This window comes from Canis lupus, chromosome 11 (assembly GCF_003254725.2).
Source record: "Canis lupus dingo isolate Sandy chromosome 11, ASM325472v2, whole genome shotgun sequence".
Taxonomy (NCBI): Eukaryota; Metazoa; Chordata; class Mammalia; order Carnivora; family Canidae; genus Canis; species Canis lupus.
Window position 1 is genome coordinate 16,051,131 of NC_064253.1, and position 249,582 is coordinate 16,300,712.

The following is a 249,582-nucleotide window of genomic DNA, read 5'->3' on the forward strand; positions in this document are numbered from 1 at the left end:
AGGAGTTGGACACTCATTCAACTGAGCCACCCAGGTGCCCCATTTTTTTCACTCTACTTCTGCATATATTTAAAACAATCTCTAATAACTAATTTTGTTCTACTTCATGTATGTAACAACATACAACATATATAATTAGTTAAAATATACAGTAAAATATAAAGAATAGTATATATTACAATAATTATACTATATACAACTATACATAATTAACATAAGCCAATCTAAGATTAGTAAACTAAAAATTAGAGGGTAAGGGAAAATACTGGATGAAGACAAACTTAACAGTATCCTAGAGATAATTTAAGATGGAGAGATGCAATGATAACAAATGTATTAGGTATCTTTCAGTGCACAACAAATCAGAACAAAATTTAGAGGCTAAAAATAACAAACAACAAATATTTATTATCCCAAAATCCTATGGGAAAGGAATCTGGGCATATCCTAGGTGGGTGTCTCTGGACTAAGGTCTTCCATAGGGCTGCGATCAAGTTGTTGACTGGCACTTAAATTATTTCAAGGCTTGACTAGGTAAGTATCTTCTTCCAAACTGATTTATGTAGCTCTTGGCAGGTCTTATATCCTCACTGGCTCTTGGCCTGAGAGATCAGTTCTTTTCCCACATAGTTCTCCACCCTGGGTAGCTCCACAATATGGCAGTACCTTTATTTAGAGAGTAACTGAGAGGTCAAGCTTAAAACAGAAGTTACAATTTTTGTGTAACCTAGTTTTAGATGGCATGCCATTGCTTCTACTGTGTTCTGTTTCTTAGAAGCATATCTGTAAGTCCAGGCCATAAGGCAGAGGATGACATAAAGTGAAAATGCCTATAGGTGAGGCCCAATGGGGCCATAAGAGAGGCTGCCTGTTACAGCCTGCATTTTGGGTCCCAGTAATTCATATTCTTTCCTCATTCAAAATACATTCACCCATTTCCAAGGTCCCCAAAGTCTCATTCTATCATACAGGCAGCTCAAAGTCTAGCGTCTTATCCTCTAAATCAGATCCAGGTGTAAAAGAGGCTTCTCAGGCATAGCTGGTGCTGCTGCTGCTGCTGTTTCTGCTGCTGCTGCTGCTTCTTCTTCTAAAGATTTTATTTATTTCTTTGAGAGAGAGAGAAAAAGCATGAGTATGAGCTGTGGGGAGAGGTAGAGGGAGAAAGCAGACTCCTTGCTAAGCAGGGAGTCCAATGTGGGACTCAGTCCCAGGACTCTGAGATCATGACTTGAGCTGAAGGCAGATGCTTAACCCAGGCACACTGTCAGACATAGCTTCTTAAATACTGTACCTTGTGTGCAATTTCTCTCAACATACAGACTTGTGAAACTAAAGGTTCCTGTGATCTGCTCCTGATACACTCAACACATAATGGCGGAACAGATATAGGGTAACCATTATAAACATTTGTAGTCGGAAAAGGAGAAAAATGATAGTCACAAAGGAAACTTTGGTGCATAGCAATTCTAAAATCCACCTGAAAAAATGTTGGAAATTCCTTGATTGGGTCCAACAATCATTCTCCATGGCTATTGGCTCTGCTCTTGTTCTTTATTAGTCAGCTCTAGCTGCCAGAACTATACCATAGGCTGTGTGGCTTAAACAACAAAATTTATTTTTTCACAATCAGAAGGCCAGGAATTGAATATCAAAAGGTCCTCAGTGTTGGTGCCTGATGAGATCTTTTATCTTGGTTTGCAAATGGCGACCTTCTTACTGTGTCCTCAGATGGCCTTTCTTCTCTTTGTGCATATGCAACGAGAGAGAGAGAGAGAGAGAGAGAGAGAGAGAGAGAGAGAGAGAGAGATCTGGTGTCTCTTCCTCCTCCAAGAAATATGCCGGTCCTATCCAATTAGTGCTCTACTTTTATGACCTCCTTTAATTATAATTACCTCCTTAAAGGTCCTATATCCAAGTATAATCCCATGGAGGATTAGGACTTCAACTTCTGAATTTTAGGGACACAATATAGGCCATAAGAGGGCTCTTGGTTCTGCTTGCTGAGTCATCCCTCCTTTTTCATGAAAGACATCATACATTTGCAAATGAGTAGCTTTCTCAGCCTACTTTCTGACATTTTGGGGGATCCAACCACTCTTTGTACTTTTACACTGTTTCTGTCCTTTCGTACACTTTTAATCTTAAAGGGCCTTTTCTAGGACTGAATAATTCTCTGAGGCACTACCTTTGATCTTCTTGAGGTCTCAAAAGATTTTGCAGTTACACCCTTGGCTTCATCTCTAGACCAAGGACACAGTATCATGTCTTTGGTTTTTTTGCCAAAAACGCACGACTGAATTTAATCATGAAGAAACATCCAACAAATCCAAATTGAGAGAAATTTTACAAAGTAATGAGCCAACACTCTTCAAAAGAGTCAAGGTCATGTAAGACAAAGGGAGCTTGAGAAACCTTCCCAGATTGAAGGAGACAATAAGAGATATGACAACTAAATATAGCATGGGGTCCTAGATTGGATTCTAGTCCAGAAAATGGACATTAGGAGAAACCTGGCAAAATCTGAACAAAATATGTAGATCATTTAATAGTATAGTAATATGAAAAAGCTGCCTAAAAAGTATATTAGTAGAGTAAAATACTATTTTTGCAGTTCTTTTGTAAGGTAGTTTTTTATTATTTAAAATAACAAGTTTTTTTTTTAAGCTATAAATAGTTTACCAAGGAGTAGTTATACAAACAGACATGAAACTTAGGAGTGTAAGCTAGGAAGTGATAAGTAGTAGAGAAATTTTCTGAAGAACAAGACAACAGGTAGAATGTATCATGGCCAATCCTAACCATCCCAAATTTTGGGCCACCAAATTAAACTAATTGTGGTCATGAAAATATGGTCTATACTGAGCACTGAGAATCTATGTTGACTTTGCTATTTATTTTTCATAGATAGGTATGTAAAGAGACAAAAATAGAAATCTTTTTCCCATCTCTATCATTTAGATGTCAATTCAATAAGAATAAAATTTGGGGTAAATTATTCATTTGTAGACCACTTATTTTCATAATTATTAAATAACAGATCAATAAAAATATAATATATGACATACATATTAAATAAGCAGGGATGATATAGCAAAAAAAGTCTTATCTCTCTAGGTTTCGATGCTAGAATGCTGTTATCTCAGTAAAATGTTGAGAGCACAGTATTACACAAAATTAGACAAAGTAAAACGAAGAATGGGTGTAAAGAATGGGTATCAAGGCCACAAATCCAGGTTTAGAACTTTTGCTCCAGGGGCAGGGGAAGATGGAAACTTGTGCAGAGCATGAAAAGGAGACCTAGGAAGAAAATGGGGCTCTCCAAATTAGATCATTACAGGAATGTGTAGATTGGGGTGTACTTGAAGTTTGTGCTGACATTCAAGGCTATACTCATCTCCAGTCTGTGAGTGTGCAAAAACAAAGGCATTTCTAGATCGACCGGATTCAAAATCGGAGTCAGATCATAGGGGTTAGAGCAATATGAATCATCTAGTGCAGCCAACTGCAACAGTGTAGTAGATTATATGTTAATTAATTTAAAAATGGTGGATGAGATAGTGGAGTATAGAATAGTCCTTAGAACAGTTTTTTATCATCAAATAGATTGTGGCTCTGCCCCCTCTGTGAGCTTTGGAATGATAATTATTAATTCTGATCCTTGGTTTAGCATAGTAAAGCCTGTCTCATAGAGTTGTTGTGGAAATTAAATGAGGAAATGTATATCAACAGTAAGACACAGGGTAAGCATCTGATGAATAGAAGCTTTGGTTTATATCATAATGATGGTGGTGATGATATCAGGACACATCTAAGCAGACTGGTGTTAAAGATAGAGGTGTCCCGCAAAGACACCAGAGTAGCAAAGCAGATAAAAGGAAAAAAGTTGAAAAAATTTTCATAACAGTTAGTATTCTGTGGGTTAAGGACAAAAATTATAGCTTGATGAGCCTTGAAAATCTTGGTTCCACTCAAACAGTACAGATCCTTAGATAAATCCAGAAAAACTATTTTTGTTTTCTCTCCTTGTAGGTAGAAGTAGAACTAATATATTCATTTTATTACTGAGGAAATGAAGAGAATTTCATTACATCAGGGTTTTTCAACAGCACCACTCTTGATTTTTTGGGTAGGATAATTCTGAACTCAGGTCCTCTGAAGGATGGGTGGGTGGGGAAAGCCAAAGGGGAGAGCTTCAACTCAATCACCAGCAGTTGAAGGACCCTGACGATGAATTTAGCAAGCTTGCATTTCAAGAGCTTGGAATGATGTTAAAAAATATAACATAATTTTATATAATCACAACACGTTTTCTGACTTTGAGCCTTTGCTTGTTCATGTGCACAAGTGCATAAATATAATCATAATTTGTTCTAGGTAGAGTCAGTGAAAATACAGTGATTTCTTAGGCAATCCTAGCACATTATAATAATTATAATCTAAGCACATTCTGGATAAAGCTTTCTCTGGCTTTTCTCCCTTCTTTTCTCCCTGAATTTGAGTCTCAGTTGGAGGATTAAGGTTGGTTGATAAAGAAACTTGCTCAAAAGCCATAAGATATTGTTGGGAAGGAAGCCAGTTGCTTCTTATTTTTGATCCTATGCAAATGTCCTTTGAGCTGTAGCTAATTTGCTTTGATTTTTCAAGCAAATTTCATGTTTTAGCACCCACCAGAACATATAATTTTATAGTTAGAGTTTGGTCATTTGGTCATCAGCCTCTGCCCAGGGTTTATCCATTTAGAAGTTGGTGATGTTGCCATGGTCTCTAGTTGTCATGCTACATTTCCGTTGACCCAACCTCTACGCTTCTTTTGGTCTTCTTTCTCTTGTCCTAGTTCTTCTTCCCTCCCCTACCCATCAATCTTGAGATTCAAGATTCAGGGCTGATCAGAGGCTCTCACTGTGTCCTTAACACTGTCTCTCACCCATCTCTGCTCCACTACTTACAAACTCTGTTCTTAAGGACAACATTGACTTGGTGGCTAGCTCCAGGAAATCAGACTGGACTAGTGAGGTATTCTCTTCCATCATGATGGTGCCAGGGATTTCTCCAGGCTGGTTGCTCTCTCACTGATCCTCACCCAGCATGCAAGAGAAGTTCCCTTTTGTTGATTGAAACTAAAATCAATCAATCAATCCATCTATCTAAAGATTTAATTAATTAATTTATTTTAGAGAAAGAGCATTGTGTGAGCAGGAATAGAGGTGGTGCAAAAAAAGAGAAACTCAAGCAGACTCTGATCTGAGTGCAGAGTCTGACCTAGGGCTCCATCCTATGACCACAAAAATCACAGCCTCGGCCGAAACTAAGAGTAAGATGCTTAATTGAGTGAGCCACCCAAGTGCCTCCCAGAAATCAAAATTTAAATGAAATTCTATTGTATCCTTCCCCACCTTTGGGTATGAAGAGAGTGATGGGGAGGGTCGGGGTCAGGCACCAAGACTGACAAAGTCTATAGGTTCTTGATTCTCTTCCAAATTTGCTCCCTTTCCTGAACAGCTTAGATGGTTTTCTGGTCCAGGGGTAGGGAAAGGAGGATGGATGTACCTCACTGGATTGCTTTTCCTTTCAATTATTTTTTTGTCATAGATTGCACTTGCATTGATGTTTTTGAGTTGGAGTCTGCTCTCAAGCCCCATCAGATCCTAGGTAAACAGCAGGCCCATATCTCAAGATCCATCATGGGAAGGGTACAGAAGAAAGAAAAAATTGTTATCTCAAATTATCCCCCTGACAGATGAATGCTATTCAAGTTTAACTTGGCTTCTAATAGAAATCCTTCCTTCCATGATAGCTCTGCTAACAATAATTTGTAGGGTGCCCTGAAAAGGATTCTAGCATGTCATATACTCCTCTGATAAAACACCACCTATTCTCTTTGGGCCAGTATTCTGATTTTATTTGTGCAGTGCGCATTCCCCTGTGTTGACACATTCCTATTGTCTGAGGGCTGGACATGCCCACAACTTCCTTTCATTTTTCTGGATCTCATTCGTAAGGCATAAGGTACATTTTAGCCACCCTGGGACATCTTTCTCAAACATCTATCTTTTCTAACTAGGCAAGACTTAATTCCTTCTGTTTTGAGTTATTATTTATTTCATAATTGTTGGTATTAAAAAAGAGACAACAGGGCCCCAAATGGGGCCTTATATAATTATATGCTAATCACACATCTTCAAACCAAGACTTAACACCCAACCTAATTTATTCCAGGAATGTAATCTCTTTTTTATATATAGAAGTACAATTAACATACCACATTATATTAGTTTCAGGTATACAACATATTGATTCGACAGTTCTGTATATTATTCAATGCTCACAGGTTATGTGTAGTCACTACACAACATTTTTTACATTATTGACTGTATTCCCTAGACTGTACTTTTCATCTCCATGACCTATTTATTTTAAAACTAGAAGTTTGTACCCCTTAATTCCCTTTAGTATTTTGCCCATCCCTCTAGCTATTTCACCTCTGGCAACAACCAGTTTGGTTTTTGTGTTTTAAGAGTCTATTTGCTTTTTGTTTGTCCATTTGTTTTACTTTTCAGATTCCACATATAAGTAAAATCATATGGTATTTTTCTCTGTCTGATTTATTTCACTTAGCATGTACCCTCTAGGTTCATCTATGTTCTCACAAGATTTCATTTTTTTTAAAGGCTGAGTAATAATTTATCTCATACATGGGTGAATAATATTTCATTATGTATATATGTCATATGATATATATATATAACATATATATATATGTGTATATATATATATGTTATTTATCCATTGTCTTTTTGATCCTAGTTCCAGGAATGTAAATCCTAATCAGTCAGTCTGGAATTTCCTGGACAGTGATAGTGAGGTAATCCACTAGATAGACCCTGACAGTCTCCCAAAGGAACGTGATTTTGCATGAAATAATTAACTCTTCATTAGTAATTTGTATTTCCAACTCCTGCCAGGAAAGTCTTCCATTTTGTATAGCTCCTCAGAGCCCCTTCTGGTTAGAAAGAGATGCTGCCCAATTCATGAATCATTGAAAAAAGCCAATTAGATCTTTCAATTTACTTTTTGTTTTTTAAACACTATTTATATTTTTCCCCTACAGGAACTATGTTACATGAATGTAGTGATTATACTCTCCATGTACTGTGAAGTGTTTAGCATGATTGCTGGTGCACAGTAGATGCTAAATATTGATTCGTTATTCTACACTGGTTTAAAAAGAAATGAGGAAGTCTAAGCACTGCTTTAAATTTATTTTTAATCCCCAGCAGTGCAATTGCTGGGTCGTAGGGCAGTTCTGTTTTTAACTCTTTGAGGAACCTCCACACAGTTTTCCAGAGTGGCCGCAGCAGTTCACATTCCCACCAACAGTGCAGGAGGGTTACCCTTTCTCCACATCCTCTCCAACATGCAGGAGGGTTACCCTTTCTCCACATCCTCTCCAACATTTGTTGTTTCCTGCCTTGTTAATTTTCCCCATTCTCACTGGTGTGAGGTGGTATCTCATTGTGGTTTTGATTTGTATTTCCCTGATGGCAAGGGATGCGGAGCATTTTCTCATGTGCATGTTGGCCATGTCTATGTCTTCCTCTGTGAGATTTCTGTTCATGTCTTTTGCCCATTTCATGATTGGATTGTTTGTTTCTCTGGTGTTGAGTTTAAGAAGTTCTTTATAGATCTTGGAAACTAGCCTTTTATCTGATATGTCATTTGCAAATATCTTCTCCCATTCTGTAGGTCGTCTTTTAGTTTTGTTGACTGTATCCTTTGCTGTGCAAAAACTTCTTATCTTGATGAAGTATGGTCTCATTCATTTGGGGAATATAAATAATAGTGAAAGGGAATAAAGGGGAAAAGAGAAAAAAATAAGTGGGAAATATCAGAAAGGGAGACAGAACATGGAAGACTCTTAACTCCGGGAAATGAACTAGGGGTGGTGGAAGGGGAGGAGGGTGGGGGATGGGGGTGACTGGGTGGCAGGCACTGAGGTGGGCACTTGACGGGATGAGCACTGGGTGTTATTCTGTATGTTGGCAAATAAATTTATTATTTAAAAAAATTATTTTTAAGTTTTGATAACAGTTTGATTTCTGTTTCCTGGAGACAAAAAAGGCTTCTAAAAAAAAAAGAAGTGAATATTCCTAATTTTCTAAGTTTTGACTGTATGATTCATAATAAAATGATGATCACAGATATGACAAACTTTTAAAATTGTCAAGTAAATAGTCAGGTTTGCTTCTGTGTTTACTATTACTCATTTTCAGCATGTCATACTGTTTTCAAAGTCAGTTGCTCTTGTCATTTTAAAGTTCTCTTTACAAGAAATAGGTGTGAAAATATGTTTAATAAAATAAAGAAAGGCCAGTATAGCATCAAAACAGAGATTCATGCTAAGGAATAATTGGATATATTATTAATAGTAACCATAGTAATAAGTTCCCAGAATGTCTTTCTTGTAGATAAAGATAAATTCACTAAAAATACCATTGGATAAGTCAAAATTATGTCCAATTAGGAAAAGATTTATATAATTATGTGATTATTCTATTATTAGATGTATCTTACTGACACCTCGATTTTGCAAATGTTCTATTCATGCATTTAGCAAATGATTATTAACTACTTACTACTTGTTAGATATTGCGGTTATAGTGGTCTCTGCTCTCACAGAACTTACAAATTTTAGTTTCTAATTCCATAGAGCGATTTAATTTTCCATATAAGAAAGGACTATAATCAAAATAGGCATTTTTTCAGGCATCTGAATGGTTCTATTTTTGGAAATACTTTTTAAAGAACATTTTAAATAACAATTTAAAACACATTGTGTGAACATGCTTAAAAGTTAAAAGGGCAAAAGAACTTTAAAATATATGAATATTTTTAATTTGGATTTTTAATATGTATTTGCATTGTCACTTGTGGCCAAGAAGATTCTTGGATTTGTGTTGAAAGAAGTAGCACAATGATTGATATTTTTAAAGGTAATTGCCCCTAAGACATGAGAAGAGGAGAAATGATGCTCAGAAATCCCCTGGCTCACTCACTGTTGCCCGAATTAGAGCTTTGCTTTAATATTTATTTAATATTAGCACTTGGAAGGTAAACACTAGCAGCCTCCAAGGGAGCTGATGTTCACTGGATATCATATGACTCCAAGCAGGAGGACAGAGAAACCCCTCAACTGTCGACAAACAGAGGCAAGTAAACATTTATGCCAGAAACATACACACTTACCATCAGTAACATCACCCTTCCTCATCCACTCTGGTGGATAATAGACATTTTAGACTCCTCCCAGGAAGATGATACTTGTAGACGCATTATGGCTATTTATTTTACTTTAAATAGCTCTCAGTAGGATGTCAGAAAGAGTCTCCATACAGACAAATAAACCAGATAGCTAATAATTCTTTGGGTAATTTAACAGAACTCCATCAAACATCCTTCTTGGCCAGATGGTTATTTGGCAAGGCTAGAAAATGACCAGCACCTCCATTCTTGTCAGCAGGCTCAACTCTGCTAATGTCTGCTACACTGTGGTGCTCTGCTGACTTGGGAGAATATTGCTAAATATTGCTAAATATTAGGAATGACTTGATATCCTATTTTTATTTTGACAAATGAAACAAAATACGAGAGGGAAGAATGGGCCTTCTGCAGTTCCATCTTCTGGAAAGATATTCTCCTTTCCCTGTGCTGGAAATGGCATGTAAATTGCCAACCTAGCTCCCTTCTAAAATTCAAAAGTGATGCAACAATTAAAATGCATCTCTGTTCAGAAAGCGTTAGAGCCTAGTTGCTCAGCTTTTTTACACTTCAAAGCTGAACAATGTATTTTCAAACAGCATTCTCATTAAAGGAGATTTTTGTAAGCTTGCTTTGATTCTTTGCCTTTGATTCTTTGAATACTCAGTTGGGTTCTGGTGAGGATATTTTAGTTTGCTTAGTGAAGTCCACATTAGATTTTCTCAGTGTAGGTAAAGAGTTCTAGTTAATTAAATCACATCCATGAATTGCTACCATCACTCTTTCTTTAGAGATGTGATATACTAATAGCTGCTCCTATTTAAAACCACATTAATGGGTCATGAGTAAGTGCTAAACAATCTGAAACTCGACTAAGCAAACAAGGAAAATACACCACTGAAGGGAGCTACTGCGTAGAGGGATTTTTCTTGAATTTGTAAATACTGGTTAGATTCTATGGTGGGGAAGTATTAAAATATTAAGTTATAGGAGCCTTGCTGTGGCCAAGAATCTTTTTCTGTAGCCTTCGAAGAACAGAGGAGAGATTCCTAATTTCATGGGGTGATGTTCTGCATATCTCAGCTGATTCGAACAGAACCACAGGTAGTTGTTTTCAGTGAGACCTTCACTTTTGCCAGACATTTTGGAATGGAAGAAAGCCACAGAACAAGTCAGGGAAAAGGAAAAATAGTTGAATAACCATTTTCCATTGTATAAGCAGCCATAAGCGTCTGTTTTTATAACAAATACCACATAACATAAAATGAATGGAAGAGAAATTACCAAGCATCCCAGAAGCCCATCTCAGAATATGTAAAATCAGAAAGTTTTTTGAAAATTCTTTTAATGTATCTCTCAGGACTGAAAGAACTATAACTATTTTAGGCTTGTCCTTCTGATCCCACTTTCCTTCTAGTGAGTCCATAGAATTCAATAATCAAACGTTTCATAGGATGCCAAAAGGACTGACATAATTCCCAGGCACAGTTAATGGAGTTACTACTGGGGAGAGGCAGAAACCATAGGTGTGTCTTTGTTTCTTTGCTCTGTCTCGGTCTGACTCAAAACCAGAGGAAAACCATAAAAGCATCAAGCCAAGAAGACAATTGTATGTTTGGCCTTCCTATAGATACATTGGTAGGACTATTAGATGTCCACATTGTCTTAATGCAGGTTTCTGGATTTCCTCTATCATAAATTCCCTTCCTGAGATTCTCAGAGCAGCCCATATTCAAGGACAAGGCACTGTGTAAAAACAAGATTTAATTAGGGACCCAGGAGGTGGCAAAGATTTAGCATTATGCAATCAAATTAAATATTCTTCTGCAGCTTTTTGTTTTCTTAACAACTTAGCAAAGTTACTCAGAATATAATAAATCCAATGGTGAATAAAACCAAGTGATTAAATCAATGGTGGCAAACTCTATGACCTTTCCAGAGCATACTTAGTTTTCCATTTTTGTCTGAATCCATTCCAAGAACTAACTTCAGAAACAATGTGAAAAATTATTTGATCCAGTGTTCAAAATTCAGAAAGAATCAAATTGTGCCTTTATGTCTGAGGATTTACTGAGTGCTGTTTCAGTGAGTTCTTCACCTTTAAAAGTTTTAGGTCCACTGTGGAACAACTGGGAAAGCATTGGGATCTAGTTCTGGCTTTATTCATTGATTTGTTTATTCACTCATTCATTCATTCATTCATTCACTCACCAACTCACTCATTAATTCTTTGCACAAATATATGTTGATAACTACTATGTGCTGTGCACTATGCCAGGCACTAGTGATACCATGTTAATAAAAAACAAACAGCCTTTGTCCTCCTGAGCTTACCAGTCCAGTGAGGAGGAAATCCATGCTATCAAATTACAACTATATTTTAAACATCTCTAAGGGAACGTCATGCTGTATCAGGAGATCTCAACCAGTCTGGCCACTAATGGAAGGTAATCTTGAGGACAAGATTTATGGATGCATAGGAAGGGTTCACTGTGTGAAGAGGACGGAAGAGTATTCCAGGTAGAGGGAATAACGTGTACAAAAGCCTTGGGCAGGAGAGAGCACAATGTTTTGGAAAAGTTAAAGAAAGCCCAATATGATTGAAAGCAGCAACAACTCTAAAAATGGTGTGGATCTGTTTTTTAAAATGTCATTCTTTACTAACAAAAAACAGGACTTCCTGGAAAAAATGGCCAATTCCAAAGCTGGGGAAGGACAAGTACAAGATGAGGCCATTAAGAAAGTTCTCAAAGAATAGAAAGGAGTTGTCAAAATTACACTGAAGCAAAGCCAGCTTTAATTAATTTGACCATATTTCTGGCAATTTGAGCATCAGATAAATAATAAAAATAGCCCATTATAAAATATTGAATAAAAAATGATTTAAAAAACTGAATAAAATAGGAAATTAGGAGTCCCTAATGTAATTATTATATATGAATAAGTTCAAGGTTAGGTGAAAAATAAGATATTTACATAGACTCAAATCACCACCCTACAAAATATTTCTTAATTTAAAAAGGAAAAAAAAATAATGGAGAACTTTGGCAGATACCACCTTCAGGGATCCAAGTTAACATCATTAGTGACCATAAAAATTGAAATAGTCTGCTATTTTATAGCAATCAATCAGAAGAACACAGAATCATTTCTGATACTTGCTAAAATGCACAACCATCATGAAGAAAAGCCAGACCAATCCAAATGGAGGGACATTTTCCAAAAAAAATTTGCCTGTAGTCTTCAAATTTCAATAAGATGAAAGCCAAAGAAAGAATGAGAAATTGTTCCAAGTTGAAGGAAACTCAAGAGAGGTGATAACTAAACACAATACATAATCCCATACTGGACCTTTGACTATAAAGGACGTTTCTTGAATACCATATAAAAAACTGAATGGGATCTGAAAGATGAATTGACATGAAGTTCCTGATTTTGATGGTTATATTCTAAGTATGGAGGGGAATATCTTTGTTTATAAGAAATGTGCTAAAGTTTTGGGGGTAGGGGGAATGAAGCACCTCGTCAGCAATATATGCACCCAAATAATTAAGGGAAAAAATTCTGTGTTATGTACTTCCAACTTTACTACAAGTTTGAGATTGTTGAAAAATAATAAATCAATTAAAAAAGAGAGCAAAAGGCCACTATAGATAGAAATCTTGGCCCTCAATTTCACCACCTGGACAATAGGGAGCATAGGTGAAACCCATGAATCTCACCCAACTCCTTTTATGCTCCAGTGTGCCACCTAGACTTCAGGAGTGACACCCAAATGAAAAAGAATATGTGTTCATTTTCTATTGTGTAACAAATCACCACAAACTCGGTAGTTTAAAAATACTCATTCATTATCTCACAGTTCTACACTCCAGAAGTCAGGAATGGCATGGCTGGGTTCTCTGCTGAAGGCTGAAACCCAGGTGGCAGCTTGCCACATTCTCAGTGTTGGGATGTCCTCTTCCAAACTCACTTGTATTATTGGCAGGATTCAGTTCCTTGAGGTTGTAGGATTGAACTTGCTACTTTCCTTGCAGGGCACTGCTCTCAGCAACTAGAGAATGTTCTCAGGTCCCTGTCCTATAGTCCCCTCCATCTCAGCAATGAAGAGCCTTCCTCACATAGACTCCCTCTCACATTTTGAATCTCTCTGGCTTTCTCTTGTGTTATCATCTAGAGAAAATGCTCTGCTTTTTAAGGGTTCGTGTGATTAGGTTATGCCACGCTGACCACTTCTCTAGCTCAAGATCAATTGATTGGTAATCTTCACTTCTGCAAAATCCCTTTTGCCATAACAATCATGGGAATAAATACCAGGGGAGAGACTGTGGTGCCCATCCTTGAATTCTGCCTGCCACAGAAGATGGAAGAGATAAATGTGTTAGGGGTGCTGTCAAACAATGTGGGTAAAGAAGGGAAGAATGTGCTTCTCAAGTTCATGAATTGGGGGTTGGGAAATTCTGGATTATAATATTTGAAACATCTTCAGCAGGGAAATTCCTTGATTTATCTCTATTAGGCTGTGAAAATAGGCATAGTGTGTTTTTGATTTACTGTTGTATTCATAGCACTCAGCTTCATGCCTAGCACATAGTAGATAATCAGAAATGTTGAGGGTTTGAAACATAAACAATAAGTGAATGATTGGCTTTGACATCCAAAGATTTATTTTCTTCTTTAACTAATCTGTCTAGTGCTGCTCCCTTGGTGAGTTGTTCTTCCAGAATAGTCTGGTAAAGGGAAAGTTGACAGTTAATACTCAGTTCCCTTTTGATTGATGATATTTGTGTGCATATAAAATTCCAGAGTTTTTTTTTTAATGAGTATAATTTGGTAAGAAGACTGGAATATATTCATTGATCAATAAAACCACCTAATACCTGAAAATTGAAAGAATCTTATGATGTATTATTCAGTTAACCTATATTATGATGAAAGCTTAAAACATTCCCATATAGGGGTATAGAAGGAAATTATATTAAAGATTATTTTGGAAATACTTTTATTGCTATTTGTTACTATAGAATGTGAATATGGGACGCCTGGGTGACTCAGGTAGCTAAGGTGGCTTAACGGTTGAGCGGCTGCCTTTGGCCCAGGCGTGATCCCAGAGTCCTGAGATCAGGTCCCACATCTAGCTCCCTGCATGGAGCCTGCCTCTCCCTTTGCCTCTCTCTCTGTCCCTCATGAATAAATAAAATATTTTAAAAATAAAAAGTAAAAAAAAATGTGAATATGCTCCAAGTAAAAAAAAAAAAAAAGAAAAATACACAAGAGTATGAAAAAGAAAATAAACATCCATAATCACATAATGTAAAGATAATCGCTACTATTTTGATGTATGTCCTTTCAGATATTTTCCCTCTGCAACCATGAGTAACAATATACTACCACATACAGGTATAGTTCTACATAGATAATTTTATATAGAGTTTTTATACTCTGCCTCTTTTGTTTAAAAGTATACTGTAGACAGAGTTCTAGGGTCATAAGTGTACTTATGAATCATTATTTTTAATAGCTGTAATATAGTTTTTTATGTAGTTGTAATAACGTATTTTATTTACTTAGCCCTTCCCGATGGACTTTTAAATCATCTCCAATTCTTCTTGAAGTATACATTTCACTGCAATAATTTCGCCCTGGTACATAAATTGTTGTGCTCTGGCTTACTTATTTCTGGAAACTAAGTATGTCCAAGTACTAGAGATAAGTGAAAAAGTATGCAAATCTTGACATTTCCAGATTGCCCTCAGAAATGTTTAACCCCATAAACAGATTATGAAGTACTTGTTTATCCTTATCAACAATGGGTATTAATGAGTAAATATTTAATCTTTTCCCATTTGACACATGTGTTTTTCCCCTCTTTATTTTTTTCTGTTCAGTTTTTAAAATATTTAAAAGATGGCTCTTAGACATTATTTTCTCTTATTCTTTTGCCAGAAAGTGTATTTTGGACCTCTTGTCAATACTTAAGTCATTATCTAATAATTTCCAAAATGCATTAGTCTAGTAGGCAGCCTACGGGATGGTACCCAATGGTCTTAGCCACCTGGTATTCACAGTCACTTGAAGCCCCCTTCACTTGAGGGTGAGCTGGCCTCATGATTCCCTTCTTTGTACTGCCAGTACAACATGGCAAAGGGGAGGGGATGTCACTTCTGTGATTAGGTTATGAGACATTGTGACTCCCATCTGTAAGCAGCTTCTCCCTTTTGCCTTCTTGGCTGCACACTTTGCTGAAGCAAGCTGCATGTTGGAGAGGTCCAGGTAACAAGGAACCAACAGGAGGCCTTGGCCAACAGCCAGCCAGAAACTGACACTCTCCGCCCAACAGCCCTGGAGGAAATGAATCCTACCAACAACCACCTAAGCTTGACAGTGGATCTTTTCCCAACTATGTCTTCAGATGTGAGTCTGGGCCTGGTGGACAGCTTGATTACAGTTATAGTTAACCGCATTCCATTGGCCTGTACTGTCTCACAATGAGATTCTTTCTGTGGCATATTTTTATCTCCAAAGTTTACAGTGCAACTTTCCAGTATATGGAAATGTGACTTTAGCATATTCTCTCTTATAGTACAAATCTCAAATATTTATTTTGAAATTCCTATATAAACAAGTTATCATGACTGTACAACAATATGGGCATTTTAGAATACCTAAAGGAAATTCGGTCTGAGATTTATTTACTTTTGACAAAAAAGGTTGCTGACAACTCTTATGTTTATGCTTGTTATTTTTGTTATGGGACTTATCAGATACCCTCTAAACATTTTACTTTCCAGCTAGCACTGGGATTCTTAATGGCTTTCTTCTGCTTTGATTTCACAATAAAGATAGGAAATTCTATACCAACTTATTTGCATACACTTGTATCTATACAGATTTCAGCATGTACTTATATATGTCTGGGCTTGTCTAGATTTTGGGAAAGGCAAAACAGAAATACCTTACTTCTTAATAGTGGGGTGCATAATTCCCCTAGGAAATGTTTCTTTGCAGGGGAGCTGGGTTGTATAAAGGCACACCCATTTTGCCTCCAGAGGATTCGAAGGTAGCTCTGCTTCCTCCTCTAGAATAACAATAGCTGTCCCTCAGCATTGTTGTTAATGTATGTGAAAGTGTTTACAAAATTTAAGAGTTTTACTAATGTAAGGAATTTATCCCATGACTTCTCATTTTGTTCTCTGCAAATGAGACATAGTCGGGAGTCTAGAAAATTGTAACTTAGTGGGAAAAGAGATAAACTCTCTTCCTTTTTCCCAATGATTCCACTCCTTGACTCCTTGACTTCTGCCTTCACCACATCAAATGCCACTTCATGAGAGTCCTTTGGGAGGGAGGAGAGCAACAGTGTTCTTCTATTCATTTAAGTGTCTATTAATTATGAGAGAGGAAAAATTTAGTAACACCTTATAGGGAATATATTCACACATTCATTAAGTGAAATTTGCCAAGTTTTCACAAAATGGTAAATTCAGCAGTGAACAAAATGACTGTAAGTTTTTATCCACCAAAGTATTTTTTTTTTCACACAAAGGAAGGCGACAACACAAGAATTTGAAAGGTGAGAGCTACAGGTGGACTCAGAAGGGAGAGGCATGAAGGGGGAAATCTCACCTCATTCATAATCTTAAACCAGTCAAGCCATACCTGAGTGATTACTATGCATTCTGTTTTAAATAAAACAGAGTGGTTGCTTCCCTTCTGCCCAAAGTCAGATTCTTTTTATTACCAACTTCTATCACCTTATTTAACATCTTATTTTATCAAAAGAAGTCCGAAAGTCTGTGTAAAAGGCTATGAGAGTTCCCAGCCTGGGCAAGTCTAAAGAAATAAAACTTGATGCCTCCCATGGAGGAGTGGAGAGATTATTCTGCTTCCACATATGAGCCACAAATATAAGGGAGGAAGACAGTTATCACAGCAAAATTCAACAGAATATACATCTCAATAGGAAGACAGGGATTGATCCACTAGGAGTAGCTCCAGTCCTCATTCACAAGGCATTTAAAGAGTAAGAAATTTTCCATGAGTGATTAATATCTAAGGCACAAGTCAGGTTTTCACCTCTGCCTACTTCATTGAAAAACTTCCAGAATGAACAGATATGCCACGAAGAATGATGGAGATAGAGGACATAATTTGGAATCAGAACACTGCGATTTCACCCACTACTTCCACCTGTGTGAACAAGTCATTAAATTTTTTGACACTTCAGTTTTCTCACCAGTAACAATGTCACCATGTTGTTTTGAAATCTACTGAGATAAAGAGTGTGAATTAGCTTGTTCTCCACATTACATTTATGACTTTTATTGCTACATGTGTATATAAATTCAAAAACATTTTAAGAGAAGCAGCCTGACTTAGTTGTCCAAACATAGATGCTGTGATAGAAATGTAACTCTGTCACTCAAAGGCAGTAGGAAGGATTTGAATCTTCATTCCATACCCTGAGCTTATATCTAAAGATATGCCTGGCACAGAAGAGCCCTGCAAAGTTTTTTTCAGTTACCACACACATAACTAAAATAAGCTTGGCTAGTTGTTTACATAAATGACAACCCTTTCTGATGACATGAGTTTTAGGAGAAACCAACCCTTGTATTAAATCACAACATTTTTTTTCACTTGACAGAAAGTGAACCTAAAAAAAGTTAAGTTTGAGGTTATACTAACTAATATGTTTTCTTGAAAAAAACGTGAGGCAGTGGGATGGGAGAGAAGGGGAATCTTACCAGTTTCCTAAAGTATATACTGTGATTGTTAGGCCTTCTGATAAATATTCGCAGATGAATCTGAGTATCCTATTTCATATGCACAATATTTTGAGTGATGGCAGGCTAGAGGAAATGCACTATAGCATAGCAGTGAAGAGTATGGATTTTAGTTCCAGAAAGATATATATTTGAATTTCAGGCTTTTTAGTTACTAGCTGTGAGATCTCGGATAAATAATTTGTGCAAGTCTTGGTTTCTTCATATGGGAAGGGGCGATAATCATAACGGTTGTCAACCACAGTTTTGAGATTGAAATAATGTAAGTAGAACTAAGTCTGGCACAAGATCTCAATAAATGATAGCTCTGCTTATGTTGCTATTTTTGATGCAGACTTTAGTTGTTTAAAAATAGAGATGGTGGAATAAATTTTAATGATATTCTAATTCCACTCATTTTCATAATTAACACAGATATGTACTTCTCACCTATAGCAGCATTTTTCTCATATGTAGGTATATTCTCTTTTGCAAAACAAATCAATTTGATAATGAGAAGTGGGCATTAGACACTAAAAAAATATAATGTTTAAACATTTTATTTATTGAAACATACAGTCTTTTGAAAATATCATGATAGCTGTGTGTCCTCTTTCTGGCACAATACACAAGTCCTTACATGCACAAAACTTTGTATGTATTGTAAAGGGGCACATGGACCTCCTCTCACAAACCTAAGATTTTTTAATGAAATGAATAAACAATCTCACAAATCAAGCAGCCCTTAATTTATCTCTTGTATAAGCTCAATTTTCATACAGTGAGTCTTAGTGAAGTACCTTATATAAACTATTGCTGTTTAATGTGTCTGAAACATAGCAAAATGCCACAATGTTTGCTAGGTAAAATTATTTTTTTAACCCAGGTTTATTATCCATGTTGTACCTAGCAGATTTTTATCCAGTGAGCACTCACTGCTATACTCTCAGTATTATCTACAGGGAGTAATCAAACATTTGACTATTAGAATCGATCAATAATGTGACAAGTTTACCACTAAATTCTTGGCTTCAATCTTGGACTCAATACCATATTAAAATTAATGTAATATACTATTTCAATATTTAAAAATGACAAAGGGATAATAGACTCTAAAGACTTCCCTGCCAGCAAAATGGGGTATTCCTACTAATAAAAACAAACAATTATCTCTTTGAATACATGTTCAAAGATATGTTTTGACAGATGTAAAAAGTCTTGAGGAGATACAGTTTAGCTATTAGGCAACTTCTAAATTTTCATTTCTGAAGCCTTAAGTTAGGCAGGGAAGTAATTTAAGGAGAGGTTGTCACCCTAGGAAAACTTACTCTTCTCATTGTGGTTTTGATATCCTTTACGTCAACTAATGGAGTCTGATTGCTTGCTTAATTTTTTTTTTCATAGGCTATAAGACTTGGATAATCCATGTAACATTTATGGTGTTTTTTTTATTTTTTTGCAGATCCGTAGTAACAGTGAGAAACAACCTCCACTGGCAGGAATTTTGTTTGGTTGCTGATATTTTGCATCTGCCATGTGTGAAATGACAGCAAGATCATTCAGGAAATTCAATATACCCACAGAGAGAAGCCAAACATGACAGCTTATTTTGGGAACCATTCTATCATGAGGACACATTTGTTCTTGGAGCAGTCTCAGAAAGCCTCCCTTTTGTCAAACCGTGTCTTGAATAAAGGGACAGCTGATGTCTGGTGCATAGAGAAGGGGCTTCTCTTGACAAAGCTGTCTTATTATTGTCAATGGTTTTCCTATTGTAAGGAAGATATTTTACTGTTAAATATTTGATTATTGTCTGTTTCCAGCAGCACAGATTGCAAAATGGTTCCTAGAAGGCTGGGCATAGTCATATTATAAATTTTCAATAGTAAATCCTTACAATAATGTATAAGGCATTTTTATTCATAAACAATATACTTCTGAAGAAGGAGGCTTGGCAATGTGACTGTTATTTCTTTACATTTTTCATTTGTAACCTTTATACTTGTAGCATAGTTTGCCAAAATTTCTTTAGTAACTAAAATTTGGAAATTCAGAAGCTACTGGGTTTTTCCCCCAGAAGACTTAGATGAAAGCAAATAATATTATTGCCAATAGAAATTAAGAATTTTGCCTATTAATACACTTAATCATATTTTCATCTTTCATTCTCTTGAATTATCTTCTTTTTCTTACTTATAATTTCTACCCAATCTTGAGATTTACAGTTCATGTAACTTCTTTTGCTAATGCCAAGTCAGAATGGCTAAAATAACCTTTCATAAATAATAAGCAATGAGTATGATATAATGAAAGTAGGTAGGTAGCTCTATCTTACCAATTTCTGGGAGTTCACACTCATACTAAATTGCTTTTAGATTTAGGAAGTATCCCACAAACCTTCTTAGTGGATAATTAAATAATCATCAATGTCTTACAAGGACAAACAATAATTCACTGGTTGAGATGTGTCTGGCAGATTGTGAGCGCTTGTTTTTTTTTTTCCCCGTGTGGTATAGGTTGAATGTTCCTAGTTAATGCTAAGAACACTGATGAAACTGTTTCTCTTTTCCAGTTGGACTATTGAAAATTTTTTTTTCTTGTTTCTCACCCATCACACATTAAATATCTTCAGTTTCAAATTTCTTCTCTTTGGCTTAGATTGCCAAATAAATAAATATAAATAATTATTTTCTTGGGATCCCTGGGTGGCGCAGTGGTTTGGCGCCTGCCTTTGGCCCAGGGCGCGATCCTGGAGACCCAGGATCGAATCCCACATCAGGCTCCCGGTGCATGGAGCCTGCTTCTCCCTCTGCCTGTGTCTCTGCCCCCCCCCCCTCTGTGTATGTGTGATTATCATAAAAAAAAAATTAAAAAAAAATAATTATTTTCTTACCCAAAATTAAAACCACAAATACATTTCTCAAGACTTCTTAGTTATTCAGGATTAACTGATCTTTGGATAATTCTCATAAGTTGTCTGTGAATCAAACACTGCCCTGTGCTGAAATGGGTAGTTCTAAGTGGAATCATTTCTCCACTACACTGATGGCTCATGCTGATTACTACTTCTAGAACAGAGAAATATTCCCTGCATTGAGTAAGTATGGATGGTACTGATTGTCTTTCCTACTTGTCATTTGCTTTCAACTCACATTCACATCAAGTTCCAAAGTGCTGCCTTCCTGGTGAAGGATAATGATGAAGATGTGGCCTACAGGTTAAAGATGTGACTTTTCTGTCATGTTCAGACTCTGGTATTTGGAGTTGAGAACTCTTTCCTGTTACTCAGTGACCTGGTATTAGCACTTTGGTAAAGGAAATATGTGTACTTTCATCACATCTCAGTTCTCTCCTATCTTTATCCCAACTCTGAATCTTCTGACATCTCCTTCTTTGTATAGAAACCTCTCAAAATCCTTGTCCATTTGTGCAGACATACATTTAGTGCTAAGTAGTGTGCCTGGGACAGAGGAAGTATTCAATCAAGTGAATGAATTCAGTGAAAAATTGAAAAGGTAAAGGAATAACTCATGAAATGAACTACAGTGAAATATGAAAGAATATGAAGGAAGATTTCAGTGCATTTTCAGGCTGATCAAGATGTTTTCATTTATTGCTTGCTTATGAAGGTCAAGACGAAAGTTCATCAGTCTTTGGTATAGACTAAAATAGATGTCTCTTCTAAGTTAAATAAACACATTATTAGACATAAAAGCTTCAACATAATTTCTAAGTTATAGCTATATGGTGATTGGTTATTCCACAAATGTAATTAGATTAGTGAGTACAAAGTATTTTATATGGCAATATTGTATTCTAAAAATAAATTATATATAAACCACTGAATAGTTACTCTTCATTAACTTTATGATTTTAAGACAGTGAGTCTCAAATTATATTTCATAGCAGAGTTTTAAGTGTTCTCCTCACCTTTTATTTAACCTTTTGTTTTCCTGGGTGGTATATGTCTCACTAAAAAATACTGAAAATACAGAGAAATAATAACATTAAGGGCTGAAATGGTAAACTAATATTATTGAATATGTTCCTAGTCAAGATAATATGAAAAATATGTAAAAAACACTTACATGGAAATATCCTATATTAGCAAGGTATGATTATTATTATTTCTATCATAAAGTCATCAAATAATAAATACATATGTGAATTGTTTACAAGAATACACCTGCATTAGATAGTGCTAAAGGCTCTCAAAAATATTCCATCCTTCTCTACAACGTAGTATTCTTGGAATTTGAAAGGACTTGATCCTACCCTGAGTTCTAAGGATGGGTTCTGATGGATCCTTTCCCATTTGCCACAGTGCTTAGTTTGGACGAGAACCTATAGCTCATATATAAGTTGATCAACGTTCCCCCAGCCATCGTGATCCAGATATTCAGAATCTCCCAGTTAGAACAAAACATGGGACCTCTGTTCTAAGGTTATGGAAATCAAATATCATTCCCTATCTCTTGTCACAAACAAAGTCACGTGCAGTCCTAGTTACTACTGGCAGCCATTCTCTGCCCATGAAGAAAACAAGCCTTCAAAAGAGGCCTGCCAACCTTGTTGACCGAAGACTGGTGAGATGCAAAGATACCATGTGCTGATAATATCACCGATTAACCTTGAAGAACCTGTAACCTGTGTACTTTCTAGTCTCATGAGCCAGCAAATTCCCTTAGGAGTTCATTACTACGAATTGCCTTTCCTGTTACTTGTAAGTGAAAGTATCTTTCACTGTACAATGTCCATCAAAACATGGTCATCCATTGGCTGTGAGCCATGAGAAAATCCTGGTGAAGGTGGCTTTTCTGAACATGGCTTCTTAGGATTCCTTACTGTTACCTTCTTTGGTTTTAGTGACTTGTGACTAGATTTTTTTTTTTTACTGGAAGGATAAGAAAATCATTAAAGAAATGAAAATATAATATTTGGATAAATTATATTTAATTCTACAGCCAACAAATCTCTAAGTAATTTTAATAGTGACTCAATAGACATAGATTCTACAGAGCCTAGAGTAGCAAAGCATTAGAAAAAAATGAAGGATATTAAGGAAAGCAATGAATGTAAGCAAAAGAATAAATGAAGATTGGGCTGCAAATTAAAAAATTGAGTTTCCTGTTTTAAAAATCCCCCTCCAAAAAAAGAAAAATATAAGTGCAAATATTAGGCTTTTATTGGTTGGAACCAAAAGCCAATATTGGCTAAGAAAAGAGAAAGGGAATGAATTGGTAGTATATTGGGGCTCATGAAATCAGCAAAGCCTTCAGTGTGGGTGGGGGATGGGCAGAGCACAAAGGCCATTCCAGACAATGAAGCGGGACAGGGAAAAGCCATATCAAGATGCAGTTATTTAAGGGAGAGGTGACAAGATGGAGGTTGGTGGTGACCTGAATGAAAATTATTTCAGTGGAGACTATGAACGTTCAGTTAGAGGAGGTTGAAGAGAGATGGAAAAATAAGTGACTATCTTGATGAATTTTTCTATGAAGGGGAGCACAGAAAGACAGGAGATCAAGAGACATTTGCTTGTCTTTTCATGATACTACTTAGTGTATATCTATGATGATAGTACTAAAGCACTGGCCAGAATACTTTTCCCTGAAAGTGTCCCTTCATTATCTCCTCAATCCCACATGACTTCCTCCTCTTAGTCATATATTCTTGTTTTATCTTCTCTACCCCATTTGTCCCCATCTGAAAATATCTTCTGTATGTATTTGGTTACCTTCATCCATTAAAATATGAAATTGATAACAGCAGCAACTTTGTCATGCTTATCACTACATCACCTACACCTAGAAAAATTCTGGCCACATAGCAGAGTCTCAGTAAATATTTGTGGGATAAATAAGCAAATGGATAACCAGACCTGCAGTGGTTTCTTTCATTCATTTATTAAAAAATATTTTGTTTTTTAAGTAATATATATACCCAACGTGGGGTTCAAGAGCCACATGGTCCACCAAAGTCGCCTCTGGTTTCTTTCATTCTTATACCACAATTCAAAGTCCCCAGATCCAGTTGCTGAATAGCCAAGTTCACATTCTTGGTCTGTATGTACGGTCTGCCTCATCTTGGGTTATATGTTGGAGGGTGAGTACCTGAATTTACTGTCCTTTCACAAGGGAATATGAGAGGAAAAAGGCAGTTCCCACAGGAAAATCTGGGGCTACTTGGGATCCCTGAATGATAAATCCTCATGGCAGTACAGAACTATAAGGAGGAAAAAAGAATGTTTATGTCTTGCCATAAAAAAACCCATAAATGAAGTTTACATTCCTACTTATCAATTAACAGCTTTCAATTTTATTTCTATGCTTCCTGAGGAAAGACTTTAGGACCAAGCGGTAGGCAAGTCTTTCTGCTCACACAGATAAACATCCCCTTCCATTAAAACAGGTTGGAAGCCTAGAGATAATTAGACCCACTGTGTCAAGCAATCAGCAGACAGTGGAGAGGTCACAAAAAACAATGACAAGAGAGCCAGCTAATTCTTGAGAGAAACAGAAAGAAAGTCTTTGCAATCAGTAGAAAGATGTTTTGGTTGTTGTGGTTCATGGACTGATGTGTACTTGTTTGTGTGATGTTTTTTTGGTTTCTGTCTCACCTTCTCCATCCTCTCTTGTCCTACCCTAGCATAGATCTACCCAGACTCTCAGACATGGGCATGGTCACCTTGGGGCCATCACAGTGAAAGCTTAGTGAACTTACCTAGGTCAACTCTATGAAAGTGGTCATTTGTCTCCACAGGATTGTACCACTTACTGCAGGAGGAATACCTACAAGGTATTTCTGTTTGCTTTTATTTATTTACTCTTTTTGATACTTGGGATCTCTTAAGTTAGAAGAGCCCTTTGTAAGTCTAAGACCAGCTTCATTTACTCATTTACCAATAGAACATTCATGCCTGCTAGAATGATAAGTTTGGTAGAATGATCAGCTCCATGAGAACAGAGACAGCGTCAATTTCATTCATGCCTAGCACCGTGCCTCATTCACAATGGGTTTTCAAAAACATATTTGATGATAATTGAATAAACAATTAAAAATGAGTGGATAGATGAAGGCCAAAGGGCTCTGTCCCCAGTAGGGACTGTGAAGACCTCCATTTTGGCTTTCTCTCCTCTCTTCAGCTGCACTATTGCACTGTAAATCTACTGTCTGTTCTTCCTCTCTCCTCATTGTCATGTTCCCTCTTCTACTGGTTCTCCTGATACTTACTCATTGGAGTTTGATAAGGTTTCCTGATAAACATTAGCACAAGAGTACATAAATCATGTATACTCATTAAATTCCTCCTTGTCATATGTGTATATTAGATTTGTGATTCTCAGCAAAGATGCATTTTTGACAGATCACAAGGTGACTTTTCAAATTATAGTAGTCTATAAGAGCCCTAATGAGCTTACAATTTTTTTAGTTTAAAATATTGTTAATGGTGGAAGTACCAATGATTTATATATATTTCTTGAAGTTTTGTTAAACACTCCTTTTGGGGGTCCCTGGGTGGCTCAGTCAGTTAAGCATCTGCCTTCAGCTTTGGTCATGACCCCAGAGTCCTGGCTTCAAGCCCCACATCAGGCTCCCTGCTTAGCGAGGCATCTGCTTCTTCTTATTCTTCAGTTCCTCCTCCAGCTCATGCGCTCTCTCTCATGCTCTCTCTCAAATAAATAAATAAAATATTTTTTATTTTGATTTGGGGCTTTTTTAAACCCCCCAAAACAAAAAAACCTACTACTTTTGTCCTTTAAACTAGAGGGCAAAATTGTAGTTTTTCTTAAAATTCAGTTCAGCTTTTTTAAAAGAAGACCATTTCAGTGATTTTCATGCATAAGGACTTTTCCTTAGCTTAATCATAAAACCAGTATCTTTCATTTCATTATTTAGCCTGGTCAGCTAAGAATTCTGCAGACCAATATGTCTTCAACAAACCTGCTAATTTCTTTACCACCTCTGTCTGAGATCCTTCGGTAATATTCATTTAAGGAGGATTAACAGTGGAAAAGTCACTTTGTTTTTCAAGGACTTTTCGAAAGTCTGTTTTTGGACTAGCCATATTTCCCCACCTCTTTCTGATCAGTGAGATGTAAGATAAGATTAATACCATTATAAATAATTAGTGCTTACACTGCCTTTCACCAACCATTATTGAGATGACCTTTTTTTCATAAATTGTTATGAACCAACTACATGTTGAACATCTGAACATTCCTCTAAAATGCACTAAAGTATAATCCACCCTGTGGGTTTTTTTTTTTTTTAATAAGATGGGCTAAGGAAACAGAACAGAATGTTAGAGTTGGAAGGGATGACAAAAACAACTCAAGTAAGTAAGTCTTTTATAAATAAAAAAGCTAAGGCATAGAGAGGTGAGGTGATTTTCCAAATTCTACATAGGCTACTAACTAGCTGTGAGGCCAATACTCAATCTTTGTACCTCCACACCTACCTAGTTACTGGTGATTTTTCCACTGACAACACCAACTGCTCCACAGTTTATAACTTTACTCATAGGTTTTTGTTTTTCTTTTAAACCAAGGATCTGGGTAGCTTAAAATCCTATCATAGAAGTAAATGCTAATTATACTCTTTAAGTTCCAGCTATGTCCACTACTTTTGCCCTCATTTGATCTAACATGCTCTATCCCTAGAAACAAATTCTGTGATTAGAAAAATTGCTGTAATTCCAACCTAAGTTATTTTGGGATGGGCTATGTATGATCAGGTTTGGGTGAGCCTAGAACATAAAGAATCCAAACCCAGAAGTGATTCCCATCTGTAGACTGTAGAAGTCTGACATATACTTCCTGCCAGAGCATACACACTGTCTTAGGTCCATGGACAATCCAGGGAGAGATACAGCAACTGGCTGGAAGAAAGTGGCTGGTGTCTTTGGAGAAGCGAAAGGAAAAGGAGCAGTGGTGCAGATGAGCTGTGACAGTGAACAGAATGCCAGCTAATCAGGCCCAATTTACCACCTCTATAATCCTGCATCAGGAAAAAAAGCCTTAGTTAGGATGTGGCCAGGTGGGATTTTCTGTCTGGAGTCTGTGGGTCTCAGGTAAAGAAGATCATCACAAGGAGGGGGAGTCTGTGGCAAAAACTAAAGCTAGCCTGTAAACCAATTCATTTCTGTGTATTTGCCCCTCATAGACAAGCCATGTGATTGTTAGCACTGGTTCTAGATGCAAATATGCTATGGCTTGACCACAAAACCACTGTTTCTGCCCCACTTTGAACGCATTTTCCAGAAATGATGAATATGTGGTGATTCTTCATGAATACTCATGCCTGGATCTGATTTGTGAGATGTTTGAAGGGTTACTGTGGCTTTGTAATTGAGATTTTTTTTTTACTTGGGAAGTAACTTTTCTTCCCACAACCATTGTGGTTACCTAGCAACAGGGAACAGTAGAACAGTAACAGGGATTCTGAAGCTAAGGAATGGGGATAATTGATGTCTGTCCTATGGACAGGGTACACCACTGGGCCTGGGCCTGACTTGAGATGGGAGAATGTTATAGCAGGAAATCCGTGGCCCCAGGGTCAGAAACCCCGGAAAGAAGCAGGTGAGTTCCCACCTCCTTCTGTCCCAAAAGAATTAATGGGGATTTCTAGATAAAGTAGATTTTACTTAGTGCTTCAAAGAAAACCTTTATTTAAAGTCTGGGGAAAAACGTCAAACAGACTTTGCACCTTATCCTGAAAAATGACCCCTTGCTTTGAATGGTGCTTTCATAGGGCAGGGTCTACACACAATAGGTGTTCAATAAATATCTGTTGAATGAATAAAATGTCCATTACTTCCTCTTCTCAAAATCACATACTCACCCTGACCATTTTATTGGCATGGGGAGGGAAGAGTGAGCCAGCCCTTTATTAGAACCACTGTAATGAAATGTCACCTTCACTGCTCCCTTGCCAGGAGACAGATATCCACAAAAGAAGCTAGGTCATTCCAACTCTCCTCAAATAAAAACCCAAACCAACTCTGGCTACAAATATGGCAGTAAAATTCATCTCCATAATTGATCTAGAGCTAATTGCTGAAAAATTCACATGTTGGCACAATATACATTTCCCCTTCAAATGTAGAAATATCTGCTACTTAGTATTTTCTGTTAAGCCTGGAATGGAGATGACCATACCTCCTCTGTAGAAAGAGCTGGATTGTGATGGGTGGTATCCTGTGATATGTACACACGTAACTGTAGCTCAGCTTAGTTAGGATTTAAAATGTATTTTCATTACATGAAATGTGTGGGCTTTGCTTTTATTCTTTTAACCTCAAGTCTGTGGTCCATAGATACTGTGGGAAATTCACAAATCCCCCCCAAAATTTTATGTGAAATGTTGTTTCTAATGTGCAAAAGGTCTGTGACTTTCAAAAGATTAATAGTCTTCAGGAGGGAGGGAGTCTTTTGTCTGATAAAGAAAATGAAATTTAGCAAACTCTCATTTTCTTTTAATTTCCCTGAACACAGCACCTGAAGAGATAATATGTCAATGTGCTGACAATTGGAGAGGTGAACATAATGTTACTGAATGGAGAGAAAATGCCCTGTGATTAACAACTTTGAAATGAATAGCCCAGTGTACAACCAGCAGGGAAGCCAAGTGAAAAGCAGGACTTTTCTCTCACTGCAAATTATCATTGGTGTTTTTGTTTTCCTGGTATATGGAACTGAGTGTTCTGTGCAAGTAGAGTGCAGGGCTTTGAGGTAGGACACAGCCAAGTACATACTACCTTGGTTAACCCTTAGGTGGGTTCAATTCAGCTCATTTACTTCCAAGCAGGAACAAACTGGCCCCATGTACCTGGTTGTCAGCCCTACTTTTCTCTCCCTCCTTCTCTTCTCTTCTCATGCTCTTGAGACAAATCTTTACAGTTCATAGAAACCAAATGGGAATTTGCTTCTATGCTGGTCTAAGAAAAGAGAGTTAGACCTTGGATGTGATTAACCTAGGGAATAAAAAAAGGCATTTTCCCAGGAAATTCTTTCCCATGAGATCTGGGTGTTCAATAGCCATATTTCCAAACCAGTTTTATTAAAATCTTGTATTCACGTGGACTAAGTGGTACCTGATTACTACTCCAACATACACACACACACACACACACGGTAAAAAATTTGGAAAACAGAAGGATATTTCACTTAAAGGGAGAAAATATTTATCTTCTTATAAGTTACTGAGAAAAAATGACTATAAAGCTGAAATGTCCTATTAATACTCCCTGCAGATAGAAATTAAAAGGATTTTCTCAGTTTTTCCATGAACCCCAAGGTAAAACAAAAACACTGCAATAAAAACAAGCTTCATAAATACATTTGTTAATTCTCATTTGTTTTCTCTCAAGGCTAATAGGCTTTCTAAAGCTTTTTTTCTCCTGAGTTATGCTAGAAACATGACTTGTACTGTGTATGCTGAGTAGCCATGGTTACTCTGAGGCCATGACTCATGACCTTTAAATATTATTGTCAGGCAGCCAAAGCTCCCTCACTTTTAAATCAGTAGTTTTGTTTCGGGCATTATTAAAAGAAGGTGGTTTCAAATAGTGTTTTCTCTCATATATTTGTGGTACATCTGAATATGCACATGGGGTACTGTACCCACAACGTTTTGTATTTTTTTGTTTGGCTTCATTCAGTGACCAAATATTAATTTCTTGCTTGGTATACCATTGGGTGAATAAAAAAACCAACAAAGATATTCCTTGTCCTCTGGGAGATGTCATTGAGGAGGGCAAAAACATAGGTTGGCAAATAATTATTTACATGATGAAATGTAATCAGGGCTGTAACTCCAAACACTGCTTGTAGACACAGAGACAAGAAACACTTTTGACCAGTAGGATCAAAAAAGCTTCAGGAAGAGGCAGAATTTGAGTCATGGTGTGAAGAATAGGTAGGATTTTCACAGACAAAGAAGGGAGCAAGAGCCTTCTTATCAGAGGAAACAACCAAAGAAAAAGATAAACACATACTCTGAGACCATTGGGTAGTAGAGTTTGATGAGTATCATTTTTGGGAGATGCACTGAGAGAAGGAAAAACTAGTTAGATGGTAAGAGGGGGCAGCTTATTAAGGTCCTTCAAAACCATTTGTTGTTTTGCCAAGCAACATGACGACAAAAGTTTCTTTTCCATTTGGTGATAAAGTAGAAAGCATCAAGTAGAAAGCATCAAAATATTGGTTTTTGCTGATTTGGTATGATGAGGGAAGAGCGATTATATCCCTCAGAACCCCAGTGTGTCCTTCCACTGAGTGGGAATCTAATTACTTTTGTTCAATAGTCACTGATTACTTTGCAAACATTTTAAATGGTTTTACATTTTTTGAAAAGTGAAAGGTGTGCACAATAACATGGAAATAAAATAATACATTTCATTATGGAGATAGTAGGTTAAAAAATAATAAAAGTGCCCTGGGATTTTAAAGTAAGGCTTATTGGTAGGCAGCAGAAGAACAAGACATTAAGATTGGGGGTTTGCTAAATCATCCATTTGTTCATTCATTCATTAAAAAACATTTATTGACCATCCTAGCCCTACTGAAGATCTAATGAAAGAGTAACAAAATAACAATAGAAAAAAATTCTCTATCTTCAAGAAGTTTGTATCTTCAGTTGGGAGAAGAGATAATATAATTAATAGGCAAATTCCCTAGTATGCTAGAAGGTGATAAGTATAGCAAAGAAAAACAAAACAAGGTGATGAAGATGGATAGAGGGCAGAGAGGTCAATTTTTTTAAAAAGACTTATTTATTTATTTGAGAAAGAGAGAGAGAGTAGTCAAACAGGGGAGAGGGACAAAGGGAGAGAGAGAATCTCAAGCAGACTCCCTACTGAGTGCAGTTAGACATGGGGTTTGATCTTATGATCCTGAGATAATGACTTGAGCTGAAATCAAGAGTTGGATGCTCAACCAACTGAGCCACCCAAGGCACCCTGAGAGGTCAATTTTAAAAGAGGGTGCACATGGTAGGTCTCACTGAGAAAGGATATTTGAAAAAAGACAAGAAGTGGAAGAAAGTCAAGCAGACAAATGTGGAGTATATGTTCCTAGCAGAAGGACTTGAGATGAAGGCCTAGATAAGGAGATTGAAGAACATTGAGGAAGCCAGCATGACTGATTAAGGATTAGATTAATTCAAAAAGGCGAAGGTGGAACTGTATGGGAGGGGGAAGTAGTGAGTGGGATGGAGTCTTAACAATGGATGGGAAGGGTAAATGGGTAAGACATCTGCAGGACTTCATATGCCATATATAATGGGTTTTGGCTTTTATTCTGAGTGAAATGAGATCCCTTGCTGCATGGTTTTGGGCAAAGGAGTGAAATTTTTATTATGGTAGATGTGTTGAAAATAAAATGTAGTGGGCAAAGATAGAAGCAGTGAGCACCATTTAGGAGGTTAATGCAATAATCCAGGCTAAAGCTGATGGTGGCTTGAGGCTTTAACCAGGGTGTTAGCAGTGAAGATGGTGAGGGTTGGTCAGATACTGGATATATTTTGATTATAGAGCCGAGAGTTTCCTGCTGGTTTGGATATGGATTCTGAGACAAAAAGAGGAGTCAAGGTGTCAGCCTGGGTGAGTGGAAGGATATTGTCATCATCAACTGAGATGGAGAAGACTGCAAACAGAAGATTGGGGGTAGATGTTAGGAATTAGGTTTGGAGATGGTGAAATTGAGATACCTATTGGACATCCCAGTGAAGATGTCAAGAACACAATTGCGTGAATGAATCTGGAATTCAAGGGAGAAGTCTGGAAATGTGTATTTGGCAGTGATTAGCATATCGATGAACTTAAGGCCATGTGGTTGGATGACATCACTGATGGAGTGGATATGAATGTAGGGGAGAGGAAACCTTAAAGCATGCCAAAGGTGAGAGCTCAGGGAGAGGGAAAGAACCATCAAAGGAAATTGAGAGGAAGCAGCAGGTGGGAAGAAGTAACCCTGGGACTTTAGGACGTCCTGGAAGCCAAGTGAAGAGAGTCTATCAAGGAGGAAGTGATGAATCACGTCAAAAGCTGTCGAGTAAGGGGAGATGGGACAAATGATCACTAGATACAGTAATGTGGAGATGGCTGATGAATGAAGTACAGTTTCTGTGGAATAGTGCTTGTGAGAGAGTCTGAATGGAGAGCTGCTTTAACATAAAACAGGAGGAGAGACAGTGAGAATATAACTTGGTTATAAAGGGGGTCAAGCAGAAAGGGAAGGGTTAAGAGGGCTTAAGATGCAGTAAATAACAGCATGTTTGTAAACTACTGGAAATGATCCCAGAAAGAGAGATTGATTGAGAAACAGTGTAGGAGACAAAGAATTCCCCAAGTCTGCTGTTTCACAGGATGATAGGCTTTCTTCCACTTTTTCTTCTTCTTTTTTTAGTTGAAATAAGATATTTTGCAGGTTTTCAGAACAGACTGTACTGTTCAGACTGCTTATTCTCAAGAGAACCTTTAAAGGCTATTTTATCTTCTTTGAGTGAAGTTTACATTCCATCGTTTTGATTTCCTTTAGAAATGTTCAGAAATTGACATTTGGAGGAAATACTTTATGGCAATTATCTTCAGTGTCACAGTGTAAAGATCTGTTTGACCTGCGTGTACAAGTATGTGCACACTTGAAATAAAGATTTGGAATTCTAAACTCTTACTTTATTTCAGCATCACGTCTGCAAGTTCAGAGTCAAATACACAACAAAGAAACAAAATACCGGTAAGAAATGAAGTTTGCATGGATTTTTTTAAAGCATTACAGTTAATAAAACTGTAACTTCTTTAATTAATGCTGAGATTTTCCTGACATAGTTTTACTTTCACAATTTGTTAGTAAAGATTTTAAAAATAAAACATAGGACACCCTTTTTTCAAGTGGAATGCAGCCAAGTGGGTAGAGTGCCAACTAAATGATATTACTGGGCTATAGGAAAGTTAGGTGAGCTTGGTGTGGCCTCATGATATCACAGACATCCTGGCTACTCCCAAGTGTTTGCTTGTTTGTAAGGAAATTTTGGAATTCAAACAAGGTGTAGTTTGAGTAGATCATATTATGTGGTTTATTTAGGCTAAGGGTTAAATTACAGTCTATTCTAGATATTTCCAATTCGTGCTCTTTCAAGTTAGCTGATGACATACCTAGCTTTGACCCTTAAAGTCTCATCTCTTCTGGAAGCTCTGTTATGCCTTGGGACAGCTAAGTCCTTTTTACCTGAGCCTCGTCTAGTACCTCAGCAAGTGTGAAGGATGTTGAGAAATGCTGCAGCTGCATGTTAGGGACATAGGAGCTCATTACAGTAGTCCTCCACTTTTATGTAAATTTGAGGATTTCCCTTAAAGAAAACATAAGCTAACTGTACTCTCTTGATTCTGTTTTAGTAAGGATCCCCTAGACTCCATAATAGACATTTCTGGAACAATCCTTTCAGTTCTAATGTAGAGGCAGTATGATACAGAGGGAAGTTCACAGAACTAGAAATCAGGCCCGAGTGTCCACCTCCAAGCTGTGTGACCATAACCAAGTCATTTAAACTGTCGGGGTCTTATTTTTCATCCATAAAATCAGGATGATGAGCTTTAATAGTCTACTTCAAATATGATGTTTGTGATATTAAAATGGTTGGTAAAGTAGTGGAGCATAATTGTCTGGAATCGATAGCATTCAAACCTTTGGGCCAGGAGACCACGTTCTTGGATTTCTCAATTTCTTCCTAGATTCAGCTGTTCTGCTCTACCACTCCTAACCCATCTCAGCATCACCAGGTAAGAACAATTGATCTAGTCAAGTACATATCCAGAACCCCACTCCTGCTGTTATTTTTTTTTTCAAAAACATTAACATCTCTTTTCTAAGTTACATTCATTTAGCCTGGCCTCAGACAGACTGGATGTATCTCTCAAATCCATAATTAGCTTCAGGAAGAGGGTTTTTGTTAAAGAAATAGAAGGCAAGGGAGACCGGCTTATACTAGTAGAACATGAATTTTATTAAAAATCTACTTGCTAACTGTAGTCATCATTTAATCTTATATTGTTTTTTTTTAGCTAGCAAAAAAAAAAAAAAAAAAGAAGAAAGAAAGAGAGAAAAAAAACCCTAATAATAATTTTTTAAATATGTATGTTGGAGCTATTTATAATTCTGTGGCCCAGTGAGAAAGTATCACTCACCAGTACCGTGTGAAAACATTTTCTTTTCTCTGCTTAGAACCCTCATGTTAGCAGTTAAATTGAAGTTTTGGAAATGAGAAACTTCAGCTCACCAATCTCTGTTTACTGCCTTTCCCTCTAACAAAGCTAATCAATTAGCACCCCAGAGGTAACCCTCCAGTTGGCCGCATATGACACTGCAAAGGACAAGGTGCCAATTACCACATTTAGGATTTCTGCCCAGGGCTCCCAATTAGCTTCCTGGAGTTCAGAATCTACTGCTTTCAATTTACATTTAATACAGTCTGGAGCCCTGGGGCTGCAAAGTAGCTGGGTCTGCTGTATTCTACTATGTTTTTACATTTCTAAAAGAATACATTTAGCTGGAGGAGGTTAGGATCAGAGACTCAAAGCCATAAGACATCCACAATTAGTGCTGTCTCCTCATCACATAATTCCTTTTAAATCTTGCAGCCCTTGGAATGGTCACTTAGCAGAGCCAATTGTACTGTGAACCGTAGGAAACCATTCTGCAGGTGGATCTCAGATGCCTCTCTTAAATAGTTCAATAGAAGACATTGAAATAGAAGGATGAAATCTGTTTAATTGTGTGAAGATATCTCGATCCCAAAGCATAAGGAAACATGCTCCACCTATCTGGAGATGGTGATTCCCTATTTGTCTTGACTGCACTGTTTTCTGAATACTGCTTTAATTTTTGGGCTGTTCTGTAAACTGCCTTCTTAGAGCGAGAACTAGCCTTTCGGTGTTCAGCAATGTGTCCCTGGAATAGTCTCTGATACCCAAACAGCACTCAATTAGTACTGTTTGAAAGAGAACAAATGGACTGAGCCCCAGGCATAGTCCTGGGTGATTGACAGATGCTGTCCTTCTGATTCCTTACAGCAGCAGATGGCGGTGGTTTTCAGAATCATCACTATCATACTGACACTTTTGTTCTAATGATTACCCATCTTAGAAATTAAGAAATTGAGATTCAGGGAGCTTGGGAAAGATTTCAGCTATTGAGTGATGAATGGATATGTGTTCACCATACAGTGGGAACTTTCTAGGATAATGAGGTGTTAGTATTCTTAGAAACAGGTCTCACGTGCCAGGTTGTCCCTGTTTACCTGCACCCTATGCTTCTGGGCCCATTGGAAGATTAAAAATGTTATTTAAACTGTTGCCTTTGCTGCATTTTAATATCTTCTGACAGAGAACAGCTAATGCATATAAATCATCTCATTTGAAACTGTTTAGGAAATAAAAATTCTGTTGTAAGGAGTCTTGGCCTGAACCAGATACCTGGCTCAGGATTTCTCCCTCTGAACTATTCCTGACAACGGTGACACATAGAGATGAATTATGTAAAACATATGATGTCACTGGTTATATGGAGTTGCACAGCCACAAGGGAGGATGTGGGTATGAATTCATTAATGCTAGAATATGTATGAAGTATTTCACTCATTGTCCAAAACTAAGCTTATTATAAAACCTCACAAACCATTTAACTTTCAAGCTGTAATTTAGTGATGACTTCATTAAAGAATCCTTATTTTAGGTGCCAAAATATGAAAGCACTTTATTTTTAATTTGCAAGGTCAAATTCATGGCACACTACATAGAAAGTCAGCTTTGCAAAATGACCTTCAAGTAGATGAAAGACTTGCATTTGGTAAACTGGGGAAGGCAAGCAACGTCTTAAGTTGCATCAAATTGTATAAATTCTGGGATCCCTGGATGGCGCAGCGGTTTGGCGCCTGCCTTTGGCCCAGGGCGCGATCCTGGAGACCCAGGATCGAATCCCACGTCGGGCTCCCGGTGCATGGAGCCTGCTTCTCCCTCTGCCTGTGTCTCTGCCTCTCTCTCTCTCTCTCTCTCTCTCTCTCTCTCTCTCTCTGTGTGACTATCATAAGTAAATAAAAAAAAATGAAAAAAAAAGATTAAAAAAATTGTATAAATTCTGTTCTTTTAATACTTGGTATGATATAGAATTATGTTTACAAGAAGAAGGTATATGGTCTCACTCTGATATTTCTAAATTTTAATATTCTAAAATGGCTTGCAGAAAATTCTTCTCATTGAGAAGCAAACTTCCAAATCATTTGTTAGTATATTACTTGTGCTTTAAATGACCATTTCACATGATAAAGGACATATTCTGACTTATTCTTAGAATGAGATCAATAAATAACTGTATTTCTATGTATATTTAAATATAAAGATTTGTGGCTCTTCTAGAAAATGTAATATTCACTCTAATTGGTAAGAAATGATGTCTCAGGACTTTTTGTTTGGGGTTTCTTTCCTTCCTCTGTTTTCTCCCTCCCTCCCTCTCTTTCTTTCTTTTTTTTTTTTAATTTTTATTTATTTATGATAGTCACAGAGAGAGAGAGAGAGAGAGAGAGGCAGAGACACAGGCAGAGGGAGAAGCAGGCTCCATGCACTGGGAGCCCGATGTGGGATTCGATCCTGGGTCTCCAGGATCGCGCCCTAGGCCAAAGGCAGGCGCCAAACCGCTGCGCCACCCAGGGATCCCTTCTTTCTTTCTTTCTTTCTTTCTTTCTTTCTTTCTTTCTTTCTTTCTTTCTTTCTTTCTTTCCTTTCTTTCTTTCTTTCTTCTTTCTTCTTTTCTTTCTTTCTTCTTTCTTTCTTTCTTTCTTTCTTTCTTTCTTTCTTTCTTTCTTTCTTTCTTTCCTTTCTTTTTCTTTCTTTTTTCTTTCCTCTTTTACTAGAAGCAAACTTGACAAACTTGAAGTGTACAAGTTCATGAATTTTGACATATACATACAACTCAGTCAAGAGAATGATACTATCCATCACCTCCAGGAGCTTCTAATGCTCCTCTGTAATCCCTCTCATCCACTTCTCCCCACCTGCCTATAGACCATTCTCAAGGAAGCACTAATCTGCCTTGTGTCACTGTATATTATTTTGCATTTCCTTGAGCTTTATATAAATGGAGTCATATAGTATGTACCCCTTTTACCAGTTTCTTTCACTTAGCAAAACTATTTTGAGATTCATCCATGTTGTAGTGTGTATCAATAATTCCTTTTTATTGTATTGAATGTATCCATTTGTTTATCCCTTCATCTGTTGGCTGACATTTAGATTATTTCCAGGGTTTGACTCTTATAAGCTGCTATACACACTCATGTAGGGCAGCCCCAGTGGCACAGTGGTTTAGCGCCGCCTGCAGCCCGGGGTGTGATCCTGGAGACCCGGTATCGAGTCCCATGTCAGGCTCCCTGCATGGAGCCTGCATCTCCCTCTGCCTGTGTCTCTGACTTTCTCTCTCTCTCTGTGTCTCTATGAATAAATAAATAAATAATCTTAAAAAAAAAACTTTAAAAAAATAAAAAAATAAACACTCACGTACAAGTGTTTGTGTAGACATATGCTTTCTTTTCTCTTGGGTGAATACCTAAGAGTGAAATGATTGAATCATTTGGCAAATATACTTAGAATTTTCTTAAAAACTGTCAAACTGGTTTTCAAAGGAGTGGTTTCATTTTACATTTCCATCAGCTGAGTAGGAGAGCTTCAGTTTATCCCACATTTACTCTCTCTGGTAGGGTCAGTCTTTTAAGCTTTAGCCATTCTAATAGTTGTAGTAGTATCTTATTGAGCCTTTTAATTTGTATTTCTTTAATAGTTAATGGTGCTGAGCACCTTTTCGTGTGTTGATTTGTCATCTTCTTATTTGGTGAAGTATCTATTGAAATCTTTTGTCTCTTTTTAATTTGTTTATTTTTTATTATTGGATTGGAGTTATTTATGTATTCTAGATACAAGTAATTTTTCAACTACTTTCTCAAGTCTGTGGTTACTCTTCTCGTTCTCTTAGCAGTGTCTTTTGAAGGGCAGGAGTTATTAATTTTTATGAAGACTAATTTATCACTTCGTAGTTTCATGGATCATGCTTTTGGTATCTGATCTAAGAAATCTTTGCCCAAGGTCACAAATGTTTTCTCTTGTTTTCTTTCAGAAGTCTTATAATTCTAGTTTGCACATTTAGGTCTATTGATTGATTTTGAGTTGTCCTTAATGATGACTCAAAGCTGTGTCTTTCTTTAGGAATTTCTCTCAGCTGAAAAAGCTTTGCTACCCCAGTGTCCTCCCTCTTCATGGGATCATCCTGCATCCAATGACTGGTTGATGCAGGGCCATAGGACCAGCTCTCCTTCCTCAGATCAAGAACTATTCTGAAAGGCCAGACCTGATCCACAGCCCCCATAGAAACACTGAGGCTACTGTCACATTCCTGCTTTCCTCTTTTTAGGTGTTGCTCCCAAGAGCCACCTCCAGTAAGCTGCTCCCCAGGGACCCTAACCTAATAGAATCACAAAGTCAAAATAGATCTAACCTAATGCATAACGTTTTGCAAATGGAAATTCATAGGAAATGAGAAACAGCCACTGTACTGTCACTTAGGGCAAGACAAAAGATGAACAGGTACTGTCATTGTAATTTTGATAGCCCTTCAGAGAAATATTTCTTCATAGAAGAGATTTAATGAATATATGCTCATAGACTTTCAGGAAGAAAAGTCTTTAATAAAGCATGATAGGGCCTGGGAAGCTCGATGCTTGAGCGTCTGCCTTTGGCTCAGGGTGTGATGCTAGGGTCCTGGGATTGAGTCCCGCCTCAGGCTCCCTGATCCCTCTGACTATATCTCTGCCTCTGTCTCTGTGTCTCTCATGAATAAATAAAAAATATATATATTTTTTAAAAAAGCATGATAATGTCCATTTATTTGATCTAAAAAATTGGCTTTTCCCCAGAAAAGAACACAAATATAGAAATTGAATCTTCACTTCTGGGGATATCTGCTTGTTATCTAACTAGTATCTAACATTACTGTATCTGGAAGAGTAACATTATCTCCTCAAATGCTAGAATGTGAGACGTTTGTTGCTGTTTTTACCCATTGTTCAGCCTTTCATATAGTTTCTTTCATGTTAAGATCTTGCAATAAATGAGAGGCTGATTCATATCATATTCTCCAGCACCCATCCTCACGCTGTATAATCATCTCAAGTTTCACCTAACCTAAATTGTATAGACCAAGTGCCATACATAAGCAACTTCAACAGATTTCAGGTCAAGTAGTGCATAGAGTGGTGATAGTGATGGCAGAATTGTAGTTGGTGAGAAAGATCTTCCTTTCCTTTAGCTTTTATCAAGAAAGATCAAAACTTCACAAGTCATTGCAATTTAATTTGATTAGCATTAAAATTTTTGTATGCTATCAGTTGCAGGTGGCAAATGGCTTAATATTTTATTTATCTAAAGGGTTTATTTCTTCTTCACAACATCCATCCAAGGTGTGATAGAGAGGGACTCTATTCATCAGTTACTAAGAGACCCTCTGGATGGAAACCTCACCTAGGAATGCACTTCTGCAGTCCTGGCAGGCAGCAACAGAAGGAGGGATAAACTGGAAGTTATATGTACCAGTTCTCTTCTCTTCATTAGTCGAAGAAGTCATATGGCTTAAACAGTTTCAAAAGCTGAGGAAGTGAAATCCTATCATGAGCCTAGGGGAATTTTCAAAAATATGTTGGTGGACAAAACTACAGCAATATAAAACTAGTTAAAAAAAAAGAATCAAACTAAGGAAAAGAAAAAGAAATGATATATAGATAGATACAAAATAATTTTCCATTTTAATAAGTTTTATTTAACCTGAGAACAGAAGCCATAAAAAAAGATCTTAGCAGTTCAAAATGAAGTTGGCCAAAGTACTAAGAAGTGTTCTTTAGAAAATGACCTATCATAAGCAATTGGGCCAGATGACCTATTTCACTTTAATTTCTACAATAAAGTATATGTATAAGAAAAAATAAAGTCCTGTTTTCACATGCAAATGTGTTCCTTTATTTAAAAAAAAATGTCAACAGGCAAATTTAGAAAACATGGCACTGCAACAGATTGTTTACAGATAAGGTGTTTTTCAGAATTTCCCCACGAGGCATCAGTGGCTGAAGCATTTGAGTGTCTGCAAATTTGTTTCATCAAATGCCTATGACATTTTTTTTCTCCATTTGGCTCCTTTATTTATTTATTTTTTAAAGTATCTTTAAGGTTGATTTATTTATGTATTTATTTATTTATGTATTTGTGTATGTATGTATGTTTAAAGGTTTTATGTATTTACTCATGAGAGACATACACAGAGAAAGAGGCAGAGACACAGGCAGAGGGAGAAGCAGGCTCCATGCAGGGAGCCCAACGTGGGACTTGATCCTGGGTCTCCAGGATTAGGCCCTGGGCCGAAGGCAGCGCTAAACTGCTGAGCCACCCGGGCTGCCCCTATTTGGCTCCTTTAAATGGCAAAAAGTTTCAAACAACAGGCACTATTGGGGGAAAGCAAGCCAATTTGTGCTGTGTACATTTTATTTTCTATGAGGGTAGAAATGTTGAGAAGTCAATATGTATAGAAGGAAGGAAGTTGTTAAATACAAAAATGGGACAGAAATTAAATATATATATATGTAAACAGATAAAGGTTAAGTTCATATATTTAATTTACTTCCAGGCCTACTCTGAATCAGTATTCTGAATAAACTAAAATTTCATGTAAAATTTGCTCAACTTCTCAAACCTGAATGTTTAGATCAGAGGAAAACATGGCAAGGAGGATGTGTGTTTTTGGACCATCTAATCAATCTGACTCTGAGAGCACACTTCAATTACTGTGCTCTGAAGAAAAATACTTCCCAAAACTTCAAAATTTCCCTGAGAGAGGATATCCTCCCAAAAGCCTAAGACAGTTATTCAATCTAGCCTTTCCCAAAGGACTACATCTCCTCAAGACTGGAAAGGTGACCTGGGAGGGAAAAGCACAAGGATGAAGGCTCTACGGGATTAAGGTTGGCCTCTGGCTGCCCTCAGTCTCATCAGGCAGATTGGATAACATCGGCTTAATTTGTTTTGATAGTTTTGTGAAACTGAAATTTGCTGCTGGGAATAATAGCCCTAGGTCGTCATGTCAATATCTGAGCTATTTGTGTTAGATCAACTATCAGAGTCAATTGGTTATTTCAAAATATGTCTAATAATTTGAATCAATGTGATGTGTTATTTGTACTTAATGAGGTTCAGAGAAATCGAATGTTTCTCTAAGTTTTGATTAGAGTTTGCTTCTTCAAAATGTTGACTCTCTTCTTGGACAAATGTATGCATTAATACACAAGGATGAGAAACTAATTTACCCCCCAAATTCTATATCTTGCAAGAAAACTTACCACTATTTCAAACCATTTATGAAACATTTATAAAGATTGAAATTAAGTAATAGAAAATATTTGTACCATTTATTACAACATGACATTCTTAAAATGTTAAGGTCTCACATAAATCAATGAGGAAAAAATGAGCCCTTTAAACAAAGGACACAAATCACAATTTACAAAAGTCTTAAGACATACAGATATCCAATAAGATGTCCAAATTTGCAAATATCATATGTCCAAATAATAGAAGGCAAAGATGCTAAAAATTTAAAACCTTAGATATCATATTTACCTGTAAGTGTGACAGATATAAAAAGGACTTAGGAGGAGGGAGTCCAAGGCCAAGATGGCAGTATAGGAATATCCTGAACTCATCTCCTCCCACAGACACACCCAATCTATAGCTACACATGAATTATTTCCCTTTGAAAAGATAGGAAAACTAGATGAATTACTCTAAAACAAAGTATCCAAGGATCACTAGACATAGGTAGGAGGGGCAGAAACAATCTTGTAAAGTCCCACCCCCAGTCACAAACACAGGCAGAAACACAGTCTCATAAACCTTTCACCCCTGGCCACAAACAATAGAGAAGAATCTCACCAGACAGGCATGTTACCTGGAGGAGTAAGGCATTGGTGCCCTGCATTGGGCACCCCAGCCCCTGGGATCTATACTGGAAAGATGAGCTGTCAGTATATCTGTATTAGAAAACCAACAGGGCAGATGTTCAAGAATCCCAAAGTGCCAGGGGAAACTGAAATTTCCCCTTTTGGAGGGCTCACATATGGTCTTGCTCCACCCCAAGACCCAATGAAAATATAGCTTGAAAAATACCTAGACTATAACTGAAGGAGAAGGAGATCTTGGGGCTTTGGCTAGGGGCTGGGTGCTAGGAGATGGCTGAGACACTAAGAAATGGAGGCTCTGGGGGAACACCATTGTTGCACTTTCCATGTCCCCTGCTAGTACCAGTGGATGAGCTCAAATACTGCACCCTCCTTTGCCTTAGTGGTACAGCCAACGATGAGCAATTGGGGCATTTGCTGAGGTGGGAGACCACAGCTGGTTGCAGGCTCCCTTGATCCCTGGCTGGGAGAGGTGAGTGTGCACAATTGTGTCATTCTGCTACTCCCAGCCTAAAGCAAGCATGCTCTCAGAGAAAAGGCATTCCTTTGCTGCATTGCTGAAGCCCACAAATGCATAATTTGCCCACTGCCTTTCTAAAATCTTGTCTACCACACTCTTCAGCACCCTTGCTAAAGCCTTGCTAAAGTGTGCATGCAGTTCACACAGGGGACACCTCTTGATCACCTGATGGACTTGAGTGAGTATGGTTGCTCCAGAGCTCCACAAGACTATAACAACAAGAAAGTTCTTGTCAGGCACCACTCTCAGGGTACTGTACAGACAGCATGTTGAAACTCCAGTTTTCCTTGAAAATGCCTATTTTCTTATTCTGGAGCTTCAGCCTGATGAATAGGTTTCAGGTTTACCACATTTCTAGGGCTAAGTAAGTGTATCCAGGGAATGTAAGTAGGAGACACCATCCTTATGTACCCCTTGACATCTCTACAGATCAATAAGACCTTTCAGAAAGGGACTTACACACTTGTCTGGAGCCGTGATTTTTGCAACTCTTGTTCAGGGCACACCTTTAGATCTCCTGGTCTGGAAGTCAGCAGAGTTTACAACTGCCACAGGACCATAGATATAGGCAAACTTTAAAAGCTGATGCTGGTGGGTCTGGTTTCCAATCAACCTGAAACTAGGTGCTAAATGGGATTGCTCCCTTGAATCACTGATAGGTCTTCAAACACACCCCAAAATGGGGACATATCAAGAATAATCCAGGCAGTTAAGATAATTACAAAAGTTCAAGAGGCAACCAAGAGCTGCAAGGTTAAAGGAGAAGGATTAACACCTTCGTGAAGTTACTCCTTCAAGACCAAGAGATAGAACTGTTCTGCCTATTCATAAAAACAAACACAAAGAGTCAAGCAAAAAGAGGGAGTAGGGAAATATATTTCAAAAAGAACAAGACCTTAGTGATATGGAGACAAGTAACCCACCTGATAAATAATTCAAAGTAATGGTCCTAAAGATGCTTACTGAAATCAAGAAATGAATGGATTAATGAAGTGAGAACTTCAACAAAGAAAGAGAAAACCTAAAGTACTGAAGAGAAGTCAAAGAGCTGAGGAAGACAATAACTAAAGAGAAAAAATATGCTAGAGGATTTAATAGCAGACTGGATGAAGTAGAAAAATGGATTAGCGAGCTGGAAGACAAGGTAGTGGAACTCACCCAAAGCAGCAAAAAGACGAGTTTTTAAAAGTTAAAATAACTAAGGGACCTTTATAACAACATAAAGCAGAATAGCATTCCCATCATAAAAGTGCCATTAGGTGAAGATAGAAAGGTGTAGAAAACTTATTTGAAGAAATAAATGATAGATGAAAACTTCCCTTACCTAGGAAAGGAAACAGACATCCAGGTCTAGGAATTCAAGAGAGTTTCAAATGAAATGAACCCAAAGATAGCCACACCAAAACACACTAAAATAAAAATGTCAACAGTTAAAGATGAAGACAGAGTCTTTTTTTTAAAGATTTATTTATTTTTATTTATTTATGATAGGCATAGAAAGAGAGGGAGGGAGGCAGACACACAGGAGGAGGGAGAAGCAGGCTCCATGCCGGGAGCCCGACGCGGGACTCAATCCCGGGACTCCAGGATCGCGGCCCGCCCAAAGGCAGGCGCCAAACCGCTGAGCCACCCAGGGATCCCCAAGACAGAGTCTTAAAAGCAGCAAGAGAAAAAAAAAAATGTTATGTACAAAGAAAACCCCAGAAGGCTATCACCAATTTCCTCAGCAGAAACTTTGCAAGCCAGAAGATAATGGCTTATGATATATTCAAAGTGATTTAAAAAACCCTAAAAGAAAAACAGAAACTTCTCACCAAAAATATTCTACCCAGAAAGTTTACCATTCATATCTGAAGAAGAGATAGTTTTCCAACAGGCAAAAGGGAAAGGAGTTCATCGCTACTGAATTGGCCTTACAAGAAGTATTAAAGGGACTAGTTTAAGCTAAAAAGAAGTGATAACTTGTTAAAAATAAGAAAACATAAAAAAGTGAAAATCTCCCTAGAAAAGGTAAACATAGTGTCAAGCTAGTAGATTAACCACTTATAAAGCTTTAAGAAGATTAAAACAAAAGTAGTAAAATTAACTAAAATTATAATTAGTGAAGTGGTACATAAAATAAAAATATGTAAAAAGTGATATCAAAAGCATCAAATGTTCAGGGAGCAAAAATGTAAAGTTTAGGAATATGCTTAAATTTAAATTGTTATTAATTTAAAATAGACTGTTAGATATGTAGGATGATATATGTGAAACTCCTAGTAACCACAAAGCAAAAGTTTACAGTATATATATAAAAGAAAATGAGAAAAAAATCTAAAATAACACTAAAAATGTTATCAAACCAGAAGAGGAGAGTGAAAGAAGAAAGAAACTACAAAAACAGCCAGATAACAACTAACAAAATGTCAATAAGTACATACCTATCAGTAACTACTTTAAATGAAATGGACTAAATTCTCCAATCAAAAGACATAGAGGGCTAAATCAGTTAAAAACAAACAAACAAAAAAACAAGACACATCTGTATACTGCCTACAAGAGATTCACATCAGACACACAGACACTGAAAATGAAGAGATGAAAAAAGATATGCTGTGGAAATAAAAACAAAAGAAAAGCTGGTGTAGTTATAGTCATATCAGACCAAAAGAGACTTTAAAATAAAGATTGTAATAAAAGACAAAGACAGGCACTACATAATGATGAATAGGTCAGTTCAGTATAAGAACATATAATATTTATGAATATTATACACCCAACATAAGAGCACCAAAATATATACAGCAAATATTAACAGCCCTAAATGGAGAAATTTCCTGTAACTCAATAGTGGTAGGGCATTTTAACATCCCACTTACATCAATGGATGGATCATCCACACAGAAAATTAACAAGAAACATCAGCCTTAAGTGACACACTAGACCAAATGGACTTGATAGATATATGCACATAAAACATTCCATCCAAAAACAGCAGGATACATTCTTCTCAAGTGTACAAGAAACATTTTTCAGGATGGATCACATGATAGGCCACAAAATAAGTCTCAATGAATTCAAAAAGACCGAAGTCATATCAAACATTTTTTTCAGATCACAATGGTATGAAACCAGAAACCAAATAGAAGAAAACTGAAAAAACTAAAATACATGGGGATTGAACATGTTACTGAAGAACTACTGGGTCACAGAAGAAATCAAAGGAGAAATAAAAAAAGTAGCTAGAGATAAATGAAAACAGAAATGTAACATACCAAAATCTATGGGATGAAGTAGTTCTAAGAGGGAAGTTCATAGCAATGCAATACAGGCCTACCTAAAGAAACAAAAGAAATCTCAAATAAACAATTTAACTTTACACCTAAAGTAACTAGAAAAAGAGGAAGGAATGAAGCCCAAAGTTGGTAGAATGAAGAAGATAATAAAGATCAAAGTGGAAAGAAATGAAATGGAACCTATAAAGATAACGGAAAAGACTAATGAACTAAGAGCTAGTTCTTTGAAAAGATAAACAGAAATGATAGTCTTTACTCAGACTTTTCAAGAAAAAAAAGAGAGATGGCTCAAATAAATAAAATAAGAGACAGAAGAGAAGTTACAACTGATATCACAGAAATATAAAGGATATACAGAGACTACAATGAACAAGTATATGCCCATAATGAATAAATTTCTAGAAATTTATAATCCTCCAAGACTGACTCATGAATAAATAGAAAACCTGAAGAGATCTACTACTAGTAAGGAGATTGAATCAGTAATCAGAAGCCTCTTAAAAAGTAAAGGTCCAGGATCAGATGGCTTCACTAGTGAATTCTACCAATCATTCAAAGATTTAATACCTGTCCTTCTCAAACTCTTGCAAAAATTTGAAGAGGAATGAGAGCTTCCAAGGTCATTTTACTAGGCCAGCATTACCCTGATACCAAAACCAGAGACTAAACACACACACAGAAATTATAGGCCAATATCCCTGATAAACACACGTGCAAAAATTCTCAGCAAAATTTTAGCAAACTAAATTCAATAATACATCAAAAGGATCATACATCATGATCAAGTGGGATTTATTCCAGGGATGCAATGATGCTTCCAATCCACAAATCAATCAATTTGATAGACCCATTTAACAAAATGAAAGATAAAAACTGTATGATCTCTCAATATATGCGGAAAAAACATCTGACAAAATTGAACAACCAGGGCAGCCCCGATGGCCCAGCAGTTTGGCGCCGCCTTCGGCTGGAGTGTGTTCCTGGAGACCCGCATCGAGTCCCACGTTGGGCTCCCTGCATAGAGCCTGCTTCTCTCTCTGCCTGTGTCTCTGCCTCTCTCTCTCTCTCTCTCTTTCTCTCTGTCTGTCATGATTAAATAAATAAAATCTTTAAAAAAATCGACAACCATTTATGATAAAAACTCTTTACAAAGTGGATATGGAGAATGTACCTCAATATAATAAAGGCCATTTATGACAAACACATAGGTATTAGCATAGTCAATGGTGAAAAGCCAAAAGCTTTTCCTCTGAGACCAGGAACTAGACAAGGATGGCCATTATTCCCACTGCTATTCACAGAATAAGTCCTAGCCATAGCAATTAGGCAAAAGAAAGAAATAAAAGGCATATGAATTGGAAAAGACTAAGTACAATTCTCACTATTTGTGGATAGCATGATACTATATACAGAAAACCCAAAGACTCATCCAAAAAACTGTTAGAACTAATAAATGAATTCAGTAAAGTTGAAGGATACAAAATTAGGCAGAAATATGCTACATTTCCATATATTTGTAATGAACTATCAGAGAAATCAAGAAAACAATCTGATTTACAGTCACATCAAAAAGAGTAAAATGGGTAAGAATAAATTTAACCAAGGAAGTGAAAAACCTGTACACTGAAAACTATAAGACACTGATGAAAGAAATTGAATAAGACACAAATAAATAGAAAGATATTTCATGTTCATGGATTGAAAGGATTAATATTGTTAAAATTAACACTACCCAAAGCAATCTATAGATTCAATGCAATCAAAATTCCAATGACATTGGTTACAGAACTAAAACAAAAAATTCTAAATTTGTATGGAACCAGAAAAGACCCCAAATTACCAAAACAATCTTAGGAAAGAAGAACAAAACTGGAGGTATCATGCTCCGATTTCAAACTATACCACAAAGCTATAGTAACCAAAACAATATGGTAATAGCATAAAAACAGATACATAGATGAATGGAAGAGAATAAAGAGCCCTGAAAGAAGTCATGTATATATGGTCAATTTATTTCTGACAAAGAAGGCAAGAATACACAACAGGGAACAAAGCCTCTTCAATAAATGGTATGGGGAAAACTGGACAGCTACATGCAAAAGAATGAAACTGGAATACTGTCTTACACAATATACAAAAATAAACTCAAAATAGATTAAAGGTTTGAATGTAAGACCTGAAACTTTCAAACTTCTAGGAGAAACAAAAGGGATAAGCTCCTTGATATCAGTCTTAGTGATTTTTTTGGGATCTGACTCTAAAGGCAAAGGAAATAAAAGGAAAAATAAATAAATGGGACTACATAAAACTAAAAAGTTTCTGTACAGGAAAGGATACATCAATAAAACAAAAGGAAACCTATCAAATAAGAAAAAATATTTGCAAATTATATATCTGACATAAGGGGTTAATATCCAAACTATATGAAGAACTCATACAACTCAATAACAAAATATCTGATTAAAAACCGGGCAGAGGATCTGAATAGGTATTTGTTCCAATGAAGAATACAGATGTCATAGGCACATAAAAAGATGCTCAACATCATTAATCATCAGGGAAATGCAAATCAAAACCACAATGAGATATCATCTAATACTGTTAGAATGGCTATTATGAAAAAGATAAGAAATGACAAGTGTTGGCAAGGATGTAGAGAAAAGGGAACTCTCATGCTCTGTGGGTGGGAATGTAAATTGGTGTAGCCATTATGAAAAACAGTATGGAGGGTCTTCAAAAAATTACAAATAGCAGTTCCACATGACCTAGTAATTCCACTGCTGGGTATCTGTCCAAAGAAAATGAAAACAGTGAATCAAAAAGATACATGCCATCTCTGTGTTCAGGAGGGCAGCATTACTTACAATAGTCCACATATGGAAACAACCTAAATGTCCATCAGTGGATGAATAGATAAAGAAAATATGGTACATATATGCAATGGAGTATTATTCAGCCATAAAAAAAGAAATCTTGCCATTTGGGCAACATGTACAGACCTTAAGCTATTATGCTAAGTGAAATAACTCAGACAGAAAAAGATAAATATCTTTTGATTTCACTTTTACATTAGATCTAAAAAACAAAACAAACAAAACAAAATAGGACCCAGACTCCTAGATATAGAGGACAGATTGTGGGTTTTCATAGGGAATGAAGGCTGGGAGTGGGCAAGATGCTTGAGGAAGATTAATAAGTACAAGCTTCCAGTTATAAAAAAAAATAGTCGTGGGGATATAATGTACAGCATGGAGAATACAGTCAATAACATTGTATTAACTTTTTAAGGTCACAGATAGCCACAATAAACTGGATTTATTGTGGCCATTTAGCAATGTACATAAATGTCAAATCACTTTATTGTATGCTGAAACTAATAAAATATGTCAATTATATCTAAAAAAAGTATTGGAAATATCATTACTGGCAAAATTGTAATAAAACTATGATTCTTATGTACTGTTGGTAGGAGTGTTAATTTGGGGGATGTAATCAGAAATATGTATCAAGTATATATACTCTTTAAAATCTAGTAAACACTTTTCTCATTTATATTAAGAAAATAAAAAAACAAGTCCACAGGATGTATAAATATGCTTATTACAGGGTTCTCCAATTGTAGGGAAAACTATATGCATGTAGTAAAATTTATTGTGATCTTTAAATATACGGTAATTTTAAAATCAGAAGTGATGGAATATGGGGGCACTTCACTGACTTAGCAGAGTATGTGACTCTTGATCTCAGAGTCATGAGTTCAAGCTGCACATTGGATGTAGAGCTTACTTTTAAAAATTACAGAATAGAACATCTATCATCATTCAAATTAAAGTTATACCTATGACACATCAAATTAAAACTCAAAATAGATTAAAGGTTTGAATGTAAGACCTGAAACTGGAGGTATCATGCTCCGATTTCAAACTATACCACAAAGCTATAGTAACCAAAACAATATGGTAATAGCATAAAAACTATCATCATTCAAATTAAAGTTATACCTATGACACATTGTTAATGGCAAATGATTCCAATTTAGCCATATATAACCATGTATAGTGTGAATCAATATTTTATACATTGTGCATCTTACAGGTATACACATACAAGGCTAGAAAGTAATGCACCAAATGTGTGGCCTCAGTTTGCTGCGGCTGCCATATCAAAACACCACAGATTGGGTGGCTTCAACAATAGACATTTATTTCTCACAGTTTTGGAGGCTGAGAAGTCAGAGAGATAGAGGTGCTAGCATGGTTAGGTCCTAGCTTGCAGATAGTTGCCTGGTTGCTGTATTCTCATATTGTTGGAGTGAAGAAAGGAAAGATGGCAGGGAGAGAGAAAGAGAGGAAGGAAAGGAGAGAAAGAGAAAGTACCAGAAGGTACTTTTTTCTTTTAACTTTTAAGGACACTAATCCCATCCTGAGGACCCCACCCTGATGACTATGTCTAAATCTTATGGTTTCCCAGAGACCACATCTCCTAATACTATAACATTGGAAGTCAGGACTGACACTTATGAATGAATCTGGGGGTGGGGGGGGATGGCAGGGGACACATTCAGTCCACAACACGTGGCAATTTCTGAGTGGTAGGAATCTGGATGTTTTTTCACTTTGTTTTTATACCTTCCAAAATGTCTGAAGTTTTGGGACATAATATAAAGCAAATTTGTGGTACAGAGATGATCTCAATACATCTCTTCTTCCCTTTCTCCTTTCTTATCCTTATAAAATTGAAGTCCACTTTATCTCTCCTCCTTTTCTCAACCTATATCACATTACAAGCTCCTGCAGGGTGAGGAATTTGATTAATTCATCTTTATTCTCCAGAGTTTAGGCCTGGGTCCTACATAAAGGAACTCAAAATATATGTGAATGATTCTCAAGTGTTTGTTTTTGAATAACCAGACATATTGTGATTTTCACTTTGGGAAGAAAATGTTCCTGAATCATACATTTAATGCAAAGGAAAATTAAATTGTAAGATATTTTAAAATTAAATGTAGTTCAGAACATTCTTTGGAAAGGAGCAAGCCCTGTTTTGCTTCCCTCAAATGCCTAAGGAAAATGCTATAAATTGTAGAACAGCCTGCTTTCCCTAGAGGCTCTTTCTACTTGGAATCTTCCTTAAAATAGAAATATCTATGTCCATGGTGACTATATTCTGAATCCTATTAATTTTCCTCCTCCTGAATAAAGCAGCATTTGGGCTTCTTGCCTTCAGATGTGTTCTGACATTCTTTTTTGATGACAAAGTCCCTGAAAATCTAGAAAAAAGTCTCCCATAATAACTTTCTTTGTGGCTGCTTAGCATGTAATGCTGAGGTCCAAATGGCCCAGTATCAAAACTGAGTTGTGGTTTAAAATAAATAATTTAGTATCCACAAAATACCTTTCAAATTTCTCAAGTTCCTAACCCTTAGTATCAAGGAAAATAGTCATCATCACTTACCACCTGGGTCAAATAAACTCAACTAAATTTTTTTACTTTTAAAGTCCCTTTTTGAATAATTGACAGAAGAATAAAGGCATAGTCTAAAAAACTCATTAAAAATGTGATAAAAATCGTAAGTAAAAAAAAATTTGAAAAAAATCTGAACACAGCAAATATCTTTGTTATCTAGTAAAAAATTGTGGCACATAAACATCAGAAAAGATGGGAAAATATGGTTACAAGTACTCTTAACAAAAAAGGAAAGTCCAAGTTCTTGTCACTAAATATTGTATGATAGACTCTGTCTCTTATGAGAATACCCTATATCCTATTTTTTCCTTAGAGATGTGTTTTTCATTTATTGATTCATGAGTTTGAGGATATTCATCTCAGTAGCTAGGAAGTCATGAGCTGAAGATGTATAGTCTATTTCACTTGCATGATTAATTCCATTATCAACATTAGTGTCTAGAGCTACACTGTTCAACAGAGGTAAATTAAATGTTCTAATAGCTTAATTAAGCACTTAAATAAGTGAAAGTAAATTTTAATAATATATTTCATTTAACCTCATGTATCCAAAATATTGTCATCTTAACATGTACTCAATTAAAAAATATATTGAGATACCTTATATTCTCATATATTGTGCTAAGTCTTCAAATTCTTGAGGGTGTTTTATACTTACAATATATCTCAATTCAAACTGACCACATCTCAAGTACTCAAAAACCACATTTGGCTAGTGGCTAGGGCAGTGCACAGGACTGATCAAGAGTATTGCTCTTCATATTCATTTTCTGATTTGTCTAAGAATTATAAAATGTATTCCTCTGTCAATTGTCTTTGCTTTGGGCATTATGGATGGAAAATGAGAAGTACAGTATTCTCTATCATATTTAGTGAAAGCCAAAAACATAAAAATATGTCTCCCCTTTCATAGCTTGAAAGATGATTCAATATTTTTGGCAACACAATAAGAAATTGAAGGATGATTATTAATTTTATTATGGCATTGTACTTCTAGTCAATTCCATAATTCTTTGGCTTTCTTTTTAATCTTTTTTAAAAAGTCATAGTTGGAAATAATTGATAAGTGATGATAAAAAATAATTCCTGTAATGATTCAGTACTAATATGTTTGAAATATAGGAAAAACAAGATCATTGAGATACCAGAATACATCTTAGCTTTATAAAAGGCTCCAATGGGTGTGTTGATGATTGCAAGATAGAATGAGTTTTATTATGCTTTTAAAAAATAATATATATTCTCTTTGTAAGAATCTCTATAAAAGGATAAAAGACATGAAATATAGATTTTTAAAGAATAGAGCATCTCAAAAAAATAAAGTCAATACTATATAGGGGCCCAATGTACTCTGATGGTATATTGAAGGTGAAACTGCATTAATTAAACAGTATATGGGGGGAAATTTCAAAGGTAGAGAGATATTTTTAAATCCTTCTTTCTTTTTCCATAAGGTCCTATCTCACAGAACAGCTTGTCTTAAGTTCTTGCATCCAAAATTCCTTGGGGGTGTCTGGCTGGCTCAGTTGAAGAGCATGTGACTCTGATCTCAGGGTTGTGAGTCCAACCCCACGTTGAGTGTAGAGATTACTAAAAAAAAAAAATAATAAATAAACTTAAAAAAAATCATTGGAAAACATTTTCCTTTAGTCCTAATCCATAGTCCTCTTGCTCTTCTTCTGTCTCTCCCCTTTAGACCTCAAAAGCCCAAAACAACAAGGCTAGCAAGAAAGTCAAGAAAGGGAAGAAATAGAGTTGGTACAGTAGTAACCTTGATCAGGCAGACAAGGGTACAGGCTGTGCCTGATTCTACTATGCTTTGAATTTTTGCTTTTATATTATGCGTAATGATTGACTTTTTCCAACAAAGAGTAACCAAGTTAGGTATAGTCAGATGGTGCCGAGGTCACTAGAGTCTATAAGAATTGCTTGCCTTTGCAAGGCTCAGCAGGCTCTTTCCTAGCCTGTGAGCTCCCAGAAGCTACACAATAGAAACTTATTGTGTAGCTAGCTAACCTAACACCTAGAGGGTAAAAAGGTGATGATTTTTGAAAAACTTTCTTTCCTCTATGGCTCAGGTGTCAGGCTGTGTTTTTCTGCATTACCACATTTAATCATTATAGCATCTCCCACAGGCTTATCATTTTCTCCATTTTTAGAGGTGAGGAAATGGAGGCTCATTCAACAAAATTCATTCCAGTTAGTATTAAGGGGAAAATGAATTACTAAAGGATATTAGGTATTTCAATGGGTTCTCTAGCAGTCAGAGAACCAGGCTTGGAGATCATGGCCAATTAACTACATCAGATTCTGGGGAGGAACCTACTACTACTGCTGCCACTGGGCATAGGCCCCTCACCATTTGTCATTTCCCCTGAATATGAGGTATTACTTCCAAGTCTTCTGCCGCTGCAGCCTCTGAAAATAGGATGATGACCTGGTCTACCGGCCACATTCCAGTCTATATGGCACTTTTCTCTATCTTGAAATCTCAGGGTGGTGAGTCTGGTTGGTGGAGACTGAGTCACATGCCTACACCTTGGATGTGAAGGACACTTGAGAGGGAGTTCCTGGCTTTTATACTTTGGAGTGATGGGATTCATGAGTTGGGAAATTTTCCAAACCAGGAAAGACAGTAGGCCATCAAAACAGCATGACAAATGGCTACCTCAGGGTGCAAGATGAATTAGGTATAAATGGTCTCATTTTACAGATGAGAAAGCTGAAGCCTTACTGAGTAGCTAATGTTGGGCATGCTGTGCCCTCTTCTTTGATATGCTAGCCATGCTTCTTAGTCATATTTTGACTGAGAGACCTTAAAAGAAGTGGAAATTCACAGCAAAGGAGAGCTCTCCTATCTGTCCTCTGCTTACCTTATCATGTTGGAATGTACTATGGAAATCATTACTGAACTTTGATCTGATCTGAAAGGATTCATAACACATTTCTCCTTTAGATCCTGGTAAAGAAAGGAGTGTGTGCAAAAGTCAGGCTGGGTTGGGAGTGGGGGAAGGCTTCTCATGGAAAAAGTTTTCTCATAGATCATCAAGTTCAAATGAGGATTTTCTACCTAGATTCTGGAACAATAACATTAGAGTACTGAAGTTCTTACCATTACAGTTAAACATCTTAGTTTTTTTTTTTTTTTTTTAAGTTTTAGAACCTAACCTAAATAAACTTATTTAGAACCTAAAATTCACTGGTGGAAAAAAAAATTACCTACACACAGAACACTGTCAATCATAAAACATTTGATGTTGATTATACACAGCATAGCAATAATTTATTCACAAAACTGTTTGAAAAGCCACTGTCCATATGGGCAATAAAAGGCCAAAAGGGCATCACCTCCCTCATAAGCCAACCCCAAAATCCTTCTTCCTACAGGCAAGCACATTTCCTAAAAGACTGGGATACAGTAGAAAGGTGAAAACATTGTTGTTTAATATGCTAAAGTACTCAAAATTTAAACCTAAGTATGATGTGTGGAAAAAATAAATAATCCTGTCACAAAATGACCCAACTATTCAAAATACTGTCTTTACTAATGGGAAAAGTATTTGTATTATTATATCTCCCACTAAACAAAAATCTTATTTAAGAACAAATAGTATTTTTTGGACTTTTTTTAACTAAAGAAATCAAAATCCAAAATTTGTTCATTTTGTTTGCACAACAGTCCTGTGAAATAGGAAAGAGTAGCTGAATTAATTTTAACATCAATTAATTCCTTCACTCCATAATTTACCTGCTTTACAGTTGTTTTATACTGTTGTTTTTCAAATTGTGGTAAAATACATATCACATAAAATGGACCATTTTAATGGTGTTTAAAATGTGCAGCTCAGTAGTGTAAAGCATGTTTACTTTTTTTGTGCAACCAATCTTCAGAACTCTTTCATTTTGTGAAACTCTAACTCTATATACATTAAGTCCCTATTTTTTCTCTCATTCATTTTTTAAAGAAATAAAAATCTGATTTCAATAGCAAATTACATGTTGTGTCCCTTTTATTGTGAAGGAATATATAGTCATTATTAACATTGTTATTGGTCATGGTCAATAGGATGGGTTAGCACTTGTTGCTGTGAGGTTTCAGTTACAAGAACCAGGTTTCCCAGAGAAGGTATGCTGCTTGCTCTCCCCATTAGAAAGAGAAATTATGTTGTTTCTTTTGAGATTGGGTCATTTCTCTAGGAAGAAGATATTATTTTTTAATTCATTTGTATGTCTTACAGTAGAGGCAGTAAGACCGTAGTGATACTCTCATTCCATTAAAATTTGGTATTTTACTTTAGAATAAAAATGAAAGGTGGCTGAAATATAAATGAATTTCTGAACATGGAATTCATAATTTGGGCTACATGGATGGCATTGAGAAAGATGCTTAGATCTGGAATATCTGAAAACAGGTTAGGACTGCTTATCACCTCCTTCTGACATCTATCAGAATCCTCAGCAAAGAACAAGCCCTGAAAGCAAAGAACTATACATTATGAATGAGCATAAAAATGTTAAATTAATCACCAAACTTTTGACTTTCTTTTGGTTTTTACATTAAAACTAAAACCCTAGGATTTTTGGAGAGATTGGAGAGAAATTGGAGAGAAATTCTAAGCTAAGAATTCTGGTGAAGGTATTAATCCTGTCAGTCTTCTTACTACTTATTTCCTCTTTGCTTAGCATATTATCTGGCAAATAGTGAGTCTTTAATAAATATTCTTTGAACTTAATGAGTTGAAATGCTTTGAACTGAATTAAAATGAGAGTCAACTTTTAAGAGTTTCAGTTAAGTCATTATTTAAAGTTATTTATGAAGCTATCAAATGTCATGTGGTCATTTCTCTGTAGCAACAATCTTTTTATAAGTTAATATCTGAGACAACAATTCTTTTTGGTTCCCTCTTCCTTTATTCTTTTTCCTATCATTGCTACTATAGAAAAAAATGTGGTTAAATCTTTTCATAGGATGAAAGATTGATCTTTAGAAATCTGTTTTTTTTCTAGAAAAGTAGTATTCTGGACCTTGGCTACAGCAACTTGATATTGAATACAGGTCCATGTTGGACTTGGTCCAGGGGAATTCAGAGACCATAGTTCTGGAAAGATTGCCTGATAAAACATTCAATTCATAATTTAACAGAGATGACTGAGACAGAGGGTCTCTATACTTTGAGATTTCATAAGCCCACAAGAATTTCCACCTCCAAAATAATTGGGATTAGATCTCATAGCACTGCCAAATTTTTGAATTTTTTTGAAGAAAATTCACGAAAAGAATAATTTCCATATATTATCGCTATCATTTGTTAAAGAAACATCCTCTTAACACCAAAATATATAGAATGATCATAATCTCAGAATAAAGGACAGTTTTCTAAGTGGAATAAATTTGACTTCATGAAAAATTCACAATGTTTTTTAAAATTTTACTTCCGTCTTTTTCTTGCTACGGGTGGAAATGTTATCACAAACCAATACTGATCTTTGGGCTAGCATTTGGGAACCAATAGTATAATTAAATCTCTTTGCCTGAGGTTTCTTTGTTTCTCTTTCCAGATCTGCTCTATCCTTCCCCTACTCTGCTCTTTTCCAGGCTAGCTGGTCTCTCTGGATTTCTCATTCAGTGTGTCTTGCCCTCTGGCTTTTTTGGGGGCTCAGCCCAAGGGAGATACAAAAGACCACAAGTTAGAGAAGAGAAGGTCAGGCTATTTATTCCATAGGTCTGCCCACTTTTATATCTGAGCACAGGTTGGCAATAGTTCTATTTCTCCATCCAGGGTGTCAGCTCATAGACACAGCCCTCTCCTTAAGCTCTCTTTCTAGATTCTCTAATAGTACTCTGCCATTATCTCTTCCCTACCTCTTCAGTTCAAGGTGAGGCAAAGATTACCTTCATTTCTTGGGATACCCCATCATCATTTGTTCATGCCCTTAACTGTGCCCACGTATTTGCACAGAGTCCCTTCATTAAACCCTTCCCAATTACTCCATTGGAATGACTATTCCCTGCTGAGATGTGCCAATACATTTCTCATTTAAAGATGAAAAACCGAGGCCCCAAGAAGTGAAGCCCAGAAGTCACACAGTCATGTGGTCAGGTCTAGAATGTGGCCTTCCAGATTACAAGCAGCGTTGTGCTTAGGGCTGTTCTGTCATCCTCCCAATGTTGATCTCCTTCACAGTCATATTGAGAGGCACTTTCTAGAAACTTCTTTTAACTGGGCTTTGAAAATAGTTATGAGTTGTTCAATTTTGAATAAAATATATCATATCAGCAAACTTTTTGGGCAACTCTAAAATAGAGGAATACTGTTTCCACTAGAATGGGTGGAAATCAGGAAAAATCAAGTTTTTAAACTGTTGCCTAAATAGAAACTGGCAATTTAGCCTAAGATACAATTGCAAAAGCTAAGCACAAAAGGACATGAAAGTGATGAAATTTTCACTGTAAAAAGAATTCTGATCACCAAAGATGGGGGGAGTGATAACATAAACTGTCCAGAGTAAGGGGCTAAGATGGAAGGCTAGGGAAAAACTTTCATCAGCATGAGACATATGAGCAGGTTACAGAAGACTGAAGAAGTTTAATGCCAGTCAGGCAGGGGGATAGCAAAGAAGAGACATGGAGCATGAAGCTTGACCATTGCAAAATGTGTTGAAAGCATGTTTTACCTGGCATGAAGTTACTGTGCTGCTAAGTAGGAGCTGCTGTCTGCTTACCCAGACATGTGAAGTTTCAGATTGCTGGAAACATTTAATTGTCTTAAACTGACACATGTCAAAATGCTCTCCTGTGATGGTATTATTTGTTATAATCATACTTTTTTTTTTTAACAATTTAACTTTTAAATAAATGCACACGCACATATTTAACACGTTAACTTTGTTCTAATTGCATACTTGAATTTTCTTCCTACTGTTATCGTTTGATCATTTGCTATTACAAAAGTGCCTCTATGGGGACATTCCTTTACTAGGGTTTAAAAATAAGCTAGAAAGTTTTAATATCAAATGATTCTCTTTAAGGGAGTTGGGGCAATGGAATTACTAATAATAACATGAACTGAGCATTTCTAAGTAGTTGCCTGCTTTAGCTTTGTCTTCAGGACAACCCTGCCATCATTACCCAACTTCATGGCTACCTCCTGGCCATCTGCTACACAAGCTTGTACCTGGCTTTTGACAAGCAGAATCTCCCTAGGGCTCTGATCCATGTCAGTGTCCCAGGCTGGATACATGGAAAGGATGTAAAAAACCTCAAAAAAGCCTCTCAGCAGAGGGGACTGCTTTCTGGTACAACCACCTTCTTTGACTGATGAGCCTTCAATCCATCAACAGCTATTTATTGGGCTCCTACTATATGCTCAGCGCTGTGCAGTCTTGCCTCGGCAGACAGGGCTCTTTCTACCTGTTGCACCTGGATTCAGAGGCCAGGGAAGGATCTGGGTCAGAGATCTTGAACCAGTCCTGAAAAGTGGAAGGTGTTTGTGTGGCTGAAGAAGAGCAAGGCCATTGTAAGATAAAGAAATACTGACTTTAAGGAAGGGGATGATGAAAAGATGAGATGGGTTAGTGACCTCGAGAAAATTAACAGATTGTCAACTTGAACACACGTGCATAATACTCTAGTGTCTTTGTAACAACCAAAGAGTTGAATTTGAATTTTTACTTGTGGTATTCTTTTAGTTTAATCATCTTGGTTATCTTAGTTACATGTACTTAGATGACTGGCTTGATATTAGGTAGAAATTTTTAAGACAAAAAGTAGAAGTTAAAAACTGGAAGTCCCATTAAATTGCTCGAAATAATCATTTGAAAATCATCAGGTTCAAAACCCAAACACTTGTATATCATATATTTTCAACATATGAAAGCATTTATTTTTAAGACAAAAAGTAGAAGTTAAAAACTGGAAGTCCCATTAAATTGCTCGAAATTATCATTTGAAAATCATCAGGTTCAAAACCCAAACACTTGTATATCATATATTTTCAACATATGAAAGCATTTAACAGACTTTTGATTAGTTCATTTGTTCAATTACTTTAACTACCAAGACAGTTTTATAATCATAGTAAACATAGGGGCTTTATGTGAGGTATGTCCACATGTGCCTGAAGCAGAATGAACTTAATTTTCTGCTCTTCTGATTTTTCATTCTGCAAAACTAGGATGATGACTAACTATACCTAATTTCTTTAGGGTCCTAGAAACAACACCCCTACCTCTAAAACTTCTGACCCCATGCATGTACTCATTTCTGAAATTATTCTTGATTTAATTTTTATTCCTTTGGTAAGTGGGAGCAGCCTCCTATTAAAGAGTGCTCACCTGTATATAAGTCATTTTTACCTCTGTGTAGATACATTTATGGCTATTTCCCTTAAAGGGGTGGGAGAACAGGAAAGCAAGTCAGAGTGGAGAATGATAGCTTGGAGCTGGAGCAAAGGTGCCCAAGATAGACTATATTCTTCAGTTTGCTCAGGACTTTCCCTTTTGTACAACACATGGCAATTTCTTAAATCTACCTGTATGAAAAGTCCGGTGGAATTTTTTCTAAATTTTATTTATTTATTCATGAGAGACCAGAAAGAGAGATGCAGAGTCATAGGCAGAGGGAGAAGCAGGCTCCCTGCGGGGACCCTGATGTGGGACTCGATCCCAGGACCCAGGATCATGCCCTGAGCCCAAGGCGGATCCTCAACTACTGAGACAGGCCTGTTCCCATGGAATCTAATAACACTCTTCAGTCAGGTCTGTTTCATTTGGCTTTGACTTACAATGCCTCTTTCTTACTAGAAACAATTGTCCTTCTTGGCTAGGAAAATTTGGGATATTTGGAGAGAAAGGTCTAGAGAAACAGATTAATTGATCTTGCTAGATCCACTCACAAAAAATTTAAGAAACTGGGATCCCTGGGTGGCGCAGCGGTTTGGCGCCTGCCTTTGGCCCAGGGCGCGATCCTGGAGACCCGGGATCGAATCCCACATCAGGCTCCTGGTGCATGGAGCCTGCTTCTCCCTCTACCTGTGTCTCTGCCTCTCTCTCTCTCTGTGACTATCATAAATAAATTAAAAAAAAAAAAATTTAAGAAACTTCTTCTTGAGATCAAACATTAGATAAGAAGTTTCTCCCTGAAAATAGCAATTAGAACTAGAATTCCCAATCTTTTTGGAATAGTGTGGCCTCTTGAAATTTCCCATTTCTGGATAAAATGTTTTGCAGCATGAATTATCCAGAGGTGTAAATACACAAGAGTTTTGTTTTCAAGCTCATTTTTGGGATTTTTTTTTTTTGGACTGACTTTTGAAATGTATTGGAATCATTATGGATTTCTGAGGATCATTGATTCATTCCAAATATCATTGTTCTAGCCCAAGATGTTCACCCCTCAAAGTCTGATTGGTGCAAGGGAGTTGGGGTGGGGGGCATTAGGCAGCCTTGTGCGATCTAGGAGCCAGGCTGTTTGGGAACCTAGCACTGTTTCTTTGCCCTGCATCCCACAGAATTTCATTGATGTCAGAGGCCCTAGGGTTCAGTGTACAGTACAGTACAGATAGGACCTGAATGAATGCTTTATCTTTATGGCTGGTTCCATTTACCACCAGATGGCTCTCTTGTATCATTAGGAAATCCACACATGTATAAAATTGGTGGGCTCCTAAACCAAAGGAAGAAAACAAAGCAGCAGTCAAAAAATAAATAAGAAAGAAAAGAAAGAAAGAAAGAAAGAAAGAAAGAAAGAAAGAAAGAAAGAAAGAAAGAGAAAGAAAAGAGAAAAGAAAAGAAAAGAAAAGAAAAAAGGAAAAGAAAAGAATAAACACAGTTTTTCCTTCTGATGGAGTTCATTGGAAGAGCCTGAGCATTGACAAGAGAATAGGACACACCCAAGCAGACTGTAGGAAGATCATAATCCCAGCACATGAGGTCTCCCTTTTCAAGTTTTCATATTGCTGTGTAATGATTATCAGGATAGCCCAAGTAGTCAGGAAATGAATGCTGTAGTCTCACCAGAGCCTGCAAGTGATCTTTCCATACCAATATTGCACACTCTACTGCTTGTAGATGAAAAAGAGCAACTTCAGAACCACTTGGAGAGGAAGTGTCTACACATCTGCTGATTCCAATCATCTTAGCCACATTCTGGGCAAGAATGATCTGATTCTAAGCTCTGTGGTTTCTTTGCTTTAATGAAACTTGTGATAGGAAAGCTGCAATCAGAGGAAATGAGCTTCTCTGAGTGTACATGGTTCTGTTCCTGAGGATAGGTGAATGCTAAAAATAGAGATATTCTAGGTGACATCTCTTACCAGGAATGTGAGGTCCTGGTCTTAGCCTCTGGAAGGAAAGTTCTGTTTGTATCAGGAATAAAAGGCTACAGATGAACCAAATTCCAGTGTGGGTAATTTTAGTCTAACTTTCTAAAGCTGTTCATTGTCGTAATTTAATATGCATTTTTTTACCCTCCCATTTAGATGTTAAACTGTTAAGTAAGACTATTGTTTTGGTAACATTTCACTGTTTTATTACTGTGTTGAAGAAAAGGATATGATTTTGTTGAGTTTATTAACCCTATCTTTGTCCAGAAAGATGCTTAAGATATATTCAGGAAGTTATCAATATCAAAAAGTAATACGTGATTATTGTTTTAAAGAAAGAGTCCCTGGAAACCAGACAGATGGCATTTACTTTGGCACAATTTGAGGCCTTGGAGATTTGCCTGAAGGAAGCAGAAGAAAAGGCTAAGTCCTTATCTGAACAGGTAAGACCTGTCATTCAGACTGGAAATCTGTGTTCTTCAAGTCTGCCGTAGAACAAGTGTAAATCTAAATACATGTTTTATAAAAACTAGAAACAGATGTATAAATAGAGAGAGCAAACTGATGGGTCCCAGGGGAAAGGGGTGTCAGAGGATGGGCAGAAGGGGTAAAGCGGAGTGGGAGGCAGAGGCTTCCAGTTACAGAAAGAAGAAGTCATGGTAGTAACAGGCACAGCATAAGAAATAAAGTCAGTGATATTGTAACTGTGTGGTGACAGACAATAGCTACACTTGTGGTGAGCACAGCATAAGGCATAGAGATGCTGAATCACTATGTTGTACACCTGAAACTAATGTAACATTTTATGTCAATTCTACTCTAGGTAAATAAACAAGCAAACAAATAATCTGTGCTTTGACTTGTTTATCTAATGACACACACACACACACACACACACACAGCCCTTTATTCATTTTATCTGTAACAATAATTATCTTAATCTTGATGGGCCTTTCCAGCCTTTAAAACTCCTTTTACATTTATATTTTGATTTTCATTCACTCTAGCCTATGAGTTATGCAAGCCATCTTTAAGCGGGGGTTAAGTCTTATTCTGGAAAAGATAAAAAGTGTAAGAATGGTTCCCTCCCCTCTATTTTTAAATTCAGTAGATATTTTTAAAATGTGATGACAAAAGAATAGGCAAAAACAAGGGGAGCAACTGACCTTCCTTAAGGCTAAGATATGAGAACATTTCAGAATGGAACACCTGAGTCAAACAATCAAACATTTGTCCACTGGGTGCCACTGTGTTCCTTACCAGGCTATGCCACTACATGATTGCAAAAAGAGAAATTGTCATTAATATTCAAGACAGTGATGTGTGTGTGTGTGTGTGTGTGTGTGTGTGTGTGATTAGGAATATTTCTGCTTGTATACATGTATACATGTTAATGCTTCTTTTAAGTATCATTAATACAGGACTTGTCACAAGGATGGTGGGAAATGCTAGCTGGCTTTCCCTGGTAATCCAAATCATTTTGTCAGCCCTATGGCCGAGTATTGACCAGGCAGGCTGGCCTGGTGGGCTAGAAACAGGTTGGGGAAGCAGAGGAGAGGACAAAGATTTGGAATGGAACCAAGGAGTGGAAGCTCATGGTATTGTTGCCCAATGGATCTCGCCTTTAAGAAAAGAGTTAATTTCACTGTTAGCCAAATTGTTACCTCCTGGCTTTGCCTTAGACTAGAACATAGAATTAACTTAGAATGGGAAGTATAGATTTTTAAGATTTTATCTACACTAAGCATCTGTTGGTACTTTGCCTCAATTTACTTGCACTGAACATTTCTAACATCAGCAAAGTCCAGCAAGTTCTCTGTTGGCTCATGATGAAGAAGAAATCTACAAATAAATAGTGAGGAAATAAGATTGTGTCCACTTCCTGTGTGACATCACACAGTAAACAGAATTCTTTGTTAGTTTCCCTCTAGCAGTTTTTATTTATTTCTGGGCAATCATGTGTCTATCATAAAAATAAAAGCAGTATGAGATCAGGATAATTTGCTATTAAGATTTATAACCTGAGCTAGTTATAGCTTTAGGAATTTTGCAGCCACTCAGTTGGCCAGAGTGAGAAAGGGCCATGAGAATCAAACTCTTGTTCTAGGTAATACAGTAAATAACTCATCATTAGCAGGTTTTGCTAAAGAAAATACTAGATTGCATTTCCAGTAGGAAATCAGTGGAGTAAATCAGTGGGAGTAATTTCGGTGGAAATCAGTGGGAGTAAATGCCTGGGAATTAGGTAGTAGATAAAGCACCAGGAGAGGCAGGTAGGAAAAAGGCAGGGGCACCTGGGTGACTCAGTGGTTGAGCATCTGTCTGCCTTTGGCTTAGGGCATGATCCTGGGGTCCCAGGATTGAGTCCCACATTGGGCTCCCCACAGGGAGCCTGCTTCTCCCTCTGCCCCTGTCTCTGCCTCTCTCTGTGTCTCTCATGAATAAATAAAATCTTAAAAAAACAAACAAAAACAAAGCAAAATGTTAGGGGAGCAGAGAGAAAGAAGAGTAAAAAGGTTTCTGGAGAAAATCATAAACAGTTTTTGCATGAGTGCTGGCTTCTATCAGCAGTACAGACGAGAGGGACAAAGAAAGGCACTTCGGTGGCCTGTAGTCTGTGACCACACACAAATAGATCCCACGGCTTTTGTCCTGGGATCCCAATACTTTTTGCACTAAAAAGTGTCAGGAAAACCCAGTTTCATAATGGAGCACAGATCCAGAGGTCCGCCAGTGCAGAGGGAATCGGCAGGGCAGTTCCTGAGACACTTCCCCTGGCCATAATTTTGGCCCATGTCTCCCCATTCAATAGCAGCTTCTGATTCCCAGCTCCTAGCAGGAGACTCAGGAGAGCTCAGGTTACACTACCTGCTAGCTTCATGACCTTGGGCAATTCACATCATCTCTCTGAGTCTCAGGCAGCTGTTTTATCTAAATGTGGGGTAGGGACACCTGGGTACCTCAGTTGGTAAGTGTCTGAGTCTTGATTTCAGCTCAGGTCATGATCTTAGCTTCATGAGATGGAGCTTTGTGACCTAGAGCTCGGAGCTCAGCAGCGAGTCTGCTTGAGATTCTATTTCCCTCTGTCCCTCCTCACCTCAGATAGATAAATAAATCTTTAAAAAAACTAAAAGGAGGTAAACATACTGGTTTCTTAGGCAGTTGTGAAGTTTACATAAGTATATCAGGCTTTTAGTGGTTTCTCAACAAAGGTTCATTCATCTCCACTTTTAGTAGTCATAACAAAACATGTGGTTCTCTGTATCAGGTGTCAGGGGCTAGTATGTGTGTATGTATAAGGAGTTTCTCATTCTCTCTCTCTCTCTCTCTCTCTTTTTTTTTTTTTTTTTTTTTTTTGCTGGTGTCCCTCAAAGCATTTAAAAGACACTCAAGTTGTAACATAGCACTTCCTCAGCATTCACAATGTTAGAGTCTTTCAAGCAGGAGAGCGCCCTTTCCATCCCAGGTCCCTTGTCCTAGCTTGGCTATTTAAGAGTCCAACTTTCTCTTTCACTCTTTCCAAACTATTTATGTGATAAAGGGACCCAAATAATTTCACCTTGTTCATCCTTTCCGCTTTATATTTTGGGTCTTCTCTTTCTGCCCATTCTCTGATTTTGCTCCAAGCAGGAGCTGAATCTGTAGTGCTGGTATGTGGTTGTTTCAGGGTTTCATGGGCAAACTGGGGAGGAGAGAACTGTGATCATTCCTTCACCAAGGAGGTGAATCCAGTAACAACCATGTTGTCAGAATTAGCTTCAGGTGTCTTATGGCTATCATAGTGAGCAAAATATTGGTTACATATGAGGGGTGCCACAGATACTAGTTGGAAAAGAATGTTGTGATTAGATGCAAGAGCTAGGAGGTGAGAAGCCTGGTAGAAACTTGACTTTTTTTTTTTTTTTTTGAATCATTGTTTTTCCCAGGTAGGAATGAGACATAGACAAGATGCAAGAAGGAGCCCCTTTATGGTCTTTTGCAGCATAAAATTAATTTTACCCTTTTTGTTTCCATAAGGAGAGAATTATTGGTGATACTCAGGATACAGAGAAATTTCAATGGAGAAGCACATGGTAGTATTTCCCAATTTTTGAAAAAAGCCTTTTTCTCACTTCTTAGTAATAGCTCAAGGGCCAGCTATGCATAATTTTTCCCTTATCTGATGAGAAGGACCTTTCCGCAGGCCCAAAATAAAACTAATAGCAGGGCCTTTTTGTATTCTGACTCTGTAGCAAACTTGACCAGTTATGTTATATTCAAAGAAGACTCCTTTCCCTTTCTTTTTTCCTCTGGTATCTCCCTAACATTCACCTCCATCTTAAATAATAACAGAAGCAATAATGGACACAAAGTGTGAAAGGGGGATGATGGATATGTGGTGTGGTGAGATATCTAAAGCCTGAATCCCATATGAATGCATGCCTTGTACCAGACCACTACAATGCATTGTAAAGTCAGTGAGTGGAGAAACTAATATTTATTAAGCATCTACAGTTTTCTAGGTAATGGGCTTAGATTTGTGGACATTCCATTTAACTGACACACAAGAATGCTAGGAAGGGCACTATTATGATGATCCACATGAAGAACATGAGACTCAAAGACATTAAGTCATTTACCCAAGGTCATGAAATTAATAAATGGTGAAGCTGATATTAGAACCTAAGTATTTTTAAAGTCACAGTCCCTATTCTTAGGAACATGTGGTCATAAGCCAAAGCCACTTAAAAGAAGTTTCCCACTCAAGTAGCACTGAACGTAAACCTACCTCTATACTGGAACCCAGAGAGCTTGTTGATTGCTGGGCCTTACCCCCAGGGTTTCTGAGTCAGTAGATCTGGGGTAGGGATCAACAATTTACATTTTTCACAAGTTTGCACCCTAGATTGAAGTTTGGCTCTAGCCCTAATCCAAATCTGCAGGCAAAAGGTCCTCTTCACCCTTGCTCTGTGCCCCAATAGCGCATGGATTGAATCAGCTAGGATCAGTCTTGGGTACATAAAACAAATAACCCCTCCAAAGAGTGGCCTAAACACTACTCATAAAGTAGACATTTGTTTTTCAGTCATATAATGTTAGTCTGGACACAGGCAGCCCAGGACCAGCGTGGTAGCTGCTTCACAACTCTCAAAAGCCAGGGCTCTGTCTCTCCATGCATTCACAAACATGGCTTCCACTTTCAACATCCGAGATGCACCTGCTGCAGCCATTCTTTTCACATGTCCAGCAGCAAGAAGAAGGGAAAAGCACATGCAGAATAGGGAAGGACAACTGCCATCTATGCAGCCCCTTTGAAGAACTTTTAAAGAACTTTTCTCAAAAACTCAGTGTAAAAATTCTTATATATCCCTGACTACTGCATGGAGGCTAGAAAATATGAATATTTAGCTGGGCACATTTCCACCCTAAGAGTATGGAGATTCTTTTACTAAGAAGGTTAGAAGAGATATTAGGTTGGCAAATAGCGATCTCTGCCTTACTCATCCAAGCCCTTGACCATACTGTAGCCCATTGTGCTACTTGTGCTACCTGGATATCCCCAGGTAGCACATGTAGCACAATGGGCTTATCCCAGCGCCATTTGCTGAAGAGATGATTCTTTCTCCACTGAATGGTCTTGACAGCCTCATCAAAACTCAATTGTTTACAGATGTATGATTCTGTAGACTCTCAATTCTGTTCCATGCTCTATAAATAACTCTGTGACTTTCAACAGGTACTTCTGGTTGGAAACCCCAGGTAAATTTTTGAGCAGGAACTTGGATTTGGTCTTCTGGGTCCTTTACCAAGATCCTTTCTTATTGTGAGAAGCACAGTGGACCATTCTTACTTATGCAGTAGCTGGAAATTGAATGAATCTTCTAACTGATCTTTTACCTTAAGCATTTAGTATAACAAGCAAGCAATCAAGTACAAAGATGAAAGACTATGTTTGACTCTGGGAATCCAACATTATTTATCATTTTGTACATACCTAAGGCTCTAATATAAACTCCCATTATTTGCTTCTTAGTATTTAATCTGTTTTTTAAGTTTGGGAATAGAAAAAATAAAGATCTTCAGCAAATTTTTAGATGCCAAATATGTGTATGGATGGCTAAAAGTGACCTGATACACACTGAGATTGCTCCCCAAAAATGTTCTGGTTCTTTTTTCATTGTTTAAATGCAACAGTAGATCCCTTGATGTCAAGTTTATTTGAAATAAGTAATGTGCCCTTGGTAGGAGTATTCATTTCTGCAAATGCTCAGAAATTATGCTTGATATGCCAATCTGAAATCATGAGTTTCTGTGAATGAGTTTTTGTTTTCCAATCTTTTTGGAAGTCTACTTTAATACCATAAAATCAAATTCACAAGCAGTCTGTTTGACCTGGAATGGGCTTCCTTATCACCATGAAACCTAGCTACTGGGAACTTCATTTTAACACTTTGGTTCTGGTTGATTTTACAGCAGAATGCCCTCTTTTTTTTTTTAAGATTTATTTTTATTTATTATTTATGATAGACAGAGAGAGAGGCAGAGACACAGGCAGAGGGAGAAGCAGGCTCCATGCCGGGAGCCTCATGAGGGACTCGATCCTGGGACTCCAGGATCGCGCCCTGGGCCAAAGGCAGGCGAGAAACCGCTGAGCCACCCAGGGATCCCCCAGAATGCCCTCTTTAAACACCCCTGCATGCACGCGTGTACACACACATACACACACACACACACACACTTCCTCTTACCTAAGCAGGTGTCAATTTTTACCCCCTTATTAGATTGTTGGGCATTAATTGAGAGCTTAAGAGAATGTAAGGGAAAAAAGACAAGCTGGTGAAGAGATGTGTTGTTTTGAATCGAGTCAGGCACAATGACAAATGGGCTTCTGTTGCTATTGTTGTTACAGGCGGGATGCATGGACTGCTGGCCTGTTACATAACTAAAGACTTCCTTTTGCTTGTAAATGTCAAGATCAAACAGAGGTCAGTTTTAAATAGCTGACTGGGCGCTAATAAATGTGACTTTCTTGTCTAAGAAAAAGCCAAAATGCCTTGTCCCTTAAGAATCATGGCTCTGCTGATAAAAGCAGGTGTCTTTTTGCATGGACATTTTCTTTAAAGGTTTCTCAGAGATGGCAAACCCACATTCACTTTCCTTAATTTCTGCAAGGAAATGAGGAAATTAGGTATATGCTTTATCAATTATTCATTTATTCATTCTGTAAATACTTATTAAGTTTGTACCGTGAGTAAGGCATTTTGCTAGGTCCTCCCACGTATGTCAGCACGTGCATTTCTTCTGAAGGCCCTGGGGAATCTTATCCCCATCTTGCAAATGATGAAAGCTCTGTTGTGCGATTGCAGCCCTCTCATCTGCTCTTTCTCTACATTCTTCCTTGGTAACCGGCCCTAAGGGCACACAATCTGCCCCAAGAACCACCTCTTCATCATTAGTCCGGGTCTTTTTCATGAACCCAGACCTGAATATTCAACTGTCTACTAAAGAGCACCATCAAAGTTCTCAGTCAACTCACTCATGCTTTTCCTGTTCATTAGCTTCCTGCTTCAGATCTGTTCCTTCTCTCATATCACCTAACCCTGGGACAGGTTCCCCCAGCCACCCTGTGGCTTATATCAGAAATCTGTGCTGCTTTGATTCTTTCCTTTTCCTCATGCCACACATACAGTCAATAGCTAAGTACTATGGATGATGCCTATCAAAGATTTCTTGAATCCGTTTCCTTTAATCTCTCTCCCACCACTGCCCTTGTTCAGGCCACCAACAGCAGAAGCTTTCATTATGGTTCTTATTTAATGGCTCCTCAACACTGCAGACAAAGGGAAGATTCCACAACACATATTTCTCCTCGGCTTAACTCCTAAATTAGTTATCTTTTACCATCAGGGTCAAATCTTACTGTTTAACAGGTGCTATAGTCATTGGTGGTCAGACCCCCTACTCCTTGCATCTCACTATGACATCATTTTCAATTCCTTGTATGTATCATATCTTCTCTTATCTCTCTCATTTAAGAAAAAACAAAAATCTTTGTTTCTGAGCCAAGTTTTATTTAATATATCCTTTTAACTCTGCTTTTGCCTAAGAATGCTCCCTTTATTTCCCCTCGCCCTCTTTCCCATTATCCACAACATCCCAACCAACTCCTGTTTTCAGATATTCAATTAGATACTGCTTCCTCAAAAAATGCGTTCCTTCTTCCTTCAGTTTTGGGTTAGATATCCTTCCTAGGTACTCTCATAATCCATCTCCCACTTCCCCACCAATTGTAATTATCCTACTATACCATATGCCTCACAGAAGAAGTTCAGACAGTGACTTCCCTGAGTCTCAAATCGAGTTTGAATCCATCCACTTGTGTCTCTGATGTCAAAGCTCATGCCCTTTCTAATACAGCAATTTGAGTTGACCTATGGGCATTGTGGAACCATTAAATGGGGCATATTCACATTTGCACTTAGAAAATTCTGAGGGCAGCCCAGGTGGCTCAGCGATTTAGTGCTGCCTTCAGCAGACCCTGGATCGAGTCTCATGTCTGGCTCCCTGCATGGAGCCTGCTTCTCCCTCTGCCTGTGTCTCTGCCTCTCTCTCGTGCTCTGTGTCTCTCATGAATAAGTAAATAAAAATCTTAAAAGAAAATTCTGAGAGGACTAAGAAGACCATATCTGTGAGGAGACCAAAGCCAGGCACATCAGTGGGTAGGCTCCTGTAAAAATCTGGTTTGGAAATGATAAGTGCCTATCAGTTCTGAAGAGAAATAGAGACAAGAAATATTTAAGAGTTAGATTTAGTGATTAATTAATGGGAAAGTAGTATTCAAGATAGATCCCAAGTTTTAGGTGACTTGATCAGTGGTTACCCCAACTATCTTATATTTGAATCATTAAGTATTAAAGGTGATCCATTTCCTTTGGAAGGCTCTATGGAGGCTCAATTTACCCCACATATGCTCTGGATTGTTTCCAAAGCCTCATAATTTGGATTTCCTCACTTAGGTCTTTTGAATACTGTAGCCCTCTGATATATCAGACCCTAATCCATGTCTTAGAAGTAGTTTTTTTTCCTCCTCGTTTTTCAGTCCCTAGGGCTTCAAGGGGAAAATTTTGGATGACCACGTGTTTTATGTATGAAGATCTCATTTATTAGCCTCAGGAACAGTTTAATGTTTAACCTGGGAGTTTTATAAATGCAAATCTCCTGCCATTATTAAATGGCTTTATAGTAACAGGGCAGTCCTTGTATTCTTCAGGGGATGTTCAAAGTCAAAACTATTTGTATAATAATACTAACATGTCATTGGCCTTTTCCACTATCATTCCTTAACAAGAAGAGGTTTCTCAGATGTTACACAGAAGATTGAACATAGAGCAGGTATGAAAATCCAGCTGCCCTGTATTAAGTTAGATGTTGAGAAGATTTGAGGAGAAAGGGAAACCCCGGAGAGAAACAAAAAGAATGGCAGAAAGCATTTCCCCCAAGCCAGGGAGCAGAGTCAACTCTGAGTCTGACCAGCAGGGGGAGTCTGTGCCCTGTTGCATGAAAGTGCTCTGAGAATGCGCTGGAACTTGGAAGGACTGGGTGTATTGTATCCTAGGCAGGAGACCTAGGCCACTAGAGTTGTTGGCTTTAATTTCTCTGAACCTGCTATTACTGCTTTTTCATTTTTACATCCAAACATTTGACCTTTATATCCAAGTCAATGATTAATTGCCTCACTTTTCACCATGTCTCATTTCTTTCTGATATTCTTATCTATTCATTAAACCCAGAGAGCTTTTTTGGAGATTAAAGAACTCTTAGGAATCTCTATGCCTGGAACTTTATATTTCAATTATCGATTGATATTTTGGCAAATATTTCTCTCTGTTTTCACTTAGAGCTTAAATTTTCCTTTACTACTCAGTCTCCTTCCCTGAAAAACTTGGGTGTGTTGTGGGTTGCATTGTGTCCCTTACAAATCCAAATGTTGAAGTTCTAACTCCAAGTACCTCAGAACATGAGTTTATTTGGAAACAGGGTTGTTGTGGATATAATTTGTTAAGATGAGGACATAGTAGAGTAAGATGGGCCCCTAATCCAATATGGCTGGTGTCCTTTAAAGAAGTAAAAATTTAGACACAGATACACAGGAAGAATGTCACATGAAGACAAAGACAGAGACCAGGGTGATGTATCTACAAGCCAAAGAATGCCAAAGACTGCAAGTAAAATCATGAGAAGCCAGAAGAGAGATATAGAAGAGATTCTTCACGGGGCACCTGGGTAGCTCAGTCAGTTAGGCAGCTGTCTTTGGCTCAGTCATGATCCCAGTGTCCTGGGATCAAGCCCTATATTAGACTCCCTGCTTAGCGAGGAGCCTGCTTCTCCCTCTCCCTTGCCCCTTGCCCCCTGCCCCTACTTGTGCTCTGCTCTCTCCCACTCTCTGTTCTCTGTCTCTCAATTAAAAAAATTTAAATCTTTAAAAAGAGACATTCTTCACACCACTTAGAAGGAATTAACCCCCCCAACTTTTTGATCTGGGGCCTCTAGTCTCCAGAAATGTAAGATAATACATTTATGATGTTTAAGCCACATAGTTTATGGCACTCTTTTATAGCAACCCTAGCAAACTAATACATGGTTAACTATGCTTCTAAATTATAGGCCTTTGGAGGTCTATTTTAAGATGTGCATGAACCTAGAAATGACTCAAAATAACTTTTTAAAGGCAGAAATACTAATAAATGTAAAAGTCTGTTTTGTCTAGGATGGAGGTAGGATGAGCAATGTGTTGTTTGTTTTTAGCTGTAAAACTGAAATGAGACAGACCCAGTTCTGTGTACTAAATGTATCCTCAGACATCAGGGTTCTTGACCATTCCACAATAGAAAAGGTAGTTTTTAAAGTGCCTCTGTTATTTATTGCCAAAATATTTCATAGTTTTTAGTGCTAGTCCAAGTCAGCTTACAGAGCATTTTACACAAGGAAAGCCTTTGTTTATAAATGAAATCACTCTTTTCTCTGTAGTATAAGCCTCACAAGGTTTGTCAAGTACAGCTTTACTCAGTTTGTTTCTGAATGACACTAGAAACCTATCCTGCAGTATTATTTGCTGTGTGTATATGTGTGGGTTGTGTAGAAGATCTAGGAGAAAAGACAATGAGGAGAGATAAATATGAAAATTCACATTAATGGGGTGATTTTCATAATTGTACTTGGTGATGGATGGGGTGGATGATGAGAGAAAGAGAAGTTTTAAGTATATTTGTGGCTTATACATACTGTAGGTCATTCCATTTATTATGAGAAGGAAGTCTGGGGAACACATAAAAGTTGAAGAGTTCATTTTGAGTACATTAATTTTTAAATGCCTCATATACATTCAGGTGACAATATTAAGTAGGTTATTGGATATACATATATATCAACCTGAAGCTAAGTGGTTATATGTCACCCCCCAAAAATGTGAGCAACCAACTTGTTTAAATTATGGCACCTAATGAGATCAGCTAGAGAATGAGCATAGACAAGGGAGAGAATTTGGGCCCAAGACCAAACTCTTAGGTTTCAATATTTAGAAATTGAAAGGAAAAGAAAAAATAGCTAAGGAAACTTAGAATCTGGAAGAAATCCAGAGAAACATATGAAAAAGTGTTTGAAGAGGCATGGAGTATTCAGATGTCTATTTTACTGGGAGGTTGAATGAGATGACTAGAAACTTGTTCACTATGTTTGGTAAAATGAGGATCATAGGCAACCTTGATAAGCTCAGCGTTGGTAGATTAGTGGAGGGCAAAAGGCAATTGAAGAGAGATTAGGAGAGAAATATAATTCAGGGAAGTCCTCTTCCCAGCTCCTGGGAAATTTTTTCCTATAATGTGTGTGTGTGTGTGTGTGTGTGTGAGAGAGAGAGAGAGAGAGAAAGAACACCAAGGACTGTAAAGTGAGAGAATTCTGAGAATCTAATTTAAGACTAGGACATAGGGGTGCCTCTACTTCTTAGTTAAAAAAAGTTAATTCTCTCTTTAAGCCAAGTTTGCACTGGGTTTCTGTAACATAACTAAAATGGTTCTGACAAAAAGAGGAATTAGTGACATACCTGAAATTTACCTTGGTACATACCCTCCACCAAAGAAATACCCTCTAGCCTTTTTTTTGACAGAGGCCATGGAAGAAAAGGGAAAAGAAGTTTCCTAGAGGTCCGAAGCAGCCTCAAACACATCAGAAATGTTCACTCACTGCACAGTCAGGATCGACTTTGTTATCACTAGCCAGTACAGTGTGGTATTTGCAATAGCTAGTGACAACTGTATGTTGTTTCCCCTTTTCCATTTTTTTTAAAAAAGGGGAGTATATTATGGTTGTCCTGGTTTTAGGGAGGGTATATTTTTTATTTAATCCTTGGACACTATACCATGATGAGTCTCATCTGCATGTGATTCAGGGTGGAATACACATAACTTGGAGATCTAAATGCAGAGCTAGATATAGGAACTTGATATGACTTTAGGTTATCTCCTTTTGGGGGAGGGGTGAGTACATTTTTGGATTCATGTAGAATAGATGCATCATATGCCAGAGCATTGTGGGAAATGCATATACTTACTGTCTGTGGTATTATTGTGTTTAGCACCCAGAGGATGAACTTTAACTGGCCTCTGTTTTTGTGTCTACCTTTTCTAGAGAAATGTTTTTCCTGGCTCCAATCTTATAATCATTCTGTGGTTGTTAATCATAGTCAAGGGAATGATCATTTGGCACATTTTCTAGGTTTTAGTAAAAAATTTTTTCTAATCACTTATGATATATTATTTTCCTGACCATAAAGACTACTCTCGGAAAACTCATATGAACTAAGATGGGCCAAATAGAGTCCTTTTTCAATTTGTTACCAGAGGACAAATTGTCTTACTATTGAGGTCATGAACCTGGCAGGCTATAGGTAACATTTTTTCCCACTGTGTGAAGAAGCTTGTCTGTACCAGGAAATGATTAGGCCAACACATAGGAGCAGCACCAAGATACAGAAGTAAAAAGAGATAGAATATGACTTCTGAGTTTGCAGATCTAGCTGTGAGTAAAACAAAAATCTACTTCTGTCTCCCCAATTATATAAGCCAATATTTTTTTTTCTTTAAAAAAAAGAGTGGGAATATTCTAAGAAAGTGACAACAGTGTAGGTAGGCAATTATTTTAAGAAAAGTCATTATTTGAGGCTGTCAATGGCTCTCTTTTGTTCATGGGAACTACTATTAACATGTTTATATGTGAAATAGGATCAACCAGAAGTGGGGAGATAGATAACGCAGCAATGGATGGAGGGTGTGTGCAGAAATGACAGGGGTGAAGGCTTTGTGATCAAGGAGAGGTGCTTCAAAGACTACTGGAAGGGCTGGGCTTTGATAGAAGAATATCTTCTCCATTTGTCTAATAAAGAATGCCTTCACCTCTAAGTAACAGGAATCCAATTAAAGTAATGTAATAAGGCCAGCATGGAACAATAAGTTTTAAGGTGGAGCGGTTCTAAGGTTGGTTAATTCAGTGGCTCAAGAATGTCACCAAGAACACAGGTATTACCCATCCTTTGCTCCTCCACCCCTGTGTGATATTTATAAGGTATCTGCAGCAATTTTAAGAATTATATGCAGTCAAAAGATACTGAGAAAAAGAGATGTACTTCCTCCTGTGTGTCTTAAAAAAAAAAATCTAGTTAAATCCTTTTCCTGGGGCTCCAGGGGCCTCTACTGGATTGCAAGCCCATGCTTAAAATAATCCTTTATACCTGGGAATGAGACCAACATGGCTGGCTTAGTTTAATTGTGATTCGTTCCCAAGGACTAGACAAGGCCAAGCTCCCCTAAACACATGGCTGCTAGCTAATCCAAATTGGGTGCCTGGTAGCAAGGGATAAATAGGTAAACAACTGTTGGGAAATGAATTAACAGTCTCTGCTGCAGTAAGGTTCAAACACTGGCCAGTGGGAAGGTGAGGGAGTAGCCATCTGGCAGCTTCTATTTTTTCAGTAAATTATTGATGAGGTGGTCATTTGAGGTGAAGGGTGGGATTGGAATTCTGAAGAGAAAAAAAGAAAGAAATGACATTTGAGAAAAGAATAGAGAATAATATTATCTGAGAAAAGAGGAAAGGCAGTTTACAAAGAGAAAAATATAATGATAATTTGCTTTCAGGACAGTGAGATTCAACACTGAGATTTGTGTTCATTAATTTAAAATGGAAGCAGTCAGGGCACCTGGGTGGCTTAGTGGTTGAGCATCTGCCTTTGGCTCAGGGCATGATCCTGGGGTCCTGAGATCAAATCCCACATCAGGCTCCTGGCAAGGGGCCTACTTCTCCCTCTGCCTATGTCTCTGGCTCTCTGTGTCTCTCATGAATAAAATAAATAAAATCTTTTTAAAAATAAAATGAAATGAAAGTAGTCAATCCAATTTTGTTATTTTTTTCTAATAGCAGTCCATGAAATGATGTGATGCTAATAATTCTCATGACCACTGAGAGCTAACTAGAAAGTTACTGTACTTTTATAGAGATGAAATTCATATCACATACAATTAACCATTTTGAAGGATGCAATTCAGTATCACTAAATGGATTCACAGTGTTATGCAACTAATGCAACTACCATTTCTCTCAAGTTTCAAAACTTTTTCTTTACCCCAGAACACTTGGCACCTCACAACCTCTTCATACTACCCTGACCACCACAAATTAGCCTATTTGGGTTTACTATTCTGGATATTTTGTATGAAGAGAACCATACAATATGTGACCTTTTTGTGTCTGGCTTCTTTTACTTAGCCTGATGTTTTTGTAGTTCATCCAAGTTATAGCAAATATCAGTACTTCATTCCTTTTAAGGTTGGATAATATTCATTATATGTAATAATGCAATTCTTTTATTCATTCATCTGTTGAGGGACGTTTGGTTTCCATTTTTAAGCTATTATGAAAAATGTTGCTATGAGCATTTATATACAAGTTTCTGGGTGCATAGATGCTTTCATTTCTTTTGGGTGCATACCGAGGAGTGGAATTGTTAGGTCATATGGTAATTTTAACTTTTTGATGAACCACCAAACTGTTTCCCATAACAGCTGCACTATTTTGCACTCCTAATAGCAATGCACAGGTTCCTATTTCTCCATATTTTCACCAACACTTTTTATTTTTCATTTTTTAAAATTGTAGCCATCATGGTGGCCGTGAAGTGGAATCTCATTGTAGTTTTGAATTGCATTGACTAGTGCAATGCTCTTGAACTTTCTTCTTTATCTGTCTTTTTTCTTTTGGAATCAGGAAACATTTCCAATTTTAGTCTTACAGTTATTTTTTTTTTATTTATTAGTTTAACATTTTTAAAAATTTAAATTCGATTTGTCAACATATAGTATAACACCCAGTGCTCATCCCATCAAGTGCCCTCTTCATTGCCCATCCCCTAGTTACCCCATCCTCCCACCCACCTCCCCTTCTGCAATCCTTTGTTTGTTTCCCAGAGTTAGGAGTCTCTCATGGTTTGTCTTCTTCTCTAATTTTTCCTACTCATTTCCATTCCTTTCCCTTATAATTCCTTTCACTATTTCTTGTATTTCCCGTATGAGTGAAACCATATGATGATTACTCAGCCATTAGAAGAGACAAATACCCACTCTTGGCTTCGATGTGGATGGAACTGGAGGGTATTATCCTGAGTGAGATAAGTCAATCAGAGAAGGACAATCATCATATGGTTTTATTCTTACAGTTATTAACCAAAATTACAAAAGTAGATTTATAAAGTCACACATCAGTGAAGGAAGTGAAATGTATGATATCTTGAAAAATTGCAAAGAAATACACCCTGAGTGAAAAGTCTACAGTTAAACTGTGGTTGCACAATAAGCTATATTTATTACTGCATTTTCTCAGTAAGCTCTTCCTTATGTTTGTTAGACTGATTCACTCTCCTGTACATCAGTTGAGTTTTCTTACTCTTCCTTAACTCAGTTTTGATAATTTGTGTATTTCTAAGAATGTTTCCATTTCACCTGGATAATCTAATTTGCTGGCATCCCACTGTTCCTAGCATTTTTTCTTAATCTTTTTAATTTCTAGAAGGTTGATAGAAATGTCTCCACTTTTACTTTTCAGTTATTTTTGCCTTTGCTCTCTTCTTAAAAAAAGTCAGTAAAGCTAAAGATTTGTCAACTTTGTGGATTATTTTCAAGAAACAACTTTTGGTTTCACCAATTCTATTGTTTTTCAATTCTTTATTTTGTTGATCTCTGCTTAGTCTTTATCTTTTATTCTTTCTATTGGCTTTGGGTTTAGTCTGTTCTTTTTCTTCAAGGTGTTTAGTTAAATTGTTGATTTGACATTTCTTCTAAATGGAGGTGTTTTCAACTATAAATTTCCCTTTGGTACTGCTTTTGGTGCATCCCCTAAGTTTTGGTATGTTGTGTTCTTCTTTTCATTTGTCTCTGAGGACTTTCTAATTTCTCTTGTGATTTCTTCTCTGAGTCATTTATTCTTTTAAGAATGTGTTGTTTTATTTCTGTTCATCTTCAAGGTTTCCAGTTTTTCTTTTGTTATTGATTTCTAGCTTCATTCCATTCTTGTTGGAGAAGGTAGTTTTTTTTTTTTTTATCATTTTGATCCTTTTAACAGATGGTCTAACATGTGCTCTATCCTGGAGAATGTTCCTTGTGCAATTGGGCAGAAGGAGTATTCTGCTGATGTTGGCTGAACTACCCTATATGTCTGTTAGGTTTACTTAGTTTGAAGTGTTGTTCAAGTCCATTTCCTTACTGATCTTCTGTCTAGATGTTCTATCCATTATTAAGAGTGGGGTATTGAGTTCCCTAACTACTCTATTACTTTTATTGCCACTAATTTTGCCCTTAAATTTTGTCATTTTTTCATATATGTGTGTGAAGGGGTTCTTTTGTTTGGTACATGTATGTTTATAATTTTGATGAATTGACACTTTTATCAATATGTAATACCCTTCCTCATATTTGGTACTAATTTTGACTTAGCATCTATTTTATCTGTCACTCTAACTCTCTTCTGGTTATTATTTACATGGAATATCTTATTTCATCTTTTTCACTTTCCACCTATTTGTTTCTTTAAGTCTGAAGTCAGTCTCTTATAAGCAGCTTATAGTTGGATTATATTTTTTATCCGTTCCACAAGTCTGTCTTTTAATTGGTAAGTCTAAACCACTTATTTTTATTTATTTTTTAAAAGACTGTATTTATTTTAGAGAGAGAGAGTGGGAGGAAGAGTATAGGGGGAGAGGGGCAAGCAAACTCTATGCTGAGCACAGAGCCTGACTTGGGGCTCAAGATCAGGAATCAAGATCATGACATGAGCCAAAATCAAGAGTAGGAAGCTCACCAACTGAGCCACCCAGAAACCCCTAAACCATTGATTTTAAAGTACTGAGGATGAAATATGTACTTCTCCCATTTTGCTATTTGTTTTCTATATATCTTACATCGTTTTGTTCCTCAATTCTTCCAATGCTACAGCCTTTTGTGTTTGATTTTTCCCAGTATATCATTTTGATTACTTTGGTATTTTTGTATCTTTTCAGTTATTTGCTTTTATAATGTGTATGTTAGTATGACTTGTAGTGTCTCATAGGTTTCTTAGTTATGTTCATTTCTCTTTATTCTTTTTTCTTTCTGCTCCTCAGACTGGGAAACCAGCTACTCTAGTTTGCTGATTCTTCAAGTTTACTGATTCTTTCATCTGCCTGCTTTTAAATTGTTCTAGTGAATTTTTCATTTTTAACTATTTTGCTTTTCAGTTTCAGAATTTCTACTTGGTTTCTTTTTATAATTTCTATTACTTTATTCCTGTCTTCTATCTGCTTATAAGTCATTCTTCTGATTTCCTTTACTCCCCCTACCATGGTTTCTCTCAGCTCTCTGAGCATATTTAACATAGCTCCATTTAAAGTATTTTTCCAATAAGTCCAGAAGTACAATGCCTGAGTTTGTTCAGGTACAGTTTTAATCAAGGTGTGTGTGTGTCTGTTTGGTAAATGCACTGTACTTTACTTTGTAAGCTTGGTAAGTTTTGCTGAGAACTAGACATTTTGAATACTGTAGTGTGATAACTCTGAAAATCAGATTCTTCTCTGAACTTTCCCCAAGAATTGCTGTTGTTGCTTGTTGAGGACTGCAGCTGTATATTTATTTACTTTTCCAAAGATTATATTTCTTGTCATGCATGGTCACCAAAGTCTCCTGTTCCATTATTTCTGTAGTTAGCCAGATGACTTGACAGAGATTTCCCTGAATGCCAGTCTCTTTCTTCATCGAGTACTTTCCTGGATACTGCAGGTATTCTACTAGACCCCAGAATTCTGAAATGGTTGCTTCTGATAGTTCTTGCCAGCTCAATAGTTACATAAGTGAAAGGACCTATTCCTGGAACTTCCTACTCTGCCATCTTCTGTGAAGTCTAGGTTGTTTTGCTTTAGCTGCTATCTTGAATACAATTATAAAATATATTAGTGCCCTTTACTGATTCCATCAATAAACCATACAATGGATAAAATTTACCTTTCTTTAACTTTTAACTGTATTACAGTACTTTTATAATGATCTTTTATTGAACATTGGGATAAATATTGAAAGTTGATCTTTCAAGTGGATTTACACAGCCTCAAAGGTATAATATGGAAGTTCCCTCTTTGTTTTATGTAATTCTTAAGACAAATATCATTTATACTTTTTAAGTCATTTCTTCCCTCCAAATTGTTAAAATCACAGGCAGAAAAGAAAGGTATTTGCTTGTCAAAGAGTCAGAAGTAGAACATTAGCCTTCCAACATCATGTGAATCTATCTTCCAGCAAAAGTGGCTAATTAGGACACATGGAAATTGGTCATTTAAAGAATAGCTATATTTCTACTCTCTTTTTGTAAGCAGATACTAACACTAATTGAACTAAACTTGTTTTTATTCTCCCCAAAACAATTACTCTGTAAAACCAAGTAGTTCTTATGAAAAAAAGAAAAGAAAGAAAAAAGAAGCAATGCCCAAGGTCCTCAGAGTTTTAAAATTCAATTATGACATCTTGTATGGCTACCTTGGATTTCCTCTTACTTATTTTGATGCCTTTTTTTCTATGTCACAATTTGAATTTGAATTTAGGCAGCATTCTTGAAAGCTTCCTGAATTGAAAATTAGACTTTAAAAAGTTCTAAACCCTCCATCAAAATAATGGAGTGAATTCAAAATAGCAACTAACATCTTGTGACTCAGCAATAGAGCACAGTCTTTCAGGCAGTTCTTAAATTAAAAACAAAACAAAACAAAATTCTGATGTGTAAATTTTACTTTATTTAATTTTCCTCCCATCTCTTTTCTCTTCTATCCTTTTGGATTATCAGACTTATCTGATGGTCTATTTTCAAAGAGAGCTCAGAGAATATCGTCTTATGCTGATAAACAGTTTCCTCATTATAGAATGGAACACAACTAGAAATTTATTAGTTCTTGCTCCCAGTTTATCCATATTTGGAAGAAAAAATAAGATCCCTTTGTCCTGCTATTGTGAGGTGATGACATATACATATGAGAATTAAGTTTAAAAACTTAATAAATAGAATGATCTTAGCAAATATTGTTCCCAGCCAATTTGACTGTGTCTTGTGAGTTCTGACAGAATCCTCCACTCATCCTTCTGGGAAATTACAATCTAATTTGAACACATATGACTAGAGAAATATCCTATAAAAATAGAGCAAAGTAGCATATAAAATCCTATTATGGGACCAAGGTCCAAGTGGCAGTGAGTTGTAGGTTTGAGACTAAAACATAGATCTCTTGACTCCAAGCCAAGGTTTCTTAGAATAAAGCTAAGCTCGAGGTAAATATATCTGATTCAAAGGGGTGTTCAGATAGAGGTCCTTATAGAAAGAAAAGAAAAAGATGGTGTTGATGTCTATAAAAAAAAGAAGCAAGAGGGATGCCTGGTGGCTCAGTGGTTGAGCATCTGTCTTTGGCTCAGAGCATGATCCTGGGTCTTGGGATTGAGTCCCACATCTCCCTCTATGTCTCTGCCTCTCTCTGTGCTTCTTATGAATAAAATAAAATCTTTTTTTTTTAAAGAAGCAAGATGGAGGATCCCTGGGTGGTGCAGTGGTTTGGCGCCTGCCTTTGGCCCAGGGCGCGATCCTGGAGACCCGGGATCGAATCCCACGTCGGGCTCCCGGTGCATGGAGCCTGCTTCTCCCTCTGCCTATGTCTCTGCCTCTCTCTCTCTCTCTCTGTGACTATCATAAATAAATAAAAATTTACAAAAAAAAATTTAAGAAGCAAGATGTTAGGACAGACTTCTCAGATCTTAGAATAAAAGAAAATAAATTTATTTCAGGTAAATAGGTAAACATGCTGAGAAAGAATGCTGAAGATCATGCAGTTAGCAGGGGAAAAAATCACAGGCCTCATCTTTGTAGGCAGCTTTAGAGTTAGGGTCTGGATATAATATAGAACACAGAGTTGGAGGCAGACAAATGTAAATTCAAATCCAACGTCTTCTTATTAGTTAAGGGCAAGCCAATTCATCTGTAAAAGCATCTAGTTTCCCATTCTTTACAATGGTGATGATTAACAAAAAATATAAACAAAACTCCTTATAGAGTCTTGAGCAATGAACTAAGGTAAGTATAGATAGTTTCCAGCAGAATGCATGGTATGGTATAGCTACCAAATAAGTGTTAATGACTGGTGTTGTTCCATAGACTTTAATTATTTGTGGTCAAGAGCATGGGACTTTGGAATCAGACAGTGTATCAGTTGAATGCTTATGGTAGACAAGTAATGGAAAATTCAATTTCTAAACAATAAGGAAACTTATTAGCTTACTCTGTGTGAGTCTAAGGTCAAGATTATGCTTCAAGATTATTTGATAGTACATTTCAATAATGTTGTCCACTCTTCCATTCAGACTGTTGCTTCATCATATACTGGTTTCCTGGATGTTTATAGGATCACTACAGTAGCATTCATATCTGGTAGGTGAGACAGAATGCTCCAAATCATCAAAATTCCTCCTGTGGAGTGTGAAAGGTCCAAATTAGATAATTTCTTCTCATAGAATAACTGTGGCAAAAGAAAAGTCAGACTCTAATTTGGTTAGACTTGATTCCTTTTCTTTTTTTAAATTTATTTTAGAGAGAGAGAGAAAGTGATAGAGCACGAGCAAGGTGAGGGGTAGAGAGAGAAGCAGACTCCCCGCTGAACAGGGAGCCTAATCCTGGGCTCAATCCTAGGACTCTGGGATCATGACCTGAGCCGAAGGCTGACTCTTAACCTACTGAGCCACCCAGGCACCACTAAACCTTGATTCCTGAACCAATCAGCAGCAAAGAGGATGGGATTTTCATGATTCTCAGGCCTCACTTTAGGAGCTGAGGTCAAATTTAGGTTTAGGGAATAAGACTCAATGTCCACTGCTGAAAGCTTGGATTCCAACACTCACTTGCTATCTCCTTGGGCAAGTTATGCAACTTTGCTGAAATTAATGAATTCCCTCATCTGCAAAATGGGTAGGAAGCTGAATTGAGATAAATAAAAGTGAAAACAAAAGGTTCTGCAGAGGGCTTGATAGGTAATTAGTACCCAGTGAATTATTATTGTCATTATTGTTATTCACCTATATACTTTCATATTATGTAATAATTCTAAAATTGTCTGCCTTTCTGGGTAAAGTGTGAGTTTTTTGAGCACATAAGCAATACCACTCTCATGTGTTACCTCTAAAGTTTTACATGTGATAAGCGCTCGATATATTTCTTTAACAAATGAGTGAATAAGTGAATATCTGTTGAAAGGATGAATAAATGCCTGAAAACAATAGAAGGTAGATTCCAAAGAAATACAACCAAATAGTGACTGACTGAATGACAGGTCAGGTAGGATATGGGAACAAAATAGGCCAGTCTGAGAAAAACTATATTTGAAAGGAAGAAATACCAGATCTAGAGAGGCCTTTTCCCTGAACACTAGAGAGGTCACAGGAAGTAAGTGAACCAAATACAATTTGAGTTTAGAGTAACTGGCTCAAAACCTCTGTGATGTCTTCAGATACTTTGTTGTATAATTTGATAAATAATAAATGTTTGAATAAAACCCCTATCAATACTTACTGTAACCTAGAGGAGGTAGGTAGAAGAAAGTATAAAAATAATAGGTACAGGATATGTTTCAAGCATTATTCTAAGTATTTTTCTTGCATAAACTCATGTAATCCTCAAAACAAACCTGTGAGGTAAGTACTATTCTTTACATCTCCACTCCTATTTACAGATTGGAAAATCAAGCCCAGAGGGACTGAGAAATTTGCCTAGATCCCAGAGATAGTAAGGAGGAAAATGAGATGTTTACCCATAGGGTCTGACTCAAGAGTCTGTGTTTTTAGCCATTATACTATACTGTGGAATACACTAGAAGAGTGCCTACAAAAACCAGGCTACATCTCTAAACTACTATGTACTCAAGAGTTAAATGCATCACCATCCAAGAGGAGCACTACAGGTGTCCTGTGTCACGGAGAGCTGAAAGCTGTAGCCAACAGTTCATGACATATTTGTCCCCTCTGGCCCTCCACATTGTGCTTTTGTAATCTCCAGTGCATAACACAATGGCTGTGGAGAGTGCCAAGTAAACAACTAATTGTTAAGTGAATGAGTGTGAGGATGAGTGGATTTGGATCGATGCCAGCCTATATATGCTGTGCCCAACTTATTTCCGTGGAGACCAACCTCTTCATGCTTTCCCATTTGATAAATTGTCCTTAAAAACTTGCTGTACCTTTCAAGATGAGACAGTATGCTTCACAACAATACTTGGAATAAAATGAAAGAGATACTTAAAGATAATTCATGCCTCCAAGGACACACTGGGAACTGGAATGAATACAAGGTGTGTGTCCCTTTTCAGAGACTCTTTTAGAATTGTTGCTGAGCTATAGAGAAAATGCACAATAAACTGTCTGAATGAAAGGAAATGCTAGTCCAGAGGCTCTCCAAGGGAGTTAGGAACGAGGCATTATCAAACTACCCTTTGCTCAAGAGCAATCCACAAACAGTAAAACAAAGACCGTCATCTGTAGACATTTTCTGGTCATGGTTTGGCAGATGTGTCTTGGATCAGACTTTAACTTGAAATTCCTGCATTTCCCTTTAGCTGCTTATATGGTTAACATTCAAAGGACTCAGAATTTCTACTCTATAGGAAAGAGCTGTAGTCCCCCAAAAGTTAAGTTTCAAGAACAGTTTATAAACTGCAATTCAGATTTCAGCTGCACAAATAAAGTACAATCTTAAAACATAAGAAAGATGAGTGTTGAGCTTGTTGCACTAAAAATCGCTCTGCCTGTTGTAACTATGTAGTTTCATCTCTTGCCCAGAAAGATCTTTATTAATAAAAATAAAATCAACCTTATTTCCTTATCTCTCTACACTAATCTTTGTCAGCTATGAAGGATATTCCAGAAGATATATTCATGTTTAATAGATACCAGTGGTAGGCAATATATTTATTAATTAAACTTTTAAAAGGAGTTTTAAAATTTGTATGCCCTTACAAGAAATGTCTTTAGCTTGCAGCCTCTGAAGGAACAAAATCAAAACTGCTTGAGCAAGTTTCCTGGCTGGAGGGAAAACTGCAGGCTCTGGACCATAAGGAAGACAGTGGGGAATCATACCAAAAAATAGTTCTTGCAAAAGACCAGGTATGTTGTAGAAGAAAAAATAATCTTTATCTTAAAAGGCTACCTAAATTTATATGAATTGACAATACTGCGGTTCTTTCTAGCTGGGTTGGGAGTTCATATTTAAGTTCAAGATGGCAAATAATATTTGTGTTTGAATTCCCTGATGAATATTCACATACAAAAATTAATTTTGTGATTTTTTAAAAGTTTGTTTGATATGTATCCTTTTGAACCATATTAGCTAAATATTCTACTTAATTAGTAAGTGGCATTAACTATCCAGATGTTTCTTTGTTTTTAAGGTTGAACTCAATCAAGGAATAGTTTATTTCTGTGTAGTAAAAGAAGGGAGCAGAAAATTTGTCATATGCTTTAACCAATTACAAGAGGTTATTAATCTCAGAATCTCTAGGCATTTATATAATTTTTTTTCTCGTTCAACTCAAAAGTGTTTGTATCTGCCTTTGGTATATATATGTTCACACAAAAACATATCCACATATTCTAAAGGCAGTTCTAAAACCATATGATCCTATATATGTATATACAAGGAAGGTTAGCATTCCCTTCAGTACATCAAGCAACCATTATCTTCCAACTAATTTTCTAAATCTTAACATATTTGTGTCCTTTGTTCTTGGGCTCTTCAATAGATTGGAAGAAAAATAGGAGTAGTAGCAAGGATTTCTCAATGACAATTTCAAAAGCATCTAGCCAAGATAGTGCTGCCATTCACAGGTTTTGAGAACTGGTATCTATTTATATCTGGAATACTTTGAATATGTAAAAGGATGAGTTATACTCTTTGTTTCTAAACTTTTCCCTTTTCAGCATATTGAGAAATTACAAGCTGAACTGAAAACTTCCCAGGAGCAACTTACAGCCCATGTGAGTGTTTTTCTCCTTTTTTTAATTCCTTAATTTATATCACAGTTTTCCTGGGAATGAACAGTAATTTTTCAGAAGTTGTTACTATTGTCTTTGTACTGAAACCAAATCACAAGGCGATTTTTTACTCAGTATTTTTACTGTTTCTACAAAGTTGCTTTCCCTCAATAGAATTCTAATTTATACTGATGGTAAAAATTATAAAACCTATGTGTTATGTATAGCCATACAGTTTAATCAGGTACCAACAGGATAAGAGAACAAGAAACTAAGAGTAGAAAGACAAGAAAACCAGGCTCATTTAGTGAATGAGTGGAAGTGGAAAGGTTTGGCATGTCGAATACAGGCCTAGAGCAGTGCTACTTAAACTTCAGGGTATCAAGAATTACTCAGAAAACTTTTAAAAACAAATTGCCTGGAGATTTTGATTTCTGCAAAAGCTAGGGTGCAACCTGAGAATTTGTACTTCTGGATGATGCTAGATTTAGGTGATGCTGATGCTGCCAATTTTGGACATTTCAAGTAGCACTGTAATATATATATATATAATATATATTATATATTATATATATATATATTTTTTCATTCTGCCCTAGTCTTGTGATTTTTAGACAGGTGACCATAAAAGATACAGAACTGCTCATTTATCCTGTAAGTACTCCCGAAAGAGACTCTATGAACTTCCAGGGTATATTTCATTGACACTTAAGCCTATTTTCACTCAGAGAACAACTAATGAACATTTCCTGCCACAAGATCCTTCCTTATGTGTTCACACATATAAGCCAGTTTGTCACCCTGGCTCTCTCCCTTCCCAAGAATCTAAACAATCCTGACACGTTACATGCCTCCTAGAAGACTCACTCACTCACCTTCCTTTCAGTGATTTCCTCTATCCCTACCTTGGGTGCTGGGGGATGACTTCTTGATTAAGAACATTGGCCAGGGATGCCTGGGTTGCTCAGTGATTTGGCACCTGTCTTTGGCCCAGGGCATGATCCTGGAGACCCGAGATTGAGTCCCATGTGGGACTTCCTGCATGGAGCCTGCTTCTCTCTCTGCCTATGTCTCTCACTCTAAAACAAAACAAAACAAAACAAAACAAAAAAACAAAACAAAAAACAAAACAAAACAAAAAAACATTGGCCAGTCATGTTAAACAGCCAATCTGAACAACAACAAAGATTATCTTATCTGAGATCTGAGGGGCTGCAGTCCAGAAGTGCTGCAGAAAAGACTGCAGAATAAATTCTGATCATCATCCCTTTGATATTTGAAATAAACTAATCTGGATAAATCATGGTAACTGATTTTTTTTCCTGGGATAGGGAAAAGCTAATCTGCTGTGGCAGTTAGCAGAGCTTTTAGCTCTGACTTCAGAATCTCTTTTGGCCTTATATGCTCAATTGACCAAGAGTGAAAATGATTAAGGCCTGCATTTGTGACATGGTGACATATTCAGACAGCAGTATATCTAATTAGCTTAGTATTCTATTGCAGATGCCTCCCTCCAGTCTCACCCCAGTCTGTCCTGAGGGTGCCAGATAATGACTATTGTCAGAGGATGTCTCCTCATGCCAGATTGATACCTATAGCCATTTGCCCAGGGTGGGTTTAGCTCAGAATTTTTTAAAGGACTGCTCACTATGGTTCTGATATTAGCTTCCAGCATCTCTTCATGAAAAGCTGATAGAAAACAAAACAAAACAAAACATAGTCACAGATGCCTTCAGGAAATTCTTCTGGTGTCTCTTCCACTGCCTACGTTCTGCAGATTCTACTCCTGTACCACACTGATCCTGGTCCAGGCTTGTCTGAACTGGTATTGCTTTCTTGTATTAGTGTATTGATATCAACAACAGAGATTTCTGCCATGTAACTGCTCAAAGTTCAGGTTTTAATATAGCAGTGTGATCATGAAAGCTTTACTTAACTCATCAAGAAGATTTAAATGAAAATATTAATAATAAGGTTTCTTGAGAATAGATTCTGTATCTACTGTGTTTCATATATTTTGTATTTTAAATCTCAAAACAATCCAAAAAGTGGGCATCATTTTTCAAGTAGGAAAACTGAATATTAGAGATTAGATCTCTTGTCACACGTCAGCTCTGATCCATGCTTTTGCTACCACAATTTGCTACCTCTCCAAATTATATTCTCTACATGCCACTTCAGGCATCAAACGGTGTTTATAGAGGCTCTTTCTGCAAACTTTCTTCTCTTTTCACTCAGAGTGATTCATCAGTTCATAATCCTTCAACTCTCACTTCCATGCAAATAAAAACTCCCTCCGCCCCATCAAAGTCTATCTTAATCATCCCCTAATTACAGCTCCTTAATGGCGTAATGATAATTTCTTAAAATATGGTTTCTTGAAAATAACATTCACAATGATGTTAATTCTGGGGGAAAAAATGGGTGGTGCATTGGAAATGAAGTTAAGTTAGATGGGTTTAGTTACTACAGGATTTATCAGTGGATAATCTATCTCCAAGAAAGGATCATAGTATGTTGTTTTCCAAGGGTGATTGATGAATGCACAGAGGTTTGGAGACTGCTAGCATATTGCATCAAGTTAAAGTACTATGCTTGCTAAATATGGCTTGAATATCTTGCTGACACCATAGGCTCAAATACATATACAAAGGGCATATACAAAGTCAAATTTATCATCTTCTACTCCTACTTCTTAAGTATGCCCCTCTTTTTGGATCCCCACCATTGTGAATAATATCACACTGCTGTTATTTATTATGTACACCCAAACTATCAAACAACTTCTCTCTGCCTCCATTCCACATGTAGTTAGTAGTCAGGCTGTGAGAGTATGTTTCTAAAAGTTATCTCACTTCTGTGTCTTCTATTCCATCATACTGCCATATCCCTAACCCTTTTTGATCATCTTATGTCTTATTGCTACTGGCCCCAAATATTAACATATTCAAGTTTAGACGTTTCCACTGTCCCTGCACAACCCAAATCAAAATGTAGCCCTCTTGCTCTCATATCATCAAGTTCTGTTTGCAGAGGAGAGAGAGAGTAAAACTCACGTGTGAAGATGCGGAGTGGGGGCAGAACTCGAAGGAAGGATGAAACCTACGGGTGTGGCAGAAAAGAGAACAGGGATTGAAAGACCAAGGTGGTGGGAATGGAACTCTGTAGATGAGGAGAGGGTCCTTCTGGACACTGGAAGGCTCCTGGGAGTTCTGAGAATGCTTACTATTAAGAAATAACAGGGCATTAATAAGAGTTGTCAGGCAGGATGTACCTGGATTCCCCTAAGTGTTTGGGAGTCGTGCGTAAAGTTTGGAATTTCTGTTTGAGTCATGCCTCCTAAACGTAACGCTATCGTAGGATGTGACCCTGTGGTAGTCTTCTGGCTTCCCTGCCTCTTCCCTGAAAAAGGTTTCCAAAGGACATCCCTACCCCCTCAACACCCTCGTCTTTCCCTACCCGTTCTCTGCCTCCCACTGACTAAGCTAATAAAACGGCTCTGCTGTCAATCTTTACATGTCCTGTGTCAGTTGATGCCCTGTGAATCTGCTCTCTGTGTTCTCATAGTCCAGACTATTCTTCCTTCTGTTCTTTATCCAAATAATTATTACTCTTCTTGCAAGACTCATAACAGAAATCAATCTCTTCCTTAGCCCTCAGATTACTTTCTCTGGGCTCCTATAACCTCTTGTACATTCATCTGTTTTAGCTCAAAATACTACTTTTGATTGACATGATCTGTTCATATATCTACCCCCTACTAGACTTGAAGGTTCTTGAGGGCAATATCAAGAATGTGTGCCTGTATCTATTACCCCAAGCATAAGGCTAGGCACATTATAGTCACTCAATATATTTGCTACACTAAATTGAATGTTACTCTGATCATGTCATGTCATTTCTCCTGTTCCAAAGCCTAGAGTAAGACAATGGTTGCCCATTACTCCAGACTCTATGGCAAAATAAATGCCATGGTCCATTACCCCTGACCATGGCATTTATTACACTGAAAATGACTCTCTGACCCCTTTTCCTGCCTCCTCTGTATCACACATCTGTGACTCCCAAGGACACCCACACATTCTTGCCCTGGGGGCTATGTTCATGGTTTCCTTATACCTGGAATATCAGTCCTCACCAACGATTTTGATGAAGAATGCCAGATTTTTCCCATTCTTCATCAAGATTGTTCCTTCCAGGAAGTTTCTCCTGACCACCCAAACAGAAGTAATCTCTTTCTTTGGTACTTTCTTTCTTTCTCTCTTTTTTTTGTATATATTTTTTTATTGGAGTTTGATATGCCAACATATAGCATAACACCCAGTGCTCATCCTGTCAAGTGCCCCCCTCAGTGCCCGTCACCTGTCACCCCAACCCCCTGCCCACCTCCGTTTCCATCACCCCTTGTTTGTTTCCCAGAGTTAGGTGTCTCTCATGTTCTGTCACCCTCACTGATATTTCCCACTCATTTTCTCTCCTTTCCCTTTTATTCCCTTTCACTATTTTTTATATTCCCCAAATGAATGAGAGCATATAAAGTTTGTCCTTCTCCGATTGAGTTACTTCACTCAACATAATACCCTCCAGTTCTATCCACATTGAAGCAAATGGGGGGTATTTGTCGTTTCTAATGGCTTAGTAATATACAATTGTATACATAGAACACAGCTTCTTTATCCATTCATCTGTCGATGGACACTGAGGCTCCTTCCATAGTTTGGCTATTGTGGACATTGCTGCTATAAACATCGGGGTGCAGGTGTTCCAGCGTTTCACTGCATTTGTATCCTTGGGGTAAATCCCCAGCAGTGCAATTGCTGGGTCATGGGGCAGTTCTATTTTTAACTCTTTGAGGAACATCCACATGTTTTCCAGTTCACATTCCCACCAACAGGGCAAGAGGGTTCCCATTTCTCCACATCCTCTCCAACATTTGTTGTTTCCTGTCTGGTTAATTTTCACCATTCTCACTGGTGTGAGGTGGTATCTCATTGTGGTTTTGATTTGTATTTCCTTGATGGCAAGTGATGCGGAGCATTTTCTCATGTGCTTATTGGCCATGACTATGTCTTCCTCTGTGAAATTTCTGTTCATGTTTTTTGGTAATTTCATGATTTGATAGTTTGTTTCTTTGCCGTTGAGTTTAATAAGTTCTTTATAGATCTTGGATACTAGCCCTTTATCTGATACGTCATTTGCAAGTATCTTCTCCCATTCTGTAGGTTGTCTTTCAGTTTTGTTGACTGTTTCTTTTGCTGTGCAAGAAGCTTTTTATCTTGATTAAGTCCCAATAGTTCATTTTTGCTTCTGTTTCCCTTGCCTTTATAGATTTATCTTGCAAGAAGTTGCTGTGGCCAAGTTCAAAAAGGGTGTTGCCTGTGTTCTCTAGGATTTTGCTGGATTCTTGTCTCACTTTTAGATCTTTCACCCATTTTGAGTTTCTTTTTGTGTATGGTGTAAGAGAACGGTTCAGTTTCATTCTTCTGCACATAGCTCTCCAATTTTCCCAGCACCATTTATTGAAGAGACTGTCCTTTTTTCACTGGATAGTCTTTCCTGCTTTGTCGAATATTAGTTGCCCATAGAATTGAGGGCCCATTTCTGGGTTCTCTATTCTGTTCCATTGATCTATGTGTCTGTTTTTGTACCAATACCATACTGTCTTGATGATCACAGCTTTGTAGTACAGCTTGAAATCTGGCATTGTGATGCCCCCGGCTCTGGCTTTCTTTTTCAATATTCCCCGGCTATTCGGGGTCTTTTCTGATTCCAAACAAATCTTAAGATGATTTGTTCCAACTCTGTGAAGAAACTCCACAGTATTTTCATAGGGATTGCATTAAATGTGTAAATTGCCCTGGGTAGCATTGAAATTTTTACAATATTAATTCTTTCAATCCATGAGGATGGAATATTTTTCCATCTCTTTGTGTCTTCCTCAATTTCTTTCAGAAGTATCCTATAGTCTTTAGGGTATAGATCCTTTACCTCTTTGGTTGGGTTTATTTCTAGGTATCTTATGCTTTTTGGGTGCAATTGTAAATGGGATTGACTCCTTAATTTCATTTCTTCAGTTTCATTGTTAGTGTATAGAAATGCCACTGATTTCCGGGCATTGATTTTGTATCCTGCCTCACTGCCAAATTGCTGTATGAGTTCTAGCAATCTTGGGGTGGAGTCTTTTGGGTTTTCTGGTACAGTGTCATGTCATCTGCAAAGAGGGAGAGTTTGACTTCTTCTTTGCCAATTTTAATGACTTTTATTTCTTTTTGTTGCCTGATTGCTGAGGCTAGAAGTTCTAGTACTATGTTGAATAGCAGTGGGGAGAGTGGACATCCCTGTCTTGTTCCTGATCTTAGGGGAAAGGCTCCTAGTGTTTCCCCATTGAGAATGATATTTGCTGTGGGCTTTTTGTAGATGCTGAGAAATATTCCCTCTATCCCTACCCTCTGAAGAGTTTTGATCAGGAATGGATGCTGTATTTTGTTAAATGCTTTCTCTGTATCTATTGAGAGGATCATATGGATCTTGTTTTTTCTCTTGTTGGTATGATGTATCACACTGATTACTTTATGAGTGTTGAACCAGCCTTGCATCCTGGGGATAAATCCCACTTGGTCATGGTGAATGATCTTCTTAATGTACTGTTGGATCCTATTGGCTAGTATCTTGTTGAGAATTTTTGCATCTGTATTCATCAGGGATATTGATCTCTAATTCTCCTTTTTGGTGGAGGTCTTTGTCTGGTTTTGGAATTAAGGTGATGCTGTTTGGAAGTATTCCATAGAACAAGTTTGGAAGTATTCCATCCCTTTCTATCTTTCAGAACAGCTTTAGTAGAATAGGTATTGTTTCTTCTTTAAATGTTTGAAGGAATTCCCCTGAGAAGCCATCTGGCCCTGGACTTTTGTGTCTTGGGAGATTTTTGATTACTGCTTCAATTTCCTCACTGGTTATCAGCCTATTCAGGTTTTCTATTTCTTCCTGTTCCTTTTTGGCTTGTGGTCTTCCAGAAACACGTCCATTTCTTCTAGATTGCCTAATTTATTGGCATATAGCTGCTCACAATATGTTTTTAAAATCATTTGTATTTCCTTGGTATAGGTTGTGATCTCTCCTTTTTCATCCGTGATTTTATTAATTAGAGTCTTTTCTCTTTTGTTTTTAATAAGGCTGGCTAATGGTTTATCTGTCTTATTAATTCTTTCAAAGAACCAACTCCTGGTTTTGTTGATCTGTTCTACAGTTCCTGTGGTCTCTATTTCATTGAGTTCTGCTCAAATCTTTATTAACTCTCTTCTTCTCCTGGATGTAGGTTTTATTTGCTGTTCTTTCTCCAGTTCCTGTAGGTGCAAGGTTAGCTTGTGTACTTGAGTTTTTTCCAATTTTTTAAGGGATGCTTGTATCACAATGTATTTCCTTCTCAGGACTGCTTTTGCTGTCTCTCAAAGATTTTGAAAGGTTGTATCTTCATTTTCATTAGTTTCTACGGATCTTTTTAATTCTTCTCTAATTTCCTAGTTGACCCATTTAGCTTTTAGTAGGATGCTCTTTAACCTCCATGTGTTTGAGTGTCTTCAAATTTCTTCTTGTGATTGAGTTTAAGTTTCAAAGCATTATTGTCTGAAAATATGCAGGAGACAATCCTAATCCTAATCTTATCAGTTAAGACCTGATTTGTGACCCAGTATGTGGTCTATTCTGGAGAAAGTTCCATGTGCACTTGAGAAGAATGTATATTCAGTCGCATTAGGATGGAAAGTTCTGTATATAGCTGTGAAATCCATCTGGTCCAGTGTATCATTTAAAGCCTTTGTTTCTTTGGAGATGTTCTGCTTAAATTATCTGTCATTTGCACAAAGTGCCATGTTGAAGTCTCCCAGTATTAGTGTATCATTATCTAAAGATGTCTTTACTTTGGTTATCAATTGATTGATATACTTGGCAGCTCCCAAGCTGCACTGATGCATTAGGGGCATCAATATTCATGATTGTTAGGTCCTCTTGTTGGATAGATCCTTTAAGTATGATATAGTGTGCCTCTTCATGTTTACTACAGTTTTTAGGATAAACTTTAATTTATCTGATATGAGGATTGCTACCCCAGCTTTCTTTTGAGGACCGTTTGAATGATAAATGGTTCTCAAACTTTTCATTTTCAGGCTGGAGGTGTCGTCAGGTTTAATGAGTCTCTTGTAGACAAGTAGATGGGTCTTACTTTTTTATCCAGTCCAAAACCCTGCATCTTTTGATAGGATCATTAAGCCCATTCATGGTCAGAGTTACTCTTGAAAGATATGAATTTAGTGTCATCATAATACCTATTCAGTCCCTGTTTTTGTGGATTATTTCTTTGGGCTTCCTCTTTCTTTTACAGAGTCCCCCTTAACATTTCTTGCAGAGCTGGTTTGGTGGTCACATATTCTTTCAGTCTCTGCCTATCTTGGAAGCTCTTTATCTCTACTTCTATTCTGAATGACAGCCTTGCTGGATAAAGTATTCTTGGCTGCATGTTCTAATCTCTTTTTTTTTTAGAAGAGTTTTTATTTTTTATTTTATTTTTTAAAGATTTTTTTTATTTATTTACGACAGAGAGAGAGAGAGAGAGAGAGAGAGAGAGAGAGAGGGAGAAGCAGGCTCCATGCAGGGAGCCTGATGTGGGACTCGATCCCCGGTCTTCAGGATCATGCCCAGGGCCAAAAGTGGCGCTAAACTGCTGGGCCACTGGGGCTGCCCTGCATGTTCTTCTCATTTAGGGCCCCAAATATATCCTGTCAGCCTTTTCTGGCCTGCCAGGTCTCTGTGGAGAGGTCTGTCTGCTGTTAATCAGTTAATCTAATAGTTCTCTCCATATAAGTTAGGGATCTCTTGTCTCTTGCTGCTTTAAGGAATTTATCTTTATCTTTGGAATTAGCAAGTTTCACTATTAGATGTCCAGGTGTTTAACGGTTTTTATTGATTTTGGCAGGGCTACCTCTCTATCTCCTGGATCTGAATGCCTGTTTCCCTCCCCAAATCAGGGAAGTTCTCAGCTATAATTTGTTCAAATATGCTTTCTGGTCCTCTGTCTCTTTTGGCCCCCTCTGGAACCCACATAAATGTAGATTTTTCCTTCTGAGGCTGTCATTTATTTCCCTTAACCTTTCCTCATGGTCTTTTAATTTTTTTTCTCTTTTTTCCTCAGCTTCCTTCCTTGCCATCAACTTGTCTTCTATGTCACTCACTCTTTCTTCTACCTCATTAACCTTTGTTGTTAGGACCTCCAGTTTGCATTGCATCTCATTTAATTGATTTTTAATTTTGGCCTGATTATATCAAAATCTGCAGTCATGAAGTCTCTTGAATCTTTTATGTTTTTTTCCAGAGCCACCAGTAGCTTTAGAATTGTGCTTCTGAATTGGCTTTCTGACATCGACTTGTAATCCAAATTCTGTACCTCTGTGGCAGAGAGGACTGTTTCTGATTCTTTCTTTTGTGGTGAGTTCTTTCTATTCATTTTTTGCTCAGTGCAGAGTGGCTAAAAATGAGTTGTACTTGTAAGAAGCGCAAACTCTTCTCTCTGTGTCGTTCCAGCTGTTCTCTCTTTAAATCTCAGGTTGAATTAGTAGGTTTTCAGGATGATTCAAAAGTTACCTAGTAAGTTGGTGAGGCCAGGTGACTGGCGGACCCTACTTCTCCGCCATCTTGTCCCGCCCCAACTAACGTCTTTGGTACTTTCACAGCGCATCTCTACACCTGTCTTTTGTCACTTGTCACACGATGACCCACAAGAAAATTACATAATATGAACTAGCTCTTCCCCAAGACTGTGAGCTTGGGGAAGAACAGGGAGAAAGTTTGTTAATCCTCATGCTTCTTACAGTGTCTAGCTCAATACCTTGCTCAGATTTCATTGAAATGAATCATTAAAATGACTAAATTAAAAATAAGGTTATTTTGGTATTTATAGGAGCCTACTTTAAATTTTATCTCTTAAAAATGACAGTTGCATAAGATGTTACCATAATCTGAATTTGATACTTTCAAGGTATAATATGGAAAGGAGAGAAGGTAATGATCTGTTAGAATGCAAATAGAAGGAAAAAGTAGCAGCAAAAGAAAATACAGTTCTGGAAAACCCCTATTTCAAAAAAAGTAAGAAGAACATCCAAAGAAAATTACAGTGTTAATATAAAAATTAACAACCTCGTGGCTTCCTTTTATTCAGAGTTCAATTGTCCGAAATCCAATAGTCAAATTATATTTTTGTATAATTAAACGGATAGCTATGAAATGACTGAGTTGTCACTGCTAATATTTGGAAGCTTAAAATCTCATCTCATTAACTTTACATAGTCACAGCTTATACTCTTCAAATATTACAAAGGGTTGTAAATGTACATATGGATACCCACCCAGCCACACACAGTGCTAACCTGCCCGAGGTATTTTTATCAATCCTTCCCACATGATTACTTATCTCCTTAGAGATCTACACAGAATTAAACAAATATTTGAAGCAAATGTTTATAATCGCTCAAAGGTAACTGTTCATGTCGGGGCAATTTGAATTAGGACTAGGAATTTTAAGGAAAGGCATCCTTTTCAAATTAATGCATTCCAAATTGTTGAATCCATTGCTTCACTATTTTTAGTATGGGGAGTATAAGTACTTTGCACTATCTATTCACTGTTGTTGATGATCTGATTATTTGTGGTAACCGAGAGGTTTGGCTCCCTGCCTCACTTCCATCTCAATGGCCCCTGAGTCCTGATCATGGCCAAAAGCTCTATAATATTTGATGGGCTTATTTCCAAAAGAGAAATCTGAGTAACTGGGAGGTAGATACTCAACTACAATGTTATTCTGTATACTTTCTTGTATGCTTGAAATATTTCTAATGAAGTAAAAAAGTTAAGAATATCCAGAAGATGGAACTTTCCCAATGCATTGTATATAGCATGCTTCAAGCTGTAAGATAGATGAGTATATCTTTGAAATCAGAAGTTCCTGACCTAGAGTTCCTGAGGACATACTTAAACCTGGAAGCTATGGTCTTGAAGCTCAGAATCAGGAAAACAGGGCATGGGAGAGCCCACCATGGGTACCCAAGACAGAATTTTCCAGAAGAGCTGATTTCACTTCTTCCTTTCCTCCTCTAAAGCAGCTATCAGCTGCCTTCTAAGAATCTACAGGAGCCCTCAGTTTAGATCAAGTGAGAATTCCTCTCTCCTAGAATTTCAGGCCCTCTGTTAATTGGTCTTTTACCACTATGATAGAAGACACGGGCTGTTTTTGTTGCTTCCTGGCTACATAACCATCCATTAACATCTTTGGCAGTACTACCCTGATATCCTTTTCAGTTAGGTCTCTTCCATCATGCACAGTCTTGGAGGGTCTGTAATTCAAAGTACCCTATCACATAGTAGCTGAGGAATGGGCATGTTCTCTAAGCCAATTAGATTCTGAACATTAATTTAGGTGAAGCAAGAGAGGAAGAACACTTGGAAGTGATATCTCCAACCAGTGATGTCCAGGCATCATATGAGGAGGTTTGTGCTGCTAGGACCAGAACTGCTCTTGTTCCTATCTATTTCTGAATCTGATTCCTGTCTATTTTGGGAACCATCCAAAAATTCTAATTATCTTGAAGAAGAATCCCCTTTTCTTTAAAATATTCAGAATGAGATTAGATTTATAGAGGTGAGAAGTTGTAATTTTTATGCTGTCCAAATAGTTCTCAAAGAGTGGCCCCTGCACTAGAAGCCTCAGAGTCACTGGGACGTTTGAAATGTAAATCTTGGGGCCTTACCTCATACCTCCCAAATCTGAAACACTGGGAATAAGATCCAGCAATACATGTTTTTAAAATCCTCCAAGTGATTGTGATGATGGCGGTATCTGAGAAGTGTTGCACTGTCCAATAAAACCCCATACACCAAACCAAACCAAACCAAACCAAACAAAACAAAACAAAACAAAAAAACCCATACACCTTTCATCCTGAACCCTCTGTTTTTACTGGAATCATGGTCCCTGACCAGCATCTTGCTGTTGGGGGCCAGCCTCTCTGTCTTCATGCTCCTGCCTATAGGAGACATCTCCAGGCCTGATTCTTAGGACAGCAAGCTTGGATCATGGCACACTGGACATGTTTGTTCAAGTGAAGAGCCAAACGGGAACAATCTCCCTGATCTTTGCATCCAAGTCTCACACTTCTATGTACCCTAAAAGTATCACTTCATTCCCAAGGCTTGTCATGACTAATTCTAAGATCAAGTGACAACAATGAATAACACTTTAGAGTCATATAACGATTTATAGTTTCCTAATTGCTCCCACCCACATTATGTCATTTATTTTTCACAACAATCCTGTGAGGCAAGTATTACTACTCCTCTATCAGATGAAGAAAATGAGAGTCAAAGACTTTCACAGCAAACAGCTAGCAGATAGCAAAGCAAAGAGATATGGAGATATTGGAGATAATGGAGATATTTGGATTCTAGGATCCCTTTGCATGAGTTTGATTTCAGTGTTTTGAATTTCCAGTTTAATTCAGAATTTTTGCTGAGAATATATGCCAACACATGTAAGCCAGTGTTTTAATAAATTAATTCTTATGATCTTTTAGCTTTATTGTATTCTAATAGACTTTATGGCTGTTAATCACCCTGAGAGACTTTGGTAGCAAGATCTTATGAGCCCTACCTTAAACCAATAAGGAATGGGGAAATTCCTGCCCTGTGGGCCATTCTTTCAGAGCCAGAGATGTTAATCAAAATGTAAAATTCCACAGTGATTATTTATGAACACAAGATGGTTACATGTGGGATAAATCTCAGAAATATTTTTATTACATTAGTTGATGATATTATAGTTAAACTTCTCTGCTTCCCACCTTCTTTGGTTGGTTTACCTGGACTGGATGACTATGTGGTCCCTCATTGGAATCTTGTACATGGTCATCCCATGGTTTATCTTATATATTCTTGAGCTGGAGAGGTTAAAAATCAGAGGAGAAGAATAAGAGGCTTTCAAATCCCACTGATGAGTGTCACTGCCAAATTTCTCTGTAGGCATGGAAGGGGAGAGAGTTTGAGTTCTCACTTCACAGCAGCCAGTTGCTCATAACTAACAATCAGTGAGCCATTATGCAGACCTGGCCCAATTAAGATGTGGCTAAAGAGCTAATTTCTAGCATACTGATGAGGTGATATTCAAAATAAAAATTTGGAACTCTATCAGGATCTTATTAAACTTATCTTTTTTTCCTCCTCTTGCCTAGAAATCTGAGGCACAATTAATTGTTGTGGGAATCACTCATCTTACTGTTGGATCTCCTAGTAAGGGCAGATGGCGGTACAGAGACTTAGAGCACGAGTCTGGCCATATCTGGCAAGCCTAGATTCTGGCTGACACACAGGAGGCTCATTTTCCCCTCACCCAGATGTGAGTGCTATTTCTTCATTTTCTAGAGATGATGATCAAGTTTAAGCTGAATAAGCACCCAAGGACAATTCCTGCCACCCTGGCTTTTTAGAACCATCCCATGTGCTGGATCTTTTTCTAGCCACTGAATTAGACACAGAGCATAATCCTTTCACTTTTTTGTAAATACGTATTAGCTGCCTATGCATTTCTTCAAATGTTTATATTCATGCCTTACTTAATAAGTATGTACTTCACACATCAACATTTTATCAAAGGAATATACAAATTTTAGAGGCCCAAACAGTCCAACACAGGTCATTATTATAATCTTCCATCTACTTGTCAAAAAAACAGATGGGAATAATGCCGGGTTACTCAAAGCATTTTCTCCCTTTTGATTCTGAGCTGCATTAATCTAGCCATTAATGCTCACACAGAAAAACTACACTATTGCTAAGAGAATCTAGTACACATCATAGTTTCATTATTTTTTTTCTTAAAAATTCAAATCATTGGGGCACCTGGGTGGCTCAGTAATTGAGCATCCACCTTTGGCTCAGGTCATGATCCCAGGGTCCTGAGATCGAGTCCCACATCAGGCTCCCCTTGGGGAGCCTGCTTCTCCCTCTTTCCTATGTCTCTGCCTCTCTCTGTGAGTCTCTCATGAATAAATAAATAAAATCTTAAAAAATTCAAATCGCTTTAAGATGAGTGAGATTATATCTTTCCATTACAGAGGAAGGAAAGATAAGAAATAGTTCATGAGGGTGGTTTAAAAGGCCCTACTCTCTGATTCTGGCCAGAAAGAAGGGTAATAATGGAGAGCTAGTCACTGGGCTTGAAGGACCTGGCAACGATTCCCAAAGTTCTGTTCCTCTTGGAGAGAAGCTAAATCATTACTTAGCCTCACAGGGTGTTTTAGAGGCTACATAAATGTGTGAAGGTGATATATATGAAAGAGCAGAGTGCCCAACACATACAAAAATTCAAAAAATATATTAACAGTTATTCCAAAATGAACTGTTTCAGTAAAACTGTTCCACTATTTTTGTGGGACTGTGGTTAATAACCTTATAGAATAAAATTCCTCATTTTAGCTTCCAGTTTATTTTGTAGGGAGTACCAGGAAATTAAAGAGAAAATTACTTTCTGAGGAGAATCTTTTTGTTGTCCTTTCCACATTTCCTTCTCTCATTTTTTTTCTTGGTGAATGTCTTTTCAAGCCTTTGTAGAACTATCTCCTTGTAATTTTCCTGTTTCTCTTCATTTTAAGTTTCCTTAGAGCAGAGTCTACATCTAACTCCTGATGTCTGCCCCCCTAGTCGGTTCTCAATCAGTATGTGTTGAATGACTCAGTCATGAATGGAGGAATGGAGGTAGGCAGGCTTTATATTCAAGAGGTATCATTCCAGGCCCCACAATTTCCAAGAGAGGAAAGGAAGTCACACCCCGGCCTAGATGGCCATTTCTACCAGAGATCTCTGGGCTTCACTGCACTCTAGTGTATAACCAGGGGTGTCACTCAATACTTAGCTTTAAGAAGCTTGGGTGAAAGAAAGCATCTTACAGAGGAGTACCTGAAATAAAGTCCATGTTTTCTTTTAGAGATACCCTAAAATCCTTCCTCAATTAAGTGAGGTAGCAGAGAGCAAATTCCTAGATTGCATCAAGTTACCCTAGAATTGCTTTCATTGAATGTGGGGGAAGTGGTTTAGCATGTTGGTAATAACTTAGTTTGGGAAGATTTTATAAGAAAGCTGTCCTCGGGGCACCTGGGTAGCTCAGTCGGTTAGGTATCTGGCTTTGGCTCAGGTCGTGATCTCAGAGTCCTGGGTTTGGGCTTGCATCAAGCTCTGCCCTTAGCAGGCAGTCTGCTTGTCCCTCTCCTCTGCCCCTCCCCCTGCTTGTGCTCTCTTTCTCTCTCTCTCAAATAAATAAAATCTTAAAAAAAAAAAAAAAACTGTCCTATAAAGCTCATCATTGTTTGCTGTCAGATTATTACTGAGGAAATTTATTATTGTATCAGAAAGTATGCCTTCTGCCCCACAAATATTGGTACTTCCACTGGCCTTGTTTTATTCCATGGATCCTGTTTCTATAAATGCTTATTTTGACTACCAAAAAGTCTAGAGTCAAGTTCTTTGTGTCTCACCTCTAACAAATGGTTAGATAGGACGCTGGGACATAAACAGTGTGGACCAAATTTCTCACTTGCCCCATCTCACTTTCCTGACTTTAAATTCCTTTTACCACATCTTTCAAGGGTATTTTAGTGGCCTCTAACTTAATATATTTACCTTTTCAAGCTACACTAATTTTTTTCTGAAATGCATAATTGCCAGGTCAAATCAGTGAATCATAAGGGAAAAAACCAGACTGATTCTAGAGTTGGTTCCTTTGACTACAGATTCAATGATGTAAGTCTCTTATTTGAATCTCTCAATGGCTGCTCATCAACAATGAGAGAGTAAATAGCTATCATGTCAAGTAAGGACCTTGACCAGATCCCTACTACTTCTCCTTTGACAGTTTCATCTCCTGACCTTGTTCCCTGACTCCTACCAACAGTTGACACCCAACAATGGCACTGATTTGAGGATTTAGGATTCACTAAAGATTCCCCTAGGTTCTGGCCTTGGTCCCTTCCCAAGGTTGACCCCTCTCTGTGATTCACTCACTGCTTGCCTTTCAAAACCTGGAGTGCATCTCCCTCAATTTACAAGCCTCTCTTGACTCCTCAGGCAGAAATACTTCCTCTCTCAAGTGCATATTCTATGGATCTTTCCTTTAGAGTTAACTCTACTCTCTATTAGCTGAGTTCCCATGTTCTGAGACATGGCTTTAGTCTCTTATAGTTCCTGATGCAAAGTAAGTGTTCAATAAATGCCTTGTTGAATGAATGACCAAGTAAATACATAAATCTATCTATCTGTATATGATAGTTGCTACTTAATGTAAATTTTAGGGGGTATCTGGGTGGCTAAGTGGTTGAGCATCTGCCTTCAGCTCAGGGCATGATCCCAGGGTCCTGGGATCGAGTGGTGCATCAGGCTCCCCCTAGGGAACCTGCTTCTCCCTCTGCCTATGTCTCTGCCTCTCTCTGTGTCTCTCATGAATAAATAAATAAAATATTTTTTAAAAAGTAATAATGTGAATTTTGAAAAACGAATTATGCCCTTGTAGTTGATAGCAAATCATTTAGAAAAGATACCAATTACTTATTAATAATTTTACCCTATTTCCAAAAGGGAAGAAACAAAAGCAAAAATAAAATATTGTATCTCAAATGGATATGGTCTGGTATTTTATGAATATTAAACTTTATATTATCCTGATATAATTTTATACTGTTATTAAACATTAACTATGATGTTTAATTTAAACATACTTATTTATTTATACTCTATTTAACTTCATAAAGAATTTGGGATAGGCTATAAGAAATGTAGGTATGAAATAGATGGATTTTTTAAGTATATAAATAACTATGAGAAAATATATTAAAATAAAATAGCAATAAAAAGCAAAAAATGGAATATGCATATTTAAATCATAACTTCCCATGTAGTATATTTGAAACAGAAATATAGCTATAATGCTCTTAACAGCCAAAGGCAAAATGGAGAAAATGACAGAGTGGTTCTTACTGTACTGGGGGAGCGATGTCACTAATTATTTTCTAGTGAGTTAATTCTGACACGGGAACTTATGTTGGATTTTATGTTGGGAATATTGAGAGATAAAGTCAGAAGGCAAAAACTGTCAGTAATGTCAGACCAACAAATGCAGTTATAGATTTTATATGACTATTCCTATAATTCCCATCAAAATCAGCCAGGGACATTACATGTAAATAGTTAATCTCTCCTCACTGTAATTATAGTCTTGTTGGTATTGCATATTTTTTAAATCCCCAGCTATTAATAATAATCCAGCCAGAACATACATTTAACAGCATTCAAAGTCCAAGTAAGTAATGCATAAGAGGGAAGATGGCCAGAACAAGTCATGTGGGTCTGGAGTGTGCATACCTAACATAAAAGGGAGACTAAAACCCAACTTAGCCAGATTATCAAGTTTTTCAGATGAAAATCCAGATCTTTGTGTGAAACTTCCCCACTTATAAATGTCAGCAACTAATTAAAATAAAATATAATGCTTTGTGTGGCAAACAAAACACATTTATAGGTAACCTAAATATGAACTTTACACTGAATTTTAAATTTAAACTACCATTTTTTAAAAACTTTTCTACAATTTGAGAGATGTTCTTTACAGAGGACATGATTGTGTGGTGATTGTAAGTCAGAAGGCATTTGTTTGTTTTTGTAGTTGTTCCAGCTGCTCTAATTTCATGAGTTAAAATAATGTCAGCTGTTGTAACAAACAGGCCCCAGAATTTCAACGGCTTAGCACAATAGAAATTTCTCGCTTATTCAAGTACTGCAAGTGCTTTTGTTGGTATGGAGGTTCTGCTCATTCATTGTTACCCAGGGTCAATTAGTGATAAAGACTGATGAAGCCTCTGACATCTTTGAAAGGTAGATTCCCACTATGATGATTTGGGGTCATCTCTTTTCTGATGAGAGGTCAGAAGAGAGGGTCAGAAGAAAGATCATGGAGGTATGTGCTGGGGAAGCTTATAATGGTCTATCAAGTAAGTAGTCCCTGTGCACCACCTTATCCCATGGGGGATATGTTTAAAGATCTACCAGTAGATGTCTGAAATTGCAGATAGTACTGAACTCTATATACATCACTTTTTTTGATACATACATAAGTACAATGAAGTTTAATTTATAAGTTAAGTACACTATGAGATAAACAACCATAACTGATATTAAGAAAGGACATGTACAACCATATAATATTATAAAAGTTATGTAAATACAGTCTCTATGAAAATACTTAATGTACTGTACTCCTTGTGATGATGTGAGCTGATAAAATGCTTTTGTGATGAGATAGAGAGGTGACTGAGATAGGCATTGTGATGTAATATTAGGCTACTCTTAATCTTCTGACAGTAGTCAGAAGGAATATCAGCTGCTTTGGGTATACCGTGGTATACCCTGGGTGACTAAAACCATGCAAAGCAAAACCACAGATAAGTGCGGACTATCTATCTGCAAATGGTGCGTCTCATTTCTGCTCATGTTCATTGACTAGAACTTAGTTGTGAAGTCACAGTTATTGCAGGGAATGTTAGAAAGGGTATTGTGGCTGTACACTCTGAAGAAGAGGGAGGCATGGATTTTGGTGAGCAGGTATCCAATTCTGCCACACCAGTGTTTAAGTCATTTATCTTATCCTGGATCTGTAAGTATATATAATTTCATCCCAGGGTAAAGGACCTCAGGAATTGGTTTACTACTACTACTACTACTACTACTACTACTACTACTAATTACTAAACCAGGTAAAACTATTACTAAAATAGGTAAATACCAGACAATCAAAAGATATGAGAAAGAATGCACAATTTGCATCCATGTCTGACTTCATGAGATTCAATGTACAAAATATATTTTTCTTAAATAAAATAAAATCTGGCTCAAGTGCCTACTGTCATTGTGAGACAGAAATGTGGTCTCAATTACTGGTTGGAAGAATGGTCCTGTCTCCTTCCTGAGGGTACCCCAGGGATTTTACTAGCCAAAAGTCGGGAGGCACTATGTTCATGGTGGCTGCCGTTCTGCTGTTCTATGCCCATGCTTATGGACCCATACAAAGACCTGTGGCTTTTCTTGTTTAGTGCTAAGTTTTAACAGAAGATGTGTGGGAACTCCTGCAATCAGGGCTGAGCCTCCCTCGGTGCACTTGCCCAAAGGATGTAGGTTGAAGTGGAGTATACTCCCTGTCATCTGAAGAACTCCCAGTACCTCACTCTCTCTGTTTGGGATGACTCAGCATCCTCCTCTCAGACTTGTTTACTTTCTTTTCCTTCTCAAATCACCAGATTCCACTTCTTCTCTACTTGAGATATTTTTAGGTTCTTTTATTAATGAGACTAGGTCTCTCAACTAAAGGCTTTCCAGATGCTCAATACTTCATCAATGAGTGTTAATTTCCTCCCCTTGCATGGGAATCAAGGGTAGTGTCACAGGGGCAATTCTTTATTATGAGATTGTTGTTTCAAGGTTGGATTTGTTTGAAACTTAGACCTTCTAAAGAGTTATATGGAAATGTATGCTTAGATAGCTGAGTAGAAATGTAGTATAAATTGTAGCTTATTTTGCTGCTCAATGTGAAGAAGTATGATAATCATTGATTAAACAAAAGTCTGAACTGTTAACTTTAGCTATTAGCATCGAAATTAATTTTAACTGTTCATTCATATCTCAGATAGTTTCTAATCCCAGGGATTAGTCTATCATCATTACTAGGTAGACTAGGCAGTAACATCCATAAGATAAAGTGTGAGCTCTCATATCAATCATGAGGTATACTAGAGTCAGCCATTGGCAAGGTCTGAGGAGAAGGAGAAGGAGAAGGAGAGGGAGAGGAAGACAGAGAGGGACACTGAGAGGGAGACAGAGATGGAGACAGAGACAGGAAAAGCGCCTATCTTTCCCTCCTCAACCTCTCCTTCACATGACCCATACATTCCACGTACATGCCTCCTCACAATAAACTGGGTATATTGGCTAAATATTCAAAAAATGCTTAAGCATCATCCCCTGCTTGTATGAAACCTTTTTCCAACTGCACATTCAGAGCAGACTACCTGGGGTTAGGGTAGCTTACTAGTCACGTGACCCTGGGTAGGTTGCTTGATCCGAGGCTCAACTCCCACCATTTCAAAATAGTTATAATAAATGGATCTAGCTCATGGGATGGTCATTAAGATTAAATGTGTGTCACACTTAGAAAATTTTTAGATCAGTAACTGCCATGCTATAAATTTTATATGTGTTTTTTAATGAATAAAACACAACAAAAATAACACCACCGCCACCACCACCAAAACAAAGAAAATAAAACAGCAAACATTCCTGTGGCTTCTTCAGTGCTAAGTTTTAATGACATTCTTGAGAAAATTCAGCATCCTGACTATAAAATGGGATAATCATAGAACCCACCTTAATAGAGTTACTGAGAGGATGAAATGAGTTGACAAAGGGCTTAGAATTGTGCCTAGGACATAGCCTACCCTCATTAATGTTGACATTAATTACTGCTGTTCTTGTTGCTTTATTGTGATCATCATTTGCTATATATTCCTTGATGTTTATCTAACAGTTGAAAAGCATATATTTTTCAGCACCAGACTCCATTTTATTGATTTTAACTCTTAAGTACTTCATTATATTCCCAATAAATACTCATCCCCATTGAACCCAAAGAAGCGTTCATGCTTATAAGAACTTATTCTTTTTAAGGACTTATTATTAAAAGGACTTATTCTTTCTGCTCATGAGGAGAGCATGTAGGAGGCCATCTGCACCTGCCCAAGGAAGCCCAGAGGAACTAATACAGGCATTTTTGTTCACTTTCACTTGAGCAAGAATACAGTGATTGTGTTAGGCAGATGTTGATGCCACAGGGAATGGAAAAATACTGCTGAGAAGTTTTGCAACTGGAAAAGATCATCTTTGATGCTCAGAGGCAATTCTGATCATATTCCTGTTCCTCTGTCTTTTCCTTCCTAACCTTTACTTTCTGAGTCCCCTGGGGAATGCCATCTTACCTGATTCTGTCCAATTCTTGCATGACCCCTTAAAGAAAAAAGATCCCAAATGGGAGTTTTGATGACACACATTTCCCCTGTGTAGTGCTGAATGAAATGAAGCTGGCTTAGCCAAAGTTTCTTTGACATTCACATGCACATTTCTGGAAACAAATGTGTCTTTAGTGGGAGATCTAGTGGAGGGCAGAGGAGGGTCAGCCTGCACACAACTTTCTATGAGACCTTTTTGACATTGTTCTTCACTTTCCTGATTTCAGTAACTAAGAAAGGACTTAAATTGGCCCTATTTCATTCTGTCCTTATTCTGTTTAGCCTTCCATTTCTCAAAAACTGTCTAGGAATTCCTGTGGAACAGAAGCACCCTCAACTGAGCTGAATGAGAAACCTCAGAATTGTCAAGAATTTACTTTTAAACATAAATGTTAACACAGTTTCCCAAAAATTACTGATGTCAATCTCCTGTTTTGAAAAATAAAACAATAGAATTGTTTCTAATTTTAAGTGTTAATTTAAGTAACTGCTCATGTACAGATGCTTATCATTTGTAGAGTTTCAAATATAAATAATTCTATCTTTTGCCCAATAGTTTCCCTTTGTTTTAAGTACCATTTATTGAGAGCTGACATAAGCCCCACTGGAAGATTGCAGGGAGAGAGAGGGGTCCAGCAAAGTTCTCTTAAGCTTTTAGAAATGAAAAGGTACTGTCATAGCCTTACAACCTGTAACAATAATCAGCAATCATATAAATAAATAATTTAGATGGACTCATCTAAATGGGTGTGATTTCTCAAAGAAGGACAATCAGGTCACAGAGTCGACAAATGGTTTAGGTATGAGTCATCTCGAAAATAAAACCTAAAATAATAACTCCACACCTCTTAAACTTTTCCCATTAAAAATTTATGGCAATATTATGTTGCAGGAATTAAGGAGGATTTGAGCTTCTCATAAGAAGGATACAATTAAGTCACAAGATTCCAGGAAGAGTTTAAGGAATACGAGACCTAAAGAAATAGCCATTAATTGTTCATTCTTCAACTATTTTTGCTGATCCTAACAAGCCAGTCTCTTATCCTTTGTGCATAATGGGTGTAGGGAGCCATGGCTGTGAATTGTTATTGTCAGTCCTCGTGGAAGAAATGGTTAAGAGGAAGGATTCAAAGATACAGGAGGAGGAGACCTGGTGGTCAAACAGGGAGGCTATGCCAGCGTTTAGGGGAAAACGCATAGTGCATCAGGGTGGAAATGGGAACTGGAACAATGCATACAGTCAGACTAGAAGATCAGAGGAGGGAATAGGCAGGCAGAAATGAGAATAGGAGGCATTATTCTGCTTTGTGGAATTGCTAATGAGAATATAGCTAGATGTTTACATTAAGCATTAAAAACAAGTTATGTCCAGTTTGAGCTCATGGGAATGTTTCCCCCTCAACACTATTCCACGCCTGGAACAGATTTATCCCCAGAGACAGAGCTCATGAGGTAACCAGAATAATTAAAAAGTTCTATCATAGTAACCCTTTAAAAGGCTGCAATGCTTAGCTAGTCATTGCTGTAGATCAAAGTTACACTGGATGGAAACCTAGGATTGAGGTGGATTTTAGCCTGAACAAGTAGCATGTTAAATGCTCATAGATGTATAATTTGTAAAAGTTCAGTTTAGGGACACCTGGGTGACTCAGCGGTTGAGCATCAACTTGCCTTTGGCTCAGGGCATGATCCTGGAGTCCCGGGATCGAGTCCCACATCAGGCTCCCTGCATGGAGCCTGCTTTTTCCTCTGCCTGTGTCTTTGCCTCTCTCTCCAGATCTCTCATGAATAAATAAATAAAATCTTAAAAAGAAAAAAAGTTCAATTTAGCTAGGGAGAGTCTCAGAGGATGGTTTCTGATTTCTCCAAAAGTGTGTTGCCTGGGGTGTTAATTTGCCATTTGGCGATGGATCTTAGGATAAGAACTTGGACTTAAGAATGACTTCCTATCAAATCAATCTTTTGCTGGTCAGTTTCAAGTCTGACCCCTTTGGGAACTCATGCCAATGGAATCATATGCTACTTGGCTTCCATTCAGGTCTTATGTTTCTGTATTGTCTTAAACATTGTTAAGGATAAACAATTGTATTCAAAAATTTTCTTTAAGTGTGGAAAACTTTTGTTCTTAGGATACTTTGATTCATTTTCATGGATGGGTTTTTATTTGTTTTATTTTTATGTTTGAGACCATATGTTCTTGGAAAATTCTTAGCCTAAGAATATATTCCTCTACAGCCCTTATGAATAAATTTTATGGCAGCAGGGTCTCTCTCTTTTTGTAATGCCCACATGTCACCTAAAAAATGCATGGTACCAAGACTTCAGGCTAGTGTTTCTTGATCTAGAATGGTATGTTCACAGGTATATTCTTAGGTCCATATGGTGTGTGCGTATACCATGTGTCATGGGAACTACTTACTATGAGCTTCCATATATTTTAGGAAGGGTCTCCTGTATTTGTGATATTTTCTGTAGAGTCCTAAATGCCAAGATAAAATGGCAAACCTGAGATGAAGGAGAAATGTTAGAACATCAACTTTGGAGGAAGTTACCTTTAGCATCACAAAAACAATGTTCTTACAGGCCTTCTAGATTTCCCACTGGAGCTTGTGGAGTGTCTTTATATAGGAAAACGTAAGAATGAATTTGTTAAAATCAGTGGTTGGATATATTCTTATCAGACGTATAAATTATACAACATGCACACACAAAGTTCAAAAATCACAGATTTATATTTTTTTCTCAAAACTTTCCATCCATCATTGATGCTCAGATAATGTATTCTAAAGCCTTGTGGTACATTCATATATGTTTGAGAAAGAGTGGGGCAGGGAGGGTGGTTAAGAAATAAGACCATCAGGCAGCCCCAGTGGCTTAGCGGTTTAGTGCCACCTTCAGCCCAGGGCATGATCCTGGAGACCCGGAATCGAGTCCCACGTCAGGCTCCCTGCATGGAGCCTGCTTCTCCCTCTGCCTCTCTCTCTCTCTCTCTCTCTAATAAATAAAATTAAAAAAAAAAAAAAAGAAATGAGACCATCTGAACTTACACACATGATGGACTCAGCAAAGAGATCATGATTCAGAGTTAGTGTTCTGCAGAGAAATAAATATACTATTGTGGGGATTAATATTTTATTAGTGTCAAATGTCACAATCACAAAAATTCGGACTGTACCTATGAAACTTTTTATATTCTGAATGACAGAATTTGTCAAGTTGAGCCATGCAAACAAGGGCTCTTCTGCAAAAGAGATTGGCCATGGCCCTAAAGCTAATTAGTAAATTTGGGGCAAGCTTCTCCTTCTAGTTCAGCACCAACAGAGTTTCTAAGGTAGAGTCTTATGTTAACAATCCTATTCCTGCTTAACAGAAATATGTTCTAACCAATTTAAGCAGAAAAAATCAGAGATCATGAGTAACTCCCAGACTTTTCAGGAGAGCCTCTCCAGAGAACCAGATGTGGAAGCTGAAACTGGGGATGGAGCTCCAGTTGGATGACAAAACTGCCCCAGTGAACTGTCCACCACTGCATCACCCCAACTAGTACCTCTGATGCCAGTTCTAGAAGCTTCCCCTCGAACCTCTCCCTGCATAGGTTATTTCTGCAGTGAGTGAAGCATATCTAAAACTTTTATGATATGAATTTAGGCATGGATGCTTCTGACTGGCAAAGAGGAGGTCTCAAGCCTGACCTGAGGATGCAAAGGGAGATGGCAACTGAAGTCTATATCTCTACCTTGAGGTGAGGACTCATAACACTGAGAAGTCTCTACTTTTAGAGAAAGCATTAAAAATGGTTGGAAGGTAAAATGAAAGGCATATTTACATTATACCTGTCAAACTCAGAATCTGGTTCCTTGGACAGCCCAAACTAGGTAAATTCTTGGTTCTGAGACAAAAGAATGAGGCAAATTCAAGTGTAGCCTGGGAAAATAGTGATTGATTTACTCCTTACTATTTGTTTCTTTAAATCTTAGCCTTTGCTATGCCTGGATTTAATTTGTCAAATAAAGGCAACAGTGTGATATTATCACTTATTTATACTAACTTAGTAGTTGCTATTTTGGTAACAGCTATAAGAAGAGACTAGAGACTAGAAACTATGCTATGAGATAGAAGAACTTTGAAAACATTATGCTCTATGACAAAGGAGTAAGAATATACCCTGAGGAAAAGACAGTCTCTTCAATAAGCCATGCTGGGAAACTTGGACAGCTACATGTAAAAGAATAAAACTAGACCATTTTCTATCTAACACCATACCCATTAAAAAAAAAAACAAACTTCAAAATGGATTAAAGACATAAACGTGAGATCTGGAATCCATAAAAATCCTAGAAGAGAATACAGGCAGTAATTTCTCTGACATTGGCTATAGCAGCATTTTTCTAGATATGTCTCCTAAGGAAAGGGAAACTAAAGCAAAAATAAAGTATTGGACTACCTCAACATAAAAGGCTTTTGTATAGCTCAGGAAACCATCAATAAAACAAAAAGGCAACCTACTGAGTGGAGAAGGTATTTGCAAATGATATGTCCTAAAAAGGGTTAATATCCAAAATATATAAAGAATTTATACAACTCAACTCCAAAAAACCCAAACAGCTCAATTAAAAAATGGGCAGAGGTCTTGAAGAGGCATTTTCCAAAGAAGACATAGAGATGGTCAGCAGACACATGAAAAGATGCTCAATGTTGCTAATTATGAGGGAAACACAAATCAAAACCATAGTAAGATACCATCCTACATCTGTCCGAATGGCTAAAGTCAAAAAGAAAAGAAATAGCAAGTATTGGCAAGATGTGGAGGAAATGGAATGCTCATACACTGTTGGTGGGAACGTAAATTGGTATAGCCACTGTCGAAAACAGTATGGAGGTTCCTAAAAAAATAAAAATAGAAATACCATATGATTCAGTAATTCTACTATTGGATATTTACTCAAAGAAAACAAAAACACTAATTCAAAAAGATATGCACATGCCAATGTTTATTGCAGCATTATTAATGATAGCTAAGATATAGAAGCGACTTAATTGGCCCCTGATATATATGTGTCACACTCACACACACACACATACACACACACACACACACATATACATACAATGGAATATTACACAGCCATAAGAAAGGATGAGATCATGCCATTCGAAACAACATGGATGGATGGTGAAATAAATCAGAGTGAGAGGGACATATACCATATAATTCTACTCATATATGGAATCTAAAAAACAAAACAAATGAATAAACAAACAAAAAGCAGAATCAGACCCATGAATACAGAGAACACATTGATAGTTGCCGGAAGGGAAGGGACTATGGAGGATGGCCAAAATGGCTGAACAAGAGTGGGAGATCCAGGCTTCCAATTATGGAGTGAATGTCATGGGAATAAAAGGCACAACATAGGGAATATAGCCAATGATATGGTAATAGTGTCGTATGGTGACAGACAGTAGCTATGCTTGTGGTGAGCATAGCATAATATACAGAATTATGCATTGAGATCATCCTAACATGCAACCAAAATTTAGAATACTGCTGGAAGAAAAAGATCAACCATACATAGATTATATTGCATGCTATGCCATATGGTATGATGGCAATAATCAAAAATTCCTATAAGAATATTGCATGCTATGCCATATGGTATGATGGCAATAATAAAAAATTCCTATAAGAACTCAAAGGAACCATCCCTAACCCCTAACCCAGGCTAAAGATGAGAGTTGTTTGGGGAAGCCTTCAGACATGGGGTATTAACTGAGCTGAATATTAAAATATTGGGAGCAATTGACCTGTGCAGAGGAAAGGAGAGGAAAGAGCCTGAATGTTATCTTGAGGAAAGGACTAAGTAAAAAATAGTGCAACAGACATGTTCTACATTTTGTAGCTGGCTATAGCCGTTGGAAGTTTCCTCAGAAACCAACCTGAATTGGCAGTGCTAGGACTTTCAGGTCATGGCATCTTCTTATTTTCCCGCATTGAGGAAAGGCAGCAATATTCTAGGACTCTGGATTATGGACTGACCATAAAAGAAGAAAATCTAGGGATCCCTGGGTGGCGCAGCGGTTTAGCGCCTGCCTTTGGCCCAGGGCGCGATCCTGGAGACCCGGGATCGAATCCCACGTCGGGCTCCCGGTGCATGGAGCCTGCTTCTCCCTCTGCCTGTGTCTCTGCCTCTCTCTCTCTCTCTGTGTGTGTGACTATCATAAACAAATAAAAATTAAAAAAAAAAAAAAAAGAAGAAGAAAATCTAGTAGTGCTGGGTTTTCCCAGTGAAGTTATTAGCTATTGCAATGCATCCTGGAGTTACTTGTTTTCTAAAATGATTAATACATATCTACTTATCGCAGTTGCAGGGCTGCTTTCCAAGATGCATTTGAGCCTTTGGTGTCAGGAAAGATGGTGTCAGGTAAAGATCTTCTGCTGTCCTTAAATTAAGTGCCCACTGAACAGTAAGTAGGAAGTGTATCAATTAGGCAATCACTAGGAAACTGACTGAAAAGGATTTCCTTATAGAGCAAGAGGTATCTCTTTCTTTCTTATCATTAAAAGAACTTTGGGAGTTAGATAGTCACCACCTAATTATGTCAACAGACCCTGCATTAGGTCCCGGCCCTGTACTCTTACTATCTTTCCAGTCTGATTGCTATTCAAATATAGGTGGTTCTCAGGTAGAACAAACTGTGTGTGTTATTTAGAGGAATATTTGAAGTTCTAGGGAGTGGAGTCTCCTGTGGTAGAGTCCTTGATATGATCATATATATTCTCTCTTATTGAAGTGAAATGTCACCACTATTATGTGACTTTAAAGATCTGAAGTGGAGGAAGCTTACATCTTGGCAAACATTTAACACTGTGGTGAAAGTTAGCACAGGAACCAGGCCTTCTGATGGCTGTTTCTTTTTAGACCTATTCATAAAACCTATGTGTTGTATATGGCCTCATGCCTTCTGAGATCCTTTCACAAAGTTTACTGTCTGTTTGGATCCTCACAATTTATGGGGAGATTCAACAGCTGATCTAAGATTGGAAAGTCACTGGTGTCATATTTGGAATATGCGGAAGGACAGTTAGGCTCCAGCTCCTCAGCACGAATGAATAGTCCATTGTCTATAAGGTGCTTGAACTTGGTCAGGCGACTTTCATCTCCATTTTCCGGGATACTTTTATCCTTTCTTGTTTTTACAAAATATCTTAAAGTGTGTATACACACACACACACACACACACACACACACACAACCCAGAAGGCAAAGGGCTTACTGTATTGTTGAGGGATAGTTACAGCTAGTGGTGTGTTGGTGAATGTTTAAGAGCCAGCTCACTGGATGCTGGAGGAGCCCTGATTTTCAGTGCTTGTCTCTTTCAGTGGTTTACTCTCACCCACCATGGCCCTTTTTAAGCTACTGATGTTACATTATCCAGCTCCCAACTTTCTTGAAATGTTAACAACTTGCTTTCACACACCTGTATGAGCTGCCTCCAGAATGGTCACTGACTGCGGCTACGATGTTCTGATGATAGAAGATGCTGTGACTCATATAAGGCATCCTGGGGCTGAGGGAGAGACTCATTTAAAGACTAACCTCTTTTTTTTTTTTAGACTCTATTTATTTATTTGAGAGGGAGAGATAGAGAGAGCCTAAGTGGAGATGGGGGGTGGGCAGAGGGAGAGGGACAAGCAGACTCCCTGATGAGTACATAACCTTATTTTTAAGATAACTATATTTCCAAAGCTCTACTGGCTGCCTTGGTTTCAAGAACTTAAGTCAAGGGACAGTAAAAGAAAGATTTAAAGACATCAAAACTCAGAGAAAAGTCAATCATTACTGGATGCTGTCATGTGCCAGGGGCACATGTGAACCAGTTATCCTGTTTCTTTTTCCCTAAGAACCAGAAACTTGTCATTGCCACTTCAAGGGCAACATCCTGGACTTGGTAGGATCTTACCTTAGAAAGATAAGCAGGAAACACTGACAATTGTTTGTCCTTCTCTGAGCACAGAGCTTTCACTTTGCTGCTTTTGTACACTGATTAGTTTAGGTTACACCCTTTGTAAAAGAAGCCCTTCCCATCTGTTATTCCTCCTTGGGGCCCAAATAGCCCATAGGTCTGAGAAAATTAAGAGAGCTCAAAAAAAAAAAAAACATTAAAAGCTTTGCTTAAGGCTTCATTCATTCATTCTCCAAATATTCACAGGATGCCTGTGGTGGGATATTACAGTAAATAAAACAGACAAAATTTCTGCCCTCATGGAACTTACTTACATGCTAGTGGGGCAAGAAATACGCTACGCAAATGAGCCTGTAAATATATAAAGTAATAGTGGAAAGACCGAGGAGAAAAACAAATTCTATATAAAGGGGATAGGAATCTTAGGAAGAGGGTTTATTTTACATAGAATACATATTTTACAAGAGAAGGCCATACTTGGTAAGATGTCAGTAGGGCAGAGATAGCAAGGGTGAGCTCTGGGAATGTTTGAGGAAGGACACTCCACCAGACACTCCAGAAAGTGCAAAGGCCACATGCTTGGATTCAAGTATAGATCTCTGCAGACGAAAAGTTCTAAAGCAAAACAGATAACATGGCTGTCAAGTGTGAAGTGCTGCTACAGACACAGAGGCTCTGTGTTCAAGTTCCGTCAGGCCCCTGAAGTACAGTGAATGACAGTTCCAGGCTTAGACTATGTCTGTGTTGTAAGCTGGATGTTTTCCTTGGTGCCAGGCCTGAAGGCAAAATTTCCAGGGAGAGAAGGAGCCAGTGTTCCTCCATGCTCCCCCCAAAGGTCCTGAAATCCAGCAAAATCCCTTGCCAATCAGCTCTGCATAGCAATAGAAAAATCCAGGCACACCTGCCCCCCCTAAAGGTGTCTGTTATGGTGTTTGGTTGGTTCTACTTGTCCTTTGAGTAGTTATTGACAGCAATAGTACAGATGGTAATCTGATCATACAGGTGTCTCTCCCACATTTTGTATGGGTAAAGTCCATCTTTTAAAGTCTATGGGTACTGTTGATGTTGAAAAGCCTTGAGCTGTTTACAACCACACCTCTTTCCCCTATCATCTTCCCAGGTCTTTGGTCAGAAAGAGTCCCTTTGTTTTTTTATTACTGAGTGTCGGGTTGATCCATATGCCCTTGAGATAGTCCAGGAGTCTCCATTATACCATCTTAGCATTGAAATTCACATTTTACTATGTCCCTAACATATTCTTCTCTCTTTACTTATTTTCCAAGTTTCTCAATCCAACACTGAAGATTATTTGACTAGTGAACAAGCCTCTCTCCACCAAATGGGTTAAAGGTCACAAGGCTATATGGGTCCAAATTTGCCCCATGCTAGCCAATAAATTCTGCTTTTTTCTTGAAGTCTCATCCTTACTTTTAAAATAGTCAATGAACATGTACGTTTGTTCTCATTGGAAAGAGCCATCCCCAGAGCTCCATTCTCTCTCTGACCTCTAGGGTCACTCCTTCTTGTATGTTCCAAAGAGGTTACACACAGGATTTTCCCCAATGTCTCTTTACAATCATGTTGCAGAGGTTTTATTAAAATTAGTGAAAGGGGTTCTGTTCCAACTGTGCCCACACAAAAGAATCATTATTGATTTGACCCTCAGTTGCCAACTAGCCAATTTTTTCATTGCTGATGGAAATCATGGGCATTTCCAAAATGCTCACTCCTTGTAGGTTGTCACACTAGCTGGGTGAACCTCTGCCCAAGAGCAAGATTCCTAATTATGAGCACACTCAGGAAAGAAATGACAGCAAACCAAAGCAAAACTAAAGACTTCTATTACCACCCTTTGTCCTTTGAGAAATAGTAGTAACCTATTTCTTTCTTTAAGGACATTTCCTAAAAAAGCCTTTCTTCAAGGACATTTCCGAGGTCGGGAGCTCTGCTTCACCTAAGAAAATAACTAGCAGCTATAGTTTTCTTTGAAACATTAGCAATAATCAACAACTTCCTTTGTAGCCACTCAAAAAGGAAAGGATAAGGAGAATAACATAACCTTTAGTTTTGATTGAGAAAGGTACCGGAATTGCTCAATGCCCCATGAAATTCATCTGAATGGATCCTGTTTAAGAGTGCCAGCTGGAGGAAATATTGTTTATAAAAGCATACAAGCAACATTCAGTGAGGAAGCAGGACCTGTGAAATAAAGTGGAAAATTTTTATTTCAAAATTCTCACTATGAATGCTTTCTTCACTGGGGGGTTCATATAATTAAACTGTTTTTGTTTGAATAATGCCTAAACTCTTTTACTTATTGCAGCTTTTTTTGAGCACTTTTCTCACGGAATTTCACAGAGCCAAGGACAAAGATACTGTTGCCTAGATTTTGGATACCATTTAAATTCAACATTGTCTTAGATGGATCAGTAGGAAACCAAAGTCTGTGTTAAAAAAAAGAAATCTATTGTGATTCATGGAGACAGAAGCCTGTGTGCTCTGTAGAATGAGGTCTCCCCACATCACTTACCTGCCTTCTTGCCTCCAGCCTCATGGGAGATGTTGTCCTGCAGTCAGGGTCATGTCCTCCTGTAAAGGAAAATGTTCAGGAAGTCACAGAGGTCCTTATGAAATAGCCTATTTTTTTCACCATCCATGTTAAGATAAATGAGGTTGTGGTTAATGCCAGATCTTTGAAGCCAAACCTACTCATTTCCAGAGAAACAATGAAAGGTTTTAACATGGAAAGGACAAGTTTGGTAGTTTTCAAGCACATGAGGTGCTCTTTAAAATAATCTGTATAACTTGGGGCACCTGGGAGGCTCAGTCAGCTAAGTGTCCAACTCTTGATTTCAGCTCAGGTCAAGACCTCAGGGTCATGAGATCAAGCTCCCAGCATGAAACCTGCTTAAGATTCTCTCTCTCCTTCTGCCTCTCCCCCTATCCTGTGCTCTCTCTAAAAAAAAAAAATATATATATATAATAATAATAATAATAATAATAATAATAATAATCTGGATATATCTTGACAGGAACACAACAGAGCCATCCAGCTCCTTGACCAGATTTTCATACTGTTATAAAACTAAAAATTAAGAATCTTCATTAACTTTCAGCTTAAAGAGCCTCATGGAGAAGACTGACTAAAAAAGATTAGGTCACTTAGAAAGGGGTTGCGAATAGCACTTACTCCTGTTTTATCTACTAAAACTTATTCCCAGTTTACCAGTATAAAGACAAGTTACCCTCACTGGCATCAGAGTAACTGTTTGGAGACAGCCCAGAAACCAGCAAATCATATTAGCACTCCCTCACTCTCTAGAACATAAAAGGTATTGTCTTTGAAACAAAATGCATGGCTGAAACTGAGCAGAAGCGTATGTCATCATCTCATCTGTCATAAATGGTGACCTCCAGGGTCAGCAGGAAACTTGCAGGCCATCTGGTTCAAAGACCATGCAAGATTGGAATCTCTCAGCAGCATCCCAGTCCTTGAAGGATGACCGGATATGCTTCAGTAAGCATGTCTCTGGCGCTTAGCAGTTCACCAGCCTTTCAACTCATAGCAAGAGGTTTAGAGCTGTTTCCCAAGGAATGGGACACGTCCCCAGGTGCTTCTGGGAGGGCCTTCTGGCAGGCTTCCAAATGATCCTCAAATGCAAAATCCTTTTTTTCATTTATTGCCAAAAAAAGTACAACTCCAAATATATCCACTTTTACATAGAACTTTTTTCATTAGTTGAATAAAAAATGAGTTATTATGGATTACTAATATCTGAAGTGCATAAACAATGCAGTACACCTTAGAATGTAAAAAAGAAAATACTATAAGTAGTCAGTTGCTTCAGTGCTTGCAATACTGGAAAGTTACTGGTATGCTTGAAAACATTCAGGATATTTGTTCTCAGAAGCTCATTAATCTTGTGGTTGATTTTTTGGTTTTCAATTGTTGCTTTTTTCACTCTGTATTGATAAATTCATGTTAGTTCAGCTTTATCACTTTCAATTTAATTTACTGAACATTTTTTGGTTATTGAGGATCATCTGGTTGAAGATAATTTGGTTATTATTTGTTAATAAATTTTTGCATTAGTATTTTTGGTTTATAATATCTTTCAAATGGCTAGTTATTAAAATATCTGCATGTTAAGATTTAAATAAGAATCATCTATGTTACTTATGCTAAAGAATTTGTATACAACCCACACACTATCACCTCAACCTAAGTTCTCCAAATGGCTAATAACATGCAAATTGTTGGTAGATGTACTAATTGAATTTGTACAAATTAATGCATTTCAACATACTATCAAGGTAAGTGTGAATTTCTTTTTTGCTTAGAGGACCTTGTTTTACAGGACATGTGTATAAGCTCAAACTGAAAATTGTCTTTTTTATTTGTTATCAATGAGTTTTCAATTTAAAAGGAGGGATGAACTGTGTATCAATGAGTTATTTTCAGTTTAAAAGGAGGAATGAACTGTGTAGATGGACTAGAACTTTTAGCTTCCCTCTATCCTCCATCACTAAAGTGGGCCGTGATTAAGCAAACAAACAGAAAGTTTCAAGCACATGGGTGGTTCAGTCAATTGACTGTTTGACTCTGCATTTTAGCTCAGGTCATGATCTCAGGATCATAGGATCAAGTCCCGTGTCAGGCTCTGCACTCATGGGGGAATCTGCTTGAGCTTCCCTCTCTCCTTCTGCCTTTACTTCTCCCCCTTCCCCTGCTCATGCTTTCTGTCTCTCTCAAATAAACATAATATTAAAAAAAAAAAAGTGGAAGAATCACTTCTGTGAACCACAGCACACCCTGAGATGTATTAAAGTCACAGAAGTTTAAACATGAATCTTTCTGGTTTTTACTAAGGACATAGATTGCCAAAGGAAACCCTGTTAGCATGAGTGAAACTAGTGACAAAATTCTTCTCTTCTTTTGGCGTCCTGGGCCCCACCTGTGTGTCCTCTCAAGGTCATTCTCCTTGAGGAGTCTTGGCCATAGTGATCTTTTTTGTTTGTTTGTTTAGTGTAGTTGACATATCATGTTACCTTAGTTTCAGGTACACAACATACTGTTCAACAAGTTTAAACATACTATGTTTACCATATGTCACCATCCATTGCTATTATAATATCGGTGACTGTATTCTCTATGTTGTGCCTTTTATTCCCATGACTTATTCATTTCATAACTGGAAGCCTGTATCTCCTACTCCCCTTCACTTCTTTTGCCCATCTCCCACCACCATCACCTTTGTTCTCTGTATTTATAGGTCTAATTCTGCTTTCTGTTTGTTTATTCACTTGTTTTTTTTTTTTTATTCCACCTATGGGTAAAATTATATGGTATTTGTCTCTTTCACTCTGACTTATTATACCCTCTAGGCCCTGCACGTTGTTGCAAACAGCAAGATATTGTCCTTTTTTTTTTTTTTTCTGGCTGTGTAAGATTCTACTCTGTGTGTGTGCATGTGTGTGTGTATACATTTTCCTTATCCATTCATCTACCGATGGACTATTAGGTTCCTTTGGTATCTTGCCTACTATTGTACATTACACTGTCATAACATAGGTGTGCATATATTCTGTAAAATTAGTGTTTTCACTTTCTTTTGGTAAATACTCAGTAGATTATTGAATCATATGGTATTTATACTTTTAGTTTTGTCGAGGTACCTCTATACTGTTTTTCACAGTGGCTGTACCAATTTACATTCCCACCAACAGTGTATGAGCATTCCTTTTCCTCTACATCCTCCCTAATGCCTATTATTTCTTGTCTTTTTTACTTTAGCCATTTTCACAGCTGTAGGATGGTATCTCACTGTGGTTTTGATTTGCATTTCCCTGATAGTTAGCAACATTGAGCATCTTTTCATGTGTCTGCTGGCCATCTCTATGTCTTCTTTGGAAAAATGCCTCTTCAAGACCTCTGCCCATATTTATCTATTTTGGATATTAACCCTTTATAGGACATATCATTTGCAAATACCTTCTCCACTCAGTAGGTTGCCTTTTTGTTTTATTGATGGTTTCCTGAGCTATACAAAAGCCTTTTATGTAGTCCAATACTTTATTTTTGCTTTAGTTTCCCTTTCCTTAGGAGACATATCTAGAAAAATGCTGCTATGGCCAATGTCAGAAAAATTACCGCCTGTGTTCTCTTCTAGGATTTTTATGGATTCCGGATTTCACATTTATGTCTTTAATCCATTTTGAAGGTTTTTTTTTTTTTTAATGGGTATGGTGTTAGAAAATGGTCTAGTTTTATTCTTTTACATGTAGCTGTCCAAGTTTCCCAGCATGGCTTATTGAAGAGACTATCTTTTTCCCAGTGTGTATCTTGCCTCTTTTGTCACAGATGAATTGACCATTTAATCCTGGGTTAATTTCTGAGCTCTCTATTCTGTTCCATTGATATATGTGTCTATTTTTGTGCCAGTGCTATACTGCTTTACTATAGCTTTGCAGTATATCTTGAAACCTAGGACTGTGATACCTCAAGCTTTATTTTTCTTAAGATAGCTTTGGCTATTTAGAGTCTTCTGTAGTTCCATACAAATTTTAGTATTATTTATTCTAGTTTGTGAAAGATGCGTTGGTATTTTGATAGAGATTGTATTGAATCTGTTGATTGCTTTGGGTAATATGGACATTTTGCAATATTAATTCTTCTAATCCACAAGCATGGAATATCTTTCCATTTGTTTGTATCATATTCAATTTCTTTCCCCAATGTTTTATGATTTTCAGAGTACAGGACTTTTACATCTTTGGTTAAGTTTATTCCTAAGTATTTTATTCTTTTTGGTGCAAATGTAAATGGAATATTTAATTTCTCTCTGCTACTTTGTTACTAATGTATAGAAATACCTATTCTGGGTATTAATTTTGTATCCTACAATTTTACTGAATTCATTTATTACTGCTAGTAGCTTTTCGGTGAAGTCTTCAGAGTTTTCTATGTATAGTAACAAGTCATCTGAAAATAGGGACAATTTAACTTCTTTACCAACATGGATGCTTCTGATTTCTTTATCTTGTCTGATTGCTATGGCTTAGACTTCCAATACTATGTTGAATAAAAGTTGGCTCACAGTAATCAGGAACTGAATTTTCTAATGACCTTAGAAATAAGTTCCTTTTACTAGAGAACAAGAATAAAGACTGCTGCTCACGTTTTCCTACCTTTAATGACCTGATGACATCTTGGTGATAACTTTAATAAGTGATTTTTTTAAAGAATCATATTTTGATCAGTGTACTCTTATAAAGATAATCTAAAATCAAATATTAAAATATTTATACTCATTTTTATATAAATCAAGATAAAATAGGCTGAATAAATCATTATTAATGAAGTAGATGAACAAAGTCACCTATGCAGTTTCTCTAAGGCCTGTGTTCAAGACACTGGCAGTAGTAGAAGCAAGATATATGTAAGGCTAGGCAGACTCTCACAAAGGAAGCCATAAAAATTCCCAAGGTGAGAGTCTTTCCCAGAAAAGTCCATTTCTTCCTTCATTTTGTCTAGGAAGAGTTGAAGGAGTACAGGTTTCTCTGCAGCTACACATCTATATAATCTGTCAAGACATTGGATCCTGGTAGTAAACCTCAAAGAGCAGTTTTTGCTTCTTTTAGTTTTTGAGGCCCCACGTAATATTCACTGTGTCCTTTGGGAATAAAGCCTGAAAGAAGAAAATGTTGCCCTGAAGTTTTTCCACTTCCAATGTTCTTAAAGACAGCATCTAAAAAGTCATTTTCAGTTTAGGAAAATTTTATCATTCTAATGGTAAATGATTAGTATAAAGTCTTGGAGATGTCTGACAATTTAAAACTTTTGATTTGGACTGGCATGGTTTATTGTGTTTTTAAATGCAGAACCTTTCTGTTCTTAAATATTTAATCAGTGTTAAAGAATTGGGTGCAGTCAGCAGAACACCTTGTGCTGCTGATTGTCATTAATGTTGGCAAGTTTCCCCTGCACTGGACACAGCTGTGCAATGTACAAGGACTGTCCTAAAATACTGGATCAACGTATAAATGCCAAAACAATAAAGGATAAAGGAACTCTTGCCTTAAGCTTGATCTTTCTCTCAGATAGTAACCTTTCACTCCTTTGGAGTAGTCCCAACCGTTCCATGACAGAAAAACAGGAGGTGTATAGGTTTTTATATAATCAATTCATTTTAAAATCTTTATCCAATTTTTTTCATGATATTTAAAGTATCCTTCACTTTCTATACATATAATCTGGAAAAAAAGGCTTGACTTCTCTTTAGTAACTAGAAAGCATTGGGAAAAATACATTACACTTGAGAAGAACAGTGAGTCATGACACTTATTTACTTGCTCTATTATTAAGTAACAGAAATGGCCTAATGAGTCAACGTTTTGATCCATTTGGAATCAGTAGCATTTAACTTTCTTTCCCTATCATCATACTGTCCTTGAGAGTTGTATGAGCAATCAGATAAATGTTCACTTAAAGTAACTTCTGGATTTTTCAACCACATTTGAATGATCACTTATTTTACTAAAACCTTCAAACAAAAAGTCAAAACAAAAAATCCATCAAAAATTGTGTAATTTCTGTTTACTGATTACTTTTTGTCTTTTCATTTAATAAATACTTATTAATCACCTATTATGTGCCAGGCTTTGTGCACATATAACAACAAACAGCATAAAAACTTCCATGGTCTTTTGGCATCTTCAAACTAGTGGATGACACAATAGAGTTAAACCATCAACAATGTAGTATGAAAAGTGCTAAAATAGGGTAATTACATATCTTTGTGGCAACACCTGAGAAAAGCCCTTAATTGAGACTGAGGGCAGGTGGGGGGTATCCCTGAAGAAATGACATAGAACCTCAGATCCAAAGTGTACATAGGAATACAGGTAAGAGAGACTATCATGCAGATTGGTATAATGTTCATTTCTTCAAAAATGATTATGGGCATTTTCTGGAACAGAAAAGTGTCCAGAAGTAAGGCCGAAGAGGTCAACATTGCCAAGAGCAGTTAGTAGCACTGAATGATTTTAGATATAAACAGACTGATATTTTAGAAATGTGAAACAGAGGGCAATGTGGAAAGTAAACTGGAGAAGATGGCTCAAGGACACCTAATATAATAACCAGGTAGGAGGTGATGGCTTTCCTTGGACAGAAGCCATGGGGATTGAAAATGGAGGCATCATAGGTGGGACCATGAGAGACTGGAAATGTGCAGAAGGCACTCAGGAAGGAGAAACTGGTATGAAGTGAGAGCTTGGCCAAGGAACTGGCAGGTGGTACCACTCACCAAGGAAGGAAGCTGTTGATGAGCAGGTTGGGGGCAAGATAATTAATTTTATTTTAAACACATTGCCTTTGATTTGTCTGGGGGACATGTAAAATATGCACATGGTCAGAAGTAAGTTGAAAAGGCAGATCTAAAGTGAAAAATGAGAACAAGCTTGGAAATAGTTTTAAATGCAAGTAAACAAAATGGGAAACTTAAGCCCTTTTTTATATATAATTTTAGAATTGTTGTATGGTAGTTAACTTTGTAAACTTCTTCTGGAAAGTGCAAAGAAGAAACCACACTCTCCCACCTTTATCCTTCAAATATCTGTGACAGCACTATAATTTCTAATGAACTTGTTTATTTTTAACATTATTGTTGATAACCAAAGAGGAAAGAAAACAGGGAACAAAAGAAACTGCTATAGGAGGAGCAAGGTGAAGAGCAGACACCCTGTGAAATTTATTTTTAAAATACAAAAAAACTTAAATATTTCCAATTTCACAAAATATTTGCATGAAGGAATTGCAATATTTCATTGGGTTTTTATTCTTCAGGTTTTTTTTAAAGGTTACTCTTCAGGTTAATAATTTTCAGAATCAGTGCTTTGTGTCTGTTAATTTCTATGGAGGCCATTAAATATACGTAAATACAGCAGCAAGGGATCCCTGGGTGGCGCAGCGGTTTAGCGTCTGCCTTTGGCCCAGGGCGAGATTCTGGAGACCCGGGATCGAATCCCACGTCGGGTTCCCGGTGCCTGGAGCCTGCTTTTCTCTCTGCCTCTCTCTCTCTGTGTGACTATCATAAAAAAAAAAAAAAAATACAGCAGCAGTATCCTTTCTGTAGCCCCTCACTACTGTTTACTAATAATAATCTAGACATGGACAGACCTTTGGCAACTGATAATAACCTACTGGACGCTTAAGTCACGAAAGAATGTACTTCTTTCTCGGTACATTATCTCGTTTCCTGAGAAATTGAAAATTTGCACTGTGAAGTGGAATGAACAATAGAATATGAATTCATAGTTCTCATCTACCTTTGATTCATTCCAAGTTAATTTCTAAGAATTGAATGGCTTTTAAAGCAGTTTACATGGTCAGATCAATAATATATGCTATCGAGGAGGCGGGGCAAGATGACGGAAGAGTGTGAGTCCTCAACTCACCTGCATCCACCAATTTACCTAAATAACTCTCAAAACATATTAAAAACCTACGAACTCAACAGAAGGTTTAAAGAGAGAACAGCTGGAACGCTACAGAAAGAAAAGTTTTCGCTTCTAACAAGGTAGGAAGGCGGAATAAATAAATAAATAAAATAAAAAATAAAAAATAAATAATAAAATAAAATAAAATAAAATAAAATAAAAATAAAATAAAATAAAATAAAATAAAATAAAATAAAATAAAATAAAATAAAATAAAATAAATAAAATAAAAGTCAGGATGGGCCCCCGCGAGGAGCCGGGAAGCCCCGCCCGAGAAGCGGGACTTCGGACCCGGCGCGGAGCTCCCGGGCGGACAAGTGCTGGGCGGGGAGGCCGGGCGGGGCCGCAGGAGGGCGGGGAAGCCTCCAGGCTCCCGGGGTCCCCAGGAGGGGAGGGGCGCCCGGGCAGAGCTCCCCGCACCCCGCGGCCGACCTCGGGGAGGGGCTGGAGCGCCGCAGCCCCGGGGCATCTGGGGGAGCAGGGGTGGGGGGAGCCTGCGGTGCTGCCCGCGGAGCTGACTCCAGGGCTGGAGAGCCGGCCGCCGCCCTCCTGCTGCTTCCTCCTCCTTCCCCTGAGCCCGGGAGGGGGGGCCCGGGGGACAGAGGCCTCGCCGGGGAGCAGCGCAGGCGGAGCCGGCACCTGGCGGGGGGCGGGGCGTCTCCCCCAGGTGCACGCACCTGAGAGTCAGCGCGGCAGGCCCCGCCCCCGGAACCAGCTGGAAGGACAGGGAGGAGCAAGTTGGGGACCACGCGGCGCTGGGAAGCTCCAGGACCAAGGGAAAATCGAGTGAACATAGTATATAGAAATACAGGGTCCTCCCTTTTTAAAGGAAAATGTTTTTCCTTTTTCCATTACAACTCGTTTTTATATCAGACTAAAATTTTCAATATTTTTTCTCTTAACTACAGTATTTTACCAGCTCTTCATTTTTAAGTTTCTTCCTTTTTGACTTTCATATTTCTACAATTACATGTCTTAGATATATTTTTTCACATCTGGATTCTCTTCAACATGCAATTTAATTTGGGGAGATATACGAGATATGGGTTTTTGTTTTGTGTCTTTTGTTTTCTCTGCCCCGTTTTGTTCTACAATGGCGGAAGTTAATACCTTCTAAAACATGACCAGCATACACCCAGAACCAAGTGGAATACTACGCTGGTTCATTCTGTGAGATTATATTCTCTCTTCATTCCCATTCTTCCCCCCTTTTTTATCTTGTATATGTTTTGGTGGTCAGTGTTGCGGCTTTCTACAAATATTGCTGGTTTATATAAATTTGGGATTGAGCATCTTCTAACATTCAGAACACAATACACTCAGAACCAAGAGGATCACCCTCTAGGACCCCTCAGGCAGACTACATTCTCCCTCCACTATCACTTCTTCATCACCACTTCCTCCCAGTCCCCCCTTTTTTTCTTTTCTTTTTTTCTCTTTACCTTTTTTTCTTTTATTCTTTTTCTATTTTCTTCTTTGGGGTTTTTGGCCTTTTTATTTTTTACTACTTTAAAATTTGTTTTTCACTTTAGTGGTCCTTTTATTTTGTTCTGATCTTTTTCATTTTCTGGTCTTTGACCTCACCACAGTCATCTAGGGTGGAATTTACTTAGGTCATGGTTGATTTTTTTTTAAGATTTTATTTATTTATTCATGAGAGACACACGGAGAGGCAGAGACACAGGCAGAAGGAGAAGCAGGCTCCATGCAGGAGCCTGATGTGGGACTCGATCCTGAGTCTCTAGGATCAGGCCTTGGGCTGAAGGTGGCGTTAAACTGCTAAGCTACCTGGGCTGCCCTATGGTAATCAGGCCAAAATTAAAAATAAATGAGATGCCATCCAAACTGGATGTCCTAATGGCTAGGGTTAATGAGGTTGAAGAAAGAATGAGTCACATAGAAGACAAGTTGATGATAAGGAAGGAAGCTGAGGAAAAAAGAAAGAAAACAAGATACCATGAGGAAAGCCTAAGGGAAATAAATGATAGCCTGAGAAGGAAGAATCTATGTATAATTGGGGTGCTAGAAGACACCAAGAGGGACAGAGGACCACAAAGCTATTGGAACATATCATAGCTGAGGAATTCCCTAATTTGGGGAGGGAAACAGGCATTCAGATCCAGGAGACAGAGAGGTATACCCCACCAAAATCAATAAAACCCGTTAAACACCTCGACATCTAATAGTGAAATTTGCATATTCCAAAGATAAAGAGAAAACCCTTAAAGCAGCAAGAGACAAAAGATTCTTAACTTATATGGGGAGAAATATCAGATTAACAGCAGACTTCTCCACAGACACCTGACAGGCCAGAAAGGGCTGGAAGGATATATTCAGGGTACTAAAAGAGAATATCCATGCAAGAATACTTTATCAAGCCAGGCAGAATATTAGGAGAGATTAAGAGCTTCCAAGATAGGCAGAGACAGACTGAAAGAATATGTGATCACCAAACCAGCTCTGCAAGAAATATTAAGGGGGACCCTGTAAAAGAAAGAGGAAGCCCAAAGAAATAATTCACAAAAACAGGGACTGAATAGGTATTATGATGACACTAAATTCTATCTTTCAATAATTACTCTGAATGTGAGTGGGCTAAATGATCCCATCAAAAGATGCAGAGTTTTGGGCTAAATGATCCCATCAAAAGACGCAGGGTATTGGACTGGATAAAAAAGCAAGACCCATCTATTTGCTGTTTATAAATAAGAGACTCATTTTAGACCTAAGGACACCTCCAGCCTGAAAATGAAAGGTTGGAGAACAATTACCATTCAAATGGTCCTCAAAAGAAAGCTGGGGTAGCAATCTTCATTTCAGATGAATTACAGTTTATTCCAAAGACTGTAGTAAGAGATAAAGAGGGACATTATATCATGCTTAAAGGGTCTATCCAACAAGAAGACCTAACAATCATGAATATTGATGCCCCTAATGTGGAAGCTGCCAAGTATATCAATTAATAACTAATGTAAAGACATACTTAGATCATAATACACTAACAGCAGACTTCCACACACCACTTTCTGCAAATGATAGCTCTTCTAAGCAGAACATCACCAAAGAAACAAGGGCCTTAAATGATACACTGGACCAGATGGATTTCACAGATATATACAGAACTTTACATCCTAAAGCAACTGAATACACATTCTTCTCAAGGCCACAGGGAATTTTCTCCAGAATAGACCACATACTGGGTCACAATCAGGTTTCAACTAATATCAAATGATTGGGATTGTCCCTTGCATATTTTCAGACCACAATGCTTTGACACTAGAATTCAATCACAGGAAGAAATTTGGAAGAAACAAACACATGGAGGTTAAAGAACATCCACTAAAAGATGAATGGGTCAGCCAGGAAATTAGAGAAGAATTAAAAAGATTCATGGAAACTAATGGAAATGAAGGTACAACCACTCAATATCTTTGGGATACAGCAAAAGTGGTCTAAGAGGGAAATACATTGCAATACAAGCCTCCCTCAAAAAATTGGAAAAAAACTCAAATAGACAAGCTAATCTTGCATCTAAATGAATTGGAGAAACAACAGCAAGTAAAACCTACACCAGGCAGAAGAAGGGAGATAAAGATTCTAGCAGAACTCAATGCAATAGACCAGAAGAACTGTAGAACAGATCAACAAAACCAGGATTTGGTTCTTTGAAAGTATTAGTAAGATATATAAACCATTAACCAGCCTTATTAAAAAGAAAAAAGGTTCAAATTAATAAAATCACGAATGAAAGAGAAGAGATAACAGCCAATATCAAGGAAATACAATTTTAAAAACATATTATGAGCAGCTATATGCCAACAAATTAGGAAATCTAGAAGAAATGGATGCATTTCTGGAAAACCACAAATTACCAAAACTGGAACAGGAAAAAATAGAAAACCTGGACAGATCAATAACCAGCGAGGAAATTGAAGGAGTCATCAAAAACCTCCCAAGACACATCTGGTCCAGAGCCAGATGGCTTCTCAAGGGAATTCTATCAAACATTTAAAGAAGAAATAATACCTATTCTACTAAAGCTGTTCCGAAAAATAGAAAGCATGGAATTCTTCCAAACTCCTTTTCTGAGGCCAGCATCACCTTGATTCCAAAATCAGACAAAGACCCCACCAAAAAGGAGAAATACAGACCAAAATCTCTGATGAACTCAGATGCAAAAATTCTCAACAAGATACTGCCGATAGGATCCAACAATACATTAAGAAGATTGTTAACCATGACCAAGTGGGATTTATCCCCAGGATGGAAGGTTGGTTCAACACTCATAAAATAATCAATGTGATAGATCATATCAACAAGAGAAAAAAAAACAAGAACCATATGATCCTCTCAATAGATAATACAGCATCCATTCCTGATCAAAACTCTTCAGAGTGTAGGGATAGAGGGACATTCCTCAGTATCTTAAAAGCCATCTATGAAAAGGCCACAGCAAATGTCATTCTAAATGGGGTAACACTGGGAATATTTCCCCTAAGATCAGGAATATGACAGGGATGTCCACTCTCACCACTGCTACTCAACACAGTACTAGAAGTCCTAGCCTCAGCAATCAGACAACAAAAAGAAATAAAAGGCATTCAAACTGTCAAAGAAAAAGTCAAACTCTCCCTCTTCGCAGATGACATGATACTGTATATATAAAACCCAAAAGGCTCCACCCCAAGATTACTAGAACTCATACAATAGTTCAGCAGTGTGGCAGGATACAAAATAAATGCCCAGAAATCAGTAGCATTTCTATACACTATCAATGCCTGAAGAAAGAGAAATTAAAGAATCAATCCCATTTACAATTGCACCCAAAAGCATAAGCTATTAGGAATAAACCTAACCAAAAGGTAAAGATCTATACCCTAAAGACTACAGAACACTTCTGAAAGAAAGTGAGGAAGACACAAAGAGATGGAAAAATATTCTGTCCTCATGGATTGAAAGAATTAATATTGTAAAAATATCTATGCTATCCAGGGCAATTTACGTATTCAATGCAATTCCTATCAAAATACCGTGGACTTTCTTCAGAGAGTTGGAACAAGTCATCTTAAGATTTGTGTGGAATCAGAAAAGACCCTGAATAGGCAGGGGAATATTGAAAAAGAAAACCAGAGTCAGGAGCATCACAATGCCAGATTTCAAGCTGTACTACAAAGCTGTGATCATCAAGACAGTGTGGTATTGGCACAAAAACAGACACATAGATCAATGGAACAGAATAGAGAATCCAGAAATGGGCCCTGAACTCTATGGTCAATTAATATTTGACAAAGCAGGAAAGACTATCCACTGGAAAAAGGACAGTCTCTTCAAGAAATGGTGCTGGGAAACTTGGAGAGCCATGTGCAGAAGAATGAAACTAGACCACTCTCTTGCACCGTACACAAAGATAAACTCAAAATGGATGAAAGATCTAAATGTGAGAAAAGAATCTAGCAAAATCCTAGAGGAGAACACAGGCAACACCCTTTTTGAATTTGGCCACAACAACTTCTTGCAAGATACATCTATAAAGGCAAGGGGAAAAAAGCAAAAATGAACTATTGGGATTTAATCAAGATAAAAAGCTTCTGCACAGCAAAAGAAACAGTCAGCAAAACTGAAAGACAACTTACAGAATGGGAGGAGAGATTTTCAAATGACATATCGGATAAAGGACTGGTATCCAAGATCTATAAAAACTTGTTAGGGCAGCCCCAGTGGCTCAACGGTTTAGCACCTTCAGCCCAGGGTGTGATCCTAGAGACACGGGATCGAGTCCCATATCAGGCTCCCTGCATGGAGCCTGCTTCTCCCTCTGCCTGTGTCTCTGCCTTTGTCTCTTCCTCTCTCTCTGTCTCTCATGAATAAATAAATAACATCTTAAAAAAAAAAACAGTGTTATTGAAGATATGCTTAAAAAAAAAAAAGAACTTGTTAAACTCAACAGCAAAGAAACAAACAATCCAATCATGAAATGGGCAAAAGACATGAATGGACATTTCCCAAAGAAGACATAGACATGGCCAACAAGCACTTGAGAAAATGCTCCGTATCACTTGCCATCAGGGAAATACAAATCAAAACCACAATGAGATACCTACCACCTTACACCAGTAAGAATGGGGAAAATTAACATGACAGGAAACAACAAATGTTGGAGAGGATGTGGAGAAAGGGGAACCCTCTTGCTCTGTTGGTGGGAATGTGAACTGGTACAGTCACTCTGGAAAACTGTGTGGAGGTTCCTCAAAGAGTTAAAAATAGAACTACCCCATGACTCAGCAATTGCACTGCTGTGGATTTACCCCAAGGATACAGATGCAGTGAAATGCCAGGACACCTGCACCCCAATGTTTATAGCAGCAATGTCCACAATAGCCAAATTGTGGAAGGAGCCATGATGTCCTTTGACAGATGAATGGATAAAGATGTGGTATACATATGCAATAAAATATTATTCAGTCATTAGAAAGGATGAATACCCATCATTTGCTTCGATGTGGATGGAACTGGAGGGTATCATGCTGAGTGAAGTCAATCGGAGAAGGAAAATCGTCATATGGTTTCACTCATACGGGGAATATAAGAAATAGTGAAAGGTATTACAGGGGAAAGGAGGGAAAGTGAGTGGGAAAAATTAGAGAGGGTGACAAAACATGAGAGACTCCTAACTGTGGGAAACAAACAAAGGGTTGTGGAAGGGTAGGTGGGTGGGGAATGGGGTAACTGGGTGATGGGCACTGAGGAGGCCATTTGATGGAATGAGCACTGGGTATTATACAATATGTTGGCAAATCGAACTTCAAAAAAATAATATATGCTATTTAACAAAGAAACAAAAACCAACAACACAGGTGCCTTCTGCACTCTCAAAAACATAATTTCTTTAGTGGGCTTGTGTGTTTATTTTTGCTGACATTTTTGTCACAAATTTGGTAGATACATTCTTATCTTGACCAGACCTCTAAGGCCACTAGAGAAAGCAAGCTCTCGGACTGATTTTCATTGATTACTGTAGATACTGAACAAAAGGGATGATTATTCTGCATATTACTTTGCTAAGGCTATCATAAAAAGTGCCATAGACTTGGTGGCTTACACAAAAGTTTATTTCTTCATAGTTTGGAAGTTACAAGTCCAAGATCAAGATGTCATAGAGTTGGTTTCCCCTGAAATCTCTCTCTTTGGCTTGCATTAGCCACCTTACTGCATCCTCACATGGTCTTTCTTTTTTATGCATGCATGTTCTTCTTGTAAGGATTCCAGGCAGACTGGGTAGAGGTCTGCCCTAAATATCTCATTTTTAGCCTCAATTTCCTCTTTGAAGACCTCGTTTAAAGACACAATCCAGTTTCATTCTGAGGTACTGAAAAAATTAGGATTTCAACATAAGAATTTTGAGAAGACACAACTGAGCTCATAACACCTTGCTTCCTTCAAATTCATAGGCAGGACAGTAAGAAAAACTCTAATGGTTTTGGAGGCAAGAAGAAGTGAGCTGTACTTCCTTCTGTTTTTATGACTTTATAATAAAACAATGAACTAAAAAGATTCTTCTTTATGAAAAAGTGAAACTTTAAATTTATCTAAATACAGAATGTTAAATGATGGCTTAAGTACACAGCTTGGTAACCCATGGAAATAAAAATTGAGTATCTGTTAAGGCACTGTTTTCAGCAAACTCACCTAGTAAACTTGGCAAAGAGGCAAAACCTCCAGGGCTGGTGAGTTGTTTACAGTTAATTCTGAGGGATGTTGCTTCTAAATTTGTACAAACTGTAGCTCATTTTTTAAAAAGATTTTATTTATTTATTCATGAGAGACACACACAGAGAGGGAAAGAGGGAGAGAGAGAGAGAGAGAGAGAGAGAGAGAGAGAGAGAGGAAGAGACATAGGGAGAGAGAGAAGCAGGCTCCATGCAGGGAACCTGATGTGGGACTCAATCCTGGGACTCCAAGACCATGCCCTGGGCCGAAGGCTGAGGCTCAACTGCTGAGCCACCCAGGCCTCCCAAGAAATGGTATATTTTTAAAGTTTGTAAGCATTTAGCACTGATAGTGTAAAAGATTAAATAAATTTAAAATAAAATCCATAACTAAATAAGAAATTATGCTTTCAAATTTTAATAATATTGTGTGTGTGTGTGTGTGTGTGTGTGTGTGTGTTTAATCATTGAGTGAGCAAACCATGTTGCATGTGAGAAGCTTTCTCACATAACTTTCTTCCCATCAAAATCAACACTCCTATATTGGATATATGTTTTTTAAACAGTTTGTAGAAAACAATTAGATAATGCTAATAAGGAAACAATTTATTGAATATTAATCACTTATTATGGCTTACTGATTTTTAAGAGTATTGGAAATGAAAAAATAACTACCTAAAAGTACTTCCTAATTGTAGAATGTCAAATATCATGGCACAGTGGTGGAAATGATATATTTAGTGTCCTTCCTCAGTCAGTGACACTTGTCAAACTTCAAGTTTCCTATTTCCTATTTCTATGAAGATTTCCTTTCATACAAAAAAACACTGAATCAGTAAGGATGGGCATTATCAAATAAGTAGATACTTACTCTACCTATCTTAGTAGTAACTCCCTTAACAGATTCCAAGGCAAATAAGTAGCCTGTCAACAACAATGAACCCAATACTTTCAGCATTTGTAGAAAACATACTGGATAAGGAAATCTCCAAAGCTTCTGCAGAGATATTGAAATGTTAGGCAGTATTTAACAATCTACCCACCCCATAAAAGACTTCAAATACATAGTTCAGATTGAAACCAAAAGAAGGAAATTCTCAGATACCAGACATGATTAGTACCTCAAAGTGAGAATGCTAAATTGGAGTCAATGCCAAGAGGCTTAGGGGAAATCAGGAACAAGTTGTCAATTAATGGCTGGTATTTAGATTACATGGGGAAGGGACACTTAGACCATGCAAGCAGGGAGCTGGAACTGAGCTTCATGCATAAAGCCAGAAGTCAAGTAAGATTGTTTCATAAATTAAATGGAAACAAGAATTTCCTGGAATAATGAAAAGGAAGTTTGCTATTTGCCCAATGCTGTGTGTTGAAATATAACCAATCACAAGAAATTGAAAACCTAAGTCTGCTCTGTTCAAGGATAGATGTCTGAATTCATGTGATACACAAAGTACTATATCCTCAAGCTGAGAAATTAATGTAAAAAAAATCTACCAGAGGTAGGGCAGATAGGACTGTCACAGAGATGGACCCCATGGAAAAAGAATAATTTTTTAAAGATACAACAACTCTGAATAAATAAACCACATAAGAGTGAGTTAACAAATAAATGGCGGATTTGTATAATACACTGGGAATGGAGAAAATGGAACAATTTTAAAGGGACTACCAATTATTTACAATGTTCAGAAAGAAAAAAGTCATAAGACAAAAATAGAGTAGTATAACAAGGAACAGGAAGACTTGAAAATAATAGAAATTCTATAAATATAAATATATAGTTATTATAATTTCTAAAGTTCAAAAGGGAAATTTTAACAGTAGAGTAATGTTATTAAAGAGATTAAATGAATTAGAGAAATGCAAGAGACTCATGCAAAATCCTTCATGGAGGAATAAATGAAAAATATGAAAAAAATTTGAGACATAAGGGAAAAAGAATGAAAAGAGCTCCAAGTTTTTAAAGAGACTAGAGAAGCAATATTTAAAGCAATAATGAATGTGAGTATTTTAACATATAAGAACCATATACATCTCAAGTTAAAGGGTTTCATCAAGTTTTCAGCCAGCAAAATGAAAGTAACATATATATATATATATATATATATATATATATATATATATATATATATGTTGTATTGGAAAAAGGTAATGATAAATGTCAAAAAGAGAAAATCTTAAAAGCCACCAGAGAGAAAAGATATATTGCCTGCAAAGAAACAATAAAACTGATAGCAGACTACTCTTCAGTAATGATTGTAAGAAAAGAATGAGAAATAATTCTTAAAGGGCTGAGAGAAAATAGTTGTCATCCCCCAAATTCCACATACAACTAAAGTATCACTCAAGTGAAAGTGAAGTAAGATAATGGAGTTAGACTACACTATTTTCCCATGGAAAGAACTTATAATGTTCTACATCAGGAAGTAAATTAAACCCAAAAAGCAGCAGCTGGATGCAAAAATAAATGGTGAGTAAAGAAACAGGTAACAGATTTTGGCATATATAATTTAGCATTGACTATTTTAAAATGTTTTCTAGTAGACTAATTTAGAGAGCTTTAACAGTTTGTGAAATTTCACTAAGCAACACACTAATAATATACATACTTTTCTTCTATACAGTATTCCAAAATAAAAAGAAAATCCTTAAAGAATAGAAGCTCTCCTAGATTACTTACTTATTGCAAATAGAGAAAAATGACATTTACGGTAATGCTATCTGGAAAATACCATCCTAGCCAAGTGATCCAGCCTAGCATTGTGAGTAATAGGACCATATGTTATTATGTGCCTCCTGATAGAAAATATAAAACATTGTCTATTCAGTCTTCTGGCCCAAAGTACTTAACCTAATCATGAAGAAGAATAAATGAATCCTGCCTATCTGACATTCCACAGGAAATCTGTCTTGAACTCTTCAAAAATGTCAAGATTATAGAAAAAGGCAGGGATTGCTCCAGATTAAAGCAAACTAAAAAAATACAACAACAAAATCCAGTTGCAGGATCCTAGAAATGATGTTGGATTTAGAAAAAAGGTCATTAAGGTTATTTTCAGAGACCTGGGAGAAATTAGAATAAGGACTGGATATTGGGTGATTTTCCTGCATCACAATGAATTTCCTGGATGTTGATAGCAGTTTTGTGGTCATGCAGGAGAAGGTTGTTTTCTGAGGAGATACTTGTCGAAGCATGTGGGGGAACTATTCCATGATGTGAGCAATATAGGTGAAGAAGAGAGATCTCAAAAGCAAAGGTGGCAAAATGTTAATTTCTAAATCTAAATGCAGAGCACATGGTGCTTATTATAGTGTTCTTTCAACTTTTCTGCAGGTTTGACCTTTGTCAAAATAAAAGGTTGGTGATACAGTGAATCAATGTACTATCATTTTAAATAATCTGAACATGAAAGGTTGTAGGCGGCTGGTGTGAGATTTGGGTTAAAGAATCCTAATGTCTCAAAACATTTGGAATGCAACATAAAGAAACCAATTAATTTTAGACTTTGTTAGCTCAGGTAAATGTGTTAAAAAATAAGAGTTATAAAGAAAATAAAGGTACTAGAGTATATAACTGTCAAACTAGTAATGAGAGAAAAAAAAGAAACAAAATGAGAGAATTACAAAAGCAAAAAAACTAGAGAGAAAACATAAACTCAATCAATCCAGCATAAAACCTGAAAGGACAACAAGAAAAAAGAGAAGTAAAGGTAAAGTAGGAGACAATATCAAATAAGATGATGGAAAGAAGTACAGATATGAATCATAATAAATGGCAAACATATTAACGTCAGCACTAAATGTCAAAGATGAACAGACTGGATAAAAATATAAAATCCAGCTCTGAGCAGTTTACCTGATACACACTTAAAGCAAAATAGCACAGAATGAGTAAAAATGCAGAGATATATAATGAAATATTAGGCAAAGACCACAAACCATAACTGGAATAATAATAATAATAATAATAATAATAATAAGAAGAAGAAGAAGAAGAAGAAGAAGAAGAAACAAAATGGAACGTTAGGCAAAAAGGTTTGTTAGTGATAGAAAAAGACATCGCATAATGATAAACTATCTACCAAGACGTTAACTCAATGAACAGTCTTTCAATGTGACTGAAAAGAGAATGTATGTGTATGTGTATGTACTGATAGAATTACAAGGAAAAAAGATAAATGCACTATTATAGCTGGATATTTCAATATACTTTTCTCAGAAATAATGGGAAAATCCGAAAAAAATGTTGAGTATACAACCTTCAACAACATGATTCACAAACTTTTTCTATTATGTAGAAACCTGCAACCATAAATTAGTAAAAGTGTATTATTTTCAAGCACGTGCAAAACATTTTCAAAAACTGGCTACCACTCCAGTGATTCAGTTATTACATATGCCATGATCTCTCACTGAAATGAAATTTTAATGAAATGTATTAATAAAAAGGATAGTTAAGAATCCATTTGAAAACTAACCACACACATACAGGCACATATACATCACACACTCTCTCACTCCTAATTAACCTATGAGATTAAAATAAGTCACAAAAGACATTATGAAATATTTGGAAAAATATGACATTAAGAATCATATATTAAAAAATCCTATGAATATAACTTCAAGTGATATTTAGGAGGAAAATCATAACCTTAGCTATCTATTTCTTAAAAACTGAAAATAATTTCATTTACCTGTTAATTTTAAAATGCTAGATAAAGAATAAAACTGTAAATTCAAGTAAATAGAAAGAATGTAATAAAAAATAGGAAAAAATATGAACTCAAATCAATTTTTTAAAGGAAAAAGACAATATAATCAGCAAGGGTGTGAAATATCAAAACTTACAAGTAAAACTTAATGGCCAATATATATATGAAAATATTCTGAAGCCCATTAGTAATCAGGAAAACAGAAATTAGTACAATAAGATATAATGTCATACTCATGTGATTGGAAAAAAGCAGAAAAAGCATAAAGGACTGGACAGCATGTGAGAAACTGGAAGTCTCACAAGATGCTGGCAATGGTTTACATTGGTACTTTCACTCTAGAATCATCAAGCAATACCTATATAGATGAAAATGCACATTTCTGAATCTCTACTGTTCCACTTCCAGATATATGTCTTAAAGAAATTGCACTAGGAAAATCACTGATGATATAGGAGAATCACAAAGATACAGATGTATATATATAGATATAGATATAGATATATGGTCTTATAGATAGTATAATAGTATAGATAGTATAATAGCACTGACATGGAATTTTTAAAAACACATGAAGCAATAAGGGCATAAAAATGTCTATAGTAAAAGTACATGTAAATGAATCAACAGAGTAACATAGACAAAAAAATTTTAATCTGAAACGATCACTAAGGAATTCAAAGTGCTAGTTGCCTCTGGGGAGAAAAGAAATTTGGAAAGTAGAACTGGGGGTTGAAACAAAATGTATTTTAAATCTATTTGTAATATATATAAATACTACATCCATCTTGATGGTAATTTATATAGCTTCTGAACCAAATCACCAAAAACCAAGATATATATTTATATCCTGTTCATATCTAGCTGAAACCCAAACCAAACCAAACCTAGTTGAGCCAGAGTACCTCAGAGCCTGGGCATCCCTGAATTATTTTGGAGATCACATATGTTATCTTAAATGTGCCAGCAGGTCCCATCCAAGCCCCAAGCCACAGTAGGCCCTCTTGGGGTTTGAATCTCCTAATTGTTGAAATGGTAGCCAAATAGCTAGCCCTTTTATTTTTTGGTTGCTTCCCACCCCCCATCCCCCAACCCCTCCAACCCCTCTTGTACTTCTTACTTAGAAAATGGGGCTTGGAGCAAAAATCAAGTGGCAACATTCTCATCTGCCTCTTCTTTCTCATTTCACAGTCCTGTCTTGTTCCCTTTTACTGATAAATTGATAGCAGATACTCAGCTAATTAATTCTCCTACACCATATAATTTATCCTTCTATTCTATATTCTAGTAGTTTTATTTTTTGAATTATTTCATTATAGTTGTATTTTGTTAGAATTACTTTAAGTGATCATTACTTTCAAAATGATTTAAGCTTCGAATTCACTGTCCTAGTATCCAATATTAGGCACATTAGGTGCTCAGTATATACATAATGATGTGACATGCTATGACTTATTTCTTCTGGTCTCTGCTTATATTATAAATACAAAATAGTAAACTAATTGAGGACAGGGATATTATCCTCTGTGTACTCTATCTTCATGCTTTATTTACTATTCTTTACCTACATATACCAATTGCCTCATGCTGCTTGGATGATTGCTTAGGCAGGAGAATATTTTTCATTTGTTTTCCCCTTACCAAAGCAAAGCTCTATATCTATGGAACTTCAGAGAGTTTCAGGGCTTATAGCCAGTACTTTTTTGCAGATGATCTGTTGTTTATACTCCTAGAATTAATAAACCTGCTAATAACAAAGCTGATTTTCTAGCTATATAAGATCAAATCACTGCACTTAGCTAAAGTAGTGTTAGAATAAAGCTGTGTAAAAACAAATTGAATTCTTTGTCTCTCAGGAGATTTCTTAATTTCCAACCAAGACAGACTTCGAAAGTGTCTCTTCAGTCACATACCAAAAACTTACACATATTTTACTATGCATTCAAGATAAAGAAAAATTAATCAGAAATCAAGTCAAGAAAATGGAAATCACAATAACAAAAAATGAAACTTTAACATCAGTGAATTATTGCAGTGCTCAAACTTTATAAATCATACAAGTGTGTTTTATGTTGTAACATGTTGTAATCATAGCAACTTTGCAGGCAAGGATTTCAAGTTGAAAAACAATATAGAATCATCACCACAGGAATTTTTTAAGGGGATCAACTATTTTGTGCAAACAACTACCTCTCCTGGGTAGAGTGAAACAATCCCATCCCTAAGGGTCAGCTGCTAATTGCCTGAGTCTCCAGTGAAGGTAAAACAGCTGTGAGTGTCTTAAACCTATAACAACATTATCATCTAATGAGTGAGGAAAATGTGATTGCACAATAATAAAATGTAGGTAAATGTTTGTTTAGTATCCCAGTAGCCTAAAGGGGCCTGAGTACATTTTTCTTTCACAAAGCAGAGAAAAGCAGATTTTAAGTAATTGGTAAACTTGCTATAAAAAATTAAAAACTACATAGTTCCAAAAATTTTTCTCTCTCCAGCCAAAGCCTATCTACTGCCTCATCAAGCATCTGCAACTTGAGAGAAGAGATTAAAAATAATCATCATGCCTTTAGATTCTATTTAAGCTAACAAGCATGATGAAAAAAAATTTTAAGTTTAGTTCTTTTTATTTGGTCCTATGATATCTATCACGTATATACATACATCTCATCTCATTCCACAAGAAATTCAGAGGGATTCCCAAATAGGTGGTACATTTATTGAAATTAAAATATTAAAAAGAAAATTGGTCTCACACATCGGGAAATACCCCAGACTGTTGAGCAGTCAACCTAGGATCTGCAAAATTTCTCAGATTTACTCTGATATTTTCCCCTTGGAGTCTTTTCTCATTGAGTTCCTTTTGTCCAATTTCTAGGGCTAAATTCCTAATCAACTTGCACAGTCAAGTCCCCAGGGAGCCCTTCACCAAACAGTTTCTTCTTTGAATGCTGGATCTCTCTTATGGCACTTTTCAGATGATGCCTTGGGTCATGGTGCTTCTGGAGAAATCTCACTCCCCTTATTAGAATGTAAATACCTTGTGCATAGGGATTACACTTTCATTAAGTGTAAGAGTCACCTTGGAAAATGACACCTACTAGTCTCAAAACAAATTCATTATTTGATAGTGAAGAATAAGAATTAGACTAGAATCCATAATGAGGCTTCTGAAACACGAACTCTAGAAAGCATTAGTTATACATGTTATCTGAATGTCACCCACATAGGTAAGCAACTCTATTCACTCTTCTATTTCATCACACTGACACCTAATACACCCTCAAACTTTGCCTCAGATGATAGCCTCTGGGAAAGTAGTATGTGTACTTGATAGTCCATAGGCACATAGCACAGTGTCACACATATAATTGACATGTAGCAAGTATTGATGAGGACAGAACAGTCACAGATAATGCAGTGCTTTATTTTCATTTAGAGGAAGTTATGATCACTTACTGAGTTCTAGATTGTTCTGTTGAAAATTAGAAGTTGTTATGGAAGACTTTCAATTGGAGATACTGGGAAAATACCCGAGTCTTTAAGAGATACTACTTTTCAAAATACATTATAGTAACAATAGTAAACTTGAATGCACCCAGGAAATAAAAGCTGCAATTGACAGCGGTTATTCTCTGAAGGTGGGACTGTGTACAAAATGTCTTTCTGGGGATTAATGGATGGGCTGTTAGGAAGGAACGGTCTTCCCATGGACCTTCTTAAATCTCCTTTTGTTCAGTGCCCTGTGATGTATCTCAAGATTATGCTCTGCTATGATGATTACTTGCTGATTTTCCTTCTCTTGTCCGTATAAAAAAGAGGAAAAAGAAAATGAGGCTAAGAAAATGAAAAGCCCCCAAAATGTTTAGAGCACAACTGCCTAATTTCTAGTTCCCATATCCAGTTTCTAGGACCCAACACTGTGTGAAATCAGTGTCCAGTTTGTAGCCTCCACTTCAATATGACCAGAACTTGGGTGGAGCAAAGACCCTTTTGCTATGGTAACTTAACCTCAATCACACTGACCACCTGGGCACTTTCTAGTGAGGATGAAATCCCTTCCCAAAGGGGCTGAACAATGCCAAATAGTAGCAGCTCCACAGGGAGCCACTGGTGTTCTGTTTAGGACGATGTTTGCCACTAAGCCCTGGCTTTTTCAGATACTTCAGAATCACATCTCTTCTGTATGGATGGCATATACCTGTAATTCGATTGATAAGCTAAGGATAACATGATAACTTAAAGGAAGTATAAACAGTTCCTGAAACTCTAAGGTGATAATAAGGCTGCCCACCGCATATACTTACAGAGAAACTTGGCAACAATCTAAGCGTTCAATTATAGTACAACCCTACAATGGTAAATTAGATGGCCATTCGAAGTTTAGTGCTTGTAGGACATATAATAACATGGGGAAATGCTCACCATATAATGCTAAATGAAAAGAGAAGGATGCAAAACCACATCACTGGTATATTACCAATGCTATATATATTTTAAAAAGCGAAGGAAATATACACCAGAATTAGCAATAGCAATATCTTAGTAGGATTCAAGGTAATTTATATTTCTTCCTTATATTTCTGCTTTTTAAATTTTTACAATGAATGTATGGTAATTTTTAGATCACAAAATGAAAATAGTCATTGTTTTTAAAGTTATACATTTAAATCTGATCACAAAAAGGAAATTAGAGAGAAAAGAGGAGTAACAAAGATCACTACCCTAGTTGCAGAGAAATGGTCAAGAGATTAGGCTCTGGAAAAAAAGATTTCGTGGTCTCTGGCCTTAGATTAACTTCCCTGTGCGTGTGTTCCCTTGTCAATTGAATGAGGATATTATATTTCATCAAATTGAAGATTCCATGGATTGTAAGATACATACACCTCGATTTTATGTGCCTGTAAGGTTCTAAAATGCTGCCAATACTCCATTTTAAGCCATACTCCTATTTAAGAAATGTGAAATAAATGTGGCAGTGCATTGATGCAATACAGTCATATTTGTACCTACTCCATATGCTTTTGTACAGATTAAAGAACATAATCCACATACAGTTCTTAGAAAAGTCAAGGACACTTAATAAGTGCTTAACAAATGTGAGCCATTATGGCAGACTTACTTACAATGGCTAAGACAAACCCTGAGAGTGAAGGCAGAGATTTTACTTAGAAAGGTCTGAGGATGGCAAGTAGACTGATATGGAGAAAAGAGTGAAGGTGGTTGAGCAGAAGGGAAGAATGACTCAAGTTTTGAAGACCAGAAGTCAGGGTGCTCTACCTTTGCTTGACTAGGTGTGGAACAGTTGTTTTAGAAAGCAATATAACATAGGGTTCTAAAACTTAGAAATTCTCAAATAAGTGTGTAAGAAGTTAAAAGTTGAGGTTTGAAGAGAGAAAAAGAGGAAGAAAATTTGAGGTTGAGTAGCTTTAAGTATTGCAGTCGTCAAACTATCTCATTATTTTTTATATAAATTTATTTTTTATTGGTGTTCAATTTGCCAAAATATAGAATAACACCCAGTGCTCATCCCATCAAGTGCCCCCCTCAGTGCCCGTCACCCAGTAACCCCCACCCCCCGCCCACCTCCCCTTCCACCACCCCTAGTTCGTTTACCAGAGTTAGGAGTCTCTCATGTTCTGTCTCCTTCTCTGACATTTCCCACTCATTTTTTCTACTTTCCCCTTTATTCCCTTTCACTGTTTTTTATAATCCTCAAATGAAGGAATATTAAACTATCACATTATTGCATTTATATATTTTATAGACAGTCTTGCAGTTGCATGGGTGTAGTGGAGAGGAACTCACAAGTTAAAACACATTCATGGTATCTTTTCCTAAAGAATTTCCAAACAAGTGAACAAAATAAAAATATGCATGTAGGAATACATGCAATTTACATATCTAAATGCATATATTGCAATCATGTTGAATAAAGATAAATACAAAAATGGAGATAAGGGGATCCCTGGGTGGCGCAGCGGTTTAGCGCCTGACTTTGGCCCAGGGCGCGATCCTGGGGGATCGAATCCCACGTCCGGTGCATGGAGCCTGCTTCTCCCTCTGCCTATGTCTCTGCCTCTTCTCTCTCTCTCTATGTGACTATCGTAAATAAATAAAAATTTAAAAAACAAAAACAAAAACAAAAAACAAAAATGGAGATAAGCTAAAAATATGTATTTGTTAAATTGTTACACATTTCTTGGGGTACAACAGGTTCTAGGAAATTAATGCTTTGCTTCAAGCATTTCTTGAAGAGAAATGTGACTGAACATTTGTATTTGTATTATAGTGAATGAACATAATGTGTTTATAATCTCAGCTTAAGAGCAATAATAATAAAAGAATTATTAAAAGCATTTAAAACAATATTTTCATCATATTGGTCACTTAAAGGATAGACCTATTTGTTTTTATTTACTTACATACAAAGTACTTACTAAATATTTACCATGAGAATACTTAAGTTAGATGAGTGCCAAAGAGCTGGCAAAAGCTACTGCTAGGAAATAAAGAATGTTGACCAAGTGGGAGAAATCTGGCAGAATGAGTCATCCAGAACCCTGACCACTGAACCTTTTAGGTTTTGTATAGAAACAAGGCCTGGCCTGGAAATGGTCCAGAAAAATGAAATACTCTATGGTGCCAGGAATCACACAGAGGTCAAACAAAGGGGAAAAGGAACTGTTGATAGAAAGATATTCCTTCAGTTTTCATGTGCTCTTAGCAGACATATCAGTTTTAGAGTGCAGCCAGCAGCCATAGTGGGATCTATAATAAATTTCAAGCTCAGGGTGAATTTTGAGGCTCAAGAGAACAAAGCAGGACATTTGGGGATATATTACCATTCAGGAAGAGCTAAGCCCTTCAGATCTATCTTCCAAGTTTCCAAAGAGTATGATCTCTTCTTTTTGGAAGGAGAAAGATTCATCAGAGTACAACAGATGGGGTCAATGGGAATGACTGCTATTCAACACTTCTCATGGGTATTGATTTCAAAACAGTGATTTTTAAAATTAGTATTTGTGCTTGTCTTTTCTTTTTGTTTTATTTTTGAAAACAGAATCTTTCAGGTTTTCATGAAATGATAGACTTTGCAAATCCTAGAGTGAAAAGGGCTTCATCCATCTTCTAGTCTTATATTATTCCCTGCTATTCCCCTGGAGGAGGAAAGGCATGTTGAGGTCATGGAGGAGGGAGTCCCCTGTGGGTTATGCTGAGCTGCTTCTTAACATACACTCACCTCCTCCCTTGACCGCACTGTCTCAGAATAAAAAGAGTTATCCAACCAAAGTGTGTGGGTGATTCCCATTTTCAATCAGCAATAAAAGCCTTATAGTGGGTCACTGCCCCCACTGGATGATCATTAAGCATGACTTTGTATGGGCAGTTTTAACCTTTGGACCAGAGGGCACAAACTCATTATGTCTATGGTGCCTAGACAGGTTGTATAAATGAGCTTAGTGAAGCCACAGTGAAAACAAATCAATCAGGCAAGCACGATGTCAAATGTTGGCTAACACTTGGCCTCATTGGAGGAGATAAAGAGATTGTGGTGACTGGAAGAAGGTAGGCTCCATTTTATTTATTTATTTATTTATTTATTTATTTATTTATTTATTTATTTATTTAGGCTCCATTTTAAAGGGGCAGCCACCACTGGGCTCCTACTGACTGCTGTCTAAGAAATGTGAGCCTGTTGTCGAATTCTCAACTGATGCCAACTCCAAGGGCATACAATCCATGCAGTCACACCAGGACCACCCCTCGAAGGGCCCACACCTGCTTAAATGTTGTGCTGTCACTGTCGCGAATTTCTCAATAATTTTTAAACAACGGTGTCTGCTTTATCCTTTTGTACTGGACTCCCAAATGCTGTATCCTGTCCTGTTTTCAAGAAAAGCTGTGCATCCATAGTTTTCTATAACATATTCTAGTTTTTAAATATTAGCAATTCAAAATTTTAAATATAGCAAAGGCTACACATTTTCAAGCCAACGGGTCTAGGAGTGGGCAACTGGCTTTTTTCACCCTGTAAGATTGTCATCTCAGGGATCTTCCTAGAACCTAAGCACTTAGAGCTGTGAGATCTTCAATGCAACCCCGCCAATCCCCTTATCCTCCAGATGAGGGAACAGTCACGAGGATTGAAAATAGAAACACAGGCTGTCATATAGAACACTCACTATCCTAGGCCTGTTCGGAGCAGCTTTTCCTGGACATACTTCCCATACTTGAGGAATATGAGTTTTCTGGCATCTGTGACAGTGTGTACTCTCTACATCAGAACTTCAATTTTTTGGATGGCAGATCTGCCAAGAAAGTTTGTTTCATCTTTGAGTGGTTTCTACTTTTTCCTAGTGATCATAAGCCATTATTAATTTTATTATGATTTACAATAGTAATTATCCAAGTAACACCTGTTGCTTTAGCCACGAGTCTGTACACTTCTAAGACTAGGTCGACAGCAGGATGTACACTATCAGATCCTACCCAAGGCTGTAGGCTTTTATGTGGGCAGTTTCTTATTTTTTCTCTGTTTCTCATGCCACCAGCTTTGATAACACTTTGTGTGATGTAAGAGGCAGGGAAAATAGCATTCGCAAATGTATAATCATTTTCTAGCATGACGTTTAATCTCCTCTATCATCAATACACTAGGAAAGAATGCATTCTTGGGTTGCCAGACAGTATAGACACTGGCTATCTTTAGGAATTTTAATTATGTGTTGGACCTAGATCTATTTTTTAAGAATGTGAAATAAACAACATAGTCTCTTTTCAAGAGTTCTCCAGTTTACATTTCTTTGCTTTCATGCCCCCATTTCTGTATCTTCCTCCCTGCCCTGTTCTGTGGCATTCTAGGGCCTATGAGAACTCTGGTGGACTGTTAGTAATTGAATATGTACTTGGACAGATGCTGCAACAAGCAATGGTTCTATCTCTAAGAGTAAAATTTTATATCTGAAGTCACTAGTATAATCATGTCATCGCTGTATGCCTCAAAGTCTTATTTTCAAAATAGATTAAACTTCTTAATGGAGTAGTAGGATTTAGAGACAATTTAAAGATTTTGATGGATAAAAAAAAAAGGCATTTTTAGGAACAAAGGAGACAGACTACCAAGTAAAATGTCACAAACAAGCAACCTGTGCCTTAAATATATTGGAGCCCTGGACCCAGCCCAATCAAGGGTTTGATTTAATGTAAGGGGGCTTTTTGTCTTGTTTTGGAATGTTCACACTACCACGTAAGGGTGTCTATGCTTCAGGTGCTAGTCTGGATCTTTTATGCCCAGCACTAGACTGGACTTCCTTCTTGCAGAGACAAAGGTTGGGAAGGAAAGGCTATGTGGCAGACAAGTGCGATGTTCTGGGGACACAGCAGGATGTGGATGGTGTGGCTGCTCTTTGTGCATTCATGGTGGCAGACTGCCGGGCTGCCAGGCCAACAGTGCCTGTGTTTGCTCCTTTGTTGTTTCGTACCATGCAGAGCCAGCAATATTCTGCCAGCGGATACCGTCAGCAGGTGCCCCTAAAATCCCAAGTAGCCCTGGGAAGGGAGGAGGAAGTCATGTTTGTGGTCACATAGGGCCTTGTGCCATCATTTCATAGGGCACTGGCTTTTGTTATTTGTTTATTATTTTTAAACCAAAGGGTGCCACCCTTCTCTTTGTGGTTCTTTGAAGACAGCAAGATTCCACTGCTTTTCTGTGTTCTGAAGAAGGGTTATGTGTCGAAGGTAAATAACCCCGACATAATAAGAGGGAACTGGACTGATTTGAAAAGACCACATTTGGAATAAAACCAGTGCAAGCCAACATCCAAGCAAAGCAGAAAAGAAGTTTTCACTTTAAGGAATAGCTGCTATCATCCAAAGAAACTATGATATGTCTAAGACTTCTTGGTGTATCAAGTGTGTTATTCCTCAGGGATGCGTGGTATTCGCACACAGATCATAAGAAAGATTGCATTCGGGATCCAGCTGCAGGAAGGAGACGTAAGTCATTGTGTATATGACCAGCAACCCCTTCCTATTTACCTACGTATTTCAGCCTTGTTCTATTAGTGGAAACACTGTAGTCCCAAATAGGAGTATCCTGCAGACATATCTGTGACAGGTAGTGACTTCTTCTGGAGAGGTAACAGTTTCATGTTGAAAGCCATTTCAACCATCTCTAGGGTAACTCCAGCTCCATATTTACTTCAAAATATTGGGTCTGTGAAATGGAGTCCCTTTTCAGTCAAAACCTGGTCTATCAAAGGATAGTCTTTTTTTTTTTCCTTTAGATTTCATTAAATGATCAGGTCAGAGAAAAGAAATGCTTTGGATCTAAAGAATGTAATTGTGTATTTAAGATGACTTACCCAATGTAAATTATCTCCAAGGAAGAAAGATGTTCTTAAATACTTTCCTTACTAATTTAGAATCTCATACATTTTTTTAAATCTGAAAGTAATCTGGGGTATTTCATTTCACTCAATCAGCCAAACATATTTTCATTTATTCAACACCTGTGGATCAGTCATGAAGACTGGAGCCATTCTCGAGAGGGTTGAGGAATGAGTGGGAGATGACAAGTGGAAATAGTAAGCGTGGGCCTTTCAAGAAATTTGGTTGTGGCAGAAAATAGAAGGTGACAGCTGGAGGAAGATGTGGGAGGAATAAGGTGGCTCATTTGTTAATTTGTTTTTAAGAAAGGAAAATATTATACATATTTATAGCTGTTAAGAATGACCTAGAGAGGGCAGCCCGGGTGGCTCAGTGGTTTAGCGCCCCCTTTTGGCCCAGGGACTGATCCTGGAGCCCGGGGGGTCGAGTCCCACGTCAGGCTCCCTGCATGGAGCCTGCTTCTCCCTCTGCCAGTGTCTCTGCCGCTCTCTCTCTGTGTGTGTTTCTCATGAACAAATAAATAAAATCTTAAAAAAAAAAAAAAAAAGAATGACCTAGAGAGGGATAGTCTGAAGATGTGGGAGAAGGCACATGAGAGAAGGAAGAGTCCCTGTGAAGGTAGGAGGAGATGGGACCCAGGGCATATAAGGGCAACGGGAGGGATGAGCAACATGCAGTTGGAGGACACCTCTTCCACTGTGACTGCATGGTGAGGAGGGCAGGATGGATGCCAAAGCAAGGAATCATGGACTTTGAGGCCTGAATTTGAGGGAGCTCACGTCGGAATTGCTCCCCTGAGTGAGTGTTTTCTCTGTATAACAGATGAGCAAAGTCATCTGTGGAGAGTGAGAGTAGGTCAATTTGTTTATGAAATGTGTGAATAGTAATCAGGGCTTGACCTGGCTACTGTTGGAAATGAGAGCAAGCTGCAGGAGAGGGTTCCAAGAATTCCTGGGCTATTTGGGGAGCTCACTGATAATAGAAACCAAGACTATGGAGTGTCATTAAAATGCAAGGTTGTGAGGTTCTTCTCCCACAGAACTCAGCAGCCCTGATGTTGGTCCCAGAGAGAAAAGGACCCAGGGAAGCATGGTGGGGGCAGAGGTGGCATGCACAGAAGGATGACAGATGAAGGTTGTGGATGATATTGATAAGATAGCTAAGACAGGACAAGGAAGCCACACTGGATGGATTCATCTGAACTTAGGAGGTAGCAATTCAGATAATCTGTGCAACTTCTTTACTTAACAAATAAGGAAACAGGCTTAGGGAGGTTAGTTTAACTTCTGATTTTCTGAAGACTGTCATCAAACAAATCATTATAATGTATTTCTCAGTTTCCTATTGTGAACTTTGTAATGAATGAAGATTTCATTGCTGAGTAAAACTGTGGCTTCAGGGGCACCTGGGTGGCTCAGTTGGATAAACATCAGACTCTTGATTTCAGCTCAGGTCATGATCTCAAGGTCATGAGATCCAGGCCTATGTCAGGCTCCATGCTCAGAGTGGAGTCCGCTTGAGATTCTCTTTCCTTCTCCCTCTGCTTCCTCCACTGGTGCTTTCTCTCTCTATGTTTCAAATAAATAAATAAATCTTTAAAAAATTATACTAAGAGGAACATATATGTGCTATGCATATTACTTATAAAAAAAGTTTTCAGGTACCTCAAAGTACATGGTACAATATATTCCCTGTGCATCTGAAATTAGCACTCTAGCTACTTTCACTGGGATATAAACTGTATAAAGGCCAGGACTTTGTCTTTTTTACAAAAGCATCCCCCAAACTAGAACAGGACTTGGATGAGTATGCATTCATTATTTGTTGAATGAATGAATACATGAAACAAGGCTGACTCTTCCTCTTGACCTCCTATAGGGATCTTAAAGTCAAATTGAGACTCACTTTGCACCCCCCCAACACCTCCCCCCCCCACAAAAGAATCTGATCTTTCTCTGTGTTACTTCAATTAAATGTGTTTCCATCCACCTAGTCAACAAAGCAAAAAAACAGGGAAAGACCAGTGAATACCCCCCACCACCATCCCTCATTTCTAGAACTAGCTGGTTTTCATGTCTTTCACTGCTATCTTGAAAAAAGGTTGATCAATACTTTCCCCTTTAAATATTCCCACAGTCCTATTCTGTGTAGACCTTCATCATTCCTCAACTTGATTATTACACTGGTCCTATATTTAGGTTCACTGACCCAAATTTCCCCCCCTGGCCCAGGGTTATTTCCAAATATCCACTCACTGGCTAAAAATATGATCCATTATTTTCTACAGAATAAATTTATTTAACATGGCCTTTAAAAGTTTACGAACTCTAATCCTTTGCTACACTTTGGGTTTTGTCTCTTTCCATTTTGTACTTTTGCTGTTCAGGACTAACCCATATTTTCAGAAATTTATGCCTTTTCTTGTACTGCTTCCTCTGCTTGGAATACTTTGACTATTAATCCATAGGATAAAATTATAATCACTTGATATTTTCCCACCATTATTAATTCATCTTCTAATAAACTTCATTGCTTGAAATCCATACAGTGACTAATTAGATACATTTTTGCTGCTGGTAGTATTTCTCAAAAAAAATAAAACCCCTATTTTAAAAGATATGTAACAGTGTTAGTGATATAAGATTAAGAGAAAATGGCAAATTTAAATTAATATTTAAACCCAGTATAATAATGGCCATAAGATATAAATAGGATATTTGACTTTTTTAGATTTAAGTAAGACAAAATAACTCTTTCTTACATTTCCATTTGGCAAAATATAAAAGTTTGCTTTATAAAACAGGATAGAAGTGCCTGGTTACATCAGTTGGAAGTGCATGTGACTCCTGATCTCAGGGTCGAGTTTGAGCCCCACAATGGGTGTAGAGGTTACTTAAATGAAAAATAAATATTAAAAAAAAAAACAAGATAAGCTAGGAAATGGGCACTCTTAAATAGCCTGTGAGAATGTGAGTTGGTATATCCTTTGTGAAAGAAAAATTAACATCCTTAATATGTTTTAACGCAAATACCAACTGTGTTTATGAAATTATTCCTTGCTTGAATCTGTTATGTCTCTAACATGTCAACTGCTTCCATATTTTTGTCATAGAAACTGAGATTCAGAGGCACCTGGGCGGCTCAGTCTGTTGAGCTGCCAGCTCTTGATTTCAGCTCAGTTCATGGTCTCTGGGTCCTGGGATAGAGCCTGAGTCAGGATCTGTTCTCAGCGTGAAGTCTGCTTGGGGATCTCTCTCTCCTTCTTCCTCTGTCCCTCCTCCCTCAGACACACACACACACACATACTCTATCTCAAATAAATAAATAAATCTTAAAAAAAAAAAGAAATTAAGATTCAGATATGACTGGAGTCTTAATGTGAATTGGTAGGTGATTCAGTAAATAAATCTTGTTCACTATGGTTGTGTGCCATGAATTTGTTACTTCTGGATAATGCAGTTGTGTTTCCAAAAAAGAAAAAACAAAAGGAAAAGGGCCCATGAAGGGTTCTAGTGAATAAGTTATCAACAGCCAGAGAATTTGCAGTGGTCAGGAGACATGAAACAGGATTGTCTTCAGGCAACCTGCACTATTACATAGGTGCTGGCCATATTTGTGAAGATTTGTAGGAAACGGTTGGGAAACTAAAGATGTTCTTTCCATGGTATGCTAATCAGTAGTAGCAGCAAAGGGTAGCTTGGGGAGTAGTTCCCTTGTCTCCCAAGCACCCCAAGATAAAACCATGAGCTAACTTAAAACTTTAAAGAGTGTGCTTTCTATGCAAACAGGCCTAGACCAGTGTTGTGGCCAAATGCATCATCTGGATTACTGTCTAAAAAATCTGGAGCCACCACTGAGGTACATTAGGACCCAAGTTTGCCATCTCTACCATCACTACCAGAGAATTAAATCACAGGAAGGAACAAGAAGTGATGGAGGGAGGTCTGACCTTTTGGGTTGTGTTTTATTTTATTTTTTTATTTTTTTAAAGATTTTATTTATTTACTCATGAGAGACACAGAGAAAGGCAGAGACATAGGCAGAGGGAAAAGCGGGCTCCTTGCAGGGAGTCTGATGCAAGACTCCATCCCTGGACCTTGGGATCATGCCCTAAGCCAAAGGCAGATGCTCACCGCTGAGCCACCCAGGTGTCCCAGTTGTGTTTAATTTTTGACTGGACTTGAATAGAAGCAAGGGTTTTCACTTAGGAAAACATATATCCACTTTAATTTGGTTTTCATTTAATAATCCCACTGTAAATAAAACAAATTGCTTTTATTCTTTTTTATTTTGAGTTGATTTTCTTCTTTTCTGTATCTGATGGCCAAACTGTTGAGAGACTGCTGTTTTCTCTTCTTGGCTGCTCCCGAGCAGGGACTTGGTTCTTTCTTGTGATGATAGTCGAGGAAGCATTTCTATGTCCCCTAGAACTGTTCTGTAGTAAACCCTCAACACAGATGCACATTTCCAATCCTTGTCTTTGGAAGCTCATCACACAACTTCACAACAGGTAGGCTGCAGAGGAGTTCAGTCATTACTCAACCTGACTGTGAGCTCTGAATACCCTAGTTTCCAGAAGGTATTTCCATTTCTGGACTTTCTTTTTCTTTGTCCACATTTATTGCATATCCTTCAGCTAGTCCTTGACTCAGGAAAGGATGCTTCTAGAGGAAAGGCTACTTGAAAAAAAAGTCTTTTAAAGGGAGTCCACAGCCTAATGCACAGTACCTGAACTCACCTTTGCTGGCCTTCATACTTTCTTCCTGGGAGGCCTCAGGGGGTTTCTTTCCTGGAGCTAATCTGGCATGGCAGTGAAGAGTCCAGACCTGGAGCTAGCCCTTTGGGGTTCAAAACCCATCTCTGCCACTTAGTAGGAGTGACCTCTTACCTAACTTCTGCTGCTCACTTTAGCCAATCTTCTATGCCTTGGGTTCCTCAATTGCAAAATAAGGATGCTAATTAATATAAGAGTCTCTACCACAGAAAATTCTGAGATTCTCACAAGTTATTATATGTACCTGACAGAGAAAACACTGAATATATGTCAACTCTCATTATTGTTTCAGACACTTAGTTCATCCTGGGAGGAAAGGCACTATCCATTATTTAAACTCTAGGTATGTAAATTTCACATGGAATATAGAATATACAATAGGAGCAATTTATCACCTACTCTAAGATAAAGGCTTCTGAATAAACATGAGAAATCCTTCTCTACATCTTGCATTGACTCAAGTTGAAATTAGTGAGTAAAGATTACTCTCTTGCACCCTAGTGCTATAGCCGGAATTTCCAGCTATAGTTTTATCTCCTTGCACTCCCAGCCCAGTCACAGCCCACAACCCACAGGGGCTGGATACTGTCTGTTTCTGCCTCATTGCTAGGGGCCCATTCTGATCTAGCGCAGTCACAAAAGGTCTAGCCAGCACCCGGTATACAATTAATTTATACTCAGCTTGGATTAGAGATACGTAAGACCCATGAGAGGTGAGGAGAGAGAGAAAGCGAAGGGAGGGGCGACAAATCTTCAGCTTCTCAGTACACATTTTCCTAAAGCCAGTCCTGTTTCCCCGGACTGAATCGATGGACAGCTCAGGTTTTCCTGAGCTACAGAAATTCCTTTTGAAGAAAACAGGCAGATACAGACTCAGACTCAACACAGACTCAGAAAATTCAAATAAGAGTCTTCAAATCTTGAGTGAAAACAAGACTTGAACTTAACATACCTGGCCAGGTCAGATCAGGACAGCAATAACAAAAGAAAAAAAAGGAAGTCCGTCTGCCTTTTCTGATAACATCTGCCAAATGACTGTGAGTAATAGTGTGTGGCTTTCAGGATGGTTGTAAAATAAAGACCTTATTAATTACACAGTTTGGGATGAGCACTACCACCCAAACTTGCCACTTCCATGCATGTGGTTTCTTGATCACATTTAGCTCTTGGTCTTTGGCATGTGTGGAGCCATGAAGAACATCACATACAGTTGGGTAGGCTATACTGTGAAAAAGGACGCCCAGCTGAGGGCAAGTGGTGCTAACCTCCAGTTTTATTCGGCTTAGCACCTTGATTCAGGAAAGGATGCCTCTGGAGGAAAGGCTACTTGAAAAAAATCTCTTTCAAAGGTACTCCAGAAGCTAATGCACAAAGATGCATTAATCTCGATGAGTGTCTTTCACTACTTCCCACGAAGGTTCTCCATGGGATGTAGCAGCAATCTTGGCGGACATTTTGAACTCTCAGAATTCTGATCCCCTTACTTATAATGGGGGAGTTTTCCATTATAAAGATCTTCAAGAGAAACAGGGCCCACCTGGTGCAGCAGGCCGGATAACTTTCTAGGAACCCCTGTGGCTAGGGCGAAGGAATATCACCAATCACTTGCACATTCCCTGAACAGAAAAGGGCAGGGGGAATTCCTCTAAGTAACAGTAAATTCCAGTTTCCAAGGCGGCAGAGGCAGGAATAGCAGGAGCTGTAGAAAGCATCCATTACCCAGCACCACAATGAAGGCTTTCAAGTAGGGCTGCATGCAATGCTAGCCTAGTTCTGCTGGTGGTTCTGCTGTTGCACTGGCTGCTGTAAAGTCACCCTTGTGTCCAGCCTGTTTTGCAGTCTGATTCTCCCAAGTTTCTCAGCAGTAAATTCAATTCTCTTAAATTGGTCTCAATGGTTTACAAATAAAATCGTTGTACAGAGATTAGGATAAGGAGAGTTTTGATGCTGCTACATCCATCACAGAGAGCTAAAAGTTATCCTAGAAATGCTATCAGACAGGACTCTACCTTCCTACCACGACATAGGTAGGGCCAGCACTCAGCTGGTGTGGGAACCAGTCTTGTCCCACCATCTCAGGAATCTTAGAATATCAACTATTCATTGCTTTCTGGTATATCGAAACTACTCCTCTCAAGTAGATCCTTCCTGTCAATGTTTGAATATGACCACATAGCTCTAAGATAAATAAAACCATTTGCCTTGAACCCACATGACTGAGCTATTGCCCTATCTCACAGCTTACCAAGTGGAGTGTCAGAGTACTGTGTGTTCCAAGAATGGGTTCTAGATGTGCCATGAAATATTGAAAGTTAAATAAATATTTGGTAAATTAGAATCTTTAGGTGGAGGACCCAAGGTGCCCGTTTTAAACTTTTTCTGCCAGAACTCAATGTAATTTGTAAGTCTGGGTAACTATGTCTTCCTTCATTTCTGGAAATTTCTCCACATTTTTATCTCAAATATCTCCACATTTTACCTCAAATACCTCACATATTTACCTCAAAAATTACCTCAAATATAAAAGTCACTTCATCTTCTTTTCCTTCCTTCTGAAAAGCATCTTACACTTAAATTAGAGATCCTCTCCCTACTCTGTATATCTTAAATATTCTTCCTTACTTTCTATTTCTTCACTTCTATAGATTCTCATGATTTCACCTAGTGTGTCCACAATTGTCAGATCTTTTATCTGCTTTATCTATTCTATGGCTTAATATATATACTTTTCAATTATTTTTTAAAAGATTTATTTGGGAGAGAGAGAGAATGTGTGTGTGTGTGTGTGTGAGAGAGAGAGAGAGAGAGAGAGAGAGAGAGAAAGTGAGCACAAGTGGTGGGGAAGGAAAGAGGGGGAAGGAGAAGCAGGCTCCCTCCCTCTCCCTCTGCCTCTCTCCCCACTCACCTTCTCTCTCACGTAAATAAATAAATCTTAAACAAAAAAAGAGTTTCTCGGTATGGTTCTATTTTTTGTGTATGCTGACACTTTCTCTCACTGCAACGAGTTATCTTTTGTGCTTTGTAATTTTAGTTTGTGAGCTTACCTTTGGTAGGATTGTTTCCATGAAAGCTCCTAATACTCAGTCCCAAGTTTGCCTCTCTTCGTGTTTCATTAATTTTGAACCAATTTTTATCATTTTATGGTTCTATTTCTGTATGATAAGGTAAATATGAATCAGAACTATATACCATACACAACGCGGATTTGAGATTCAAATTGCTCCAGTGAGGGATGTATTTTCAGCATTTTTGCCAAATGAAAAGACTCTTCCTAGCTTAGGTTTACATGCAGGAGAAGAGCAGTATCCTAACCCAGCCCCTTTTAGGCACAAGGCCTACAAAAGTTGACTCTCATTCCTAAATGACCATTATAATTGCCACCCCTAAGATTTAGGCCTGCTCACAATACTCCTGTAGGCTGCTTCACTTCCACTCTTATTCAGAAGTTCTTGCTTTGAATTTCCATTGCATTTTGAATACCCAGATAGTTCACATTTCTCCTTTCAGGCTTTGTATGTATTTTTTAGATCTGTAATGTATTTTTCTATATTACCATACGGCTTGTGTGGGAAGGGTGTCTCCCCAAATCAATCCAATCTGTCATCTTGATCACCAGTCTGGACTCACATTTTTAATAAACTCACTAGGTAAATCTTATAGACACTAAAGTTTGGAAATTAGACACGAAGTTTGAAAATTACTGCATTATGGAATTCAATACTTTCCTTTTTACCACTCTCTCACCCTCATCATCCCACAAACACATAGCCAATTACTCAAATTCAAATTACTGCCTAAATATTCTTGTCTTTTCACTCCCTAAATCAATTGCCATTGAAATGATTTCATTACTGAAATTCCAGCATCTAGACTTTCTCTCTTAAAATTGTACCCATTCAGGATGCCTGGGTGGCTCAGTGGTTGAGCGTCTGCCTTTGGCTCAGGGCATGATCCCAGGATGCAGGGATCGAGTCCCCTATCAGGTTCCCTGAGAGGAGGCTGCTTCTCCCTCTGCCTGTGTCTCTGCCTCTCTCTGTGTGTGTCTTTCATGAATAAATAAAATCTTTTAAAAAAATTGTAAATAGATCATCATGGTGATCTGTCTACAGCATGTATTTGCCCAAACCTAGAATACTTCTCTTTCCTACAAGATAAAGCTCAAACTTCCTAGAATATAGAAAATCACCCATTATCCTGCATCTCTTCTGCTTTTTATCTCAGTTATCTTTAACTTGACTTCATGAGGTTTCCTATATAGACAATGTTTATGAACCCTAGTCTTGTGCATATTGGAATGACCTTGTCCTTGTCCTTCTTTCTTCCGAACCCATCCTATGCATGTTTCAAGACTCAGATCATGTAATATCTCCTCTAGGCAACTGTACGATAATGTCTTTGACCCTCCAGGAAGGGCGAAAGATCTCTCCTCTGTGCATCCAGAGGACCCTATACATGCTCCACCACAAAAAATTATACTGGAATTTAATATATCTGTTTCTCTCAAAAGAGAAGAGCTTCCAAAGAGAAGGGATTATGTTTGATCTTTGTATTCCCAAAATCTGCCTGTATTATTATGCTGGCACAAAATACAATGTTTGTAGAATTATTGAGAATCCCAGAAAAACAGCTCTTTCCAATGAGCTGGATCCTCTCTTAAAGTTTTTTTCTGCTTTGGAACATTTAACCTGGTCAGAAAAACATATCCTCCAGAAAAAGTCTTCATCTAAAAAGATTTAGTAGATTATGTGCTTGGAAAATTGGGATCAGTCCAGTAGAAATGTTCAACCGTTGTTGATATGCTCTCTTGGCTCTGCCAAGTTGACAGAAATACCACTCCTAGTATAATTCCTTATCAAATTTACAGTTTTTTCCCCATTTGTTCTATCATAGAAAATAGTAGTAATAGTCCCAATGAAAAATAAAGAGATTGAGAAAACTAATAAAGAAACAAATAGATACAATATTTTCTCTCCTTAAAAATATACACAGTGTGATTCCAGTTTGGGAGAGGAAAAAAATAATAAACTGAAACCATACAAACGAGCAAAGACTGGTTAGTAACTATATTCCACATTAAACCTTTCTAGACTACTTAGATTCCTCTTTTTCATATATTGGATTATGTTGAAGTATTTTGAGGTCCTATAAGATTTTTCCCTCCATAAAGCACAAAATTAGACTAAACCCTCAAAGATCTTTGAGACATATTATGCCACAAAAACGGCATTTCTTTTTCTTTTTAGCTCTGTGTGTGCACGCACGTGCGTGCATGTGTGTGTTAAGTGCACACAGGAATTATTAGGGGATTTAAAGCATTCAACAAGCATGATTGCTTTTTAAAAACATCTTGAGTTGGGATCCCTGGGTGGCGCAGCGGTTTGGCGCCTGCCTTTGGCCCAGGGCGCGATCCTGGAGACCCGGGATCAAATCCCACGTCGGGCTCCCGGTGCATGGAGCCTGCTTCTCCCTCTGCCTGTGTCTCTGCCTCTCTCTCTCTCTCTCTGTGTGACTATCATAAATAAATAAAAATTAAAAAAAAAAAAAAAAAAAAAAAAAAAAAAAAAAAAAAAACATCTTGAGTTACTTTTATACAAGAAAAATAAAATATGAATTTTAAAGCTAAAAACAGATTTTCTTGAAATATCCTTTTCATTGTCTTTGTTCTCCATCTCATTTTGAACACTTGAGGCTTAAAGCATTTAATTAGGATGAGTTAATTCATCCATATGTAAACCCTGAGGTGGTTTTAAAAATTCCATTTGTCATTAGAGAAAGTGAACATCAGGCACTGGCCTCAGATTACTGTGTTGTTGACAGAATTGGGAACAGGACTTAAAACTTTCCTGCTAGATGTCTTTGAAGCTTATGAATGTCATTGAAATAATTTTGAACAATGCAATGAGTGTGAAAGCAGGAATGGGAGCTTTCCTTAGCTTTTGTGACCTGAGAAAGAGTTCCAAAGGAATTATGAGTATGAAATAAGAACCAAAGTTTTGTTTTTCGTTTTTTTCTCCAAGCCAAAAAAGGAAGAAGTGCTGGAGCTTTGAATGGCTTGGTTGCAGTTTTGTACTGTGATTACTCTCTCTTAATATTTACCCTAAGGAAGGAAGGTGATGTACCCCACACATTCTTTCACTGCACTTCCAACCCATAGTATTATTTCCAGACATGAGATTCCTTTGTTTCAATTAATTCCTTTCTTCTGAAATTGGCCATCTATCAAAAAATGGCAGACATATTACATGGACCAAGCCTCTACCAAAACCTTCCCCATATGCAACCTTCTGGAGATGCTGCTATCCCTATTTCCCAACTCACACTCACACCTCCCTTAGTGCCCTCATGTCTACAAGCATACACATGTCCTTGGGACAGTTATACTGCCTTTGTGGACAGCATCCGGCTTTTTCTATAGATACCTCTCTAATTGACCTCTATAGATATGCACATCAGAACCATCTTCAAAAAGCTTAAAAACTGTATTATCCATTCCACATCCAAACTCTCTCAAATTCTGATTGAGTAGGCCAGGAGAGAAGCTTGAGCTGATATACTGATTCAAGAGCTCCTCAGATGGATCTGATATGCAGATGTCAAAGCGCAGAACAGGATGGGAACCCTTAACAGCCCCTTTCTGAGAAGTCAATGAAAGAGAAAGAAAGGCTCATCATTGAATTAGCTTGTTTGATAATAATCTTCTCCAATGTGTTTCTTTGCTAACAAATACTGTATATCTATCAAATTTTACCCACTTCTTAGGCTATTGGATTCTTGAGTTGTATCTGCTTAATGACTCCAGGAGTTTGCCTGCAGTGGAATTTTGCATTTCCTAATAAAAGAATTTTAAGTTATATTGATGGTAGTATAGACCTTTTCTTTATTAAAAAAAGGGGTGGCGGGGGAAGGCCCTATGTCAGGCATAAAAGAAATGATTTTTAAGATTGAAAAGGATTAGATTTCTAACTTAGAAATCCATGATAGATAGGGGAAGAGAGAAAGCAATAAAACAAGAAAAAGTCAGAGAGAGACAAAAAATAAAAGACTCTTAATTCTAGGAAACAAACTGAGGGTCACTGGAAGGGAAAGGGGTAGAGAGATGGGGTAACTGGGTGACAGACATTAAGGAGGGCATATGATGTAATTAGCACTGGGTATTGTATAAGGCTGATGAATCACTGATGTCTACCTCTGAAATCAATAATACATTATATATTAATTACTTGAATTTAAATTTTGAAAAATAAAATGTTAAAAAAGAGGCATAAGAAAATAAAACATTTAACCTTAAAAAAAAAGAAATCTGTGATAGAAATTCTTACCAAAATCATCTAGTATGATCTGATACGACTCCTAAAAGTCTTCCTAATTTAGAACCAATGTACTTGGTTGACAATGAAAACAAAAAGTAAACTTTTTTAGAAAAGGAAAATGCAATTCTTAATTAAAAGATAAAAAGTTTCAGTTCATGTAAGAAAAGCAAGTATTGAATGATTATATTGCTATGATCATGATTTCAAGAAACGTCTTACACACAAGACCCAAGAAGTAAAAGTAGCTCATGTGTCTAACCATGGATGAATGGACAAGCAAAATTCAATATATGCATATAATGGAATATTACTCAGCCTGAAAAAGGAAGGAAATCCTGTCACATGCTACAATATGGATGAACTTTGAGGACATTAGACTAAGTGAAATAAGCCAATCACCAAGAGACAAATACTATATAATTCCACTTACATGAGGTATGAGAGTAGTCAAACTTCCAGAAACAGAGAGTAGAATGGTGATTGCCAGGTTCTGAAAGGAGGGAAAATGGCGGGTTGTTATTTACTAGGTATAGAGACTCAGTTTTTCAAGATAAAAAAGTTCTGGAGGTTGGTTGCACAACAATGCACACACACACCACTATTGAACAGTAAACTTTTTTTTTTTTTTTTTTTTTTTGTTTTTTTTGAACAGTAAACTTATAAACGGTTATAATGGTAAATTTCGCTATGTGTTTTTTGCCATAATTAAAAAGAAAAAAAAATGTCTTCAGTTGAAAAGCCAAGACTCAGTATTTGATATTTTTTTTGTGTTTTGTTTTTTTAGTATTTGATATCGTCAGCTTAGATAAGGCACTACAGAATTGAAATTAAACCCAAGTAGAAGTTAATTTTGACTTTAACACATAATATATAAACAAAATTAAGGACCATATTTACTATTCATTTTTCAGATAGTCAGAAAGTATTTATTTCTTGTGTATCTCCCGAGATAGTTTTATAGAAGCTTGACTGGCTCTGAGTCAGCCTCAGTCTTATCTGGGGAGGATTAGATTCAGTCCAGAGTGTCACAAGTATGTATCTCTGGGGTCCTGACATTTCCAGATCTGAGTGTTTTCCTGTCAGACCAGTGTTGTTCCCATTGTTACTACTAACAATGACTTGAAAGTTCCAGTCTAAAGCAGAATTGATCAAATATGGCTCCTGAAGTTTTTCTGGGTCAGGACCAGACTAGACAACTCACCATTTGTCTAACTTAGGACATCTTCAACCTGTTCCTGATGAACAACTCATCTGATTATCCCTAAATCTTGCAATCTCAGACCCTGGGAAGTTGTGACACCACTAGTCACTAGTAAGAAATGAGGCAAGTGGCTTTAAGCCCAGTCCACGTATTTCCCTCCCTACCCATTATCATTGCATATCTGAGACAAGGGTGTGTTAACAGGAACAGGCTTGGAGGTCCACCAGATAGGACTCTGAAATATAATTAGATTTCTGTTTGAGATTTCAGCTTCATGTGCTGTCTTTTCACTGGTAGCTTTCTTAATGGAATTAGAGAAAATATCTTTCGAAAGAGTGAAAGAGAGACAGACTCCTGAGCCCAATAAAACCAAGTCATCTATATTTGATGACTCGTTTTACAGCAAGGACGTTTGTCTAGACTGATTAAAATATGCAATCTGAAACTAGTTAATACCTACATAGCCTTTCCCTCCCTCTCTGACTCTCTGCATGCTATACACAAGCATTGGATATTTCTTTCATCAGGTTATGCCTTTACACCCCATCTTGCATGCATATAACTCCATTTACACAGAAGATCAAATTCTGAAATTAATCTCTTTTTCTAAGGAATATTGAAAATATAAATCCAAGTATCCTTGTCTCTCTGCCTATGAAATATGGTTTTGTGACATGGATAAGACAGCTTCTGTAAATAGTGGAGAAGGACAAGACAAAAATGTTTAACTAAAGTCACAGGTGCAATTTTGTGTATGAGTAATGAAACCGGATTTAGGTTGCAAATGTTGCAAAGTTCCCTGCCCAGAGAATGACTGACACCTTTTGGTATGGAAGTTTTCAGATGTGTCAAACCACTGCTATTTCTTCCGTCATTGTTAAGGGTTAATGGTATAGGTTGCCGCAGTGGTGAAGGACAGGAACTGCAGGAAGACCCCAAGGGAAAGACTAGGCAAACATTGTCAGATTATAAGGTTTTAGCTAAGAAAGGAAGAGTGATTTTGATTTTGTTGCAGTATTGGAAATATGGTTTTCTTGTCATCAAATAGACACAGACTACGATGTCACCATCATTAGATAAAATGCCGTCTACTACACATGCATCCTCAGTACACATTCATAAGATAGCATGAATGTGAACAGAAGTGAAGACAAAATGTCTTTGCAATCAGACCACCAAAGTGACCTTGGTTCATGGGCATATGAACTTCAAGGTAGTTCAGTTTTAATCACTGGGTTATATTTATAGGTGTCATCAGGACTATATGTAATTTATTTCATTATCAACTGTGTTTTGCTTTGTATCTCTAGTATCTTGAGGAACTTGGTTTTTCTAATTAAAGTCCAGGACACAGGTTTAGTGATTCTTGCTATACCATCTGAGTCTTTTTTTACAATAGGACTAACAATACAGTGATTGGCTGAAAAGAAGAAAGTCAGAAAAGAGAATTTTTAGAGTAGCAATAATAAAAGAACTGTTAAGCATTATCTGATGCTCTAAATAAAAGTATTTGGGGGTGCCTGAGTGGCTCAGTTGATTGGTCATCTGCCTTTGGCTCGGGTCATGATCCCAGGATCCTGGGATTAAGCCCCACGTCTGGGTCCCTGCTTGGTCTGCTTCTCCCTCTGCCACCTCTCCCTACCACCTGCTCATGCTCTCACTATCTCTCTCTCAAATAAATAAATAAATAAATAAAATCTTAAAAAAATAAAAGTATTTGGTTTCATTGTAGGCAGACTAGCAGACTATATATCATTGGTTCTGGTTTTGTGGCTCACTCGTACTAGATGGTTGTGACTTCCTACCATCTGCTTCAACTTATTCCATTGCCTTGATTTTATATTGCCCAATTAGTCTAATATTCAAGTGAATCTTTTTTTTTTTTTTTTTTTTGGTAAAAGAGTCAAAAAGCAAATCACATCTTGAGATAGGAGCCAAGTTCAAGGCTTAATTTCTGGTAATTTTTCCACATGCATTTATATGTCCCTAATCAAATTAACTGTCAAACATTGCTTGCAATGAACCTGATTGCACACTTTAAATTTTCTTAGGGGGAAGCTTGACTTGAGATTTTTAGCCATTAAGAAACTACTTTTGTTTCCAGATTAAAGCAATTGAAAAATTAGATAATAAACAAATTACTCATTTAACTCCAGCTATATAATATTCAACTAACCAATATTACTATAAAGATTTATGCTCAATAATTATTAAGAACTGCTGTCTCAGAAGTTCTAAAGAGTAAAGATTCTAAGATAATGATGGCAGTAATGACATTAATTAATGTCATGCCACTCAACAATGTAAAAAACACTAGCGATGTATTCATTTTTTTAGTTTTAACATTATAAATAGAGGGGTTTTTTACATGAAATCAGATTCATTTCGCTTACACTTAGAAGTTTCTGTTATATGGGGTATCTGGGTGGCTCAGCCAGTTAAGTATCCGACTCTTAATTTTGACTCAGATCATAATCTTAGGGTCGTGAGATTGAGCCCCATGTGGGGCTCCATACCCAGTGGGGAGTCTGCTTCTTTCCCTCTCTCTCTGCCTCCCCCCCATAAGTAAATCTTCAAAAAAAAGTTTCTGCTGTAAAATTGTTTCAAGTCTGCATTAAGAAAGCAGTAGTTTTTTAAAAAAGTTTGTTTGTTTGTTTGTTTGTTTGTTTAAGAAAGTGAGAGAGAGAGAAAACACAAGCCAGGGGGCGGGGAGGGGCCGAGGGAGAAGGAGAGGGAGAAGCAGATTCCCTGCTAAGCAGAGAACCTGATGTGCAACTCAGGACCCAAAGATCATGATAAGCTGAAGGCAGATGCTCAACCAACTGAGCCACTGAGGTGCCCCAGAAAGCAACAGTTTTTTAAATATTGTATTCCATTGGAGAGGATACATATTGCAGAAAACTTCCTAGGTGGACAAACTGCTCTCTCCAATTTCTCTTATATACTGTACAAGGCTTTTTCATGCTACATCAGAATCATTTCTCCTCTTATGATTATTTTCCTTTCTTCCATTTAGAGTTCCTTATCATTTTTGAGGTTGTCTGAAGGTCAGCTCTTGTACTCACTGAGCTTGCATCCCCTATAATTGCTCTGCTTTCAGGGCATAGTGGGATTTCTGAAGGAGAGATATATTTACCGAGAAGGTTAACTTATTAGGTTCTCTTTACTGCACCAGAAAACCCTCCAAGGTGATTTAAGCACCTTGGTGTTTCAGCATCTCAATTTTCCAGTCTTCAAACACATGCCTTTGCTTTATGATTCAAGGTAAGTCACAGATGGCCAATAGCTGCTGACTTCCTCCCAGAGGGCAGCCTTAGTCAAGTTCAAAAGGAGTTCTGGGCACAGAACAAAACAAAACAAAGCAAAAACAAGTATCTGCCCAATTATAAAGTCTTTGCAGAGAAGAGGCTTTTCGTCATTTTTATAGTCATGTTAGAAGAGCTTAGCAGTACTTTCACAAAGCAGACATGGGAATTCTTTCTTCCCTACCTATATACTCTGTCCTCTGGTTTCTGTGTTCTTCCACCCACATCACTTTTTAGAGCAGTTTGCCAATGACACCAATACTGGTAGAGGTGGGGCTGAGAAACTAAAATTGCTTCATATACAGCTTTGGGCCTTTGGGTTCTCTCTGTCCCCAGGGAAGATTGGACTGGGAAACATCTTCCTGGTAGGTTTTGTTAGATGTGACAATGTATTCCTCTTTCTCTTCTCAGGGTGTGATTTGAGATTGTAAGACTAAAAACTGGATTTGGCTTTAGCAAGCACTAGCTACATTTTCTTTTTGAGAGTGACCTATTGAACACTTGGTTTTGTTCTGTGCTGTGCTCTGCCAATATGAAAACTTATTTATTGCAATGTTGGGACTGTAGGTTCTTTCTTTTTCAACAGCCTTGGCGGTCAGCCTGATTAATGTGTACTGGGTAAGAAGAATGAGGCAGGGCTACATTCACACACAAAAAAAGCTTGTTGGCAGTACCCCTTAATCTTAGGAATGAGTTTGTTAGAATACTGATAGTTTAGTTCTATATGAGGGCAAGTGGACCAGTAGACATTGGTCCAGTTCATTTCTTTGAAGTGAGGGGGATCTCAATAACCTAGCAACTCTGCCTTCTATCAAATGTAATCCCAATATGTGTGTATAGGTGACCTGAATCCAGTCCTTCCCAGCTCTCTGTGTGAAGAGGGATTTAAGGGAAGGCCGCCTGCCTAGATAATTATTTTTGACATTGGGATCTTAAACGTCAGGGATTTTAGTTATTATGCCCATTTCCAATCACATGCCTGTTTCATGGCCCTTCAGCTTGTATGGCCAAAGAGCAACATGATATAATGTGTGGGGGGACCCACAAACATTGAAATGAAGAGTCAGAAAATCTGAATTTGAGGCTTCAGTGTTTGCATCTAAAAATGGAATTAATAGTAGTTCTACTTCATTGAGTTGCTACAAAAATGAAATGAGCTAGTAAGCATCAACTTCTCAGAACTATGCCAGGCATATCATAGGTGGTTAGTATTAGCTTCTCTCTGGAACATTTCCAATAATAATCTGTATACTCATGGAAAGAAGGGCCACTTATGGTCTTTTAGGGCAATAAATTCCAACTATTGAACGTTCTATTGTTAGAAACGTCTATCTTACCATTGGAATTCACTCCAAGTGTAAGTTATCTCTTTATCTTGTATTAATTTGTAACTTGTCTTACATAAACACTTACACAGACATTTCTGGAAACTAGGACATCTACTGGCAAACCCCGCCTCTGTCTCTAATAATTATTTATCCCATAGAGGGAAAGAACTGAGACTTGGCTCCAATTATAGGTAAACTCCTCTCCTTTAGTGAGTCAAGATATCTGTCTAGTTACTAGGATTTTGTTTTCTTTTTATTAGAAATTCCACACTTCCTGGGTATAGGGAACAGAATTAAAATTTATTTCTATAGCATGTAGTAACATAAAATAAGCTACTCAAATGGGAGGGATACTGCAAAGAGCTGAAGAGGATCAGCTGTGATTTCCAAAGTCTGACTATTGGTCGTGAAATGTCAACAGTGGTCATGTGAGGCTCAACTCTTGGTCAAGTTTGAGATGAAGTCTAAAGGTTTGTGTTTTAACAATTCCCCCAAAGACCTTATTAAATGAAAGAAGACTAGGCTGCATTTTGTTTTTTTTGTTGTTGTTGTTGTTTTTTTGTTGTTGTTTGTTTTTGTTGTAGTTGTTGTTGTTGTTTTAAGATTTTATTTATTCATGAGAGACACAGAGACAGAGTCAGAGACATAGGCAGAGGGAGAAGCAGGCTCCATGCAGGGAGCCCAATGTGGGACTCGATCCCCAGACCTCTGGATCACACCCTGAGCTGAAGGCAGATGCTCAACTGCTGAGCCCCTCAGGCATCCCTGCATTTTGCTTCTGTGCTTGGTTTTTCATTTAAGGTGTTATATAAGAAGGTTTCATCTGATTTGTCACTTTAGAGGATTGAACAGAATGGCCACAATCAACAGGATCAATTCCAGACCCTCTGATGAGAGAAATTAAGACACCTGGCACAGATAGCTCTTAGCTGGGTTCATCAGAACTTTGCTTTATTTCTTAGGTTCTATGTATAGCAAGATCATGGCAATCCAGGCTGCAAGTGTCTCACCACCATGCTTCAGTGTTGCTCTTTTATAACCAAGTCTGGTTTATTGCCTTTCTGCTTCTCCTAATTAGAGCAATTCACACTCTATCAAAAGTTAGCTTTAAGTAATTTAACAAAGTAATAGTGCTATTGATTAGTAAAGCTTTATGCTGCCACTGGGAAGAAAAATCAGCCTTTGGAATTAAACTCGGTTCAAGTCAATTCAGCTGCTTACTTTCTAAGAGATCATGGTTACCATGGTCTGCTCAAGTTCTCTGAGCCTTCAACTCTCTCACCTATAAAATAGATCCAGGATCATAAATAACAATTAGGTATTATCAATGAGCAGTGGCTGCTGGGAGTGTGGACTAAGGATGGTGAAGCCAAGTAGGCAAGCCAGGGTAAAAGAATCCCGAAATCAAAGGTCTACTGTGGAGTAGAAAGTAAGCTATGAGGCACATATTTGTCATTCCTGGACTTCTAAAGTATATACCCAAGGATAGCATAAATATAAAACAAAGTAAGAGATGTGAAATTGATTTTTTAAGCCAAGTTGTATCCAAAAGCTACTATCACTTTTATTAGTTTTATTATTAACAATGGACTATTAGAAAAGAAATGAAAGGAGAAATCTGCTTATATGTTCTGTATTCAAATCAAATTCTCTTATATTTCCTTGGTAGTAAGCATTTTATCCGTGGTCCTCTGGAGACAAAACCGGTCTTTGTTATTATATATGCTAAGTAAAGAAGGTAGGCTGAATGGGGTAGATTTCAGACAAGGTGGGAAGAAGCTATGCTCCAGCAAGCCTGCCACAGATGCCACAGGCATTAAGAGGTAGGGCTTTAGGAAGTTCCTCACATCATTCCACAGAGGCAGCCACCTACTTTGCCAGGCATCAGGCCAGCTCTGGCAGGAGATTGGATCAAGGCTATTTGCATCTCTGTTTTCAGGACATTAAGTGTTGTCTACCCACACAAAGTGAGGAGGAGATCAATGCAGTTCTGCAGAAAGCTTAATTTTGGAGAAGGAAAAGGAGGAGGAATTGGTAGAAGATGGGGATGGAGAAAGAAAGAAAACAAGTCCAATCTTGAAAAAAGAGAAATCTTGCTTTCAATGAAGTACAGATTCCATTTTTTTTTATTTTTATTTATCTATGATAGTCACACAGAGAGAGAGAGAGGCAGAAACACAAGCAGAGGGAGAAGCAGGCTCCGTGCACCGGGAGCCCGACGTGGGATTTGATCCGGGGTCTCCAGGATCACGCCCTGGGCCAAAGGCAGGCGCCAAGCCACTGCACCACCCAGGGATCCCCAGATTTCATTTTCTAAAGTGTGATTAAGACATCTTTAGAAAAGATACTTTAGTATTTTTAGGGGAGGGTTGAGAGTTTCCCTGATGTGTTTCAAGGAATAATGATAAAACAGAAAGATCTATCCTCTCCTTGGCATAGTACTAGGTACTGCCATTTATGTGTACGTCACATAGTATGAGTATGTCATTTATGTGTTATATGATATGGGATCAACGGCCTGGAAGTGTCATATGCCCAGCCCAATTTCTCAGGGCCAATAGATGACAAAGCCCAGCCTCAGGATCTGAGGCCACAGTTCAAAGTGTGTGGAAAGACCAAAAAATTTTAAACAATGCTGGCAACTTTGTGTTGTAACTCATCTATAAATAGTTCCCTGACAGTTTCTAATTCCCGATGACTTGGTATAATGCAAGCTATTCAGCAATGTGATATGGATAGATATTTCCTTTTCAAAACATTGCATGAGTACATGATTTCCTCCCTTGGTCTACCCTCTAGGAGAAGTAGGAAAAGAGCAAGGTAATAGGAATTTACCTCCAAGCTATAAAGCCTTCCTCTCCTTTCAGTAATCATGGAGAGGAGTTCCTAGTTACTAAGGAGACAACAACAGACTCCATTAGGTTCAAGTACAACACTTAGGTTGCCTGGCTATAGAAAGCCAAAAAAGCAAAGGAAAATATTATCATTGCTGAAATCATTTGATGTCTATGACTAATAAAAAACATGTTGGCAAACTGAATTTTTAGAAATGCCCAAAGGGCTAGGTTAGAGCTACGAATTAATGGCATACAGCAGTTCTGTCTGAAGAAAAGGAAAAAAAAAAAAAAAGATGTTAAACTCTTTTAAAATTTATCTGAATAACCAAAAGGTCCCCACAGAAATCTTAACAATCAATTTTGGTTCTTTATTCAATTTTTAACTTCAATCTAAATTTCCCTTCCCCTTTCCTTATAGCTAAATAATAAAGTTTGCACATTTTGAGTCACGTTATCCTTGGGTTCTGAGGGCCCTGGGGGCCTCTTTTACCTTCTTATGCAACATCTCATAATTCAAGAGTTATTTTTAAGGGGTCCCTGAAAACTGTACCCACTTTAGAGACTCTGAGGGCTGATGTGTCCATTCATGCATGTGCAGTGCCCCTCAGAGGCTGGAGGAAGCCAGAGGTGGAAAGAATTGGAGGTGAGCCAGACCTCTAATTACCTCTTGACCTAGGTCCCAGAGGTTACTGTGGGCCTGCCTGAAGATGTTCATCTAGCCTCTGCTTGATCATTTCCGGAGCAGGAGGCCTTTGACAGGACCCATCCTATCTTGTAATGAATGCAGCTCTGATTGTTGGAGGGTGCTTTCTCATGCTGTGCCAAAATTTGCCTCCTCTTGCATTTTATACCTGTTGTTCCCCATGGTATCTAGAATAATACTGTTTAACTCAATTTCCTCTCCTCTTAAATAGTACCTTAGATTACTGAAGTCAGACATTGTAACTCCCTTGTATACTGTCCTCTCTAAACAAATATCCTCAGTTTCTTTCTTAGATCATAAGACAAATATTATAACAATAAAAAAGGCAAAATATATGATCACCACAAGGGAAAGACAAAAAGGTGGTCTGGAAATTGGAATTTTTTTTTAAGATTCATTTACTTATTTTATTTATTTATTTATTTATTTATTTATTTATTTATTTTTGTTGTTGTTTTTATGATAGTCACAGAGAGAGAGAGAGAAGGGCAGAGACACAGGCAGAGGGAGAAGCAGGCTCCATGCACCGGGAGCCCAACGTGGGATTCGATCCTGGGTCTCCAGGATCGCGCCCTGGGCCAAAGGCAGGCGCCAAACTGCTGCGCCACCCAGGGATCCCCATTTACTTATTTTAGAGAGAGAGAGACAGAGTGTGTGAGTAGGAGGTGGTAGAGAGAGAATCCCAAGCAGACTCACTGCAAAGCATGGTGCCAGATGAAGGGCTCAAAAAGGGGCTTGATCCCAAGATCCTGAGATTATGGCCTGAGTCAAAACCAAGAGTCAAATGCTTAACTGATTGAGCCACCGAGGCCCCTGGAAATTTTTTTTTTTCTTTAAAAACTTAAAGGAATTAAGTTTTTTTAACTGAAGGGCTGAAATGTTTAACTGGCACTAAGAATCATCACATCTTTATATTAAGACATATCCATCAAGTTATTCTATCCATCCAGTCATCCTATTGAAAGAGAAATGTAGCTTGATAAGACTTTTCCTTGGTGACACCACCCCAGTTCCCAGAGGCCACCTCACCAAATCTCTCCAAGTTGCTTTTAGTTTTTGCTTTTGTTTATATACTATCAATGCTTACTTTGAGAAAAGTTTCCAGGAAAATACTGATCTGCATTATAACACATTCTGAAAAAAAGGTGAATACCATCTATTAAGAATTAAGAGACAAGCAATGTAAGGAAATGCAGTCTTCTGTGCCTACTCCTATCAATATTGCAGTAAACAAGATTTCCAACACAGAAAAGCTGAAAGAATTTTCTAGTAAATACCCACATACTTAATAACTAGACACCATTACCACATCACCTATCAATATCTCTTTCCACCCATCATCCCATCTCACTTTTTTACGTATGTCCATGTAGAGTGCATTCATCCACACACTTACCCTAATGCGTCAATTTGCATGCTGTTACTGTTTTTGGTTCTTTTCTGATACTTTTAGTTAGCGCTCTCTTCCAAATCCCTTTGCCACTCTTTCTCTCTGTATCACTCCTCCCACATTCTAGCCCCAAAGTTCTAAATGATAAAAACAAAATTTGAAAAGTCTGAGCATGGACAGTATTTTTTTTTTTTAAAGATTTTATTCATTCATTCATGAGAGACATAGAGAGAGAGGCAGAGACATAGGCAGAGGGAGAGCAGCGCTTGCAGGGAGACTGATCTGGGACTCGATCCCAGGACCCCAGGATCACACCCTGTGCCAAAGGTAGACATTCAACCACTGAGCCACCCAGATGCTAGGGACAGTCTTGAAGTAGCATCAGGAAAGGACACTGAAGACCACACAGGCCTCACCGGCATTATCACCTCAGGCCTGGGATGGACGAGATCCTCAGGAATGAGCGGGCACAAACCAACTTACGAGAGAGGGTGGTATGGATGAGCATGCCAACCTTATAGTTTACTATGGGAAATATAGCTAGCTATCAAATACCCAGGCCCAGATATTTCTTGATCAACTCCATCTCTCTCTGAACTAATCTACAGGACCAGCCAGATGGTGAAGGGTTTTTGTGAACAGAAACTCAGTAAAGAAGGTCTTACTGGTATGGAGCCTTATCAGCATTGATTTTTCAACAGCTGGCCAGCACTATGCCTGACACCAAAGGGGTGCTTCATAATTAGTACAAAGATGAAATGAATATGTGAATACTAGCTACACTCTAAGAGAACTGCTGAGCAGACCAGAAACTCATGTTGTGTGGATCAGGGCACCTCTTATCTGCACTCTGTTGGTGAACCATGCCAGTCTACCCCTCCAACTCCCTTTAAAGAAGTTCCATGACTACCATTATCATTTGAATAACATTCTCTTTTAGCCACATGTATGGCATTAATTCAGCTTTCATGAAATCCTAATCCTGCTCTGGTCTGAAAGACAACCTGTCTTTAAAATGGGGTTATCTATGTCTATATAATCCCATCTTTGATGAACTGATTTTACTGGCTTTACTCACAAAAAAAAAAAAAAAAAAAAGTGATTCCCTGCTACCTAAAGTTTCCCCTGATGTACAAAAACCATTCCTTTCCCTATCTCAAGATTTATGTCTGATAAGAAATGTTAGTCATTTATTTTCTGGGCTTCCTAATTACCCATCCACAAAGACTTGGCAAAGTGAGCTCTTCAGTGGAAAGGCAGCAACACAAGCGTAAATACAACACTTTTCACAACAGACAGTTTTTCCGCAACGATAGATAAATCTAATTTTGACAAATTGATTTCATTTTGAAATCCATAAAAGGAGCTTTCTAGTTATAAAGTCTGCAGGTGAATCCTTTGGTTAGGCAACAACTTCCTAAAGTAGTTCTTTCAAAGATTTCAATGTCAAAAATCAGACTATTTTATAGCAAGCAATTCCTATCTTCTATTGCTTAGTGATTTGTACTCCTGACCACTTTCCCTATACAGATGCCACAGAAAATATCTGTAAATATCAGCATTTCATGGTAGCATCCCACTCTTCAGAGATTATTTGAACACAAACCTTTATGGTGTCAGAGTGGAAAATGACACAGAAGAAAGGCTCTCTGAAAGAGGCTCCCTCTTTCACGTGAGTTTTCTTACAGACTGGGAAAAAAAAAAAAACCAGACACTTTTAGGCATTGACACCTCAGTGTAAAATGCCAACCACTGACTAGAGTTGCTTTCTAACTGCCTCTATTATAAGCAACCAAAATACAAAGTTCAGATGCAGATTAAAACCCTTAGAGAGGGTAAAAGATACCCTGATGTAGAGAGTGGCTTTGGTTGCTAGGTATTGGAATGCTTTGACAGGAGCACATGCACTCGGTTCCACAGACTGCAGAAAGGATTCAAGCTTGATAAACAGGGAACAGTTAATCAAAGCTGGGCTTCAAAGGCCATGTTTGTTCAGACTTCATTAGTTCTTTTTATTCCTTTGATGCATCTGTCTCTAGTGACAGAAACTCTTATTTTTTCAAGAAACTAAAGCACAAAAGGAAACTGAAAAAGCTGCAAACTGATTTGGCAACAGCGAAGCAAGAGGCTGCCATCACAGTTCTGGAACTCAATGAGAAGATAAGGACTCTATGTGAAGGGAAGCCAGCCCCTAGAGGTCAGTATTACCATGTGACAGTTGCACACTGGCCTCCATCCTGTGTGAGGTATATAGTTTTACTGGCAACAGAGCAAAAAGCAGGGCTCTGGTGCCAGGCAGCCATGCTGGCCTGGCCTGGCCTGGCCTGGCCTGGCCTGACCTCCATTCCACATGAACAGTGGCATTACACCAATTACTGACTCCTGGCTGGGTTCACTTTCACTGTTAAGTGAGGTTGAGAATGAAGAAGAGGTCCCTTAGAGCAACTGAGGTTCCTGAAGCTGAGGAGCTGGGCTAAATAGACCTGATAAGTGTCTTTGCACAAGCTGGGTGGCAGTGAGGGAAGGGCAGAGTCTAAGGAAGAAGTGAGGGATGAAGCTCTGGAGTGGAGTGAGGAGTGGAGTTTGTCTCCAAGTGTGGACAGGCTTGTTTGCTCAGGCAGGCACAGGAAGCTGAACAGTGAGCGTTTTAACACAGGGCCAACAAACGAGCCAGGACCAAGCAGGGAAGGCTGGGTGAGGATGCTATCTGGGTGATTCAGAAGAATGTTAGTGATTTTGGTTTGGATTTTTGAACAAGTCTTCTCTAAGGGACTATCAACACACATTCGGGAAGGAAAACCCCTCAGACTGTCCTCATTAGGAATGATACGAGTTAACATTCAAAACTATGTGCCAGGCATTCGCTAAGCACTTCACATGTATTTAATTCTCAGAAGAGCCTCTGAAGTAAGTACATTTATGGATTCCAGAAGAATAAGCGGAGGCTTAGGGATGTTGATTACTTTGCCCCAGGTTAGACAAGTGTGAGCAACACCTAGGCAGTCCGCCTCCAGACAGCCACTTACCCTACCCAGTGTGTCTGCGTACCTCCGACACAGCAGGCTACTTCATTCCTGCTCTACAGCAGCGAGCAAGCCTCGTTCTGCCTGGTGAATCGCTCAGAAAACTGTGGTCCTCTGGATCAATGCCTTCCTCTCATGTGTGGCACTCTTATAAAGCCAGAAATATGCCATTATTCTTACTCCGGCTTCCTTTATTACTCATAAATAATTCTGGAAAAAGAGGAGGATCGTGGAAATAAATGGAGGAGGAGAAGGTAGGCGATGTGGTGGCTTCAGGGAGTGAGACACGTCCAGCATCCTGGCCACATGGTAAACCTTTAAAATGAGTTTGCTATTAATTTTCTATTTTGAATAGCGCTTTCCCAGGGTTGAAATGGCATGTAACACAGTCATCTTGAAACACATGCTGAAGGGCAATTTGTTTTTCTCTTCCCACAGAATATAATGATAACTTATGAATTGGCTTTTACCACCATGAAAAGTTAGAGAATAAAATCCATCCAAGGATATTATCCATTTAAAGGTCTTTATTCTAGGGCATCATAGCCAGATTTCAAGATAGTTGCATAACAAGAAGCTGATAATGATTGTACATCACTTTGGAGAAAGTTCTCTAGTTCACCTGAGAGAAGCTTTCAACTTCTCAACCCTATTTTGAATCTAGTGAATAAAAGACCTTATTGCAAGGTATATAAATCTCATTGTTGACAAAAGTATCATTCGCTGCCTAATAACAATTGTGTCCCTTTGATATTTTAGTACGCCAAAATTAAAATAACACAGAAGTACCAGGACTCTAATGATTTGAGAGTGCTTAGAAAACATGAAATCCCACCTTCTTTGTCCATTTTATCTCTATATTTGTTGTTTTTTCTTAAAGCTACCAGTACAGAAAAAAACATAAAACCCTAACGTATGGTGAATAGATATAAATTTAAATAAAGACAGGTATTCTAAGGTCATTTATGAATGAAAACAGTGACTCTTTGGACCTATATGTTGCTTCTCTTATTTGGTGGAAAACTGAACTGACTTAAATAATTGCGCTTTCTTGCTCTGCCTTTGCTCCCACGTTCCTCAACCTGAATTCAATAGCTCAAGAGATTGTTAAAGTACTTGTGGCCCCAGAGTCATATTAGTTTTCATTCTCAGAGACTTTGGTCACCTTGTCCTACCTCTCAATACACTTGAAAGTAAAGCCTGCAAAGATGTTGGTAACTTTAACACACAATGACCTCCATTTAACCACACAACAAATAGGACTGACCCACCTCCCACACACACATTCCTAGACTAGAACAACACCCTTTCCCCAGTTATCTTGTGTCCTTTTATAAAATGTTTGTTTTCAGTTCTCAGATCTCTGTTTGCAAATGACAGATGTCCCAGTCATAACAGCTTAAGGAGAAAGGGTGATTTATTGGCACAAGTGTAAACAAACTAAGAAAGGGCATGCTATGAGCCATATAGTCCAGTGGATACAATCTCAGATACCATCAGAACACTGTCTCTCATCTCTGCTTCTCTCTTCATTGAGACTTCATTCTCTCAAATGAGATGTCAGAAGAGACTGGAAACATGGCCATTAGCAACTATGGGCTGCCCTCATCTTCCCTCCAGAGAGAAAAGAAGGCATTTTTCCACTAACTCCAGTTATAAAAAGTACAATAAAGCACTCTGTCCTGGCTTGGGTTGGGCACCCATGTGAGGACATGAACCAGTCTGTGGCCAGAGGTGAGGAACTATGGTTGGACAGGCTTCAGTCATGCACCTGCCACTGGGGGTGGGGTAGAGGGAAATCAGAGTGGAAAAGAAGAAGGTTCTGACTGGCAGTTCCCACTAGAAATACAGGACTGGATTTGGAAAGAAGCACTTCCTTCAAGGAAGAGGTAATCCATTACTAGAAAGAAAGAGTGAGGGACAAAATCAACTTGTCCAAAACACTCTCAACTAGTGGTCAAGTTAAAATAAAATGTAATGTTTAATGAGTCACCCATCCATGAGTATTTGCATTTTTTAAATAGATTCTTCTTGATGAACAAAAGACCTTCATAATCCAGGAAATAAATGTCCAATGGTATAATTTCAGACCTCATAAAAATAGACAGTGAACCACTTTGAGAAAGGAGTCCCCTTCCAGCCTCCATCAAGTGATATCATGATTGCCTAGTCTGAGGGCTTGCCTTTTGCAACAATTGGAATTGCAAGAGGGAAAAAAATTTTATTCTAAATGACATGATACCGGAATTAACATAAAGCTATTTTTCTGTTATGGTTACAGATTGATGCCTATAGTTCTGACAAGCAGATTAAGATTTCCAGATAAATTAGAATATCTTTTACCCAAATGTGCATTTTTTTCTTTGTTTGGTTCATTTTTCTAAGTCTATATTTTTAGGTTGCCATTCAGCTTCTCTGATCCAGAGGGATATTCCAGAATATCAGGAATACCTTTAAGCATATTCACATTGACGAGCAGTGAGCTACCGAACTTTTCCTTTTCATATAAACACAGTAAACTACTTCACTGGCTATGTACTTAAATTACCTCCAAGGAAATAAATGATTTAAGTCAATGGAAAGTTCAACTGAAAAGAAAAACACTTTTATTATAAAACTGGCACAGCAGGAAACTTACTTACAGCCTGAGTGTTGTTTGTTGATTTTGCTTTGTGCAAATAATCACAGCCCAAGGCAGATTTCTTCCGTCATTTCCACAGCCTGCACTCCAAGGGCTTATTGCTTTATTTACTACCATAATTCAGTGAAGTGTCTATTGTACCCATTTAGAGTCACCTTCTGGTAAACCTTAGTAAGCAGGAAACTAAGGTTAAATTTCAAAAACTGTCTTTGCTTCCTTTGACTTAAAGTTACTCTGCATAAGACATTTGTGACTAACTCATTGTTGGGACATGAGCATTAAGTCACTTGCCGTGAGGAAAGCTCCTACCTTTGACCCGAACATCAGGGGCCTGGTTGATAGATTTCAAGCAAGTGTACAAAGCACTCTTTTGAATTTCTTTTCCTTTTAATTCTTTCCTCCTAATATGCATAGCTAGTATACCAAATAAGGTATCTAGCTCCGACATGCAAGTTCCCACTGCCCCAGTGACAGCCATATCAACTCTAAATTATCTTTTGGTCTTATTTCTGTTAAGAAGATACTCCCAGTTAGTGCAGGTATATCCCAGGGGAAGCTGATTCAGGACTCAGAGTGCATTCTTTTCTGGGAGGCATGGACAAGGACTGACATTTTGGTAATTTTCAGTGGCACAAGACAGTTTTTAAACACTGTTAATTTTAAGAATTAGACTACTGCTGTTCTATATTGTTTTAAAAAAATCTGGAAATTTATCTCTTTGTCAACATCCCACAGCAAACCGTGATCAATATTTCAAGAGTATCTTTTATCATGATGTCTCCTCCCCTCCCCTGAGGACTCAGCCCTCCTATTTTCTCTCCTCCTGCAAACTCACTCAGGATCAAAGCTCCTATTGCATGTAGGTGTCAAAAAACTGGGATTTGAGGTGATAAGAACGTTCTGGAATTAAACAGGGACAGTGGTTGCACAACATTGTTAAGATAGAAAAATGAATGAATCGTACACTTTAAGTTGGTTAACATGGTGTATTTTATGTGAATTTTGTCTCAACTGGGGAGAAAAAACTGTGATTAAAATGATCCTCACTAGGATGTAATGACTAACACCCTGTCAGGTTTAAGTGCATTTTAATGAGAGTGCTTTGGGCCCACATAAAATCTTAACTTGGTAGAGTTCCAAGCATTTAGAGAGAGGTCATATTCCTATTTACTGGAGTAAGGCCAATCTTGTGTAGTTGTCCATTTGTGTCTAGGTTTTCTCAGCAATGTCATCCTGTCCTCTTGACTTTCTCTAAGTCTAGCACTTTGAAAGTCTTCCTCAGACTAAGAATCAAATACTTGATCAATAGCTCTGTGTGCAACCCTCTTTCACCACTGAACACAGATATTTATCCTACCAGAATTTTCAAAGAAAGTAACAAGGAAGGCCTTGGGATTTCATTGTTTCAAATGCTGGGACCTTGTCAAAATGCACTGTTCACCCATTTCATCAGGCTGCACAGGGTTTGGTCTGATACCTGGGCAAAGCATGAACAGGCAGCCTGTACTTCTCTACTGCTGCCAAGGCTGTGACTGCCTTGACAGAAGGTGACAACAACTTAGGAAAACAAAATGTGGAGATTTCCCCCTCAAACATACATATTATTATGCCAACATCTGCAGAAAAGGGGTTTCTATAAAGCATTCTTATTGAGAGCAGCCTGGGTGGCTCAGCGGTTTAGCGCCCCCTTCAGCCCAGGGCGTGATCCTGGAGATCAAGGATGGAGTCCCACGTTGGGCTTCCTGCATGGAGCCTGCTTCTCCCTATGTCTCTGCCTCTCTCTCTCTCTCTCTCTCTCTCTCTGTGTGTGTCTCTCATGAATAAATAGTAAAATCTTAAAAAAAATAAGCATTCCTATTGAATCCTCAAATAATAGAAGCTATTTCAAGGTGGGATATTTTACATGTAGACCAAGAAACAACAGTAATTAAGAATAGGGACAATGAGAGTATAGGAATGGTAACTTCAAGATGTGCTAAGTATAAGAAGTTCCTAAGGAGTTCTAATATTTACCTCATAGGTAAATTTGTCTATTTGTCTTTATAATATCTAGGTCTCATTCAGAGATTGCCTGTCAGTTTGTTTCTTCCTTTGTCCTCCAAAGTCTTTCTGAAATAGTGTGGCTTCCTGAAATGGAGTCCCACAGCCAAAGTCTGATTTCAGAAGTTCCCTCAAGGATAAGCAACTGCTCCAGGAGTCCCTGCAAAGCTTAGGGGTGTATTTCATGAAGATCCTGAGAAATGTTATTCACTATATGCAAATTTAGGGTGGTTCTAATTTTCAAAAGGACATCCTAGAAACCTCTAGGCCTGAAAATCACTCATGTGAAAATTAGGTGTTGCCTAATTTGCCTAGAATTTTGTTGGTTGCCAGGGACAAAGACCAAAATGGAACAAGTGTAAGCAGAAAAGCAGCAAGAAGGCTGAGACACAGGACATGGACTGCTCATTTGGCTCCTCTTTGCTACTGGTCCTACTTGAGCTACTGCATGCACAGACCAGAAAAGACACCCTGGCTGCCTCGGTCTATAGTGGACATCTGTTTCTGCCTGCTCAGAACCACTTCCCTCTTTCTTTTGGTGCAAGAAGCATGATTTTCTGTGGGGAAAGAGTTCCTCTCCCATTTTCTGAAGTTCTATGGGATTGTTCACCACAATGTCCCTTCCTCCTTGGCCCAGGGGAAACCTTGTGACTAGTTATCTTACTCCCATTCCAAGTCTTTTTTTTTTTTTTTTTTTTGCATTAAGTAGTCAGTGTTGGCTTATAATACTTGCAACAAAGAACTTTATACCCGACTCCAGGGAACAGAACTTCTTTCTCACAGAATCTATTCAGAGTCTCACAGAAGGAATTTGATCAACCACGATTGTGTCACATTCTAACCCATGGATCAATTGCTGTGGCCAAGGCAGTGGGATGCTAGAAGGACCACACCTGTGTCATGAGCCAGAAGTCAAGGACTACATGTTATCAGATAAAAAGAAAATGGGAAAACTTTCTGGACAAAAAACAAAAATACCTCTCACTGACCTCTATTTTTTTTTAAGATTTTATTTATTTATTTGAGAGAGAGAGAGAGAGAGAGAGAATGAACAGGGGGAGGGGCAGAGGGAGAAAGACTCCCTAGTGAGTGAGGAACCTGATGTGGGGCTGGATCCCAGAACTCCAGAATCATGCCCTGAGCCAAAGACAGGCACTTAACTGACTGAGCCACCCAGGCATCCCTTAATGCCCTCTTTTATCTATTTTAGTTAAACTTTATAAACTTGAAGAAGATACCCATGAGCTGAAGATCAGTTGTATCTTGTTAAGTAAATACAAAATTTAGGTGCTTTCAATTTCAAACTGCATATTTAGGCCCTTCCTTTCCAAAAGGCCTGGAAATCTATTTATTTTATAATTAACAAAGGGTAAGAAGATCCATTCTGAAATTTTGGTAGGGGTCCAAAATTTGGACCTTTGCTAGCTATATCAGCTGTGGGAATTCAATGATCTCAAGGTCTCCTCCCTCCTTTGTTTGTAAGACTAATTTTGGAATTCTACTATTATCAGGAAATAGGGTCCCTTCCTTCTGTCCATCCCTTAGGAATTTTTTTTTTTTTTAAGTCGCCTGGCTTCTGTATCCAGAGAAGTTGGATAAAAGGGCAAGCAGCAGTTAATGTCAAACAAGGCACATGGGAATTGGAGCTTGATCAGTTTCAAAGGTTTCCTACTTAACCACGGAGACTGCTATGATCTCTAGGAGAGCATGTGCTGTTTGGCATTGCTGTTAAATAAACCATATTAGAGCTGAGAAGGAAGGTGCTTCCTTCCAAGCAATTTGCAGAGAAGCAGTTGAACGTTCCTTTGTCAAACACCAACAGAGGGACGTTTGTCAACATAAAATGAGTTGGAGAATTTGGGGTTTCAGACAGTTATCAGCCAGCTGGAACACCAATGTAGCTTTTCCTGGTACAAATATCTTGGTGCCCAAATAGAAAAATGTTCTCTCCTGCATTCCCCAGAAACCTCAATATTATTTCACTTATTGACTCAATGTTTCCTGATAGGAGGTTGAAGTAGAGAATAGCTATGTTAGTCATATGAATAAATTTGGAGTAAGTGGATACCTTGGGGAGGCTTGAGCTCATCAAATTGAGAAAGGATACACAGAACAGGATTCCACTGGACAAGTGAGTGCCTTTTGTTTGAAGGCAGAAGATTTCTGGTGTTAGGATAGTGTTAGATATTATACTCTTCTACATATATTAGATATATACCCCAATGCACATTGTAGTGGTCTATTAGAATATTTGTTTTTAAAGATACACTGCCTTGGACCAGATTATCTTACTACACTTCTACATTCCTCAATCAAATAAAGCCATAATTTGATGCTGGACAAAAAATATGTAACTAAGAAGAATTTTTTTTAAATTTTTGTGTATATATTTTTTTTTAATTTTTTTTTTAATTTTTATTTATTTGTGATAGTCACAGAGAGAGAGAGAATGAGGCAGAGACACAGGCAGAGGAGAAGCAGGCTCCATGCACCGGGAGCCCAACGTGGGACTCGATCCCGGGTCTCCAGGATGGCGCCCTGGGCCAAAGGCAGGCGCCAGACCGCTGTGCCACCCAGGGATCCCTTGTGTATATTTTTTATTGGAGTTCGATTTGCCTATATATAGCATAACACCCAGAGCTCATCCCATCAAGTGGCCCCCTCAGGGCCCGTCACCCAGTCACCCCGCCCCCCCCCATGTCCCCTTTCACTACCCCTTGTTCATTTCCCAGAGTTAGGAGTCTCTCATGTTCTGTCATCTTCACTGATATTTCCCACTCATTTTCTATCCTTTCCCCTATAATCCCTTGCACTATTTTTTATATTCCCCAAATGAATGAGAACATATAATGTTTTTCCTTCTCTGATTGAGTTACTTCACTCAGCATAATACTCTTCAGTTCTATCCAGGTTGAAGCAAATGGTGGGTATTCGTCATTTCTAATGGCTGAGTAATATTCCATTGTATACATAGACCACGTTTACTTTATCCATTCATCCATCGATGGACACTGAGGCTCCTTCCACAGTTTGGCTCTTGTGGACATTGCTGCTAGAAACATCAGGGTGCAGGTGTCCTGCCGTTTCACTGCATCTGTTTCTTTGGGGTAAATTCCAGCAGTGCAATTGCTGAGTCATGGGGCAGTTCTGTTTTTAACTCTTTGAGGAACCTCCACACAGTTTTCCAGAGCGGCTGCACCAGTTCACATTCCCACCAACAGGGCAAGAGGGTTCCCCTTTCTCCACATCCTCTCCAATATTTGTGGTTTCCTGTCTGGTTAATTTTCCCCATTCTCACTGGTGTGAGGTGGTATCTCATTGTGGTTTTGATTTGTATTTCCCTGATGGCAAGTGATGCAGAGCATTTTCTCATGTGCGTGTTGGCCATGTCTATGTCTTCCTCTGTGAGATTTCTCTTCATGTCTTTTGCCCATTTCATGATTGGATTGTTTGTTTCTTTGGTGTTGAGTTTAACAAGTTCTTTATAGATCTTGAATACTAGTCCTTTATCTGATATGTCATTTGAAAATACCTTCTTCCATTCCGTAGGTTGTCTTTTAGTTTTGTTGACTGCTTCTTTTGCTGTGCAGAAGCTTTTTATCTTGATTAAGTCCCAATAGTTCATTTTTGCTCTTGTTTTCCTTCCCTTCATAGATGTATCTTGCAAAAAGTTACTGTGGCCAAGTTCAGATGAGATCGGGCACGTTCAGGGTGGTATGATGTAGACTGTGGCCAAGTTCAAAAAGGGTTATGCCTGTGTTCTCCTCTAGGATTTTGCTGGATTCTTGTCTCACATTTAGATCTTTCATCCATTTTGAGTTTATCTTTGTGTATGGTGAAAGAGAGTGGTCTAGTTTCATTCTTCTGCACATAGCTGTCCAATTTTCCCAGCATCATTTATTAAAGAGACTGTCCTTTTTCCAGTGGATAGTCTTTGCTGCTTTGTTGAATATTAGTTGACCATAGAGTTGAGGGCTCATTTCTGGATTCTCTATTCTGTTCCATTGATCTGTGTGTCTGTTTTTGTGCCAGTACCACAGTGTCTTGATGATCACAGCTTTGTAGTACAACCTGAAATCTGGCATTGTGATGCCCCCGGCTCCGGTTTTCTTTTTTAATATTCCCCTGGCTATTCGTGGTCTTTTCTAATTCCACACAAATCTTAAGATGATTTGTTCCAACTCTCTGAAGAAAGTCCACAGTATTTTGATAGGGATTGCACTGAATGTGGAAATTACCCTGGGTAGCATTGACATTTTCACAATATTAATTCTTCCAATCCATGAGCATGGAATATTTTTCCATCTCTTGGTGTCTTCCTCAATTTCTTTCAGAAGTGTTCTGTAGTCTTTAGGGTATAGATCCTTTATCTCTTTGGTTAGGTTTATTCCTAGGTATCTTATGCTTTTGGGTGCAATTATAAATGGGATTGATTCCTTAATTTCTCTTTCTTCAGTCTCATTGTTAGGGTATAGAAATGCCACTGATTTCTGGGCATTGATTTTGTATCCTGCCTCACTGCTGAATTGCTATATGAGTTCTGCCAATCTTGGGGTGGAGTCTTTTGGGTTTTCTATGTACAGTATCATGTCGTCTGCAAAGAGGGAGAGCTTGACTTCTTCTTTGCCAATTTGAGTGCCCTTTATTTCTTTTTGTTGTCTGATTGCTGAGGCTAGGACTTCTAGTACTAGAAGTTGAACTAGTACTATGTTGAATAGCAGTGGTGAGAGTGGACATCCCTGCTGTGTTCCTGATCTTAGGGGAAAGGTTCCTAGTGTTTCCCCATTGAGAATGATATTTGCTGTGGGCTTTTTGTAGATGCTGAGAAATAGTCCCTCTATCCCTACCCTCTGAAGAGTTTTGATCAGGAATGGATGCTGTATTTTGTCAAATGCTTTCTCTGCATCTACTGAGAGGATCATATGGGTCTTGTTTTTTCTCTTGTTGATATGACCTATCATGTTGATTGCTTTACAAGTATTGAACCAGCCTTGCATCCCGGGGATAAAACCCACTTGGTCAAGGTGAATAATCTTCTTAATGTATTGTTGGATCCTATTGGCTAGTATCTTGTTGAGAATTTTTGCATCTGTGTTCATCAGGGATATTGGTCTATATAATTCTTTTTGGTGGGGTCTTTGTCTGGTTTTGGAATTACGGTGATGCTGGTCTCATAGAATAAATTTGGAAGTATTCCATCCCTTTCTATCTTTCAGAACAGCTTTAGTAGAATAGGTATTGTTTCTTCTTTAAACGTTTGATAGAATTCCTGAGAAACCATCTGGCTCTGGACTTTTGGGTCTTGGGAGGTTTTTGATGACTACTTCAGCTTCCTTGCTGGTTTTTGGCCTGTTCAGGTTTTCTATTTCTTCCTATTCCAGTTTTGGTAGTTTGTGGTTTTCCAGAAATGCATCCATTTCTTCTAGATTGCCTAATTTATTGGCATATAGCTGCTTATAATATGTTTTTAAAATTGTTTGTATTTCTTTGATATTGGTTGTGATCTCTCCTTTTTCATTTGTGATTTTATTAACTAGAGTCTTTTCTCCTTTGATTTAATAAGGCTGGCTAATGGTTTATCTATCTTATTAATTCTTTCAAAGAACGAACTCCTGGTATTGTTGATCTATTCTACAGTTCCTCTGGTCTCTATTTTATTGAGTTCTGCTCGAATCTTTATTAACTCTCTTCTTCTGCTGGGTGTAGGTTTTATTTGCTATTCTTTCTCCAGTTCCTTTAGGTGTGAGGTTAGCTTGTGTATTTGAGTTTTTTCCAATTTTTTGAGGGATGCTTGTATTGCGATGTATTTTCCTCTTAGGGCTGCTTTTGCTGTGTCCCAAAGATTTTGAAAGGTTGTATCTTCATTTTCATTAGTTTCAATGAATCTTTTTAATTCTCTAATTTCCTGGTTGACCCTTTCATCTTTAGCAGGATGCTCTTTAACCTCCATGTGTTTGAGTTTCTTCCAAATTTCTTCCTGTGATTGAGTTCTACTTTCAAAGCATTGTGGTCTGAAAATATGCAGGGGATAATCCCAATCTTTTCATATCAGTTGAAACCTGATTGTGACCCTATATGTGGTCTATTCTGGAGAAAGTTCCCTGTGGCCTTGAGAAGAATGTGTATGCAGTTTCTTTAGGATGGAAAGTTCTGTATATATCTGTGAAATCCATCTGGTCCAGTGTATCATTTAAGGTCCTTGTTTCTTTGGAGATGTTGTACTAAGAAGATCTGTCATTCACAGGAAGTGCCATGTTGAAGTCTCCCAGTATTAGTGTATTATTATCTATGTCTTTACTTTAGTTTTTAATTGATTGATATATTTGGCAGCTCCCACATTAGGGGCATCAATATTCATGATTGTTAGGTCCTCTTTTTGGATAGATCCTTTAAGTATGATATAGTGTGCCTCTTCATCTCTTACTACAGTTTTTGGGATAAACTGTAATTTATCTGATATGAGGATGGCTACCCCAGCTTTCTTTTTTTTTTTTTTTGTTTTTGTTTTGTTTTTGTTTTTTTTTTTTTTGTTTTTTTTCTACCCCAGCTTTCTTTTGAGGACCATTTGAATGGTAAATGGTTCTCCAACCTTTCATTTTCAGGCTGGAGGTGTCCTTTGGTCTATGAGTCTCTTGTAGACAGCAAATAGATGGGTCTTGCTTTTTTATCCACTCTTAAATTCTGCGTCTTTTGACGGGATCATTTAGCCCATTCACATTTAGAGTTACTATTGAAAAATATGAATTTAGTGTCATCGTAATACCTATTCAATCACTGTTTTTGTGAATTATTTCTTTGAGCTTCCTCTTTCTTTTACAGGGTCCCCCTTAATATTTCTTGCAGAGCTGGTTTGGTGGTCACATATTCTTTCAGTTTCTGCCTATCTTGGAAGCTCTTAATCTCTCCTTCTATTCTGAATGACAGCCTGGCTCAATAAAATATTCTTGGCTGGATGTTCTTCTCATTTAGGACCCTGAATATATCTTGTCAGCCCTTTTGGCCTGCCAGGTCTCTGTGAAGAGGTCTGCTGTTAATCTGATATTTCTCACCATATAAGTTAAGAATTTCTTGTCTCTTGCTGCTTTAAGGATTTTCTCTTTATCTTTGGAATTTGCAAGTTTCACTATTAAATGTCGAGGTGTTGAATGGTTTTTATTGATTTTAGAGGGACTTCTCTATCTCCTGGATCAGAATGCCTGTTTCCTTCCCCAAATTAGGGAAGTTCTCAGCTATGATTTGTTCAAATATGTTTTCTGGCCCTCTGTCCTTCTTGGTGCCCTCTGCAACCCCAATTATACATAGATTTTTTTCCTTCTGAGGCTGTTATTTATTTCCCTTAACCATTCTTCATGGCCTTTTAATTGTTTTTCTCTTTTTTCCTCAGCTTTCTTCCTTGCCATGAACTTGTCTTCTGTCATTCACTCTTTCTTCTACCATTAACCCTCATCGTTAGGACCTCCAGTTGGGATTGCATCTCATTTAATTGACTTTTAATTTCAGCCTGATTAGATCTAAATTCTGTAGTCATGAAGTCTCTTGATTCCTTTATGCCTTTTTCCAGAGCCACCAGTAGCTTTATAATTGTGCTTCTGAATTGGCTTTCTGACATCGAATTGAAATCCAAAATCTGTAACTCTGTGGCAGAGAGTACTGTTTCTGATTCTTCTTTTGTGGTGAGTTCTTCTTTCTAGTCATTTTGCCCAGTGCACAGTGGCTGTATGAGTGGCCTAAGACAAGAATATCAACCACAACCTAAGTAAATTACCCCCTAGATGATTCTGCCGAGGTCAGAGACCAGAAATTGAAAACAAAGATCAAAATGAAATAAAACAAAAGGACCACTAAAGTGAAAAACATATTTTAAAACAAAGTAGTAAAAAATAAAAGGCCAGGAATCCTAAAGAAGAAGAGAAAAGAAAAACACAAAAAGACATAGAAAAAAGAAAAAGAAAACGAGAAAAAAAAGGTGGGGGCTGGGAGATGGTGGTGGTGATGAAGTTGTAGTGGATGGGGAATGTAGTCTACCTGAGGGGTTTCATTTATTTATTTATTTTTTTAAAGATTTTATTTATTTATTCATGATAGTCACAGAGAGAGAGAGAGGCTCAGAGACACAGGCAGAGGGAGAAGCAGGCTCCGTGCACCGGGAGCCCGACGTGGGATTCGATCCCGGGTCTCCAGGATCGCGCCCTGGGCCAAAGGCAGGCGCCAAACCGCTGCGCCACCCAGGGATCCCCCTGAGGGGTTTTAGAGGGTGACCCTCTTATTTCTAGTATATTAAATTCTATATGTTAGAAGATGCTCAGTCTCAAATTTATATAAACCACAAATACTTGTAGAAAGCCCCAACATTGGCCACCAAAACATAAATGAGATAAAAGAGGGGGGGAAGGCAGAATGGGAATGAGGAATCTCACAGAATGAACCAGCACAGTATACCACTTGGTTCTGGGTACATGCTGGTCATGTTTTAGAAGGTATTATCTTGTGCCATTGTAGAACAAAATGAGGCAGAGAAAACAAAAAACATAAAACAAAAAAAGCATTATCTTGTATATCTCCCCAAATTAAATTGAACATGTTGAAGGGAATCCAGAAGTGGAAAATATATCTAAGACTTATAATTGTAGAAATATGAAAGTCAAAAAGGAAGAAACTTAAAAATGAAGAGGTGGTAAAATATTGTAGTTAAGGTGGGAAAAGAGAAAAAATGGATATTTACAGTCTGATATATAAACGAGTTGTACTGGAAAAAGGAAGAAAAAAAGAGAGGTACCCTCTGGTCCTATATACTGTAAGTCCCTGGACTTCCCCTGGAGCTTCACAGCGCTGCTGGGTCAAGAACTTGCCCTGCCCCGTCCTTCCAGCTGGTCTTCTGGGGCGGGGCCTGCTGTGCCGGTTCTCAGGTGTGTGCACCTGGGGAGATGCTCCGCCCCTGCTGCTGACCCCGTGAGGCCCCCGTCCCCTGGCGGCCCCGCCCCTCCCAGGCGCAGGGTGACCCAGGAGGGACAACCCCCCTGGCGGCGGCCGGGTCCCCAGCCCCGGCGTCAGCTCCCGCGGTACCGACCGCAGCTCCCCGTCCGCACTGGCCTGGATGCTCCGGGGCGGGGGGCGCGGCCCCGCACAGCTCGGGGGCGCCCGGCGGCGGCGGCAGGAGCGTCCCCGCCGTCCCGGGCGCTCCCCGCCTCCCCGCCTCCCCGTCCCGGGGGGAGCGCAGGGTCCCGGCCGTGTCCCCCGCGCCCTGGGCTCCGGGGCCTGCGCTGCTGGGGTCGCTCCCGGGGCCGCGGCTCCCGAAGGCAGCAGGGCGCAGCCCCCTCCGCCCGGAGCCCCCGCCCGCCCGCCCCGCTGCTCCCCGAGGCCCCGCCGGGCGCTCCAGCCCTTTCCCGCGCTCGGCCCGCGGGGTGTGGGGCGCCCTGCCCCGGGCGCACGTCCTGCCAGTGACCCCGGGAGGCTGGAGGCCCCACGGCCCCTCCGCGGCTCCGCCCGGGCTCCCGGCTCAGCGCCTTTCCCTCCAGGAGGACTCCGGGTCGGATTTTTAAAGTTCCTGCTTGTCCGGGGCGGGGCCTCCCTGTGCGGGGGCTTTCGCTGCCTGGCCTAAGCCCGGCTCCTCGAGGGGGCCCCCCCCACTGGATTCTTTTTAATTTTTTTTCCGCCTTACTATTTTGTTAAAAGAGAAAACCCTTTTCTCTATAGCATTCCAGCTGTTCTCTAAATCTCAGGTCGAATTCATAGGTTTTCAGGATGATTTGAAAGTTACCTAGGTAAGTTGGTGGGGCCAGGTGAGTTGGGGACCCCACTCCTCCACCATCTTGCCCTCTCCCAACTAAGAAGAATTCAAGAGTGCATGCCAGAGGTGGCTGGGTAGCTCAGTCAGTTAAGCATCTGCCTTTGGCTCAGGTCACAACCTCAAGGTTCTGGGATTGAGACACACATCTGGCTCCCAGCTCAGGGGGATGTCTGCTTCTCCCTATGCTCCTGCTCCTTCTCTCTCTCTCTCTCTCTCTCTCTCTCTCTCTCACATACATACATACATACATAAAATCTTTTTTTTTTAAAAAGTGAATCAAGAGGAACAACATTATTCCTGATTTGCTTAATAGGCAATTGGATATAGGAGAAATATGTTAATTATGCTGGCATAATGATTCCTGTAAGATCTGAGAATGTTCTTGCTCTTCTATAGATACTTTCCTTAATCCCAAAAATTATAGCTGAGAATGTTGCTCTGATTTTCCAGTAAGACCTAGAAGTCCTGCAGGCCAAGCTGTCATCTCAACCTAGGCCCACTGTTAGAATATCTGCTCAACAAAGATGGTCTAGACATGGTCCAAGGGCCCATTTCTTTCATTGGCTCTCCCTAACGAATAAGGAAAGAGCTCTGTTCCCACTCCAGGGGATTTTGAATAGGACTTGACAAACAAAGGTGGGCAGAGCCCTCAGACATAACTGATCTTGAATTGTTATCAAGTGATCAATTATAAATTCAAAAGGTGAAATTTCTGAGGCCAAGGAAATAAAAGGATACAAAACAGATGGTGGCAAGGTACATGTATGTTTCATGAATGGACAGAAACAAGAATTATAAATTATGAGTCCTCAAAGGCAGAAAAAGCACTTACAAGACTGAGGTCAATAGGATAAAGCCTTCCTAGTTGTATAGAATCCTACCATTACCTTCATTCTTATATTCCTAAATTTACAAGGTAAATAGGCAATAAAATTTTTATTACACTGAGCTATGTATAAGAGGATTCTGACTTCAAGTAAAAGTCTCATCCTCTAAACTGATCCCAATAGGTCAACAACCTATTTGATAGAGTCCCTTCCAGTCTCTTTATCCCAACTGACCACAGAAACAATTTTCATGGCACTTTAGGGTAAATCTAATCTATAAGAGTGCCAAAATGTTTGGGCTTATCCCAGGTTGCTAAGTAACTTTTTGATAAAAGGTAGTTAATTTTCGATATGCTCTTATTTTATTTTTTGTAAGGTATGCCACAACCAGATACTACTCATTTTCATTTAAAGTTACATATAATGTTAATCCATATAAAATTTTATTTACCATCTTTCAAGGACTACCTGGAGTTTTAAAAGGAGAATTATTGGGATCCCTGGGTGGCGCAGTGGTTTGGCGCCTGCCTTTGGCCCAGGGCGCGATCCTGGAGACCCGGGATCGAATCCCACATCAGGCTCCTGGTGCATGGAGCCTGCTTCTCCCTCTGCCTGTGTCTCTGCCTCTCTCTCTCTCTCTGTGACTATCATAAATAAATAAAAAAGGAGAATTATTTTAAAATATACTTTTCATTTCAAAGTTTTAATATCTCACAGATCTGGAGAGATCATATTACTAGAACTAAAAATCAAGATACCAACTGACACAAGATCTAGCATATAAATTTACATTCATACTCAAAATTTTTGAAATCAGGGAGTGTCTGGGTGACTCAGTCAGTTAAGCACCTGCCTTCAGCTCAGGTCATGATCCCAGGGTGCTGAGATTGCCCTGTCACCTCTAGCTTCCTGCTCAGCAGAGTGTCTTCTTCTCCCTCACCCTCTGCCCCCACCCCTTCTCGTGCTCCTGTGCTCTATCTAGCTCTCAAATAAATAAATCAAATCTTTAACAAAAACTATTTGAAATCAGGATTGTGCTACAGAATCTCAGATATATTATCACTAAGAGTTTTAAAAAATTTTCATGAGATACTGTAAATGCCACATTTATCTGATTGATTTTACTTGTAGATCTTAGCAGCAAAGAGTCATGGGCTCTTAGAAGAGAAAGTTAGTGGAGTGTAATTAGCACCACAAATCCAGGAGACTGTCAGGAGACACTGAGGGAAACATAGAGCCGCCTACTCTGAAAGTGAGACATAGGGCTTATCTTTCATTAATTGTCTCCTAAGAAAATATTAGAACTAGACTTTATATAATCCATCTATCTTAATGCTATAAACATTTCCAGATGCAAGTAGCTGATCTTTTCTTTTTCATAATCATAACTTTGCCATATAAGTCCCAAGAGCCAGTAATTGAATTTGAGAAAGGATGTCCTTCTTTTGAAGTTACTTTTGATCTAAGGCCAAAGGAAAGTAATTTATTTAGCAGAAGCTGTGGGCGCTAAGCAATAATGTATATGTGGGAATATTGGCAAGTGGAATAAAGCACCTTAATTTATTTGTCAATAAAGCAGTACCAAGATGCTAAGAATTCAGTTCAGAATAAATTCTTAAGGAAATGGAAACTGACTTGAGGTTTCCTTTTTTCCTTCCCCATGAGCACATGCTGATGAACACTCTTATTTACGTTATATAAAAAGGCTTTGGTCCTTTAAAAACATTCCCAAAGAAAAGTGATAGGCCTGCAGTCTTTTATTGCCTCAATGACATCAGCTTACCTTTTGGTTAATTTAAAGTAATAAATAAATACTCTTACCCTTTCTTAATGACTGGTTTCACATATGTATTTCTATTTTGGTGAAATTTTATTTATATTATTCCTAGAGTTATTACATGCATCCATTATTAAAAAAAAACTAGATTGAACTTCAAATCACGGGAGGGAAAAATATAATGAAAAGTTAACACTAGAGAAATAAAATCTACATTAAATGAGCAGAATTCGAACCTAATTGAAATACGACAACCATATGCAGCAACTAGGAATGTTTCCTAAAGTACCATTCTGCTTGGGACCTAAAGGCTTTGCACTAGCCACTTCCTCTTTCTAAGGTGCCATAACCTTTTACCCCAATCCTTATCCTCACCCTCTTCTGTCTTCTGATCCTTCTTCAGAACCTCTTTCGCAACTATTTCCACCACCACTACCATCTCCCCACCCACTCTTTGGTCTTCCCATGACTTAAGAAACCAAAAAATCTTAAGTATACCAAAATCATAACATCTATTATAAGTATCTTTTTGTTTATTCTTTCTTTTTTCACCAATAGACTGGAGATTTCTTAAAGAGAAACAAGAGATGGAGTCTTATTTTTCTTTGTATGCACAGCCTAGCACAGTGTCTGATGCTTGATGGTCATGAAATGTTGGATGGATGGATACTGAATAAAACTTAATGGGATCCTGTCCTGGTGTTGTATTGCTTAATATGTTTATGAATTGCTAGGTGATGGAATGAGATTACTTATTAAGTTAAATATTCTAAACCAATCCACGTGACAGATTTACCAGGGGACAAATTATACTTTCAGATTGCCAGTGATACCTATGGAGTTGCTAGCACAGCTACCGGCTCCCAGGTTGAAGTAGATTATCAAATCCTGGGATTGATTTGAACTATTACTTGTTGTTCTGCACATAATAGGTTGATTCTGACTTATCTCCAAATGTGTTATTTTGTGATTTTTCACTTTACCATTTCAACTATTACCAATGCCGTGTACATATAGTTAGATGGCTTAAAATCTGGCACCCATAATTCAAGTCAGAGATTTGTCATTAAATTGGCCAATCCTGTAAAACTGAACTGACCATTAGTTCCAAAGTCCTTTATATCTACTCTTTAAACTGGCTGGTCTCCCTGCCCTACTTAGCACTTTGGACCAGTACCTAGCATTCTTGTGTTGGCCATAGTCTATGTCTTGAGCCACTCTAACTCTCACCAGCATGCGGACCACTTCCTGAATTCTTCCTGACATCCTCTGGCTTTATCACTGGTCAGTAATCTTATGATTATTTATTTGGTTTCAGTACATCAGGTGACATCTTGGGTTCTCACTCATTTAGTGACTGACCAATATATCCCTTGATGTATATCTGCTTCCAGACATTTATTTAGATAATATCCAGACAGATTATAGACAGATATTCAGGTAATATCCTGCCTAATCCTCACACAGGTTAGAATTCTCTCCCCTGTGGCATGATGTTCCCATCAAGTTAGTTTGGTTTCCACAGATACCAAGATCTCTTAGAAATTTAACCTTAAGTGGTCTGGCTCAAGTCAACTGCTGCTTACTTTCATTTAGATCATGATTATCTAATCCCTGTTCTTTCACCAATGGTCTTGTTTCTTTTATTCAAACATCTCAGCACTTTACATTAAAGGAAGAATAATTATGTACTGTTTTAGTTAATATCATTCTCATAGTCAGAAATACTTCAATGGCTTCCCATTGCCTGTGAAATAAAATTCATATTTTTTTAGCTGACATTCAGAGCCCTCCATGAATTGGCCTCAGCTTATGTTTTTTTTTTTTTTTTAATTTTATTTATTTACTCATGAGAGACACACAGAGAGAGGCAGAGACACAGGCAGAGGGAGAAGCAGGCTCCATGCAGGAAGTCCAATGCGGGACTTGATCCCAGTAATCCGGTATCACGCCCTGAGCCAAAGGCAGGTGCTCAACCACTGAGCCACCCGGGTGTCCCTCAGCTTATCTTTCTACTCATATTCCCTCTCTCCATCACTTGCCTGACAAAACCTCTGATGGAAGCCCTCTATCTCTGTTCTCCACTCCTGCCAACAAAGTAACAAAACCTGCCTGATTGGTTTTACTTTGCATGATTATAGACCTCAGATGAGCATTTAACTTTACCCAGCAAAACTGCCAGAAACTTTTTTTCAGGAAGCTACTTTCTCACTCCCCAAAACAACTGTCTGTAACCCTCTTATCTCTTCTCAAACTGCTCCGCTCCTCCACGTTACGCCCAACTGATGACCTCACCTATAATTCACTGAGAATACACAAGTCGTCAAAAGGGGATTCTCTCATCTTTCCACTGCCAAATCTAAATTCTTGCTTCATATTGTCACGTGTTCTCCTGATTGCTTTTTCTTATCAGTGGAAAAAGTGTTCCTCCTCCCATTCAAGGTTCCACCCTCCTACTAGTATCCTGACCTTGTGGTTCTCACCTTCCTGGGTATGTCACCTATTTACCCTACTGCACACTTGCATCACATACTCTTATTTTCCAGCTCATTCCTATCTGCATAGAAACATGTTGGTAACTCACATCCCTGCAAAAACTTTCTCTGATTTCTCATCACTCAGTACCTTTTTCCCACTCTGATTCTAAGGTAAACAACTCCACACAGTTTTCACTTCCTCCTCTCCCTCCAATTTGCTGTTTATTCCACGAGTCTTATTCTTTCCATTCTATTTAGATGATGGTGTTCCATTGAAAGTGCTCTAATCAAGGTCCCCAACAATCTTCATGATGCCAGACCCAGTGTTCACTTTGCTATGTTCACCTTCCTTGAATTTGTAGTGTCATGCAATATAAATAACCCCTTCTTTCTTCTTGACACATTTCCATTCATGGAATTCTGGTTTTTCTTCTTCCTTATTAGTTACTTCTTTCTCTAATTTGTTGAAGTCTACTATATAGAATCTCTAAAGATCTTCAAGACTTAGTTCAAGGCCTCTTCTTCTTCTGAGTCTTCAATTTTTCCCTGAATTATTTTGTTCATTCTTGTGGCCTTAAATATCACTGATAGCCTAATAATCTCAACATTTGTATCTCTGGTCCATCTCTTACTTTTTGAATCCAGATTCATATGTTTTCAGGAGAACTTTTTATATTTCCTCTTGTTTATCTAACCTTCTAACTTAACTCTGCTTCAAACATGGTTTTTTCCTATCTTCTCCCATCTTAGGCAATGGCATTACCACCTACCCGGTTGCTCAAGCTAAATATATTGGTAAGAAGAAAAGTTACAGATTGAGATTATTGCAATAAATAAGTGGAGTTCTATGATATAAAATAAAGGTTGGAATAGAAATGAAAAATATGTTGATGAGGTAGGTAGGTCAGCAAAAATCTCTTTAACAATGAAAGGACAGAGGTACCTGAGTGGCTCAGTGGTTGAGCATCTGCCTTTGGCTCAGGTCGTGATCCTGGGGTCCTGGGAACAAGTCCTGCATCAGGCTCTCCATGGTCCTCCCTCTGTGTATGTCTCTGCCTCTCTGTGTGTCTCTCATGAATAAATAAATAGAATCTTAAAAAAAAAAGAATAGGAGGATATTTCAACTGAAACATGAATTATAAGAGTCAATCAAGCAGAGAGGCAGAAGAAAAGCACATTCCAAAAGGAAATAGCAAGTTTGGAAATTGTTTCAGAAAAACAGTTTTTTGGATTTTCATAATAGTAACAAGTCTAACATCCATAGAGAGAAGTAAATGAGGGGAAAGTAGCAAAGGGTGAGTGTGTAAAGATAGACAGAGACTAGCTCAAATGTGAGGATTTCAGCAATTCATGTGCGAGGTTGTGGTGACTGGGACCAAAGAAGTAGAATTGAAAAGAACAGATTTTAATTAACGTTTAAAAAATTTTTTTGATTGTGGTGCAATACACAAAATATTTGTCATCTTAATTATTGGTAGGTGCACAACTCAGGAGCATTTAATATACTTGCAATGTTGTGTAACCATCACTATTATAGATACTCAAAATTTTTTCATTGTTTACAACAAAAATTCTCTTCCTGTTACATAATAACTCATCCTTCCTTCCAGCCCCTGGTAATTTCTACTTTCTGTTTCTATGAATTTGTCCATTTTAGGTACTTCATATAAGTGGAATTATACAGTATTTATTACTCTGTGTTTGGCTTATTTCACTAAACATAATGTTTTCAAGGTTAATCCATATCACAGCAAACATTAAAATGACATTCCTTTTTATGGCTGAATAATATTCCTCGTATGTATAAACCATATATTTTATCTATAGTTGGTTTTATCTTTACTTTGGAAATAGAATTCGTGAGATGGGTTGAATTGGATGTGGGAATGGAAATTAAGGTAACAAAGATGATTTCTAGGATTCTAACTTGTGAAAATAAGTTGCAGGAGATTAATTTAATGAAATGAGGAACACTTGAGAAAGACATTCCTTAATCTCAATCAAACTGAATTCATAACCTAGAGGATGGAGGAGAATTCCTGAAGGATGAGGCTTCCATTGAGTCTTAAATGATAAATAGGAAACCATGTAGAGAGGGATGTATGGGAAGAGGTTGGATACAGAAGAAAATTTTAAAAGAAAGGGTCAAATGATAAAAGTCACAATGGCTTTTGTTTTATTTCTTTTATCTGGAATATCTTTCCCTAATTCCTCATGTTCCTTCCAAAATTGTCCTGATCTTCAAGTCCCAGGTGAAATGCCAGCTCTTCAGACCTCCAGAGGCACTTACTTATGTTCTTTTGATGGCTTTTACCCTTTTATGGCTTATGTAACAATTTTTGTCCATTTCTTACCTATTAAACCATAAGACCTTTAAAGGAATTGTATTACATTGTTACCATATTTGTATCCTCTCACTGTACCCAATATTGTCACCTTGCATAAAGAAAATAGTCAACACATGTCGGTTTTTAGCAGAATATCATTATTAGGAATGGGAATAAAAAATGTTATGCAGGGTGCCTGGGTGGCTCACTTGGTTAAGTGTCCAGCACTTGATTTCAGCTTAGGTCATGATCTCAGGGTCCCCTCTGCACTTAGTATGAAGCCTGCTTAGGGTTCTCTCTCTCCCTTTCCCTCTGGCCCTCCACTGCCCACTTGCCCACACATGGACTCTCTCTCTCTCTCTCTCTCTCTCTCTCTCTCTATATATATATATATATATATATAATATAAGATATAAATATATATATTTTTTGAGAGAGAGAGAGACTGTTAAGGGGCTGTGTTTTGCTGTTGTCATTGTTTAGTTTTGTTTCCATGTAGATCTAATCATTAGAAAGATCAAATCCTGAATGGAACTAGCAGTAGAGAAAAGTACAGATGTGTAGTCCCTTCTAATTTATATCAAAATGGGTTTAGAATCCAAGTTGCTATTATCTGAGATGCAGCTTAGATTTCCAAATGCCTTAAAATAATTCATGTGAGCTTAATTTGTATTCCTATTATAATGAGAAGTACTTTCAAGTGTGTACATAGATTTCAGATACATAGGTGATATGGAGAGAAATTAATCTTCATCAATCTAACAGTTCATTTGGCAACTAGCAGTGGTTCTCTGACATCATCTTATCATTGTTGTCCAGTCTCATGAAGATACAGCATTGTTTCATGTGATGTTCTAAAAGAACCTAGATAATTATGGATTTCTTTTTAAAAACTTAGAAATCTGTATAAAATTTGGTCAAATGTGTAAATAAAGATTAAAAAAAAGTCAAGAGTCTGGTTAAGTATAAACCCATGGATCAGGGTTAGGTAAAGAAACAGTAGAGAGTAGGTTTATGTGAAAATAAAAGAACAGGGAAAATAATGCTCTCCATTGTTCACAGTGACAAAGAATTGGCAGGCATCCAAATGCTACGGGAGACAAGATTAATACTAAGTATATCTGTCAACATCCTGTTTGAAAATCTTAGCCAGGATCAGAAGTATCTGAAAATATCCAAAGGGGGTTTCGCCTAAGCATGAGTCATATTCTCTGCAGCACAGAGCCCTAAAATATCAGTATAGGATGTTAGAAGTCAAACAGAACTTAGTGATCATCTTGTCCAACTCCCATGGTTTACAGATGAAGAAAATGGGGCCCAGAAAACTCTCTCTACACTCTGTAGCCCTGGGAGGTACCAGCAAGTAAAGCATAGAATATGGACTTTAGAGCCTTACAGATTAGGTCTGAAACCCAGTTTAGTGGCTCAGACAAGTCCCCTACTATCGCTGACACTAATTTCTTCAGCTATACCATGGGAATAACTATTCTGGAGGGTGGTTGTAAGATTAGAAATAAAGTGCATAAAGCATCTGGCACCTAGCAAATCAACAAATTCTGTCTTATTCTCCCCAATCCTGGGATTAGTGGCAGAACAAGGAAGCCCATCTCAATCCAACCATATTCTCAATATATCTTCAGAGATCCCCAGTCAGATTTCCTCCCTTAAAAAAAAAAAAAAAAAAAAAAAAGAATGAGTGGTCAGGGCAATACACCATTCTATAAATACTTAGGCTTTTAATAATCTGGAAATATTTAATGAGTCACTATGATATGAAATGCCAAATGGAACTTCCAAATTTTTCCAGTTCTTCAACATAGCAAAGGATAGTTGAACACAGGGGCAGGAGTTTAATAACTTGGTGCTAACATTCTAAATACTATGGAGAGAATATTCTTGAACTGAATCTTTCATATGCAAATATGCTTAGGGATGGTGTATCAATGTTGCATATATGGATATCAAATTAGGTTTTCTTTTTTTTTTATGACTTACTATTTATTCTGGGGGAGGAGGTGCAGATGAAGAGGCAGAGAGAGAGAGAGAGAGAGAGAGAGAGAATCCCCAGAAAGTGCCCTGCTGAGTGAGGAGCCAGACACGGGGCTTGATCCCCTGACCCTGAGATCATGACCTGAGCCTGAATCAAGAGTCAGACAATTAATCAAATGAGATCGCGCACCTCAGGATGTTAGACAAAGCTTTCTAAGTACACAACGGCCTCTTTTTTTTTTAATTCAACAAGATGGCGTTAGATTTATCTAACATTTAATATAGAAAAGAAAATTCAAAACTTTGAAGACTGAATAAATTTATAAGGAGGTAAAGGAAGATCTCCGAAGACTTAATGATTTGACTAAGAGTGAGACACAGCTAAAACGTTTATCTGTCCTAATTAGCTATCTCTATTGCAAGTGTACATAACACAGAAGTACAAGCTGACACAATAGACTCAATGAATCACAGGCAATCTGATTGCTGAGATCTACTGGTCCTATCTAATTCTAACCTACCTGAATAGACATAGTCATTAGCCATGACATGTTCAACGACGAGGGGCTATTTAAGTTTCTACAACCAGGAATCTGCTCTATTGAATGCCCTCTTAGACTCATCCTTTTAAAAATGAATACAAAAAAAAAATAAATAAATAAAAATAAATAAAAAAAAAAAATAAAAATGAATACAGATCTTTTAAAATGAGGCAGGATTAAATCTTTAAGGAAAGACCGTGTAACTACTTTCTGCTAGTTGCCATTTAGGTAGTCTCCACATGCCTGGAATTGCCATTATGGTAACTTAGATCTAGATAGCTGAGATATAAAGGATTTTATAACTAGAAAGGATCGTAAGGAGGCCTACAGGCTAAATCTTGCTAACCGAGTGCTCTATTTACTCCTTAAAGTATGTTGGATATTTTGCATTAATGTCAATCATTTAACGATCGTTAAATGGAGATTTCATATTATTAGCAGGACTTCCAGCTTCTCTGGAAAAGCAGGACACTGCGGCATTTCTGGGTCTGAATCCTTGCCTGACAACCTTTTGTTAGAACTGAACAGTCATGGCTCCTTTAAATGCAGTGAGTTCTCTCCAAGGACCCTATCTCCCATCACTCCTGATGGGCTCACCCAGGCCATTCCCTCTCACTGGCCTTACCTTCACAGCTCCAAACCATATCCAAGAGGTGAGAAAAATCAAAGCTCAGAGAGATCAAAAGACTGAGGCTAGGTCCAGGACCTAGTTCTCATAGACAACTATATCTTTTCCCGTTTTAGAAAGTCTTTGATGAGTATTGTTAGTGTGTTGACCACTTCCTAAGAGATCAAGTGAGCACAAAAATACAATCCAAAGCAAGATCTATAAGAAACAAAATACCTAGGTAAGAAGAAGCAAGGACCTAGTTCTCACAGACAAAATATTACTGATGATCAGTGGCAACTTAGCTTAATCTCAGGTTACAAATATATTCTTAAAAGGAGACCTAATTTCAGGCAACTGGCTGTAATTTTTTTTTTTTAATATCTGAACTGGCTTTATTTGGGTTTCAAATGTTAACATATGATAAGAGGCACACGGAGAATTAGTAGAATTTAAATTTCTAGGCCCTTTTTCAAGGAGGTGCTGACTTAGTAAATCTATGATGAAATGGAGGCATTTGTATTTTTGATGAATCTCACAGGGGTTTATTACACTTATTTGTCATAGTAAGAGGTCACTTTCAGATATTCAGTTCTGATCTCAAGCTCCAGGACTTACTCATGGGACTTTGTCCTCCTCATTCAGAAAACAGAAGTTTACCATGGCCCCTGCATTCTTTTCCTTTTTTTCCCCATGCTCTCTGCATTGTGGTTTATGAAAGAAAAATCCAAAGAAGATATGGTCGACAGAATATGAGGGATCTGGATGTAATTACCTAAAAGTAATTGCTCAATTGGAATGTTTTTTCCATGGTGACTAGGTTAATAATTATAGTATCTCCTACCTACTCTGTGGACTCGGCTCCTCTTTCTAAAGAACACTGTCTTTGAATTGAAAAAAATTCAACTCGAATGGGAAAAAAAATGTCCTTTATGAACCAAGTCTACCATGAATTTTTAAAAATGTAGTTTGAAACCTGAAGTCAACTTGTTTTGTGTTTCTTCCCTAAAATTTGTATCCTTTACAGGTTTTATATTTTGTTTCTTATGCCTGTTAAACAGACTTTTAATATAAGCCAATAAGCAAAATAAATATTATTATACACTAGTTCCCTCCCCTTTGACCGTCATTTGATTCCACCTAATTGAACTGGATCTCATATGCTACATATTAGGGCAGAATCCACATAAGCTTATCTTATTTAAAGCAGTTTTAAAGAAAAAAAAATTCTATATTCAGTCGAAAAACAGATCTTTAAAAAGTGAGATAAAAAATTAGTTTCTTAGAGAGGAGAGGTTGCCAAAAAGGGATATGATATCTGTCTCCAATTAGTCCATACTGAAAGTCTGCAGAAGTAACACCACATTACAGAAGATAAGAAGAAGGAAGAACAATTTCATTGAAGCACAGCTAAATTCCCAGTAGGGTAGTTCTGAATGCGTAAGTTCAGGTTCTCAGGTTATAAGTGCTAACAATAGAGCAATTCTTGATGTAAAAGCAGGCATGTCTAATCAGGCTACTCTTATAAGAAGAGGTAAGGCCTTGGAGGATTTTTAATATCATTTAATGGAAATCAACCTTATGCATATCTAGAATAATACAGTTTTAAGAAATGGGCATATATAATGTTTTCTCTTCTCAGTTCTCCTAAGAATTAGCTTTAGAAAATTTTCTCATTCCTTCATTATCTTTCAAAACTTTGCATTAGAATAGATGTTTCACTTTAGGAAAGCCCTTAAAAAAATTATTTGAGAATGTGAAAATATTTAAGAGTCTTTCAGCCTCTAATGTGTTTTACTTCAAAAGTAACTTTTATAATACTAAAACATAGGTTAATGTGCTTCAGAAGTAATTAAATGACATAATTCTATCCAGTAATTTAGCCCCTCCCTGATATCAAAGGAGAAGTTTGCTGGGGAGTGTAACAGTAACAGTTTTTAAGAGAGCTAAAAGAAAAATTAACTTCAGCTTTATCATTAACATAGGAACTTAGCAACCGGATAGCTTTAAGACATGTTAGAGAATATTTTAATGGTCTGAAAGAATTCCTATTATGGTCCAAATATTAGTTAATAGAGAAGGAGAGCTGGGTTACTAGAATCGGAGTTCCCTATGTAATAGAGGGCTTGTTTATAGGTGCAGTAATTTAAGAAAAGAAAAGAAAAAAATATGCCCTATTTTAGGCAAAAATAAGTAGCCCTGTTTTGCAGGAATGATGAAGTGGGGGTGGGGGGAGAAGGGACAAGTAGGATAGACAGGGAGAAAATGGACATTAATCTAGCACAGCCATCAGTTACATCCCATGAAATACCCACGATATTGAAGGACCAGCCATACAGGGGAGCCCATTTCCAGATCTGTATCCTTAGCACTGTCCTATCAGCTGACAGGGTTGGTGTGGGAGTTGGGAGGGGGAGGTAAAATTATGGAAGTCACAGTGGCCAAAAAGATTCAAGGGTATATCTGTAGCAATTAGTACTTAGGTCAGAATTATGGTTTCTAAACAAGACTTGGAGCTCTGCGGCACATGGGTTATATCTAAGAACAGACTTGCTCTGTGAGAAGGGGTCTCTGACCTAAGTTTTGCCTTCTCTGTGGCGCCTGCTCTGGATTCCAGGGCAGTGATAATGTCCAGAAAAGGTTTCTTAGAGTCAGCTAGCTTTTTAGGAAGAAAATAAAAAATTTATAAAGGACTCATGAGTCACGGATGTGTTTTGAAATTTAGTTCCAAATGTTAGATGATGCTGATAATTTTAAACTTCAGATTAAAAGTTAGATTTTTTTTTATTGTTCTACATTTCTTTATAGGGTAGAGGTGGGATAGGGGAGACTTCTTTCCAATAAAACAAAAGAAATGGTTTAAGATAGGTTAAAAGAGGACTAAAAACCAACCATTCTAAATAGACATTTGCCTGAGGAGATTAAGACACCCAGAAGCAGAAGCACAGGCTCTGCTTTGAGGCTGCTGAGTGAGCCTCTATCAGCTCACACAATGTTTGTAAAAGAGGAAATGTTTAGAGAGAGTTTCTGGAACAACAGGGGGTTGGCTTAGTCATAAAGCTGTAATGTCAACAAGCAGAAGGCCTGCTTCTGAATTTACAAGGCATATACACAGCTTCTTAAATGCTAGCCATAAATATGAAAGGTTGTTATACACATCCTCCCACCAAAAGTAAATGAATAAATAAGAAAAAAAGAATCAATGAGAAAAAGGAGACTTCAGCTACTATCCATTCAAATCCAATCAGCTAGCAGAGAATCTGCAGATTCAAAGAGCATTTGTGAGCTTGCAAATAGTCAAGCTTGAAGATTCAGGCCAGATCTTGATCTTACAGGATCAGACTCATTGTGTACAGTTTTTTCAAAATTATAATAAGTTCTCAAAAGAACCTGCATGTTTATCTTTGAATATTTACCCAAATATCATGGATGTGTGTATGCTCCAAAGGAAAGACAATGGGCATAATAAGGGGGAACGAGCTCTAAATTCCACGTGGGACAGCAGGTCTCCTTAGCGGTTAACCTCAAGTTCATGTTTCCACTGATGCTTGAGTAGTAGCCTCAGATTCCCAGAAAAAAATGTCCAGCCAGATCCAAAAAGCACCTGTACAGGTGTTTAGTATGAAGTTTATCCAGTATTTGTGGAATAATACAAGTTTCTCCATTATTTGTCAGAGACATTTTAACATATGTCTTGAATATCTAATTCTTAGAAAGAATAGAAAATGAAAAATAAGGATCGAATCCCAGCTTCCACTACAAATCTTAGGATTTTGGCTGTGCCTCAGTTTCTTCATTGCTTTAAAATTAGAATTGTGTTGTAAGAGTTTGTTGGAAAAACATATAGAAACTTCCATGCCACTTGCTTTTCCTAGAAGTGTCTCTTCCTCTTACAGATACTGCACCTATAAAACAGTGCTGCTTATTTCAGCTCATTCTAGACTCAGCTGTACAGGTAAAATGGAATTATGCTTATTCTACTAGTTACAGGAAGTCACTAAGACTGGTCCAGTTTCAAGGGAAGGGAAATTAGATTCTACCTCTTCATGGAATAGCCAGTTCACACTTCAGAAGACTATGTGAGATGGGACATAATGCCGTGACCATCTTTGGAAAATACGGTCAGCCACACATGTCTTGCTGCATAACCCAATTTTGAAGGTCAAAAGCTGAGTATAGTCTGCTGGTATTTTCCTTGAAACAAAGTCCAATTTATCCTCAGGCTGGAGAATACTTAGAGTGGATGAGTACAAAGGATGTTGGATTCAGGAAGACAAAAGAGAAAATCACATTACATTATTTTTTTTAAGAAAATCACAATAAATATTGTAAAACATTCTCACAAGAGCACCTATGCCTCAGATAAATTGATAAGGATCCTGAGTTAGACCTTATGGACATAATTGCTTGGCTTCCTATAGGTTTAGTTACTGAGTAAGAGAGGCAGAGAAAACTCTTTTACTTAACTGGATTTTCTTTCAAATAATTTCTTATTAAAGCAGTATATTATATAAAAGATGATACTGCTGTGTGAACCAAGTCTTACTAAACAGCTGAAGTCTCTTGTACAAAAAGACTGATTTGAGGAAAAAAAACTTGAACTTCTGGATTCAGGATAAATTTTTTTTTCCTGGACAACATATAATTTGGGTAAAAATATGTTTAAGTCTTGTACAGGTTATTTTTAAAGCAGTATTATGAATTAATCTAAACAAGGAGACACAATTATCATCAATTTTATTTCACAAAATAAAACCAAACATCTACTTGGAGCAAACAAAAAAGATACATTCCTTGCTTTCATGAAGTGAAACTCATACCATGTTGTTTCACTGAACTATTTCTCAAGAAATTAAAACTGTTTTGTTAAATTATAGCATTGCTAGGTAATGGCATGTAAATTGTTTCATTCCAAATGGCAAAAATCTATCATTCTAAACACTGAAATGAGGGAGACAAACCATGAGAGACTCCTAACTCTAGGAAACGAACAAAGGATTGCTTAAGGGGAGGTGGGTGGGGTAACTGGGTGATGGGCACTAAGAAGGGCACTTGATGGCATGAGCACTGGGTGTTATACTATATGTTGGCAAATAGAACTTCAATAAAAACAGGAAAATAAAAGGCAAAGAAGGGAAATTAAAAAAAAGAAAAAAACTGAAATGGTAGGCGCAATCATCAGTGATTGGCAGTTCTCCTGGATAGACCTAGGCCAAAGGAGAAGGGCCTAGGAGGTTGGTGCCAAACCTGTGTCTCATTTGCATTTTTATGAATGATTAGTAAAAGTTTTTGCTGATGAGAAAAATATATATGTGAGGTGCCAGACACCTTATAAAACTATATTGATGTCTCTACTGAATTAGATTGATTAGGAAAGCAAACAAACATAAACGGTCTGAAAATTAATTGAGAAATCAGAGATATTAGTTTAGGTATGAAAAACAGCACAATTAAAAATAAAACCAAAAATGATTAAATGACTATGGAAGAGAAGTTTCTTTCTACACCAGCTTTGAAGAAAGCCTAAGGGAAGAGCATGGCATCCAAGAATCTTCCTCCATTCTCTAAATCAGGCCCTTTTCACCTTTTATCTATCCCCATCACACACAGTTTTGATGGTTCATCTCAAACCTCACCACCCTGAAGTTATTGCAAAATTCTCAATCCTCTTTTAACTTGGTCCCTTCCTGATTATAGACTGGATGATACGCTTTCTGTTTTGGCCTGTGAATTATGCTCTATTCTCGATCATTTCCTACTTGTCATATCTGTAAGCTTTGTCAAATCAACTCCCCAGTGTCCAAAGTAAGCAGTCTACCTACAGGGCTAGTCAGTCAATGACCAGAGAGTCAGAGGAACACTGAGCCAACCTTGTGTTCTCAACCCGGAAATGTGCCAAGTGGAGTGAGGGGATAGATGAGAGTATCGGTAATAAGCAGGATGAAACGTATGAACTTTCTTCAAGCTATTCTTTTTATAAAGGTCCTTGGAGTACATTCCTGAACCAAGGCCAAAGTCACAAGTAGGCAACAGAACCAGGCACCATCCCCAGCCTTAGTCCAGCAAAAATAAATAAAACTTGATTTTCCCTGGCTTTCTTGCCCATGCACATCTTACATAGGGAGTTGCAGGCCTAGGGCTGCACCACAGATAAACAATGGTCTCAAATGGTTTAGGCAAAGTGGTCAAGGAGCTGACTGTTCATGCTTCAACAAGGTGAAGACTAGTGTATAGTGTAGGAAAGGAAAAGCTATTCCTCTACCATCTTGGTTTTGTAATTGGAGCCTATAAATTAAACTGGAACAAGACAGATGAACAGAAGAGAAACATACAAATGTATTTGATGTTAATATGTTTACACGACAAGGGGCTTCATAGGAAATAAGTGAAAACCTCAGAGACACAGTTAGTCATGAGAGCTGAGACACCCTTTTAACCAAAGGGGGGGCGGGGGGATGCACAGAAGACAAAGAACAAAGGGTTTGAATTTTTAGAAGCAGTCACTTGTGGAAAGGTAAATATATAGGGAAAAGTAATGAAGGATTAGGATCATTTAGTAAGGTTTGTTTGGATGGGTTCAGCTCAGCATTAACTCTCCATTTCCAGTGATAAGGACGGTACAAGGATTTTCCCACCTTTCTCGTGGGAAATTTATGCTCTGCTCTGACAGAGTAAGGGGGAGGAGACAAAGCCCTTCCTGCATCTGCTGTTTCTCAGCTTCCCTCAGCTCCAAATAACCAACATGTCAAAGCAGCATATTTTGGGGTAGTGTGTTCTGATCTCCTTCACTAGCTACCAGTTAAACCTGAAAAAGTTCTAGTCAGTTGTTCACTCTGTATCTGTCAAGAGTGTTTTTCAAAGAAGGATCTGGGATCCTCTGCATCAAAATTTCTTCGGATGAGAGACATAAATGCAGAATCCTGGGCTTACCCCAGACCATTAAATTAGAATATCTAGGATGGGACTGGAAGCCACATGTTTAATAAGCTTCCAAGCAATTCTCAGATTTTTGTGTTTTTCCACACACTGGGGCTACTTTCACGCACAGTGAGGAATGGCTAGAGGAGTGTGTAGCCTCCTTTTAGGGTATGTGTTCCACAGTTCACTATAATCCTCACTGCCCCCCCTGTCCCCACTCACATTTACCTCACTGGCCCATACAGGAATTTTTATTTTCAACTAATGGTTGAGAGCCGTCTAGGTTTTGTGATGAGCCTCTGATAAGTCTAAGAGATGTTTCTGAAAACCTCTTTTGCCTAGTTTACTTCAGTTCAGAAAATTAAGTAAGTTAGAAACATAGGGGAGACAGCTACATTTATCCTCTTTGGACTTGGGAAAAGCAGGTTGGTACCTGCTGTCAGGAAGCTGTCTAAGAACTGATTTCCAGAGCCTTACCCTTGTTTAATGGCTGGAACAAGAGAATCAATACAAACTATCTGTATGTCACTTCTTCTACAATTGCTCAGAGTTGTTAGGGAATTTAAGAGGCAAACTTGGGATAGTTTGCCCAAGACCACATTCATTCTGACCCTTAGGAAACAGAGGTCAGGGAAAAATATCATAGGAGTAAGAGAAGGGCAACACTGCTTGAAAGTTAACGATAGTCCACTTTAAATCAATGACCCATGAAATTGTTACATACATCCAAACAACCAGAGCATATTTAATAGATAAGAATTCTTACATATATAAGTTGATTATTGTTATCTCCACCAAAAATATAGTACTTAACAATTTCATTAATAATACTAACCACATTTTAAGATAAAAATAACTCATAATCTTATTGTCTCAACAAAATATTATTTTTCATACTAGCTCTTTCTAAATAAATATACTTTAATCATAAAAATATGTATGTACATAAGTACTATATATTGTATTCTGCTATTTTAATAAGATCTTTTGAACTTCAGACTATGGAGATCTCAAATATGGTGAATAAATTGTATATACAAGAGAATAATTGTTGACAGATATGAATCTTCCTTTTAACAATAACTAAAAAATCCAGCAACAGCAGGAAGCTATAAAACAATATTTTCCATTCTTGAATCTGAGTCCTGACACCGACAATATACTTGTTTAAAAAAACTTCCTCCCTTCATTCAAATAGTTTATTAAATGCTCTTCAAATGACTCTCATAAGCATTGATTACTTGATCATTACCCCATTTCCAAATGACTCCTATCTCTATGCATTTGTGGAACATATATCATACTTGGTAATGAAAGCCAAGTGATGCATCTGTTGTTGGACTGGTCATCAATAGAGCATTCAACATGCCGCATAACTATAAGGAGAGAAGTAAATACCCACACAGATTGCTGCCTGCTGTACAGCTCTAGACAATTTTCTGGGTTTATGTGACATTGCAGAAAGAATTATAAATGATGACATTGGTTATTCTGGGCTGGCAATGCCAATGAAGTACCGTAGTGCTTCAGTGATTATTTTAAGTGCGTGAGTCAAAATTGTTACTTACCTGAAGTTGTTCTGGAACATGTGACTTTAACTTGACTAACTCTGTTCAACTTTATTGGCTCATCAGTCAAGACACAGGTGGTTGCAAGTGTCAGGAACCCAAATTAAACTTGTTTAAACAAAAAAGAGCAAGTGAAGACTTTGGTAATAAAAATTACAAGTGTGGCTAGATCCAGATGCTTGGATAATGTCAGAGGGATCCAGAACTCTGTCTGTCTTCCAACCCTGCTTTCCTCTACAGGGGGTTCACTCCCCACCTGCTGGACTGAGGTGGACACACAAGGAGCTTCACACTTGGAGTGTATATACTTAGCAACCCCAGTTGGACCAGAACTCCTTGTCTAGAGCAGTGTCACCTAAGCCTTGCAATTCATTCTCTTGGGGGAATTTTTTTTAAGTAAACCATTATGATTGGATAATATAAACTTTTTGATGGGTATGCTTGGTTTATGTGGGCACCACTGGGGTCTTCAGCATGGTCAGTGGCAGCCAAGTTACAGAGCCTGAGGGCAGAAAAGGGGAAATTACCCAAACAAGGTTAAACTGGTTTTACTAATGATAGTAGCATTAACAGGAACAAAGATAAAATAGCTGTACACTGCAAATAGACATGATCAAAACTTGGTCTTAAGTCTTATCTTACAGGACTAATTTAAACCAATACTTTTTAAAAGAAATAAAATCCAAGGAAATGGAAACTTCTACTGAAAACTGTTCTAAAATGGCAACCAGTAATGAACATTAAACTTAAATAAGTGAATTTCATCATCACAAAAAGTGGCTGTGATAAATAATGACTCATCCCCCCACCACCTACCCATGATACTCTAATCCTAAACCCTGGAACCTGAGGATATTTTACTTTACATGGCAAAAGAGACTTTGCAGATTTGATTAATATTAAGGATGTTGAGATGTGGGGGACTATCCTGGATGATCCAGGTGGGCCCTGAGGACACGATTCCTTAAAAACACAGCACCTTGCCTGGCTCTGGTCAGAGGGAAATGTGATCATGAAGAAGAATCAGAGAGATGTAACATTAATGACACTGAAGATAGAGAATAAGAATCAGGAACCAAGATATGTGGATAGCCTCTGGAAAATAGAAAAGGTGAGAAATGGATTCTCTAGCTTCCAAGAAGGGACAGAGCATAACCATCACCATGATGGTTTAACTTGATGGGACCTATGTTAGTTTTCTGACCTCCAGGACTGAAAGAGAGTAAATCTGTGTTTAAGCTGCTGTTTGTGGCAGTTTTTTAGGCAGCAACAGAAAACTCATACAATTATTTTTGCATTCAGGACATGGTCAGTTTATACCACTCAGAAGAGCTCAGACCGAAGAACCCCAACTTGGCAGAGACATTTCTTGTTCTCTGAATGTGTACCTGTCACCCACCTTTCCCAGGATCTATGCAGTTGGGTAGTGGCATGTGATTTTGAATTTAAGTAACATAGATCACATCTCAGGCTGAGACAATGAAATGACTTTGCTCTTCCCCCACCCAGCTGTCTAGTTCTCTGCCTGGGCAAATTGGAAGGCTCTTGATGACACGGTGGTGCCCCAAGACACAAACATCCTGCCCAGATCCCTGAGACTCTGCTAAAAAAGAGCTGCCTGGAGAACTACTTGCAACAGATTTTGCATGAGTGAAAAAAATAAGTTTTTATATTTTAAGTATTGACATTTCCAGGTTATTTGTTCCTGTAAACTAATCAAGGTTATCCTGACTGATATACTTACTCAGAATAAGGCTATCTCAGGACACAAAGGATCCAACCAATCTAGCTTAACATGGAAACCACTTATAGATTCCTTCTCTCTTATTAACCTATAAGTTGTATCATTTATGTTTCAATTTCTCTGTACATACAATTGGGAGATATGCAATTTTATGTAGCACTTGGGAAAATATTCAAAATTACATAAATCACTATTCCTTTTACTTGTGTTGTTTTCATCATACCATAATGAATTTTATGAGAAAGTAGAAGGGAATTTTGTATTTTGTTAAGTAAAAACAATATTCTTTTTTTTTTTTTTAAACAATATTCTTGATTGTCTTTCATTAGCTGGTAATGATAATGGAGACTCTATGCTTTCAATGTTAAATTTATATGATGAAGATTTATATTTGTGTGATGAAAATTGCTGTTTTCTATCAATATTTTACATTTAAGATATCTGCCAAGATATTAATGAAGTTTAGCAAAACGGCATACTTATGGCCATCAAAAAGTATAACTGACAAAGAAAAATAAAGTCACAATCTGAAATGCTTTCCTAAGACACCTGGAATGCAAAAAAAAGTAAAGCCAAAATACAGTCAATTTTAAATAGAGTAATGGCTTCATATTTTCCGTTTAATCATCTTTGGTGATAATAACAGCTCAAGGAGAGCCAGAGATTACCCAATTCCTTTCCTTCATTTGATGCAAGACAAAATTGAGGACTTAGGTAATTTATGCCAGTAACCAATAGGGATAGTGCTCAAATCTGAGGGCAAATCTAAGTGCAGTCAGAAAGTAATGATATTGTGAAGGCTAAGCTAGATTTATATGACCAACATTCACATGTTTTTAATTGTGGTAAAATTTCTGCAATATAAGATTTGCCATTAAAATCATTTTTGTGAGTAAAATTTGGTGGCATTACATACATTTGTATTGTTGGGTAACCAGCATTATCACCAGCCATCTCCAGAACTTTTCCTTCATCCCACATTGAAACTCTGTGCCCACAAATCGCTCCCTCCCTTCCCCTGGCCCTTAGTACCCACTATTCTATTTTCTATTTCAATAAATGTGACTCTTCTAGGTACATCCTATAAGTGGATCCATTCACTATTTGTCCTTTTGTGACTGGCCTATTTTTCTAAGCACAATGTCTTCAAAGTTTATCCAAGTTGGAGCATGTCAGTATTTCCTTCCTTTTTAAGGCTGAATAATGGTCCATCACATGCATATACCACACTTGTTCAGCCATTCATCTGTCCACAGACATTAGGCTTGTTTCCATGTTTTGGCTATTTTGAGTAAGGCTGCTGTAACCATTGGTGTACAAATATTTGTTGAGTTTTTCCTTTAATATTTTTGGGGGGTATACAACTAAAAGTGCAATTTCTGGATCATATGGTAATTTAATTTTTTGTTTGTTGAGGAATTGCTACACTGTTTTCTGCTGCTTCTGCTCCATCTTACATTCCTACCAACAACATGCAACTGTTCAATTCTCCATATCCTTGTCGACATTTGGTATTTTCTGGGATTTTTTTTGGGGGGGGGTTTCTCTTTTGTTTCATAGTAGCCCATCCTAATAGGTATGGAATGTTATCTCATTGTGGTTTTGTGAAAAAAAAAAATCATACATTTTACCACTGAGAAATCCTTCCACTGGCTTTGTGTGTGTCTGTGTCACTCTTTCTTCAAATTTGAAAATGCCTGACTTGCTGCTTATAAGAGGCATCATACCAATGAACAATGTTAAACTAACTCATAAGTTAGCATTTTAATCCTTTTAAAGCAACACAAATAAATAATTCATTTATAAAGGGGCACATTTTTTAAAATTTTCTAAGAACAAATTGAGGTGTTTCATCTATCTTAAAACCATAGATTTTAATATTAAATTTGTCTCAAGTAATTTACATTGAAACCATTTTTGTATATTACAGTTTTTTGGCTAGTATAATTTAGTGTCAGTACCACAGTATTTTAAAATTCACCACAAAATCTTTCAATAATTTCTTTCTTAAAAGAATTAGATGTTAATCTAACAACTATTTCAAATTTTTACTTTGCCAAAAATAAAAAAACTGAAAAAAAAAAAAAGCCAAAAATAAAAAAACTGAAAAAAAAAAATTTTTACTTTAAATTGGCTCTATTTTAACCAGTTATTTCAAGTAATTAAATATATAACCTCATTTTTACTGCAAGAGGATCTGAGTTTCCATTAAGCATACCACTAGTAGCTAAAACTTGTAGGCACAACACGAAAAAAAAAAAAGTCTCCAAAAACCTTTGGAATCGTGATGACTCTTCTCTAAAATGGTACAACCTAGGCAACCTATACTAATCCTTATCCCCTTTGTAACCAACTGAGTCAATAAGAAGTGACCCTCTAGATATCTTATTCACTAGCCCACAGGATTCTGCTTTTCTAGACACAACAGCAACAGTGTATAAATTCTGCAGATATGGCAGCCAGATTGTAATAAGTAGGAAGTATATTTGTGAAGGAATATAGGTGCTTATTGTCTACTCAGAGTTGGTACTAAGACTATGATCAAAATTTGGAGTGGCTTAATGCCATCATTTTTTCTTCTGAAGAAGTCATGCTGTCTGATGCTTCATCTTAGACAGACACTGATTATACACATCTCATTGCTTGTTCATCTCTAGAATAGCAAACTATGACTCTTTCTTAGGACAGATGATTATTTTAAAGAGGGAAACATTTAAAACATACTAAACTCTAAGCTAAGCCATTTCCCTTGGTAATGTAATTTGAGAGCTCCTTGACTTGGGCCAGATCAGGTTTTGCCTTAGAAACTTAAATGTCTAAGGGTTTCAACTAAGAACTAAATGAAATAAAGTTTATATGAAGATGTTTTTCCAAATTGGAATTTTTATAGGAGTATAAAGGAATATTACTCATAAAATAATATTATCAATCATTCTTGTCTCATCTTTCACTTTCCCAAGACAGAAAAAAAAACTTGGAATACATTAGATCAGAAATGAATTTTTTTTATCAGAAATGAATTTTAAGATCACTTCTCCCTGATAGAATCTAAATACATTAGTGCTATTATACCACTTGCTCAAGGAAAACTTAAGAACTGTTATAATGGTTTCTGATTTGAATTTTTATAGTAGTAGTAGAAAAGTGTTTTGAAATACCCTTATATAATTTCTAGTCTTAGTAACTTATTTTTATTTTATTTCGCCTCAGATTTCCTTTTTCCATTAAGTGTAGACCTTGAGACTAAGACTTACTCCTTAGAATAGTGCAGAGTAGCAACTGTATAGTACAAAGAATAATTGTTTAACTTTGGCATTCAAACTGAGATTTTTAAAGCTCCACAAGAAGATAATAGTTTTGAAAATCAGGTTTTAAAGAGGAAGAGTCATTTTTTTCAGACTCTCAAAACCTTATTTTTTCATAGGTTGAATCACATGAAACTTCTGATTTTTTACCAATAAGAATTGAAATCTATTATTACTCATCCTATAGCATATTTTAAGAACACAAGCATGGACAACTCGTTCAAGATTATACCATAGAAAAGGAAAGGAGATTAGGTGATGGGACATAAAGAAAATTCTTACTTTACTCTCCCTAGGAGGAAAAGCCAAAGAGAAGAGAGAGTAAAGGTCTGTGAAGACACAAGTTCAAGCCCCTAGGAGAAAGCAATGGACAGTAGTATAAACACCCTGTTAGACTGGGTCAGGTTCACTGCTTTACTATACAGTCTGAGGAGTCTGTCATCCAAGATACTCCATGCTGACTAGCCTGAAGTAGGAGCACTTCCAATTCCCCATGTCTTAGATATTAGTCAAGGAAATATAGCCGTTCTCTTGTGCCCCATCTGGGGTGAGGAGAAAGGGGCAAAAAGAACTGAAACTCAAAGATGGCTAGTGTCAGGGCAAGAAGACAGCTTTGACATTTAGAGAAGGAACCAGGGTATAATTCCAGGCCAATGTCCAGTTCCACTGCAATATCTGAAAAACAGGTGAAACTAACTGTAATTCAGCAGATACCAATCAGCAAAGGACACAAAAGAGCAGTGGGACAACAGTGACGACAGCAGGACTACACAAGTATGAAGTCACTATGGCCAAGTATGGAAGAAAGAAGTGAGAAGACCTCAATCCTGGAGCAGAGATATGATTGTTTTCAACTGCAAGGACATAGTAACTATCAGTAGGCAAGTTTAGGTTCACTATTTTTCCCCAGCTGCCAATTAAGAACAGGAGATCAATAAAAACAAGAAATCAATTAAATTTTGAGGCATACCACATAGATAATGGATAAATATGTTCTTCAAGAATACGTCACATTAGGAAACACTTTTTTCTATTTTTAACCTGTTTGCAATTTTTTAATTTGCTGTCTTCTTTGAAGTTTTCTGTACCCTTAGTATTCAATGGTCCCTATCTCAATAGCTATACATGTGGTAAAGTTAAACAATTTGTCCATCGTTATATGGCTGGTTCATGAAAGAATTAGAAGCAGCCCTGTCATTTTCTGACACCAGAAAGTCCAAGAGTGCTTTCTAATAAAGAGAGGGTTTGGTTGGGGTTTTTTGTTTGTTTATTTGTTTGCTTGTTTTTTAAGTTTTAATTATAAGGTGCAAAGACGATGATACCTTAAGTTTACTGAGCTAATGATAAATGGCTTCTTTTATTTTTTATTTTTCTGGTCAAAATAAATAGAAAAGTTTAAGACTTGATAAAATGGCTTATATACATTATTTCACTTCCCAAAGAAGACCAGAATCTCACTCTATCTTTACGATGATTTTTATTAGCTTCCCCATGAAAAAGCATCAATATAAGGAGCAAATTTCAATATTTTCAAAATGTGCTCATTTGAATTTGGCACAGTTTCCTTACTTCTCCTATGTCTGCCTAGATAGGCACCTGTGTTTAAGAGACATGTCAAACAGATCAAACAAAGCGAGTGACTTTAAGAAGATGGACGCAATCAGAATGTGTGACAGAAAAGTTGATCTTCCTGAGTCTCCAGAGTCTCAAGGTGACTTCAGGTCTGCAACTTCTTGAAGTTAGAAGATAGACCCTTCCTGTCTTGGTTTATACATCTGCAAAATGATACATGCCTGTATGGCTTTCAAGGCGATGTACTGTAAAATTCTCTATGTATTTACCTTTAAAGTTGATCGCTATGTAGTGGGTCCCTAGAAGCCTTTGGCATGCTCACATAATAGAAAATTCAAAAGCTCAACAGACAGGAATGGGTGGCAGCAGTTGATACTGGCTTCCTAAATAATTACAAATACTTCATGATCAAATGAACCAATGCTGTACCTTTCTCAAAATTGTTGCTTAATGTATCCATCTTTATTAGCAAGTGAGTGGTACAGAATGACACAATATAAAAGGAAACTTCCAGCTGTGCTTCTAAATGGTTGGGTGTGTAATAGGGAAATCCAGACAACAATAAGCATCTAGCATTGAACTAGTAATTGTTCAGAACTGAATAAATATACAGGAGTTTAAATAGTTGTATGTAGCACAATTGCCCCGATCATTCCCATTGTTCTTCCATTGCAGCAAACATGGGGATTTCTGTTCCCATGCAGGAGCCATAAGAAAGGTAGTATCCAGTAGTAAACAGTGGACCACTGACTATCCAGATCACAGTATTTCACATGACCCCATATACAGGCTAACAGCAGTGTTCTGCCAAAGTATAACCCATGGGGAATAGGCCTTTGAGGTTGTTTAGAAGTGGCAGGCTGTGAGAGAGAAGCCTATTTCCTTTCCTGGAGCCTAATTTAGCTGGAAAATGAAGATAGAATATGAGTTTCCTGTAGCTTCATGCATTGTGCAATTTTATTGGATATAAACAAACTTGCTCTGAATGACTTATAGTAGCCAACTGAGATATTTACTTTTATGTAAAATGTGACCTTCAAGCTATATATAGCACATCATCCAACAAGAACACAAAATAGCTCCCAACGATACTCTTTTATAACCAGTCCCATCATCAAATCCTAGAATGGAGATTACTTTCTTAAATTTCACAAGGCATACACTAAAGCTTAAAACACTGCAAATACATCAACCAACATTTGTGGAACACCACTGCAGGCCACCTAAGTGTTTGAGCCAGGGAGATAAGAAGCCAGGTGATACCTCGTCTCTATCCCCAAGGAGTTTATATGCCAGAGGAGGAACACAGATATGTGAATATTAATAATCATATTAATATTTTGATGCCTCAAGAAAAACCAGACAAAAGCTGTCATTATTTAATATTGGGAAGTCCTCATGATTCCAGAGATATTGCCACTTATTTATCATCGAAATGGATGTATCCTATACCCTCTCCCATAAGTTGATCATGGGAAGCTAAATAAACACTCATATATGGTATTCCTCTCAGCACAAGCTGGTATGTTCCATAATTTATATTTATTGATTGGTAGATATTCATAAAGAGACAGACTTTCTTCTTCTAGGCCCACATAGGAGATAACCTCATAGAGTAAAGGTGAATAGAGGGAAAGAATTGTTCCTACAATTCCCTATTTTTGCCTCATGTTAAGCCCTTTATCCATTTATTTTAAGCCCTATACCCACTTACCCTCCACCTCTCACCACCTCCTACCAAAAGAAGTTTTTGTCAGGAAACAAGGAAACATCAAACAAGAAAATGCTACTAATGTATGGTGCTATCTTCAGACTGCTCTTCCCGTAGCCTCCCTTTAAAAAGCCTAAGATGTTCATCTTCTTTGACAGTGTGGAACAACAGGTTGCCTAGCTGTTTTCCTGTTATCTCCAATGAAAGTAAGTTCCTGGGGTTAGGGGGGGAAAGTTGCACTTTACACTTTTTTTTTCTTTTAAGTGTGATATTTAAAGGTCATACCAGAGAGACTGTGGAACTTCAAGTATTCCAGGTAGAACTTCAAGTATTCCAGGTAGCTTCTGCATTTGAAGAAACCATAGGAGAAAACTGGCTCTTTGATAGTGGGTGCAGCCTCTTATCTTGATTGGATTCCTTAGGAAGATAAGAAGGTTTTCAATGGAGCTATAATATCTGGGACACCTGGGATTGTTCAGGAAGAAAGATTCTATGCTCTCTGTTTAGATTTTTTATAAGCAACTGAAATTTATGCTGGTTTCTTCTCTTCTGTTCAGCTCTCAATGAGTTCCATAAGACTTCCTTAGGTTTGCTATGTGGTACCATATCACCAGGTTTACATCTGTCCATGGAAGAACCATTAGCCAGCTCTCGAATGCTTTTCCTGTCACCTTGTGACATAGGACAAGGTAGTCTTTGAAATTTAAAAGCGAATTAAAATTTACTATGTTCTGCATGTAGCCCTGATCAACTCCTTGTCCTATTATCAAAAGTTACACTGTCCAAAAGTTTCACACCATATTAACACATACCCATGGTGTTCAGTAGCGGCAGAAATATTGTGTTTTATGTATGAACTTTCCAGAGGTAGCATGGCAGGATCAGTGGTTTTCGAGTCAAACAGATCTAAATTTGAATTCCCAGCTGAGTAATTTTCTTCTGTGACATGGAGTAATTCTATAAAAGCAGTATTATGATATCTATTTCATAGGCCAAGAAGTACTTTACTACAGTATATATAAGGAGTAAATGGCCTGTGGAGAATTCAAATGCAGGTATCAGTTTATTATACAGCCTTCAAAATTGGGTCTTCATTTCTGTTATAAGCCTTCATTTACCTTCTCTTTCTTGGCCTCTTTGGTAACTAAGTAGTTCTATATCTTGAGGCCTTCTTGATCAAGAAAGAAAGAAAGAAAGAAAGAAGAAAGAAAGAAAGAAAGAAAGAAAGAAAGAAAGAAAGAAAGAAAGAAAGAAAGAAGAAAGAAAGAAAGAAAGAAGAAAGAAAGAAAGAAAGAAAGAAAGAAAGAAAGAAAGAAAGAAAGAAAAACATCCTGAGCACACTGGAAAAAAAGATTTTCAGGTTCCGTTCTACCTAGATTTCTGCTTTCTCTAAGTAATGTGAGTGAGATCAGATTTTGAAACCCAGCTGTCATTGTAGTTAATCTGATGTGGAGATGGTCTATTCTGAAAAATTGTAAAATATAAGACTTTAGATCCCCTGGGGAGACAGAGGAAGGAGTTTTAGAAGATTTTTTTCCTAGACATCTCTGAAGATCTTGGGAGTCATTAACAAGAACAGGCCTTTTAGATTGAGATCTACTGTCAACTTCCTGAGATAAAACCAGATGAATTGCCTGAAAACTAGACAATTCTTCCAACCAATGGCTCACGCATAATAGAACATTTGCTGGAGGGCAAAACGGGGTTTATATGCTTAGCAAGACCCATTCTTGAATCCTTCACTTATTCCAGCCTGAGAAAGGTGGAAAAAGCAAACAAGAATAGGGCTGAGGGAATACATAACTACCACCAACAATTTGAGGGTTTTTAAAATTGAAGTAGAGTTGACATAAAACATAATAGTTTCAGGCATTCAATATAGTGATTGAACAACAGTTTGAAGCTGTTTTGGCCTGTACTTTATGGTATGTTTGTACGAACACGGACAGGGATTGGTGAAGGTGGATAAGAGAATGCAACAATCAGAGGAAGTAAAATTATTTTAATTTAATATATGTTCCCAAACCAAAATAACTACCCCTTGGAAATTACAGCAGAAAGAACAAGTAGGAGGGAAGGCTGATCTAGTGATAATGAATGTTATGGAGGAAACAAGTTCCACATTTTTTGGATCTAGAGAGCTGAATGGTTCAGGATGTTTATAATTGGAGAAACTCACATCCTTGCAGTAATAAATCTTGCCTTGCAGAGCCACAGATGGAAATTTCTTCTATACTATCTATCCTGACTAATATAGGTCTACAATCTCTTATCTGAATCTTGAGGGCCAAATATCTTCAGAATACAGGCTTTTTCAATTTGAAAGGTGATCCCAATAGGGACAATATTCCATAATCAAATATATTCTTACAGTATTTACACTGAATGGGTTATATAAATACTATAAATAGCTTCCCATCAGCTCAAATCAGATTTTGCTGCCAAATTAATTCAGATCAGGTCAGGTCAGATTTTGCCACCAGATGAGCTATGAAAACTTTCTTTTTCCAGAGCTTTTAAGGTTTTGGAACTAGAGCTATGGGATTGTGAACCTATACAAATGAAACTTCTATTTGAGCATTGTACTAAATAGAAACATCAGCTAATTTATAGGAAGATGGAAAACTTTGATTCAGGGAATGTGCTTAGAAAATGTAGGTAGACAATACTAACAATACAGTTAACATTTCTTCAGCAATTATGATGTGCCAGGCACTACCCTAAGAGCTTAATGGTAATTAACCCACCTAAGACCCTTACAGTTCTATGAGGTGCTGTACTGATGCACTGACAGGCCTACTTACAGATGAAGAAACTGAAGCACAGTTCTAGAAATTTTACCACACTCACACAGCAAGTTGATTGGAAGGGCCCTCGTTTGAGCACAGATTGGTCCTTTCCATGAATCCTAATACTATAGTATTATGTTCCACAGAAAGAAAACAGTTCTTACATATCATTCTACTCACATTCCTCTTGACTATAGGAAACTAAGGTATATGTAGTATATGTACAGTTACTTCAATACTTCTCAAATGCTTGCTTTCATGATGGAATGTCTTTGGTATTGGAGAACATTTGCAATGCTTTGTCTTGCAACTGAGATGATTAAGAGATTGTTGACACAAACAAGCTTATTATGACTAATAGATGAAGAGTTGAGCATTTATATTTTCCCTTTCAGGGTAGACTGGTTTCTAGTCACTGTTTTATCCCTCAGGTCTAAGAGGTTTGGGTATATCAGGCACTTTGTGGGATGAATGAATGTGCCTACATTTCCAAAACAAGTAAGTCCCATTTGGAAATGCTAATTTACATTATTCCATTTGTTTATACTTTTCTCTTAATTGATGTTAATCCATTAGAATTTTTTATGAAATCAAATTTTTATGTTAATTCATTTTTACTTTGCATTTGGTTGACTATTATTTTACTGGTCTCTACCAACTCCTAGCCATGCTTATATGTATATGTATATATACATATATAATGTACATATGTACATGGAATGTGTGACACATCCAGATAGGATCAGGACTTATTCAACCAGCACTTGGAAAATGATGTTGCTTATCCAGTTTTACCACTCCAGATACTTGATTGCTACAGTCACATGCTTCCAACTGATTCCCATGACTATCTCTAACAGTATCTAAAGGGTTCTTTGACTCAGAACATTGTAAAGATGAAAGATTGGGAAGGCCTAACACCATACTATGGGACACACTATATATGGTTTTCTTTTTTTGTTTTGTTTTGTTACCTTGAGCAAAGTATACAGTTGTCATATTAATTTCCAATCTTACTCATTGAGGAATTTGTGGGTAAGGAAACAACTCCTTCCTGGTTCTGTCCATATTTTGTATCCTTACCATTCATATGCAAGATTCACTGCTCTTTCCTATCCCTTGCACTGCCCTAGTTTCAGACTGTATATGGTAGAGTCACTCTCTCATATCAGAGCTTCCATACACAAAACATAGAATACTTAGTTTATCTGCAGTGGTATTTAAGTTCTCCCTCAAGGCACAAAGTACCATTCACTGGGATTTTATAGCAGATTCTACTTTGCTACTACACAAGACAGTGCTGAGCCTTTAAGGAATCGCTATTTTCCAAAGCATCCTCTGCAAAATCTGTCCAATGACGGCTCAGTCCTGTAGCTTTCCCTTCTACTCTGGTGCCTTGCTAGATTTCATTATTCTCTCCTTCTTTCTGTCTCTTTCTTTATCTCTGTCTCCCTATGTCCCTCTGTACTTCTATCTACCCTGTACTATAGGGGCAGGATTAGTTATTTTGACAGAGATTACAACTTTCAAGTGGGTTAAGTCTAGATAAAGGACTCCCCATTTGGGAGTAGCCACTTACCCTCTATTACTTCCTGTATCACATTATCTACTTCCTCTCTGGATATTTTTGGACCACCCGGACATTGGTTTACACATGCACAGATATACACACCTGCACCCTTATGTCACCCTTGCAAGAGATATTAATCTGAGGATTTAAGTTGTCCTAGTGGCTTTTCAAACATTTATTATAGTAGTTATTACTGTAGAATCAATTTTAAGTGTCTTTTTTAAAATTTAATTGAAATTCTTACTGGGCAGCATTCTTTTTTTCCACATTTGAGAGACTCATGCTCATATGCAAATATGTAACTGTAGTTTATCATCAATAGGGCTCATACTTTCTAGGAAGCTGAAAAAGCTAAAGAAGTATCATTTCTGCCCAACTTTGGTCCTTTTGGCTGTTTTTCTGTAAGAAAAGACTGACAAGTAGTTTTGGGGGTCACAGTAACAACAGAGGAATAACTAAATAAGCTATTCACTCCTAATCTTCCATCTATTAAAGAAGATAGGGTCATAATCCATTGTTACTTCCAATTTAACTCCACAAGAATCTGGCACTTACCATGTACCCACTCCTGCACAACAAGGATGTAGCATGGGCCATTATATCAAGCATAAGGAGCTTAAATGCCAACAGGTAAACCAAGAATGCAAAGCATTGTGTTAATGCAAAATACTTCAGAATGTATGCCCAGAAGTTCAAAGTCTCGAATATAATCATAGGATTCTACAGTCAAAGAAAAAATGATTCACATCTTTGTTTTATTATTTTTTTTTAAGATTTTATTCATTTATTCATGAGAGACACACAGAGAGAGAGAGGCAGAGACACAAGCAGAGGGAGAAGCAGGCTCCTTGCGGGGAGACAGATGCAGGACTCCATCCTGGGTCTCTAGGGTCACGCCCTGGGCTGAAGGCGGTGCTAAACCGCTGAGCCCAGTGACTGATACTTTGTGCCTTGAGGGAGAACTTAAATACCACTGCAGATAAACTAAGTATTCTATGCCTTGTGTATGGAAGCTCTGATATAAGAGAGTGACTCTACCATATACAGTCTGAAACTAGGGCAGTGCTCATTGTGACATTTTGATATTGAGGAAATTGAATTAATTATTTCTTGGCTAAAGAACACACACAGAACCATTTAGTTTAGGTTTAAATTTGCCTTCGATATTTGTTTATCATTTGAAGAGACTTTTTAAAGCTAAATAAATAAACAATGTTTTTGGTAGCATGTACTTTTTAGTGTACAATGATGTTTAATGTCAGAAATGCCAACATTTCTAAAATGACAACTATACACACTACAAAAAGTATATATATATATATATATATATATATATATATATATATATATATTCTATAATATACCCTTGGACAAATTAATAGTGTCTAATATCCCGTGAGTGAATTATATAATTCAGTATAGAAAGAGACAGTAGCTCCCAAAAGATGCAAGGGGAAGATTTGGGGCTTATGGATTGACATGCAATAATTATTGAATCTTGTAGACAAATCAACCACTCTGTGTATCAGCCTTTTCATTATAAAACAAAGATGTGGGCAGTTGCAAGACAAAGCATTGCAAATGTTCTCCAATACCAAAGACATTCCATCATGAAAGCAAGCATTTGAGAAGTATTGAAGTAACTGTACATATACTACATATACCTTAGTTTCCTATAGTCAAGAGGAATGTGAGTAGAATGATATGTAAGAACTGTTTTCTTTCTGTGGAACATAATACTATAGTATTAGGATTCATGGAAAGGACCAATCTGTGCTCAAACGAGGGCCCTTCCAATCAACTTGCTGTGTGAGTGTGGTAAAATTTCTAGAACTGTGCTTCAGTTTCTTCATCTGTAAGTAGGCCTGTCAGTGCATCAGTACAGCACCTCATAGAACTTGTAAGGGTCTTAGGTGGGTTAATTACCATTAAGCTCTTAGGGTAGTGCCTGGCACATCATAATTGCTGAAGAAATGTTAACTGTATTGTTAGTATTGTCTACCTACATTTTCTAAGCACATTCCCTGAATCAAAGTTTTCCATCTTCCTATAAATTAGCTGATGTTTCTATTTAGTAGCTTCATCTTTTTCAAAACCAACAATTGCATCTAAAATAACCAGGTTCTTATTCTTCTAGAATTTTTATGCTGATGTGGCTTTTACTGGATGTTCCCTATAAAAAAATCTCTTTTATGGTTTGCTTGATTTTAAGCTATCTTCCAGACAACAACTATTCAATTTATTGAGACTCTTGCTAGCAAAATGGCTACTCATAATAATTGAGAGAGGTCTTTATTCATTGTTCATTCATTCATTTATTTTGTCTTCCTTATTTTTTCCACTTCTGAGAAAATTAATGTTATAAATAGCATTGCTTTAAATGCATTACCATGTTATAAGATTAAACATCAAATGCATAGCCAGCTCATCCACTGATTCAGAGATAAGCTTGTAATCTAATATAAGACAATGGAATGTGAAGGCTATTCATTGAAGATTAAGGAAAAGAAAAACCTCCTGTTTCTCTATAATAAATAATGTAGAGACCCCTAGACAGAAAGAAGGAGGATCATCCCAAGAAGACAGTGGCAGTCATCTGGCAACAAGAATAGTGTTAGGTTTAGGAAGAAGCTCACATTGTAAAGAAAGAGCAGAAAGACCAAATGATCTTCAGTTATATCATCGGGACTAGTAGTTCATTTCTTGCCTGAAACTAGCTCTGTCTCTGGAGTTGATATTTTCTCTTTACTATGTAAGCCAGTTAGAGTTAGGTTTTCAGCTTTTTTATAGCACAGATACTATTTGAATAATACACTGTTACTGGTTTTGTTTTTGTTTGTTTGTTTGTTTGCTTGTTTTTTTGTAAGCTCTACACCTGACATGGTGCTTGAATTCATGACTCTGAGATCAGGTGTCCCATACTCTACCAACTGAGCCAGTCAGGCACCCCCTTTGGCATTTTTAATAAAAAATTTTGTTCACTGTAGCAGATGATATTTGTTACCTACATAAAAGACATTTATTCATCCTTTCTTAACACAACTCCAACTATATTCAGCATTTGGGTAGGTAATGTGTTTCAGGGACCCTCTCCCACCTACCTCAGATGATTAATATTTATTAGTCTTAACCAATCATAGTGATTCTGTTTCCTTTTCAAGGGTTTCTTTAGGAATATGATATAACTATGGACAAAAATATAATGTAAATTCTGCTGAGAGCATTATGGAGGGCTTAACTCTTAAAAGGGGGAGACAAGTGGCACCCGGGTGACTCAGTCAGTTAAGCATCTGTCTTCAGCTTAGGTCATGAACTTGGGGTCCTGGGATCGAGCTCCATGTCAGGCTCCCTGATCACTGGGGAGCCTGCTTCTCCCTCTCCTTCTGCCCCCCCTTTGGGGTCTCTCTCTCTCTCTCTCTCTCAAAAATAAATAAATAAATAAATAAATAAATAAATAAATAAATAAATAAATATCTTTCAAAAAAGGTAGGGCAACAAGACATTCCTTTCTCTTTCAACTTTTAGGCAACATTCTGTGCAAATAGGAGGGAGAAACAAGAGAAGCCAACCTTGCTTCCTTGAGCCACAATAGGAGCTATCCCTGAAATTCCCTTCACCTTACGTGTAATAATAAACTCTCCATTGTCTAAGTTGGCAACAGCCACATGTTCTGTTATTTGGAGTTGAAATTGCCTTACCTAATGTACAGATCTTCTTTGACTTATGAGTTTATGTTCTGATAAACTCATTGTAAATTAAAAGCATTGTTAATCAGAAACATGTTTAATATACCCAATCTACAGAACACCCATCATAGTTTAGCCTAGTCAAGTGTAAATGTGCTCAGAATACTTACAGTAGCCTACAACTGGGAAACATCATCTAACACAAGGACTGCTTTATAATAAAGTATGGAATATCTCATGTAATATGTTGAATACTGTACTGAAAGTAAAAAAAAAATGGCTGTATGGGTAAGGAGTAGTTGTATCAGTTATTTACTTTTGTGAACATGTGGCTGACTGGGCATTTAAGTGGTTTGAAGAAAAGAGGAAACCAATTAATTCACAATACAAATTAAATTTAAATCATTTAAATAATAATTAAATGATGTACCTGAAGCCAGAAACAAAATGAGAACTTACCCGGCTAAAAATTAATGTGTCCCTGAACTTTTGTTTATCCAGGTGGTTAGAACCAGAAGACACTGGGAGGGTCATCTTGGAAAGTAGCCAGAATAAATGCCCACAAGTCTTAATGGTAATCCAGCTGCCAATTCCTAAGATTCCTACTATCTTAGCATTTTTTTAGATCAGAAATTAATAATAGGTGGAAAGAAGAAAGAATGAGACACAGAGCCTATTGCCTTCTTGCTTAAAAGCCAGGAATATTCCATAAACGATTGAGAAACATGCAGAATATGACTCTCAATGGATAAGTTGTTACTCCAGATCAGGAGAAGATGTCAATGTGACAGGGCTTACCTTGGACTTGCATTGGGTACCTGATGGTAGGGATGGGTAGGTTGATGAGGTTGAAAAGTGGCCTACATATTTCAGACTTGCACCTATACAAGAATTGTTGTAGTATTATTGGTCATAATAATGGAAACAAGATGTAAGCATTTACTCTGCTTTGTGTGCTTGCAGAGCAAGTTCTAAGTAAAATAACACAGTAGGTATTATGGAAATGTTTATTTCTTTTCCCACTTCCCTATTTTCTCTCTTTTTCTCCTGCCTTACAAGTATGGAGGCAAGTTGCATAGAAAGGAAAAAGTGAAATTATAGGTATGGGAGTTCTTTGACTTCTCTAAAAATTGTAAATATTATTTTTCAAATACTAAAATACAAGACATCCAAAATATACCACAAAACTTTCTAGTATCAGAATAGAAGCATATTGCTAAGAAGTTCAATAGCCTTCTAGACATTTATTTTTGCTTCTCTATAGCCTTCAGTTTAGGCCCACCCTGAAAATAACTCCTTTGCCATTAGCTTTGATAATGTTTTGAAGGTATAGAAATTTGTGATAAAGGAGGTTAATTAATGGGGAAAACATCTATGAAAGTTAACATTTATACCAAATATCAGAAGATTTCCTAAAGAAAGAAAAGCTTGTTTGAATCCCCTAACACTTCTGAATTATCTTTTGTAATTTCAAGGTAATTTCAAAAATAAAAAAATAAAGCTGATAAAATTAGAATGGCATTCCACTGGGAGGAGGAATTGAAAGAACCGTGTTTCATAGGCTGTTGTCAAGAACAGGGCTCTTTTACACTGCCAATTTAACTTAGAGAAGACCTCCCTGGCACTCACCCTTCCCTGAGTCCATTTCTTATTGTTGTCTTCTTATGAAATGTGAAAATGTAAACTAACAGGAAGTTGCATAAAAGTGAAAGAAAGTTAATAAAAACAAAATTAGACTTGCACAGGAGGTGACACCGATAAGCAGGCCTTGTTTCTGTGAGTTATTTCTGTCAGGGGTACACTTTGATATTTCCTACCCACTTCAGCTCTCTATGTCTCATGGACTTATAGTAACTTCAGGGCTTCTTCTCTAAAACACACATTTCTCTTGGTGTTTTCCAAACCAAACCTTGAAGATTCCAACAATAAATATCCAAATGCTCAGATGTGTCATTATAAAGCCCATTTGTATTACCTGAATAGTAGGCCTGTAGGCCTCACCCACTGTTAGTTCCTTATGGCCATCTATTATATTTCCATAAAGTGATTAAAGCTGAGGAAGAAATAATGAAGCTTGGGAAAGTCCTTGATAAAGAGGTAGTCCATGGAAATTAAGAACATAATTTTTGAATTAAAATTACAAGTTGAAAGATGTTACAGGAATACATTGCCTGATCTAATGGAGACAATTAGACAAAGTTAAGAGTTATTTAGATCTTTGAATCAACAGCACTTAGTGACTAGATAGATAGAGAGCATAAGCATAAAGGAGAAATCTAAAGTAATGCTCAGCTTTCTGCTGCTAGCAAGGAGATGCACAGTGACAGCACTTTATTCAGGGAATACTGAAAGGAAATCAATTTTAGAGGTTAGATAATGAGTTCAGTTTGGGACATACTGTATCTGAAATGTTCATGAGGATTCTCAAAGGAGGGGGGTCCCAGGTCCAGAGCTCAGGTCTCACCTAGAGTTGTAAACTGGGGCATCGTTCACACAAATAGATTGCAACCAAGGCCACAGAAAAAGACCTGTAAAGAAAGAGAAGAAAGCTTAAAATCCTGAATTAAGTATCTCTGTGCAGTAATTACTCTGAGGAGGAGCTCACAAAATGAGACCAAAGGAGTAATCAGAAAGTTTGGAGGAAAATAGTGTCATATTGCAGAAGTCAGAGTGTCTTACAGGAGGCTGTCAACAACCGCAAATGTTCAGAGGCCCTTCAGGATGAACATTAAGTCCAATGGACTGAGTGACATCAGTAAGCTCAGCAAGGCAAAGTTGAATAATGTAATGGAAAACAAAAGCTAGAGTGCACTGGGTTAACAAAGAGAAGCGCATGCAGAAAGAGACTCGAGTACAGACACCTCTTCCAAGAGATCTGACAGTAAAGGAGGCAACAGTGATAGAGCAAGAGCTAACGGGGCACTAAGCAATGAAAAGTTTTTATTTCCTTTTTAAGATGATACCAAATGAATATATTTAAATGCTAATGGTTGGAGTCAGTGGAAAGATTAACATGTATAAGAACAGAAAATAACAAAGGTGTGAGATTCCAGAGGATTCAGGAGGGTCTGGAATCCAGAACTCTTTGGATGTTTGGAAACCTTCAGTTGCCCTTAGCTGAAATCTAAGTTCACTGGTGACTTTGCACCTAAATGAGCTTTCTGGGAATCCTATCATGGATAGATTTTTCTTATGACTCAGATGTTCGTTGGTTTTCCCTTCTATATTTGCTTCCTATTCACTGCTGTAACAAATTACCACAAATTTAGTGTCCTAAAGCAACTCAAATTTATTGTCAAGTTCTGGAGACCAGAAGTCTAAAACAGGTGTCACTGGGTTAAAATCTAGGCATCAACAGACTGTGTTCCTTGTGGCAGCTCTAGGGTAGAAACTGTTTCTTTGCCCTTTTCAGCTTCTATAAACCACATGCATTCCTTGGCTTGGGGTTCCTTTCTCCATCTTCAAAGGCAGCAATGTAACATTTTTAGAAATTTCTCTTTGTCTCTGACTTCCCACCTCCTTTCTCTAAGGAACCTTATTGATTCCATGAGATCTTCCCAGATAATCTAGAATCATCTTCCCAGATAATCTAGGATCATCTTCCCTATCTCAAAATCCTTGATTTAATCACATCTGCAAAGTCTCTTTTGTCACATAAGATAACATATTCACAGGTCTGGGGAAAAACTTTGGGGGTCCATCATTCTGAATAACTTTGTGGACATCTTTGGGGAGGGACATTATTCTGCCTATCATACCTCCCTATTTCTGAATTACTCTGACAACTTTGTTGAGAATTATGGATGGATCCAGAAGAGCATCCTGTGCTTAATGTTTTACCTAAACAAAAGATCTCAGTAATTAATCTCAGCAATGTCATTCTCAAAAGAAGGAGTGTTTACTATTTGGAGAAATGTTCTGCATGATGTGAAAATTGAACCTAGCCAGTACTAGCAATAGTTAATTTTATCATTTTTAGGATTCCACGGTGAAATACATCAATAATCCAAATAAATTCTGTGTGACTCTTCAGCTGCTCTTTTCTAAGGAGAAAAACAATAACAACAACAATTATTGTAACACTTGGGAAAACAGTGAGGAAGACTTTATTGAGGGTTATTGATTGCAGTTAGTGTCCAAACTAACACAGTAGAAAAGAGAGGGTGGCTCTACTCTACATATGACAAGGAAAAGTGGGGATTTATAGTAGTGGGTGGGGTAGGGGTTTGTTGCTGGGAGATGAGTAAAAGGGGAGGCAGGCCAAGGTGACCAGATGTCACCTGGGGTGTGGTGGAAGATGAGGAATTTGATCAGATATGGAGGATGATCAGATACCATGGGTGGGGATTCTCAATAAAGTGATTTAGCGGACTTCTCTCTGCAACTGGGCTCTTGAAGACAAGGTTTAAGGATGAGTTCAGAGGAGCCTAACTAAAGTTTGGTCAGGAAAAGAATCTTCTTCTCTATAGTATGTTTTGCAATTTATTACATCTTATGCATAGATTTCTTATCTTCATCCAAGAAGTGCTGAGTCTATAACTAGCACTGAATCTAGGAGGCTGGGAAAATTCAGTAATGCTATCACTGTCATCCAACGGCTAACCAAAAGGAAGAAAATGAGGAACAGGATAAGACTTATGGAAGAGAACAAGCCAATATGTTGTGAGGTATAGGTGCCCTGTCACTCAAAATTTTACACACAAAAATGACTGCATCCAAGTGTCCTATTGTCAGGGACATTTAATAGCACTGTCAAGTCAACTAAATCAAAATGACTTGCACATCTTCACAAAACCCATTCTTCTGCATAGTTCATACAAGCAAAACTCTGATCCACAAAAAAATGAAGAACTACTTATCCTATCTTTTTCTATAAAAAAACAAACACTAATTTTCATTGCCACTGTCAAAGAATAACACTGACAATACTATTCTTGCCACAGCATCATATAATTTCTCAAATCCATGCAACACCAGAAACTATAAACAATAACTGCTTGAAAATTAATGCAATGGGGATCCCTGGGTGGCTCAATGGTTTAGCGCTTGCCTTTGGCCCAGGGTGTGATCCTGTAGTCCCGGGATCGAGTCCCGTGTCGGGCTCCCGGCATGGAGCCTGCTTCTCCCTCCTCCTGTCTCTGCCTCTCTCTCTCTCTCTGTCTGTCTATTATAAATAAATAAATAAATAAATAAATAAATAAATAAATAAATCTTTAAAAAAAAAGAAAATTAATGCAAACAACTAAATTGGTGTTCCTCATTATATAGACTTAGCTTCCTATAACCCCAGTGCATCAAGAAGAAAAGCAGAAGAGTCTCACTGTTATATTCTAGTGTAATGTGCAGTCCAAATGATATAAAATCATCCTTATTTTACTCCTCCAATTGACTTTGAGTCCATACTGAGTCCACTGCAGATAAGCACAGAAATAGTCCTTCATCTACTATCTCTTCTTTTTTCTTCTTTTCTCATCATCTCCTACATATCTCCTCCTTTGAATTTCCTTTTCCCCTACCAGAGTCCTTTTTTACCTTTAGGCCTCTGGCCTGGTATCAGTCATTGTGCTTTAACCACTCTTCTCTTTAATGGAGCCAGACATATAGGAGAGGACTTTAGGTTCTGCTCACTGGAAAAGGTAAAAGAGTTTCTGAAAAAAAACCTTTCTTCTCCTTAGATTGATTTCCTGTAGGGATAACTCATGTGCATTGTGATTTTTTTTAATAATAAATTTATTTTTTATTGGTGTTCAATTTGCCAACATACAGAATAACACCCAGTGCTCATCCTGTCAAGTGCCCCCCTCAGTGCCCATCACCCATTCACCCCCACCCCCCACTCTCCTCCCCTTCCACCACCCCTAGTTCGTTTTGCATTGTGATTTTAACAGTGTTTGTGTTGTTTCTCGATCTTGTTGAAGAACTCCTTCTGATAATCTGATATGATCTGAGACCCTGAAGAGGGTGGGAAGGCACCCTGCCCTGAAAGGGAACAATGGACTAAGTTAACCTATATTGTCCTCCCCTTACTGTGGTAAAACAATTTACCTTACTGGTGTAGATAGAAGATGAGACACAGTATTGCACTATGCCTCCTTGCAATCTTTGGCCACTGGTTGCTTCCCCTACCTCCCATCAGGGACCAGCCTATATTCATTTTGTGGTACCATGTTTGAGAGGTCCTCACTTGCTTTTCCACACAAACAAATCTCTCCCACCTCTCAAATAGTACCAAGGTATTCACACATCTTTCTATTATAATGTTCTTATCAGTCTTCTTGGGCATATCACTTGACTGTCTCAAGCTCCAGGAAGAAAATCCTAGAGTCAGATCTGCAGAAGGGAATTCGCTTGCTCCATGTGCAGCAGTGGTAGCTGATTAACTCTTATGGAAGTTGGGGAGTCACTGTGCTTTCCTTCAAGATATGGTATCTCAGGAAAAGAGATCTCTTAAGAGGGAGAGTCTTTTCCTTGCCAGACCAGCTTGTGAGTAAATGGATCAATCTATCCACTGAGAAACAGAAACAAAAGCAAAAGCAAAACAAACCTCCAAACACTCACCATTTTCTCTGGATTCTGGATATGATTCAGCCAGGTGAGAATTGGCAAGATGTTGGAGGGATTTAAGCTAATTGTGGAGGGAGGGGAAGACCATGGATATATTCAGTCAGTGGTAACATTCACAGGCAGAGCCATGTCAGGTAACAAGGGAGAGGCACTGAAAATATAATACATGTGACTCTCTTCTGCTGTGTGTACTGCAGCCTTGTCATGAAGAGGCATGCCTGGAAGATTTCTGGCCTACCTTTTAGAATTTAGCCAAAAATTTAGTTCCCCATGCCTATTACAGGTCAGCAGAAATTCAACTGTCAAAATGTGGCCAATCATCAGAATCAGCTAGGGCACTCTGTTAAACTAGAGATTCCCAGACACCTTCGTAGATTCACTCAAGCAGAATTTCAGCAGTGAGACCTTGGATTCCATATTGACAAAAATTCCAGGTGCCAGGGTGGAGAGCCATTTTTATAGCTCATGGAATCGAAGTCACAGATCTGGAAGAAATCTAAATTTTTCTATTTAACAAACCTTAAATTCATAGATGTTAAGTGTAATGTTGTACAATCATGACAGTTTATTATATAGGGAGGAAATGCAGTAGTGAAAAGCTTTGTGTGAAGAAAATATGTGCCTGGGGAGGAAATCTAGGAACCATCCTAATGACAGACTAGTGGAAAGCTTTGAACTGGCCATTGCTACAGGGGTTTTGTATCATATATGCACTTTTAACCACTTATTCACCTAACAAATGATCTAACACATGTGCCAGGTACTGCTTTAGGTAGAGAAAACACAAGAGTGAACCTAACAGTCAAAGATTTCCGCATTCATGGAGCTTTCATTTTGGTAGGGTAGGAAGAGACTACCAAGAAGATAAAAATAAAATAATCAGATATAGCATGTCAGAAAAAGCAAAGCAGGGAACAGGAATCTGAGGTGTCCAGCAGTGGGGGCTGCACTGAAATTGTAGGTAGGATGGCTGGGGGAGACTTCATTGGGTGAAGGTGACTTTCGAGAGCAGAGACCTGAAGGAACTGAGGGAGCTAGCCATGTATGCTTCAAAGCTACAATTATCCAGGCAGAGGAAGTAACAAATGTAAAGGCCCTGAGGTAGAAACATGCCTAGTCTGTCAGGAACAAGGAAAGGAAGAATAGATGTGTCTGTGAGGTAAAGAGGGGCTAGATCACATAGTATGTTAGCGGATGGATTTTTAGTCTACATGAGGTGAAAAATCATTGGAAGATTTTAGGCAAAAGACTGCCAAGACCCAACTTATATTTCAATGAGACCTCTCTGTGCAGAGTTGAAACCAAACTGCAAGGGCAAATAGCAGAAGTAGTATGACCAGACATGAAGCTATTCCAATACTTCAACTACAATGCATATGCTGGGCAAGAGAGAATTAACCATTTCAATAAACACTAAACATGGGCATCATGGTGCATTTATGCCTCGGAGTCAACAAAGGAAGGAGGGTAGTGATCTGCAGTTTTCTCCATCTGTTTACTTTCTAAACATATCTCCCAGTAAGAGTGTCTTACTGTCATAGGAACAATGCTAACAGCTGGAGATGTGTGCTTTTCATCCTACCTAGTCCTCAAACACTAAACAAGCCCTCAAAGCATTCACATGAGCCAGACCCCTCAAGCTGGTTCTGGGGACTGGCACAGGCCCAGCATCTGCAGGAGGCCCAAAAACTTGAAGCAACAAGTGCTTCCTACACACACTCTCTTGGTCCTTGTTTTTCCTGAGTGTTTTCTTTATCAAGTGCTCTATAGGCTATTTGATCGCTCTCCAGAGCACTTTCCTATGTCATCAACACTGCATCCCTACAATTGTAGATTTAAACTAAGTATTTTGTTCTTTCCAAAGCATTTACTAAAAGACATATGCTTAAAATCTAAGGCATGGGGCTGTTGCTAGGTGAAAATATATATTTGCTCCAGTCTACCATTGCACCTCAGAGTTTTCTGCTAACATACAATCCTATTGTAACAGTGGTCATCACTAACATGCGGGAAGTTTTCTGATACACATTGAAAATTTCTAAGCATATATCAAACTACATTTCAGTTCTTTTTTTAAAGATTTTATTTATTTATTTATTTATTTATTTATTTATTTATTTATTCATGAGAAACACAATGAGAGAGAGGCAGAGGCATAGGCAGAAGCAGGCTCCATGCAGGGAGCCCGATGTGGGACTCAATCCCTAGACTCCAGAACCATGAGCCAAAGGCAGATGACCAACCACTGAGCCACCCAGGCATCCCCATTTCAGTTCTTTTAATTGACCCAACTTATTTGTCAATGCAATTAAAAAAATGCATTTCTTTATTTGACAGGGAGAGAGAGCAGGGAGTAGAGAGGGGCAGAGGGAGAGGGAGAGAGAGAGAGAATCCCCAAGCTGACTCACCACTGAGCTTGGAACCCAACATGGGACTCAATCCCAGGACCCCAAGATCATGACCAAAGCTGAAACCAAGAGCCAGATGCCCCATCAACTGAGCCACCCAGGCACCCCAATTAAATCTGCTTTTGTAATGCTGCTGTTATTTCCAAATCAACAAACCATGTCAACTTCAAATGTATTCTAAGTGTTCACAGCCTTGATGGTGAGAAATTGAAAACTCTTTGAAGTTGGCTATTTGTCACTATAGACACTGGTCACTTTATGAATATAAACACTGGAGGGAGAAAACTCCAAATAGTAAGACTAATCTGACTTTTAAGATGTAAAACACTTGGTCTATAAGAACTCCAAAAATAAGTGAATTATTTATTTCATAGAAGTACCATTCTCTGATGGTAACTATGAAAGTCTAGAGAAGGACAGAAAACTAGGAACAACTATTGTTGAAGTTTTATTTATTATTCAAGTAGTGAGAAAGAGATATTTACAAGCATGAGCCAATTTTCAAGCCCAAGTATGGCAATAGATGAAACTGGACTCCCTTGTGGTTATTGAGAAATATACACAGCTTCCAAAACCACATGAAGGTGAGTCAGAGTGATGGGCATTTGTACAGAGGAGGAAGCTGACATAGTCTTTTAGGCCAAACAGTAATCCTGGGTGGCTCTGATGAAATAAGGTATTTAATCACCTCACCGGGAAGAGTCTTTCTTATTGAGTAAACACTTGGCAGCCTTGGTCATTAGCTTGAAAAGCAGAGAGAAAAGTAAACGTTCATGAGGTAGTACCCATTGGAGATGTTTGTTTAAAAGAAATCCTGATTGTCCCCTTGAGGCCTCACTTGATGCTGCCTCTCCCCTACCCAAGTGTGGAACTGTGAACGTGGGAGCCAACAGCGCATCTGACTCGCTCTCTATGTGCAGAGTCCCAGTGACTAATTACTGATGAATTAACTTTTAAAATGACCGTGCAGACCTGACTGGGGAGAAGTGTGCTTCCTATCAAGAGAAGCATGTGAAACAGAAATGAGATCAGTGATTCTTAGCTTTTCTGTGTTCACTGAACAGTTTTGGGTGGTGGCATCACTGAAGAGATAGAAAGGGGAACATCCATTTTTAGAAACAAATATTTAGAAAATCTTAAGAAAGCCTCGTAGACATTCACTAGGTCACCCTTGACCAATGCTCAAAGCAACGTTTTCATGTGATGTAGGTCTTTTAACCCCGTATTAAACCATGTGTCCTTTCTCTGATTAGCTCCGAGCTGTATCCTGCTCTCCTCCAGACTGTCCAACACAGCTTTCTACCCACCAGGTATCTCTGTAAAAATATGTAGCTGCATATTTTTGGGAAAAGGTACATATTGCTCACTGATTACAATTGGAGGGACACTGATATCAGAGAGACACTTTAAAAAGTATCAGTTAGGGACGTTGCAGATATAATTCCTATGCAGGTGAAATCAGATGGTCCAGAGCCGCATAATAAGCTAAGTCGCTAAGTCTCTAAGTCTCTAAGCTACTCCAGGTATAATAACCTCTGCTATTTTCTATTTCGTTATCAGTATTTTTGATAGAACTCACACCTGGCACTTTGTGAAGGGCATGAAGGTTTTAAGGATGTTAAGAATGAGAAGCTGGAAATGGCCAAATAAAATTGGTACAATTTCTTCGAGGCCTTTTGTCTGCGAAGGCTACATAGAAAAGGAAGCATAGTCTGCCCCAGCTCGAGCAGAATGCTCCTATTGCCTGTTTTCTTTCTAAACCCTTTTAAGTATGCGCAGCTGCCACCACTCCTTTCCCGGTGTCATCTTTGCCATGACCTTATGCCATTATTCTCATTCCTGCTTCATACCTATTTTAAGTTGATGCAGAAAGAGGGGAAATCACACACACAAAAAATGGCGTGTACTTGTATAAATCTCTGCAACTGTAGCAATTGTGATTTCATACCCCGATTATGGCTAATCAGGTTTGCTCCCTCCCTCTTACAGAACAACTTCTCTTGTTTCTGTATCTCCTGGATCCCTGGGTAGGGGGCTGAACCTAGATTATCTAGTCAGATGACAGCATTCTCCATGCTCCAGGCAGATGTGACCTTGGCAAGACTATATGAGCTGCTAATGAAAATCTAGGAAAGACCACCAATATTTGAGATGTGGGGTGGGTGGAGCTGTCAGGGGCTTCCAGATAAGGAAGTTCAGACTCATGGAGAATAGTGCACTGGCAGATCAATGTAAAGATTAGTAGTGGAGTCTGGTCAAAGCACGGGGGTGGCCTCAGGCTATTTCCACTAGGATATGAAACTTCTGGAGTTCCCCACTTCACTGAAGAGTTTAAAACACTTTTGTGACTTGCAATGTGTTCAGAAACGGAACAAAAATATTTTTATTGTGTGTGTGAAGAGGTCATTAGATAATAAAATATAGCTGTATAGAGAAATTTCCTTTTTGGTATATTTCTTTTATTTCTTCCTCCTCCCCAGTTTTATTGAGATGTGATTGACCTATAACATTGTTTAAGTTTAAAGCGTACCATGTGTTCACTGGTTACACGTGTATTTTGCAAAATGATTGCCATCACACCGTTAGCTAAGAACACCATCCCATCACAGAATTACCATTTCTGTTTTGTGGAATGAACACTTAAGACCTAATCTCCCAGCAACTTTCAAGTATGCAATACAGTATTATTAATTACAATTATTACGCTAAACATTAGACACTCAGAATTTAAGTTTATAACTAGAAATTTGTATGCTTCTACCAATACCTCTCCAATTCCTCCCCTCCCCATCTCCCATCTTAGTAAACACCACTCTACTCTTTTTCTATCAGCTCAGCTTTTGAGTACATTCTGCTTGGTAAAATATGTCAGACAAAGACAAATATTATATGATATCACTTATCCACGGAATCTAAAAAAGCTGGTATATGGATGCACTTTAGCTTATCTCCTTATCAACATTTTCATTTAATACACGAAAACAATGCAATGAGAATCAAAGCCCTTGTGCTATCTCTCCTTTTCCAATTGTCTTTTCCCTGTGCTATAGTCTGAATTGTGTTCTCAATAAAATTCCTCTATTGAAGCCCTAACCCCAATGTGATAGCATTTGGAGATGGTGCCTTTGGGAGTAATTAAGTTTCACTGAGTTCATAAGACTGGGGACATGAGATGAGTGCCCTTATAAGAAAACATCAGAGAGCTTGTGGTGTCTCTCTGGACCATGTGAGGACACAGTGGGAAGATGGCTCTCTGCAAACCAGGAGGAGTTCTTACCAGAACCCAACTCCGCTGACACCTGGATTTCAAACTACCAGCTTCCAGAACTGTGAGAAAATAAATCTCTTGTTTAAGCCACCAAGACAGTGGTTTGGCATTGTGTTATGGCAGCCTGGGCTAACCAAGACACCCAGCATCTTTTCTATCTTCTCTCTCTATGACTCTCTTCTGGGAGGGCAAAGCAATCAGTAACAGTGATCGCCCAGGTAAGGCCATCCTGCTGCATTTTGACCCATTTATCACTAGAATTAGATGAACAAAGTATTCCACCTCTAGACAAAACAAACACTTTTTAACCTGTTTGCCTTCTATAATGGCACTAATGCCTTTTTAAAAATTGTGTAAATTGGTAGGAAATACTTCTGAAAAAAAGAGGAAAAGCTGGAGAAAGAAAAGATTGAAGAAGAGGTCAAAGAGAAAGAGGACCAGTACATACCACAAGGAAGGAGGCTCCCGATGCCCCTCTGTATCCCTGAGTACCGGGAACGCCCAGCCTTCCCGATACTGCCCCTCATTCCTTTCCTTCCTATCTGCTCACTGCCTCTTGTTGCACCTTCCCATATTTTCTTTCCTCTCCTGTGGAAACTCACTTCAACTGCTAAGAACCCATTCTCCCGAGCCCAGACTTCCATGCCTCCACCTTTGGGAATAACAGAAAAGTGATCTGTGGGCTAACAGTTGAGGACCCACAATCCTCCCTCTCAAATAACAACTGTACATGTTAACTAGAGCCATCTATGAAGAACCTAACCCTCTGGGCTTCAGAGAGTGCTCATCCAAAAGGAGACTCGAGCTCAGCACCATCCAACAGAAATGTGAGAGCCACAAATGCATACACATATGATATTTTAAATTTTCTAGTAGCCAAACTTTGGAAACAGGAAAAATGAATGAGTGAATATTGTTCTCAAATGTATTTTACTTTACACAATATATCCAAAATATTCAGTTTTTTTTTTAAAAAAGATTTTATTTATTCATGAAATACACACACACAACACAGAGGCAGAGACATAGGCAGAGGGAGAAGCAGACTCCCTGTGTGGAGCCCGATGCAGGACTTGATCCCAGGACGCTGGGATCATGTGCTGAGCTGAAGGCAGATGCTCAACCGCTGAGCCACACAGGCGTCCCAATATTATTGTTTTAGTACATAACCAGTTTTTACATTTTCAAAAAATAGTTCACATTTCTTTCACACTAAGCCCTCAAAATCAAATGTGTATTTTATACTCACGGTACATCTGATTTCAGACTAGCCACATTTAATTGCTTAGTGCTACATGTGGCTAGTGGTTACCATATAAGACAGCACAGCTCTGGTCAGATAAAAGGTGAGGCCCTGGCATATCAGATGGCAGATGATGAAAGCCTCTTGACAAATGGACTGACGTTCCTGGGACTGAAAGCACAGGTGCATTGCAGAGGCAACAAACTACATGCTATTTTGGTTTTTTTTTTTTTTTCATTGCTTTTAAAGGTATGTAAACTATCATCTCCTTCAATACTACTGTTAAAATTTCAAATATTCAGAAAAAACTTCCCCACAGATTCTTGAAATGTATTATACTGCTAATAACAATTGCTAAGAGCAGAGAACATCCTGATCTTTCCTCTCGTCACTTTTGGTAGGCCAAAAGCATCCTGCCCACTGTGCAATTCAGTGCTCAGGCTTTCATCCCATGATCCCTTGGGGAAAATTAGAAAAACACTGTGAATCAGTTTTATCTGCTGAGAAGTGGGCCATTCCCTGCCTGAATGGACTATCACAGTGAAGCTGCCCTGTCTTTAGCAGGTGCACAGGTACATAATAGTAGTAGGCATTTGTCTCCTGGGTTGGCAGTTATGTTTCCCTTGGATGCAGCTGTAGGGTTTGTCTTCACTGAGGACTGAGTAAATGCTGGACCTTTAATTATAGGAATCAACTGTTAGTACTATCAATTTGTAGGCTATTAGCTCAAGTATTCCTACCTAAGCAACTGATATCCCTTACCTACAGCTGATGTCTGCCCTTTATATAATCTCAGACAAATGATTCTGATGGTGGAAATTTCGGCATGAGAGCGATAAAGGAGGGTGATTCTGCTAAAGTGTGGTAGGATGAGGTTTGCTTTCTGTAGCTAAATTTTTTAATGATCTAGTGGGATTTTTTTTTCAAGGATTTTCTGCTACCAGACACCATTATTTGATATCTTTATTGGAGCTTACCTTTCCCTCCTTACTCAGGCTTTCATCAGAAATTATAAAGGATAAGCTTTTATATACAGGAAATACTGGTGATTTTTATTAAGAAATACTGAAAAAGCTTCAGACTTAAGAAAAACAATCTCTATGGAGGATACTATGCTAATAGTTTTCCTGAATCACCTCAAATTATACCCCTGCCAATTCTAAAGCTGACTTAGGTTAAGAAACTAGTCTTTTCTCATCATTTTCCCCAGAGGGGGCAATGACAACTTTTTTTCCTATTTGAGTTTAAATTCAATTTAAAGTATATTTATTTGTACACAATTGTTGCTCTTGTGAAAGATTCTTAGGGGAAAGGATACCATGAAACTTGGGATGACTATTGTTTATAGATTGGATTTTCAAGGAGTGCTCATTCCCATGGTTAATTAACAAGTAAATGCGTACAAAAAAGAGTTGGCAAAGACTGATTCTCCTCCCTCTGGAGATTTCCAAGTTCTTTTTTCATGAGCACCCAGAAACCTTTCCCTCACTGGATCCAGATTCCATTCTCAGTATATCTGACCAGATGACGCAACATCTGTGTTCCCTTTTAAGAACATGAGAAATAAGGCTTTTTCATCTTCCCTCTCTTTGAGTTCTGGGAAATACTATTAAAACTGCTCAGATTTTCTTTTTCTTGTTTGCTTTAGAAGACAACTCTCGGGAAGAGTCCTATGGCAGTCTCCCGCCTGTGGAAGAAAGTGATCGAAAACTTAACCTGATTATAGAGTTGTCAATGCAGGTTTCCCTTCAGACTGAGAAGATTACCCAGCTGGAAGAAGTTTTAGAGGAAAAGGAAAGGAAGATTCAGCAGCTGGAAGCTGAGCAGGGATCCCATCCCTTCCAAGAGGCTGAGGACTCTCCAGAATGTTTACAAGAAGCCCCAATTTTCTTTAATGATAGTATCACCCCTGTGGTCTCTGATGAGGATATGTAAGGAATCCTACTAGGAAAATAATAAACGCTTATTAAGTGTCACCGGTGTAAAGTCCAGAACCCAGCTAGTCTCTCCTTCAGCAAATTCAAGTTCAAAATGATGGGTTTGAATATATCCTATAATGTTCGTATTGTAAGGAAATAAAGAGGAATCTTCAGAAGCAATTCCCGCATATTTCCCCTTCAGACACATCAGTAGTCAGGTAACCCACACATTTGTGGAATACTATGTCTTTAGACATCCCAGGTAACCATGGGAGAGAGAAAAACACACAACTAGAAGGATAGTCAAAGAACAGAGTATTGTTTTCTCACCAGAGGTTTGTCACTTTGCAAGGTGGCACCACACCTGTGTCCATGAGCAGCTCATCTGCAAACAGAATACTATCATGGAAGGCAAGCTTCAAAGGGGGAAGGTTAGGGTACTGAAGACTGGACTCATTGCCAGCAGAGTAAACAGCCATGAGGTCTGCTTTTTCATGTCCTCTAGAATATATTTCTTTATGGCATGTATCTTACTAGCAAGGGTAGAAATGAAGTAAAATTAAGGCAATAAAAATAAATAAAAAATGGATGAGTCAGCACCGTGGTCCTTTGGGAAAAGTGTCCTGGGACAATGTCTCCTTGGGAAAACAGATAACACTGATTTTTCCTATTGTATCAAAACTAAAACCGAAGCAAAATATACTCTTCTTTTATTACTATATCACGGAGGTGTGGACAGCAAAAAATTGTGTCAGGAAAAATAGGGGATGGGTGAAGGAAAGCTACCCTATAATTAATGGGCTAGAAGTAATCCAATCCTATTCCGCTTTCACATATTTCCTTCAAGCAAACTATTTCCCACACGAAGGGAGCAGGTAGGCACTAACTTTGGGGAAGACTCTGGTACTTAATTCTTACTGTCTTGGTACAGAATGACTCAGGCAAACACCTCTAGCTCTTCTGTGAATCTGACTGCATCACTACTTCTTGATCTAATTAGACCAGTTCATCAAATATTGAAACTCTTCTGTCTACCAGAGACCACAATAGATGACAGCAAACATGAGAGTTGCCACTTGTATCATGCAAGAATTCATACACATGAATCTCTTCAAATATAAGGGAGACAAGAAATGGAAGAGATAATGTGCATGAACATAGAGTAAACCTGATTAACACTGCTTCATAAAGGTTCTCAAAGTTACTGAGCAAAAGTAATCAGTAAGAATTCATATTCCTGCTTTTTGGTTTAGGCCCCAGGCACATGCACATTAACAACCACATATGGCAATCCTGATTAATCTGTTTCAGGACCTACAATTTAAGACCACACTGGTTTAGGGCTGAATTCAAGCAGAGCTGTCACACTTTTATTCCCAGATTAAAAGACTACTCCCAAAAGGAGAATTGCTCCTTGCAAAGTAGTGGGAATTGTCTTCTACAAAACGAAACTAGTGCACAATCTGATTATGGATCCTAACAAAGATTCCAAATCTGACTAATTGAGTTTTGGGCTCATAATAGCTTTACAATATTTACTCTAGATGTTCATTAAAAACAGCAACAACAACAACAACAGATTCTACTACTAGGTTCTGTTTCATACAAAGCTAGAATCTTCCTATATTTGTGTATAATCTCAGAATTTCACATGCAATGTATGTACAGTACAGTCCATGACCAGAAATTAAACCATCTTACAACTCCCTGATCATGAATACACACCTACCCCAGAAAGTGACTCAAGGTACTTTTCCATGGTTCCAGAAGAATCTTTTCTATGGAGTGTGCTTTAGCCCTTACAGAATCCATTTCAGAAAACCCTTCTCTCTGGTCCCTTCTCCTTCTCACCTCCTCAAACCCCATGATGTCCTCAGTCTTTCTATTTCTCTGGCCCTGACTAGGTCTCTCTATAAGGTTCCAACCTTATAGCTTTGCCCATTGTTTCTGACAACATGGCTGAGGGTTGGCATGCCCTCACTGTGTGTTTCTGTGAGAAACCTTTAAATCTCCCAGTTTCTGAAGAGTGGACTATCTCCAAAACAAACCATCATCTCCACAATTTTGATCTGTTATTATGATCATCAAATTTCCAGCTCTTTATTTTACCAGAGATTGTCTTAATCCCAAGGGATATGGGGTGAGGGTTTGAATGGGAGAGTGAGAAAGATGGACAGTAGCAAAGGAGAGAAAATAAAATCCCATCACAGCCCAGATAGGGATGTTAACTTCTAGGTCAGCTTTCCCTGGCTAATGCCCTGGCTAGCTCTCAGGAGGCAAGCAGACTGACAGTGGAGATAAAATAACAGGCAGAGCTGGAACTGCTGTTAATAATTAATTGAGCCTGTCACCTCTAAATATCCAAGATGAGCCAGTGAAGAAGCAAGCATCAAGGCTCCCATTACCGTGAAAAACCATCCTTACAAGAAGCTGATTGGGGTTACTATACCCAGGTCCTGGTGATCTCCAAATCAGAAGTGGGGAGAAGATTCCACCCAAAGGTGAAAAGACTAATCTCTGCCAGTGAATCTAGTAACAAGCATTCTTTAAATATCCAGGTTTTATGAGGTGGTGTGGGAATAGTTGGGGGAAGAGGAGGGGTAGTGGGAAGAGGTGTTGCTGGCCTCTGAGGCATTTCTAAGTGGAAAATTCACATTCTCAGCTGGATATTTACACTACTTTATGTCCCCAAAGTTCATTTCTACTTTCTGCCATTCCTCCAAAGAAGTGAATAGTCATCTTCAATTGTGCTCAACACCTGGTTCAGTTGAACTAGAAATCACATTAGGTCCCACATTGTAAAAAAAGTCTATTTTCTTACAAGCAAGTTAAGTTGTTGAAGCATCCTAATAATCTTCAAAATATCTGGTGTAAATATCACAAAACAATTAGCATGCTGAGGACCCTAGTTCTTAATGAAAATTTAGCAAATCTTCAGGTAACATATCTGATTGACAACTGGAAATTCATAAAGTTAAAACACTTAACTAAGTCAAGCCATTCTCTAATATTCTAAAAAACATGCACAGAAATATATGCATAGTTTTAATTCTCTTCTTTCACCAGTCATTACATTTTCTCAGGAAGAAAGTAATTGAATATGTAATGTGTCTAATTTAAATAAATGTTGGCTTTAACAATTTAGTTTTATTATTACAACAGTGTGTTTCCAAATACTTTCATGGCAAGCTGAAATCACAGTAAGGGCTTGTTAAAGACTATCAGGAACCCAAGTCATTGGACAAACCAGCTCAGAAATGTGGACGGCGTGCCCTAGGATTCCATGAAGTTTAGCAAAAGCAAAGAAACTATGGTATTTTCTGCCTAAATGCATCTCAGGGAAAGAATGAATTAAATCAAGTTTTAATGCTCTCCTACACTCCTCCCTGCTTATCCCCAAATCCAATCATTCCCTTCCACATTACACTAAAGTAAAGAGCTTTGGGTTTAATACAAAAACGGAGAAGTGTTGATGAATGTTGCAGGCCTAAGTCAAAATAATATTTATTTGGCAATTGTAAAATATAGGGACTGCAGAGACAACACTACTTCAAAAGATGTAAGAAAACATTTTTCAAGGACTTGGTAAATCAAATGCCTGAGATTCAAAAAGTCTGACTCTCATAATTTGAAAAAAAAAAAATTAGAGAAAAAAAAGGATGAAGGAAATTGTAAAGAGTACATCATTATGATAATTTTCCCCTGCTATTACAACAACATCTTTTATTAAGATTTCCCAGACACAAGAGAGCTATTTTGCTTAACAGAGGAGAATCAAGTTCAAGTAGGAAATAACCTTTTTAAAATAAAAGTACTAGTACACTAGGACAAAGTTCACAGCAAAAGACAGGGCTGGCCATGAGATTTCCCATACCTAATGAAATGAGAACTTTTATGGTAAAACAAAACAAAACAAAACAAAACCAAAAACAGTTCTTATTCCCAGCTTCTCAAAGAAATTGAACATCTGGAGTCAGATACTCAATACATTCCCAATAACACTAACCTTGGGAAGATAACATTGAATTGTCTGACCATTTCCATCTGTAAGATTTACATTTATTTGTTTTTTGTTTAACAAAGAAAGACTCTTAGTACTCAAATCCAAAAATACCCAATTCTCTGTTCCTGGATGGGAAAATCACATGACATATTATCTAATAACTCCTGAATCCATTTTCCTAAATGTTGCAAATAAGCCTCACCAGGGGTTTATTATCTGATATCACTGAATATCTGATATCACAGAATGATGATAGCACAGGCAAAGGATGATAGGAGGATGGGAAAGAAAGAATTATCCCAGCACCAGCTCTTTGTTACATGGGATCTAAACAATAACAGTAAGTTCTACTTAAAAGAAAAGAAGGCTGGTAATATAATCACTGGTCTTGTAATGAAAAGATGTGTCTTATTACCCAGGTGCTATTCAAATCAAATTGGTATAAAAGAAACCACAAATAGTGGAAGCCCTTGTTAGGACCTGCATTTACTAGCTATCAGTTATGTATATAGGATTATAGCTAATATTTACATTGTAATTTATAGTTAATCAAAATATTTCCAGATACATGATTTTATTTATTCCTCCTAAGGTAGGTTTTAGCTAAATTCTAATCCCAAGTTTACAAGTAGGCAATGTCAGAACCAAGACCTGTGGCCCCCAGGACTGTATAACTTTTGCAACACTCACCATCTCTGTGTAGTTAAAGAAACAAAGACATTCACCATCTATACCTCTTTCTCAGGTCAGCCTTCATTCCATTTATAGGAAAAACAATTTTCCACAGGCACCTTCTTTCTCAAGCTTATTCCACAAGAAGAGACAAAAAGCTGTCCAGCTTCCACTGGCCATCTCACTGTGTTTAGCCAGGATAGTGTTTTGGGTTTTGTTTGCTCAGTATGTTTTTTTGCTTTTTAAATTGATTTTTAAGTAAATGCTTTTAAGAGGATGTGGCCGCACTCTACAGTTCCCCAGTATACCTCACCATTTCCAGTTGTCTTATATCTTAAGGTTGCTTAAGACATTTACTTTACCTGCCTGGCCTTATAAGTAAATGGGTTTGGAATTCCTACTGGAAATACTCACAGTATGTACCTCCAGGTGAATTTGGTGCATCGTGGTTGTCACCAAAAAATTCCAACATCTTGAACTTTTAGATTTATCTAAATATTAGATATTTAGAATCTAAGAGATATTTTCAAAATTAGTATATTACAGCCTACATTCAATGTTAATGCATATTCTCAAATGCATAACAGAGACAACACAACAAAGATGTAAAGAAGGTAACTAAGCAAGAATCCTCATCAGGTCAAGATAATTTCTGAATCTTTTTGTTTTGATGTGTGTGCTGTGTAGAAATAGAGAATTCTGATAGTAAAAGTCATCTTGTCCACATCACCAACACAAGTAAGCAGGTAAATGATGACTACCAGAACTGTCATATTCTAAAGGAAGGAATCCCACACATAGACCATCTACTTTTTAAGACTAAAAAACTGTCCTTTTAAGTCAGTGGCATGGATTATACACTACACAGGTGGAGAAACAAAGACAATCAGTTAACTGACATCTGCAAAGATGATCAATTGTAGCTCTATCTGCTTTGTCTTCTACCTACACAAAAATGCAGGTGTTAGGTCTCCTCAGCACACGGAGCATAATTAGTGATAACATCTTAAATTTATCAAGAAAAGTAAAAAATTACACCTCTATTTAACCTGATGACCTGTGAGTTACAGGTTTCTCATTTACACGTGGGGAAACTGAGCTCTAGATAGACTTTAGAACTATAATCTTAGAGTCCACAACAGGAGTTAACAAACTATAGCTACAGGCCAAATATAGTTTGCCACTTTTTGTAGCATGGCCAGTGAGCCCAGAATAGTTTTTATATTTTTCAATGATTGAACAATAATAAAAATCAAAATAACATTTATGGAACAAAAATTAAATGATATTCAAATTGTGCTATACATAAATTAAGTTTTACTGGAAAGTAATCATGTTCATTCATTTAGGTGTTTCTGGGCTCTATTTTTCCTATGATGGCAGTTGTGTAATTGTGACAGAGACCTATGGCCAGCAAGCCTAAATAGCTGAGTCTTTACAATAGAAATGAAGTCACTACTCAGTCATATAGCTAGTAAGTTTCAGAACTAGGCTTGCATCTGACATTCTTACTCCAATTGTAGTACTCCTTGTCAGGGAACTAACACAAGTACTCCTTGTCAGGGAACTAACACTTCTACAGATTCATTCTCAACTTAGCATCCTAAAAAAATATATATGTAATCCAGGGCTCCTCAAATCACACTAGACTATGGCTAAAAAAAATAGGCTTTCATGTCTTCTATCATCCTATAGCAGAATGCTTTTTTAGATCATTAATAAATTTTTCTCCATATATTAATGTATTTTATTCCCACAATAGAAAGGTAGTTTGCTCTGTATAATTTTGCCTAGGACCCAGTGGAAAAGAAGCAGAAGATAAGGAGAAGCTAACTATAAGATACTTCCTTTCTAGAGTTTTGTTTCCAAAGCCTGAACCCACTGAAGAAAGGAAGAAAAAGCATTTCTGACAGGATCATGGGAGACAGAGAAGGATTCCCACCACAGAGGACAAGAGAGGCATGTGTGTCTCAGTAGCAACAGGGACCTGTCCCTACTCTCGGACATCACTTTACAGATGTAGCACAACTCAGAAGGATTGGCTACATGGAACACCATGCAGGTTGGACTCTGAATTCTCAGGATGTTAGGCCCTACTAAGAGCCCCGTACCCAAGTGTGCCTTGGATGTCACCAAGCAGCAGACCTGAAGAGACTGAGCTGACTGGGAAGGTAAGGAACTAGGCATCCTCGGTTGATAGAGAAGGATCTCAGAACCAAGAATCTTGGCATCAAGCCAGGGAAATAGAATACTGAAAATGACTGAGGATAAACTTTCCTGCCTCCGTGTTGGGCTATGGGCTTAGAGTCAATATTCAGTTAATTCGTAGAAAACTAAGAAAGGGAATTAGGGCGGATGGGAGTTATGAGTCATACTATTAAAAGTCTCCATTAAAAATGCAAATTACAAAGCCTCCATATCTCTATCCCCAGAAATTCTTATTGGATCCAACATTCCATTGAGTTCTGGTCCCTTAAAAATTTATGAAAACCCCACTGTTGTTGGTGACTCAACACCTCAGCCCACCATCCTCACTCTGAACCTCTGCAGTTTCAGAAAATGGCTGTCACTTCCTGCTACATTATGACCACCAGCCCCCTCCCCCCATGCCTCTACTCTGGTACCGGGATTGGCTTGGGCCACAAAAAGAAGCATCTCCCTCAACTCCCCAAAACATAAACAAACTAGGGTATGGTATTTAACAAAACTTTATTAAATGCCTGGGAACACCCAAAATATGGTGTAAAATACCACATAGTTAGTTCAAGTGACTCATAGTCCTGAACTTAAGATCTCAAGTTCTTGCTTTGTTCTTTCCATGTGGCAGACATCAGCTTAGCCACCACTGTTGGCATTTATGCTCTGTTCCTTTCTCAGAGAGAGGAGCAGGTCAACAGTTCGCCCAAAACAAAACCATTCACTTTGAATCCCAGGATGATTAATGGTGACAATATTCTTCTAGAGACAACTCCATTGCACCCACAAGGTATGGTCTGACTTCATGGACTCTAAGCATATATCCTCAAACCTGAGTTATTCAAGCTTAAATACTACTCTCTTTGGGATATTGACAATCTTATAGATATCTATACTTAGGAGGAAATATTCTCAAAAGACACTTCTTTACAGAATGCTAAGCTTCTTAGCCTGCACAACTATACTCATATATATAGTGATTTTAACCTCAAAAAGGAGTGGGTATTTGCTTTACATCCCAGTAATTAATTAGATGACCATTTTTGTGATTCTTCTAACATAAAGGAAGCCTCCTTCGAAGATGAATTAAAATAATAACTCAAGAAATCAAGCTGCTGATCATTTATATGGAAGTTTTTGTGATAAAACAAAGTTTCTTTCTCTGTCATGCCATCCTCTCCTATTTCAAAGACTATAGAGAAAACTATAAATTGAAGTAAAAATCTTCTCACCACACTGTCACTTTTGGTAAAATTTCCCATTTTTTTGATAGATTAATACCGAGTATATTTTCCCTCACTCAACAAATATTTACTGAGTACTTATCATGAATCTGTCCTTATTGTATGCTCTATCAATCATGTCAGATGTGTAGATTTAGCCCCAATTTATATAGAGAATAATAAAGAGTTTATGACTGCCTCAGAGGTGTTTACATGACCTTTTATGTTTGTTAAATAATGAGTTCAAGAAATGGCTGGTAACAAGAGAGCAGGAGAGGGGGAGTTTTTCTATGCCACAGTTCCTTTTATAAATACATTTGAAATTGGTTAGAGGGATTTTGTGAAAGCCTCCACAGACCTTCTTAAGTGTATGAACACTACTTTGCAGGAGCGAATGATCTTCAGAGAGTCAGGCCATGTGCAATCTGCAGCAGATTACAGATTCTGAAGCCTGCAGGAAAGTCTCTGATGGAGAAGGGCTGTGGTTCCCTTTGTTCACTTTACCTCCAGCCTCACAAAGATGCCAAGAATCTAAATTAATCTGATTATCCTCTGGGAGTTACTCAATCCTACTATTTTACCATAGAAACTTTGGCCTATTCCATGTAGTTGTTTTTCTAGGTTGCTTTTTACTAAAAACTTGAACAAATGGACATCCTAAGACAGAGAAAATTTTTTTTTCCATCTTGTTATTCACTCCACAGTTTTGAAACATGGCACTTATCTCCTAAAATGTCAGAATCAAGAGCTCAGGCTGTGGAAAGAGGTATCCATAACAGTGAGGGTTGTTTCAAGCATCAGACTATACTGACAGATCCCTGAGACCTCATCAAATATTGAAACTGAATAGGCCTCTAGAGTGATGTATAACTCCTGGGAACAAATTCCCATCTGTTACTTTTTGCAATAAGAACTGGAGAACTAAAAGAACAGAATTAGAGTTAAAAAGTGAGCCTCTGTCTATACTGAAATTTCTTTAGTATTTAAAATCAGGAAATAAAATACTTGAATTACAAACCAAAGATGGGACACTCTTTTGGAGGATGAACCACTCAAAAAATATCTGTTCTCTCTAGTACCAGCATTAACCATCAACAGGTTGGAATATTCATGGTATTTCCTCCCCAGGAAAATGTGCGGCAAATGTCTGAGTTTTAAGTCCTAACATACAATGTTCTAATGCTTTAATGAACACTGTATAGGAGTAGTAAGTCCTTAGATGAAATGAGAAATTCTGTTACTAAAAGACAAATAGAGATACAAGTTTCCCATGCTCCCCTGCCATCCCACTCCTGTTGGCACTACCATAGTTAGCCTTCCTTACATTTGATTAAATTATGGTTCTTTCAGATGCATCTTGAGTTGATATAATTAACTATGATAGCTAAAGACTGGACAGGGAACAGCCAATCTGAACTTCTTAGCACTTCTCCAACTAAAGAGAAAGAGAGAGCTTAATGTTTGCATCATTTCCAGCCAGCACTACTAGTAATAGGTTTGTTCTAAGATGAATTTTCTCCCAAATCATAGTGGATAAAATTTATTTCAAAGAATTTTAAGGAATCATAGGGGGTTGGAGAATGAGATAGTACTATCATACTTCTCATCTGAAAATAATCCACACATGATTAAGAGAACTATCATTTAAAATGCATTCAATAGGGACAACTGGGTGGCTC

General features: G+C 37.8%; 1 protein-coding gene and 1 long non-coding RNA gene across 12 annotated transcripts; one reads left to right on the plus strand and one right to left on the minus strand.

Annotated features, from left to right (window-relative positions):
- The first annotated feature begins 27,449 nt into the window (after positions 1 to 27,449).
- On the plus strand, positions 27,450 to 239,866 carry CCDC192 (coiled-coil domain containing 192). 11 transcript variants are annotated; one of them, XM_025432681.3, is made up of 11 exons: positions 27,450 to 27,601; positions 32,707 to 32,758; positions 33,754 to 33,801; positions 61,984 to 62,091; positions 85,249 to 85,380; positions 86,194 to 86,250; positions 173,572 to 173,704; positions 203,441 to 203,499; positions 216,521 to 216,568; positions 234,633 to 234,689; positions 239,539 to 239,744. In XM_025432681.3, exons 1-11 carry the CDS (start codon positions 27,540 to 27,542, stop codon positions 239,608 to 239,610), a joined length of 828 nt encoding a protein of 275 aa, XP_025288466.1. In that variant the 5' UTR covers positions 27,450 to 27,539; the 3' UTR covers positions 239,611 to 239,744. The 11 variants fall into 11 exon arrangements, with proteins under 11 accessions (XP_025288466.1, XP_025288461.1, XP_025288467.1 ...); XM_025432676.3 differs by lacking the exon at positions 203,441 to 203,499 and having other exon boundaries at positions 239,539 to 239,866; XM_025432682.3 differs by lacking the exons at positions 203,441 to 203,499; positions 216,521 to 216,568 and adding an exon at positions 177,907 to 178,030.
- LOC125756040 (uncharacterized) lies at positions 115,763 to 161,232 on the minus strand. The gene is made up of 3 exons (XR_007413944.1): positions 161,174 to 161,232; positions 117,877 to 117,935; positions 115,763 to 117,545 (listed from the first exon to the last, which is right to left on the minus strand). It is a non-coding gene; the product is annotated as an uncharacterized LOC125756040 (long non-coding RNA).
- Positions 239,867 to 249,582: the final 9,716 nt, after the last annotated feature.

Coding starts and splice junctions, on each gene's coding strand:
- CCDC192 (XM_025432676.3), top strand. CDS start 27,540: ATGGGAGAATGTTATAGCAGGAAATCCGTGGCCCCAGGGTCAGAAACC. Junction 33,802..61,983: donor ACCCATCTCAGCATCACCAG/GTAAGAACAATT, acceptor ATTGTTTTAAAG/AAAGAGTCCCTGGAAACCAG. Junction 216,569..234,632: donor TCCTGTTATCTCCAATGAAA/GTAAGTTCCTGG, acceptor TTCTCTGATTAG/CTCCGAGCTGTATCCTGCTC.